This window comes from Pongo pygmaeus, chromosome 4 (genome assembly GCF_028885625.2).
Source record: "Pongo pygmaeus isolate AG05252 chromosome 4, NHGRI_mPonPyg2-v2.0_pri, whole genome shotgun sequence".
NCBI classification, from domain to species: domain Eukaryota; kingdom Metazoa; phylum Chordata; class Mammalia; order Primates; family Hominidae; genus Pongo; species Pongo pygmaeus.
The window spans coordinates 153236285-153524642 of NC_072377.2; the positions used below are offsets into that span (position 1 = coordinate 153236285).

Below are 288358 nucleotides of genomic sequence, written 5' to 3' on the forward strand. Positions count from 1 at the left end.
AGTATCTTAATGAACCTTACTGGTCTTACTACTTTTTGCCTGGCTTTCTGTTTTTTGTGACTAGATATTTCTCACCTATTAACATAATCACTATCGGTGTTTGTTCAGTGGCCACTGAACAAAACTGATTTATGTATCTCTCCTCTAACAACGCAAAAACACTTGTCAAGTGAATGAATAAAATTTGGTGAGGTAGTCTAGGGCATGTTTCATGAGAAAGCTGAGGCCCAGAAGGAAAGTGGCTTGCCAGAATTTACCCAGCTAGTGAGCGGCAAAATGCAAGGTGGAATCACAATCCATGTCTTTTTTTTCCCATTATTCAGGTTATCACAGTAAAATCATCAGCTGTAATAGGAAGGTCTGAATAGCAAAGAAATGCCAGGAAATTAGAGAATAAATAGAGAATGCTCTCCACCAAGACGGCTACTATTAGATGAGACAGAATTCAAGAATTTAGTCTTACAAGTTCAGTGTTTCCAGATGGCTCTGTGCTGAGAAGAGGAGATGCAATAATAAGAGTGACCTTGATAAGAGTACCCTTTCCTAGTTCCTTCCACTGACTCATATCCCTTGACCAACTGCCCACTCTCTAGCTGGCTGGGACAAGAGGTCCCACCAGAAATGGTGCCTCTGCTCAGGGAGCCAAGGCCTTTTCACTTGAAGTTACAGAACCCTGGCTTGGGTTCTCTTTCACAAAGCCTTAGTAGCTGATGACTCATGATCTTCCCAGCGGCAAGTTCCTGAGAATGATAAAAAGCGATCTCTATAAGGCTTTGGAGAAAAAATGTGGGGTGATGTGGGGGGGCTGATCTTTATCCTGGCCAAGAATTTCATCATTAAGCAGTGGCATATGGGTCCCTATTTGTACCCTATTGACAGGAAGGCCATATACTGATGATTGCCATGCTAATTCAGGGGACCAAGGCCGGAATGAAATGATGTAACCCCCTAATGACATTCAATACGGAGAAAGACTAAATTGAAATTAAATTATCTGATCTCGACCAAGTTTTGGAAAGTACAGATAATGTCTGCCCTTTCATTCAGGACTCCAGACCAATTTAAATGACTATTCATCCAGGCTACTAGACGACCCTCATGTATTATAAAATATCTTCTAATTTCAGAGGGAGTGTCTCTTTAAAGTTTGGTGGCATTACTTCTGTCTCTCACCTTCTGGGCAGCCAGAAAATTAGAGCATGGATTCTCAGCATAGTCCTATCTGGGTTTGTAGCCTGGCTCTGCTCTTTATAACTTGCATGACCTTCGGTTAGAAACGTAGTCTAGGCGAGTAGATTACCTAAGGTCAGGAGTTCAAGACCAGCCTTGGGCAACATGGTGAAATCCCATCTCTATCAAAATACAAAAAATTAGCCGGGCGTGCAGGCGTGTGCCTGTAATCCCAGCAACTCGGGAGGCTGAGGCAGGAGAATTGCTAGAACCCGGGAGGCGGAGGTTGCAGTGAGCCAAGATGGCACCACTGCACTCCAGCCTGGATGACAGAGTGAGACTCCTCCAAAAAAAAAAAAGTAGTCTCCTTAGGCCTCATTTTACTTACCCATAAAATGGGCATTATATACAATAATAATAAAAACAATAATAGAAACTGCCAATTATCTCCCTGGCAGTGTGTTAATTGCTATCATAATTTTATTTAAATTATACAACCTCATGAGTTAGGTAGTGTTAATACCTCTATTTTTACCAATACAGAAACTGAAGTTCAGAGAAATTAATTAAGGTGTCCAAAGAAACAAATTTGCAAATTGGGAAGCAGGGATTCAATCCAGTCAAAACTGTTTATGAGAATTAAATGTTACCAAATATGTGAAGTGTTTACGTAGTCCTGACTATCTTATATGCTCAATAAAGTTGCATCCTTTTACTGTCTTAGAAGATGAAGTGAGACTCTTGCTTGGGAGACACATTAATTGGAGAGGATTAAGAGGCATATTAGGAGTGTCATAACAAGACACTGAATGACAAGTAGATACCATTTTCCATGCATGCAGATTATGTTTCTTCTGTGACTCCACAGCCAAATCCTTTACCATCTCCATCTTCTCCTGAATAGTCCTCTTAGCCTTTCCCTTCTCAGATTAGACAACTGGCACAGAAACAATCACTGCCTGCCACTTCCACCACTTCCCCGCTTCTGGTTTCTCAACAACCCTTTCCATATGACTCCACATACTGCTTCTGAATTTCAAATGTCATGAAATTCAGAGTAATAATAGTAACAGCTACACTTCAGTGAGAGCTTACTGTATGCCAGAGACTGTGTGCCACTATTTATATGCTTTAACCCACTGACGCCTCATCACACTGGGTGGGGAATGTGCTATCATTATCCCCTTGCAAAGAAGAAACTGAAGCTCAAAGAGTTGAGGAACTTGCTTGTGTCACACATTCAGTAACTAGTAGACTCTAGATCTCAACTTACATCCATCTAATGTCAAAGCCCAATCTCCTAACCAAAGACAGTTTCTCAATTTACAAATGGCAAAACTTTAGGCAGAAAGGTGCAGAGACATTCCCAGTCACACAGCAAATTAGAAAGGATGCTGCTGAAAAATCTGACATTTTATGACATCTTTCAAAGATGCTTTGTTACACTCTAGCCTGAATAACTCTCACTGGGTCCGTTCTACATCTATGGCTCAGTTCATGCTTCATTTGCTCTATGTTGTCTCAATAAATGCCATTATTGGTGAAATGGAGGCCAATGTCCTCTAGCATTATGCAATGTCACGTAACTCACAAAACTTCAGTCCACTTCATCACAGCATTCTACAAATACAAAACTTTAAGCTTAAGCCCTTTTTCAATAGACAGGACCAAAAGAGAAAATAAACTTGCCGTGACTCAGGGATATAACAGTATTTTAAAACTCTAATCTTTCTGCCACTTGAAAAAGGTGTGATAAACATCTTGATTTTATTCAAAACTGTCACAGAAAGAGTTTTCTCTTATCAGAAGGCTGCAGCTTTTGAAGTAGGTGGAGTACTAATGGCAGAGCAGCACTGAGATTTGGGACTGAAGGGGCAAAGTGGGCTGGTACAGTGGAGATGCTGTAACAATGAAAAGCTTCACATTCTTCCAAACAAATACATCCAATGAATTTATTTGATAACTTCAGTGCACAAAAACCTGTGTTGGGCACTAGGAAAAAAAAATGAGCAATAAGTATTGGCCACAGTCCTCAAGGAGCTCAAAATCTGGTAGGAGAAATCAAAAAGAACATAATTAATGAACCACACTGTAAAGCATGTCAAAATGTCACAGGAGAAGAACAAATAAAGTGTTTGGGGATTGGAATAGGTCAAAAACCTCATGCAGTCCTGGAGGCTGGAAAAGACTTCAGGTAGGAGGTGGTATTTGAAATAAACTATGTAAGAGGTGCCAGGGGAAGCATGCCCAGTGGAAAGAACAGCAGGAGTAGTAGCTGAATGTGCACATCCAAAGAGTTGACCACACTGTTTGCTTTGCAGGGATGAGGGGAATAACTGGAAGAAAAACTCTAACAGTGGACTTACAGAAAGTATTGGTAGGCTATGAGGAGTCCTTGAGGGATTTTGATTGGGGAAATGGCATGCTGAAACTTATGTTTTAGAGCCTAATTCCCCAATCCAGATGAAAGATAATGTCTTGTAGAAAGGATGATGTCAGTAAGGATAGAGATAAGGAAATGCATGAGAAAGTCTACTGATTACATAGCCAGATTGATTTCCACTCATTTCTGATAAAATAATTTTTATCAAGAATCACTTTCTGGCTGGCCAATAATTGGCTTTTCCTTCCAATTAGATGCTATTTGGAACTAGCTAAATTGAAATCAATGAAGACCTACTGTATAAATGCGTCTTTGTTTGCAGACAGCCAAAACTCCACAGAGAAACAAAGGGGCAAAGGGGAAAAGTGCACAAGAAGAGAATCCATCCATTTCAAGGATTGTCCTTGCTGCTAACAGGAACAGGCCTCAGGTGGATCAAGTCCCCTTAGATTTGGTGGAACCTGGGCTCCATTTCCAGCTGCAGGTAATTTCTGCATCCTTGGAAAAATTCCAGATTAACTTCTCTGACGTACAGCCTGGTTTTCTGATCCCTATGGTAGGAAAATGATACTTACCTTAACAGGGTTAAATGAGGTGTCTCATGTAAAATGCTTTCATCAAGGCTGACATGTAGAAACTGGTAAATGGCACCAAAGCTACTGAATTATGATCAGCCTTTACTTATTTCTCTGATTCCATCTCCTACCACTTTTTTTTCACATTCATTAGGCTGTACTGGCTATGTCAAGCACATTTCTGCCCCAGTGCATTTGTATTTGCCTTTCCCTTTGCCTGACGTGATATTCCCTCAGATCAAATATATGCCTGACTCCTTAGAATGCTTGTCCCCTGTCACAGAGCACATCTCCTCCATCTAACTTTCCCTAACTACTTCATCTAAAACACCCCCTTGCCCATATCTATTTTTTATTCTCTTTATAGCACATATCAGTATCTAAACTTGCCTTATTCACGTATATGTGTCTCCTTGTTTATTTTCTAGTTTCTGACAAGAGAGAGTAGAGACCTTGTCAGGTTTCTTTATTAGTAGACTTCTGGCAAGAGACCCTGCCTCATAGTCGGTGTTCAGAAAATCTCTTTTTCTTTGAATGCCATAGTGCTGTTGAGAGAATTAAACTATAGCAAATAGAAATCACCTAGCGCACAGTAAGTGCTAAATCAATACTAGTCTCTTCCCCTTAAATGAATCTAGAGATGCTCCAACATGAAAATAGACAATTTGTAAAAAAATCAAGAAAGAGGGCATTCTGCCAAGGGTAGGTTAGTTTGGAGGTGGATTCTGCAGGAGGTTCTGGGGTCTGGTAGCAGGTACTTCACAGCCGGTGAAGGCTCAGGTCTTCATTCTAGGAAGGAAGTTTCAGGAGACAGTGTGCTTTCTGAATGGAGGAAGAGATTTTGTAAAAGGGAGGTGTGATTCTGAGGAAATGATTGTTACCTGGAAAAAATAGTTCATGGCAGTATTATGAACACCGCCTCAGAAAAGCTAAGGACAGGAGGTAAATAAGCACCGGCACAGAGGATATTCCCTGGTCCAGCGATTGGGCTTTAGGCTTCCAAGAACATTCCTTCCTGGGCATAGATTATAATAACCAGAGATGGGGGATCCAGACCTACCTATTCCCCATCCTGCGTGAATCTTTTATGTGATGGAATTCCAGGTAGATTTGTGTATGAAGAAAGGATTCTGATGTGAAAACCTAATTCTTGTCCATCCCTGGCATTTTATATGTGAGAAGATATGTCCCAAGAGGTAAACAAAAGAGCTAAGTCTGTTTTACTCTGGACATTACTGTCTCCTGACTGCTGACAGGGTTCTTTCCATTGTTCCACACCCAAAAGAGATGGGACCTAGATTTCATTGACACACAACCTGGGCCTAAGGGAGATGAACTCCAGGCTCTTGGATGGCTCGTGACACCCCCCTTCCAGTTTTTTTTTTTTCTAAAGGCTTCAGCAGTGATGCACATGCTTAACTTCAATCCAAGACCTCCAGATATACATTGTCACACTGCCTTAAATGGCTCCTCGTGGTTTGTGCTCTGAGAGTAGCTGGACAGGATCCCCATCCTCTGCTCATGAGGTGACCATGTCATAGAGGTCTGTCTTATTGCTGGAGGCCTTGATGAAGGTGACAGACAGGCCGACAAGTAGAATATGGTAAAATCACATTATCTAGGGGCCCGGGGCTTCTAGCTTTCCTTTGAGGGGAACCTGGTACTGGAGTCAGAAAATTCTCTAGCTTCAAATGACATAGCTACTGGAGAATGCCCTGGGATCTTGGAGGTTACCGAGAAGCTCCACAAGACTGAGGCACGGGAGTTGACTTTGGCATTTTATTGCATATTCAAAATTCAGTTATTAGTTTTCAGACTCACTTTTCTTTGAATATATAATTTATATAAACATGTACAGAATGCACTCATATAAACATATGTATAATTTATCAATAAATATAATTTATCAATTAAAAAATCTATGTAGGCTCCAATTTTTTCCATAACACATTTCTGGGAACTGCATCAAAAAGTAGATGATCATAAAGCCAAAGATGATTTCCATGTAAACAAAGTTAGAATCAAGGATTCTAGGACCTTCAAAGCCTTAGCTTCAAATAAATCATAGCTAGAACTAACAATCTCATAAACCAAAAACACAACCATCATTACAATTTGTAATCCTTTGAAATTATAGAATTAAGTTTCATGTTGTATGTGGTGGGCACACATGTACTTTATATGTTGATCACACAAGGGATCTCAGCGCATTATAAACTGTATAAGTGGTCCATTTGTAATTCTACTTTATTAAAAATGTAAATAAAGTTGTTAGCTAAAATAGCATTAAACCACAATTAACAATCATATACATAGACTATCAGATCAGGAAAATTTTCAAAAGTTATCAGGTTCAATATCTTTGTTGACTCTTTATGTAGTATTCATGCTAGCTGGTCATAGTCTGGTCCACATTTGATTTTTTTCATAGGATTTGTATATATATAATTTATAGTGTGGGGACGATTTTGATGGTCCAAGTATTTTCTTCTTCAAATACATTTTTTTCATAGTGAACAGACGTTTGAATCTTATTCCATGTGACGTTGAAGTTATATGAGAAGTTTCACTCATTATTATCAAAATTAGCCTGTAGTCCCCTACTTTGTGAATAACCAAATCCCTTTAAATGAGTTTCTGTGATTCATAAATTCGTGTGTTGGGCAACCTGAAATGACCAAATTAGGATGGGTGGATTTGGAAGAATTAATATCCAAAGGGTGCTTCTACAATTCCTAGAATTTTATTTATTTATTTGTTTATTTAGTGAGATGGAGTCTCACTCTATTGCCCAGGCTGAAGTGCAGTGGTGCAATCTCAGCTCAATGCAGCCTCTGCCTCATGGATTTAAGCAATTCTCCTGCCTCAGTCTCCCAAGTAGTTGGGACTACAGGCAGATGCCACCATACTCAGCTAATTTTTGTAGCTTTAGTAGAGATCAAATTTCACCATGTTGGCCAGGCTCGAACTCCTGACCTCAAGTGATTCTCCCACCTGGGCCTCCCAAAGTGCTGGGAATACAGGAAGAATTAATACCCAAGGGGTGCTCCTAGAATATTATTTTTTTAACAAGGCTCTGGTTTGGCATTTACCTTCCTGCGAACTTTGCCCTGGGCATTTCTTTCTCTGTTTCTTTATCAACATAGAAACTTACTTTCTTAAGTTGGTTTACCTCCCGGTAAACAAATTCTTAGTCCTTGAGTGCTCAGGCACATCCACAGTAATCCAAAACGCCCAAAGTAATGATAAATATGTGGAATGGCATTTTATGATTTACAGAATGTTTTCACAAAAAAATTATCTTATTTATCTCCACAACAACTTTGTGAAGTAGGCAAGAGAGATTCTCTCTGAGGTCTGAGACATTCAGGAATTAGTTCAATTTGCTTAATAAGTCAGCAATGGACCCAGTGCACCCGCTGCCTCTGTGCTGTACTCTTCCCACCAATGTGCTCATGCAGGCAGTGGGTGGGTGTGTGGGCAGCCACAGAAGATTGGTTGGGTCTCATCATCAGGTCCAGAGCCATGGGGCCCAGAAGCTGGCTGCTCCCTTCTTCATATTAGAAAAGCACCTCAAAATGGTGCTTGCCTCCTAATGGTGGTTGCTGAGCCTAGTGATGGCAGGGGAACAATGACTTGAAAAATCAAAGGGGGTTGGTCCAGCCACAGAGTCAGGGTGCAAGTTAGAACTTAAATAAACTTTCTTCATATATGACAAGAATGGTTCCCTGGTTCAATCTGCTTCATTGATCAGGGAGAATCCCAGTTTACACAAAGAGCATTTCAGCATGGAGAGATATTTCTCATGAATTCTGAATAGCATTTCTCTTTCAGAGGCTATTTCCCTTCCCTAAAACATGACTTTCTCCCCAACAGAATTAAGTCTTCATAGGACAGAGAGGCTTTTTTTTTTCTTTCTTTTTCTTTTTGGCATTTGGATGGTTTGGTCAATCTTCTCTTCCTTATTCCAAAGTTTCTTCCTGTCGGTTTCAGTTCCAGAATTAAAGTAAACAACTATGGAAACAATAACTGACACTTCATAAGCAATAAGAAAAAAAGAGAGTATGATAAATAATCCTGAGATGCTATTAAACCACAGCCAAGATCAAAGTCGGAATCTCACATGGCTCTGGGTTTGGCATTTACCTTCCTGGGACTTCTGCTATGGGGCATTCGCAAGAGCCACTGACTCAGCTTTGAATAAAAGACATCCAGATTAATCTGAAGGACAAAGCTGGAAAGGTCAGGGGTCTAAAAGGCCCAAATGAGGAGGGTCGTTTCTTTGAAACAAAGCCAAAAGGCAGGCAGGCCATGGCTTCTCGAGGTAGCAGACGGCTATAGCAGCATACTGTTGTCTTAGAAACAGAAAGAAAACTTAAAGATCCTCTAGTCCAAGCTTGAGTGCACAGATGTGGAAAGTGGGGTCCAGAGATGAAAGAACACTATTCAAGATCTCACAGCTTGTTTGCAGCACAGCCAGGGCGGCAACTTGGGTCCTCTGGCTTCAAGTACAGCATTGCCTCCGCATCCCCAGTACTGTTGGATCCTGCCCTCCTGCACCTTGGGGGAGCTGCAGGGGAAAATGAGTTTACCCAGTGTGAACTTCAACAGTTCTCTCCTTTGGGAGCAACAAAGCCAGATTGAAGGGTTTCAAAATGATATCACAAGTTCATGGGAAATATCCTGAAGCCTAATAAACACCTACGATGTTGCTAGCCCTGCCCAAGGCTCTTTAGAAGACGTCCTGTTCTAGCCCAGCAGGAGAGCGAGCATCTCAGGGCAGACACGACAGCAGCCAGGACACCAGGAGGAAGCTATCTGTCTTCAGCTTCCCTCCAGAGTTGCTGTGGAGACCATTTTCCTCTGACAGATCTCTGACCCTGTGTCTTCCATGGAAAATAAGTGGAGCATGTCCTGAGGAGGAGGACAGACATTGGACATAAGGAAGACCAAGTGGACAACTGGGACTGACAAGGGGGCTGGCCAAGAGGATGCACGTTTGGACCCAGACACAGGGAGAAAAGTGTGTTAGCGTCTGGCACAGAACAGGGTGAAGAAGAGGCAGGGGATAGCTTGAACATGGCTGTGACGGACGTGACCAAGCAAGTAAGCAAGACAGGAGCGACGCCTCTGGCTAAGACAGGAACAGAGAGGGAGTATTTTGTTGATATCTGGGAGCTCACACAGCAAAGAAGGCGTATTTGGAGACATCAGTGACCGAGATAGGACGCAGCAAGCTATCATGCTTAGAACGTTGAGTGAGACAGATCAGACACAGTGAGTGACAGGAACATGTCAGAGACACCAGAGACCACGCAGCAAGAGCAGAGAATCTGGGAAGAGGGAGTGTTGGGAAATAAAAAGTGAACAAGGAGGCCATTATGTCCCCTGACTCCCTCCAGCGCCACCTGCTGGAATCTCAGAGGAAAAGCCCAGCGAGCACCGGGTTCCTGCACCGGCGGACGGAAGGCCTCAGGTGAAGAGAATACCGGGTACAGTCGCACACAAGCAGCAGCTTAGGACCTGGCTCTCTTTCGGAGGCATGGCTGTCTTCTGGGTCATTGTCCCAGGGGCCTAAGTGTCACTGGGCTGAGCAGCCACCAAAGGAGAAGTTGCTGGCGGGTGACACTGACTCTCCCACTGGCCACCACACTCCACTGCATCCCTAGAGAGAGGAGAAGATTACAGAACCTCAGAATTGGAATGGATGTTGCAGATCATCTCCTGAAAGAGCCCACCTGCATGGCAGGAACACTCTGTGCCATGCAGATGAGTAGCTATTTAGCTTCTACTTAGGAATTTCCATTGACAGGCCAGTCCATATTAATTTTGGGCAACAATAGCTATTAGAAATAGCCCATAAATGTTCAGCCAAAATCGGTGTCCATATGGCTTCTACCTGATGGACCTATTACGCCTATCAGGCCCCCTCAACATTGTGCCCTCTATCGATTATATCCTCCAAGTTTTCTCTACTCCAGGCTACACATTCCGATTTTCTTTAATAGTTCATTATATATTATGCTTTCCAGATTATTCCCCATAATGGGCACTGTCCTTTGAACACCTCTCTTGAATTATGGTACTAGGAAAGTGCACAAATTTTCGCAGTGAGCCTGACTTACATCATGTGCTTTTCATCATCAATTGAGTTTATTCTATGAATGTAGTCAAATTCAGTTCATTTCTAACAATGGTAATAAGTTATTGGCGTATATTGAGCTTGCTACCAACTTCGATTGTTTTTGATACAACAGCTGTCATTTCCTGAGGTTCTTTATGACCTTGCTTCATAGTTGATTTTATTTATTTATTTATTTATTTATTTGAGCCAAAATATAAAGCATCACATTTTACTCAGTTAAACTTTGTTATATTGGTTTGGTATCACTTTAGTCAGCTGAGATCGTTCTAAATCATAGCAATTTTAACATTCAAGATATGATTATTTAGCACCCACTCAAACTAGACCTTAAGTTTTTTGCAAGCACATAGTAAGATCAAATAATCTACAATGGTAGATATTTCAGTTTAATGTCATCTGCCTTTTAGTTTTTCAGGCAAGGTAAAAAATGTTGAGCAAGATAAAACAGAGAATCATAGTTACCCCAAGACAGGCTTCCTTGCAGTCAAACATCTAATGCTCAATGTGCCTGAGAATGGACCCACTCTGACAGGCTTTGTCCAATGCCGTGCTAAAATGTCTCTGCCAAACAGAAAATCTGTCCTAGCAGATAAAGAAATTATTTGGCATGATTTATTATACAACAGTGAATCTTACTTACACAAGCTATGAGTCTATGGTTTCTGGAGTTTAGCTTTAGTGTTTCTTGAAAAATTGGGGCAATGTTTACTATCTCCAGGCTTCCACCTATTCCCCAGTCCTAGACGAAGATCATTCAGACTTGTTGGCAAGTTTTTTTAAGCCCCTGAGATATGACACATCTTGGCTCAGAGAGAGTTAAATGCTTTCCATCAATCCTGGACAGCAACTTTCTCCCTAAAATGTTCTCTTCTTTCCAGTTGGAAGTCTATTCTTATTACAGCAGAATATGCAAGATTTCTTCCCTAAATAATGAAATATAACTATTTCTGGGTTAGATCTGAACATAGCTCTGAACATAGCTTTTGTTCATCCTTGATTCATCCTTGGTTACATGTTCCTTCCTCCAGATTTTCCACATGCCATTTTAAAGTGTAAACTTTCTAGATAACTCAAGATGTGCCCTCAGGCCTTTACATGCTCCCTTACATTTTTATCTGTCTTATTCATTGAATGTATCTATTGAGAGAAAAAAGAATGAATGAAAAAGAAGGAATGAAGGTTGAAAAGGAAGGGAGGAGAAAAGGAAGAAAGGGAAGGAGGAAGGAAGGAAGAAGGAAAGGAAGGAAAGAAGGAAGGGAAGGAGGGAGAGAGGGAAGAAAGAAAATAAGAATTTCTTATCTCTCATTGGCCAAATCCTCTTTGTATCATATTTGTTATTATTGTCATTATTAGCAATGATAAAAACAACCACCCATTAGTGCAACACTGGTGTGCCAGGCATTGGGCTGAATGCAGTATGTGCCTTAATTCATGTATGACACCCATTTAACAGGCAAGGAAACTGAGCTTCAGGGAGCATGAGTAATTTACCCAAGTATACACAGTTAATAAATGACAGAGTCAGACCTTACATTTAAGTCATTTTTGACACCAGCATCTGTGCTAGTAATTGTTCTACTGTATTGTCATTAATCATTTTGACAACTACCACTATGGATACAGTATTTAGGTCTTGCTGTCTCTAGCATTTCTTTGTCCCACTATGGCAGACTCCTGGGTGAAATGAATATGTACAAGGGTGCATGTTATAAATGTTCCACCTGTGAGAAACCTGCAGTGTGATGTGGCCTCTCCATTTATTGCAACACAATATGACTGTGACACTAACATGAGACTCTTTCCTGCTAACTCCATCTGACCATTAAGGAAGAGTCATTGCCAAGTGGAACCCAATGTTTTCTGTGACATAGAACTAGGGAGACTAGGTGTAAAGGGGGAAAAAATTCCTGCGAAGGTAGGAGGAAAGTCCAGAAGACAAAGAGAGGGGCTACATGAATAAACATAATAAAGAATGAGGGCTGAGGATAAAAGACAAGACGAAAAGATCAGAGCTAAAGAAAGCCATGTGGTTGGGCATGTGGAAGGCTCCAGAGCAATTGGAAAGAGGAAGAGGTTCTTTGAGAAATGTTTCTGAAGGGCTGCATTGACTCTCTCTTTCTCTCCCTCTCTATCTATCTTTGACACTGGCAAACTCAGCTTCAATATATTGGCTCTCTTGTACGATTCTTTCAGAGATTTAAATAAAGATTGAAAATACTCCAGTATTGCTATTTGATGCCTAATGCCAGGTTACATCAATATAGCTTTGGCCATGGAGAAAGGACAATGGCCCAGCATCTAACTCCATGAAGGACTCACAACCTTCTCTCTCTCAGCAGGACGAATGGGAACTTGAGAATAATGACAGAGTGATCTTATGGACAGTTGGCTCATAGCTGCAGTTCCCATTGTTGTATTTACATAATTGTTCACAGTTAGCAGTTTAGTGTCATCTGCCTTTTAGGCCTTCATGCATGACAAAAAAAAAATGTGGTACATTATGCTGCACCACAAGAGACCTCCTTCCTGTGCAGTAAGATCATCCTCAGTGCACATGGCTTTAACACTCAGGAAGCCCCTTTCACTCCCAGCTACAAGGTCACCCTACTAATTCAGAGAAGAAAGCAGCAGAGTGTAGCAACCAGAAGACAGGCACCTGGGTTCTAATGCCTTTGGAGCCTCCAGTTGAGTGACTCTAGATGACTTTGTCCCTTTCCTGTGCCTCACTTTTCCCATTTGTTAAATGAAGGGGAGGATAATCTGTAAGATCCTTTGCAGCTCTGACATTCTGATTCTATGAGTAGCAGGGATGGTGGGTGACAGAGACAGGCCTTCTGATTGGGCACCAGCTGTGTGTGGGACTGTTCTCCAAAGCTGTGGGTAATTGCTTCAAATTTGGCTTTTAATATTCTATTGTTAGTATCTGATACTTTATATTCCATGTGGAGGGAAGAGGTTTCACTGGAAACACAGGGAGGGTAATTTTGGATTTGTATTAAAGAATCTGAAAGACCTCAATTTCGGAATCTGTGAAATTACATTGCAAAGCTGTTAAACGTATTTGGGTAGGATAGGATAGGGTGGGGCTGAGATGCCACAACTTAAAATGCAGCGAGATCACAACTGTCTCTCCTCAAACATATGTTTGATCAAAAACATTGGCAGAGCCACTCAAAATCCCTGATGCAAAACATCATTTAAAAAGAATCTTTCTCCAATATTTTAACGGATGAGTTTTTAAAATGCAGTTTCTTGTTGTAATCATTTTGGTAAAATCCCTGACAATTTACAAAGCATTGTCATATCTTTTTTCACATTTAATCTTCAATGCAAATCTGTAAGGCAAGAAGGTACAGAGTCTTGTTTCCATGTTAGAGGAAGAGGAAAGTGTAATGTAGGGGCATGGATTGATAGATGGGTAATGGTGGAACTAGTGCTATAACTTAGGTATTCTGCCCTCCAAATCAAGAATTCTGCTCATTTGGAAATATGGAAATCATTTATGTGGTGGGAAGTTTTGTAACGAAGTTATTAGCAGTTAATGAAACAGACTTACAATTACTTGTTCTCTGGAAGAAAGAATAGGAGGAGGAAGAAGGAGAAGAGGAGGAAGAAGAAAAGGAGGAGGAGAAGGAGAATCACTTGCTAAGTCATCTTTCTCAAAGGTCCAGAGGCTATGTGCATGAGAACTATATTGGGTACTTGTATAAAATACAGATTCCCAGAATCCAGACCAGACCTTTGACAGTGAGGGTAGGAGGGCAGGAGTGAGGCAGAGAGAGCGGCAATCTGCATTTTAAAAAACTGCTCTCAGCTGATCCTTACGCACACAGGTGTATGAGATTTCCCTCCAGCCATTCTACTCATACCAGAGAGCGAGCTTAGAGATAGAGACAGTAGAGAGAGCGAGCTTAGAGATAGGCAGTAGAGAGAAATCACAGGCAGGTCAGAGGGGCCAGAGTTAGAAGTCCCTGCTCCCAAAGGGAAAGGAATGGAAACAATAAAATAAAACATGCATTTCAGCAAAGTGGACAAGGAAGTATTTATTGGTTTTCATCACATTGAAGATAAACAGATGAGAAGAGACTTGGTGATTATGAAATGAGAAAGCAAAAAATGTAAAGAGATGCACAGAGCAATGTTTTTTTAGGTGCTTTTCATGTGATGAGAAATAGAATTCTTGGGTATTGTTAGCTGATAAAAACTGAGTTGTCTATAAACCGTGAGGCACATAGATTTGTAATAAGTTATCAGCAAGTTCGCTTATTAAAAGTCCATTTCTTAAATTGTCTTTAGATACACTGTCAACCAGAATTCTACTAAGGCTAGAAGATCAAGTGTTTCCCAAACATAGGATGTGTTCTGTGAGTGACATCTCAGACAATGGGCACAGCATTAAATAATCTGAATGACAGCAAGGGGATTCAAATTATTCATTCAGTCATTCTGACTCAGTGTGGTCCTGCTCTGGTTTAACAAGTCTCTAATACCTAACAAACACAGTGCAGGTGTCAGGCTCAAAGCCTTTGACAAAAAAACAAGATAAAGTTAAATTTTAATAACTTTGTTTTACTTTCATTGCATTTGTATTAAAAATAATCTTCTCTATATAGTTTTGCATTTAAGGTCATGATACAGCGTTTCCTTTACAAATATGTTTATTTAGATTTAAAACATATTTAAAGAAAAATAGTAAATAAATAATAGCATGGCATGGGTAGAGCGGTGATATGATTAAAAAAATCATGAAAGTAGCATGCAAGTGACAAAAGCCACTATCAGACAGATGAGAAAACTAAATTGCAGAAAGCATAGTGTCTTGGCAAGGACATAAAGCAATGCATCTGCAGGGCATGAGCTCTAGGATCTTTCTACTGTGTTTTGAAGCTTGCAGAAAGCTGAGCTTTCATAGTTTGGGATGTTAACATTGTGGCCTCTGGATAAAATGTATTCCCAAGGGCCCTTTAATCCCATCACCAGCCTCAGATATGTCTGTGTTTCAATACACCAAAGTGCGAGATCAAATCAGGTGTGGCTGATTCTAATCGCAATGTACTTATTTCTCTATTTCTCAATATGCGCATGGAACTAAGAGGTCAAATCAATATCCTTTCATGACTTTTTTCCATTGTTTACCACAGTTCCTAAATGGCAAAAAAAAGGATTGAAACTCCGAATCTTTGGGAGTCAGACTATCTACCTGCTTTTTCTATAGTATTCCAATATAAAAGAACCTAAAATATCTAGGAGAAAATACCTTAAAAGTACGTTTTAAACACAGCCAATATTTACTGAATGTTTATTATGTGTCAACTACTGTGCTAAGAAATTCACGGATTATTTCATATAAACTTTACAATAATCCTATCACATGGGTTTTATTATTTGCAGGCTCTGGCTGAGTGGAACGAATCCTAGTAACTTTCCCCAGGTAGAGTATCTAGAGAGTGGTGGGGTCAGGATCTGAACTCAGAGCCTGATTGAAACAACTTCACTAAATTTGCACCTTCATGGAACAGGCATTCTCAACCCCTAAACAGTGCTCTTGAGAAGCTGCCCGTATGAGTGACAGTGAGTCAGGTACATAAAGAATACTTAAGATACTGAGGGATAAGCTGAGCTTCCAAGAGAAGGGCAAGCAGGTGGTAAGAGAGCCCAGAGACTGAGGGGAAAGTGGGGCACGAAAGTTTAGAGAACTTCTATTGGAACTGTGCCTAGAAGAATGAGTAGTCTTGTGCCAGGCTGGAAAGTGAGACAGCATTCAAGGCAGCAGAGATGATCCAGAGACAAGATAATTCACTATTTGTTTGGGAAAAGCTGACCTATCTTGTATGTTTATTGCACAAAGAGTTGGGTCAGGGGAGTTGGGCTGCAGCGGGGAGAGTTGAGGGAAATGAGCTGGAAAACCAGATTGGATCAGGCCAAGAAGGGCTTCATATGCCCTTCCCTCTCTGCCCACTGCAAGTCCCACTGTACTGCTCAAGGTTATCCTGTTACAACCCAATCCAGCTGGCATTTGCAGTTTAAAATCCCACATGTCTGAATGGCCTTTCCATCTTCCTGAGTGATAAACATGAAGCAGCTTCTCCCTTTATGGCTATATTATATACATATTCCCAAAAGAAAACCAGAGGCAGAGAAAATAATTTATAATTTGCAACTCTGTCAAGGAAAGAGCATCCTAAAATCACCAAAATGTGTGAATAGCCTTTCAGTTCAATTCTAGAACTCACCCTTTTAGAAAGTCATTCAAAAAATGGACTGAATGTAGAAGTCTTCCAGGATGGTCTGGTTAACTTTTGAATGTATGTGTCTGTGTGTGCATTCCAAGGGCAGGAATTAGACCATCAGGAAAAAGTGAGAAGATAAAAGCTCAACTGTGAGCTCCTTAGTGGCAGGAATCTTGCCTGTCTAGGTCTTTGCTGGAGCCCCTCTGCCTAGTACAGTGTCTGTACCCTATTAGGCATGTAATAAAAAGATAATAAATGAGTGGAAGAATTAATGAGTAAGTGAGAAATTGATGTAGGAGTTCTGAGACCTGGGTTCTGATCTTTGTTCCTCTGATGATGTGGCTGCATTAGCTTAGCGAACTTCTTAAGTTCTCTGAGCCTCTATTTTCTCGTCTGTAATAGATTGAGGTCAGCAATCTACTTCAGGTTATTTTTAACAAAACTTCAACCAATAACCTCATCGAGTGGTCATAGGAGTGATGGGGCAATGGTCATGATGCTGTGTACACATGTCTCCACACCAACACCTGTTTTGTTCAAAGCAATTCTATTTTTGTTGTTTGCACTTCCAAGTGAGATACCGTTTGAAGAAAAGATAGCTACATCCTCCAAAAGTGTTTGATAACCACTGGACTGTTTGAGCTCTCATATCACTTCCAGCTAGAAGATTATAAGCTTTTATGATGAAGATACAGAGAAGTAAAATTTGACCAAACTTTGCAACAACTAGGACTGTCAAACAATATAATGCCTTACCTTGGATAATAATGAGCTATCCTTCATTAGGAGAATTGATAGAAAGCTGCTTACAGGCAAGTGAGAGAAAATATCACCGCATTGGGTGGGACATTTGACCAGATCACTTCTGAAGCCCTCTCCATGTCTAAGAATCAACAATTCTGAAATTTTATAGGCGTTTTGAGTTAACTATCAAGGAGTACGGTTTAGTGGTTAACAACAAAGGGATGTGGAAATTATTAGAATCCTGGCCCTAACATCACCAGTTGAGGGACCTTAGCCAAGTTATTTAATCTCTCTGAGTTACAGTTTTCCCATGAGTAAAATGAAGACAATAATACGTGCTCCATAGAGTAAATGAGATGACTCAATGAGATGTCATATACAACGCACTTAGCTCAATGCCTGCATATAAATGGTGCTCAATAAATGACAGCTCCTAAGATAAGATGATGATGATTATAAAGATGGTGAAGTGTGAACCAAAAAGCCAAAGTATTCCTAAAGCAACTAGTTATTATATATGACAATCATTCATATCTATATATGTGTATGTGTATATATTCATACATACATGTGTGTACATGTGTGTACACATATACAGACACTCCTTTCCTTAAAGTCAGAAACTCAAAGCAGGCAATCCCAATTTACACATGGAGGAAGCAATTAAATTTTACCAGCCAGCAAAGAAAACTAAAGTCAGAAAAGGGGGAAAAAAACTTGAGCAGACGCCAAATGTATTTGTTTGTCAGGTTTATCAAAATACGAATTTCTCATTTCTTTGAGAATAAAAAACTCTCCAAAAGCAATTCTAACTGTGAAATGTTTCTAAGAATCTTGTTAAAAATAACCTGAAACAGGCGTGGAAATAAGAAAAGACAATTCAGAAACCATTTTTTGAAAAGTAGATTCTTGGTTCTTTGGTTGAATATAAGCAGAACGTACTCAGCTGTTTGTTTATATAACCAGAGATATTCAGTGGGTCTCCTTGCTCAGGGCTTGTAGATGACCTCACAGCATTTCTAGCAGGACAGCAGCTAGAACTCTGCATCATTCCTTTTCTCACAGCTCACCTATCCTTGCAGTTGAAGTGCTTTTCCTCCTCCTCCTGAATCTACTGCTCAGGAACAATCCTGTTTCTTATCAGAGGGCTTTATGGTGATTTTGACACCACACCATTTCCCTTCAAACCCTGTTCCCATAATGAACCAGAGTTCCAAAAATAAGAATCTTGTCCTAACAACCACTCTTCCTGCCCTTTTGCCTAATAAGATGGTGGTGATTATAACAAGAATGTCATTTATCAATAACTTACTGTGTTCCAGGTATAGGTACAGTATCTATCTCACACAAGTCTTGCAACAGTCTGATCAGGCAAGAACCACTTGTGCTCCCATTTTGCACAGGAAGAAACCAAGGCACCAAGAGGTTAAGTAACTAATGCAAGATCACACAGCTTCAAAGCGGCAGGACCAAAAATCAAACTGTGGCCCATCAAATACCAATTCCTATACTTTTAACTGTAACACTAAACCACTGCATCAGAAACCTGGTTCCTCCTACATTGGGATTCTGTCTTTTTCTTTCCAGAGCCTGAAGTCCTGATCCTAATTGTCTCTGTATGAAAAAGGAAGTATCATAAAAACTGAATGAGAAGATGTATCCTTCATTCCAGCCCAGAGCCCCTTCTTGGAAATCTTTAAACAGCAATTTGTTTCATATTAAAGCTTCAAAGAATATATATATACACATATGCATATATATACACATATATACATATATATACATATACATATATATACTATATATACATATATACTATATATACATATAAAAAAAATATGCATATACATATATATACAAAGAATATATACATACATATACATATATAATATACATATATGTATATATCATATATAATATACATATATGTATATATAATATATAATATACATATACCTATATATAATATATAATATACATATACCTATATATCATATATAATATACATATACCTATATATAATATACATATACCTATATATAATATATAATATACATATACCTATATATCATATATAACATACATATACCTATATATCATATATAACATACATATACCTATATATCATATATAACATACATATACCTATATATCATATATAACATACATATACCTATATATCATATATAACATACATATACCTATATATCATATATAACATACATATACCTATATATCATATATAACATACATATACCTATATATCATATATAACATACATATACCTATATATCATATATAACATACATATACCTATATATCATATATAACATACATATACCTATATATCATATATAACATACATATACCTATATATCATATATAACATACATATACCTATATATCATATATAACATACATATACCTATATATCATATATAACATACATATACCTATATATCATATATAACATACATATACCTATATATCATATATAACATACATATACCTATATATCATATATAACATACATATACCTATATATCATATATAACATACATATACCTATATATCATATACATATATGTATGTGTGTGTGTGTGTGTGTGTGTGTGTGTATATATATATCCTGATCAGTAAATATATCCAATATTTTTTCCAAATGCAATCTCAGGCATCAAATTAGTTGTTTACCACTAATCATCTATGGAGATATTTCTCCTTTGGAAATGTCTACATTTTCTACCAACCCCAGATTGCCAAAGATTCAGTAAAGGAAAGCAGAATGGCCCCCTAAAATTGACAGTATCATCTCTGACATATCTCTTCTCACTAGTAATATTTCCAGAAATTCTCCAGCTTCAAACAAACAAAATGTTACACTGGCTGAAGTAGAGTTTGCTCTCCCCTACACTTAACTGCACTGTGGGATGATGCTTATGATTTTGTAACTCACAGAATCACAAAAAAGGGGCTGAGAACATGTTATTCAATCTACTCACCTCTTCCCCAGAAATGTTGACTAATGAACATTCAGTTCTTCCAGTTACTGATATTCAGTCAATCAACACTTTTAATTGACTGATGGTCATCCAATTTTCTCCTTCAACTTTACTAGGAACCCCCTAGTAAGGCAATCCGTTCCATTTTGTGCTGAAATACATGTTCTTATAACCTCAATTCTTTGTTTCTTACCTCTCTCCCTCACATTATGCAGAAGAAGTCGAATTCCTGTTTCCTCTAACAGCCCTTTAAATATATAAAAACAATAATTATGACCTAAAACCTCTTTGCTCTAAGCTCAGCATCCCCAGTTCCTTCTACTGTTATTTATATGTTGTAAATTCTGTAGAGAAAATCATGGCATTTACCCTCTTCTGAACATACTCCAGCTTGTCAATTCCCAGTATAAGATGAAGCTTTTATCATTTCCATGGACCAGGTACCTGCACCATTGCACCATGGACTAAACACACATTTACATGGGAATATGGTTTTCCAGTGGGTATCTCAGTGTGCTTTGGAGGAGATTTCTTCCTGAACAGCTGCTCTGACTAAATTGGGAGGTCTGTGTCCTCGCCAAGTACATGCTGTAAGAGAACAAGCTCCTAGAGCCTGCCTGGTGGAAAGGGCTTATCTGCAAGGTTACTGCCGGCACTCTAACCACAGAAGTTCAGGACCCTTCCTCCTAGAAACCATATCAGTCACCTTCTACAGGGCTGATTTTTTTTTTTTTTTTTTTTTTGGTCTTGCCTTAAGAATATATGAGGATTAAAAAGAGCCAAATGGTGCAGGGGCTGAACCTCCTGGCACTGTTGAAAGACCTCTCCTGCTGTCCTTGGCAGTGGCAAGGAGGTTCTCTGTTGTAAAGCTCAGAGGACTGGTTTAAAGCAGGGTTTCTTAACCTCGGCACTATCTGGAGATCTGGAGCCAGGAAATTCTTTGCTCTGGGGTGTTCCATGCATTGTCGGGTGATTAGCAGCATACCTGGCCTCCACCCACTATATACCAATAGCATTCCCATGTTGTGACAACCAAAAATGCCTCCAGATATTGCCAAATGTTCTCTGGTAAACAAGATCATTCCTGATAAAGAACTACTGGTTTAAACCCACACAATCTCAGTGATCTAAGACATGCAGCTAGATCTAAACTTAAAGGATTATGTAATTCAACTTCCTCATTTTATTGGTGTTGGGAGAGGTAATGACTTCCTGATGATCACTAAGGAATTAGAAGACAGGCCTCCTGCTCTTTCCAGGACACCAGCGGTTGTTAACCCTGCTGCGCACTCAAGCTCCTAAAATAAATGGATTTCTGGTTCCCAACCAGATCCAATTAAAATGGAATCTCTACAAACAGAGCTCAGGCTCAGGTATTGCTTAAGAGGCCCCAGGTGGCTGTAATGTGCAGCAAGGGTTGAGGGCCAGGGCACCACATCACACTGCCTCTATCTTTGACCTCAAATAAACCACGTTGGGCATTTCTGGAGCTGAGTGTTGTTTGGGGGCTTGCCCTGCAGGGTGGCATGCATAATTCCTTTTTACTGTGAGCGCTGATCTCTGAGGGCTGGTACACAGAACCTCAACACCCTGACAGTGGGTGCACCTACGGAGCAAAAGGGGGAAAACAAACACACACAGAATGTGCTCAACTTGTTTGACATGGCTAGTATATTTTATGTTGGGTCAAAGAAATGCCTACAGGTAATTTAAAATCCAGAAGGCATATTCAAAATAACAGCCCTAACTGTTCAGCACAGGGCATGATGTACCCAGGAAACAAGTCTTGTCTCATGTTGCTTAAACAATTATTTATAAACAGTGTGATTGATTTATTTCTGGCTTTTCTTCTAGTAGAGGAGCCCTGCATCCCTTGTTTCAGGAGAAGTGTTTAGAACATGGAGATTTCTGTTGACTCATTTCTTAAGAAATTCTTATCAGGAAGCTGAGAAAATAACTGGAGACCTGGAGGAAGATGTTTTACCAGGATATGAATGATGCTATGCAAATACTTATGATAACAATGTAGCAGTTTCCATTCATTGAGTGCTTTCTGTGTAACAGGAACTGGCATATCCCTGAACGGATGTAATCAATTTAACCTTAACAAAAGCTCCATGAAATGGGTTCTAATATTATGTCCATTTTACAGATGAAGAAAAAAACTTGGAGATGTTTGGTCAAACACTTAAGGTCATATTGACACTAAATGGTAGATCTCAGACAGGACTGAAACCCAGGTGGGCCAGATTCCAGCACCTGCAGCCATGGCACTGTGCTGGGTGGGATGGCCCTTTGATTACATACCAATGGTCACCTTCCACTAAGCCAGAAGCTGGAACTTTTCCTGAATAGTAAATCTCAATGGAGGGGATAATGTTTCAGCCTCAACACATTAGCCTAGAAGTGGGCATCCTGGAGAGAAGCTTAGGCCACCCGATTAACATATTTCTGAGAAGCAGGTACATTTTGCAAACAGCACTAACTTTTCTAATCCTGGGTATTTGATGAGACCATTGGTGTTCTTTTGAAGTTTTTATTTTGCTATTTTCCTGGTGTGATCTCAACAAGAACAGTGTTTTCTGAAAGATTACTTCATGTTGTGATGGGGACCAAGGCCGGCTTTATGGGTATGTGACCAATGCATATACAGGAATCCAGACCTAGGTTTAATGCTCTGCTGTTGCCATCTTGAAATTCTTAATAACTTTATTCTTGAATTTGTGAATATTAGTAGAATGTGTATGTATCAAAAAGTGAAATAAAAGCAGTTGAGTTAGTTTTCTGCACTACTCTGGTAAAAACAAAATACTTAAGTGTGTATGAACTACCTACCATGATTTGTATAATTTTGATAATTCCACATACAAGTTAAATGCTCTTTTATTTCCATTCGAAATTGGCATTGCACAATGTAAAAGTGAATGATAAATTGATTCATGTATCAATGATAAATGAATGATAAATTGATTTATGTATCAATGATAAATGAATGATAAATTGGTGCTAATAATTTTAAAAATTTCTTAACTAGAACAAAGGTAATTAGCAAGTAAAAAAACACCAAGACAAGTTGGGAGGGAGTGAATTAAAAAAAAAAAGAAAGGCTTTAAATTTTAATACCTTTAAGAACACTTTTTCCTGCCATTTGAACAAGTGGCGTGTATTTTTATTTTGCATTTGGCCAGCAAATTATGTAGTCTGCCCTGGTAGGGGTTAATGGAGACAAAGGAAGGTCATCCTCATCCATCTTTGATATACCCAGATTAAGTCTGTTTTAGCTCAAAACAATGAGGTAAACGTTGAATACAATTGTAACCTCTAAAGTTCAAGGTAAAGGCCATAAGATGGCTTTTAAATGTCAAACAACTTTCCGACATTAGCAGAAACCTCTGAGGATCCAAAGTAAATCAACTCTAAATCATTTCCTCATCCATGGGTAAAAATCTTCCAATTCACAGTGTGAAAACCTTTATTTAAAAGGGGAATTCTGATGTGTTGAAGTCAAAATTTAACAAGTGGTTTTGCAGTGAACAAACAAATATTTCAGTTACGGAATTAACACATATTTTTTAAAGTGGTGGAAACTTATTCTGGCATGCACAGTCCAGATGAACAATGAAGTATAAGAACATCTGTTTATTTAACAAATATATTAATTGAGCAATTTCTGCACCATGGGGAAATTTTAGGGAATAAAAGTGACATGGTACCTGCCCTCATAGATGGCAGTCTGGCTGGAGAGACAGATAATAAACAAGTTAACAACAACAAAAAATATATGGTAAGTTATCATAGTTGTTATTTATAAAGGAAATAACAAGGGGCTGTAACCCAGATTTTTTTTTCTTCTGCTGTGTTTTGGGGGGAAGCTCATTCTCTTTGCCTCTTACTCATTTTCACTTTTTTTCTATGTTTACATTTTCTCCTCTATTGATTTCATATAGAAATCTGAATACACTAATGTCGTACATGGAAATGTTAAAGATTTATATAGCACATCCAATAGAATTGGTTGATTAGTTTTTGAGCATTGGCTGATAACAAGAGTTAGTGAGTCTGAGAGAAAGTTGTATTGCCTCCTTCCAGAGAGAAGGCACATATAGCTCTGGAGATGCTTGGTCAAACAAACTTTTTACAATCATGAGAATTTTCTACATTTATATCTAAGCCAAGAGCCACTCACCACATGTGGCTAATGAACACTTGGAATATAACTAGTGTGACTAAAAAACTGAGTTTTTAGTTGTGTTTCATTTTGGTTAAATTAAAATGTAAATAGTCACGTGTGGCTAGTGGTTACCCTATTGGACAACACAGATCTAGAGATCTCAAGTCAATGGACAGCCTGTTTATCACAGGGATTGACAGTGTTTAACGGAGGATGATAGCCAAGAACCAAGTTAGATAGGCAATAAATTCTTTGGAAAGTGCTTGCAAAAGTTCTCAGACTTCTCAGGAATTGGGTAAGTGTCCTAGGTTTGAGTAAGATCTGAACCTGGAAACTGGGGAAGAATCTAAGCCTGGTGAAAGAGCAGAGAAACCCATCTCCAAAGCTAAACTTTGCATGCAATCTCTGCTGTGTTGCCTAATTTATAAATAGTCTGTTCTTAAAATTATCACTCTCATGTGGACAGAGCTTTGCAGTTAGCAAAGCAAATTCACATCAATTATTTTGTTTTATTTTGACAATGAAGGAGTGAAATAGGATGGGGATTATCTACCAAAGAAGCCCAAACTGGAATCTTTAGCAGATTTTGTACACGGAAATTTTCTGCTCTAAGGTTACAGTCAGCACCACTAGTCCCTTTTCTGCCCTCAGTTATCTGAACTAATAATCATGGAGACAGTTAAACAGAAGAGAGGGTAAGCCAGTAGAGACAGAGCATTTTTTCATCCCCTTGTCAAGTCCTACAATGTTCCAGGCACTTTACTAGGCTCTGAGGATACAACAGGCTGCAAGACTGGCAAGGTCCTTGGTATTTATCCAATGGACAAAGAACCCCATTAGCAAGTCCCCAAAGAACCTCAAATCAAACTAATATGACTTGTTCCTACCACCTGCCACCTTGTTGTGGTCACAAGACTATGTAGTCATACCATGTCTTCCAAGTGGGGAGAGAGGCTTAAAGCATGACTGAACTGAAGCAGGCTTCCAAAAGGAATTTTCTGATAATTATATTTTACCAGTTAAGTTAGATAAAGTTATTATCTTTTAAGAGATTCTGGCCCGGGCGCGGTGGCTCAAGCCTGTAATCCCAGCACTTTGGGAGGCTGAGGAGGGTGAATCACGAGGTCAGGAGTTCGAGACCAGGCTGGCCAACATGGTGAAACCCTGTATCTATTAAAAATACAAAAAATTAGCTAGGTGTGGTGGCCGGCACCTGTAATCCCAGCTACTTCAGAGACTGAGGCAGGAAAATTGCTTGAACTCAGGAGGCGGAGGTTGCAGTAAGCCGAGATCGCGCCACTGCACTCCAGCCTGGGTGACAGTGTGAGACTCTGCCTCAAAAAAAATTTTATAAGAACCTAAGAATTCTAATATGTGTCATAACTTGAAGCCCTGAATCACAATCAATGCTAGCACAACTTGGACCATTTTGATCCACAAAAGTCTAGGACCCCGGCTCTAAACTGTTAATATGCATAACAGTCATATTAGTAAAAATGTCATTTACAAGCCCTGCACTGATTCAATGAGTGGGACCCAGGAATCTGTGTTTTTACTAAGCTACCAGATGATTCTAATGTGAGTGATCCGCTGATCATGTTTTGATGGAAAAACGATCAAGAAAAATAAAAATAAAAGTTGCAAATAAGGGAATATATTTGCACTCCCCAAATTTCCAACAATAATATGTACACAGAGAGCACTAAAAGAAATTGGGATATTTATTAAGAAAAACAAAAGCCTCAGAAACAACCTATGGCCAAATATGCATAAAGTGCTGTCCTAACGTAAGAGATAGAACCTGTTTTTCTCTTTCTCAAGGCAGAATGAGGGTTAGTGAGTAGAAGCCACAGGGCTTCTACTCAATATTAGGAAAACTTTTCAAGCTCTAGAGCTGCCCAACCTTTGAGCAGGCTGCTCAGATGGGAAGCTTCTCTCATTGCAGGAGTTCAAGCAGAGACTGGATGCCCATCACCAGTAATGACAAGGAAACTGTTGATTTGTTAGCAATTCCCTCAGCTCCTGATAAACCTTGTGTACACCTGCAGTGATGTTCACCGTACTGTAATATCTTGCCGGTGTATCCCTTGCTTCAGTGGTTCATGTTTATATCTGCTGCATGCTGCCTTCTGCATTAAATGCTCAATACATAGTTCCTGTGAATCAAACTTCAGAACCTAATAAATTGAGTTCCAGAATCTGCAAACCTGGAGTTCTGATGGGCTTCCTATAACCTCAAAAGCAAAATCTGGGTTTTACAGCCACCTCTTCTACTATCCACAATGAAACTTTAGCAATTTATCTGCTCTTCTTCAGTAAAGTTTTAAAGTTTCCTTCAATAAAGGTCTTATACTTTTTTAAAAAAACATTTTTTTAAGGAACTTTAGTTATTGCTTCTGTGGATGGTAATTTTTTTTTTTTTTTTTTTTGAGACAGGGTCTGGCTCTGTCACCCGAGCTGGAGTGGAGTGCAGTGGCACAGTAGTATTTTGCTTAATTCACATACTAATTGGTTTTTTCTCGTGTGTAGGAAAGTCACTGAGGATTGAGTGTTATCTCATATCGTCCATCCTTATGAAATATCTTATTACTTTTCACAGTTTACAGTGGATTTTCCTGGAAGATGATTATAATAGATCATACAGATGGTTAATCAATAATGGCAGCTTTGCTCTCTTTTTCCAGTTTTTGTATATCATATTTCTTCTTTCTGTTCTTTGGATTTTGTGTGTACAATGTTGACCACAAGAGATGATAAGACATCATTGTCTTATTCCTCACTTTAGTAGGAATGCAGCTAATGTTTTATCATTAAGTTATTTCTTTTCTTCTCTGCCACTATGTTCACTATGGGTTTCCTAGAGTGGGAAAAGTGATTTCTATAAAACTAAGACAGATATTGGTGGGTGGGGAAAACACAGCTGCAGAACAAGATGAAGGATGAGACAAGGACAAAGAGGCTGGCTCCAAATTCACTGAGAATCCGAGTTTGCACACTTGATGAACCTCTTAGAATTTCACACACTGGCATTATGCCTCTTTCTAATACATGCATGCAGACAAATTAAAATTGCCCTCAAAACATTTATATGATAATAATTCATGTTTAGAAGCTATATTTAGAAGACTATGTAACCTATATGTCTAGACAAATGGTGTCATCATTCAACCAAATGCTGTCTTGACTTCTATTTTGATCGTGGGTTGCATATTTCCAAAGACACTTGTCCAACAGAAAATAGTCAAACACAATTGCAGACATCTCTGCTACTGTGTACACTAGTTAGTACAATTTTAGTAATCAAAACCCTGTAAGACTGTCTTTCAAAAGCATATTTTATTTCATTGGCTACCCATTTGCTTATTTAATAATAAAATTGCATGTAAATCAAAGGGCCATAAGGATAGGACCAAGCTTGGGAGACCTGTGATTCTAAACCATTGAGGCCAGGCTTGGCTGTTTCTAATTCAACTTGGAAAAGTAAAATTCCATTTTGTCAAAAAGACTTTAAAGGAAGGAGGCCCCACAATATCAGAGTGTTGTCATGAACTGGGTCTTCTCAATGTGAATCTTGTAGACTAAGTTCTCTATACCTTTTAGGATATCAGGGAAGATTTAACAAAGAAAACCTAATTTTCGATTTTGAGTATTTTAATCCTTCATAAATCTGAAGAGAATCAGGAAGACCTTTCATCAGCAAAAATGTATCAATCAATTGATCATCTACTGTTATGCAGATACTATGTTAGAGACTATACGGTTCCTAGAGAAGAGGAAGCCATAGTTTCTCACCTCAAGGATTACTTGATATGACAGGAATTAAGTAAGGAATTGTATACTCTGAAGCAGTATGAATGTCATGAGAAATAGTGCTGTAAACAGGTCACTGCTATCCAGCAGAAATAGAGAAGAACAAATGCCCAAGTTGAAGAAATGTGAAAAAGGTATGTTCTGAAAACCAAAGGAAGAAGAGTTTGATCCCAATCCTGAGATGAACTTCTTTTAAATTGATTCTTTATTTGACTAATCAATGGGTACCCAAAGATAGAAGTCAACAGGTGGTTAATAAGAATATGTCCATCTGATCTAAACTTATTTCCTTTAAAAAAGAGTATGAAAATGCCTTCATTTGAACAAGTAATGTTTTCCATGGTTTGAAGGCAAACTAGAGAAATATGAACAAAATGGTAGAGTTGATAGACTAAAAAATTACTCATCAACTTTATCCAAAAAGTCAAGGTGATCATGGAAAGTTGTAATCTTAACTCTGACTCTAAGTGGCTGGACAAGGCTGAGTTTTGAAGTCAGAAACAGTTGGGTCTGAATTCCAGCTTCCTTGTTTACTACTTGTGTGACTTTGGGCATGTCACTTACCCTAACACTCAATTTTCTCATCTCTAAAATGACAATGATAATAATACCTTACTTCTTTGAGTTATAAAAATTAGATGCAAATGATGGACTTAGGGTTCTCAAATATAGTAACAAACATTCTTTTCTGGAATAATGTTAGGTTTCATAATCATAATCATTATTATTAATAAAATGGAAAGAGGTCTCTAGTGACCTGTCCAGTACTTTTTAAATGTTTGCCTTGGGTGAGGAAAATGAAGACATGCCTATAAAATTCTAAATTTTATACATGCAGCTAGGAATTTATTTATCTTACATTTTTATGACTTATATTTTGCCCCCATGGTTGAATTTTACAGTTATTTTTATTTAGCTCCATCTCTTCAATACCAGCTGATTGGTTTCTTTTTAAATCCTTAAGCCTGCCCTCTAATATGTTAGCTCTCCCTCAGAGCCACAGAAAAAGTGTCTTGATTTAGTAACATGATACAAGAGTATTCCATTTATGGAGATAGGGATGACTCAGAAAACTTGTGGTTGGAGGGTGAGATAGTTTGGATGTTCATCCCCTTCAAATCTCATGTTGAAATGTAATCCCCAGAGTTGGAGGTTGGGCCTAGTGTGAGGTGTCTGGGTCATGGGGGTGGAAGCCACATGAATGGCTTGGTGTCCTCCTTGCAGGAACACCGAATTGTCACTCTATTAGTTATTGTGAGATCTGGTTGTTAAAAAGAGTCTAGCATCTCCCTCCTCTCTTTCTCTCTCTTGCTCCCCTTCTTGTCTTGAGACATGTATGAACCCCCCTTCATCTTCTGCCATGAGTAAAAGCTTCCTGAGGCCTCACCAGAAGCTGAGCCAATGCTGATGCCATGCTCGTACAGCCTGTAGAGCCATTAGACAAATAAACCTCTTTTCCTTGTAAATTACCCAGCCTCAAGTATTCATTTATAGCAACACAAAATGGGCCAATACAGGGGGTAAGAGTACAGAGCTAAGAATTCTGTTTTGGTTGCATCACATTTCATTTAAGATTTCTAAGGGATACCTATATGGGGTTGTCAAGGAAGCAAACTGGATCTTCTCTTTGGATCTCAGAGGAGTGTTATGTCCTGGAGATATTGATCAAAGAGAGAGCTGACAGCATGAAGATTGTATTTAAAGTTATAGATAGTGAATGTATAAAGTAAGAGCATAGTCTGAGAAGAGTATCAAGAGCCAAGTCCTGAAGAACTCCAACAGTTTGAGGCCAGAGAGAGGGGAAGAGCCTCTAAAAGAGACTGGGAAAAAGTTGCTGGTGAGTTAGCAGGAAAACCAGGAAAGTATGGTGTTAAGGAAAATTAAGGTAGGAAGTATTTTAAGAAGGAAGCTAGGCCAACTCTAAGAGGTCAAGTCAGAATACCTTTTCAAAATTGAAACTTCTATAAGTCAAAAGTTAACCAAAGTTAAAAAGCAAGCAGGAGATGGGGAGGTGTATTTGCCAATTCTATGACACAGGATGAATATACAGAATATAACAAAGAACACCCAGAAATTAATAAGAAAAATACAACAAAGTTGTCACAAAAAGTGCCAAACACATAAAGATGCACTTTATATAAGAATAAATATAAATAGTATATAACTAATTTAAAAGAGGTTCAATCTGACAAATCGCTGAGTAATGCAAATTAAATGATACAGCAATTACTTTTACACTAACCTAATATTTTTTAATGAAGAAAATATGAAAGATTGATAATATTCAATGTTGGTGAGGAGAACTCACACTCACAGATGAGAATGCAAATTGTTACAGTGTGTTAGGATGCCAATATTATAGTAAACATAAACATTTTAAATGAGCACACCTGTCAATACAGCAATTTCATTTTTAGTAGCTATCTGAAAGAAATACTAGCACATGCACCAAGAAATGTGTTCAAGGGCATTAAAAACAGTACAGTTTGCAATGACAAATAATTGGAAATACTTACATGCCCACTAATAGCAAATAATTAAATAAATTTTAATATGTATTTTTAGTACAGAAGATTATGGAACAGCTGAAACAAATGAGTTAAAGCTATATTTTCTCCAGTGAAAAGATCTTCAAAATGTATTGTTAAAGGATAAAAAACAAGATGTAGAAAAGTACATATAAAATGATCCCATTTACATAGAGTAAGAAAAAGTTATGATATTTCTATGGTTTTTATGAATGTCTGTAAATACATTGAAATGATCGGCAGACTAATGTTAACTATTGCCTCTGGGAACAGGGGTAAGATTAGCAGGATAAAGGCTGATACTGATTTTCATTGCTTTGGTTTTATATTTCTTCAATTCATCTGAATTCATCTGAATTTGCTGATGATCTACTTGTGGGATTTTTAAGAAAAATGCAAAAATTGTCTTAGTTGTGTTAAGTTAAAACAATTGATCCGAAGAATTAATTTTAGAATTTGTTAATTCATCAAGAGTTTAAGTTCCTATTACATATCAGACAATATGTAGAGTATTTGGTATATAGCAGTGAATAAAATAGGCAGAATTCCTGTCCTTTGTAAGATTTAACCTCTAGCAGATGCAGGTTTCAACTATTCTGTATAGGCTACCCTTACTCTTATAAGATTCTCCACTCCCACAGTAAAACATTACAGACCAATTTCCTGCACTTTTCATGAACTCATGAAGAAATTTATGGAAGACTGTAATCCCAGCACTTTGGGAGGCTGAGGTGGGTGGATCACAAAATCAGGAGATCGAGACCATCCTGGCTAACATGGTGAAACCCTGTCTCCACTAAAAATATAAAAAAAATTAGCCAGGCATGGTGGCGGGTGCCTGTAGTCCCAGCTACTGGGGAGGATGAGGCAAGAGAATGGCGTGAACCTGGGAGGTGGAGCTTCCAGTGAGCCCAGATCACGCCACTGCACTCCAGCCTGGGTGACAGAGCGAAACTCCTTCTCAAAAAGAAAAAAAAAAAAGACTGAACAAAAAGCAGCAGAAAACTCTGCAGACTTAAATGTCCCTGTCTGACAGCTTTGAAGAGAGTAGCGGTTCTCCTAGCACAGAGTTTGAGATCTGAGAATGGACTGACTGCCTCCTCAAGTGGGTTCCTGACCCCCAAGTAGCCTAACTGGGAGGCACCTCCAAGTGGGGGCAGACTGATACCTCACACAGCCAGGTACCCCTCTGAGATGAAGCTTCTAGAGGAACGATCAGGCAGCAACATTTGCTGTTCAGCAATACTCGCTATTCTGCAGCCTCCGCTGCTGATACCCAGGCTAACAGGGTCTGAAGTGTTAACTCCAGCAAACTCCAACAGACCTGCAGCTGAAGGTTGTGACTGTTAGAAGGAAAACTGAAAAACAGAAAGGATGTCCACACCAAAACCCCATCTGTACGTCACCATGATCAAAGACCAAAGGTAGATAAAACCACAAAGATGGGGAAAAAACAGAGCAGAAAAGCTGAAAGTTCTAAAAATCAGAGCACCTCTCCCCCTACAAAGGAGTGCAGCTCCTCACCAGAAATGGAACAAAGCTGGATGGAGAATGACTTTGACGAGTTGAGAGAAGAAGGCCTCAGACGATCAAACTTCTCTGAGCTAAAGGAGAAATTTAAACCCATGGCAAGGAAGCTAAAAACCTTGAAGAAAAATTAGACCAATGGCTAACTAGAATAAGCAGTGTGGAGAAGTCCTTAAAGGACCTATTGGAGCTGAAAACCAAGGCACGAGAACTACGTGACGAATGCACAAGCCTCAGTAGCCGATTCAATCAACTGGAAGAAAGGGTATCAGGGATTGAAGATCAAATGAATGAAATGAAGTGAGAAGAGAAGTTTAGAGACAAAGAGTAAAAAGAAACAAACAAAGCCTCCAAGAAATATGGGACTATGTGAAAAGACCAAATCCACGTCTGATTGGTGTACCTGAAAGTGATGGGGAGAATGGAACCAAGTTGGAAAACACTCTGCAGGATATTATCCAGGAGAACTTCCCCAACCTAGCAAGGCAGGCCAACATTCAAATTCAGGAAATACAGAGAATGCCACAAAGATACTCCTCGAGAAGAGCAACTCCAAGACACATAATTGTCAGATTCACCAAAGTTGAAATGAAGGAAAAAATGTTAACGGCAGCCAGAGAGAAAGGTCAGGTTACCCACAAAGGGAAGCCCATCAGACTAACAGCTGATCTCTCGGCAGAAACACTACAAGCCAGAAGAGAGTGGGGGCCAATATTCAACATTCTTCAAGAAAAGAATTTTCAACCCAGAATTTCATATCCAGCCAAACTAAGCTTCATAAGTGAAGGAGAAATAAAATCCTTTACAGACAAGCAAATGCTGAGAGATTTTGTCACTACCAGGCCTGCCCTAAAAGAGCTCCTGAAGGAAGCACTAAACATGGAAAGGAACAACCGGTACTAGCCATTGCAAAAACATGCCAAATTGTAAAGACTTTCAAGGCTAGGAAGAAACTCCATCAACTAACGAGCAAAATAACCAGCTAACATCATAATGACAGGATCAAATACACACATAACAATACTAACCTTAAATGTAAATGGGCTAAATGATCCAATTAAAAGACACAGACTGGAAAATTGGATAAACAGTCAAGACCCATCAGTGTGCTCTATTCAGGAGACCCATCTCACGTGCAGAGACAAACATAGGCTCAAAATAAAGGGATGGAGGAAGATCTACCAAACAAATGGAAAACAGAAAAAAGGCAGGGCTTGCAATCCTAGTCTCTGATAAAACAGACTTTAAACCAACAAAGATCAAAAGAGACAAAGAAGGCCATTACATAATGGTAAAAGGATCAATTCAACAAGAAGAGCTAACTATCCTAAATAGATATGCACCCAATACAGGAGCACCCAGATTCAAAAAGCAAGTCCTTAGAGACCTACAAAGAGACTTAGATTTCCACACAATAATAATGGGAGACTTCAACACCCCACTGTCAACATTAGACAGATCAATGAGACAGAAAGTTAACAAGGATATCCAGGAATTAAACTCAGCTCTGCACCAAGCAGACCTAATAGACATCTACAGAACTCTCCACCTCAAATCAACAGAATATACATTTGTCTCAGCACCACATCGCACTTATTCCAAAATCGTCCACATAGTTGGAAGTAAAACACTCTTCAGCAAATGTAGAAGAATGAAATTATAGCAAAGCGTCTCTCAGACCACAGTGCAATCAAACTAGAACTCAGGATTAAGAAATCCACTCAAAACCGCTCAACTGCATGGAAACAGAACAACCTGCTCCTGAATGACTACTGGGTACATAACAAAATGAAGGCAGAAATAAATATGTTCTTTGAAACCAGTGAGAACAAAGACATCACATACCAGAATCTCTGGGACACATTTAAAGCAGTGTGTAGAGGGAAATTTATAGCACTAAATGCCCACAAGAGAAAGCAGGAAAGATCCAAAATCGACACCCTAACATCACAATTAAAAGAACTAGAGAAGCAAGAGCAAACACATTCAAAAGCTAGCAGAAGGCAAGAAATAACTAAGATCAGAGCAGAACTGAAGGAGATAGAGACACAAAAAAACCCTTCAAAAAATCAATGAATTCAGGAGCTGTTTTTTTTGAAAAGATCAACAAAATTGATAGACCGCTAGCAAGACTAATAAAGAAGAAAATAGAGAAGAATCAAATAGACGCAATAAAAAATGACAAAGGGGATATCACCACTGATCCCACAGAAATACAAACTACCATCAGAGAATACTATAAACAACTCTATGCAAATAAACTAGGAAATCTAGAAGAAATGGATAAATTCCTGGACACATACACCCTCCCAAGACTAAATCAGGAAGAAGTTGAATCCCTGGATAGACCAATAACAGGGTCTGAAATTGAGGCAATAATTAATAGCCTACCAACCAAAAACAATCCAGGATCAGACAGATTCACAGTTGAATTCTACCAGAGGTACAAGGAGGAGCTGGTACCGTTCCTTCTGAAACTATTCCAATCAATAGAAAAAGAGGGAATCCTCCCTAACTCATTTTATGAGGCCAGCATCATCCTGATACCAAAGCCTGGCAGAGATACAACAAAAGAAAAAGAGAATTTTAGACCAATATCCTTGATGAACATCGATGTAAAAATCCTCAATAAAATACTGGCAAACCAAATCCGGCAGCACATCAAAAAGCTTATCCACCATAATCAAGTGGGCTTCATCCCTGGGATGCAAGGCTGGTTCAACATACACAAATCAATAAACATAGTCCAGCATATAAACAGAACCAAAGACAAAAACCACATGATTATCTCAATAGATGCAGAAAAGGCCTTTAACAAAATTCAACAGCGCTTCATGGTAAAAACTCTCAATAAATTAGGTATTGATGGGACATATATCAAAATAATAAGAGCTATTTATGACAAATCCACAGCCAATATCACACTGAATGGGCAAAAACTGGAAGCATTCCCTTTGAAAACTGGCACAAGACAGGGATGCCCTCTCTCACCACTCCTATTCAACATAGTGTTGGAAGTTCTGGCCAGGGCAATTAGGCAGGAGAAAGAAATAAAAGGTATTCAATTGGGAAAAGAGGAAGTCAAATTGTCCCTGTTTGCAGATGACATGATTGTATATTTAGAAAACCCCATCGTCTCAGCCCAAAATCTCCTTAAGCTGATAGGCAACTTCAGCAAAGTCTCAGGATACAAAATCAATATGCAAAAATCACAAGCATTCTTATACACCAATAACAGACAGAGGGCCAAATCATGAGTGAACTCCCATTCATAATTGCTTCAAAGAGAATAAAATACCTAGGAATCCAACTTACAAGGGATGTGAAGGACCTCTTCAAGGAGAACTACAAACCACTGCTCAATTAAATAAAAGAGGACACAAACAAATGGAAGGACATTCCATGCTCATGGATAGGAAGAATCAATATCGTGAAAATGGCCATACTGCCCAAGGTAATTTATAAATTCAATGCCATCCTCATCAAGCTACCAATGACTTTCTTCACAGAATTGGAAAAAACTACTTTAAAGTTCATATGAAACCAAAAAAGAGCCCGCATTGCCAAGTCAATCCTAAATCAAAAGAATAAAGCTGGAGGCATCACGCTACCTGACTTCAAACTATACTACAAGGCTACAGTAAGCAATACAGCATGGTACTGGGACTAAAATAGAGATATAGACTAATGGAACAGAACAGAGCCCTCCGAAATAATACCACACATCTACAACCATCTGATCTTTGACAAACCTGACAAAAACAAGCAATGGGGAAAGGATTCCCTATTTAATAAATGGTGCTGGGAAAACTGTCTAGCCATTTGTAGAAAGCTGAAACTGGATCCCTTTCTTATACCTTATAAAAAATTAATTCAAGATGGATTAAAGACTTAAATGTCAGACCTAAAACCATAAAAACCCTAGAAGAAAACCTAGGCAATACCATTCAGGACATAGGCATGGGCAAGGACTTCATGTCTGAAACACCAAAAGCAATGGCAACAGAAGCCAAAATTGACAAATGGGATCTAATTAAACTAAAGAGCTTCTGTACAGCAAAAGAAACTACCATCAGAGTGAACAGGCAACCTACAGAATGGGAGAAAATTTTTGCAGTCTACTCATCTGACAAATGGCTAATATCCAGAATCTACAAAGAACTCAAACAAATTTACAAGAAAAAAACAGAGAACCCCATCAGCAAGTGGGCAAAGGATATGAACAGACACTTCTCAAAAGAAGACATTTATGCAGCCAACAGACACATGAAAAAATACTCATCATCACTGGCCATCAGAGAAATGCAAATCAAAACCACAATGAGATACCATCTCACACCAGTTAGAATGGCGATCATTAAAAAGTCAGGAAACAACAGATGCTGGAGAGGATGTGGAGAAATGGGAACACTTTTACACTGTTGGTGGGACTGTAAACTAGTTCAACTATTGTGGAAGACAGTGTGGCGATTCCTCAAGGATCTAGAACTAGAAATACCACTTGACCCAGCCATCCCATTACTGGGTATATACCCAAAGTATTATAAATCATGCTGCTATAAAGACACATGCACACGTATGTTTATTGCAGCACTATTCACAATAGCAAAGACTTGGAACCAACCCAAATGTCCATCAATGATAGACTGGATTAAGAAAATGTGGCACATATATACCATGGAATACTATGCAGCCATAAAAAAGGATGAGTTCATGTCCTTTGTAGGGACATGGATGAAACTGGAAACCATCATTCTCAGCAAACTATCGCAAGGACAAAAAACCAAACACAACATATTCTCACTCATAGGTGGGAATTGAACAATGAGAACACATGGACACAGGAAGGGGAACATCACACTCTGGGGCCTGTCATGGGGTGGGGGGAGGGGGGAGGGATAACATTAGGAGACATACCTAATGTAAATGATGAGTTAATGGGTGCAGCACACCAACATGGCACATGTATACATATGTAACAAACCTGCACGTTGTGCACATGTACCCTAGAACTTAAAGTATAATAAAAATAAAAAATAAAATGGTAATTGTACTCATACCATATAAGGTTCTTCAAAAAAAAAGAAATTTATGGAAGAAAATATGGAGTGTACATCCACATGCCATCTCTAAATTGTCTCTTTGCTTTACAATGATCCTGCAGATTACCAATGCAGCAGGATTTTAACAATACATCTTATTTAGTAAAATAGGCTTTCTTGGGCTGCCCTAGAAACTCCCAAACTCTCTATTAAAAAAACCATCAACTGCTAAACAACTGACTTAGCAAGTGTATTACCAGAGCATACACTGTTTGTAAGTTGTCAACAGCCTGTACTTAGGCAACTGCTAGATTAAATAGCTAAAAACTATTTGGCACCCACACAGAAGTTCTTGTACACACACTTTATGGTTGAATTCTTTCTATGACACTCCTGAAGGCATAATAATTAAGAGAGAATGTCAGTTTCTAGGAGTATCCTTTGGGGCCTTTCCACCAGCTGAAACCACAACACCATGCTAGGCTTTAGCTACAAATCTGCCTACACTTGTAGCAAAAAATGGAATTCATGCTCTGAGCAGCCTCTGAGGCACAGGGTTTATATTTTATAGCAATTCTTATTTTTCTTTTCTTCTTTTCTTACACATGCAAATGAAAATATCTCCCAATTTTCAGCTGCCAGAACAGCTGAATACTAATCATCATTAGAAAAACTAAATGCTTGTCTCAAAGAAGGAACTACTCCTTAGAAATTCCTGCGCATCTCAGGGCAAAGAAAAAAATGTCATCGGCAATCCAGTTTTGCTACAGGATGAATACACTTATCACACACAGCTTTGCATAGCTGAGAACAATTCTAGCCCAAGGTGACCAGAAAAGTCTCAGGGTTTGGAAAGAGGTACCATAACTAGACACTGAACATTCAACTCCAAAGTCACTTCCACCTCCATCCACTTATGTGACCTTGAGGAAGAAAAATCACTGGACCTGTCGGTATTCTCTTATATTTCATTTCCTTCCTTGTACTGTTCTATCTGCCTGAAATGGCTTCCCTGCCTTCTCCTCCATGTCTCAAATTCGTAGGAAATACTATTCTATGTTCTGTGAAGCCTTCCCTGAGCTTCTTAAGCCACATCAGCTTCCTTTCCTTTCTACCCCAATTCTAGATTGCCCATACGTCCATTATATCACATGGTATTACTGTTGTATATTTATTATGGTATTTATTTTAGTTTATCATGTTATTTATGGCCATATTAGGTTTTCAGGCACTACATTATTACTATTGGTCGTAATATTAATAAAACTTTTAGTACCATTGTGAGTGCTTACTATACGTCATGCCCTATATGAATATATTATCTCTACTCATCACAAAACACACATGAGATGAGAATTAACATTCTTACAATTTTTTAAAGGTGAGGAAAGTAAAACCAAGAGAGAGTATGCAGATGGCTAGTAGGAGCACTGAGAATCAAGACAAAACCTATTTTACTTTAAAATCCATGCTTTTAACCACTACTCTAAAGTACCACCTTTAAATAATAATAGATAACATTTACTAAATACTTGTTAAGTGTCAGGCTCTGTACCGTGCTCTCCACATACACTAGCTAATTTGATTCTCATAAAAACTCTGTGATGTAGATACAGTGATTACTATCTTAAGTTTTTAAAAAATGAAATTGAGATTAATAATGTTTAAACAACCTGCCCAAGGTCACAGAACTATGGGGACTCGATTAGAATTCAAATCAGTCTCCCTCCAGAGCCTGAGCTCTTAACCACTGCTGTATTCCATGACCAGATAGTAGAATCTTTTATAATCTTTGCAAACTCTATGGAGGTTTCAGGGATAACCCCTCTGGAAACAGAAAACTGGAGCATTACCCCTTCTGAGTAATACAAATCAACCAAATCAATGAACTCCCTTAGTATACTCACCTTAGTACATGTGTGGATCCATTAATGGTTGTGGTTGAACAAGGGACAGTCTGGCCCAGAATGGAAGGTCTTCGGTAGCGCTCATCATCACAGCAGAGGATGATGAGGAAGGCACGTCTAAAAGACTTATTCAAGAAGGCGTAGAGAAAAGGGTTCAACCCGGAATTGATATAGCCGAGCCAGAGGAAAGCGGTCCACACCTGCCCAGGGACAGTGTAGTTTATGAAAGGATCCACAATATTGGTGACAAAGAATGGTGCCCAGCAGAGGCAGAAGCAACCCATGATGATGCACAGGGTCTTGGCTGCTTTGGTCTCTGTCCTCATGCGGTGAGTGCTATGCTGGTCTGCCGACTGAGGCCTGCTCTCAGAGGAGGCTCCTGCCCGTTGTAACATCTGGATCTGGTGGGCATGCTCCTTAGCTGTGACATAGATGCGGTAATAGGCCAGCACCATGAGGAGAAATGGGATGTAGAAGGCCACCACAGAGCAGGTGATGGCGTAGGGCTTGTTGACCATGAAGACACAGTACGTAGAGTTAGAGTTCTGGTTGAACTTCCTCTTTTCTATCTGAGAATTGGAGGGAGAGAGGAAATGAGGAAAGGAGGTAAAAAGGAAAGAAAAAGTGAAAAAGAAGTGGGAAAAATGGGGAAAAGTGTAAGAAAAGAAAAAGGGAAAAGGAAGAAAGTGGAGGATTGGAAGATAAAAAGAAGGGGAAGAGAACAGGGAAAGAAAATGGGAGAATAAAAGAGTAAAGGGGAAAGGAAAGAAAAGAAAGTTTATCAGCAAAGCTTTGGTTTTCTTATAAGCCTACAACACAAAGAACCTTGATGACAGAAAAGGAACATGATCATATCCCAGGGCTCAGAGAACTTATCTGTACAAGAGGAGCTGAAGGCTCCAGGACAGAAGAGAAATAAAATAGAGACAGAATCATTTATTACATTTACCCAACCAGAAGTGAAATTCTGCCTCTGTTCCCCCTTCCCTGTCTGCTTGCACATAACAGATCAGTCTCTTAACAGAATGTCTGCAGATCAGTAACATTAGAGTCACCTGCAGTACATATTATAAATGCAGATTCCTGCCCACTCCCTGCTGCCACCCCTCCACTCTCATCCCTGAAAGATCTACTAATTCTAAATCTCTGGGCAATGAAGCTCAGATATATGCATTTTAAGCAAGTTTTTTCCAATAATTCGAAAGCTCATTAATATTTGAGAACCATTGCTCTATACCATGCTAAACTTAGCTCTTTGGGGGATGCCATGGGGCACTTTTCTAGAGTCATTTCTCTACTTGTTGAGTTCCCTGATGAAGGTTTGTCTCATTTAGATAACACAGAGTAACAGCCTGTGTTATACTGTAACAGCTTGTGTTTTAGTGTAACCGCCAAGAGGGGCCTTAGGGCTTGGGGGAAAGAAAGGGTAGATATTTTAATGGAAGAAAAGAATATAAAGATTGGGTAGGGCAAGGTCATGAGGGACTTTGGAACCCAACCAGAGTTTGAACCTAGACAACACTCAATGCTTCAACTTACTCTCCTCTCAGTCTCTCCTGAACCCACTCCATTTAGGTGTTCACCCTAATCACTCCATTGAAAATGCTCTGGTCAAGGCTATCAATGACCTCTGTGTTGTCATTCCTCCTTTTAAATGAGCCATCTATACCTTTGACATAGCTGAACCCTCCATCCTTCTTCTTTTTTTGAATATTTTATTGAACCAAAATACATATAAAATACATAAAGTATATATACAGATGAATCACTTATTACATAGTAAATATGCCTGTGTAATTATTATTCAAATCAAACTATAGAATATTATCGACAACCCAGCAGCCTCCCAAATGCCTTCTCCTAGTCATTAATATGCCCAAACATAGCCACTCATCTACATCATCATAATGTAATTTTATTTGTTTTCCAACTAAGTATCAATATAATAATAAAATACACAATCTGTATCTTCTTTAACTTAATATTGTATCACTGACATTATTGCATGTACAGGTAATTTATTCTTTTTCATTGTAGTATAATATTGCATTATAGGAATAAACTACAATATTACATATTCCAATATTGACAGACATTTGAGTCATTTTTGGGTTTGTGCTATTTTGCATCAAATTGTTATGAATATTCTTGTAGAAGTTTGTATGTGTGTGTGTGTATTTTCATCTCTCTTAGGTATATACCCAGGACTGAAATTTCTGTATCATAGCTTGGGTATATACAGCCAAATGGTTCCCAAAGGGACTGTATCAATTTATATTTCCACCACGAGAGCAGGAGAGTTCCAGTTACTCCACGTGCTCGCCAACATTTGGAATTTATTGTCAGTATGTAGTGGTATCTCATTGTGGATTTGTTGATGATGTTGGTAAAGTTTATTTGATTACATAAGTAAAATACTCCATGTGTTTTTGACTCTTTCCATTGGTTTAGATTAGGATTGGTCTTATGTTTTGTTACTGAAAAGTGTCCTGGGCATCCATATCCACATAATTATAGTACATTGACATCACTCCTTTTGGAAAGCATGTGAGACTGAGTTTCTGCATCTGTTTCCTGATTAGCACTCTGGTTCCTTCAATGGGACGAGAGCATTGCCTTCAGAATGGTAAAATATTGTCTAGATCTTGTCAGTCCCAATTCTTGCAGCTGTATCTTCAGTTTCAATCCGAGTAAGTCACCTCAAACTCTCAGTGTGCCCTGCTTTCTGCATCTTTGTTCCCTGTTTACTATGTCCTGGCTATTTCATTGTAATTTTGAATTAAATCCAATAAACTTCAATCAAATCTAAGTTTATTACAACCCTTCAGTTTCTTAGTGCAGTTTACTGTGCATCTCCTGAGAACTAATAATGTTAATCACTGTTTTGCCCTTTTGATATCCTCTCTTTTGAATTGATTATTCAGGTATTTTCCCATTTTAAAAATTAAGTTGTGACTCTCTTTCTTATTGATTTTTAATATAATAGTTCTTTTATATTCTAGATGTCTTTTGTCAGATTTATGTGTTGCACATATATAACTGTGTGGCATGGCTTTTCACTCTACTATCTTGTGATAGAAGGAAGTTCTGAAAGAACCTATACTTTTGGTTAGTACTTGTATCTTGTTTACGAATCTTTGTTTACTCCTAAGTATAAAGATACTGGCCGGGCGCGGTGACTTACATCTGTAATCCCAGCACCTTGTGAGGCTGAGGTAGGCAAATCACTTGAGGCCAGGAGTTTAAGACCAGCCTGGCCAACATGGCAAAACACTGTCTCTATAAAAAAATACAAAAATTAGCCAGGTGTGGTGGCAGGCACCTGTAATTCTAGCTCCCAGGGTGGCTGAGGCACTAGAATCGCTTGAACTCAGGAGGCAGAGGTTGCAGTGAGCTGAGATCACGCTACTGCACTCCAGCCTGGGTGACAGAGTGAGACTTGGTCTCAAAGATATTGTCAAGAGATGTAAAGACATTCTTTTACATGATCACTTAGCATATCTGTATTGTAGTAATTTTATGTCTTTTTTTTTTTTTTTTTTTTTTTTACGGGGTCTTGCTCTGTCGCCCAGGCTGGAGTGCAGTTGTGCTCACTACAACCTCTGACTCCCAGGCTCTAGCAATTCTCCCACCTCAGCCTCCCTAGTAGCTGGGACTACAGGTGTGAGCCACCACCCCCTGTTAATTTTTAAATATTTTTTATTTTTTGTAAAGACAGGGTTTCATTGTGTCGCTCAGACTGGTCTCGAACTCTAGGCTCAAGCTATCAGCCCATCTCAGCTTCCCAAAGTGCTGGGATTACAGGCATGAGCCACTGTGCCTGACCAGTTTTTACATTTAATGCTTCTACCCACCTGAAATTAGTTTTTCTGTATGGTATGATGTACAAGATATGGATATTGAATTGACCCCTGCAGCATGTATTGAAAGGATTATCTTTTCCTAGTTGCACTGCAGTGTAAACTTGGTCATAAATCAGGGGACTGTATATACATATAGCTCCACGTTTGGATTTCCTATTTGTTCTCTTGAATTGTCTCTCTCTGCATGTACTGCTTTAACTTCTATAACTTCATACATCTTAGACATCTAGTTATAAAAGTCTTTGAACTGTGGTTTCTTTTCTTGAAGACTCTTGGATAATCTTTTATCTCAGTATTTCCATATAAAATTTAAATTAATATCTCAATTTCTATAAAAATCTTCTAGGATTTTGATTGGAATGAGAGTAAAATGATTAAGGGAAACTAATGTCTTTACAATATTAAGTCTTTGAATTAATTAACATGGTAATTCCTTCTCTTTGTCTTTTTAAGTATATTTCAATAATACTTTTTAATTTTATAATTTTCTTTGTGTCTTGCATATCTTTTGTTAGATTTGTTTCTATGTATTTTATGTTTTTATTCTGTTGTAAATGGTACCATGTTAAAATCCTCATTCGTAATTGTTGCTAATATGTAGAACTTGGTGAGGATTTTTATTGTAAGCTGGCTATGTATTCAGCAACTTTGCTAAGTTAGATATCAACTAATACTTCATCTTTACATTCTTTTGAATTTTCTCCAGGAAATACTCATATGATCTGCAAATAATGGCAGTTACATTTTTTTCTCTTTCCAATCCTAATATCACTTTCTCTTGCTTTATTGAGCTTGATAGGGCCTCCCGTCTAATTTTGAATAAAAATGAGAGTAGTTGACACCTTGTTTCACTCCCAGTTTTAGGGGATGAGCCTTCAATAATTTACTAAGTATGATATTTGCTATAAATTGTATGTCAATGCCCTCTACTTGATTAAGGAAATTACATTCTATTCTTGGTTTGATGAGATTTTTAAAAAATCATGAATGGGTATTGAATTTTGTCAAAGCATTTTTGGCAGTAACAAAATGAACATGTGGGTTTTCTCCCCTTTCTTTTATTGATGCAATGAATTACATTGATTGCATTACAATTCCTGGAATAAGTCCTATTTGTACTGGACCCTGCGACACACTAGTATTTTTCTTAAGGATTGAAGGACTTTTCCACCAACTATAAACACTGCCTGCTGACAGGTCTTAGTCATCAACCTTCTCTAGAAATAGCTCTTGACTGAAGAGAGCTGCTTAACCCAACATCACTTACCCTTCTTAGGATCAATCTGCATCCAGTGTGAATATACACATGCATGAAGATACGAAGAATAGACACATATATGATATACTCACAAACATGCTATTTTATTCCTGTACATATTCAGTATCTTGTTTTATAGACTATTATAAGGTTATCATGTATCATCCTCTTGAACTGATATTTTTATCATTATGAAATATTTCTACCTCAAGAAATATTACTTTCCTTAAATTTTATTCCATCACTTATAATAGTAGAGTAACACCAACTTTCCTTGAATTATCACTTGCATAGTGTATGTATTTCTATTTTTTTATTTTCAATTTTTCTGCCACTTTATATTTAATGGTCCTCTCTTACAAGCAGCATATATTTGTATTTTGTTTTGATGCAGTCTGACAACTTTGTCTTTTAGCATCTATTCTTTAAATAATTTAATATTTACTAAAATTACAAATTGATTTAGGTTTGTCTATAATCTTACTGTTATCTATTAATCTTTTCTGTTTCTTGGTTCCTTGTTTCCATATTTATTGCTTATTTTCAGAATAATACCTGTTTATATTAACACATTACCTCTCTCCCTATTAGCTTATTGGATATATATTCTTTTATTATCTTTATTTTAGGAGCTACAGCTCATTAGAGTCTATTTCATACATTTGCCATTTCCTTGGCAATGCAAATATCCCAAACAGCCCATGCCCCACGCCTGCCTTTTATGCTATTGTTTTCATGCATTTTAATCCTACATACATTTGAAAACCCACAAAACATTAATATTATTGTTATTTTAATAGTCAATGTTCTCTTACACTATCTACATATTTATCATTTCCAGTGCTCTGCACTCTGTCCTGCATTATGGTGCTTCTATCTGGGATTTTCTTTTTGACTGAAAAATTCTTATAAAAATCACAGTATAAAACCTGATGTGGAAAAATTCCCTTCTTTTTTGTTGGCCTGAAAATGTCTTAATATCATCTTAATTTTTTTTTATATTTCTTATAATTTCATTTATTCCAATATGTTTTTTATATCATTGTACATAGATACAATAGCTGCTTTCAAGTCCTTGCCTAAAACTCCCAACATCTGGATGATGATCTACGCTAACTTTTTCCAGGATCTGCTTGTGTCATTTTATTTTATTTTTTTGGTTTGTATCCTGAACATTGTTAACATCTTAATTTTTAAAGCATATTTTCATTGGGTATAGAATTCTAAGTTGTAGATTTTCAACATGTCATTCCATTGTCTTCTCACTTCTTTCCTTTTATTGCATGGTCAGCTGTAAGTCTTATTTTCCCTGTTAAGTTTAATTTGTCATTTTTCTCTAATTACTTTTGAGATTTATCAACTTGTCTTTGATTTTCAGCAATTTTTTAAAATGAATTTTCTAGATATAGTTTTCTTCTTTATTTAACCTGCTGGGGTTTTGTAGAGTTTCTTGAATCTGTGACTGATGGCTTTTATCTTTTTGGAAAATTCTTAGGCACTATTTCTACAAATATTACATCTGCCCCATTCTCTCTCTCTTCAAATAGAATACTAATTATATGGACGTTAGAACTTTTCTGTATTTTATATATATGTAACAAATATATATATACACATATACATATATGTATGGACACACACACATATATTCTGATATGATACATATATACATATATATCAGAATGGTCTGTAATAAAATTTTATCCATTTATCTCTATGGGCTTCAATCAATATTTTATTACAAGGTTATGGTATAACATCCTCTTGAATTGATATTGTTATCATTATGAAAAAATGATATTACCTAAATTCCAGTTTACTACAGCTGTTCTCAGATATGTCAAATTTACTATTAAATTTATCATTATACTTATTTATTTCAGTGTATTTATTAGTTGCAGTATTTCCATTCAATTCCCCCCTCTTTTTTTTTTTTTTTTTTTTTTTTGAGACTAGGTCTTGCTCTGTCACCCAGGCTGGAGTGCAATGGCACAATCTCAGCTCACTGCAACCTCCGCCTCATGGGTTCAAGCAATTCTTCTGCCTCAGTCTCCTGAGTAGCTGGGATTAAAGGCGCATTCCCCCATGCCTGGCCAATTTTTGTATTATTAGTAGAGATGGGGTTTCACCACATTGGCCAGGCTGGTCTTGAACTCCTGACCACGTGATCTGCCCGCCTTGGCCTCCCAAAGTGCTGGGATTACAGGCATGAGCCACCGCGCCCAGCCAAAAATTCCCTTTTTTTTTGTAGATGCTCCTTATCGAATTACTCCATTATCTAGATTGCCTATGAGACTGTTTCTGTTGTCTTTCTATGTTCATGGTTTTTGGCTATTTAGTCTTGCTTCCTACAAGGTCTGGTGACTTAATTAAAGGACAGACATTATGTATAAAAAAGTACAGGTGCTCTGGATGGTAGTAGCCTATTCCAGAAATAATTTAATTTTCTTCTGGCAAGCAGATAGAATATGAAAAGAACACTTCAATCATGTTTAGGTTATGTTTAATGCATTACTTTCAATGGCAAAAACCACAATTACTTTTACACAGACCTTATATGACTCAGTAAAGGCCCCAAAGGAAATAGTAGAGGTCTTCTTTTTCTCTTTGAGAGTGTAGCTACTAAGTCTTATTTGCCTCAGTTACTTTCCAATCTTTCAAAGAATATTTTATTTAATCTTCATATTTCATATTTAATTCAGTGTGTTTTATTTAGCTTTGATAGTCATGCTTATGACAGTTCCCACCTTATCTAGAAACCCAATTCTCTCTCCTTCTTTATAATATGTTTTAAGGCATATTTTCTTCCAAGACGATTTTCTCTTTCTTTGTTTTCTTCCTCACTGGCTGTTCTTTCCAACTGTCCTTTACTGCCCTTCATTCCTTAGACCTCTTCTATTCTGTATCTACCTGCATTCCTCAGGTGATCTCATCTAGTCATATGGATTTAAATGGCATCTAATCTTTGAGAATGGTCCACTTTTTTTTTTCTTTCTGATCGGGACCTCCTAGGAAATACAGAATTTGATATCAAGCTCCTTACTTGACATCTCCAGTTGCATATCTAATAGGCATCTCAAATAAGTAAAAAAGCCAAGTGTTTGACTCTCCACACCCTATAAACTCACACACAGTATTCTCATCTGGATTGATGGTCACTCACTCTAATCTTCTATTTGCTCTGTCCAAAATTTTGGGTCAGACTTAGGTTTTCCTTTCACATTCCTCTTCTAATTTTTCAAAAAAAAAAAAATCCTGTTGGTTAAATCCTCAAAATAGATCCAGATTCTAAATTACAATCTCGATTGTTATCACTGAGGTTGGAGCACCATTGTCTCTCACCTGTCAGATTACTTCAATAGACTCCCTTACAGTCTGCTTTTTAACAGAAAAACCAGAAAGATTCTTTAACAATATAATTCAGGTCATGTTACTCATTTGCTCAATACTCTGCAATGGCTTCCCATTTTCCTCATAGTAAAAGTCAATGTTCTTAAAATAACGTGAAAAGTCCTACACGATCTTTCTCCTATATATTTTTTTACTTCCTCTCCTACATTTCCCTCCCTCATTTACTCTGCAACAGCCACCCTAACCTTGATATGTTAGGAATATTCTGCCACAGCACTTTGCACTTGCTATTTTTCTGGCCTGGTGTATTCTCCAAGATATGCACAAGTACGACTCCCCAACCTCCTTAAAGTTGTAACTGAAACATCACCTTCTCAATAAAGCCTAGTTTAACACCCTATTTAATATTACAATCTGCTATCCCATTCACCTGCTTTTTCATAGTACTTACCATCTCCTAACATCCTAGATATCTGCTTATTTTTAATCTCCTCTACTTATTTTCATCTCATCACTTATCGTCTACCTCTCTTTGTTAGAATATAAACTTTACAAGGATGTGGGTCATCGTCTATACTGTTCAATAATGTACCCTAAGCACCTGAATTAGATTCTCAAATATGGTTGGGGCTCGATAAATAATTAATTATAGAGCAAAAGAGTATGTAAAATCTGACGATTTCTCACCACCTCAAATTGCTATCATCCTAATCCAAGTTAGCATCATCACTTGCCAGGATAATTGTAATTCCTTCCCAAAAGTTTTCACTATTTTCTGCCATTCCACAGTCATTCTCTATAGAGTAGCCAGAATGATTCTTTTAAAACATAGGGCAAATAATGTCATTCCTCTCACCCAAACCCTCGAAAGCTTCTTCTATTACTCTAAGTAGCCACAATTTGACTCCAGGCTACCTCTCTGACCTCTACTTTTCTTACCAATTTCCTCCTTGTTCACTGCTGTCTGTAATCTTCTAGACCATTCCTTGAACTACCCAAGCATGCTCCCAGGGCCTTTATGATTATTGCAATTTTGTTCCAAAACACTTTTTTTCTTAGTGCTTACATGACTTACTTTCCCTCTTCCTGCAGGACTCTGCTCCAGCAATATTTTATTAAGGAAGATGAATGTCATGTGTAAATCACTCACTTTTTACTTGTTTTTGTGTTTTTTTTTTAAATAAAATGTAACGCCTGAAATATATCGTACTTTCTCCTCACTAGATTTTAAATGCCATATGAACTGAAATTCTTTTTACCATTAATTTCTCAATTGCCTGTGGAACATAGTGGGCATTCAATTATTTCTTGAATGAATGAATAAATGAATAGTGCAGCCGTTATGAGCTTAGACTTTGAAGACGTATAATTTCCTTTATAAAATGAATATTAAACATAGTAATATTGTGTTGGTTAGATGATATTGAAACATGTGAAGAATTTAGTATATTGTCTATAAATATTTAATAAATGGTAGTGATGATGGAAAGAGAAAGCAGGGTCTAGGTTTAGGAACATAAATGAGAAAATTATTATGTGAACACTTTGAATTTTTAGGTGGTTTCTTTCCCGTTATGTTAACAACCCTGCATTGAGTTGGTGTGGTTACCAATTTGTAAAATTTGGGGATGGATTAGGACATTTCTAGCAAGCTTAGCTTTAAAAGCACAGCTGATTCCATTGAGCAAAGGAAGAAAGTCCCTGGAGTAGGTTTCTGCCTTGGGCATCTGTACTTGCACGTATGTGTAGGTTTATATGTTTGGGTATATAGCTGGTCATCATTATGCATGGATTCCATATTTGTGAATTAATCTACTCACTAAAATTTATTTGTAACCTCCTAAATCCCCCAAATCAATACTTGAGGTGCTTTCACAGTGTTTTTATGGTCATTTGTAGGCACGCATGTGCACAAAGCAGTGGAAGCATTGTTTCCTGATAGGTGTGTTTCCAGCTGAAGTCAAACAAGGCAATGCTCTATCATCTTGTTTCACTTCAACAAGTGTCCCTTTTGCTATTTGCTGGCACATATTTTGCCTTTTGTGCTTTTTGATGGTGATTTCATGGTTTAAAATGGACCCTAAGTGTACTGCTGAAGTGCTGTCTGGTGTTTGTAATTGCAAGAAGGCTGTGATGTGCTTTACAGAGAAAATACATGTTTTAGATAAGCTTCATTCAGGCATGAGTTATAGTGCCTTGTCTATGACTGCAATGCTAATGAGTCAATATATAAATTAAATAGGTGTTTTTAAGCACAAACACACATCAAACAAGGTTATGCATTGATTGGCTGATGAAAATGTTGTGACCAGAGACTCACAGGAACCTAATCCTGCATTTTCCCTGGAAGTAAAGATTCAGTATTTACCAGCTCAGTGTTTGCAATGACTTTATAAAATTTAATTGCCGCCAACAACATGACCATGTGGATTGTGCTAGCTTCTCTCTAGGCAGGTTCAGTGTGCAAATGAGTGGACAGATATGAATATTAGCCATGTTAACAGTAAACAGATGCTCCATTTCCCATTTAGCTGAATTAGGGTCCATTTTAAACCATGATTAAAATTAAACAGGCAATCCCTTTGGCTCATTCTAAGTGAACTAAAACTTTCTGGGTTGTTTTCTTTAGAAATTCTACTCAGGAGGTAGAAGTGCTGATCCCTCAACAGAAGTTCCCAATGCACAGAAGCATCTGCTTCCAAAGATCTTCTCCATTAGGGAATAAGTTTAGCATATAAATTAAGAGCACAGACTCTGGAATCCAAAGCCCGGGCTCAGATACAGTCCCCACTACTTCCTACCAATGACTTTAGTGAATAATCTCCCTGATCCTCTGTTCGCTGATCTATAAAATGAGGATAATGATAGGATCTACTTCATAATGTTGTTGTGAAGCCTAAGTGAGGTTCCCAGGAATAATGATTAACAGGTGGCTTCATACATACATAGTAAGTGTTCAACATTTACTGGCCATTATTATTCTTGGAGTAACAATAACTGTTGAAAATTTGGATTTCATTTCCTCCAGGAATGGTAAAATTGACAGTTTAAAATAAATTGGATAGGATTCAAAAAATGTCCATGCAGTTACCCTCCTAATTCCCTCTCCTGCCTCTGGCATTTCTTTCAGAATCCCAAGGAATACTTGTTCTGACATACCACATGAAAATCCTGGCCCAGGCCTTGGTTTAGACTCCTTTCCTTGAAAAAGAACAAGGCAGGACTAAGGGCTAAGAATGGGGTGAAAATAAGAAAGGGCAGCTCCTTCTCTTGAGGGTCCTGTTGCTCTTAATCTCTCCTCTCCAATCCCCTTCCCACATCTCAATGTATCCTGGGACCACTTTTAAAGTGAGTGCCTGACAACTTCCTTATGGAATATATATCCCTGCTAAAGAATCCAGATCATAGATTTTGATCTTCATTGTAAGTTTAGTATGTCAAAGCTGGAGGACTCTTAAAGGTTAGTATCTAGATATAATGAGATGGTTAATTTTATGTGTTAACTTGACCAGGCATGGGGTACCTACACATTTAGTCAAGCATTATTCTGGGTGTGTCTCTGAGGAAATTTTTGGATGAGATTAACATTTGAATCAATAGACTGCCTTTCCCAATGCAAATGAACCTCATGCAATCCTTTGAAGGCTTGAATAGCAGGGAACTCATGCTGCCTTACTGCCTTCAAGCAGTGATATCAGTTTTTTCCTGCCTTTGGACTCAAACTAAAACATTGACTCTCCTGGGCTCTAGTGTGCCTGCATTTGGACAGGAACTACACTATTGGCTCTCCTGGGAGTCTAGCTTGCTGGCTGTAGATCTTGCTACTGGTAAACTTCCATAATCACATGAACCAATTCCTTACAGTATCTCTTTCTCTCTCTCTCTCTCTACACACACACACACACACACACACACACACACACAAACACCCATTAGTTATGTTTATCTGGAGAACCAATACACAGGGATCGGCATAATGCCTGGCATATGTTGCATGCCCTCCTAGATCCCTGGTAGACCTTCTTCTCCATTAAGAACCAATGGATCTTCTCATCACAGTGCTTCAGGAAGTGAGACAGTTCAGAGCTGGGCTCAGGGCTTAGTTCTCTCAACTTCTAGCCTGGAGCTGTCTTCATTCCCTCATTCCCCAGCAGCCTCTACCCACATGACATATTTTCTTCAGCTCCGTGTCAGCTGATATGGTTTGGCTGTGTCCCCACCCAAATCTTATCTTGAACTGTAGATCCTCCCATAATTCTCGCTTGTTGTAGGAGGGACCTGGTGGGAGATAACTGAATTATGGGGGTGGTTTCCCTCATACTTTTCTCGTGGTAGTGAATACGTCTCATGAGATCTGATGGTTTTATAAAGGGGAACCTCCCTTCGCTTGGCTCCCATTCTCTCTTGCCTGCAGCCATGTAAGATGTGCCTTTTGCCTTCCGCCATGATTGTGAGGCCTCCCCAGGCATGTGGAACTGTGAGTCCATTAAGCCTCCTTTTATTTATAAATTACCCAATCTGGGGTTTTTCTTTATCAGCAGTGTAAAAATGGACTAGTACATCAGCCTTATAGACTCTCCACGTAAAATGGAATAAAGACCTTTTCGGGCAAATGACATGCCTCAGGCATGTCTAAGCAAATTCTAAGCTTTGAATACTTGTTCAGTTATCTACAAGCTGTGTGACATTGGGCATGTTACTTAACCTTAACCTACATAAGCTTGTGAGCCTGGGTTTTCTCATCTGAGAAATGGGGGAAATAACTATACTTTCCCCACAAGGAGGTTTTCAGGATTATATATGAAGTATTTAGCATACTCTCTGGCATACAGTCATGTTAAAGAAAAAAATTATTCATGACGTTTGTTAAAGCAGTAAAGCAGACTTTATTCAGGACTATCAACATAGGTTATAGGGACTACTGTGATGGGGTTTTGTAGTAGAAGAGAGAGATTGAAATGCAACAAGGGAAAGTGGAAATTTATAGGCAAACAGCATGGTGAGTGGGGGTTAGTGGATGGAAAATTACCAATAGAAAACATCAGGAGTAAGAGAGGATTCTGGCTAAACAAACCTAGCAGGGCTCTTGCTGAAGACAGGCCAAGGTGATCATACATCACCTGGGAGATGGTGGAGGATGAAGAACCCAATCGAATATCAAGGGTGGGGGATTCTGGCTAAACCAACTTAGCAAGATTCTTGCTAAAATTGGATGATGCAAAAACAGACATAGTAAGTCCAAAAGTCAAGACCTAGATGGGACAAGGATTCAGAAAAGTCTAACTAAAGTTGGGTTAAGGAGAGGATTTTTGTCAGTAAGCATTCAAAAGTGTTAGCTTTAAAAAAAAACGATCACCCAGACCACTATCAGATTCTTAGAATACTCAATCTAATATTATTTATTCATTTAGGAACCCCATGCAAAGTTGATCAGACAGTAAACCAGTGGGGTCTGTGTAGATACTCACCAAATCAATTATGCCAATGTTATTCCAGCCTTGCATTATAGGGAGAAAAGAAATAAACGTGGGGATGACCCAGCAGCCTCCCAGCATTAATGCGATGCGCAGAGGGGTCATCTTGTTCCTATAGACCAAAGGCTGGCAGCAGATGGCGTAATACCTGGAGAGAGAATAGAGGGCAGAGCATAGGCATGGGCAAGGAGGAATGGGAGGAGAGAAAAGAGAATATATGAGAGAGAAAAGGGGAGGAAGAGGGGATGGAGCAAGGGATAGAGAAGAGCAAACATTGAGGAGAAGAGTTGGAGGGGAAGCAGAGAATAAAAATACGGAAATAAAAGAAAGAATAAAGGGTAAAAAGAGGAGAGCAAGAGGTAGAGGAAGGGAAAAAGAAGGAAGACAGAGAAAATAACAGAGGAAAGGAAAAGTGATTATATAATACAACATGATATACTGGCCTGTGAGTTTCTGTTAATATAAATATTAATATATGCTTTGGATCACATCTGAGAATCATTGCCTGCAGTTGGCCCCACAGTCCTCTTTATCTCCCAATATCTGGAGGAGCTCCGCACACACCAGAAGGTCTTTTCTATTTCTGGCACTATTCCAAGAGTATCCCGATGCCTGTGCATTGAGGAGCCTCTGCCCAGCCCTGTGGGCCTCAGTATCCAGGCAACTGTAATCTATTTGATTACAACTTGAGGTGACCCAGGCACAGCTCTACATCGGGCTGTAACCACTGTGTCTCAGATTTGTCCCTTTACCCTTGATCACTTGCCTACGTGGAAGTGGAGCTCTAAGCCCGTGTTTTTTTTCTTTTTATTGTGGTTCAAGGATTCCCCTCCATCCCCCTATCCCTGCCATGCTGAATCAAACTCACCTGAGGAAGCCTTTTTAAAATGCAGATCCCAAGGATCTCCTGAATCAGAGCCTGTTGGTGAACAACCTGGAGCTTGCATGTTGACAAGTGTGAGTTATTACTAAGTGTGAGTTATCGTTAAGGATACTCAGTTTCCTCCTTCCAAACACGTACACTTCTTGGCATCCTTATGGCTGGATAGGACCAAGGGACTAGTCCTGACCAATGAATCATGAACAGAATTGACATGCATCACTTCTGGGACAAATCATTTAACTGTTTCTGGGATACTAAGAATGTAAAACTTTAAATATTTCCTGCTCCATCATTTCCTGTCTACTGGATGAGACCACCCCACTTCCATTTATTAGGGTCTGACCTCTCTCATGGGACACAGTGCGCACTCTCTTTTGATTCCATGTTCTGCCTATGATACTAGCTTTCTTCCTGCCTCCAGACAGAGGTACAATCTGCCCATTCAACAGTCTGGCCTCTAACTTCTAGACCGTTCCTGCATGTTATTCTGGCCTTGGAGATCACCTCTTCCATGCCCAGGCATGGCATGGAATTTCACAACAGGCAGAATGCTACAGTAGATCTATCATTTATTTCTCTTTGGGAGAGTACAAAATATAAATGCAAAAAGAGCCTGGAGGCTAAGTCTATTCTTTAAGGTTTTATACCATTTAATGATGAACCACCCTCACACACCCCTCATTTTATGCAGTTCACTTTGTTAATTTTTCCCACGTCTTCTTTTCTTTCCTTAATTCAAAGCATAACTAACATAACAATGGCTATATTCTTTGAAGAGGTGGTAGTAGGATGGGTTGAGAGAGAGGGTGGGATGAGGAGAACCCCGTGTTGGAGCATGAGGAGCAGGTGCCTCAGGAGCAGGGAGAGGAGAAATACCCCCTTTCCTACAAGGCACTGAGGAGCAGCTGACGACATTGTGCCAAAAGCTCCTTGTAGCTGGCAGGCTCGGTGGGGCATCCTGATCTGGGCCAGAGTGCAAGAAACAACAAATCAAAGAACGGGAGAGTGTCTTGCTCAGAAAAACCATTGTCTCCATTATAATTCTGACATGGCTGCAAAATCAAACTAAAGATAACTCACTCATTGAAAGAATCATGATTAGCTGAATTCCCTCCATACTGTTGGCTTACAAGAAAGACAAATTATATCTGAGTAGCAAATTTTTCTGAATGGTGATATTCATAATCATCAGAGGTTTATTATTAACATAGAATTAATGATGAATTTGAAGTGGATGAAATATACTCTTTTATTTTTTTTCAAATTTTGTTTCCTTCTTGATTTCCTGTTAGGGGGCAAGTTTCTTTCCATTTAACATCCTTCCTCCTTTCTCTTGTTAATAGCACTTCAAATCCTTCGGGAGTTATCTCTTTGCTGTTGCTATAGTGTTGTTGGGAAAACAAATGATGGGGCTTTGACTTTTCTAGCCTAGGGGTGACCTGATCAGACTTTCTCCTAGGACTCAACGTCCTGCAGAGGGATGCAAGGTGGACAAGTCAGCAGAGGGCTTTTTATCTCAGCAGCAGCCCCCTGGCAAGGCTGGGGATTCATTCCTGCTCCTTGGATCTTTTGCAGCATGCTCTTACCCATCAAGTCCTCACTCCTTAGCTCTCTCTTTGAATAAACCACCTCATATATTTCCAATAAATTCTCTTTTTGCTTAAGCTGGTGTCATGGGTTGAATTGTGCCCCTCCTCTTCCAAAATATATGTTGAAGTCCCAACTCTCAGTAACCTTGGAATGTGACCTTATTTAGACATAGGGTTTTAAAAGAGGCAACCAAATTAAAATGAGGTCTTCAGGGTGATCCTGAATCCAATGTGACTGATGTCCTTATGAAAAGAAAAGTTTTGACACAGAAACTGATATGCACAGTAGGAAGGTGGCCATGAGAAGATGGAAGATTGGAGTGATGCGTCCATAAGCCAAGCAACACTTAAAGTTGCCAGCAACCAGCAGAAGCCAGGAAGAGGCAAGAAAGAATCCTTCCCCTACAAGTTCCAGAGGGATAATCACCCTATTGATACCTTTATTTCAGACTTCTAGCCTTTAAAGCAGTGAGACAATAAGCGTGTATTGTTCTAAGCCATCCAGTTTGTGGTACCTGTTATGACAGCTTTAGCAAACTAATACAGTTGGCTAATAACAATCTCTTGCTTGCAAGAAAAGTATCCTGCCTCACACAGAGCAGTAAAACTGGCTTGAATGCCAGATATATCTTTCATAGTATACTTAAGTAAGAATATCTTTTGTTTCATTCAATATACTTTCAGATTATAGCTCAAGTTTTGGCATCCTTTCTTTTATTATCCCAAAAAGGCAATAGAGGGATAAATGAAGAATGAATCTGCCCTATCTTTGTTGTGTAATCAATATAATTTTCGAGGTTTAGAACGAGGTGCCGAGATGTTGCCAAGTAAAGAGCAGATTTCAGAAATTTTGGTTGGATCTCCAACATCACAAAAATCCAAAAGTTCAAAAACACAAGGCCAAATTAAGTATCCTATAGGGCACTATTCACCACAACCAAGGTATGGAACCAACCTAAGCATTTATTAGTGGATAAATGAATATAGAAAATGTGGTATATATATACATGATGGGATATTATTCTACCATAAAAAAAAATAAAATCCTGTCATTTCCAGCAGCATGGATGGAACTGGAGGACATTATGTTAAGTGAATGAGCCAGGCACAGAAGGACAAATATTGCATGTTGTCACTCATGTGAGGGCGCTAAGAAAATTGATCTCATAGAAGTAAAGCATAAAATGATGGTTACCACAGGCTGGGAGGGGTAGTATGTAGGGGGAGTATGAAGAGGGGTCAGTGAATGCATACAAAAATACAATTCGATAGTGGGAATAAGATCCAGTGTTTGGGCAGCACAATTGGGTAACTGTTGTTAACAATCATTTATTGTATCTTTCAAAATAGCTAGAGGAGTAGATTTGGAATGCTCTCAACACAAAGAAATGATAAATGTTTGAGGTGATGGATATCCCAACTACCCTGATTTGATCACTGCACATTGTATGCTTGTATCAAAATATCACATGTACCCCATAAGTATGTACAACTATTATGTACCCAACAAATTTAAAATATTTTACATAAATAAATAATATCTTGCAGGACAAAAAGTACGTTTCAGAAAGCAGGATGTCTTACCTGAGAAGATTCTTTGATTTCCATAAATGGATGTGGATGTTTAGAGGGTTATGTTGGGAAAATAATAGAATTTACAAAAGAGGGCTTCAGAATATATGGTTATATTGGTGCTCATAACATTTTTATGAAAGCCTTTCTTTCTAAATCTAGCTTGCCCAGGGCTATTGCCAGTTTCCCTTGACATAATGATCATCCCATGAACAATAATATTGCCCTACATTCTGTTGTCCAAATATTCTATGCTTTAATTTGCTTTACCCTAGATTTCTAGGAGCTGCTGCTATATAGAATTAAATAGCGGTAACAGGTTTCCTTTTAAAATTCAACTTAAAGGAGGATACTGTGAATGTAGTACACATTTTACCAATCCCTTACACATTTTTTTATTTGAAACAGAATCTTGTTCTGTTGCCCGGGCTGAGGTGCTTATGTGATCTTGGCTCACTGCAACCTCCGCCTCCCAGGCTCAATTGATTCTCCTGCCTAGCTTCCTGAGTAGCTGGGAATACAGGTGTGCACCACCACACCAAGCTAATTTTTGTATTTTTAGCAGGGACAGGGTTTCACTACGTTGGCTAGGCTTCTCTCAAATTCCTGGCCTCAAGTGATCCACCTGCCTCAGCCTCCCAAAGTGCTGTGATTACAAACATAAGCCACCACACCCGGCCCCCTTACACATTTTACATATACAATCAGTTCCCTGGAAAATGCTTGCCAGAAGTAAAGTGCTTGGACAATGAGCCCATCTCGAAGGGGGCTCAGGTGGAATACATCAAAACATGCCCAAACACAGGTGTAGAAAGTTGCTCTTGCAGGATCTGGGGTGGTTAGGCAAGGGTGGGAAGAATCCTTTACCTCCTTTTTTTAAATTATCAATAAGTAAAGGGGGAAAAAGGATTTTATTTTACTTAAATTTAAATTAGGTTAGGTAAATTGTTAGTGACAGGTAAGGATATGAATAAGAAAAATACTGAATTATGCCTAGGTATATGTTTTACTTGCATTTTGACCTCTACAGCTTCTTCAATCTGGTCCTCTGTCTTACAGTAAACATAATTTGATTTTTGAGTGGGATTGAGTATAGAACATAAGGTTCTTATCTGGAGCTCAAATTCTAGCATCTATTTAACTTTATGTGCTCAAGATTCACACCAAGACCTGGCACCCTTGAGGCAGCAGCCCTAAATAAGTCACCTCATATCCTTCCAATGTCTTTCTGATCTTTGCTTTCAAGCAAAAAATCTAGAAAACTAAACATCCTCTGAAGTCTGGACTCAAGAATGCGAATTAAGTAGGTGAAAACAAACATCACTGAATAAAGAGATTAATAAAAATTGAGTTCTAGTGTTAACTAATGGTGCTTCCTTAAAATTTTAATATTTGTAGATAAGACTAGACAGAAATCTGATAACTTGACTTTTATATATTGCAGTTGATTTTCAATTCCTATATTTGGATTATAATGTCCCTGTTAATAACAAAAAGGAAACTGACCTATCATGAACTATTCCTGCAACACATAAACACCACCACTAGACAGAATTAGCTAATTAAATTTGCAAGTTCTTTGGAGGGAGGTAAGGCAAAATGCACTGGCTGATTTGATAATAATAGCTAGTATTTATTTACTGACCAAGGGCTCTGCCCATTTGATCTCATTTAATCCACACAACTATTAGATTGGTGCAAAATAATCGTGGTTTTTGCCATCAAGAATAATGGCAAAAACTATGATTATTTTGCACCAACCTAACACTTTTGAGACAGGAACTATAAATATATCCATTTCACAGATGAGGAAAGGGAAGCACAGGAGTGTTCGAAATTTGCCCGGTCTCACAGGTGGTAAGAACTGAGCTGGCATCTAGCCCAGGCAGCCTGACTCAAGAGCCAGGACATAAACCTCCTATCATTTCACTCAGCTGCCTCTCCCATTGAAAAGCCACTTTGGAAACAATCAAAACATGAACATACTGAATCTCAGAACTTGAAGGATGCTGAGAATCATGAAACCCTCAAGTCCTCTGATATGGTTTGGCTGTTTACCCACCCAAATCTCATCTTGGATTGTGGCTCCCACAATTCCCATGTGTTGTGGGAGGGACCCAGTGGGAGGTGGTTGAATCATGGGGGTGAGTCTTTCCCGTGTTGTTCTCATGATGGTGACTGGGTCTCACAAGATCTGATGGTTTTATAAAGGGGAATTTCCCTGCACAATCTCTCTTCTCTAGTCTGCTGCCATGTGAGACATGGCTTTCACCTTCTGCCATGATTGTGAGGCTTCCCCATCTACATTGAACTGTTAGTCCGTTGAACCTCTTTCTTTTGTAAATTTCCCAGTCTTGGGTATGTCTTTATCAGCAGCATGAAAATGGACTAATACAGTAAATTGGCACCAGGAGTGGGGTGCTGATGAAAAGATAACCGAAAATGTGGAAGTGACTTTGGAACTGAGTAACAGGCAGAGGTTGGAACAGTATGGAGGACTCAGAGAAGACAGGAAGATGTGAGAAAATTTGGAACTTTCTTAAGACTTGTTCAATGGTTTTGGCCAAAATGCTGATAATGATATAGATAGTAAAATCCAGGCTGAGGTGGTCTCAGATAGAGATGAGAAACTTGCTGACAACTGGAGCAAAGGTGGCTCTTGTTATGATTTAGCAAAGAGATTGGTGGCATTTTACCCTGCCTTAGAGATTTGTGGAACTTTCAACTGGAGAGAGATGATTTTGGGTATCTGATGGAAGAAATTTCCACCATCAGGAAGAAATGCTAAGCAGCAAAGCATTCAAGAGATGACTTGGGTGCTGTTAAAAGCATTTAGTTTTATAAGGAAAGCAGAGCATAAAAGTTTGGAAAATTTGCAGCCTGACAATAAAATAGAAAAGAAAATCCCATTTTCTGAGGAGAAATTCAAGCTGGCTGCAGAAATTTGCATAAGTAACAAGAAGCTGAATGTTAATCCCCAAGACAATGGGGAAAATGTCTCCAGGCCATGTTAGAGGTCTATATGGCAGCTCCTCCTACCACAGGCCTGGAAGCCTAGGAGAAAAAATGGTTTTGTGAGCCAGGCCCAGGGTCCCTGTACTGTGTGCAGCCTAGGGAATTGGTGCCATGTGTCCCAGCTACTCCAGGCATGGCTGAAAGTGGCCAACATAGAGCTCAGGCCATGGCTTCAGAGGGTGCTTCCATGTGCTGTTAAGCCTGCGAGCACACAGAAGTCAAGAATTAAGGTTTGGGAACCTCCACCTAGATTACAGAGGTTGTATGGAAATGCCTGGATGCCCAGGCAGAAGTTTGCTGCAAAGGCAGAGCCCTCATGGAGAACCTCTGCTAGAGCACTGCAGATGGGAAAAGTGGGGTTAGAGCGCCTGTGCAGAGTCCCTACTGGGGCACCAACTAGTAGAGCTGTGAGAAGAGGGCCAGCATCCCCAGACCCCAGAACTGGAGATCCACCAACAGCTTGCACTGTGCACCTTGAAAAGCTGCAGACACTCAATGCCAGCCTGTGAAAGCAGATGGGAGGGAATCTGTACTTAGCAAAGCCACAGCAGTGGATCTGCCCAAGACCATGGGAACCTACCTCTTGCACCAGCATGACCTGGATGTGAGACATGGATTCAAAGGAGATCATTTTGGAGCTTTAAGAGTTTACTGCCCCACTGTATTTCAGACTTGCATGGGACCTGTAGCCCCTTTGTTTTGCTCAATTTCTTCCATTTGGAATGGCCATATTTACCCAATGCCTGTACCCTCATTTTATCTAGAAAGCAATTAACTTGCTTTTGATTTTACAGGCTCATAGGCAGAAAGGACTTGCCTTGTCTCAGATGAGATGTTGGACTGTGGACTTTTGATTTAATATGAAATGAGTTAAGACTTTTGAGGAACTGTTGGGAAGGCATTATTGGTTTTAAAATGTGAGGACATGAGATTTGGGAGAAGCCAGAGGTGGAAGGATGTGGTTTGGCTGTGTCCCCACCCAAACCTCGTCTTGTATTGTGGCTCCCACAATTCCCATGTGTTGTGGGAGGAACCCAGTTGGAGGTGGTTTAATCATGGGGTGGGTGTTCCCCATGCTGTTCCCATGATGGTGAATAGGTCTCAAAAGATATGATGGTTTTATAAAGGGGAGTTTCCCTGTACAAGCTCTCTTCTCTTGTCTGCCACCATGTGAGATGTGCCTTTCCCCTTCTGCCATGATTGTGAGTCCTCCCTAGTCACGCAGAATTGTGAGTCCATTAAACCTCTTTCCTTTGCAAATTGCCCAGTCTTCAGTATGTGTTTACCAGCAGTGTGAAAATGGGCTAATGCATCCCCTCTAAAATGAAGTGTGTATCCAAACCCGCTTAATTTTTCTAGGGATTTGGAAAATCACCAGGTCCTACTGCAGTACATTCTAAACTTAAGGGCATCCTAAAGTTAAGAAAGTTTCCTCTAAAAATCAATTTTCGGTAACTTGCAGTTTTTCCCTCCGGCTTAATTTAAATTTCTATCTAATTCTTTTTCTGCATAGTGGTTCTAGAGACATCTGAAGAGAGCTTTTACATCCCTCTGAAGTCTTATTTTCTGCAGGTAAAAAATTCCCTGTTGCTCTCAACCAGGGGTGAGTTTGCTCACCAGGGGACATTTGACAATGTCTGGAGACTTTGTTGTTGTTGCTGTCACAATTGGGAAGGAAATGCTGCTGGCATCCAGTAGGTAGAGGTCAAGAATGCTGCTCAACATCCTACAGTGCCCCAATAAAAATACTGGTCTATGTCAGTAGTGTTGAGATTGAGGACCCCTGGTTTAGATGAGGGGATTTTCACCAATAGCAGGAGTGGAGTTCCTTGTCCTCTATATGTGCTGTAACATGTCTTTATCTCTTAAGAGTGGGGTGCCACAAGGACAGCACTATGTTCTGGTGCATCCTATATGGACCAAAAACCACTACATTGCCTTCCGCTTTGCTCACCATAACTTAATATAGCCTAGGGGATACCCAGAAGCACAGGACACCTGTGCCCCTAAAAAAGAAAATGATCTAGGACAGGAGGTGGGAAAACTGTCCCCCAACTGATGTATAAGTTCCATGAGGGCAGCAATGTTTGCCTTGTTCTGCTTTGTGTTCATGATGGCTAGTACAATGCCAGATATATTGTGGATACTGACAAACTGGATTTTTAAAATGTAATAAACTCTCAATCACTACCAAGCACAATAAATTCCATTAAAATATGTTACCAGGTTTTGGAGATGTGAACAGGCATATCTAGTAGAGGGATGGGGAAAGGCTTTCTTCAATAGTGGTTTTTTAAGTCAAATGTTAGAGACTGGATCAGGATGGTGGAGGAGGAAGTGTAATCTAGGTGCTGTAGACAGCATGGCCAAGGCCTGAAGAGAGAAATTATATATATGAAATACATACCCATAAATGTATATTCCTATATCTATATAGCCCTATAAACATAAGAGTAAAGTTAATGAAATTGTAGGGTGTTCACAAGGAAGTAGACAAAAATAAGCCTAAAAAGGCTGACTGGGGCACGTCTCAGAGCAGTGGTTCTCAAATTTTATCATCTGTCAGAATCACTTAGAGGATTTGTTGAAACACAGATTGCTGGTAGGTCTGGAGTGAGGCCAAATAATTTGCGTTTTTGATATGTTCCCAGGTGATGCTGTTGCTAGTAGATTGGAGACCACACTTTGAGAACCATTGTCTTAGAGGTTTTGAATGTTAGGCTAGGAGGAGTTACCAAAAGATTTTTAAGCTGGAAAATGTCCATCATAATCAATATTGCTGTGTGCTTTTCTAAAGAAGCTGAATTAAAACGAAGTCAAGAGAAGGAGTTGTTGATTCATATGCTAGGTGGACAGTGTTTAACAGGAAAAGTAATTGTCTCATCTCAGGAATACATGAATCAGCAAGATTTGTTCTCCAGCCTTCCATTGGGTATCTCCCATTCTTCCTTAACCAGAAAACTTTTACAAAGTAGTTAAATGAATGTTCAAATGATGAGTGAGGTTCCAGATGGCCAGGATTAACTAAAATGAAGCAAGGATATTTACAAAGTAATTTCTTATGCAAAACATTTCAAAAGTATTGCTCATAAAACTCCATTAAAATCCGCTTTTGTAGACCCAGCCACCAGCTTCTCCCACTGCAGCCATGTGCAAATGTGTGATCAAATTGCTTTTAAATGTCTCTGGGGACACAATTTACTTTGACAACTCTTAGTAGGCAGCCATGTATTTTAAGCTCTGTGCTAATCCCTTCCGTGCTCCTTCTGCAATTAAGGAAAATTCTACTTCCTCACTTCCTGCCCTCCCAACCACAGAAAAGGCACAAGAAGCAATGATAATAAGCTGGAATTCTAGACTCTCAGAATTGGAGGAGATAGTAGCAGTCAACTTTATGTCTTCACAATTGGGTACCAGCTTTCCCTGCCTTAACTACTTAGTAGCTCTGTGGTCTTAGAATCAGTTACTAACCTCAAGAAGATCCAGTTTCCTCATCTTTAAAGTTAGAATAATTATGTCTACCTCCAATTATGCCTCTCCTTCACTGTGAGAATTGATGAAATAATATGTTTAAAACATGGGGAGTTCTTGGCACATAAATATCTGTTTAATACATATTATTATAAACAGACTCAAACATATTTTGGAATTATGGGCTCTACATTATTTAACAAATAATAAAAAGCCACTTGGTTCAACATCTTTCCCTAACAGTTGATTCTAAGAAATATAAAGGTGAATGAATTGGTCTCTAAAGGCAAATGAAAGCATTAAGACCATATTTGCTATGTGCAATGGAGTTGGTTACGTGTAAGATCTAGTAATCATACATTGTCGCTTAAGCTGCTGAGTTTTGATGTAGATGTTACATGCCAATAGATAACAACAGGGTAAACAGGTCATGTATAGCTTGGGGTAGCTGTGGGGTTCACTGGTTGAATAGCAGTCCTCCTAGCAAAATGTAGTTCAATACATTTTTGTAGCAGAGCTCTGGATGAAGAAACTTGTGTTTCTGTTCTTAGTAATTCTTTTTGTTATATTTTAGTTCCCCTTGTTCTCCCTTTGAGGAGGTGGAGAAGAGAGAAGAGCAGTAGTAGTTTTAAGAAAAAACTAAAGGCCTCTTCCCTGTGGTCTCCAGGCTTGGCAAGCTTTGTCACTGATCCTCACTGATCCTGGAGGATCAATGAGGAAGACCCAGCAGAGATATTCACCAGGAGCTGGAGACAGGAAGAGGGGCTGAGGAAGTAGCCAAGAGCAGAGGCAGAACTGTGGGTTCCAGGAAGGAAAAACTAGGGGTAAGGGGACAGAGAGAGACTCCTTTTTGTCAGCGATCTGGAGGACATCAAGTTGGGCCCTTGCAGGAATTATAATCCCATGAGCAATCTTCAGATTTAATGTTTATTATGTTCCTCTCTTAAATATTCTTCTGTGGGTGAGCACAGTGGCTCATGCCTATAATCCCAGCACTTTGGGAGGCCAAGATGGGTGGATCACTTGATGCCAGGAGTTTCAGACCAGCCTGGCCAACATGGTGAAACTCCATCTCTATTAAGAATGCAAAAATTAGCCAGGTGTGGTGGCGATCACCTGTAATCCCAGCTACTCGGGAGGCTGAGGCAGGAGAATTGCTTAAACCCAGTAGATGGAGGTTGCAGTGAGATGAGATCCTGCCACTGCACTCCAGCTTGGGCGACAGAGTGAGATTCCATCTAAAAAAAAATTATTCTGTACCTTCATGATAAAATTTGTAAGAAAGGGAGTGTCAGCCATCTAGAAAGGCATTTTATAACAGACTACAGGAAAAAGAATAGTCTGCCAAAAATGTCATCTAAAAACATCTTGGCAGAGGCTTACTGGACACACATAGAGGTTACCAAAGTATTATTTCATAGCATATATTAATTAATAAATCTGCCAGCAGATACTGACTGATTGTTCAACTGACTCATTGAGACTCAGCTCAGGGGTCAATTTCCCTGTAAAGTCCTCTCTGGCCCTCAAAATCAGTGAATGGTTTTCCACCTCTACTCTTGTTTTTTACAGTACTTTGTGTGTATCTGTAACACAGTATTTTCCTAGCTATATTGTAATTGTCCACATTCTTTTCTCCTGCTACAACTACTACTATTCCTGCTACATACACCATTCATTTATTGAAGGCACACTATATAGCAGGAAGTGTATTTTATGTTATATCTAATTTCTAAAGGAACTCTGCAAGGCAGCACTCATCCTCATTTCAAATATGAGAAAACTGGGGCTTGGAGAGTTGAATCCACTTACCCAAGATCATACAACTAGGTTATGGTAGAACTGGGTCTTAAACCCACATCTGCTGAAGTCTATGCCTTGGTGACACTGGTAAGTGAGACAAGGCTAGACAAAAGTGACTCTATCTAGTAAGAGGAGAAGACCATGCAGGGGCCTAGAAGCTTTATGAGCTGAGAACACACAAGAAGAAGACATATTTAATGATGAACCTGACAGATAAGGTAATATACAGGAAGAATAACTCGGGAGCTATTGCAGGAATCCAGAAATGGGATCGGAAGAAGGAATAAAGAAGAAGAAGATACATTTCAAAGATATTTATAGGAAGTGGCCAAGATGGCAGACTAGAAGCAGCTAGTGTGCACAGCTCTCATGGAGAGGAATGAAAGAAGCGAGTAAATACAACACCTTCAACTGGCACATCCACATACACGTATTGGGACTACTCAAGGAAGCAACTCAACCCACAGAGAATGAAGATAAGCAAGGCAGGAGGTGACATGGATCCAGGGGAACCTCCCTTGCCCAGGAAAGTAGTGAATGAACGTGCGACCACTGGAACCCATGATTCTGCCATAGATCTTTTCAACCCTTGGGTCAGGAGATTCCCCTGTGAACCCACTTGACAAGAGCTTTCAGTTTGACACATAGAGCTACATGGAGTCTTGTCAGAGCAGCTGCACAGGCATGTGCAGAGACCTGGGAGCCCTAGATACCTGGGCTTCCTGTGCTTCCTGGCAAAAGTAGCTGCAACTCTGGCAAAGCAGAAAGTTAGATCCCTGTACATACCCCTAGAAAGGGGCATGAATCCAGGGGGCTGAGCAGCGACAGTCTGCAGGCCCCACTTCCACAGTACCTCACAGGATAAGCCCCACTGGCTTGGAATTCCAGCCAGCCACTGGTAGCAGCATTGCACCTCCCTGAGACAGAGTCCCCAGTGGGAGGGGTGGGCTGCCATCTTTTCTGTTGGGTGACTTACCCATTCTAGCCTTTGGGCTTTGGAGAGTCCAAGTTGACCGGGGGCAGAAGTTGTTTCTTAGCACAGCATAGCTGCTCTGTGAAAACATGACCAGACTGCTTTTGTAAGTGGGCCTTGATCCTGTTCCTCTTCACTGGGCATGACCTTCTAACTGGGGCCTCCAGCCACCCCTGCTGGGGCTCTCTGGCCAACAGAAGCTCCCTGGGATGGAGCTCCCAGAGGGAGGGGTGCGATGCCATCTTTGCTATTTGGGTGGCTTAGCTGTTCTACCCTTTGGGCTTTAGAGAGTCTGAGTTGACTGGGGCCTATAGCAAATCCCCAGCATAGCACAGCTACTCTACAAAAATGTGGCCAGACTGCTTTTTAAAGTGAATTTCCAACCCCATTCCTCCTCACTAGGCAAAACCTTCCAACTGGGTTCCCTGGCGACCTCTTAACAGGTGCATTTGGGCTGGTAACAGGTATGTACCTTCCTGGGATGGAGCTCCCGGAGTGAGGGGCAGGCTGCCATCTTTGCTGTTTTGCACTCTTCACTCTTGATACCTCCAGGTAGTGGGAAATCCAAGGTGACTAGCGACTGGAGCAGGCCCCCAGCATACTGCAGTAGCCCTATGTTAAAGTAGCCAGACTTAAGTGGGTGCCTGTTCCCATATCTCCTCATCAGGCAGGTCCTCCAGGCCTGGGCTTCCAGCCATCCCCTGCCAGAGGTATTGAGCCAGTAGCAACTCAGGACCTCCCGGGACAGAGACTCCAGGGGCAACTGAAAGCCTCTCTGCCACTGCCTTTGCTACCCTTGGATTAATGAAGGAGCAAAGACCCTAAGTGCCTTCTCTACACCTCCAACAAGCTGCGCTTGACCCAAGGAGAGGAGGCCAGACCATCTCTCATGGGTCCCACCTACTCCTTCTGCTTGCACCAGACAGGTAACCCCTAACTTGGGCCCCAGCACATACCCTTCAGTCTGGGCTGACTGCACTGAGCAATTCCTGACCTCAATCTCTCTGGGGTGGAGCCTCCAAGAGACAAGCAAAAGACCCTTGTCCACAACCACTACTAAGGTCCCTTCCTCTGCTGCCTCCAAGTGGAGGAAGGAACATGAATACTGAGATTGCCCTAGAGCTACAGTGGGCAGCCCAGGAGTTCCAAGCCATGATCTACAGCCAGCATGCAAGGGGGAGAGGAACCCACTCCTTCAGAGCATTTAGAGGGAACACAGCTGCAACTGTGAGGAAACAGGGGAGCCACACAACTGAGCAAGAGTCTACCAATTGACCATATGTCTAAGTGCCACCCACAAGACCATACCTTGAAGCTTAAACATCAAAAATACCTCATTTACATACCCACCTCTGAAACCAAAGACAAGAAGTCAGCTTCAAATAAAGACTGTGCACAATGCCTTGGCCCTGTGAAAATAGGCAGGAAAGGAGTCTGTTGACTGTACTCAATCTACACTGCAGTTAAAGGAATACCCACATACAGAGATGAGAAACAACCAATGCAAAAACTCTGGTAACTCAAATGACCAGAGCATTGTTATGTTTCCAAATGACTGCACCAGTTCTCCAACGAGAGTTCTTAACCAGGCTGAGCTAGCTGAAATGACAGAAATATAATTCAGAATATGAATAGGAATGAAGATTATCAAGATTCAGCAAAATGGCAAAACCCAATCCAAGGAAACCAAGACACACAATAAAATAATACAGAAGCTGAAGGATGAAATAGCCAGTATAAAAAAAGAACGTAATGGATCTGACAGAGCTGACTAACACAATACAAGAATTTCTCAATGCAGTCACAAATATTAACAGCAGAATAAATCAAGCTGAGGAAACTTTCTCAGAACTTGAAGATTGTCTCTCTAAAATAAGACAGTTAGACAAAAATAAAGACAAAATAATTAAAAGGAATAAGGAAAACCTCTGAGAAGTATAGGATTATGAAAAGAGGCCAAATCTACAAATCACTGGCATCCCTGAAAGGGATGGGGAGAAAGCAAACAACTTGGAAAACATATTTCAGAAAATGATTTATGGAAACTCCCCCAACCTTGCTAGAGGCCAACAGTCAAATTCAGGAAATACAGAGAACTCCTGCAAGATTCTGCACAAGAAGACCATCCCCAAGACACATAATCATCAGATATTTTAAGATAAAAATGAAAGAAAGAATGTTAAACACAGCTAGAGAGAGAGAGAGAGAGGAGGTCACCTACAAAGGGAGCACCATTAGTCTGAAAGCAGAACTCTCAACTGAAACCCTACAGACCAGAAAGAATTGTAGTCCTATAATCAACATTCTTAAAGAAATATCTTCAACCAAGAATTTCATATCCTGTCAAACTAAGCTTCCTAAGTGAAGGAGAAATAAGATTCTTTTCAGATAAGCAAATATTGAGGGAGTTTGTTACCACCAGACCTGCTTTACAAGAGATCTTGAAAGGAGCACTAAATATAGAAAGGAAAGACTGCTACCAGATTATACAAAAACACACTTAAATACACAGACCAATGATATATAAAGCAACCACACAAACAAGCCAGCATAATAACCAGCTAACAACACAATGACAGAATCAAATCCACACATATCAACATTAACCATGAATGTAAATGGATTAAATGCCTCACATAAAAGTCTCAGAGTGGCAAGCTGGATTAAAAAAAAAAGCATGACCCAATGGTATGCTGTCTTAAAGAGACCCATCTCACACATAATGACACGCATAGACTTAAAATAAAGGAATGGAGGAAAACCTACCAAGCAAATGGAAAACAGAAAAAAACAGGGATTGCAATCCTAATTTCAGGCAAAACAGACTTCAAACTAACAAAGATCAAAAAGCACAAAGAAGGGCATTACATAATTGCAAAGAGTTCAATTCAACAAGACCTAGCTATCCTAAATATATATGCACTCAACACGGGAGCACCCAGATTCATAAAGCAAGTTCTTAGAGACCTACAAAGAGACAAAAATGCCCACACAATAATAGTGGAAGGCTTCAGCACTTCATTGACAGCACTAGACAGATCATTGAGGCAGAAAATTAACAAAGATATTCAGGACCTGAACTCAACATTGACCAAATGGACCTGATAGACTTCTACAGAACTCTCCATCCCAAAACAACAGAAGATACATTCTTCTCATCACCACATGGCACATACTCTTAAATCAATCACATAATTGGACATAAAACAATCCTCAACAAATGCAAAAGAACTAAAATCATATCAAACACACTTTCAGACCACGATGCAATAAAAATAGAAGTCAAGGCTAAGAAAATCACTCAAAGCCATGCAATTACATGGAAATTAAACAATATGCTCCTGAATGATGTGTGGGTAAGTAATAAGATTAAGGCAGAAATCAATAAGTTCTTTGAAACTAATGAGAAGAAAGATATAACATACCAGGATCTATGGGACACAGCAAAGGCAGTATTGAGAGGAAATTCATAGTGCTAAATGCTCACATCAAAAAGTTATAAAGATCTCAAATGAACAACCTGACATCACAACTGAAAGAATTAGAGATGCAAGAACAAATCAACCCCCAAAATAGCAGAGGACAAGAAATAACCAAAATCAGAACTGAATTGAAGGAAATCAAGACACAAAAAAAAACATTCAAAAGATCAATGAATTCAGAAGTTAGGTTTTTGAAAACATGAATAAGATAGATAGGATACTAGCTAAAGTAATAAAGAAGAAAAGAGAGAAGATCTGAATAAACACAATTAGAAATGACAAAGAGGATGCTACCACTGATCCCACAGAAATAAAAGTAATCAGAAACTACTACAAACACCTCTATGCACACAAACTAGAAAACCTAGAAGAGATGGATAAATTCCTGGACACATACACCCTCCCAACACTGAACCAGGAAGAAACTGATTCCCTGAACAGACCAATAATTAGCTCTGAAATTAAATCAGTAATAGACAGCCTACCAACCAAGAAAAGCCCACACCTGATGGATTCACAGCCTGATTCCACCAGATGTACAAAGAATACCTGGTACCATTCCTACTGAAACTATTCCAAAAAATTGAGGAGGAGAGACTCCTCCCCAACCCATTTTATGAGACCAGCATATTCTTGATAGCAAAACCTGGCAGAGAAACAACAAGAACTCAGGCCTGTATCCTTACATGAATATCAATGCAAAAATCCCTAACAAATTACTTGCAAACTGAATCCAGCAGCACATCATACAGCTAATCCACCACAATCAAGTAGGCTTCAGCCTCAGGATTCAAGGTTGGTTCAACATACACAAACCAATAAATGTGATTCATCACATAAACAGAACTAAAGACAAAAACCACATGATAATCTCAATAGAAGCAGAAAAAGGCTTTCAATAAAATTCAGTAGCTCTTTATGTTAAAAACTCTCAAAAAAAAAAACTAGGTATTGAGGGAACATACCTCAAAATAATAAGAGCCATCTATGACAAACTCGTAGCCAACGTCATAATGAAACGGCAAAAGCTGGAAGCATTCGCCTTTAAAAATAGCACAAGACAAGAATGCCCTGTCTCTTCCAATAGTATTGGAAGTCCTAGCCAGAGCAATCAGGCAAGAGAAAGAAGTAAGGAGCATCCAAATAGGAATAAAGGAAGTGCAACTACCCTTTTTTTTCACAGATAACATGATTCTATATCTAGAAAACCCCACAGTATTGCCCCAAAAGCTCCTTCAGCTGATAAACAACTTCAGCAAAGTTTCAGGATACAAAATCAACGTACAAAAATCACTAGCATTCCTATATACCTACCACAGCCAAGCTAAGAGCCAAATCAGGAAGGCAATCCCATTCACAACTGCCACAAAAAGAATAAAATACCAGGAATCCACCTAACCAGGGAGGTGAAAGATCTCTACAATGAGAATTACAAAACACTGATCAAAGAAATCAGAGATGACACAAAGAAATGGAAAAACATTGCATGCTCATAGCTGGGAAGAATGAATATTGTTAAAATGGATGTACTGTCCAAAGCAATTTACAGATTCAATGCTATTTCTATCAAACTACCAAAAACATTCTTTACAGAAGTAGAAGAAAAACTATTTTAAAATTAATATGGAAACAAAAAAAAGCCCAAATAGTGAAGTCAATCCTAAGCAAAAAGAACAAAGCTGTAGGCGTCACCTCACCTGACTTCAAGCTATACTACAGGGCTACAGTAACCAAAACAGCATGGTACTGGTATGAAAACAGAAATATAGACCAGTGGAGCAAAATAGAGGGTCAGAAATAAGACCACACACCTACAACTATCTAATCTTTGACAAAGGTGACAAAAACAGGCTATTGGGAAAAGATTCCCTATTCAATAAATGGTGCTGGGTAACTGGCTAGCCATATGCAGAAGATTGAAGCTGGACCCCTTTCTTACACCATATACAAAAGCCAGCTGAAGATAGATTAAAGACTTAAATGTAAAACCCAAAACTATAAAAACTCTGGAAGAGAAACTAGGTAATACCATCCTGGACATAGGAACAGGCAAAGATTTCATGATGAAGACACCAAAAGCAATCACAACAAAAGCAAAAATTGATAAGTGGGATCTAAACTTAAGAATCTCTACACAGCAAAAGAAACTATCCACAGAGCAAACAGACCCTACAGAATGGGAGAAAATATCTTCAAACTATGCATCTGACAAAGGTCTAATATCCAGCATTTATAAGAAACTTAAACAAATTTACAATAAAAAAGTCAAACAACCCCATTAAAAAATGGTCAAAGGACATGAACAGACACTTTTCAAAAGAGGACATATATGCAGCCAACAAGCATATAAAAAAGAGCTCAATGTCACTGATCGTTAAAGAAATGCAAATCAAAACCACAATGGGATACCATCTCATACCAGTCAAAATGGCTATTATTAAAAAGTCAAAAAATGACCACATGCTGGTGAAGTTGAGGAAAAAAGGGAACATTTATACACTGTTGGAGGAAGTGTAAATTAGTTCAACCATTGTGGAAGCTCTATGGCGATTCCTCAAAGAGCTAAAAGCAGAACTATCATTTGACCCAGCAATCCCATTACTCGGTATATACTCAGAGGAATATAAATCATTCTACCATAAAGACACATGCACACAAATGTTTATTGCAGCACCCTTCACAATGGTAAAGACATAGAATCAACCTAAATGCCCATCAATGACAGATTAGATAACAAAAATGTGGTACATATACACCATGGAATACTATGCAGCCATGAAAAATAACAAAATCATGTCTTTTGCAGGAACATGGATGGAGCTATAGGCCATTATCCTTAGGAAACTAATGCAGAAGGAGGAAACCAAATACTGCATGTTCTCACTTATAAATGGGAGCTAAATGACGAGAATTCATGAACACAAAAAAGGGAACAAAAGACATTGCGTCTACTTGAGAGTGGAGGCTGGGAGGAGGGAGAGGAGTAGAAAATCATATTATGTACTGGGCTTATTAATACCTGGGTGATGAAATAATGTATACAACGAACCCCTGTGACACAGTTCAACTATGTAACAAATCTTCAAATATACACCCAAACCTAAAATAAAATTTTAGGTTTTATTATATATATATAATATTATATATAATTTTTATAAAATAAAAATTTTAAAAAAGATATTTATACAAAATAGGTGTGATTTGGCATCCAGCTGATCATGGGAGATAAGTAAAAGATGACTTCAAAAAATTGTGTTTCAATGTCTGAAAGATAACTAATAGATTCACCTTCAATATACAACGTGGAAGAGGATATAGTATTAGTTTACAATAAAAATGTCTACTTGGAGCACACTGAGGTTTGAGAAAACAGAAAGATGTTTAAGGCAAGATGCTGAGCAGACAGAGATAGAACCCCAGAGCCCAGTGCGTGAAAGGGGTGAGGGAGAGACAAGAGCAGAGGTGCAAGTGAAGCCACGGGATAAATGAGGCTTCCAAAGGAAAGAGGGGACATACTCAGGGCTGGAAGGCTAAGGATCTAACCTTCAAGGGCACTCAGCTATGAGTCAGAAAGAATAAGATGACTATCAGTGTCTGGGAAGGCCCTCGCTACAGCCACTAGGAATTTGCATTTAGAGAGGCAAACAATAATGGAATAGTCCCTGTGGCTAACATTAATTGAACACTTACCGAGTACCATGCACTGGTCTATGCATTATTCAGTTTATTAATTGAATAATAAACACTCAGTTATCTATTCCTCACAAGTCCTAAAAGAGAAGGGAAGGGATTTTCTATTAATAACACAATTTTTACAGATAAGACCAAGTCCAGAAAACCTTTGTCACTTCTCCAAGATCACACACTTGACAACCAGTCAAGCTGTGACTGAATCTAAGCAGCCTAGCACCTCAGGTCTCATTCTTAACCACTTTCTATATTAAGAGTTCTATGAGGACAGAGAAACCAACCCCAGAGTCATACAAACAACCACAAGTCACATCTCAGCATTCTATGCTCAGCCAAACATGCACGGAACAGCTATTATGTTCCAGAAAGAAAAACACATGAATAGATAAGATAAGGCCTACTCTCAAGAATTTTATATTCTAGAGCAAGGCAGACAAATCAAACAATTATTGAGACGCACATACTAAGAACCTTCTATTAACCACGATGCTTTGATTCAATACTCCATAGGAGCTCAGAGGAAGAAATGACAAATTTTTATGAATGAAGCCCATCAGTCATTGGAGAAGGTGACACGTGTTATCTGAGTATTGAAGAAAGGTGGATGTTTGCCAGAAAAATAAAAGAAACCCAAGGCACAGGTAGCAAAATGCAGTTATGAGGAAACATCATATTCAGGGAATGATAACAAATCATTCATGGGTAGGAGTTGAGTTAGGAAAATCAGACTGAGAACACATTGGAAAAGCAGTGAAAGCTGAGCTAAGAATTTAGCTTTTAGTTAACAAGGGCTTTCCTGGGGGTTTTCACCTGTGTTTTCAGGAGCAGCCACTCCCCAGGCCTCACCAACTTCCCTATACCCTACTGATACCCACAGCACCTGCAGATACCGGCATTAGCATCACTTACTCAGGAGCCTACCCTGCTTTGGAGATTGCAACTTAGCAGACTCCAATAGCTTTTTTTTTCTTCTCCTTATAGTATTCAATGGTCACCAATTTTACTGTAATTATCTGTTTACTCTCTGTATTCCCAACTAGAAAAAAAGTTCCATGATTCAGAGATTTTATGATCATTTACCACTGAATTTACAATGTCCGGAACAACTCATAGTAATTAGTAAGCACTCCATAAATGTTTGATGAAATGAATATAAAAATAACAGTTCAAACCCCCTGGCATGAAATTCGACTCAACAGATATTATGTACAAAGCCTGAACCTGCCCTAAAAGAGTATGTGAGAGGAGAAACTTTTAATATACTTTCCTTGTGAAATGCATTTCAATCCTATTGGGAAAACAAATGTAATTGTGTGACACAGTTCACAATGACAGACACTTTTCATTTATACATTACAAAATTGAATTGTACTCCAGGGAGATCATTAAGAAATGCAGATACATTTATCTCCAGCACAAGATTAAACATGCAACCTTGAAGTAAGAATTGTATGTTTTACAAGTAAACCTGTTTGAAAGAGGGTCGGAGACTAAGAAACTGTTGGAGAATTTTGTCGATAAAACACATCAAATTTTCGAGCCATGCAGAGGAAGGGTGACAATTCAGCTGGATGTATCCAAAAAAGAATCTTGCAATACTATAGAGAATGCTATCTTCAATGAAGTGAAATTGACTTTTTTTAAAAAAGGGAATTACATTTGATGCCAAGTAAAGGACAAAGTACAGCATGTTGAGAGAAAGAGGATAAAAATGGTTAAAAGTCTGAAATGTACGGCTTATGAGGCCAGCAGAAGGATCTAGAAATATTTGGCCTAATATAGGGAGGACTTGGGGATGATATACCTCTGTTTAGTTGTGGAGGCTCCATAAAGATACCTGTAGGGTCTGGCCAGCCTAAGGGGAATTGGTATCTCCTCTTCTTGTCTGCCTAACACCCATCTTTCCAGTGAGAACTGCCATTTCTTCACACCATATGTTTTTGGTAAAGCTGGGAGTCATGGTGCCTGACCTCTGCCCAGCAACCAGGATGTGTCATCTCCACACCACAGTGACTGGTTAAGTGAAGAGTGTTTGACTCAAGCAAAGCCAACGGAAATTCTTCCATGAGAAACAGCACTTAGGTTTCTCTTCCTATGGACTCATGTGTTAAGGATGGTTTAAGATTTGTTGGCTGTGACTATTTTGCTTTCCTGGTGGAAGAACCCAGCCTAAGAAAAAAATCTAACAAGAAACAAGAGCTGATGGACAGCATAGGGACAAAGAAGGACAGATAGAAAGAGAGGAATAGAGATAGGGAAACAGAGAGGGAAGTAAACAGGGAGAACAAGAAGGCAAGATGGAGACAAAGAGGAGAGGGAAACAGAGTTAGAGAGGGGCAAAGTTAGACTAAATGACATTTTTCAAATCCTTGTAGAGAGCCATGTCTGAAGCCAGACTTTTCAGTTATTTGAACGATCAATTTATTATCTGCTGCACGCTGCTGAAAGAAACCTTGCTAATAGATCATCCAATAAGCAAGTTGGTAAAAACATTAGATTCAGGCAACTCACTGGCATATATCATAAACTCAAAATACATTCAAATAGGTCTGCTTATTACATATGAAATCACTGGCATTTATAGGCAGTTGCTATTTACAGTGGTTACCTCAGGTTATGCAGCTGTGGAAGTGGATATTGAAAGAATTGGGGACATTATGTTCTACTTGTGAGCTGATGGCATTTTTTACAATGCTCAGGTATTATTAATATTGTGACTTAAAAAATCTGTGAGGATTAGAAAAGGGACTGTTAGAAAAAAATCAAATACAAGCTTGTGAACAGGGAGGAGGTTAACCAAGACCAATGTGGGAGTGATGCACCCCGTAAGAGATGGTGAGGGCTCCCTTAGAGGGAGAAGCGAGGGTGTTTGATAAGAAAGCAGAGAGAACACACTGGTCAGGAAGATTTCCATGCTCCCTGGCTTGTTCTGACCTCAGAGGGAACTCCCAGCACTGAAGCAGAATGTTCTCAGAGAACTGAGGAATGTGCCATTCTAGCAACATTTTCAGCTAAAAGGCTATTGTGGATGGACTTGCATTTGAGAAGGTTACCTTCTAGCAAGGGGAAAATTGAAGTTTAAAATGTGTATTACAGAAATTAGTAAAAGTGAAGGCCCCCAACCCCAATTTAACTGACCATCCACTCTGGCCAGCACTACACCATATGCCCTATCCCTCAAATAACCACCTATTAATGGTTTGGTGAAAATTCATTCATGTTCTTTCTTTTTCATTCTCAATCTCTCTCTTTCTTTCTCTCTCTCTCTCTTTCTCTCTCTCTCCACACACACTCATGTAAACCCAGATACATGCATCTCTATATTTATTTTACAAAAGTGGAATTATGCTAAACATTACAGTCTGCCAGTTGCTTTTCTTCCCCCAACATAATACACCAGTGATATCTTTCTAGGATAACACACGTCATTATTTCTCATGGTTTTCAATGGCTGCCTTATATTTCACTTTTAAAACTAGTACTCTATCATGACTACTTGGTTAGTTTTTATTCACCACAGAACTTTAGATCTCAAAAAAATCAACTGTACTCTAAAGCTTTTAAAGCAGTTTTTGATCTCCTATGACCCATACTATATGGTGCATTTATTTTAATTATGCTTTGGAAATTATTTTTAAGGAAGCAATAAATTCTTATTAACAGAATTCAATTCTGAAAGCACCAGGAAGCACAGTGAGCTGAGAATGGGAGTTGGGAAAATGCATTTGGTAGTACTAAAGGAGTCCTACATTTTGCTTTGATCCAGGAGTCTGCCATCTGAGAGAAGTTACAAATCAAAGTGAGCCCTCTTGCTCAAAGGAACTACCCCTTATGATTGATCCCAGAAGACTTGTAGCAGCTCTAGAGAGAAGGACATAGCATACTGCCAGGAATAACATGGCTAACAAGGACATCACACCTCATTGAGACATTCACTCTGTGCTTTGGCCCAGCCCAGCTGCACCAAACTGTTAGGACGGGAAGGACACAGCAAAAACAGAGCTAGATGATAAATAAAACCATACTCTTCCAGGCTAAAACATTGCCCTGTAATGTTCAGGATGGACCCTTCAGCACTATGAGAGAACACTCTTGGGACAGGGAAAGCTGGAGACAAGCTGGAGGCAAGATCCCCAAGCTCCCCAAGGAAAATAAAACAAAAGAAACCCCATCTGATATCTTACTTACGGTATTGGAGTTTTTGACATACACTGTCAGAGAATGAAATGGAATTATTGGCATGACTCTCACAAAGAGAACATGCTGACCACTCCATTTGTTCAATCATGTTTGCCAAATACCTAAATAAGTATTTATGCAATGACTGTTCAATTGTCAACCTCCCCATAACAATGCAAGTTCTTTGAGGGCAGGGACCTTGCCCTTGTTCGTAGCCTTGAGCTTCCTCCCATTGGCATAGAAAGACATTTAAGAAGAAAGTATAGACTTGATTTTAACTATAATTACACTGAGTTCTACAAAGGAGAAAAATAGTTTTGATGGAGTCAGCGAAGACTTCTGCAAAGAAGAGAAGATTTAGCTAAAATCTGAACGACATGCAGGAGAGGAGGGGCAGAGGAGGTTTTCAGGCAGAGGGAAAAGCCAAGGCCTCAGGTGGCTGAGCAGAGAGCCCTGGAGAAGTAGAAAGAAGGCCAAAGTGACTTGGGCCTGGAGGTGAGGTTAGGAAGGGGGTGAAGGGAAGCTGGGGACATGGACAGGAAACAGAGGGTGGAAAACCCTGTACAGTCTGGTCTTGATCTTCAACACAATGAATAGCCACTGAAGGGTTTTAAGCAAAGGAGCAACAGTATCAGAGCAGCATTTTAAAAAATGGCTATTTGATCTTGTGAGTGACAAGTGGATGGGGAGGGAATAAAACATATTTGGAGGGAATAATTAGGAAAGTGTTGAGTGATTTCTTCAAGAAATGATATTACTTTGGATGAATGATAGAGAGAAATAGACTAGGATCTCTTTAGGAAAGAAAATGAGCAGGACTTGTCATTATTTAAATGTAGGAGACAAGGAAAGACTGCTATTAGAATAACTACCTGGTTTCTAGATGATGCAGCTGTTGGAGCAGCTATTCACTGAAGAGGTGCAAGTTTGATGAGAAAGACCATGAGTTGTATGGCTAGTTACAAGAAACTGACATGAACAACAACATCCACTAACATGGAATACTGTGACAAGCTGGGCCAAAGTGATACCTTAAATGGATTATCCAATTTATACCTAACTGTAGTCATATAAAATAGGTGCTATCTCCCCAAGTTTTAGAGACAAGAAAGGCTTAGACTCAGAAAGGCTTAATCTCTTATTGCCATTCCCAGAACTAAACATTTTAAAAGCTGGGATTTGAACCCAAATCTCTTCAATTCTAAAGCAGATGGTTCTTAATGACCAATTCATCCTGTTTCGTGACAACTCATACCTACTCAGGAAAGTTTCCTGACTTGAAAAGTACGTAGGCATAAATCTGAAGCCAAACCTTTCAAGGAAACCTCTAGACCTTCTCTCAGGGCTGCCCATAGCAAACTCTCCACAACGGACAGTTGATTCTACACTTTCTCCCATTTTTTTCTGGCTGATTGGCTCTTTTTCTTACTCTTGTTTTTACCCAGGCCTTGAGGTTACCTCAGCTACCCCCATCTCCCCTGCCTGGCCTTCTCCGAATTCCTGTAGTTCTTTCAGTCTCACTACTCATTTTAACAATGATCATATGCAGGTTACCCAGCAGGATTTCCATAGATTTTCTACTTCCTTACATTGTATTTTCTATAATACGAACTTTCATGCAGTGTATCCTGACTGTCTTTAAAAGTCTTTCACATACTAAAGTCAGATTGTTGTAAACAAGCTAATAAACACAAATTTCCAACTATGCCATGCCATGGGTCTGGTTGCTTGCCACGAGTTCAATTTTACCAGAGTCATTATCTCTAGCTATAGAGTGGAGTCTTATTATACATGCATTTAACTTAAGCATATTCAACTATACGTTCTTGGCAGAGCAAAAGAGAAAGCAATTTAAATACAGCAGGCCATTGTGACTACCATTCCAATCAATGCACATATGTCCCATGAAATAGGAGATGAACCTGCTGTCCCCTCAGCTGGTTTCAGTTTCTAAGTACCTCCCCCAGTGTGATTAATTCTCTGGGAAGACTATGATGTTAGTGTTTAAAAGTGTGTATGTTAGATATACCACAATCTCTAGTTTCAGTCAACTACTTTTCCTAGTCCTCAATTTAAAAAAAACAGTGATTGTCGGTGAAACCCCGTCTCTACTAAAAATACAAAAAATTAGCTGGGCCTGGTGGCGGGCGCTTGTAGTCCCAGCTACTCAGGAGGCTGAGGCAGGAGAATGGCGAGAACCCGGGAGGTGGAGCTTGCAGTGAGCTGAGATTGCGCCACTGCACTCCAGCCTGGGCGACAGAGCAAGACTTGGTCTCAAAAATTAAAAATAAAATAAAATAAAAATAAAAATAAATAAATAAATGAAAATAAAAATAAAAAACAGTGATTGTCTGAGCACGATGGCTCACATCTGTAGTCCCAGCACTTTGGGAGGCTGAAGGCTGAGGATAACTTGAGCACAGTAGTTCGAGACCAGCCTGGGTAACACAGTGAGACTTGTCCCTATAAAAAATAAATAAGAATAAATAAAACTAAATTTTAAAAAAGTGATCTATCCCAAGACTGGAGGAAAACTTGGGTTTGTTGGGCTGCTCAAGACACAGTAAGAAATCATTGTCCCTGGTAATTCTGATTACATGTGATTTGCACCCCACATTTTTCTGAGAGCTAACCCCTAAGATACTACTGCATTGATAGCAGCATATGTTTGTGTAATCATCTGACTTTAGATTGCATTCTACCTTTATGATGAAATGCAAATTAGCAGGAATTGGAAAATGAATAGTGATGATACAAGTGATAAATACATAAATCTGCAACAAATGAGGCAAAGATGAAAATCATTAGGTCTCTTGAAGTCAAATATGAAGAAAGAAAATAAAATTATGCATCAAGAATGAAATGCTAGACCTGGGTCCAAAAATCATAAAATTATTGGGAAGTTTACTGTAACTTTCTGGAAAAGAGTCTCCACAATTACATGCACATACATAAATATGTATATCAAATTATTACAGAAACATATTTTCAAGGAAAGGTTATGTTCAAACATAGGGCATTTTCATTCTGAACCACCCCTGCTGCCCTCTGGGAAGATGTACTCATTCTTGATGCTCAGCTTCTTCAGAATTTTGTTCATGCCATCAGTATAAAATTTAGAGCTCTGCAGTACACTTGATTGCTGACATCTATTGCTATTTAGATTGCAAACTCCTTGCAGATAGGTTATAGGTCTTACTAATCTGTGCATCTACAGTGCCTCAGGAAGGGCCTGACTAAAAAGGGGGCCTCTGCAAAGGCTGGAGAGTGACTGTATAACTGAATTATCAAATTTACCTCGCTGAGATTCATTTCTTCTAATGAATAAGAAAAGGCAGACACTGCCCAGTATCCATCAAGTCATTGTCTCCAGCACGGAGCCCCGCTATGCACATTGTTCTGTCCTTACCTATCCAGAGAAATGCAGCACAGGTGAAAAATCGATGCTGTTGTGAGCAGGACGTCCAGAGATGTCCGAACAAGACAAAACATCTCCCCATAAATCCAGATGTCTTGAACCAGCTCAATGGCACCAAAGGGCATCACCAGCACCGAAACCAGCAGATCCGCAAAAGCAAGAGATACAATGAAATAATTTGTTTTTATTTTCCTGTGAGTGAAAAAGTGTAAGAGAGGAGGCAGCATGAGGGATGAAGGGAAAAAGGGGAGGGAGAAGAGATCAAGAGAAAAAACAGGGAAAAGGGAAACAAAGAAAGAAGAAAAGAAGGGAGGGGGAAAGAGGAAAGAAAAAGTCACATGCTTAGTGTATTCCGTGAGATTCAATTTCCCCTTCTGTAACATGGCTGAGAAGACCCAGCGTGGTCCAGCCTCTCCTGACTTCTCCAGACCTACCTTATACCAAAACCTCTTTTTTCCTCCCCCTTCTGGCCACCCTGCCCTAATCTGAGTTCCCCTGCACATACAGGTCCCTTTAGAGGGCCAATGCAGATGTTCTTTCTTCCAACGGTTGCCTGGTTAATCCCACCCACCCATCAGTCCTTGGTCGGAGTTTCTCAGGAAACTCTCCCAAGGTATGCCCTGTGACTGTAGTCACAGTCCACTATTTTACACTAGTAGACTGGCTACTGTGTACTCACATTTATAACACTGGTCAGAATTGCGCTTTTACACTTTATTTGCATCATCATTAGATGTGTGCATGTCTTACTTAGAGAGGAACTGCTTCGTTATACCCTCTTATGGCCCAGAGGCTTTCATCCCAGGCTGTACACTAGAATCACCTGATGCATTTTGATAAGTATTGATGCTGAGGTCTCACCCCAGATCAGTTAGTTGAGGCACCCTGGGGAGTTAACACCTCTCCCCTCAAAGATTACCAGATAAAATATAGGATGCCTGATTAGATTTGAACTTTAGCAATAAATAACTTTTTAAATATAACTATGTCCAAAATACTACATGAGACATACTAATACCACATGATGATAGTTTTTAAAAGTGCTTCAGGTGGTTCTAATTGCAGCCGGGGTTGAGACTCATGAAGTTGAAGTGCAAAAAACACAGGTTTAATTTCTAGATCCGTCCCTTGTCAGCCACATCTTCCCTAAACTATTAATAAAATGGGGAGGTTAGATTATACGTGCTCTCAACAATTGTATATATAGTGATCACAACTATAAACACATTTGACAAAGAAAAAATGACAGGATGGAAATACACTGAAATGTTTACACTGGCTGTATTAGAGTTGTAGGATTAATTGCAATCCCTTTTTCTCCCCTTTTATTTTTAAAATGTTGTTCCCATGAATGTTTTCTTTCTTAATTACAAATTATAATGAAAATGTTCACACCCAACTCTCTAGGGACAGCTCAGAACTCCCATGTTTCCTCAAAAGGTTCCCTCCTGCTGCTCACCTGAGCTGCCTGTCCCAGCACACAGCCACCATCACCAGCAGGTTCCCCAAGATGGCCATCAGGATAACCGTCGAGAGAAACGTGAGCAGCACGACCTTCTCCACTGACCCGAAACCCTCCTCGGAACTGAAAGACACACACGAGCACAAAGAATTGAATGAAACTCTGGGACACAAGAAAGAAAATTCATCTTTTCATCATTGACCTTCAGAAAGGTAACTTCACCATCAGCTGATGACACATATATTTATCATGCATTTAATGTACACCAAAATCTGAACCTGTCGCTAGATATTTTATCCCGGTTAGCTCCTACATAAGAGGAGTATGAGGCTTAGAGAGCTGAATTAACAGGTTATTTTCCATCCAAGCACTTGTGGCTTTCCTTCAGGGCATTTAGTTCAACTAGCATTCAGACATACGTAGTTGATTCCTGTTTTGTGCACCTACTCAACTAGATTGCAAAAGCTGAGTGAATGAATGATAGTAACTTTGCAACTGCAGGAGCAGCCCAATCTGGTCCAACTTTGTGTATAAAATGGTGAGTTGTGTTTTAGTTGCCATGGACCCCCAGGTTGCAAGTTAAACTGACCAGGCCCAGATGAACCAAGCATGCAACCACAGGGTGGAACCTAAGTGCTTGGACCAAGGCATGGGGACCAAATAAAGAAGTGGACATCTCATGGCATGATCCACGATCCAATCATATAGAGCCCTAGCATCACCTTGTGGCATAATCCAGTCAGATCATACCTCCTGGCATTAACTTATCACAAGATCCAATCAGATCATATCTTATTACCCTCTGCCTATGAAACCTGCCACAGCCCCCAGCTCAGGGAGACAGATTTGGGCTTTGCCTCCCGCTTCCTTGCCGATCAACTTACAATGAAGCCTTTTTTTTTCCTCAAAAGCCAGGGCCATAGTATTGGCTTCTATAAACATCAGCAAGGAGCCCACTGCTTGCTCAGTAGCAACTTGAACCAGTTGTTACTGAGCAAGTTAGTTTGCATTCATACAGTTACTTGGCTTGAATGCAAAGCCATCTTGTTACAGTGTCCCATTCCAGCCCATGCAGAAGCTTCTGCTTACAGATAGGTTCTCTCAGAGAAAAACGATTGTGGTTTGATGGTTGTTCTTACATCAGTTCACCTGCACAAATTGAATTCAGATTCTGTGAAGTCCGTGGGAAAGATAGTAGCCAATAAATAAGCTCAGTGGCTCCTTTCACCACCCTGATCATTTCTTTTAGTGCCCACAATATGTCATTGTTTTCCCAGTTCAAATTTGTGTTCTTGTCAAGTTCAGCATCTGATTTAGTCTACAAATGTTGCCTTCCCCATGTAAACTCAGCATTTTGTTTTATTAACTTGAAAATGAAGATCCCTTTTCAATGAAAGCATGATACCTGCAGATTAATATTCAGAAGCTATAGGGATTTTAAAAACTTTTATAGTATAATAAAATGTTCTTTTTAATGAAGTTTCAAAGAATCTTAAAACTCTTAGACCAGCGGTGTCCAATCTTTTGGCTTCCCTGGTCCACATTGGAAGAAGAATTGTCCTGGGTCACACATAACATACACTAACACTAACAATGGCTGATGAGCTAAAAAACAAATTGCAAAAAAATCTCATAATGTGTTAAGAAAGTTTATAAATTGGGTTGGGCTGCGTTAAAAGCTGTCCTGGGCTGCCTGTGCCCCGACAGGCCACGGGTTGGACAAGTTTGTCCTAGACCCAAACCCCACATTTGAATATGGGAAAACCAGGGCCCAGAAAGAAGAGCTGACTTGTCAGAGCATGTTAGTGGCTGGTCTGGGAGAGGCTGCTTGTCCTGTGAGCCCACCACGGAGAACACACAGTGCCAAAAATCAAGAATTCTCTGTCTTTCCTGAGCTCTTTTGACTGAAAATTAAGATGCATGCCCTCTCCAAATGGAAGCAGCCTGCAAAGTCCTGGCTTTGGCCTTGTCCAGAACTTCTGTTAAGCTGGCCCAGAAGACAAGGTGCCAAAGGGAATGAGGAACCAGTCTGGCAGTGGTTGGAGAATGAGAAAGTCCCTCCATTCAGCTGAGAAGTGTTTTTATAGGCAGATTGATAGATTGTTTATGACTGAGGTTCAGATGAAAAGAAATTCCGGATATGCTTATTTAAATCACCCTTCTACACTTAAGTTCTAACTATCAACAGTACAAATATCAGATAGGGAAGATTTAATTCAATGAGGAAAACTGTACACTTAGGAAAAAGACCTTAATAGGCTGATGTGGCCACCAAAAACTCGTTTGATCTTAGGTCATGTTAGTTGAGTTAAAGCACTAACAAAGGAGGTGATGGTGGTTCTCTTCCCTGTCCTTCTTAGAGACTAACGGCCCCTTTGAAACTCATCTCTTCCACCCCCAGGGCCTCTGTATTTGAGGTGCCTTCTTCCTGGAATGATTCTTCAGTGACAGACTTCTTGTCATTCAGGCCTGAGATTAAATTTAGCCCCCACTTAATGTACCACAGCCAACAAACATTTTTAATTTTCTTTACAGCATTTACTGTTATCTGAAATGACTTCTGTTATTGATTGTTGTCTGTGCCCCAATTCCACAGATTGACTTTGGTTATCTTTTTCACTACAATCTCCAGTGTCTGGCACAATGTCTAGTCTAGAGTATGTATTAATGTACATGTAATGCTATGTATTAATGTTACATATGCAGATGATGCATTACATAGTAAGTGCTCAATTACTTGCTGATTCAGTGAAAGAGAGATATATTGTGCTCATAATGGTTACATTTATTATTCAATGTCTTTGAAGCCTGGTTGAAAGTATAGAGATTTCACCTAGAGAAAAGAAGGCCCAGAGATGAAATGCAAAAGCTACTTTCAGCTATCTGAGCGCTGTCATTGGAAATAAGAGTAGATTTACATATTCATTCATTTAACAATTTCTGAGCACCTACTCTGTGTTAGGCATTGTAGTATGTCCTAGGGAAACAGCAATAAGCAAAACAGAGAGCAAAACAGACCATAAACAGATGTATGAGAAAGTATGTAAGGTGTCAGCTGGTAGTACATACAGTCCATGGCAAAAAACATATCTAGGACAGTAAGGAGGACTGGATGGCCTGTGGGGGATTGCAGACTGGCTATTTAATAAAGGATGTCAGAGAAGTTTCAAAGATAAGGTTATCACAGGTTGTGAGGCTAACTAAGACCAGTGGGTGAACTTTAAGCAGTGGTTCCCAGACTTACCTGCATATTTAAGTTACCTGAGGAGCCTTAAAAAATGTTGATTCTGGGAATCCACCCTCAGAGGTGCTAATTTAATTGGTCTGAGTTGCAGCTTAGATAGAGAAATTTTTAAAAGCTCCCAAGTGACTCTGATGTGTGACGAATTAGAGTCACTGACAGGGAGGCAAGATTTAGTACTAGATAATAAGAGCCTTCTAACAATTAAAGATGATCTGCAATAGCTTCCTGGTGTTGTTTTGTGTTCCCTGGCACGGAAAGTGTTTAAGAATACCTGAATGGCAATGAGATACTAATTTGCACTCATTAGGATGGCAATTATAAAAAATAAAACAACGAATAAAAAATAACAAGTGTTGGTGTGAATGTGGGGAAATGGAAACACTTGTGCATTGCTGGCAGGAATGTAAAATGCTACAGCCACTGTGAAAAACAAATTGATGGTTTCTCTAAAGGTTAAATATAGAATGCCTATGTGATCCCTCAATTCAATCCCAGGGGTACACCCAAAAGAATTGAAAGCAGGGATACAAACAGACACTTGTATACCAACAGTCTATAGCAGCATTATTCACAAGAGCCCAAAGGTGAACACAGCCCAAGTTTCCATTAACAGGTAAGTGAATAAATAGAATGTGGTATACACATACTACAAAATTTTATTTCTCTGTAAAAAGGAATAAAGTTTGTTGTTGTTTTTGTTGTTGTCGTTGTTGTTGTTTTTGAGACGGAGTTTTGCTCTTGTTGCCCAGGCTGGAGTGCAATGGCATGATCTTGGCTCACCGCAACTTCTGCCTCCCGGGTTCAAGTGATTCTTCTGCCTCGGGCTTCCAAGTAGCTGGGATTACAGGAATATGCCATCATGCCTGGCTAATTTTGTATTTTTAGTAGAGACGGGGTTTCTCCATGTTGGTCAGGCTGGTCTCGAACTTCTGACCTCAGGTGATCCGCCCGCCTCGGCCTCCCAAAGTGCTGGGATTACAGGCATGAGCCACTGCGCCCGGCCAGGAATGAAGTTTTGATACATGCTACCACATGGATGAACCTTAAAAATAAATGAAACAAATAAATAAGTGAAATAAACCACACACAAAAGGAGAAGTATTGTGATTCCACTACATGAGGATTCTAGACTCAGCAAATTCATAGGGAAATAAAATAGAAAAGTAGTTATCAGGGACTGGGAGCACAGGTGAATGCGGAGTTATTATTTAAGAATTATAGAGTGTTTGGAATGATGAAAAAATTCTGGAAGTGGATAGTTGTAATGGTTGCACACCACTGTGAATGTTCTTTTTTTAGCTTTTTATTTTAGGTCCAGAGGTACATGTGCAGGTTTGTTATATGGGGGGCTTGGTGTACAGATTATTTCATCACCCATGTAATAAGCATTGTTTGATAGGTAGTTTCTTGATCCTCACCCTCCTCCCATCTTCCATCCTCATGCTTCCTTCTTTGTGTCTGTAATGTACTCAGTGTTCAGCTCCCACTTGTAAGTAAGAACATGCTGAATTTGATTTTCTGTTCCTCTGTTAGTTTTCTTAGGATAATGGCTTTCAGTTCCATCGATGTTGCTGCAAAGGACATGATCTCATTCTCTTTTGGGGATTAATATCACTAAATTACATGCTTAAAATGCTTATTTTATATATTAATGATAAATTTTATTATTGATATTTTAGCATTATATAAAAAAAGAATTCCTGGATGACCACATATCAAGATACTGTACAGGGCTCCTATATTGGGGGCAGGCTGGCCTGGCTGTTTTAGGTCGCTTTTTTGTCTATGGACTATGATTTAAACATATGCTTATAACATGAATTCTCCATCAACAACACCACCACCATTAGAATAATCTCTCTTGTGCTGTCTTTCCTCTTGTAAAAGAAGAAAACAGATTCAGAACTTCTGTGATGAACATCTCCGGCTCCAGAGAAGGTACATTTTGAACAAAGCGGGAATGTCAGGGTTAGAGAGCACCAAGTTCAATGTAATGGTTCATTTGTGGCATGCTAATTAGGAGTTAGAAATAGCTTAACTTTAAACTAGGAGTGACGAGCAAAATTTAAGCATAGAAGAAGTTTTTTTAATTAGGCAGAACTGTCCATTGAACTAAAAGTAAGTCCAGTAATGACAATTAAAATAAATTCCAAACCACTTCTGCAAAATTCATGTTAGGTCCTCGGGTTGCCTCTGACACCCTCAAGCAATCCTGTCAACCACAACTGGATAGCTTTCATCTGGCTGAAGAGCTGTCCACTCCACTAAATTGGTTCATTGACAGCTATTCTTATGAGAAATTTTACTTTCTCTTCTTTTTTGCTTTCTCTGTGATCTTTTGATCCATTAATAAACTCCACAAACTTGTGGGCTGGGTTTGCCATTTTCTCTGCTCTTCATGAAAGAAAATATAAAGACACAAATTCTGGGTAAATTTCCACATAGGTTAGTATATGTGAAAACGGACTGTGAATGATAAAGTATGATAAATAAGTGATTATTGTTATTAATAATGATAGAGACAATAGCAAAGGAAATCTTAGGTTATACTTTGTCACACACACACACACACACTCTCTCTCTCTCATACTTTCTGGAGAGTCAAGAACATTTTTTGTTGTTATTTATTTATTTTTGAGACAGAGTCTTGCCCTGTCCCCCAAGCTGGAGTGCAGTGGCACAATCTCAGCTCACTGCAACCTCTGCCTCCTGGGTTCAAGTGATTCTCCTGCCTCAGCCTCCCGAGTAGCTGGGATTACAGGCAACTGCCACCACACTCAGCTAATTTTTGTAATTTTATTTGAGACAGGGTTTCGCCATGTGGGTCAGGCTGGTCCTGAACTCCTGACCTCAGGTGATCTGCTCGCCTCGGCCTCCCAAAGAGCTGGGATTACAGGCATAAGCCACCACACCCAGCCTTTGTTGTTATTTTTTGTGGGCTTTTTGCACTGGTTTTGTTCATAAACAGCTGTATGACTTCAAAAAATTCACTTGACTTTTCTGAGCCTCAGTTTCTTCATGGATCAATTGAGAAAGTTAGATTAAATTTCTCATTCATCAAATATGTATTGAGTGCCAACTATATACCAAGCACTGTGCTGAGTACTAGATTCAATAGTAAAGAAAATGGACAAATTTCCTGACCTAATGGGATTCACAGTATGGATGGAAACAGACATAAGCAAATGCAAAATTGAAGAAATAAATACAGTTTGTGATCATTTCTTCCGAGTTCCATTTCCCAAATGTTAATGTTTATATTAATCCACCGAGGATCTTGATAAAACGCAGATGCTAATTTTTTTTTAGGCCGAGGCAGGGTCTGGGATTCTGCAATTCTCACAGACCCCTAGGCATTGCTGATGCTGCTGGTTCCTGAGTCACAGGTGGAGTAGCAAAGTATAAAAGGCGTAAACATGACATTATGATAGAAAACACACTGGCTTAGAAAGAAATGTTAGGTGGTTGGGAAACACTGGAGGTGACATTCAACTGAGTTCTGATGTATGCAGAGAATTTGGAAGTCAGAGGAACCAGGATAAGTGCATTGCATTCAAAGGGAAGAGCAACTGCAAAAGCCCTGAGACAGAAAAGATTTTTCATGTTCACTATCACAGGGGAAATGAGCAAGGGACTAAGCATCTGAGATGAGCTCAGAAAAGTAGTCCAAAGCCAGACCCTGAGGGCTTTTTTGTGCTCTAGGGAGAAGTTTATGTTCTATTGGGAGATCAATGAGAAGACACAGAAGTGATGTAAGCAGAGTAATGACATGGGGGCGGGGGTGATAATACGCCAGGGGTTCCTGCAGGAGTCCAGGTAAAAGAAGATGGTAGTTAAAAGTAGCATGGCGGCTGGGGAGATGGAGAGAAGTGGGTGGAATAAAGGTTTGTTTGGGGAGTAAAGAGATAGATAAGAAAAATAGATTCCATGAGTGAGCGGGAAGTAGCACAAATAAACGCCATATTTTAGAATTGCACATCCGAATAAATGTTGGTACAATTTAATGAGATGGGTGAAACACATTAAGTGTGAGATACCTATAAGACATTCAAGTAAAGACGTCAAGTAGGCAATTGGATGTGTGTGTGTCTGGAGCTCAGAGGGATGACTGGGCAGGAGATACACTCTTGGAATTGCCAGCACTTCTATGGGATTTAGAGAACTGAGGAAGGATGTGATCACCCAAGAAGAGGGTCAGGGTCTTGATGAACGGCAGTACTGAGATGTGCAGTAGAGAAGGCAGAACCAGCAGAGGAGACTGCGGAAGACTATCCAGGATGTTCTGGGGACATCAGATGAAAGTGGTATTTTGGAAGCCAAGAGGAACATTTCAAGTGAATATATGTATGTATATAATATGTATATATAATACATTATATAATATACATATTAGGAATATATAAATATATATATTCTTGATACTTCCCTGGAACTACTTCAACATTACTCCTAAGAATGACAGGAAGCAAGGAGGCAGGGAAACTAGAGTACTTTTTCTCTTTATCTTTTTATGTATCGAACTTTGCAATAAAATTATGTTAGACCAGAGGGCTCCACCATTGCACCAATGATCTTCGCACTAAGTGCCTCCTCTCCCACCTGTTAGGAGTGTCATGTACACAAGAAACATTCTTGAAAATATACACAGCACATCCACAAAAGATCCCATTACTCCCTATCCAAGTATTTTTTTCACCCTTCCTGCCCAGCCCTGCACAGTCTTTTGCAAAGGAATTACATTTAAATTAAAGAAAATAATGTTTCATTTTCTTACCAATCAACAGTTAGGAGAAGAGTACAAGGGCATTCTGACTTACAAGAGAGCCTGTCTAAAATTGAATTATTTTTTTCTAGTGAGAATTTTATTAACCTTAAATGTAAGGTCCCTGTTGGTTTCTACACTGATAAAAGATTGAATATTAACAAGAGGGCCTTAACGTTCCACTCAGCTTGACTAAACTTTAGACAGCCTTCTTCCTGACTCTAGGCTCTGAACTCCCTTTTCTTAGAGCATTTACTTTAGAAAATTTGTAATTGCAAATTCTTTCTCTAACACTTTGACATGTAAATGAAAGATACTCACCAGTTTTACAAGCTAGGACTGTCATTCTCAAGAACCTTTCCTTTCCTTTTGAAAGGAAATCATCAAGAAATGTAGTGCTCCTATCTCTCAGTCTGTGTGGGAGCGAACAGCCTAACTTAGGTGGACACCTGTTCCAAGTTGTAAAACCATCTCTTGTTATGAAGATATGAGAAAGTTCACTTATCTTTTGGGTAAGGCTAATTAGGTAGCACATTAGGTAATCCCTTCCCCCCACTCCATTTCTTAAAAACTCTCCTGTCCTTTGTTGTAGTGAAGTTGAAGTCAGATTGCATTCTGGTCTCTCTCCCTATTGCCATAGCCTTGGAAAAGAAAAAAGTCATCTTTACCTGTTTAATTTCATCCAGTGCAATTTTTGTTTTGACTGTATACATCATTTATTACAAGTACAGATGTTCCTAGACTTATGATGGGGTTACCTCCCAGTAAACCCATTGTAAGTTGAACACATTGTAAATGGAAAATGCATTTAATGCACCTAACCTACAGAACATTGTAACAGCCTAGCCTACCTTAAATGTGCTCAGAAAGCTTACATGGGCCTAGAGTTGGGCAAAGTCATCTAGCAGCAGACTACTCTGTAGAGTATAGGTTGTTTACCTTAGTGATCACCTGACTGATTGAGAGTTGTAGCTCACTGCTGCTGCCAGGCAAGGTAAGATGGTATCATACAGCATATTGCTATCCTCGGAAAAGATCAAAATTCAATATTGGAAATACAGTTTCCGCTGAATGCATATTGCTTTTATACCATGGTAAAGTAAAAAATTCTTAAGTTAATCATGTTGGGGACCATCTGTAATTATATGTATGTGGCTTCTTCATTACCTTTATTACTGGCCATGAACAAAATCTGAGTTTAACATATGGGAGAGATAAACTCAGATAATAATCGCATTGCTAATATGACTTATGTAAATTAATTTTTCAAATACTTATTTATTTAAAATAGAAATAACAGAATCCATGAATATGTTGTTTTTCCTTATAACAAATAACCTGAGCAATACTATGTAACTGTTTTAAAGTATATATCATTTCCTTTAAATATATGCACTCTTTCCCCCTAGGTTTCTTGAGAGACTAAACATACAAATGGACAATGGCCAGACCATGTGTAACAATAAAACTCTGATGGACAATCTCTGGCAGCCAGCCCAGAACGATCAGGACTTGTTCAATGACTGCGAGCTAGCTTCCCCCTTTTTTAACCCTCTTACCTGCTTCCAACTCAAGACTAACAACAGAACGCCAAAGACGCTGCTCCCCAAAGCAATTACGTAAGATGCCTCACTGCTTGTTAGTGCACCTCCTGCTTCAATGTGCGAACAACCTCCAATCAGAAGATAGCAGAAGCCTTCTTTTCCCCGCTTATAAAGCTTTTTTACTCCCCTGCCTGTCTTTGAGACTTTGCTAAATTCCAAGGATGGTGGCTGATCCTCTTGCTTTATCATGCTCTGAATAAATTGCTTGTTTGTTCTCATCTGTGTGGTCTTCATTTGTTTCCACATTCTAGATGTGTTCTAGATGTTACACTTATTTGAAATCCTATATTTTGAATTAAGTAGAAATCCTTTCTGAGGGAGAAAATATTTCTTATGATTTGGCTTATATTACTTTGGGTTCTCGTACTAAGTTCTCAGGTCTCCCAGTTAACGTTTTTTCTTTTCTTTTTTCTTTTTTACAGAAAGCTTTAAAAAAAAAAAAAGAGGAAGATTAAATAAGATAGTTTGCATAGCCTTATTCCATAATATGAAGCATCGGAGCAGTGGTGCTTCAAAATCACCAGCAAACACTAGGATCATCTGGAGGGCTTGGTTAAAACACAGACTGCTGAACCCACCTACACTTTCTAATTTAGTGCATCTTGGGTGAAGACCAAAAGTTTGCATTTTTAGCAAGTTCCCAGGTAATGCTGATGTCGATGCTGGTCTTGGGACCACACTTTGAGGACCACTGACCTAGAACCTTACAAGGGATGCCCTTAATCTTAACCTCCATTCTGCCTTTGCAAATTATTTTCTTCTGCTTCTCACTTTGAAATGTCTTCCTTGGAAGTGGGTTGATTTTGACATTGATGTACTGAGCACCTACCATATGGCAAACAACTCACCTGGAAGATTTTTCATGTTGGCTAATTCAATCTTCATAATTATTATTATCATGTGATGTAATATCATAATGCCCCCTTTTCAGAAGAGGCTGGAGCTCAGCATGGTTAAGAGACGTAATATTTTGTAACTATTAAGTGGTGAAGCTGGGATTTAAACCCACATATTTTTATTGCAAGTCCAGTATTTCTCCTAGTAAATTTTAAACATGCTTACTTAGAAGTGAATATATTTCCTTTAAAAAAACACACGCTAAAGTTTTGCTTTTTGTCTAGAAACTTAAGACTCAAAATACTGATGATGACAGCTTAATATGTGTTGTAAAATGTGCTGGCTATAGAAAATGGTAGGAGAAAAAAGGAATAAACCTTATAGGATGGAAATTATGTATAATGGAGTTTTTATGTAATTCTAAAATAGTTCTGTTTGTTTTTTTCGAAAACCCTGTAGACAAGGACAGGAGGGCAGGGAAGTGGTTGGTGCACAGCTGGTGAAGCTTAGGTAGTTTTGAACTGCAAACATGCAGAGTAAAATTCTTGAGGCAAAATCTTAACAGACTTTTCAAGAACCTCAAATATCACACATACTGGGCATGAAACAAACTTCAAAGCCCAAAGAGGATCTGTCTGTATAGAGTATAATGGAGTTAAAAGCTGTAAGGAATACAAAGGATTTCAGGATGAAAGACTGTTTTCTGAGGCCGTGCCTGAATGTAAAGCCAAGGCAGGATAGATAGGCAAGGTGAGATCTACATCTGGGGAGATACCCACTGCTGCACAGCATGTTAACCACTAAGGATTCAATTCTTCTTGGAAATGAAATGCCAAATAACAGTGCTAGTAAATTAGACCTCAGAGGTGGTCTCTCTTTAAGAAAACCCATTTTCCAAAAATGGAACTGAGCCGACAGCTACAGAGATAGATTTCTTTTCTTTGCAAGATCATTTTTTCTTTATATGTGCACAGTCCAGGGTCTCTGGTTTGTGTTGAAAACATTTTTTTTTTTACACACACTTGTTAAGGAATACACTCACCAGGCACAGAAATGTCTTCCTTTGGGGTAAAACACATGACATATTTTCAATATTCGGCTGATCATTTCCTGGAAATTATTCCTGTGATTATGAGAAATTCAGCACAGGGAAAAAATGTGGACCACATATGCCCTCTCCACTTTGGTGAATCATTTACCCTAAGCATAAGCACTCAAGGAAAAGTGGACTTTCCCATACTCTGATAGTAACCTGCTCTCCATTCCTTTGCAACAGCTGGACTCTGTCACTAGGCCCAATTGCCAGTGGATACAGCTCTCCATATTTTGCCAGGATCTTGGTTTGCTGTTGCCAAGTACTATGGTTTCTCTTCTTACTTCTGCCTCTGATAATGCAAAAAATCTTTTGCCCAAAGTAGAGATGAAACAGCTCAATTTTATGCTGTTGCAGGAGTAGTCAAACAACGGCCAGTGGGCCAAATCCAGCCTGCTGTCTGTTTTTATAAATAAAGCCCTAGTGGAACACAGCCACACTCAATCATTTATGTAGTTCTTCTAGCTGAGTTTACACTACAAAAGTAGAGCTGAGTAATTACGAGAGAGATTTCGTGGCCCAAAGAGAAACTTTACTCCCTTTATGACCCTTTATGAAAAAGTCTCATGACCCCTGCTCTTTTGTAACCAGGGATGTTTGGTCTAAAGAAGAACATGGCATAAAGACACAAAGATCTATAAGAGCCTAAAAGGAGCCGATTTACTGGGAGTCATTCATTCCTCTGGATTCTCTCACTAAGTGGAAAGCAATACCCTTCCAGTAGACCATGCCAGAAACTGAGCATCTTGCTCATTTTTTTCTTCTCCTTGACCTAGGTCATTATCTACTTTGAGGATCTCTTAAATCCCTTCACTTCTCTCCAATCTGCTGTCAATACCCTAGGAGAGGGCTTCCTTTCATCTTCGCCTAGCCTATCACAACCACTTTTATCCCACTAACTACTTTGTCTTTGTCTTCAAATTTTTAGTATATGAGACAGCTTAAATTTAACATGTCCAAAATTGAACTCTTGATTTTCCTAACCTCAAACCTGCTTCCCATCTGAATACATAGCAAATCTATTTCTCCAGTTGCTCAGGTTAAAAATTTGGAAGCCATTCTTACCAGGTCTCTGCCTCTTCTACCTCCAATACATCAGCAAATCCTGTTAGCTCTAACTTAATAATGTTTCCTGATCCCAACTCTTTACCAGCCATTCAATGTTATACCATTCTAGTTCCTACTACATCATGCTTCACTTGGTGACTGCAAAGGCCTCTCAACTGGCATCCCTGCTTCCATCATTTCTTACATACAATCCACTCTTCACCCACTAGACAGAACGAGCTTTGAAAAATATTGAGATTGGAACATATCACTTCCATACTCACTGCCCTTAAGATGGCTTGTCATCTCACTAGGAGTAAACCCAGAGCCCTCACCATGACCTATGTAAATTTACAAAGCTGGCCGCTGGCTGCTTCCATCATCTCAACTCTCACTACTCTCTCTTTCCCAGGCTGCTCCCGCTAAGGAGACTTCCTGACTTCCACACTGTTCCCAGATGGTGCCAATCGTGCATCCACCTCCACCATCCACCTCTTACCTGATGCTACCACCATCTGGATCTCTCCATCCAAGTGACCAGAGAAGCTCACCCTTCACTTCATTCAGGTGTCTGCTCAGATTCATCTCTGCAGAGAGGACTTATTTAAAAAAGAACCTCCCCTCACTCTCTATTCTCTTGACTTGCATTATTGATTTTCACAGCTGTTACCTTTTATGCTCCCACACACACTAGAATAACTTGAATGTAAAATCACAGAAAGCAAGAACTTGTGCTGTTATATTCACTGAAGTATTTTCCAGCACCTTTTTGATACTGTTTTACAGTACCTAGCACATAGTAGTGCTGTGAAAGTACAGTTGGTTCTCTGTATCTGTGGGTTCCACATCTGTAGATTCAACCAACTGTGAATCATAAATATTCTTTAAAAAATAGTGCCTGTATTGAGCATGTACAGACTTTTTCTTGTCATTATTACATAAACAATACATATAACAACTATTTACATAGTATTTACCATTGCATTAGGTATTGCTAAGTAACCTTGTTGAAGTATATGAGAGGATATGCTTAAGTTAAATGCAAATACTACACCATTCTATATCAGGTACTTGAACATCCTTGGACTTTGGTACCCCAGAGAGGTCCTGGGACCAATCCCCTATGGATACCAAGGGACAAATGTATCTGTGGAATGAATGACTGACTGAATGAATGAATGAATGAGCTACTTCTTAATTAGTTGTTCTGCCTTGGCAATTACTCTTTCCCAACACTCTCAACACTGAAGTCAAGATATGTTTTTTCCCCCAAAAGAAATTAGCTAATTTCTCCCTCTTGTTCAAAATCTTGTAATGTCTTCCCACTGCAATTTTGATACAATAGCACATCTTGACCTGATTTAAACTGGTCCCTACTTACCTCTAGCTTTATTTCTGACACTGTTCCATAACCAACACTAAATGCCCAAATTCCCACTCAGTGAGATGAGACACGCTTGTTAAACTCCTTCCTCTCCTTCCCATTCTTTACCTGGCAAGCTCTCGCATGTCCTTCAGCACTCAGCTTAAACATCTTATTGTCTGGGAAGCCATCCTGACCTCAATATTGTCCCTGTCATATGCTTCCATTGTGCCCTACAATTATATATCTTAGCTTTTATCACCCTATATTTAATTGTTATTTAAAGATCTGTGCCTCCCAACCACACTAACTTACTGATTTTGGTATCAACAGTGCCTAGTACAACAAATATATGTTAGACAAGTAAAAAGATATACAAGGTAGCCCTTGCTTGAAAGAAGTTTAAAGTAGTGATCAACACAAAGGGATTTCCCCCTTTATTCAGCTCAATAGTTCTGTTAATCCTGTCTCTAAACCACTCCCCCAGACAAGTGCATTTGGGCCACCAATCCTCGCTTTGCATTACAAGTTATAGCTGTTAACATCACATACAAACCACTAAAGAGTTAACAAGTTTCTCCAGAGAATATCAGGAGCCTTTCCCACATTGTACTCTGTAGGCTAATAATACTTTTAAGTCTATTTTCTAGTCATGTCCTGGGCACCGAAGTTGTTACAAAGATTAATAAATTTGGCCCGACGCAGTGGCTCACACCTGTAATCCCAGCACTTTGGCAGGCCGAGGTGGGTGGATCATAAGGTCAGGAGTTCGAGACCAGCCTGGCCAATATGGTGAAACCGTGTCTCTGCTAAAAATACAAAAATTAGCCAGGCATGGTGGCGAGCACCTATAATACCAGCTACTCGGGAGGTTGAGGCAAGAGAATCACTTGAACCCAGGAGGCAGAGGTTGCAATAAGCCAATATCACGCCACTGCACTCCAGCCTGGGCAACAGAGTGAAACTCCATCTAAAAAAAAAAAAAAAAAAAGATTAACAAATCTAAATCTAAAACACTTACAATGTTGTTTGGCATGTAGTGTCTGTTCTCTTAATCCTAGCTATTAATGTTCATCTTCTCTGTTCATTTCAAATAGACACAAATGACATTAACATTGGTCCTGGTCTTCTAGCTCACAATGTAGCAAGAAACTCAGCCTGATCAATGACTGATCATTATGAGAGCATGTTGTAATTTCAACAGCTGGGGGCTGTTGAAACAACAGGTATAAATAGCGGCCAGAGAAAAGAGGTAATGAGTAAGAATACACTGGAGTTTTTCCAGACATAACTGGTAGAAAACAAAATTTAATATAGCAGAGAAGAAATAAAGGTGCTGAAAGCTCATAGGAGTGGAGATGGGGTTTAGAAGGTGGTAAACGAATGTGAGGGGTAAGAATTTGGGAGGATTTGAGGCCGGCATAATCATAAGAGAAGCAGGGAGTATCCAGTATCTTGATGGGGCATAAGGATTTTGAAGAGAAAGGCTCTGCACTCTATTCCACAACCAACATGTATACACTCACACCTACATGCCCTGCCATGCACCCAACATATAAGAGAAGATGGGGGAGTGAAGGTGATGGGAGAGGCAGGTGGAGAATAATGGTGGGGTTGCCCAAAGTTAGACAGATTGAAGTTCAGATTCTCTACCTGGATTAGGCCCTCTACCCACTACTTCTCCTCCTGCACCTGGTTACTAGTCATCCCTAGAGCCAAAGACAGAATCATGTAAAGTAGGCTCATTTAGAAATGCTGGCTGTGGCATTCCAACCTGGCAAATCTAAGAACTGTATTGCAGTACCATGTCAATGCATATCCACATGATGCTTGTGACAAATGTTTAAAAAGCCTTAAAAGCATTCATGCTCCAAAAATTCCATAAGAAATAAATCATTATAGCCGTTTATAAAGATTTCTGTATATTATTACTCACAACCATGTTGTTCATAACTGGAAAACATGAAACATCTAAATGTCTATATTTGGGTATTGGTTACATAAACAATTTATTAATACACAGGCATTGAAATTCAGGTTTAAAATATTTAATGACAGGGTACATTTCTCCTAAATACCATCCAAAGTTAAAAGCAGGTATAAAACAGTAAAGCACAAGTTCAACCTTTATAAAAAATATATATTTATATATGGGCCCAGATACTATAGTGAAAGATTAATTTGTGACATTTTTTAAAAAATTACAAAAATACTAGAAGAAATGAGTGGTTACCTTCTTCCTCCATCTCAAGAAAATAACTAAGATTTCTACAACGACAAGCTTTGAAGACTCCAGTGTCAAGCTTGACAGGGAAGCAACAGAGCCTCCTGCCTTCAAGGGATCTGTGGACGTTGTGGTGACCAGGACAAAGTGAAAAGCAAAAGGTCCAGCTTACCCCAGAAAGAGGAAGAGGTCCACAAAATGTCGGAGATTGAATTTACCATTGAGACCCAGCTTGAGGAGCTCACAAAAAAGTTAACTAATTTAGAGATTAAAAGAAATTTGGCATTTCGTACATCTGAATGTTGTAGAGTAACACTGAAATGCAAATCTGGTATATGTATGTGATATACATACACATACATCCTTACATATACAAACATATATATGTACAGGTAAATGATACATACATGGTACCTAATATTTATACAAATGACATACCTGTATTTATTACATATGACTCCATATATTAATATTATCTACATCCAAAATGGTTACCTCTAGGTGATATTAATCTAAAAAATTTTGAATTATTTCTTCATACTTTTTTTTTACCTTTTCCCAGTATTTCCCATCAAATGTGTATTACATTGCTAATCCACAAAAAATTGTGTTTTTTTCAAAATGCATTGCCTATGTCTGGTTTTGCTCATAAAATTGCCTTGATAATTATATGAAATCTGCACGTGTTGTTCCTCTCACTAGTTATTAAACTTACTAATTGGCGTACTTCATTTTAAGAAGTTTTTAATTGCAAATGTAGCTATAAACTGTGGTGTGGTGCTTAATAGAAGAAATTTTCTTAGTTTTTGCCCATCCACCTAAACCTGCTACAAAGAAAGAATAACTTTAATAATTTTTTTAAACAAAGTTTTCTCCCCTTCTGTGGATGTTTTGGAGCTTACAACTTTGTCCTGAATCTAACCACTTCTCATCAGTGGTGCCACTAATATTAGTGCAAGCCACTATTATCTCTAACTTACTTCTTACAAGTTTATTTCTTGCAATAAAATCTTGTCTTCAATTTCCCGCCCTTACGGCCTACGCGCCACACAAAATCTAGAGTTATATCTCTGAAATCAAAGGCAGACAATGTATGTTTCTCACTCAAAATTATTCAATGGCTTCCCAGCTCATGCAGAATATCCCAAGTTTCTACCAAGACTTGGTAGAATATACCAGGATATAAGGAACCTGGTATCAGCTGCCCCTTTGATCTCAATTTCCACCAGTTCTTCTCCTCCCTCTGCTCCAGGCACAAACATCTCCTCTGTATTTCTCCAATATGTCAAGTGCACTCTGACCTGTGCACCTGTTGTGTTTTCTTCCTAGAATATTCACTTCCAAATATCCACTAGGTTCCCTTTTTGTCTTCACTTAGGTCTCTGCTTAAAGGTGTCCCCATCAAAGAGCATTTTCCTGACTATTCTAATGAATGTAGCATACTTTGTCATTCTGAGATTCACTATGCTGTTGTATTTTTCCTGATGGCATGTGTCTAACATATTGTATATTTCTTTGTTTTCTAGTGTCTATTAACTGTCTCCCACCAATAGATAAGTGCCATGAAAGCAGAGGCTTTGTCAGTTTTCTTGGCCCATAATAGGTACTTAACAGATACAAGTTAAGCACTGAATGGTGCTATTGTAGACTATCTTGGAAATACGGTTGTATCACCTACTACTATAACATGTGGTATTTATCCACTTTATCCAAAGTCCTGCCTTCAGATACTTCAATCTTCTACTTGCAAATGAAATACTCTATCTTTTCGTCAAGACGTTATATATGTTACATCCAATAGAGACCATAAGTCTGTCCTCTCCAGTTCCATTATTTGTTTCTTTTGTTTTCAGAACTCAGTTGAATTGTTTCTATCTTAAAGTTTAGGGTTTTTGGCCACACTAATCCTCATTTTTTGTTCTTACATAAGAATTACAATTTTCATGTTTTACACTGATTATTTCTTGTTTAGATTATCTTATCCCTTTAGAGAATTTTTTAAAAGTATACATAGGGTCTGATAATTAATTAACCTATAAATCAATCAACTAACCAACCAATCAATATTTATTACTTATTTACCATGCTTGGCCATGGAGCTATAGTTGACAGTGAGACAGATAAGGCCCCTGTCCTCATAGAGCAAGTGGTAATGAATTATATATTGTAGAATCACTCTTCTTTTTACAAATTGTCCATGAGCTTAACTAAAGAGGCACACATTTATAAGTAGCCAGCAAATTGTAACTTCAAACAATGAGATACAATTTCCACCAGTCAGACTCAAAAAACACCAAACTGCTAATCTTTTGAATTGACGAGGGTGTGCTGAAAGCATACTCTCAGGACTGGTTGCGGGAGGACACATTAGTAAAGCTTTTTGGATGCTAATTTGGCAGTATGTTCGAAATTTTTGAATGCACATTTTTGACATATCTATTCTAGGGAAATGCCCCAACACTTGCTTAGGTGTCCAAAGATGCATGTAGAAGGTTGTGCGTTGCTATTGTTGCTTGTAAAACTGAACACTTGGAAACAGTACAAATCTTCACAAATCTATTAGTGATTAGTTACATCATGGCACATTGATACCCTTAAAAAATACTATGCAGGTGTTAAAAAGAATGAGAAGGGAGCCATATACATATAATAAAAAGTATACAGCTATGCATAAACAATGAAACCAAGGAAGTAGTTGTAGGGTCAAGACAGACAGAAGAGTTTTTGTTTTTGTTTTTGTTTTTGTTTTTATCAGAAGGAGATTTGATTTTCATCAGGAATATATCTGATCAGCAGAAAGTTCAGTCATATTTGTAATATTTTAGATCTTAAGCTGGGTCATGGACACACAGGTGTTCTTTTATGTTTTTTCTCAGTACCTTTTGTTATATCTAAAATAGAGCTGTTATATCTAAAATAGAGCCATTAACACAGGAACAGAAAACCAAATACTGCATCTTCTCACTTATGAGTGGGAACTGAACAATGAGAACACATGGACACAGGGAGAGGAGCAACACAGACTGGGGCGTGTTTGGGGGATGGGGAGAAGGGGAGTATCAGGATAAATAGCTAATGCATGCGAGGCTTAATGCCTATGTGATGAGTTGATAGGTGCAGCAAACCACCATGGCACACATTTATCTATGTAACAAACCTGCATGTCCTGTGCATGTATCCTGGAACTTAAAATAATTTTTTAAATGACTTTTTAAATTTAAAAAATCTTATTTTAAATACATTTTATTATTTTATTGTATGTATGTGTATTATATTTATTTTATTTATTATTTTATTGTACAGAAGTGCTATACTTACAATAAAATAATATAATGTATCCAAGACACATGAGTAGATTAAAAAATCATACATCAATATACATTACATGATATCATAGGAGTTTGAATAAAATAGAAACTGAGAAGAAGAGGGAGACAGATATGCATATGTAGGCATACATATACACACATTTAATATAAGTAGATCCAGAGGTCATGGCCATAAGAATGCACACCCGATTGTTAATCATAAATATTTTGGTCAGGGGATCGAAGATGATGGGAGACTTCTTCATTCGGAATATTACTAGAACTTTAAACTACATGAATTTGTATGCTTATGGGTTACTTGTTTAACTGAAGAATAAGGAAAGACTTCTCCCTCACCTGTGAATCCCATCTTTTGCACTCTGGCCAACACCTAAGTCTTCTCACTTTGCACTAGAAGGATAATGTACTGCTCTTGCCAAATAGGTCATACACAAGAGTATTAATTTCTCCAAGCAGCTGGGTGTGACCCCTGCTCCAAGCAGAAAACAAACAAACTCACTGACTCAAAAAGAGGCTTGGCCAAGGAATGTCAGGTTAGATATAGGCATATGTTTGTCCATTTGTTCATTCAACCATTCCTTCACCAACTTAATCATATCTAGATGCACTCAACAGAGTATTTGATAGTCCACTCTATTTCAGGCACTGAGAAGAGGAAGCAGGCATAGTTCCTTCCCTCAGGGAGCTCAGAGGCTACTGAAGGAGACAGACATGAATTCAATAACTGCATATACACAAAATTACAGCTATGGTGGATATTATAAGGGGAGGTACACAAGGTAGCATTGACCCTGATGGGAGAACAGAAAACACTTTCTTGAGGAGATGATAATTGAGCTGCAACTTAAAGAGGTATAGAAGCTGACAGAAAAAAGGCAGAAGACATTGGAGACTGAGGCTGGAAGTGCAGCTGTGAGAGCTACATAACTTAGTCCAGCAACTGAAAGGAGACAAAGATCACTGGAGCGCAGAGAATGAGGGGATGCCTCATGTCAGATGCGGCCAGCAAGGGTCACATCAGGAGGGGGTTGGAAGTTGTACTAAGTATTTAGGTATTATCATTAATTCAGTGATTGTTTTAAGAAGGTTGGCACTGGGGGTGACGTGATTAGGTTTGCATCTTGACCTGTCTGGTGTATAAAAGAGAAGGGACAAGAGTATTTTTTGTGTTGTTTATGTGTGTGGGGGGGGTTTTTGTTTTTGTTTTAGTTTGTTTAGGGTGGTCTTAGTAATTTAAAAATATTTTCCTTGTATCGATACCAGTCAACCTACCTAGAACCTGGTTATTGGTGGAAGTGGCGCCATCTCCTAGGGGATGTTTGAGATATCTTTGGGATACTGGGTTGTAGTTATGATTGGGGAGAACAACACAAATCTAGAGGAAGGACAGGTTTCACATTACAACATGAGGGACAATCCCTATAAGAAAATTATCATTCCACAGGCCACATTCTCCATGATTCTAGAACATCCTACCAGCCACTTGTGTAAGTGAAAAATTTGTTTGTAATTATCTAATCTAGAACATAACTCCTTTTACTTATAAATAAAAAGAATTCTGCACGGTAATTTCCATACACTGAATAAAGGGAAGGGTATGCTTTCATTTGGTTCAGAACAAATATTCACCCTGTCACCTACATACAAAATGTCTGTGTTAGACTTTGTTGGTAGTTGTCACATCCATGGTGGTGACTTAATGTACAAATGCGCGTATCTGACTGCTTTATTATGTTTCTGTTGTAGATGAGCCTGAGCATTTATACAACAAAATGTATGTTATTTTACCAAAATTACTCTCCTTTTATTGCTTCTTTGTATTTCAGTTAAGGCATTATATTGATAATTGTTCATTGTGTATAGATACGTTAGATTACTCGTGGATTACATTTCAGTATTGTAAAGGGGTATTACAAGATATTTGTTTTTAAAAAGAGAGTAGAAGTTGATCTGGGGTGATTGAGAATTACTGGCCTAGAAAAATATGACCTTCAAGAGCTAAGCTGTTTTGATAGACAAGACACACTTCAGGTGTCTTGTCTAAATGAATGCACTGGAGTGTTCCTGATTTATCAGTACTGGATGCGTGCAGTTAAAGAAGCTCAGTGAATGTCAAAGGTTGGAGACAGCAGCAAAGGGGCAGAGGTGGCACACTACTTCCCTATCAAGAAAATTAGAAAGATCTGCTCCAGCTTCAAGCTTTTCTCAAAGTCCTGAAGGATTTTTAACACATCTTCCATAAAAAGCTGTAATTTATTATCTCATGAATACCTAATTTGACAATATTTGCAAATCAAGTTTGTGGAATTTTGGTGTGTTCATGTGAGTGTGTGTTTTGTTCTTTCTCAGAATAATTCTTAAGGTAGAAATGTTTCTATGTGCTAGAAACTGCTGAGATAAAAAAATTAATTTTGTGGTTAGCTTGAAAATAAATGGTGGGCTCTAATATGCAATGTAATGTAATATAATATAATAAGTGTATCCCCTTAGGGTTGACTGTGCCAGCTTTCCAAGACTTCAGGCTTTGTCAGTTTCTCTGTTTTAATAATAATGGAATAAAGAACAGTTATTCTCATTATCTGAGTGCTACTATATGCCAGAAAGAGTGATATCTGTTTTTTATGCATTGACTGATTTTTATAGTCACAACAGCCTATGGCTATAGATATTATGACTATATCCAATTTACAGATGAAGGAACTGAGGCTCAGAGACTTGAACTGATGTGCCCAAGGTCGCATGGTTGGTAGATAGTCCAGAACAGGATATCTTAATCCCTATGATAGACAAGTGTAATAATATTTTAATTTAATCACCAGTGGCATAATTATGAAGATAATCTAACAGTAAAATACATAATCTGGAATACAGATGAGTAGAAATGTTTGCCTCTTATAAAAACATCTGATAACTCCTTTGAGAACCAAGCCTGCTCTCCTTCAATGAGCTTGTGCTCCATACTTCCTCAGTTACTCACTCCAATGTTCAGTCGGTGAGTTCGTCATTACCGATAGTTGTAACTTCCAACAATTTCAATTTAAAATATCTCATTCTTAAACCATCATTTCCTGTCTCTAGAACCCTTTTCTTTAGTACTCTTGACTCCAGTAATTCTTTGACCGTCTCAGGATATTCAACCTATTGATTCTAACATGTTTTCACTGTCCCTCACCCTCCTCATCTCAGAACATGACATGCCACAGGCAGGCTATGGATTCTAAAAGATATCGTGAATGCTGAAAGTGCTGGAAGATTAAGGATACCCTGAGAATTGTCATGGATAATGATAATCCAGTGATACTAAAACATACCTAGACAATTAACCAGAACAATGAAGGGTTTAGAATTATTCCCTGTAGCACAGGTAGAGCAGCTGAGGAAATGGAGATCTCATTCGAGAAACCAAACAACTCAGAGGTGCTGGAGTAGCTAACTCCAATCTCTGAACACTGTCATGCAGTTCTAAAGAGTGTGGCTGGATCCTAGTCAGGGAAGATACTGGAAGGTAGGGTTCAGCTCAAACTAACAGAAAATGAAAAGTACTTTTCTTCTCATACTACAACTGCAATCCAATTGTATAGCTGAAATGCTGTATTGAGAAGGTTTCTGAGAATGGGTTCTCAGTCACCATTGTCTCAGTCAGATTGGGCTAGATTATACTCTGGGAACAAAGAACTCTTAATCCTCAGTAGTGTAAAACAGCAAAGGTTTATTTTTCACTCACTGTACATGTCTGTGTGTGTTGTCAGGGAGGCTCTGCTTATCTCATTCCCTCTGTGATCCAGAAAGATGGAGTGGTCACCATCTCAAATGTTCCCATTTTACATGCTAGAGGGAAATAGAACTTGGAGGGTTAAAGTGTGTGTGTCACAAACTGGTAATAAAATGTTCCAGCCTGGAAGTGACTTATATTACATCTACTCAAAAACTCATTGGCCAGAGCTAGTCAGAAAGACTCACCCAACCCTGGGGAGGATGGGGAGTGCAAATCTACAATGTATCCAGAAGGCGAGAACAATGAACAACATAATGAGCACCAGAAGCAGTGGCATGAGCAGTGGTTGACCTCCTGGGTCTAGACAAGGCATTCTAGCTTTTGTCCTGCTACTCCTCATCCCTGCCCTAATCACCAGAGCTGCCCTGCAAAGCCTTACAATGTAGTGAGCTCCCTGACACGAGTGTTGCAAGCAAAAGTCAAAGGAGTGCAGGTTAATGACACCATAGAAGCTATTCCTTTATCTAGTAGACGAATGGTCTACCTGGATCTACATGGGTCTCTTACCACTCTGAAATAAACAGAACTAGGAATTATGGAATACTTTGCTAAGTGTACCGGATATTTAGAGAAAAATTACCAGTTCTCAGGCCAGCTAAACAACCAAGCAATGGGGTGAATTTTGCTCACATAAAATGGAGAGAAACATAGGCTGACCATTATAGTTCCATCATTGCTCCTCTTCCCGCAGGAGGGCAAAGCACATTAACTCTCTCCCCAGCATGAGACAATGATCAGAAGAATCAACATAAAGTGAGGGAAAGGATTTTTATTAAAAAAGCTGCTATAGCAAAGTTTGTGGTGCTAAATATTTCTTTATAAAAATCAGCACTTGACTATCAGCCTCCCTATTCAGCTACAGACAGGACAGCAAATGGTTGGGTGAGAAAATGCACTGCTATTCACCCAAGACTGTTAGGCTAATCAGGCAATGGAAAAAACATCTGAAAACACCTGATAAAAGGGCAAATATGCTGTAAAGGCTCTCGCTCTCTCCCTCTCTCTCTCTCACTCACACACACACACACACACACACACACACGTGACAGATTTTAAAAATCAACATCTGAATGCAGCTTTCAGTTATCAAAATCTTTCTTTATGATTCCTATTTAATCCACAAAATTCAGGGAGGTTAGAATTACTATTATAAGTGATGTTTTCAGATAAAGAAATTCAGATTCAAAAAGATTAATTTGATTCACTTTGTGTCCAAGTGGGTCTACATCTATAGTACACAGGAAAGCACCTTGAATGGATATGTGACAAAAACTGACTTCTTAATCTTTCAAAGCTGACCTCATCACACCACCACTACTTGCTGGGGCTGGTGATGGAATGTCGGGCTTGAGGGACCACAGTTCCTGTAATATACGGTACTTCTTACATGCTCAGGGAAATCATTTATCATTGACATTCTACAGTAAGTGAAATTTCCATCTACCACAGAATTCATTTTATTTTTCATATTGTCAAATGACATAAAATAATTTTCTCTGGTTTCTGCTGCTAAAATGTCCTTATAGTGGAGCTTATAATATCCCAAGAGGAAGCAAGCATGATAGGATAACTAATGAGTATGTCCACATGAGAGTCAACCTCTAAACACACTAGAAAATCAGCCAAACCAGCTGGAGATAAAATGGCTGACTGGCTGATTGAATCACATATTCTTCACTGGTCCAGTTGAGAAGGGCTTCTGGGTACATATCCTCTTTACTTTCTGCCTGCCTTTACCTCTTTTCTCCCCAAGTTAAAATCATTAGAGGCTCTTCTCAACCTCCAGTTTTGAGGCTAGTGTAATCCTTAATAGAAGGAGAGGTAAGCATCCCTGATCAATTACAAGAGGTCTGTACCTCAACATGGCCTTCCTGTGACTCCAGTTACTCTGTCCAAACACTGAAGTTGCACATTGGCTCAGAAACTGGATTCCTTTCTTTTCCTGTTCCTTATTTCTTTCTCCTCACCTCCTCCCTTCTACCTTTCTTTCTTTTTAATTAAATGAGTAAAACATGAACACATTCTTATTGTTAACAAAATTGGATTAGGAATAATTACTGTCTGGCATAGTCATGTGTTGACAGAGATCTGGAACCATTATGAACTGCTGTGGGAGCATCGCCACATTGACAGAATTTTGGTACTACCTAGTAAAGTAGAGATGTACACACCTGCTACCCACTCCTAGGCACAGAACCTAAAGAAACTCACACATGTACCCAAGGTGACATTATTATTTATGGACTCATTTTCTATAATTGCAAAACACTGGAAATTATCTAAATATTCATTAATAGAATAATCAAAAAATAAACTATAGTCATAAAGTTGACTACTACATAGGAGTAAAAAAGTTTAAATAAACTAAACATATCAATATTGATACATTTCACACATAGAATGAGTTTCTGAAAAGCAAGCATTCCCCTTGAAAACTGGCCCAAGACAAGGATGCCCTGTCTCACCACTCCCATGCAACATAGTATTGGAAGTCCTAGCCAGAGCAATCAGGCAAGACAAAGAAATAAAGAACATCCAAATAGGAAGAGAGAAGGTCAAACTATCTCTATTTGCAGACAACATGATTCTATATCTAGAAAACCCCACAGTCTCAGCCCAACAGCTCCTTCAGCTGATCAACAACTTCAGCAAAGTTTCAGGATACAAAATCAATGTAAAAAATCATTAGCATTCCTATACACCAACAACAGCCAAGCCAAGAGCCAAATCAGAAAGGCAATTTCATTCACAATTGCCACAAAAAGAATAAAATACCAGGAATATTACTTACCATGGTAGTGAAACATCTCTACAATGAGAATTACAAAACACTTCTCAAAGAAATCAGAGAAGGCATAACAAATGGAAAAACATCCCATGTGCATGGATAGAAAAAAATCAATATAAAAATGGCTATACTGCCCAAAGCAATTTACAGATTCAATGCTCTTTCTATCAAACTCCCAATGATATTCTTCACAGAACTAGAAAAAAACTATTTTAAAATTTATGCGGAACCAAAAAAGAGCCCTAATAGCCAAGGCAATCCTAAGCAAAAACAACAAAGCTGAAGGCATCATGTTACCTGACTTCAAACTCCACTACAGGGCTACAGTAACCAAAACAGCATGGTACTGGTACAAAAACAGGCACCTAGACCAATAGAACAGAATAGAGAGCCCTGAAATAAGGCTGCACATCTATGATCATCTGATCTTTGACAAAGCTGACAAAAACAAACAATGGGGAAAATACTCCCTATTCAATAAAGGGTGCTGGGATCACTAGCTAGCCATATGCAGAAGATTGAAGTTGGACTGCTATCTTGTACCACATACAAAAATCAGCTCAAGATGGATTAGAGGCTTAAATGTAAAACCCAAAACTATAACAAACATAGAAGACAAGCTAGGCAATACCATCCTGGACATAGGAACGGGCAAAGATTTCATGACAAAGACCAAAAGCAAACACAACAAAAGCAAAAATTGACAAGTGGGATCTAATTAAACTTAAGAGCTTCTGCGCAACAACGACAAAAAACTATCAACAGAGTAAACAGACAACCTACAGAATGGGAGAAAATAATTTGCAAACTATGTATCTGACAGAGATCCAATACGCAGCATTTAAAAGGAACTTAAATTTACAAGAGAAAAACAACCCTATTAAAAAGTGGGCAAAGGACAGGAACATCCATTTTCCAAAAAAAGACATACATGCGGCCAACATGCATATGAAAAAGAAGCTCAATATCACTGACCATTAGGGAAATGCAAATTAAAACCACAGTGATATACTATCTCACATCAGTCACAATGGCTATTAGTAAAAAATCAAAAAATAACAGAGGCTGGTGAGGTTGCAGAGAAAAGGGAACAATTGTACACTGTTGGTGGGAGTGTAAATTAGTTCAACCATTGTGGAAAGCAGTATAGTGATTCCACAAAGAGCTAAAAGCAGAACTACCATTCGACCCAGCAATCCCATTACTGAGTATATGCCCAGGAAAATATAAATCATTCTACCATAAAGACACATGCACACGAATGTTCATTGCAGCACCATTCATAATAGCAAAGACATGGAATCAACCTAAATGCCCATCAATGACAGACTGGATAAAGAAAAGGTGGTACATATACACCATGGAATACTATGCAGCCTATATAAATAATGAGATGACATCTTTTGCAGAAACATGGATGGAGCTGGAGGCTATTATACTCAGCAAACTAACACAGCAACAGAAAACCAAATACTGCCTGTTCTCACTTATAAGTGGGAGCTAAATGATGAGAACTTATGAACACAAAGAAGGAAACAAAAGACACTGGGGTCTACTTGAGGGCGGAGGGTGAGAGGAGGGAGGAGAGCAGAAAAGATAACTATTGGGCACTGGGTTTAATTTCTGGGTGATGAAATAATCTGTACAACAAACTCCCATGACATGAGTTTAGCTATGTAGCAAACCTTTACATGTACCCCTGAACCTAAAATAAATGTTAGAAAAAAGTAAATACGTAAAATAAAAAGGCAAGTTGTCAAATGATATATGAAGTATGTTATTTATATAAAATATGAAATATAAAATATATTAAATATCATTTTGTAATACATGCTTAATGTACTAAAAAGTATTAAGCAAATGCAACAGAATGATAAGACTACAAATTCTGGGAGACAATTACCTCTGTGAGGCAAAGTGAGGGGATGCACACAAGGAGGGGTAAACTGTAGTGGTCATGCTTTGTTTCCTAAATTGGATGATGCAGATTTGTTCTGTTGTGCGGTGTTATTTTGTTAGTCTGAACTATTTTTCAATAAATTATAAACACTCTAGGAAAAAAAATTCAAACATTTCAATAAACTTAAACCTCATTTTGACCACCACCCAGCACCTAGTCCTAGGCACCCTAAAGAGTTATCTACTGTTAGTTATTAGTTCTTTTCCACTCAATATAAATAGCATTGTTTGAACAAAGGTATCTCTTTCCTTTTTATATAAACGATAATCTAACATGCATACTTTCAATGAACATCGTGTCTTAACCATATAAATGCACTTCCCTCTTCAATAATAATGAACTTTCCTGGAACTTAAGCATTTTCTTTTTGAGGCAGAGGGTATAGTCGCTAAAAGCACAGTCTTTAGAGACAAACTGCCTGAATTCTTCCAATCCTGGAGTCAATACAATATTTACCCAGGGCAAGTTATTTTCTGTGCTTCAGGTGTCTTATCTATAAAACTGATAATCACAATACCTACCTCTTAGGATTGTTTGAGGATTCCATGAGTAAAGTCATGTAAAACACTCAGAGAAGTGGCTGGAACATAGTAAGGCCTTGATAAATATTATTTGTAGCTACAGTCTTTGCTATAATATATTGGAAAGGGCCCTTACAATGGCATCCTTACACCAAGCCCAACTTATGGCTACTCTAGAAAAATCAGGATGTTCTTTTGCCCACTTCTCCTAATTATGCTAAGCTTTGGAAATCAGTCTTCCTTCAGAAACTCTATAGAACCTGTAGCAAAGTCCAGTCTTTTGATTTCTGCACAATAAGTTCTATTTGTCCAAATTCCAGGCATTGTTTTCTTACAGGAGAATTTCTTCAAGTCACTCATAGCTGTCAGTTTCTGCCAATTTAATTTGGCAATTAAAGAACTGTATGTAAGTGTTTATATGTCACCGTTCTTTCTTTAAGTTGAGGCTGGGGGCACAGCCAATGTTTCTTTTTTCACATTCGTGCTAATAATACTTTGGTTGAGTTGCACATAGCATATGTAACTTTTTGGCAATTTATTTTTCTTGAGTTTGCTTCAAATTTATCACATCATCTATGTTATACTTGCAGTTAGTCTATTTCTCACCTAATATCAAATTTTGGATTTGTATAATTCCCTACGTTAAGAGAGATTAAAAACAAAAACTTTAGAGTCAACCAGACCTGAGTTCAAATCCTAGCTCTACCATGGGTTAGGCATGTGGCCCAAGTAAATATATTAGTTTTCTATAGATAGATAACAATTTACTGCAAAGTTAGCAGTTTAACATAACACCCATTCATTATCTCACAGTCTGGGCATGGTGACTGGGTTCTCTGCCCAAGTCTAAAATTAAGATGTAGGTAGGGATCACTGCTGATCCCATCTGGAGCTCAGGGTTCCCTTTTCAGCTCACATGATTGTGGGCATAATTCACTGTCTTGCAGTTGTAGGACTAAAGACCTCATTCTCTTGCTGCTGTCAGCTGAGGTAACTTGCAGCTCCAGAGGCAGCCCACATTCCTTGACACATGGTCTCCTCCATCTTCAAAGCCAGCAAGAGATTTTTCCCGCATATCAAATCACTATCAAATTCACATTGCTGTATACATATGTAACTTACCTGCACATTGCGCACATGTACCATAAAACCTAAAGTATAATAATAATAATAATAATAATAATAATAAAGAAAAAATAAATAAATAAATAAATAAAAATAAAAAATAATGCTACACTCTTCAAAAAAAAAAAAAAATTCACATTGCTGGTTTCTGCATCTCTTTCCTCTGGACTCAGATTTAAAGGGCTCATCTGATTGGGTCTGGCCTACCTGGATAATTTTCCTATTTTAAGGTCAGCTGATTTTGGAACCTTAATATTACATGCCAAATTCCTTTACATCAGTACCTAGATGAGTGTTTTATTGAATACCAAGGAGAAGGAGTATGTATGTACTCCAGGGAGCAGGATATCTTGGGGGACAGCTTACATTTTTGCCACTCACAACAAGACATATTGGCTTTGCAAGCCTCAGCTATAAAATGGGAGCAATGGTGCTCGCTGCAGAGAAAAAGTCAATTAGATACAGTGAAACAAAAAAAGCTTCCAAGTACTGATTATGCTCAGGATTAGGCTGTTTTCATTATTTCATCTTCCCAGTAATCTTTTTGCCCCAGTTTTACTGAGATACAACTGATACGCAAAATCTCTACATAATTAATGTATACAACTTGGTGAGTTTGAACATGTTTACACTCATGTTGCCATCACTATAATCCAGGCAATAAATGTACCCATCATGCCAAAAGTCCCCCTTTTTACTCTAAAGAGAGCTATCCTATTAACCAATGAGTAAGTGCACTGTGTCTTATTGTTAACTGCAGGCACTATTTTGTACAGACCTCTAGAACTTACTCATCTTGTATAACTAACATTATATCCATTGAATAACAACTCCCTTGGTAACCATCATTTTATTGTCTACTTCTATACCTCTGAGTGTTTTAGATGCCTCAATTAAAAGAAATCATACAATATTTGTCTTTCCATGACTGATTTATGTTGCTTGACATAATGTCTTCCAGGTTTATACATGTTGTCATAAATGTTAGGATTTTCTTCTTTTTCAAGGCTAAATAATACTCAACTTTATGTGTTTAACACATTTTCTTTGCCTATTCATTCGTCTGTTGATAGACATTTGGGTTATTTTGGCTACTGTGAATATTGTTGCCATGAACATGGGAGTGCAGATATCTCTTTGGGATACTGATTTCAATTCTTTGGGATATATAGCCAGAATTGAGATTGCTAGATCATGTGGTAATTCTATTTTTGATTTTTTGAGGAACCTCCATACTGTTTTTTCCATGGCAGCAGTACTGTTTTACATTTTAAAGGGTTCCTATTTCTCCACAACTTCACCAACATTTGCTATCTTTTTTTTTTTAATAATAGCCATCCTATCAGGTGTGAGGTGATATCTCAATGTTTTTGATTTGCATTGCCCTGATGATTAGTGACAGTAAGCATTTCTTTTGTTTGTCATGTGTATGTTTTCTTTGGAGAAGTGTCTATTCAGATCTTTTCTCCATTTTTAAATCAGGTTATTTGATTTTTTGCTATTGAGTTGTAGGAGTTCTTTATATGTTTTAAAAATTAATGCATTATCAGATATATGGCTACCAACTATTTTCCCTCATTTCATAGGTTGCCTTTTCACTCTGATGTTTCCTTTGCTGTTCAGAAGTGTTTTCATTTAATGTAGCTCTACTTATAATTTTTGCTTCTGTTGCCAGTTTTTGGGTGCCATATCCAAGAAATCATTACTGAGATCAATGACAAGAAGCTTTTCCCCTCTGTTTTCTTCCAGGCATTTTATGGATTTAGATCTTATGTTCAAATCTGTAATTCATTTTCAGTTAATTTTTGTGTATGATGAATGATACAATTTTATTATTTTGGATGTGGAGATACAGTTTTCCCTAAAAAAAAATTATTGAAGAAACTGTCCTTCCCTTATTATGTATTATCAGCATCCTTATTGAAGATTAATTGACCGTATATGTGTGGGTTTACTTATGAGCTTACTATTCTGTTCCATTGATCTATATGTCTATTTTTATGCCAGTCTCAAACTGTGTAAATTACTACAGCTTTGTACTATATTCTCAAATCAGAAATTTTGGTACCTCCAGCTTTGTTCTTACTATTCAAAATTGTCTTGACTATTTAAGGTCTTTTGTAGTTGCATGAAAATTTAAGAATTATTATATTTATAATTATAAAAATGTTTTTAAGATTTAGATAGGGATTACATTGAATCTGTAAATTACTGTGGGTAGTGTAGACATTTTGACATAGAATGTATTTTTGGGAAAAGCACACAAAATCCACATTTTTATCTAATTTCTTTCATCAGTATTTTATAATTTTCAGCATTCAAATGAGTCTTTCACCTCCTTAGTTAGGTTTATTCCTAGGTATTTTATTCTTTTTAATCCTATTGTAAATGAGATTCTTTTCTTGATTTTTTTTTGGATAGTACATTGTTAATGAATAGATATGCCACTCACTTTTGTGTGTTGATTTTGTATTCTTCAGCTATACTTTGTAGCCTCAATTAGTTTATTAATTCTAACCTTTTTTTATTATTTTTAGAGTCTTTAGAGTTTTATACATATAAGATCGTGTCATTCCAGTGTCTTTTTTTATAATTTCAAATTTGATTTTAGATTCAAGTGGTACATGTGTGGGTTTGTTACCTGGGTATATTGTGTGACACTGAGGTTTGGGGTAGGATTGATCTCATTACCCTGATATTGAGCATATTACCCAATAATTAGTTTTTCAACCCTTGTCCTCCTTCATCCCTCCCTCCTCTAGTGGTCCCCAGTATCTATTGCCATCTTCATGTCCACAAGTACCCAATGTTTAACTGCCACTTAGATGTGAGAACATGCAGTTTTCTGTTCCTGTGTTAATTTGCTTTGGATTATGGCCTCTAGCCCAGCAGCCCTTTTAAAATGAGCCCAGTACAGAGTCTCCTTTGGCGACTGATGCTGATTAGGTCCCCAATAATTATTCTTTATATAAAAGAATGATGCAAAGGCTAATAATACTCGTATTTTACAGATGAAGAAACCGGGACTTAAAGATAATATCTAAAAGCAGTTATCATAGTTATAGCCTCTGGCAAATAGAAAACACTCATTAATACCAATTGCCATCATCATCATCATCATCATCATCATCATTATCATCATCATTTTATATTAAAAAGAAGAAACGCAAAAGTCTCCAGCAGCACCTACCACACACCCACTCCTAATCTGGGCCATGTAAAAACTGTGGAGATGATGAGTCCTTTGCAAGGCATTTCTGGGGAGCTCCTGTTCCCTGGGAAGCTGCCTGGTCATTTTTTGGCTGCTTTTTTAATACCTCAAGAAGGGCTGTTGTTGAAGCTCTAGTCCTGGAACTGACAACACCAGAATCCAGAATCTCCCAGTTTCTTAACAGCAACTTGATGGTGGAATTTGCATTGTCTAGTGCAAAATGCAGCCCTTTTAACATTTACATTTGATCTTTATCTTCTGGTTATACAGATTACTTCATCTAATTTTACCTGTTATTTGTTTTCACCCCATCTTACCCAACTTTTAGTGGAGAAAGGTAATACTCAAAAACTCTCTCAATTCTTATAACAGCATATAAAACATTTCATGCTCATTAAACTAACACCCTTCATTCTCTCATTCTTTTCAAATGTCAATCCTTAAGTGACATAAACAAGGTTAGCAAAATCTTCTAAGAGATTTTAGACTTTATCTAGTACAAACACCTATTTTACCATGGAAAAACTGGAGTTTTCCCCCAAAAAGGGATTTTCTTAAGGTCATCAGCTGGTGGCAGAGCCAGGACTAGACAGATGGACATCAGGAGTCCAGTCACCCAGTGCCACACACTTTCCAATTACATGACTCCACTTGGTGCCTAGTTTATGACCTCCAAAGCTCTGCTTAGTGACTACTTTCATTCTCTCTGTGTATTTCTATATAAAAAACTCAAAGGAGAAATTACAAAGTAAAAATAGCTCATTATAACTTAACAGTACCCCTAAGCAATCAGACATTCTGTAACAATTCAATGGCCAGGCTGTCCTATTAGGTACTGCAGACACTGATAACTACCTTCCCAATAGCCATTCTCTCCCACTTCCTAGGTGACAGACCCCAGTTTTGTTTGGGGGCACCAATATGCCCAACTCCATCAAGCTACTCTCTTTTTCAACCTCCCCTGCTGCCAGGAGCAACAATATATAGTTTTGGCCAAGGAGTTACAGGCAGAAGCTGAGTAAGCATTTGGGGAAGACTTGTTTTTCTGAGTAAATGAATAAAGATTGCTGGCATCACATCTTCCCTTTTCTTCTCTTTGAACCTAAATTGATATCTAGAGCAACAGCAGCCACCTGGAAGCCATACACAGAGACAACAAAATGGAAAGCTAGAGGTACGGGTCATTGATATCACTGGCTGGCTGCACCAGCCCTGAACTATTAATAACTGAGTATCTTTTCAGTAAAAGAAACAATAACTCAGAAAGCAACATGGTATAGAACCTAAAAGCACTGCCTGGGAGTGACAGACTTGGGTGTGAGTCCTGGCTAGCTGCCTGACATTGAAAAAGTTACCTAACTTCACTGAATGCCGGTTTTCCCAATTCACAGGATTGATTTAAACATTAAATAAAAGAATGCATATAAAGTGCTTAAAATGGCACGTTGCAAGCCCTCAGTATATGGTAGCCTGGTTAAATGTAGGAATCTCTCTCTGAAATTATCTTATTATTATCCATTGTTTATCCAGGGAATGTATGCAGAATTGATCCCATTGGTCAGCAAACAACATGTATTACACTCACAACTTGATACGTAGATTGGTCATGGAAGGCACAAATTACCAAAATAAAACTAATGAATATTCATCAAAGATTGCCTTAGAATCCTAGAATGCTAAAGCTAGAAAGATAGCTTAACCTTCATCCAACAAATATTTGCTGAGTGCCAAATATATGTTCAGAACCATGCTAGTCACTGTTGATATATGAATATATCACTGAAGTAAGATTCCTGTTCTCACGGGATTTATCTTGTAGTGGGGGCATTTCCTAATGTATATATAATATGACCATCTCAATCACAGCTGAGGAAACTGAAGCCCAGAGATGTTAAATGACTTGCAGGCATACCTAGATCACACAGCAGTTAATGGCAGATGTTGGAGTAAAATTCAAGCCTCTTGACTCCTGTTGGGTTGGTCTTTTGTCTGTATCCTGAAATTCCTGATTTACATTTTTGTATACCATCAGAAAGTATTCCTTACTGTCCACCAGGATGACTGAGATAGAAAATCTGACCCCTGAGTTTCCTTCATTTCCTACCACTCTCTCATTTCCCTATGCTCTAGGAAGTATAGTCTTGGTTTGATTTCCTCAAACATGTCAAACTTGCTCCTTTTACAAACTCTTACACTATTTTCCCCTCCTTCTGGTTGGCCTTCATCCCTAGTTTTATTTGTATGGCATTCATTCACCATTTCAGCCTCAGCTTGAAGGCCATTTGTTTTGACTACCCCTTAAAATGTATCATTATAATTCTCCACCTCACTCACCATTTCTTTCAGCTCATATATATAACCAGCTGAAATTAACTTACTCATTTTTCTTCACATGTTTGTTGTTGGGCTGCATGAGGGCAGACACCTTGTCTGCCTTGCTCACTGCTGCATTCCAGAGGCCAGAACAATGCCTGCAACCAGAGCTGGTACCCAATAACTATTTGTCAAAAGAACATTGGGTGATGCTGTTAGCTCTAGAATTCTAGGCTCCTGAGATAATCTTTGTCTGATAAATATTTGTGAGCTATACTTGGCAATCTATGTTGAACAAATGAATGAATAAATCCTGGAGCCATTTTGTATTTAGCTTTATAAGATACTAGATCCTGAAAAGATCCTGAAGCAAAGTTACTCGAACCCTTTAATGTGAAACAGGAGTATATTAGTCCCTTTTCACACAAGGCACTTCTTACATGGCGGCAGGAGAGAGAGGGAGAGCGAAGGGGAAACTGCCGCTTTTAAACCATCAGACCTTGTGAGAATTCCCTCACTATCACAAGAACAGCATGGGGGAAACCACTTCCAGGATCGCATCACCTCCTATCAGGTCCCTCCCTCGACATGTGGGGGTTACAATTAGAGATGAGATTTGGGTGGGGACACAGAGCCAAACCATATCAAGGAGGAAAGTGAAGTTGAGTACTTGCCTCGAGATCTAATTGACTGAATTAACTGATGTGTAGACAGGGCGAAGTTGGGGGTAAAATCTATCCATGGCTACCTCTCTAAAAATCTAGAATAATAGTGAATGAGATAGCAACTGATGATTTGACTATGAGATGGTCCAACTTCTCTCACCCACTCCTTTACTCTCTGCTGCCCTAATCCTCTTAAACCTCATAGGATGCATGCCTGAAATTCCATCACAGATGTTCTTTTTCTTTTATCTGGGGCTGCACTCTGATGGCCCTGGGCAGCACAGTGTTTCTGAAACATTTGTGGATACCTTTAGGTGAGGCAGACACTCTCCAGCTCCCCTGAACCCCCACTGCTCCCTATCGTCTCACCTCTGGCTGCTTTAGAAACTTATCTTACCTGCTGGGCCCCTGGAACCACGTTTGTTTTAGGGCTAAAGTGCAATTTCTTCAGCTGCTATCAATAGATTACATTTGACCATGAGTAAATGACCCAGAGCTAATTTTGTTGCATGGAGGACAATATCTTAAAGATATTTATAGTCGCATAGGATATCAGAGGTAAAAGAAATTTAGACATAGTCTTTTCTCACCTTTTTCATTTGAGAATGAAGAAACAGGCTTAGGAAAGGTAGATGACTTGCTTAAGGTCACAGAGCAAGTTAGTGGCAGATCTGGTACTGAAATTTAGACTTGGTGACCAAAGTGGTCTGGCACAGAGCAAGGATGCTTTGAAGTACTGGGGCGGGGGGGGGGGGGTGGTGACAGAAAGCTGGGATGGCTGGTGGTGGAATTTAGAACATCTTCAAGATTCTGCCTGGGCTGAGCCCACCTTTCTCAGGCTTTTCCTCCCAGCAGAACTCTGGAAGTTAGGATACTTGCTCCTCCCATGTAATGATACACTTGTGCCTTCATCTTCCTTCACTAATTGGTATCTGTATTTCTGTCACTTTATATAACTAATTACTGTTTACTCTTTCCAAGCAGGGTGTGTGGGGATCCAAACTGTGGGAGAGAATGGTGTTACTTTGGGGAAGCCTTTGCAGAAACAAGACAGTCTGGAAGAAAGGGAAACTCCGGCTGCAGAATTTTCTTCTCTTTTCTTGCTGTGGCCCCATCCTCCCACCTTACTCTAGGTGACTAGGTCACCTAGACTCTAGGTCCTATTTAAAAGTGAGAGTTAGTAACTTAGCATCTTTCAGCAGATATCACAGTTGCCTCTGGCACAGCCTCTTGCACCCTCATACTTCCTCTCCTGGCTGTGCCTGCCTCAGCATGGGGATAACTGACTGCCCTCAGTTTTCCTCACCGTGCTACTAGATTTGTAGCTGGATTTGGGGACCTCTGAAGGAATTTTAACCACATAGGGAAGCGGTATGATCAAGTGGAAGAAATGAAAACACCAAGACTCGTAAGATTGAGATCTAGTCCTGCTCTGCCACCAGCTAGCTGAGTCTCCCCTGCTGAACCGTCTGTCAGCTCTGTGACTGCAGGACCAATAGACTTTTCTCAGCATTGGTCTCATTTAATCTCTGCAACACTTGCATTGTTGACCAACCTCTTTAACAATTTTTAAAACAATTTCTAATTCTGAAATGTTCCAAAAAGTACAGAAAATATTACATAATGTTGAGCAAACAAACCGTACAATCAGACCTGAGCAATGATTATGAGAAAAAGCTCAGGTGGCCAAAGGTTAAATTCTGGGAGGGTCTTAGACTTGGGGAATGGAGAAGAACCAGGGGGAAGAAAAAGCCTTTACTGCTTTGCTCCCTCTCCCCAGAAGTTGTCACTACACTAAAAGTCAGTGTATATCATTCACAGTAGGTTTTAGTTCTTTTATTATAAATGTATAATAAATACACAAATATATTTAATATATATAAATAATACATAAATATTATGGTCAAAATATACTATTTTAAATTTTTTTATGTTTTCTGTATGTTTACGTTTATGTGAATAATGGTATCCTGCTGATGGTATCCTTTTGAAAGCTGCTTTTTTATTCAATGCCATTCTTTTGAGATTGTCTATAGTATATGTATAGACTGAGTCCATCTTAATTGATACTCCACTATATGAATAACCCACAATCTATTTTTTTCTCCTATAAGAGATAGATAATTTGCTATTTTGCTACCACAAGAATCTGCAATAAACATACCTGTGCACAAGTTCAAGTTTTTCTAGGTCAAAAATCTAGAAGGGGGCTTGCTAAGTTATTGGGTATGTATTCATTTTAAGGTTCTTCAAAATAGTTATACCAAAATTTTGCTAAATACTTAGGTGAAAATTTTGCCGAATTGCTCTTCAAAATAATTATACCATTGAACTCTCCCTTGAATAAGAGTTTCTGTTTCCTGACATTCTGCCAGCCCTTGTTGTCTTTGATTTATTAAGTTTTGCCAATATGATGAGTATCAAATGGTATCTCATTGTGCTAGCATTTCCCTATTTTCTTGTGAGATCACATAGCTTTTCATTTATTGTATTGACCACTCAGTTTTCTTCCTCTAGGAATTGCCTTGTTTCTCATTTTCTGGTTGGGTTGTTTGGTATTTTCTCTTAGTGTTTTGTAAGAAATTTTATATCTTGGCTTGTAATACTTTATTTGTTACATGGTTTACAAATAATTTCTGTAGTTGGCTTTTTTCACTTTGTTTTGGGCATATTTTGCCATACAGAAGCTTTAATTTTATTTTCCCCCAGCTTTATGAAGATATACTTAACAAAAATATATAATATATCTATGTATTTATGGTATACAATATGTGATATTTTAATATACATATACATTTTTAAAAAATTAAATCAATCTAATTAATATGTCTGCCACCTCACAAACATCATCTTTTTGGTGTTGGGAACATATGAGATCTACTCTTTTAGCAATTTTTAAGTATACAATCCAGTATTATTAATTGTAGTCACCATGCTGTCTAGTAGAACTCTAGAAGTATTTATTTATCCTGTCTAACAAATTTGTACCCTTTGACCAACATCTCTCCTTTCCCCAGCACTCCCTAATCCTTGGCAACCACCATTTCACTCTCTGCTTTTATGAATTTAACTTTCAGAAGCTTTAATTTTAATATAGTCAAAGATAACAATATTTTATTGTTGGATTACAATTTTTGTGTTTTGTTGAAGATGTTTTGCCTACCATAATACCATACTAGAAACTTCTAACACCCCTGTAATTGAAAATGGTATTCTTCCTCCCCCAACTCAGGATTTTAGTTCTACCTTGTTTTTATTATTCTAAATGATTGGTATTATTATTATTTTCTTTTTTCTTTTCTTTTCTTTTTTTTTTTTTTTTTTTTTTGAGACAGAGTTTTGCTCTTGTTGCCCAGGCTGGAGTGCAATGGCGTGATCTTGGCTCACCGCAACCTCCACCTCCCGGGTTCAAGTGATTCCCTGCCTCAGCCTCCCAAGTAGCTGGGATTACAGGCATGCGCCACCATGCTCAGCTAATTTTGGATTTTTAATAGAGATGGGGTTGGTATTATCTTTATTATATTTTTACAGAACAGCAGAGCAAATACTTTCTCAGCGCTACCCACATGTTCATTAAATTTTGGGGGTATATCACTTCTTCAATTATATTTCTACTTTCTGGTTTAATTTCCTTTTTCCTAAACTCCACCCTTCATACTTAAGTGAGATACTCTATGTAAATGCTCTCAGTCTTGTTTGAAACTGTATTTGTTTCAACATTGATGTTGAAATATTTTTCTTTATAGATGATACATAGTGTGCAAATATTTTCTCCCATTCTCCCAAAAGGTTATCTGTTTATTCTGTGTATAGTTTTTTTTGTTTTGTTTTGTTTGCTGTGAAGAAACTCAAGTTTAATTACGTACCACTTGTCAATTTTTGCTTTTGTTGCGTTTGCTTTCGGGGTCTTTGTCATGAAATCTTTGCCTGTTCCTACGTCCAGGATGGTATTGCCTGGCTTGGCTTCCAGGGTTTTTACAGTTTTGGGTTTTACATTTAAGTCTTTCATCCATATTGAGTTGATTTTTTTATATGGTGTAAGGAAGGGGTCCAGCTTCAATCTTCTGCATATGGCTAGCCAGTTATTCCAGCACCATTTATTGAATGGGGAATCTTTTACCCATTGCTTGTTTTTGTCAGCTTTGTCAAATATCAGATGGTCATAGATGTGCAGCCTTATTTCTGGGCTCTCTATTCTGTTCCATTGGTCCATGTGCATGTTTTTGTATCAGTACTATCTTGTTTTGGTTACTGTAGCCTTGTAGCATAGTTTGAAGTGGGTAACATGATGCCTCCATCTTTGTTCTTTTTGATAAGAATTTCCTTGGCTATTAGGGGTCTTTTTTGGTTCCATATGAATTTCAAAATAGGTTTTTTTTCTACTTCTATAAAGAATTGCCATTAGTAATTTGACAGAAATAACATTGAATCTGTAAATTGCTTTGGGCAGTATAGCCATTTTAATGATACTGATTCTTCCTATCCATGAGCATGAGATGTTTTTCCATTTGTTTGTGTCATCTCTGATTTCTTTGAGAATCAAAGAAATGTTTTGTAATTCTTATTGTAGAGATCTTTCACCTCCATGGTTATGTGTATTTCTAGGTATTTTATTCTTTTTGCGGCAATTGTAAATGGGATTGCCTTCATAGCCTCATTAAAAAGTAGGCAAAGAATGTGAACAGACACTTTTCAAAAGGAGACAAACATGCTGCCAACAAGCATATGAACAATACTCAGTATCACTGATCATTGGAGAAATGCAAATCAAAACCACAATAAGATGCCATCTCACACCAGTCACAATAGCTATTACTAAAAAGTAAAAAATAACAGATGTTGCAAGGTTGCAGAGAAAAGGGAACACTTACACACTGCTGGAGGGAGTGTGAATTAGTTTTACCATTGTGGAGAGCACTACGGTGATTCTTCAAAGAGCTAAAAGCAGAACTACCATTTGATCCAGCAATCCCATTACTGGGTATATACTCAGATGAATATAAATCATTGTACCATAAAGATATATGCAGGTGAATGTTCATTGCAGCACTATTCACAATAGCAGAAGACATGGAAACAACCGAAATGTCATCAATGGCAGATTAGATAAAGAAAATGTGATACAGATACTCCATGGAATATTGTGCAGCCACATAAAAGAATGAGATCATGTCTTTTGTGGGAACATGGATAAAGCTGGAGGTCATTATCCTTAGTAAACTAACATAGGAACAAAAAATCAAATAACATGTTCTCACTGACAAGTGGGAGCTAAATGATAACTACTTATGAACACAAAGAAGAAAACAACAGACACTGGAGTCTACTTGAGGGTGGAGGGTGAGAGGAGGGAGGAGAGCAGAAAAGATTACTATTGGGTACTGGGCTTAATTACCGGGTGATGAAATAATCTGTACAACAAACTCCCATGTCATATGTTTACCTATGTAACAAACCTTCACATGTACCCCTGAACCTAAAATAAGAGTTAAAAAAAGAATTTTTTTTTTTTACTGAGAATAGATGCCTAAACTAATAATTATATACTCTCAGCTCTCTAAGGATAATAGCCCCATGTCTTCTAGTCTGTACCGTTGCTGAAAATTTGCTGTTGCTCTGCAAATAAGCAGACTCTACTCTCTAATAACATTTTGTCTTCTATGTCTTTGATATCATGCAGCTTCACCAATATTTTTATATATGAATTTACTTTCATTTTTTCTACTTAGGACTCATTGTTACTATTATATATTAATATTCATATACTTCATTTATTCTGAAAAAATTCCAGCCATCGTTTTTTGAATATTGCCTTTCCCCCATTCATCCTATTTGATTTTTGTGTCTCATACGAAATGTAAACTAATTTATTTTCCTCTGTCCCCTATGTCCTTTAAAATTTCAGATATTATTTATCTCTGTACTACCACTTTGCTAATTTCCTCACTTCAGTCTTTTAGTTCATTAATTCTGCCTTCAACTATTGTTTATGTAATGTTTTATTTTCCTTTGACAATTTTAAATTTTGATTACTGTTTTTCTCTTTAGAAGTTATATTTGGCTACATTGGTTTATTCTTCATCATAATGTCTCATGGCTGTCTGATGGTTTCAATTTCTTCTATTGTTTATTAATTTTAAACAATTATGTTGTAATCTCTCAAACTGGTATGCAATCTGAAGTACTTATAGTTAAAATTTTTCTACTTTTGGGTCCTCTGATTCTGACTCAAAGCAGCTTTTACTCTCATATATTTTTCCATTTTTGGTTGTGAGTTCCTCTTTCATGGGACTTTTCCTGTGAGAATTCTGGACAACTTTGGTTCAGTGTGTGTCCCTTCAGAGGAGTATCAAGTTTTCTTCCAGCAGGAGACCTGCCAGGGCAAATTTCATGATATTTTCTTGGCTTGTGAGTTCTCAGATCAATGACAGTAGTATAAATTTGAACCACACATATTCATTACAAAACGGAACTTTTCATCATTTGTTCTCAAAGCTACTCTTTCTCTGATTTTGTTCCAGTCATCTAACCAAGAAAGAAACACAGCATCATCATTAATGTCTCATATTTTCTTACTCCCTCATTCAAATATGTGACTCCTGTGGCTTCTATCTCATTACTTTTTCTGAAATGCCTCAATTTGTCTCCACCTTTAATGTAATTAACTTAATTCTTTGATCTCATACCTGAAATAAACCTTCTAATTACTGCTTCTGCCACAAGACTTAACCTTCCCTGATTCATTACACCGCAGCTGAATTGATATTTTTAAAATTCAAATCTAATCCTGTCATTCTATGGCTTAAAAATTATTACTGCACCTCCATCACTTTCAAAATCAAAATAAAGCCTTGAATTCTAAGATGAAATTCAAGTTTATTGGCAATCTGAGCTCTGTTTTTGGCTTTTATCTCTTGTGAGTTTCTCCTGAATGCCTTTATACAAATGACCAATGCTTCAACCATACTAAATTTTCAATGTGTTCAAATTCCCAGAATATTTTTATATGCTAGAGAAATCAGTGTGTTGATCCATAAAATCCAGATGAAGCTTCTCAGCATGAATTATTGTCACATCTTTTCTGATGATAAAAATTGTTATTCTTTATTACACATCATTATACTAAGCCTATTTACTATGCTTCGTAGTGAAAGTATATTAAATTGTAGTCAGCAACAATATTCTTCTTTTTAGGAATTGCATTCATTTGTTTACATTTCAGTAGCAGTATAACATATATTCCTAATAATATGAGAGTGTATGTGTTTAAACATATTGTCAATGACAAATATAATAATAGAATTCTCATAGACAGGTAAATGCTTGTCTTAAGTGAGTTCGTAAAGGGGAACTGAGTTGTTAGATAATATGGTTAGAAATTATAAGAATAAAAAGTTGAGATCAATAAGTTCTTTTCTGGCTCATAATTTTACAATTCTGGGTTTCATGTGTGTGTGTGTGTGTGTGTGTGTTTGTGTTGTGTGTCTGTAAAGCTACCTACTTGACATTACGGTAAGTGTAATTCATTGGGAAAAGCAATAAAATAATAAAATATTATAGCTGAAAGTGACCTTAAAGATAATTTAGTTCAATAGTTTCTGAAATGTGTTACTAGCCAGAACATTGTTTCCAAAGAAAAATGTTGAAATCCAACATGTGAGACAGGTGCATGTGGGCCTCCCCTGACTTCATTTAGAGACTATAATACTGCAGCCCTATGCACAGGTAATCCTTCCTTCTCCTATCTACCCACAACACAGAGGTTACACAGAACTAAGTTTAAAAATCACTGATCTACTCCAACTCAGTCACTGTTCAAATGAAAAACTGGAAGCCCAGAGACCCAATGATGCATTCAAGGTCAATTAGCCATGGACATGGCTGGCTTTAACCCTAATCTTGTAAGTCTCCATGAAGTTCTATGGCTATGACTCTTACTATTTACAATAAGTTCAACCCAATCTCAGAAAGCCAATAGAATTTCTCATTTCTCATATCCCATAAATAGATTAATGTTATAATGTAACAAGTTTTCCCATGTATTTACTCCCTAGAAGCTTTGACACAAGAAATAGTTGCTCATTGCAGAAAATTTCAAAAATAAAGAAAAGAAAACACATAAAAGATAGAAATCTTCAGAAATCTCTGCTGGAAGAAATAACCATTGTTATACTTTTTTCTCTGAAAACAGTTTTTTTTTTTTAACCAAATTGGATTATACAAGGTGTATCAGTGAGCATTTCTAACTGCAAATAGCAAAATCCTCTTTAGCTAATACATACAGAAAAGACATGTATTAAAGGATATTAGGCAGTTCTAGAATCTCTAGCAAGATCAGAGAGTCGGTGTTGAAGTCAATCCAACCAGAAAATAATACTCAAACATTACAGGACTTCTCCAGAAAAAATTCTAGCACCACCACGACCAATGGGCACAGATGCCACAGCTCACACTCTAGACTGTGGTGTAGGCCCAAGATCCGACACCAGCCCAAAGTGAGATTCTCCACTGCCTCCCAAAAATTACAAAAGAAATTTTCCCATGGCATCTGCTTCATCCCATTTTCCTCTCTTCTTGACAAGACTGACAGCACCCAGGACACAGGACACATCTACCCACCAGGAGCAAATCATGCCCCAAACATGAGAAGGATATGCAAAGATCCCACAATGCAATGACATAACATTTGTAACAGGAAAAGTCTTCATATATTTGTGTTCTTTTAATTTATATATTATATTAATTATTGGCCTGACAAGACTGATACATTGACAATTATATGCAAATCATCTTGCCACAAGCAATTTGTATTGATTCCAAATATAACAAATAATTCAATTTATCCTTTCCTTTTTCTTGTCCTCCAAAAAAGTATTTTAAAAATCTTTTCCAATTTAAATGATATAAATTATAAAAATGATGCAACCCATTTATAAGGACAAAAATCCATAAAATTTTGGGTTGCATGAGGAGTTAGTGTAGTGACACACTTATTTACTCCAATGACTAATAATTATTGCAACATCATGTTTTTATCTCTCCAACTTAGTTAAAAGTATCGTACAGATGATCAGTTGCTTCAGACACCAATCAGCATCCCACGGACTTCCGATCAAAGACTGGCTGCAAATCAATTGCAGCATATGGCATTTGTGCTTCTATTACCCAGAGCAGTAGCTGAGGACATAGTAACTAAGCAAACGCTAATGAGAAGTCTAAAATATTCATAAATGTATGAATGTATGGATTATAGTTATTTGGCACCAATTTTAAGTGACAAGCACAACCTGTGTGAAAATGCACTTGTGAAAGTCTTAGTATGTGCTGATAATGTCTTACTACTAGTCTCTGAATGTGTCCAGGAAATCTATTTTTATAAATTTAAATGGTGCAATTATCACTACCTCACTAATAAGTAATCCTGATTCATCTTCCAGAAGCAAACCTCAAATTTGGTTACTCTCCAACTTCAACTCTGGATAGGCTCTCATTGTTTATTCTTTGAAGTTCACAGTTCTTACCCAGGCATTCAAAGCTCTCTATTAACTCACCTCAAGCAACTTTTTCATTTATTATCCCCCCATTCCCCTTGCCTCTAGCTCAGCGTTTCCCAATGCTGGCATTTTGGGGGCTGGGTCTGGGTTTTTTTGGAGAGCTGATCTGTGCATTGTAGAATGTTTCACAGCATCCTGACCTCTAACCATTAAATGTCAGAAGCATCACCACCCCCTTCTGTTGCGACAACCAAAAACATCTCTAGACATTGTCAAATATCTCCTGGTGGTGGAGGCAGGTGGGGGGAGGTGCCCCAGTTGAGAAGTACTGATCTAGCAAAACTGAATTACTCGTTCTTCCTACACAAACTCTGATTTTTCCTGCCTCCATGTCCATCTTTCATTCATTCTGCATATATTTTATTGAACATTGACTCTACGAAAAGCACTCTACCAGGTGCTAAAAGTTCAGTAGTGAACAAGATGGCTGTGGCCCTGACTTTGTGTAGCTAATAGCCTTATGAAATAAGCCAGATCAAGTGTAACAAGCCAAGAAGGCGGAGAGTTGAGTAAGCAGCCCCTGAAGAGGTAGAGTGAAAAGTGCTGAGAGCAGAAGCCTCCACTCACCTGAGTAGGACATCCTTTCCAGAACTCAGTGTATACAAATTCTACCCACCCCCAGAAGCCCAGCTCAGATGCTGGCTTTATTTAGCCTTCTCTGATAGTTTCATACAGAAGTCATCTCCTATCCTCTGCATAGCCAGAGCAGACATTCTCTGTGGTACTTGGCACCCTGCTTTGTATTGGTTATTATTCATGGCCCCATTATTGCATACATCTCTGACTACATGAATCTCTTATGTATAGGATGCATGTCATATTCATTTCTGATTTATCCACAAGAAGTTCAGTTCTTTACACAAAAAGAAAAGCTAAATTAACATCTACTGCAGGCTCCAACCACAGTCTTTTCCAAAGGGCAGTGAGGGTAATGTGTTTAAAATGCCGTACATCACCTTAAAACCTAAGTTGAAACAGTTTCTCATCACTCTTAGGATTAAGAACAAAGCCTTGAATGTAGCTACTAAAGTCCCTAATGCCTGTCTCATTCTTCTTCTTACTCCTACCTCTTACCACTGTGCCCTTTACTGTCTGTGTTCCAGCCATATTCACTCCTTTTCAATTTCTTCAAGGTGCCACGTTCTCTCCTAAAGCAGGGCCTTTGCACTGCTCTTTTCACTGCATAGAATGCTCCCCAACCACTGTCTAGCCTCTGCATCACACCTTTCAACTGTCACTTTCCTACATAGCCTTATCTGACCCTCCAGCCAACATGTAGTTTTTTGGAAACATGTTAAAGAATCAATTTCTTTTCCTGCATAAGTTATTTAGCCTATATTATATCCTTGCCTTTATGATTGATAAAGGCTCATCGCCTTCACTATATCACAAGATCAGTGAGAACAAGTACCTCCTACACTCATAACAGTGACTGACACATAGAAAGCATTCCATAAAAGATTTTGTTAAGTTGATGAGCAAATGGATTTTTAAAAGTAGTTAAAGTTTTGATGAAGATGTCCATAATTGAACAATCAACATTCTGAGCACGTTTATGAAAAGGGAGGCAAAATACCTTCATTCCAGAATGTTGGAGAAAGAAAAGGTTTATCTGGGATTACTGAAGTAGCCATCAGTGAACTCTGAGGGAAGATTCTGGGATTAAGAGGAAAGAGTAGAACCATAAAAAGGGTATGTGCATAGGACAGTCAGAAGAAATGAGGAGGAGCTGAAGGAAGGACAGACTGATTTGGGGGAGGTTGGTGGTAAAGAAATGAGACAGAAAAGTGATGCTCAGAAAGCCAGTAGTTGAGGCCAGGCTCGGTGGCTCATGCCTGTAATCACAGCACTTCGGGAGGCTGAGGCAGGCAGATCACCTGAGGTCAGGAGTTTGAGACCAGCCTTGCCAACGTGGTCAAGCTCCATCTCTACTAAAAATACAAAAATTAGCCAGGTGTGGTGGCACACGCCTGAGTCCCAGGTACTAAGGAGTCTAAGGTAATAAGGCAGGAGAATCACTTGAACTCAGGAGGTGGAGGTTGCAGTGAGCCAAGATCTTACCACTGCACTCCAGCCTGGGTGACAGAGCAAGACTCTGTCTTAAAAAAAAAAAAAAAAAAAAAAAAAAAAAAAAAAAAGAAGGCCAGTAGTTGAGATCAGAAAAAGTAAAATCAGTGAAGGTTAGTGGTCAGTAAGAAAGACCTTCCAGCCATGAAGTTTAGCACTTTAAAAAGTGTCTTGGAACACAGTAGGTACTAAATAAATATTTATTGAGTAAATTCTGACCAAATAATCATCTACTTAAAGTAAATCTACTTTTTAGTATTGTGTCAGATTTATTTGTAACTGCCTGACTACTAGCCTTCCTTCTGCTAACAAAATTCATGTTGAAAGAACGGCTGGTGAGCTAACTGGAGTTGTAAGACACAGACTTTAAAATAACTAGTTAACATGTTCAAGAAAATAGATGATAAGATGGACAGAATTTCACAAGTAGATTTTAAAATATTTTAAAATCAATGTAAATTCTAGAATTTTAAAATACAATTATTGAAATTAAGTTAATTGATGAATGTAAGAGCAGGATATGAATTACAGGACATAGATAAAGAGAACATTAAAAAACAGGAATTAAAAAACAGGAAGATAGGCAAGTGGAAAAAAACACTGACTAGATATTAGAGATAAAAAAGGATGGAATACAACAAAAGGAAAGTATAGCTGATAGATGAGATACATTGAAATGGTGTAAGGTATATGCAATTGGTAGTCCACAAGATGGAGAGAAGGAAAGGGCAAAAGCTGAGTTTGAAGAAATTTCTGAGATTGCTGAAACACATCAAATCACAAATCAGGAAATATTATGACCCCAACCAAGATCAATACAAAGCAAAAGAAAGCCTAGGCACAAAATAAAAAGAAAAATCTGCTTAAAACTCCAATGTAAATACGAAATTTTAAAAGCAGCTTGGGAGTTGGGGAGGAAATAGACACATTGCTTCAAAGAAAAGATAAGACATCTGACTTCTCAGCAGTAAGTATGGAAGTCAAACACAATGGAATGAAAACTTTACAATACTGAAAGAAAACAATACTGTCAACCTGGACATTTTATATCCATTGAAATTATCCTTCAAAAGTGAAAAAGAAATGAAAACACTTTAAGGCAAATAAAAAAACAGAATTTGTCATCATATCTAGTACTGGTAAATTTTAAGAGTTCTGTTTATGAACAAAAATGATCCCAGAGAAAAACATGGGAATGCAAACAGAAATGAAAAACAATGGAAAGGGAAAATATATAAGTAAATTTAAATTATTTCTTACTATACAAACAATATATTATGTTTTTTGCAGTTTACAACATATCTAGATTTAATATGCAAAACATCTAAGAAAGGAAGGAGATAAATGGAGTCAGAGTGTTTCCTTAGCATTGTCTGAGAAATGGTAAAAGTAAAAATTTATATTAAGCTAATAACACACACATGTTTTAATCTCTATAATAACCATTAAGGAATACACTTCTAACAAATCAATAAAGGAGAAAAAGCAATAATAAAAGACAAATTTTTAGTCCAAAATATGGTGGGAAAGCTTATAAAATAATTATAAAAAAAGGACAACTAGAAAATAAAAATTACTATACTAGACATACATTCAAATATATTTGAATGTAAATATTTTAAATAAACTCATAAAAAAGAAAGCATTGTTAACTGGGTTCCAAAAGTATGTGCTGCTTTAATAAAGTTAGTTTAAATATAAGGACAAATAAAATATTAATGTATCTTCATATACACATAAACATATGTATATAATTATATACATATGTAACATATATACACATATAAACACATATATATTATATTATATATTTTTAAATATATGTATATTATTTTTATATATATATATATTTTTTCACACATGACTGGGGGCCTTATTAGCACCAGTCACTAAAGGAAGCTCTTAAATAGGCTTATTTCAACAGGACAGATAGGGATGACTTATTCCTATATGTAGAAAACCCTAAAGACTCTGGAAAAAAAATGTTGGAGCTAAGAAAGGAATTCAGGATACAAAGTAAAGTTTCAGAATACAAGATCAACACACAAAAAGCAGTTGCAGTTTTATACACTAGTAAGAAACTATCCAAAAAGCGTGGCACATGTATACATATGTAACTTACCTGCACATTGCGCACATGTACCATAAAACCTAAAGTATCATAATAATAATAATAATAATAATAATAATAATAATAATAATAAAATCCCATTTACAATAATTTCAAAAGAATAAAATATTTAGAAATAAATTTAACCAGTGAGGCAAAAGATCTGTATGCTGACAACAAAAACCAGTAATGGAAGAAATTCGAGAAGGAGAAATGGAAAAGACCTTTGACTTTAGTTCTGGCAATAATTTTTTTTAGGTATGACACCAAAAGCAGAGGCGACAAAAGCAAAAATGAACAAGTGGCATTGCATGAAACTAAAAAGCTTCTTCATAGCAAAATAAATAGCCAAATAAATGAAAATGCAACCCACAGAATAAGAGAAAATACATGCAAACCACATATTTGATAAAGGGTTAATATTAAAAATATATGAGGAACTCCCACAACTCAATAGCAAAAAAAAAAAAAAAACAAAATAAAAACACAAAAGCAAATAATGCAATTAAACATTGGCTAAAGGATTTAAATAGACATTTTTCCAAAGAAGACATATGAATGGCCAAGAAGCATATGAAAAGGTGTTCAGCATCAGTAATCATCAGGAACATGTAAATCAAAACCACAATGAGATAACACCTCACATCACAGAATGGCTATTATTTAAAAAAAAAAAAAGATAAGTATTAGCAAGAATATGGAGAAAAGGAACCCCTACTACACTGGTGATGGAACTGTAAATTGGCACAAACATTATGGAAGACAGTGTAGAGGTTCCTCGAAATAGTAAAAATATCACTACCATATGAGCCAGCAATCCTACTTCTGTGTATTTATCCAAGGAATTGAAATCAGAGTCTGGAAGAAATACCTGCACTGTCATTTTCACCGCAGCATTTTTCACAATAGCCAAGATGGAAAAAAACTGCCTAAATGTCTATTAATGGATGGATAAATAAAGAAAATGTGATAAATACATGCAATGGAATAATATTTAGCCTTTAAAAAGAGGGCCAGGTGTGGTGGCTCACTCCTGTAATCCCAGCACTTTGGGAGGCTGAGGGGGTGGATATCTTGAGCTAAGGAGTTAGAGACCAGCCTGGGCAACATAGTGAAACCCTCTCTTTGCTAAAAACACAAAAATTAGCTGGGCACAATGGCATGCACCTGTAGTCCCAGCTACCTGGGAGGCTGAGGTGGGAGGATCACTGGAGCTTGGAAGGCGGGGGTTGCAGTGAACTAAGATGGTGCGACCGCACTCTGGCCTGGGAGACAGAGCAAGACCCTATCTCAATAAATAAATAAATAAGAATTCTACCATTTGTGAAAAGATAGGTGGACTCACAGGACGTTATGCCAAGTGAAATAAGCCAGACACAGAAATACAAACACTGTGTGATCTCACTTCTATATGGGATCTAAATTAATCAAACTCAGATGTAGAATGTTAATTTTTCAGAAGCTGGGGGGTTGGAAAGATGAGGAGATAATAGTCAAATGGTACAAAGTTTCAATTATACAAGGTAAGTAAGTTCAATTATACAACGTAAGTAAGTTCAATCTACACACAGCATAGTGCCTACAGCTAGAAATACTCCATTATATACTTAAAATTTGCTAAGAGAGTAGCTCTTATGTTAAGTGTTCTTACCACAAAATAATAATAATAATAAATCGGGTTGGGGGAAAGTTTGGGAGGTAACGGTCGTGTCTACGGCCTTGAGTGTGGTGATGGTTTCACGGATGTATACTTATTCCCACACTCATCAAGTTATGGACCATAAACATATACAGCTTTTTACATGTCAATGATACCTCAATAAAGTAGTTTAAAAAATAGCTAGGGAATTTTTTAATGTTTGGAAATTATGCAATATCCTTCTAAATAAACCATGGGTCACAGAAGACATCAAAATGGGAATTTTAAAATGTTTCAAACTAGGTGATAATTAAATTATGATGTGTTAATATTTATGGGATGCAGATAAGGCAAGGCTTAGTGGGAAATTTATAACCTTAAATGTATATATTATAAGAAAAATTGTTAAGAATACAATTTTTTCAAAACGGCTTAAATTACATAAATAATCAACTAAGAAGCTAGAAAATGAAAAGCAAATTAATCCCAAAAAATAGAATGAAGGAAATAGAAAAGGCTAAGCAGATGTTAATTCAATTAAAACCAACAACACAGAAAATAAGCAATACCAGTACTTGATTCCTTGAAAAGACTAATACAATTGACCCTAGACAGGCTTATTAAAAAATTTTTAAAGAGAGAAATAAGGCACAAGTTATCAGTATCTGGAATGACAAATGGCACATACCAGAGATTCTACAAACATCACAAAAGTAATAAACATGTAAACAACTGAATGTCAATAAATTTAAAATTTAGATGAAATGGAGAAATTCCCAGAAAATCATAATTTACCAAATGTACTCAATAAGAAAAACAAAATCTGTAAATAAAAGCCTTTCTACAAAATCTTCAGGCCCAGATAACTTACTGGTGAATTCTTCCAAACACTTAAGAAATAAACAACACCAACTTACACAAAAACTTTTAAAGAAAAAAGGCCAGAATGACCTTGATACCAAAATCCAAAAGGGCATTACAAGAACGATAAATATATGCATATTTATCCCATAAATATTGATCTAAAAATTGTAAGCAAAACATGAACAAATTGAATAAAACCACATCTAAAGCAACAAATAATAGTTATTTCATCATTGTGAGGTTAGTTTAACAAATATAAATCAATGCAATTCTCCATGTTAATAAAATAAAGGAGAATATTCATATTACCACCTCAAAAAAAGCATTTGAAAAAATGTTATAATTACAATTTACAAAGAAAAAACTCAGCAAACTAAGGATAGAGAGAAATTTTAGTAATCCAAAAGAACATCTTACAAAGATATTTTACACAAAATACTATACTTAATAGGGAAATGCTAAAAGCTTTTTCATAATGTCAAAAACTGGCAAAGATGTTCACTTTCATTACTTCTATTCAACAGTGTGCTGGAGGTCCTAGCCAGTATGATAAGGTAAGAAAAAGTACAAAGTTTGAAATGAAAGAAGCAAAACTGCCATTATTTACAAAAAGCATGGCTCTATACATGAAAAATTTCAAATAATCTGAAAACAAAGTGTTAGCATTAATAAACTAATTTAGAAAATATACTGGATACAAGGTTAATTTCCAAATTAATTTTATTTTGACATAACATCAACAAATAATTAGTAAGTTAAATTGAAAGTGATGTCATTTATAGACATACAGTAACACATGAAATGTCCTAAACTACAGGAAATAAGATAGGGTGGTATTGGTATAAGAGTTGACTAACAAACCAAAGGGACAAATAGGATTTGGAAATAGCCCCACCCATAATCATCATGGACTTAAGATACAGAGTGCAGTGGAGAAAAAAGACTTTTTCAATGAATGGCCCTAGGTCAATCTGATATCTATATATATATTTAAAAACTCATCATAACCCTTACCATATACCATATAAAAACTCAAATTCAAATGAATCATAAATCTAAATGTGAAAGATAAAGTAATATAGTTTCTAGAGAAAAACTTAGGTGTTTTCTCTTCACGACCTTGAGGTAACCAAAGATTTCTTAAATAAGATGTAAAAAGGCACTAACCATAATAGAAGCCATTGATAAATTAGAATACATTTTGAAGAGCTTCTATTAATCAAAAGTCACCTTCAAAAGAGTGGGAGAATATATTTGCAACATGCATATCTGGAAAAAAATGGCTTTATTCAGAATACAGAAAGAGGTCATAACAAGATGAAGAAAAGCAATCAATTCAACAGTAAAATGAACAAAAGAACAAAATCTTCATAAAAAAAAAGGTATCAATACCAGCATTTGCCAGGATGGGGAGCATTTAGATCTCTTATACTGTTGCTGGAAAACTGAGAGTATCTTGCAAAGCTGAATATACACATAGCCTGTGATCTAAGCAAACCTGCTACTAACTCAATGTACTATAGAAATGGGTACACATATGCAAGAAAAAAGCTTGTATAGCACTCATTGTAAGAGTGTAAAAATCAAAACAACTCAAAGGTCCACTATTAAAATGAACTTTAAAACTGTGTTGCATTCATCCAATGGAATAGTTAGCCATGAAAATGGATTAACCACTTTTGCAAGCAATGAAATGGTTAAATCTCAAAGATATAATGATGAACGAAAGAGGCCAGACACTAAACAATATAGAATGTATGATTCTGTTTATATGAAATTCAGAATTGATATATGGTAATTACCTTTGCAGGGTAGAGGTAGGGTCTAGGCACTTCAGGCATTGGAAATGTTATTATTTCTTGACACAGTTGTTCCAATAAAAACATTTTTTTCACCACCTACCTGGACCAGTGGGGTAGGAACACAGTGGAGAAGATGGCTGGCTACCTACTATACTAAAAATGAGAAGATAAAGGGAAAACATTTTGTAAACTGTAAGCCACTATGTAAAATAAGGTATCTCTGTATACCTATTGCATTTGATGGCTCAGACAGTACAGGAACTGACCGCTATATGTCACATAAGCACAATACAGCTCAGGTTGGCTCAGCTGGTACCAGGGTCAACTGGAACCAGGGATGCTACTGTGGCCGGGACATTCTCCTGCTTGGTCTCTTGGTCTCTGCTTTTTTCAGTATGTTCAATTCTTTCTATGTTACCACAGATTGCACAGATTGCATTTTCTTTTCTTTTCTTTTCTTTTTTTTTGAGATGGAGTCTCACTCTTGTCGCCCAGGCTAGAGTGGAATGGCGTGATCTTGGCTCACTGCAACATCCGCCTACCAGGTTCAAGCGATTCTCCTGCCTCAGCCTCCCGAGTAGCTGGGATTACAGGTGTCTGCCACCACGCCCGGCTAATTTTTGTATTTTTGTAGAGATGGGGTTTCACCATTTTGGCCAGGCTGGTCTCGAACTCCTGACCTCAGGTGATCTGCCAGCCTCCGCCTCTGAAACTGCTGGGAATACAGGCCTGAGCCACCACGCCCAGCCTCACAGCTTGCATTTTCATGAGGAAAGCATGCTCTGGATCTTCACATTACACAGTTACTACCTATATTGAAGGACAGAGTGGGCCAGGGATCCCCTTCAGGACAAATTATCTATGGCCCTGAAGTCAGGATCATGTAACAGATTTTTATCACCATTGTATAGATGAAGAAACTAAATGTTTCTGTGATTTAAAAAAAAAAAAAAAATCGGAGAACAAATCAACCCAGACTGTTACAGCTGAGATCTTTAACCCTACAGAGTGTAGCAGTCTCTTCTTTCTGAATGGCCTGTACAACTCTTGGTGTATTGACTGCTACCAAGAAGCATGCAAAATCTTTGATGCGGATGAATTAACACAACTCAATTCTACAGATCCTACTATATGTCAGGATCTGTGCTATGCTTAGTGGGGGATAATTTGATAAATAAGGCATGGCGATCGCCCTCTGGGTCTCACAATCTGGTAGAAGAGAAGTTCAACAGATAAATGATTTTAATATATATGGAATTTTTAAAAATATTGAAAATACAAACTGAAAGACACTAACAGATTAATTTGGAATTGCAGAGACTGGGGGGAAAAAGGAGTGTAGAGCAGGTGTCCTTTCAAATGAATTTGAAATATGAGAAGTACTTTGAAAGGCAGTGATGGGGAATGAGGACATTATTGGGAAAGGGTAGAAAATGAGCAAAATTAGAGCTGAGAGAATGCAGGAAGGATTTGAGGAACTTCAGTTTACATGATACAGCTAGGACACCTGGCATACAGGCAGGTATAAATATGAGGTATAACAAGACTGCAGATAGGCTGACACACTTGGAATGCCAATGTGAGAAATCTGAATTTTCATGTGAACACAGTTGAAGGTGTTAATGCAACATCACATTGGTTTTAAAAAAAAATGGAGCCATGTACATATTTAAATTGTATTTACTAGCTCTCTGACCTTAGGCAAGTGGCTTAACTCCACCAAAACTGACTCCTTAGATGAGGTAATAGTGCATGTAGAACATTTAGCACTATTATATATTCAGTATATAATATGTGCTTTGTAAATGTTAGCTGCCATTATTATTGTTTCTATGAAGGAAAGAGACATATTCAAGTCTGCATGATGGTTAAAAACCAGCTTCTGAGTTATTTTAAATTTTATTTAGATTTACGTTTGTGATGCTGTGGCTTAAATCCATACAAAATATTTGGTGATAGGTCCCATCGTTCTTTGATATATAAAATAGGTCTATAACTGATTTGTCACTTCTATGAATTAGCCTCCTGTCAAAAATAACACTTTATTGGCAGTTGTCTGCAACATTTAAAAGATTTGGATTCTTTACGTTGAAACAGCAATGTTTCAAATCACTATAGGTACAAGGTTTAATTGGTAATTGTTTTATGTCCCTCTAACTTAAGCAATATTACCGTAGATTATTTCTGGAGATAAAGGCAATCCTTTTTTCAGTTAAACCTTAATCATAATGGTGGAAGTAAAAAGGTATTGTGGGGAAGCACTGGCTTTGGCATTGGCTTGATCTAGATAAGAGTCTCAATTCTATCCCTTCCTCTTTGTCTTCAGAGAAATTGTTTAACTTCCCAGGAATCCAATTCCTCACTTGTAAAATGAGATAAACATATTTATGTTCTTAACACAGTGCTTAGACACATGATAATTCCTTCTTTTCCATGCTCTCAGATCACAGCACAAATACTGCTTGGGGGGAAAAATGTAGTGGGCACAGACTGGACCAGAGTTCAGATACTTTGGTCAAAAAAGTTGAGATACTTTTCAAGCTTCAATGTTGGCCTAGCCTGCCCATGCCGTGATTCAGGCAGCAGAGATGCATGCTGTACAGGGCTCATGAATTGACTGAAGATAGTTGAAGGAAATAAAATTAGTCATTTCTTATGGGTCTTTGTTGTTTTTATACCCATCCTCCCAACATCATTTCCCCATTCTTTTCCTAAGAAGGCCCTAACTCACCTTTGATGAGCCTCTCCATTCCCACTTGCAGTTCAAGTGCCCTGGGTGGGCACCACGTGCCTCCAGACATGGAGCATGTGACCCAGTCCCAGCCAATTGGAGCACTAAGTTTCTCTGACCACAGTAATTAGTTCATCACAGGAAACATGATCCAAGTTTGTCCAATCATAAGAATAAAGAGATATGTGTAGGAGCTATCAGAATATTCTATTTTTCTGTCTGTCCCACTGGATTTCAATAGTTGGAGCCTAAAACATAAATGTCCCATGGACTAAGCCCCACAATACTCACTGGCTAGAGTTTTTAGGAAAGTCAGTGTGAAAAATGGAGAAACCATGAAAGTTATTTATTTATACTTTCAAATTTAATTTGGCAATGTCGTATACTGCCAAATCATTGATCCCTAGAGAATCCCAATCAGAATACTGGAGGGCGACAGCTAAGATAAGGAACGGTGCAGGAGTTTAGAACCTCGCTCTGGACTGTCTAACTGCAACTGTAAACTTAGGTGGAATGAACTATACCCCAAATCTATCCAAAAATACATTCTTGTCTGGATGAAGAGCTGGTTTATCAAGCGATAACTAAGGCTATTTTGGAGCCAACAGTGTAAACCAAGCTTACTTTCACATTCACTCAACAAATATCTATTGAGTGTATACTGTTCTAAGAAACTGGGTAAAATAAGCAGTGCCTGCCATCATGTATCTTAAAGTCTTGCAGGGGAAACAAACAGGCAATTGTCATATAATATCATAAATACTATAATGAGAGGAGTATATAAAATATTATGGGGACATTTTAGAGAAGCAGCTAATCTAGGCTTTGGTGGTCCACAAAAGCTTCCGAGAGATTGTGCCATAACTAGCCAAGTGAAGTGGTGAAGAATGCTCTCAGTAGCAAGAGAATGCCATTTATGGAAAAATGGAAGTAATGCATTAGAACTGGAATATGGGCCGTAAAGTAGAAAGTGGTATGATACAATATAGACAGAACAGGGGCCAAATCACAAAAGCCTTTAACAGCCATGTTAAAAAGTCTGGATTTTAATCAATTGAAAGCAATGGGGAACTACTGGAGGCTTTTAAGCAGAAAAGCAGCACAACAAGATTGACATTTTAGAAGCATCACTCCAAATGCAGCATGCAGAATGGATTGGAGGGAGACAAGAGAAGAACATTTCTATCAGCCCCTTAGTGTGACCAACAAGGGGGATATTGCAGTAACACAGGAGAGAGATGATACTGTTCTAAATCAAGCCATTGTCAGAGAGATGTAAAAGAATTTCAGAGGGATTAAGGAGGTAGAAGCAGTAGGGTTTACTATTTTATCGGTTCTGAAGCTTGCCTGATCTTCAGCCATCAACTCCCAGATGGCCAGTCAGGATGCTACATATTCTATCAGGAGTGTTAATAGAAGAGATTCTTACATCAGACAAGGGACTGGTTCATGTCACTTAGGATCCTTTTCAAGTTTGCAGTACTTTGATTCTGTGCTGAAGATAGGGAATAAGAATGAATAATTATTTAATTAATGACTTATTGAATGATAGGAGTAGGGACCCCCTCGTTGCCTAAAAATTGGTAAGATATTAGAAATAAAAAGAAAGCACTACTTATAATGGTATTGCATTGCACACACAGCTAACCTATTCTGAGAGAGAAAGAGAGGACCCAACTGAATATTACAGGCAATTTTGTTCAGTGTTCCACTGATTGATCACATGCCCCCAAATAAACACGAGACAAGAGCTGGGTATCTTCTCTTCCTTCAGTCAACTCAGTTCCCACTGTCCTTCACTGGGGACAAACTCTGGCATTCTGCTTATAATTCTGGTGATCAAGGATATGAATTTTTGAATTTTCAAACATCATGGCTCCCCAAAATATAAGGCAAATACTTATTACAGTTGTCGAGATAATGTGTTCCAACACTAGAAAAATGATGATGTGGATTTATTGAGAAAGGGCATATTAGGCTCCACTTTTGTATAATGTACTTGTGTATAAGGAATTTTTAAGGGTTTTTTTTTTTTTTTTTTTTTTTTTTGAGACTCCACCCAGGCTGGAGTGCAGTGGCGCGATCTCCGCTCACTGCAAGCTCTGCCTCCCGGGTTCATGCCATTCTCCTGCCTCAGCCTCCTGAGTAGCTGGGACTACAGGCGCCCATCACCACACCTGGCTAATTTTTTTGTATTTTTAGTAGAGACGGGGTTTCACCGTGTTAGCCAGGATGGTCTCGATCTCCTGACCTTGTGATCCGCCCTCCTAGGCCTCCCAAAGTGCTGGGATTACAGGCGTGAGCCACCACGCCCGGCCCATGAGCCACTGCGCCCGGCTGGTATTTTTTTTTACTGTGAAAATTCACCTTAAATATTAATCTTAGAAACTTTTGAGTGAGATTTGACTCCAGAGAAGAATAAATTAATGGAAATTACACTATCCCAGAAGTTGTAGAACTTGAAAATACAAATTTTATAAGTTCCAGAAGGATCATTGGAAGGCAGGGCATTTCAGAACAATTCTAATATGATGTTGTCCTTCCAATAAAACATTGCTCATCACAACTATCTGAGAAAAAGAGTGAGTGGAGGCCTTCTTCAGCCCTCATAGTCTTGTGGATAGAAAGCTCCTAAAGGTATGTTAAGTGGTTAAGTTTCTGGATCCTCTTCTTGCAGACTGCTCAGGTAAAATGCTGATTCAGGACTTTCACTTGTCAATCAATTTCTCCAGTGGGACCCAAAATAGTTTTTTGAAAAATGTTGTCCTGTCTAAATTGACCCAGTTGCTGTGATTTAATTTGCAACTGGAAGATACAGTTCGGGCAGTCTCTTTTTCCTTTTGTTTTCCATAAGCTTTCTCTCCTTTTCTATTTTTCAATATAAAATAAAGGACAAGACTTTACAGTGATTAAGAAGCACACATAGCAATTCCACAAATGTTGCTAGGCAACAAGAGCCACGTATTAGCTCAATGAATGGATTCTGGGCATCTGCACGAAGGAGAAATATGAGGAGCTTGTGAGTGAACTGTCTTGATAACCACAGGGGTTAGTGCTTTTTGACACACATGCTGTTGGATATGCCTGAGAAAGGGAAAAGGCACACTTATTTTAAACCTTTCTGATGGTTTATTTTTCCAAAATGTGTTTAGAATTCTCCTTGATGGAAATTTGACACAGTGTGTTATAATGATCATTATCTCAAGGGGGAAAGTAGGTAAAAATGGCCTGTTTCTATTTCTCTAGTTCAGGGCTGCACCTATAGCCTGAGTTATTTTAACACCTTCCCTCCTTATCCTAATAGGCATGCTTTCTCCCCCTCCCATACCAGTCCATTCACTCAGTTGATAAATTACAAGGACATGTTCTATCTGCTAGTGAGCAACTCCTCTCCCTTGTGATCAGCATTTACCCTCTTCAGTTGCTGTGATAATATAATATTGTTGACTCTAAGAAGTCTGCTTTATTTTGTTCCTATTACAAAGCAATACATGGTCATTAACAAAAAAGCAGAAAAATATAGACACATGAATGAACATTAGTATCTGTGTTCACCTTCACCAGAAAGAATAATGTAATGTAAATTATGGCAATGTAAATACCTTGGTGCATATCATTCTAGATTTTTTTCTGTACATACACAGACAGATTTTTTTCTTCTATCACCCATATAAAAAAGTTATAACTTACCTTATAAACTCCACAATAGCCAACATAGTTTTTAATGACTTCTGTACTACACCAGGATCATTTAAGTATTTTAATGAAACTTGGAAGAGTAATTAACAGGATAAATGATCAGCTATAAGATAACTCTACTAATCTTATTGCATTTTCCTGTTAATCACCTAAACCCAACCACAGTTAGCTTTATTAATTATAGAATCTTATATCATTATTTCTTTTCCATTTTGATATGGTTTGGATATTTGTCCCCTCTAAATCTTACATTGAATTGTAATCCTCATTGTTGGAGGTGGGACCTGGTAGGAGGTGGCTGGATCATGGGGATAGATTTCTCATAAATGGCTTAATGCCATATTTGTGCTGTTCTCACAATAGTGAGTGATTTCTCATGAGATCTGGTTGTTTACAAGTGTGTGGTCCCTCCCACTTCCCTCTCTCTTTCTCCTGCTTTGGTGCCTGCTTCTGCTTCACCTTCTGCCATGAGTAAAGGCACCCTGGGGTGCCAGGCAGATGCTAGTGCCTTGCTTGTACAGACTACCCAACCATGAGCCAATTAAACCTCTTTTGTTTATAAATTACCCAATCTCATGTATTTACAGCAATGCAAGCACAGACTAACACACACTTCTTGTAATATTACCCTAGTCAAGTCTCTGTCTTTTTTTTTTTTTTTTTTTTTTTTGAGACAGAGTCTTGCCTTGTGACCCAGGCTAGAATGCAGTGGAGCGATCTTGGCTCACTGCAACCTCCACCTCCCAGGTTCAAGTGATTCTCCTGCCTCAACCTCCTGAGTAGCTGGGATTACAGGCACACGCCACCACACCCAGCTAATTTTTGTATTTTTAGTAAAGAGAGGGTTTCACCATGTTGGTCAGGCTGGTCTCGAACTCCTGACTTTGTAATCTGCCTGTCTCGGCCTCTCAAAGTGCTGGGATTACAGGCATGAGCCATGGCTCCTGGCCTACCCTAGTCAAGTCTCTTACCTGGTTCTTACAGTAATGAATTAATCAGGGCTCTGGTTTCAAATTTCAGAAACTTCAACTCAAAGGGACTCAAGCAAAAGGCAAAGTGTGGCTGCGATGCTAAAAGTTGCAGTAGGAGAGGCTAGCTGAATGCATAGTGGAAGTCACAGACTCAAGTAAGTCAGCAAGGCTTAGCTTCACTCCCACTGTCTCTCAGCAATTCCCTCTTCGGCAACAGCTTCATTCCTGGGCCAGCTCTCTCCAAAATGTGAGGAGATGGCCATCAGCATCTCTAGGCTTCTATGTTCTCAAGAACTCTAGGGGAAAAAGCAGTCCCAGGAGTCACTCTGATTGTACCCTTCTGAACCAATCACTGCAGCCAGGGGTCAGGTGCTCTGAGTGGGGCCAGACCTGGAGAACATGCCCACTCTGAAGCCTGATGACACAGTTCACCCCACCCAAAACTCAAGAACCCAAAAGTCAAGGAGCAGTCATTCCCCAAAAGCAAAATCAGGGTGTTATCAGCAAGGATACTGTGCAGTCAAAAGCAGCAACCTTTCCTGTGTGTTCCATCTACTCTTTCTGATCCGTTCTATACTCTTCTCCAGCCAGGCTCAGCATGTGGACCATATTAACCAGCTTCTTTCCCTCTGGCTTCCAATTGGGCTTACTGAACAGGATGCATTAGCAGGAGAGTGAAGTCACCGTATTTCTTCATCTCCTGCCTTGGTGGGTTACAGGTTGGCAGCAGCTGTGTTCCTGATCTCTTTGTGGGGTCTGATAATAACTCTCTCCCCTCGGCCCTTCAGGCACAAGGATGATAACAGCTCACTGCTGTGCTAAGCTCCAGGGTATTCCACCATCTTTTGTTGATTTTAACCTTGCACACACCTTTAACTCATTTGTGCCTGCTTTCCCTTTCCTATGGGACCTCCTATCAGGCTGCTCAACCTATCACTGTTCCTTCCTGTCAACCACAAATTTGGTTAGCCATTAAAGTCTTCATTCAAGAAATGGATATGAATATTAAAAGGTCAAAGCTAAGGGCCACTGTCAATTTAATCCAAATTGCCTGTTATTATGACCTAGGCTTTGGTGACGATAGAAGTATACTGAGGATTGTGACACATACAGCCGATTCCAATCGCTTTCATTTTGGGTTGATTTAGTAGGGTATGTCTGGAATATACTCTGTGAATGTTATATTTTAGTGGAAATGATCTTGATTCTCTAGTAGGATTGAAAAGAAAGTGAATGAAGAAAGGAAAGAAGAAAGTAAGAAAAGAATTGAGGGAGGAAAGAAGGAAGATAGAGAAAAAAGAAAAAGGACCTAGGAATAAGGAGTTTTGATCTTGGAGTAAGGAAACCTTAGAATTCAGTCCAGCTCTGTTTTTGACCATTGTAGGTGGCCTTGGGACATCTTCCCTTTTCACCGGACCTCATTGTCCTGGCTTGTAAACACTAGAATTGGGCCAGACCATTTTTAAGGTCCCTTCCAATTTTAATAATCTATGAAGTTCTAATGAACTACAATTAATGATGCTTGCAAGAAAACAATGCCCTTACAAACACTGCCTGTTCAAAGAAAATTAAGATACTTTACTAAATTAGATAAATATATTTTTTTCTGACCAAGAAAGCAAAATCTTTTTGAAAACTAGGCAATCACTTAAGTTAATTATGGAATGAAAACCCAAGGTACCGCCTGCCCTCAATTCAAAACAAACTTGTTTTTGTTCAGATTCTTGCTACAGACCAAATTTTATGTACAGACAACGTGGGGCTATCAATAGGGATCTGCAGTGAAGCCCAAGGAAAACACTAATGAAGCCAGCAGGAGCCCACACAGCCTAGCCATCGACACAATGCAAAATTGAAAACACGACTGAAAATCCACAGAGGAGGATGTCCCCACACTTCTTTGTGTGTGATTTGCCTGGTCCAGCCAAGATTGTAGAAGCTGTAGGAGGAAGATAAAAAAAATTTTTAAAAAGAAAGGGCCAAAGCAGGAAATGAGCTGTAACTTGACAGAGTCACAAAAGAAAACAGAAAAGCATGAACCATATCAGGTCCAAAGAAGGAATTTGGAAAATATAGCCTGTTTATTCTGAAATGAGGCAATTGATAATATAAAAAAGGATACCAAAATAAATTAAAAGCTCTGAGGTATTTTATGCTAAAAATACTCATTATAAATAGCCAGGGTACAAGAACAGGCAATAGACAAGCCGAGTTTGAGAAACTAAATGTGTTGATATATTAGGGGAAAAGAGGTAATGTAAGCAAAAGAGAGACTCCATCCTTGAGGGCTGGATGTTCACCTGGGGCAAAGTCAGACAAGGGGAGAGCACCTGCACCAGACCCAGTGACAGCTTCACAGCCTCAACAAAGGAGGTAGAAGAAAAGGGAAGAAAAGTCAGAGGTTGAACCATCTGTGCTGACAAAATGGTCTTAAGTTGCTTGCCAAGAAACTGATCAGTTTGTAATGGCAGCCTTAAACATTGTGTTGAAAAGGAAGGTGAAGTCATAGCAGAACCAGGCACAGGAATAAAGAATGATAGATTGGCAGTGTTGCCAGTGGGGATGGCAGTAGGAAGGGAAGGTGGTGACCCACTTGAGTAATTTGCTGACCTTGGAATGTATGTTCTAGAACTATACTGTCCGATATGGTAGCCACTAGCCATGTTTAGTTATTTAACACCTGTAATGTGGCTGGACAGAATTCAGCTGGGCTGTAAGTGGAAAATGCGCAATGCATTTTGAAAACTACGTACAAAAATACATACTATTTTAATAATTTGCATATTGATTATAGGCAGAAATAATACTTTAAATATGTTAAGTTAAATTGAATAAATTATTAAAATTGGCTTCACCCATCTCTTTTTGCTTATTTTTAACATAGTTGTTACAAAATTTAAAATCACATATGTGGCTAGCATCTGTGGCCTGCATTATATTTCTATTGGACAACTTGCTCTGTAAAGTCCCTTTTCTCTCTCTCCAGGCTTCTGTGATATGATGATATTCAGGAAGCCTTGACTTAGCCCTCACTATCTTCTCCATCTCAAGCAGAGCCTTTCTCAGACTAACCAAAAGGAAACCACATTGAGACTCAACAGATGCTGTAACCACACAACTCACACCCACATGAGAATATACACTTACTTAGAAGAACAGTCACTGCCACCTCCTCACATGTACACCCCATTCATCACATATGTACACAAGCATATTTGTATGTGTCAGAAAAATATCCATAAATAGGAAAGGAATATTAACAGAATCATTGTCACAGTGAAAATTACATTTCAACTGTAATTATTTGTTTGAGTTAGGGAGACTCATTAGTGCTTGTTAATAAGAAAAGGTTCTTTGAAATTCAAGAGTATTTAACTTCATGTCTTTCAATTCCTAACCAGAAACGAATTTACTGAGAGGGTATTCCAGAATAATGCTTCTATCTATAATCAAGACGTCAGGGCTGCCCACGCATGACAGAGAGTCAAAAGTAAGCTTTGGCCTTGACATAAAAACCTCCAGTGTGATCGCCAACCAGCACAATTGGATTCTACTCTCTTAGCTGTCTTCTCTGGACTTCCGCTCTTTTCCAACCCTATGAGCCACCTGGTCTTCCAGTCCTGTCTTCCACTAAAATCTAACACCTAGCACACCTAGCAGTACCTGCCAGTTGCATCAAACTCCTGGTCCAGACTCTGCTAGTCAGTCCATGGTAGCATAGAGAGACCAATTCTAATGACTGGTTTGAGACTCTGGTCCAGCAAGTTGTGTTGTTGAATTTTTCAATTAGGTGAGCTAGTAAATTCTCACTGTTGCTGAAGCCACTTTGAATTTAGTTTATCTTGCTTAAAACTGTAAAAATCCTAACAGCACTCTTCAAATATTTGAAGAGCAATTCCATGGATAATCTGTTTTGTCTATACTTCAAGGGGTAGCTTCTAGTGAAGTCTCTCCTGATGATGTACGTTCACCCTGAAATTTCCTTTTCATTTGTCCTTTTCAAAAAATGGTCTACAGGTCATGATTATCATTTTTAGAACTTGCCTTGGAGATCTGGTCCATCCATAATAAAGGGAATTCAAAGGTCATTTCAATACTTCATTCTGAGTTACTGACAATACTCAACATCAAGTCATTCTTGCTGCTTATTTGGATCGCAGCTCTGGGCTCTTGGCTTCTGTATGGATCCTGAGACCCAGATGCCACTTTGCATTCCAGCTTTGACCGGTATCCAAATGCATCCTGATGTTTCTGACTGCCTCTTGTAATAATTACTCCAAACCCCAGTGGCTTCAGGATCAGGAGTCTGTCTACCTGATCATTCCTCCCAATCTAGGAACTGCAAATGGGTCCCTAGTACATTTTGAGAAACTTCTCTAAGTAAACTAAGCATCTTCTTTGTGGTTTAAAATTGTCAACTTCCAGATTACTCATTGCTGTGGTCTGAATATTACCATTTACTGGATTTGCCTGATGCTAACTGCGTATTATAAAACTGCTTTGTGGACTAATCTTTCCTCATGTACCTATTACGTTTCTCTGTAACCAGCCCTATCCTGATGGGTAACTTTGTCTTCAAATCCCAGCCACATCTCACCAAACTTTACTTAACCTTTCCACATGTCCCAACCTACAAGAAACACCATAAAACCACCATGCCTCTCTACCAATAGTTTATCATATTATGATGCCATTCTTGTCAGGCTGATATCCTTCTGATACTCCTGTGTTTACTTACTGACACATGTATAGTAAGAAAACATTGAACTCAAGCAAAACTTTCAGATTCAAAACTTGGTTCTGTTATTTACTAGCAGTGTGTCTTTAAGTGCAAAAGAAAATATCTTTTATACCTCTTAAATTTTCATTTTCCTTATCTATACGTTGGGTTAATGATACTTGCCCTTATTTTGCTAGATATTGTGAGACTTAGATAACAATGTATGTGAAAGCACATTGTAAATTTTGAAGGACTATATAAATAAATCATTAATATAAGGTTTTATCACTAGCCAGAATTGTTATCTCATACTCCCTTTTAACCACAAACAGCCATACATATTATTAATACTTGGTGAATATTTGTCATTTCATAAATATGTATGCAAGTACTCCTAAAAATCTATTTGTAAAGCAAAATGGAAATGTATGTCCAATGAACTAAGTGAGGGAGGGACTAGGGGGATAAAGCTGTTGAGGAAAAAGAAGAGGTAGAAAAATATGAGTTGTGAATGTAAATGAGAGAAAGAGTGTTGGGCAGAGTGGAAATGCAAGACAGAAAGAGAAACAGGGAAGACAAGGCAAGTAGAATGCAATACAGGAGAGGAAGAGGAGGAAAAGACAGCAGGGAATGAGAAAAGACAACAGAACAGAAAAGGCACCAGACATTGCTAAACCAGAATTACCTTCTTGGAAAATGTTCAGAGACTGCAACGGAAGCAAGCTCCTTGCCCCCAGGTCCTTCAGGAAAAATGGGCCTTTTAACTTATCTTAAGGAAATCTTAGGCAGCCCAGTGAGTAAAATCAGTAGCCAAGGCCTCTCCACAGAGACAGACAATGCCTGCTCTGTGGGAAGAGACAAGAGATGGGGACAAAAATTGGACAAATGAAATACTCGGATGTTTAACAACAGCACAGAAAATGACAGGAATAAAGGGGCAGAGGATGAGCTTAGCATCCTGTAAAACAAAACCTGTTGTCAGACCTATTAAAATATTGCATAATTTGACACAATCTCACTGTTGTTGCTTTTCTTCACTGATATACGTAATAATCTGGGTTTAGTTGACTGCTAAGTCAAATTTAACCAATTATCTGGACATACTTAAAAACAGGACTGGAATTTTCAAGCCCAAGCAGAGTTGTTGCTTTCTAGGATCCTGAAGTGGGAATGGAATTCTGATACATAGGAGGGACTTCAGCCCTCTTTTGGAGTGTTCCTGTGCTAACGTTCTAGGTCCTCAGCTGATGTCAGTCACCTCTAAAGATGGCAAAAATAAATAAATAAATAAATAAAGAGGTAACAGCAACTGAAGATTTCTGATTAGAGATGAGAAAGAATTCCTAGAAAATGAGTCAGTCAAAGAGAAACAGAAAGGTTATTAAAAGGGCATTTCCCCTCCCGGATTTTCCTGGAGGGGGTCCTGAATCACAGAGCACATGACCTCACCTATCTGGGATGATATAGACGTTCCTTCTTAAGAGTGGGCTATTTGTATTGCTGACTCAGTGACCTAAGGTACGGTCAGCTTTAGCACAGCACCTGGAACAAAGAAAGTCTTAGGGGTTTATGGTTATCATAGTAGGGACAGTAGAAATAAAATGAACAGTAACAGCTGTAGTAGTAGCAGCACTTGTAGAATAGGAGTAATGCTGATCTAAGGAATTGGTGTAATAATACCAGTATCTGTAAATTCTACAAATAGCTGTAATGTGGTAGTCAGGGATCTGAGCTCTGCAATAAGACCTCCTAGGTTTGGCTGGTTGGTTCCATCCCTTATTATTAGTTTTATAAATTTGGGCAAGCTAATTAACTTTTCTGCACCTCAATACGAAATGCAGATAATAAGAGCACCCCTTCATAGAGTGGTCATATGGAGTGCATGAGAAAATACTTGTGAAGAGTTGAGCTCAGCACTTACACTCATTGAGCATTCAGTGCCTGTTAGCTAGTAGTAGCAGGGATGGTGGTGAGGGTGGCAGCCTGAGCAAAGGGATAGATCCCACTTAAGGGATACAAAATAAAAGGCATATTGACCCTGTCATTAGCAATCCCATGCCATGAAATCTGCAAACAGCATCACAGGAGAAGCCTTTTCAACCTCAAATAGAGAACTTGTGTTCTTTTCACTCTTCCATCTCCTCTTCAAATCCCACAGCCTCAGATTCCAGGCTGCAAGTGAAATTCAGTGTGTTGTGGGGAAGTTTCAGGGGCATAGAGTGGAGATGGGTAATGGTTATTAATATCCACCGGGCACAAAACTTTCTATGATGGGCCTTCAATGATGTGGAGATATTGCCTAGAGTTAAAAAATAAAATAAAGGCTTTATCAATGTTAGTTAAATTTTTCCAACATTATAAGATGTCAGACTAAATACCAGGCATATGAAGTCCAGCAGAGGACGTAGGCATGTTAAACCAATAATTACAAACAACAATGACAATTATAAATAATTGATAACAGCAATTTGTATAGAGAGGTCTGGGAGCATAGAGGGGAGGTCAGGAGGCTTGGGGGTCAGGAGATGATAAATGACTTCATACTTTGAGGTGCGAGTAGGAAACTGGTGAAAGAAAGAGGGGACGTGAAGGCTGGGATTAGGCAGTAGAAAGATGGCCAGTCGTCTGGCTGAAAAATGAATTGGAGTTAGGGACTTCATACTTTGAGGTGCGAGTAGGAAACTGGTGAAAGAAAGAGGGGACGTGAAGGCTGGGATTAGGCAGTAGAAAGATGGCCAGTCGTCTGGCTGAAAAATGAATTGGAGTTAGGGAGTCAAAAAGGTGTTTGGAGATGATGCCAATCATGCAGAAAAGAGGTGAAGCCTTAAGACAGCAATGACAGGAAGGGTAGAGAGAGGGTGGCAGAGTCAAGGTTACATAATTCTAAATAAAACTCTGCTAAAATTAAGCTGGTATAAAAAGGGTACTAGTTATTATTTTCAGAGTAAAACCTCATCAGTTCAACATAATTGGATAGAAGCATGTCAAAATTAATCAAATATGATTTGTAGCTTTAAAAAATACATGACTAACAGCTTAGGAATTTTTGACTAGATGAGATATTTTAAATACTTTTCAACTTCCCCACTCTTAATTAGAAGCATCAATGTTCCTGCAAACAAAATGAGGTTCTTAGAAGTAAAGTTTTTTTTTATTTGTTTGTTTGGGTTTTTTTGTTTGTTTGTTTTTTGAGACAGAGTCTTGCTCTGTTGCCAGGCTGGAGTGCAGTGGCACGATCTCTGCCCACTGCAACCTCTGCCTCCCGGGTTCAAGCAATTTTCCTACCCCAGCCTCCCGAGTAGCTGGGACCACAGGTGCACGCCACCACACCCAGCTAATTTTTGTATTTTTAGTAGAGATGGGGTTTCACCATGTTGGCCAGGATGGTCTTGATCTCTTGACCTTGTGATCCACCCACCTTGGTCTCCCAAAGTGCTGGGATTACAGGCGTGAGACACCGTGCCCAGCTGTAAAGGTTTTTTTTTGTTTTGTTTTTTTTGTTTTTTTGAAGTGGATTGAACCCTTTTGTTTTTTTATTTTGTTCACACAAATGCGCTTCATGAATTCCAAGGCTGGTCTCTACTCATAGCCTATTCCCCTCTCACTAGTATAGAAAGTCACAACCCTCAGGCTTGACTGTCCAGAGAACTGGTCTGAGTCTCTCAGTCATAGAAGACTGGTTGGCTGATACGCCTCACCCTCAGTTAGGGGTGTCATCTGGGTGATTCTAGGCCATCAGCAATGCAACCACAGAAAATAACATTTGAAGTTACAAATAGAAATCGGACACAATTTTTCTGATTCTCAGGACTCTGTGGCGTGACTCAATTTGTTTTGCAAAACTTCTGTCAGTGGTGCGATGATAAAATTCAGTTCAATTCAAGGACAAGCAATCAAAACATTCCCTTTCAGGGAGGGGATTTTATCTTATCCTCTACTAAAGTACTAAATTAGTTGAAACTCTTAATTATCATAGCTTGTCTAAAAGTCACACTAACTCAATGCACTATTTATTTTCCAAATACTTGCACATTTCTTACATCGTAACCCTCATGAGTCATAAAGAATGTATTTACTATGAAAAATATTAGACTCGATTCTCACAATCATATTGACTAGAAATGAAAATACAAAGAAAATAAGTCAGTATGTCCCACTTTACCAATGAATACACAACAGGTGATTTGCTCTCATAGCTTCCTGAGTTCAGATCAGAAAAGTGACAGTTTTAACCTTTGGATACTTCCTAATTATGCAAAATGCTTGTAGTCCTTGCAAATGAGAGAATAAAATGATCCCTTTGGTCAGAAGAAGGCAGAGCTTCCACATAAAGGTAGTTTTCTGGATGTTAATATTTGGAGAGAGGTTTACCTTTTGCTGGTCTAGATCATTAGCCCTTTTTGGAGTCAATTTCTTTTATATTTAATTGACCATACAGCAGATGTGATTAGAATCCTCCCCGAAATATTTCCCAACTGAGAGCCACACTAAGTTAGCCAGCTTTCTATAGACATTTTTTACCTGAATGTCCCACAGTTTTCTCCATCTCAATCAACATCAAACTAAGTCCTTGTTCCCTATGCACTACACTTCTTCTCCAAGGTCACTTTAAAAACATCTTCCTCTTCCTCCTCATGCAATTCATCATGATCTACTGAAAATGCTACTTCATAAATTTCTCTAGGATCTGTGTTTTTTCCTTTACTCTCACTCCCGTCTTCTTCCTCCTGGTCGTTATCCTGCCTCCCCTGGACTTCTGTCACCATTTCCTCGGGCCCCTCCTCCTGTCAACCCTGTAACACTATTTGCATTCAGTGTCAGTCATGCTTCCTACATGCCTGACAGAACTTTTCTGTCTTCCGTGCAGACTGATAGATCATATTTCTGAACTTCCATATTTAGTTTTCTACAATGCCTCTGTATTTTCTATTACCAACATTTTTTGAATGCTAAGAAGTTTGTCAATTTTTTTAACATTTAAAAAATGACTCTAATTATCTATTTACACATACACTTTTTCTGGAATTCCATCTTTTGAGGATTTGAACTGCAGTAATTACATACAATGAACAATGGTGGCATTTGAGATAAGGTGAGGCTAGAAACATCAGTTACACTGTTGATAGAGAAAGCTGAGAATAAATACGCATCTATATTTGATATGCACAAAGGTATGATTAGTATTGAACGTTCAAAGATGAGTATGTTGTATAAAACCTTTTGAAATTAAAAGAAGTCATTACAAGCTAAGGAGTAAGTGAGTGGGCAGAGAAGGGGGAAAAAAGATTCTTCTTACATTCTTTAAAAATGCCAATAAGAACATTGCCTGAACATTATTACCTGGCTGATAAAATGGTAATCACTTAGCAGATATTTATTTAGAAATCTGTTCCAATTGAAAAAAGGTCTGAAATTCAACACAACCCTATTTGCTAAAATGGTAATAAAACAGAATTCCAGGGAGCAAATAGCGGGTACTAAATGTCATAATATGGTTCTACAAAGTTGAGGATAATTCTTACCACTGTTTTCAAAATGTAAGTAATAAGGTGAAAAGCCCTCCAGGGCTAGGCAGGCAGATTGCACACTGAACAACTGTACGCTGTGGCTATGAAAGGTAATGTGATAGTTCAAGATGGCTTCCTTTCAGACAATAGGGACTCACAGTTATGACTCTGGTAAATTGGAGAGTGCCCAGCTTCCCTAAAAGGATTTTAATCCATTTTTAAAACCCTGGACAGGCTAAATGAACATATCTGCTAGGCCTTCAGTTTGAGAATCCAAGTCTAAAATGTCAAATGATAGACCCTCTGCCACATAGAAATCTTTAGAAAAGCAAACCATTGAAGTTCAAAGGATAGGCTCTGATATCACAAAAATTTGGGTGAAAATACTAGCTTCGCCTCTTTCTAGAAATATGACCTTGGGCAAAATAATGATTCTTCTCTGCCTCGGTTACTTCATATGTAATGCTGTGGCCACTATCAGTGAGATCAGATGGGTCACATGTTTGGAGAAATGTCTGAACCATACCAAGTCCTTCTTATCAAATGTTCAAGGCATCAAACAACAGTGATTTGATATTTTCCTTTTATTGTCCAAATCCATTTTCATAGATTTAGTCATGGTTGAGTGACATTTTAATCTAAATTATATATACCTTAGGAGATAGTTTGTCTTTGGAGAGTTGGGAGATAATTTGAAAAAATCAGTGATTTCAGAAGCAAAGACTTGGATTTTAGTCTCAGGTTAATCACTTATTAGCTGTGTAGGGTGAGGAAAAATCACTTAACCCTCTGAAACTCTTTTTATTTCTTTTGTAAATAAAGGTATTTATTTCTTTATTTACAAAAATTGTGCTTTGTAGGACTGCAAGAAGGTACAAGTCATAGGCAAGGCTCCAAATTATAGAAAGGAGCTTCTAAGAAATTGTAAATATTTCACAGCTTCAATTACGTTTCTTGAATCTCGTCACAGCCTGTGCTTGTAAAGTGAGACAAAAAGACATAATCTTACAGGAATCCAAGTGACCCTTCCATCTAGACCATGCTGTAATCCTATTAGGTACAGAGGTAATTCTGACTGGGCTTGAGCTGAGAGTCATAAAGATCTTGTAATTTTTTTTTAATTAGGCAATATCTCTACCCTTGTCAAGCTATTTGCATCCACTGATTTGCACAGGTCCTAATAAACTATCTAAAAAATCTCATTAAAATATGACATTTAAATAAAGATTGGTAATAAAAGAAGCAAACTGCAGGGAGGAATAACAAGGTGTCATAAGAAAAGAAGCCAGATACACCAGGGTTGACTGAGCAACAGACCCAGAACGATGCAGGTCAATAATAATTCTGAGAACATGTAACTGTTGATACTTAAATTCATCATAACACTACCCTCTGTGTGTTCCAGGGAAGAAGATTAGGTCTGAAAATTTGAAATGCTACAATGCTTGCTTCTGAAATACTTCTATCTCAAGCAATTTTAGTATGGGACCCACTTTGATCAAGTATGACATGGAAGGCATACTCTTCTCACTTCACAGGTGAAATGATGTGGATTTTCATTATCAAGGAACTTCTGCTTTACTAAAGTCCAGGGGGAAGCTTTGAGGCCTACAGACTGCTCATTTAGCAGGCTGTAATTCAAAGTATGCCTCAGTGGAACTGATAGAGCTGGAGGCTGCAGAGGTTCAGTTTGGCAACAAAACAAAGTCAGGACACTTCAGAGCACCCCTTTCAGTAATAACCAAATTCTCCAAAACAGGTGGACAAGGTAAACTGCACAAAAGACTGAGCTTCCTGCAGTCAAGCAGATTGAGATTCAGATGCTTATGTTAATGGAGTCACATCTGCACCCTCAGGTTTCTGAAGCCGGGTGAAGCAGCCTCCACAGCAGTAAGTTCCAGAAGAAACCAAGCTTATATAGTGGGGAAGCTGTATCTGTTATTTGCCACAGTTTTTATGCACTTATGTCAATCAATGAGAGCCAGAAGCCTGAAAACTATATTTTTCAGACTTTCTTGCCCACAGGCTTCTGGTTATGTTTTCCAAATGAGAGACTCAACATGGAAATTTGGGCGATGAGGTGAGAAAGAGGAGTATTTTTCTTCTCTATTTGGAGGTGCTTTAAGCAGTAAGAGCAACAGCAAATGGTTCCAGAAATGTGGCAATGGCTGTGCCTCCAGCAGACCCATAACAGCAAAGAGGATCATGAGGCTTCTTGACCTCTGGTTAACATCTCCTTCTCCCTGCTCTGCCACGGAGCTCTGTGACCTGCACTAAATCTCCGTTTGCTTAAAATATATACAACAGTTTCCATTTTCCTGCCTGGACACTGACAAATACAAGAGCAGAAAGAAATAAGTCAGGGGTATTTTCTTGTAAACAGGGGTCACCAATCAAGGGATTGATTGCATATGAAGGAGAGCTGGCTGTATGGAATCCAGCACAATACCAGGAGTCAAAGAGACACAGGATCTTAACCCGGATGCTCCAATTCCCAAACAGAACTGTGCCCAAGTCCATGGAAGCTGCAGAGTAAAGACAAAATGGTGCTAAATAGGTATAGAAGACCAGTGGTTTCATTCCACTAAGCCACTTATTAGCTCCAATATTGAAGGTTTTCTATCATCTTTGGGAGCCTTCGTTTCCTCACCAGAGAATGGGTACAGTCAGGGATAAATATTCAAACAATTTAATAACTGATCATTAAGGTCAACCAGGTAAATAAATGGATACTAAATTGAAACAATCGAGAAACTTAGAGCGTATAGTAATTAAGTATCAGTTTTTGGGTAATAAATACCTACCTCTCGTGATACTTGTCATGACTAAAGACACATTTATCATTTACTCTATACATACTATCTGCAAAATACTATGTTAAGAATTTTACCTATGTTTTTCTGAAGATTACCTGTAATCTTAAGAAAAATCCCATTTTCAGACGCCAAAACTGAAGGCTCAGAGAGATTACATAAATTCTTCAAGGTCATACAGCCAGTAAATGGGAAAGTCAAGACTTGAACTTATATTATTCTGTTTCCATAAACCCTACTTTTCCAGCATCCCATGGTGCTGGTAGTTGAAGTTCTGTTAGGAGCACTTCAGAAGATGTATAAGATCACATATATGTAGAAGATTACTAGCTTAATTCCACAACCAGAAAATTTCACACATTGAGAGAGACCATTGCTTTCAAATATAAATGTGTCTTCTTCCTTCTGGTAGTTTGTGATGTCTCTAGCTTGAGGTGCCCCATAACCCCAGGTGGCACATGGGTTTTCAACACAGGATGAGTCCCAGCTCATATTCACTGTGCTCCTGATCTAATCAAAGTACTAACTGAATAATCACCATTTTGTCAGTCAAGCAGTGAAGTTGAGTATTATTCTCATTTACATTTCTAAAGCAACATAAAAATAACCCCTTTTAAATGGTACCCACTCACTTTCTCCTTATATGCTAATGAATGTCACAATTTCAGAGCCTGAAGAGAGATTTCCTGCAAAACACCTAAATGCCTTAAAGTTGCACATGTTCACAATTGTGACTGCCAGGTTACAAACATGAATTAACTCCAGTTCCAAATCAATTCCACATCGATAAGTCTTTAGGGCAAACGACTAACACACATTGATTTTTAAAATTCTATAAATTATTTCAAGGCTTTAGAATATTCGGCATTAAAAAATTACCATTTCATTTCAGGCTTTAGTGAAGTATAATGTGTATTTTTACCAGTATTAATCAACCCCAAAATCAACTTTCCCATTTAAAAAATTTCTATCTTTTTCTGTTTGCTAAGATTGGAAAATTTCAATTCATTCTTGTAGTTACATTGATATCCAATACATTTAATTTCTTGATCTAAAGTAATGAATTGTGACTTGGTGTCATGGCAGAATTAAGGCAACTAGGTAATTAATTTGAAGCCAACTACTCACTTTTGTTATGGTTTTTAATTAATGTTGTTGCATGTGTATAGCAGGAGACTGCTTTTATATAAAGATTATGTATTTTATATTTAAATTATTCAACTTTTGGTATTTACTTAGATTTTCTGTGTTGTGTATAAAAGCTTGCCAGTTTGATCTTCAGTTAAAAAATATTTAGTGGCTCCCTAGTACCGACACCAAGCCTACCAAAGGAATCAAAAAGAAAGATTCTTTCCCTGGAAAATTCTTCTTTCTTGGATTTCTTTCTCACTTTCCTCCTTTTTCCTTTACATCCTTAAAGTGGCTTACAAAAATGATCAATACATTATTTAAAAAGCAAAGGAAACAAGATGAAGAGATCAAAAGGGTTGAAAATATAGTAAAGGCTTGTTAGAGCCATTGTACATACCTAGAGATCTTCTACACTTATTAGTGGTGATTATAAATTTGTCTCTCAGTTTCCCAGAAACCCTAGCAAAGGGCGGAAAATGCTACCATTTATATGATTCATAATCCTATAAGATGCTTTTCTGGTTGCTAATGAGAAACATTAATAAAAAACACAACAGTTATTTTGTAGAGAAGAAGACGATCCTTAAATGAGGTTGTTCTTATTAAAGAAGGAAGAAGCCCCAGGGACTGCAGGGGCAGTGAAGCAAGGGGGGTAGAGAGCTCATGGCGCAAGGAGGTGAGTCAAGGGTAGGCGGAAGCTACCGTTAAAAAGAACCAAGATATAAATTAAACTTTTTCTCTGCTCAAAGCCTGGAGGCATTATCTCGAGAAACCTCAAAGTGCAAGTTTATATACATATGGACTTTCCTTCACCTGTTTATCTCCTGTCTGAACATTGTACTCTCTGGAACTTAAAAAGAAATTGATTGAAAAAATTTCTTAGAAAGAAGAAACTTTCAAATTGTAATAAACAGCAAGAAAAAAGAGACAGAAACCTGAACTGCATTTAGGGATCACACTTGAACTGAGGAAAACCACATGTCAGCCAGGAGAATCTGGTAGTTAAACAACATCAAAAGCATGGCTGTCTCTGAAGTCAGGCATTAAGTGTTTTAGGGCTGAATTAAGTAGGGTGAGGCACCAGCAAGGCTCATTCCCCAAATACAAGCCAAAGATGTTCTACAGGGTATCTGCTGCAAAATCATCAAAGCCAGTGTTTCCATTTTTCTTTCTTCAACCCTTCAAAAAAAAATGCAGCTGCCTCCTCCGGAGCCTTGAGGAGGAAAAAACAGACCAATAAAACAGATCAGGTGGGTGTCAGATTGTCTGGAAAGAGCCGCCTGTTGACTGCTAAGTTGGCTGACACTATTTACCAAGGGACAGGACTCATCAGGAACTTGCCTCCCCAACCAGGGCCTGATTCACTGCCAGCTTTTCATCATGATTCAATCCATCCTGCATCAACTGCTTTCTCTGCCGTGGAGACTTTTAAGAGGAAAATGCTTATAATGCTCCTCATATTGCTAAAATCAAGACCTAGTATGACTTTTCTTTAGTCTTACCTTATAGTTCACAGAGAACATAGCTCATTGTATGTGTCTTACTATTAGAATTCTTTTATCATCGTATTAAATACTTTAGTTCACTGATTGTCATCTAGCTACACAGTGAGATCCTTAAGCCTAGGAAATTGTCTCCCTCTTTCTGACACAAAGTGTAGATGCTTAATTATTTTATAGCAAAGAAATAAAGGCAATCTACTGAAAATTTCTTCCTGTGGTTGGCCATGATTCCATTTTCTAACTTTCCTGGAACTCCCAAAGTTCTTTTTTATGTCTAATCCTGGTCCTTCAGCATTTTTCATAGTAATTCTTTGAGCTTGTGCACTGTAACTACTCCCAAATTACCTTTGATTATGTTAGCCAGAGTTAGTTTCTGATGTTTTTAGTCAAGGATGCTGACAGACACATTGTAGAAAGGACCAAGCTGAATTAGAAAACTCAATTAAATGACGCCAAACAAACAAAAATGAAGTGAGCAGTATGGCGGGACAAAATACTTAACTGTAAGACATTTTATTTAATAGAAAATGTCAACTAGGACCACTCTGTCTCTTGACATCTGGGGAAACATTTGGCTAGAAACCCAGGCTTTTCAGTTCTCACCTTACGTAGGCACTTTTCCAAGTGGGGACATCCCTTATCAAAGAAGAATTTCTGGTTCATGCTTTTAAAATAATAAAATTTCTTCTTGCTAATTACACCTAGAAAAGGGGTGTCTAGACTTTAGTCATTTGCATAATACCCTTGTGATTTTTTTAACATTCCTTTATTAATTAATATAAAAATGCATAATTTTTTAAAAATAAACCTACATTTACATTTTAAATAAATTAATCATATAAGGAAATATTTTTCACTATTATAAGTGGCAAAATATTATTACTCATCCTAAGGAGGTAACCTCAAAATAAACATGTAATTTTAAAATAAAAATATTGTTGGCATACCACTTAAATTCATTATGTATTCCTAACAATTCATGCATCACAATTTGGTAAATGTGAGCCTAAAAACATCTCTTATTATGGACATTCAAAGGCTGTACTGAGAGGACATGAGGGAAAGTCTGTGGCATTTGCCTATTATTAATATTGTGGATAGAGAGGGGGAGTGGGTGAGGAGAAACATGTGTTGATGGGATCTGGTTAGAAAACTGACAGAAAGAATGGTCCAGAGACAAGATTCTGGGGCATGATATCATCTTGTATCCTGCACTATTGTTCCACAGCACCCAGGAGAATGGCTAATGTCCGTTTAATCAAATTGTATTCTGCTGTTAGAATCTAATGCTGCTATAAATAAATGTTTAAAAGCTAGAAATGTTACAGCTCATAATATCTGAATTATTCCCCCAAAAGTACATTTTAACCAACTGATCCAGTTTGATACAGTGTCTGAAATTTAAAACAATTTTATAACATGTCACCATTGATATTGCTCACTCTGGCCTTTTAATTAACAAAAATAAAATTGAGATTCTCTGCATTTCACTCTGCTTTCTCTGGGCAAATAATTTCACAAACTTTAAAGGAAAATTAAAGACTTGGCACCAGGTCTGGCACCAGCCTAAATAATCTATGTTAAAGTCCTAAGACTCTGAACCAAGTCAGTACATCTGGGAAATAACAAAGTCCACACAATTTTATTGAGAGTGTAAAATGTTTTATTGCTAAAAATACAGTCTTTTTGTATATCTATATGTATTAGAACACAACCTTATTTGAAATATATATATTACAACAATGACAAACTGATCAACATCTCTTTATTAAATACCCGCCATGTACCAGGGATTTTGCCAGGGATCATGAAACACATTCTACCCTCAAGAAATTCCCTGGTTGGGGTGACAGTACATCTTGGCAACTCAAGTCATATTACACTAGAGTTTCTGTCAAGATATTTGACAGCTCCTTTTGTGATAGTTTTCTACTATGTCAAACACAGAGGCACAAGGCCCCAGATCTATACCTGAAATATACTTTTCTAGAGGTCTCAAGTGAATGAAAAACAGTTCTTGTGATTACAGCAAGAATGTATTTTTTAGGATGTATTCCAGCTACTGATATCTATGGATAATTCTCAGCCTCAAATGCCAATTCATAACATTTAGGCCTTATTGAATACACTTTTCTTTGTACTATTTGATTGTGCCAAATAAAGCAATCTTTTCGAAAAGAAAATCTTCCCTAGGAGTCAGACTATTATTTCATCTCCAAAGCTTGCAGAAAATTACAGGAAAACAAATCGAAACCAAACAAAAACCATTTAGCTTTATGTAACTATACCATGCAACCATTACGTCACATAATATAATAACCTAGTTGAGAAAAGAAGTGGACAAACTAGAACCTGCTATAAAAAGCAACGTGAATTTGTCTCAAGTTTAGATGTACAGATAGATATTCTTAAGCTATTTTTACCCCTACTTGAATACATCTTTCTTCCTATTACAGAGATGAATATCTATTTTCAAACATCATCTCCATAATGCAGACTTTTAGTATAGGAAGCTGGAAATGTTTACAGCCATATTATGTTTTTCATTTAAACAGAAATGACAAAACACTAATAATCAAAAAGTACCATGAACATGATTATATATGAAACATCAAAGAAAATCCACATCCATTAACTTTATAACTCTACAACAACAGATTTTTAGAGTCTTCATAGCAGAAATGTTCACAGTTTACAACACAATACGTACAGAAAGGTAACATACCTCACATTAGCATCAAGTTTGTCCATTACAGGAAATAAGCATGAGTGAGTTGGATTTCAATGCCCACAGGGTCCTAAAATGGGGGAAGTAAAAAGATGTTATAAAAGAAAGTAGCACTGAAAAATACAAGTCCTTGTTTTAAAAAACTCAAATAATTATTGCTTCCTATTATGACTTGTTTTGTAGAAACATTTAATAAAAAATACTAAAGCAAAAAGCTTTTGGCATATTGAGGTATGGTACAGCCGAGTGTCACAAAAGGTTTATTTACATCCTACTGATCGCTTTGTGATTAAAACATGGGTGCTTCTTTTTGCTCCATTTATTGTTATTTTTGTTCTTCCCAAAAACATGGCTTATTTTTATGATCTGCATTAGGACACTAACTAGTGAAGATAGGTGGCTACATTCTTATGCTTAAAATAGTATATTGCCCAAAATGGCCATTTTGTTCCTATGAGGATTTTTTTTAAAAAGTTTAAATCATTTTAAGGGTAGGAAATCACGGATTCTTTTGAGAATCTAGTAAACTCTTGAGAACTGACTACCCAGAAAAAAATAGATACGGATGCACACACATGCACAATTTCTAGAGAGTCCATGATTCCTTGAACTCAGGAATCCAGGAATCCCAGGCCCATCCAGGAACCCCAGGCTAAGAATTCCCAATCGAAGGAGAGTTAACTTCAAATTACCAAAGTTCCTCTATCACAGACCCTCAGAAGACCTCACACTCTAATTGATGGGAATTCACTGATCTCCACAAAATCAACCCTCTTCACTAATTGTTCAGTTCCATTTTTGCAAAGAATTTTTATGTCTTTATCACATCTGTTCCATAGCATGATGAATCAGTGAGTGTAGGGGCAGGGTCTGGCTGTCTCTTCCAGGGTCACCATGAGCAAGTCCCTTTTCCTTCTGAGCATCATCATTCACTTCTCAGTAAAGAGAAGAGATTGGAAAAAAATAATCTCTGAGTTCGCTCCTAGCTCTGATATTCTATAGTTCTCTTTGCTAGTTTTCTAGTTGAATCTTACCAAGAAGAACCTGGAAATCTGTTTATCTGCATAACAGAACCATGAAACTCAGCCTGGGCCCTTGGACACCTTGGCCAGGGTGAGCTAAACAGATGTGGCTGGCAGCCAGGAAGAGAATGGCAGATAACTAGATATGGAAAGGACCTCGACTCTTTATGTTTTTCGCTGTTTGTTTCTTAGATCCTCTAAACTTAACAGGAGCTCCCATGGGCATTTCTGGGCCTGGGGCAGGCATGGGGAAGGCTCCACCTGCAGGACTCTGAGCCCCCTCCCCTAATCTGAAGCAAAGTAGCTCTGTCCACATCTATCTGTTTTATATTTTGAATGTAGAATAACATTTTGCTGGAAATATACAAGTACAAAGCCCTAACTATTGAAGTGACAGGGCTCAATCCTCTTTCCTTGTCTATCTAAAATTTTTCCTGAGAGGATCACATCCATCTGGTGGCTGAAAATACAGTACAATTACAATACTATTCACTGTAGACTCCCAAAATTGTATCCCTATGTTGAGACCTTCCCAGGTGTAGAGAGTGCCCATCCAGCATCTCAAGATGGATGATTAAAAAGCATTTCAAACTAAACTCTTCCTTTCTCATCTCCAACACAAAAACCCGCTCTTCCCCAGTGTTCTCCATCTCAGTAAATGGCCCACCATTTATCCAGTGATTCAGACCAAAAAACCTCTTCTCATACCCTAAGACCAAACCATCAGCAAACTCATTCTCTCTACTTTGAAAATGGTTCCTGGCTGGGGGCGGTGGCTCATGCCTATAATCCCAACACATTGGGAGGCCTAGGTGAGCGGATCGCTTGAGCCCAGGAGTTTGAGACCAGCCTAGGCAACATGGCAAAACCCTGTCTCTACAAAAAATTAGATGGGCGTGGTGACATATGCCTGTAGTTCCAGCTACCTGGGGGGCTGAGGTGGGAGGAATGCCTGAGCCCAGGAGGTTGAGGCTGCTGTGAGCCAAGATCACGCTATTATACTCCAGCCTGGGTGACAAAGTGAGACCCTGTCTCAAGAAAAAGAAAGAAAGAAAAAAAGTAAAAGAAAGAAAGAAAATTATTCTTACTCCTGACCCTTCTCATCACCTCTGGACCCAGCACGTGGGTCCAAGCCATCAATTTCTTTCTCTGAATTACTCACCCACACCCCCAATCTGTCTACTGCCAGAATGATATTTTTAAAATGTAAGTCAGGTCATTTCTTGCTTGCATAAAATTCTAGGGGCTTCCTATCACACTTAGAATACAATCCAAATTTCTTATCATAGCTAACCAGACCTTACATGATCTGGCCCCCGCTCTTCTCCAAACTCAGCTGTAGCCATGCCCCTCCCCTTCCCCACCCACCAGCTCACTGGTTTTGCTGCTTTCCTGGGCCATAACTGTAGGTTCCCATCTCAGGGCCTTTTCACTTTGTCTCTTTTCCCTGGAATGTGACCATATAGATTACTCTCTCACTTCCTTAGGGGTGCCACTCAAATATCACTTCCTCAGACAGGTCTTCTCTCAACACCTAACTACAATTTCACACCCCATTTTCTAAAAATGTCTATCCTCTTTCTCTATTCTATTTTTTTTCTTCCCAGTATATATATATATAGTCAATTGCTTCTTTATTTGTGATCTGTCTTGCTCACTAGAATATAAATTTCAAGAGGGCATAGGACACTGTCTTGATCACTGTGACATCCTCAGTGCCCTAGAGAAATGCCTGGTATATTGTGTCCTCATCATAGATATTTATTGGGTCAACTAAGTAGTTCATTAGTTTTGCAAATGAGAAAACTGAGGCTTAGGAGTTTTTGACTTTCACACCGGGAGGAAGGGGACCATCCCAGAATAGAATATTGTAATTTAAAGAACAGCAAAAGTATTATATCTTAATTAGTTACCCTTTACTATGTGTTAATAAGTACCAGACATTGCCTTTTTTCTCCTCCTCCAACCTTTGAGTCCAACCTCCAAGTCCAACCTCCATCCTATAGATGAAGAGACTGAGGGTCAGAGAGGTTAATTGAATTGCCAAAGTCATACACAGCAGCACTTGACCACTCTGGGAATAGAATTCAGGGCTATGAATTCCAAAACTCGAGCTTTAGCTTACATCATTCTTGTCATCTTATTATACGTCCTCCCACTGGAGCAGCAGAGTATCTTGATGAAAGTGAACATTTACTATAATTTTCTGCTGTCCCTCCATCTATTTCATCTTTCTATGAGAATAATGTCTTGATTTTCCTTACTGGAACCACCCCTTCCCTTCTCCAATCCCTAGCTCCAGTGTTGAACACATAAGCAGGGCTGGTCAATCAGAATAGTCCATTCCTGGCAACAAGAATCCCTTAGCTTACTGGCTGGACCAGGGAAAGCAAGGCCTAGAATTTTTGCTAGAAAGACTCTATCTTTCCTCTGGTGTTGTCAGACAGTTTGAAGCTGCTGGTGGCCATCATTGCCACCCCGTGGGAGGAGCCTGTCTGAGAAGAAAACTAACTCAAAGGAAGGCAGAGCCACAACACGGGGAATGCCAGTGTCCTGACTGCATAATTTGAGGCTTAAGATCCAGCAATGTCTTAAGATGATTTTACACTTGAATGTCCTAATTACTAGAGCCAACAAATTCTTTTTTCCTCCTTAAGCCAGTTTGAGTTGTGTTCCAGTCAGCAAGCCAAATGAATTCTGAGTAATATACAATGAAATCAATATTGTATTGTTTTACAGATTAAAAGGAAGAAAAGCTGGGTAGTTTCAGCTTTAAAAGCCATTAAAACTTAAAGTTTGTATCATTAAAACTGCATATGAAAATGTTACAACACAAGGAAAATCTCATATATTCATAGCATATACATTGTTACATTTTTTTGCACTGAAACCCAATGAGCAAATTTAAAATGATTGCCTTTCAACAAACCAGTGCGATAGCATGCATTTTATCAGAGAGAAAGGAACAGAGGAAGGAGGAGTTGATGATTAGTACCTATCCTAATTTGATTAATTGATTATGCCCGACTATTTTCTGCAGGACTCACCAGGGAGAACTAATCAGAGCCATGATTATAGGACCCTTTCTTGCTGGGAAGATTGCATAGGGTGAGGGGGATGTGGAAGGAACCAGTGCTTTTATCTTGAATACTTATATTTCTGGCTTCTTCACAAAACACTGCCTAGCTAATTAAAAACACAATCAACTCAAAGCATCTCCTATGCTCAGGTACAAGTTGTGTCACTTCTAAAAATTCTGCCAATTCAAATCCATTAAGACCCGGTGTGTATGCATGTGGGGGTGTGAGTGTGTTTTAATGACAGTCACGCTGTACCCTACCATCTGGACTAAGGTACAAGAAATGATACCCTCCATACTAATCCCCTTCAGAGAAACAGTCCCAGATCATCGGAAAAAGATCATGGCAAGTTCTAGAAAAGGGATGGGCAAGGAGTCAAGCAAACTCTTCTGCCAATGTGAGGTACAAATGCATGTCTCAATAGTCTCTCATGACCATGCGTGACAAGCTCAAACCACTGGAATTACTCAAAACATTTTATCCATCATAAAAGTAAAATTGCAGCAACATATAACTCTATCAGATTCCCTTGAGCTTCTTTTTCTTGATGGATATATTCAGAATCTGATTTTTCCTTATAAGACTAGGAGGAGGAGGAAGAGCTTATCTTATTTATGCCACTCAATACCATTCCAACCCTTAGTTTTCTGGCTTTATAAGTTTTAAGGGCAAACCCCAAAGGTAAGTGCATCCCACCTTTACCCTTGTTTTTGATTCAGAATTCTCTGAAATATTGCTGTGGAACAGTCATTAATGGTTAACAGAAGGTGTGTAGTTGCATCTCTATTATAAGAAGTGTGAGCACAGGGTTCACATGTGAATAGTCCCCACCTATTGGAATGAAATATCGATGTAGTTTGGTACAGTGCCAACATCTGCAAACCTGGAGCTATGTCATAACCTCAGCTTGCTTTGCTCCGCTTGTTTTGTTTTCTCTGGTTTTGGTTGCATGGATGGATATTCATGCATAACTATGCTTGGATTGACCACGTTTCTTTATAGAGTATGCCTACATGGGTTAAATTTCTACATCAAAAGACATATCCCAATACCCTTCTTTTGGGACAAGTGTCAGGAGTAAGTAAAACATTATTATGTTAATAGCCAAATCAAGGGTGGGAGCCGGATATAATGGAATAATTGATTATGGCCCAGTGGAGGGGGAGTCACTGGACCTAGGCCCTCCACCTGATCCTGCTACTGTCTTATTCTTAAGCAAGTCTATTCACTATTCATGATCTCAATTTTCCCAATTGCAGAATGGAATGGGGCAGAGGATGAACCCAAGGGAGAAATGTCAAGTAATTAGAACTTCACTAAAGTTACAGGAAACTTGTAGAATATCTCAAATAGGTTCCATAGGTAGAATAAAAGTAAGAGAAATCTGTAAGGCCAGATATTGGATGAGAATTACCTATCCAAAGGCTTGTTGTTGACTTGTCACCTCACTGCTATAACCTACTCCTGCCATATGCACTAAAACACACAATCCCATCAGGATCACACAAGCAAGCAACCCGCAAGCAGTCTTACAAATTCCATAATGATCATGATTTCCTAGTACTCCAAACTCTCTTGACCTTCAGTTTGAAAGAAATTATCGAATCATCTGAAAACTTGCAACAAAGAAAATACTCTCTCTAAATGGAAGAAAAGAATCCTCTCCTTGGCTATTTACTTGGATTTTGTTTTCTGGGAAACATTCAGAATTTATAGGATGCTGTCCTGGCAATTTTTTTTTAACCTTAATCAGCTGATACATTCTCTTTAAAAGAATTTCTGCCTGTAAGTTAGTCCCTCACCAAAAAAACCATATTGTTTACCTAGAGCTCTAAATTGCAGTGTACAGGTGAAAAAGTTTACAAAAGATTAAAAAAAAAAGAAGCCTGTGTTTCACATGCTGGATCTTATTAGCGCTGGTAGTAAAAATGTCATTTGAACTAAGTCATTTAGAAAGATTTAGTCCTAAATAAAAAGTTTCTAGCCATTTCATTTGCATAACTGAACATCCAATACGGATGCCAATTCCGTTATAATTGAAATACACCTATACTGATATGTACAATTAGCATGCAAAATGTTCTTAACTTTTTTAAAAGTAAATACACGTTTCTCAGCTGGGTAAATAAACATATCACAGCTGGTAAGTTTAGCATATTTGTCAAAAAAACTATTATATAAAACAGCCCTTAACCAACAAAAGGGTATTTAAAAGGCATACCCAACCTACCTTTTGTTAAAAGGAATGGATTACAGGAAAAATAAAGGGGTAACATACACTTCCATTTCATGTTGTGCTGAATGGGATATATCTGGTGTTTCTAGAAATCAGGTTTTTTTTCCCCAAAGGCAGAGATTTTTTTTCCCCAAAGAGTACAATGAGATCCCAAGAAAACAGGACCAAGTAAGTGTGAATCTGGGAATTTTGTGGGAAAAAAAAGAGAAGATTCAGTCATTAATTTATGTGCTTTTGGAATCACTTGATTAACATTTCACTTGCTATTTGACTACAAATTCTATGAGAAAAGAGATCTAGTACGTGATCAGCAAGCACCTGAGAATAAATGGCATGGCATAATCTGAAAGTTCTACTTGATAATTAGAGAAGGAATAATTAGCCTTGTCTTTGTGGCTCCAGAGGAGAAATGGGTACAAAGCTCATGAGGAGTTTGAGACTCACTCTGAGGTAGATCATTTCAATCATCAGTGCTGTCCAATTATTGATCTGTGTGCCTTGGCAAGCGAAAGGATCCACCTCAGTAGGAGGCTTAGAGGCCAGAAAGCCATCAGAGAGTCACGTTTGAGGGAAAGAAACAAATCTTGGATGATTCTGAATTCTGAGGAAATCCAGGAATGCAATGAGAACAGAACAAACTAAGGGGCTGTTTATTGTAGAGCAATGGTTCTCAAGTTTAGGCATGCATAAGAATCACCTGGAGGCTTGTAAAAACGAAAAGCCTGGACCCGACCCCAAGTTTCTGATGTAGTAGATTTAGAATGGAGAATCTACATTTTAACAAATTCACAGATATTACTGTTGCTGGTGGTTCAGGGACCACTCTTTGAGAACCACCATGGCAAAACAGTAATTCTCCAAGTGTGGTTCGCATCCCCCTGGGGAAAGAATATGTTCTTATGCAGTAGGTTTCTAGAGCATTATGTACTCATCAGATCATATGGTAAAAAATGTGCTCCCTTTTCATTTTCTGTTTTAGTTATTGTTGTTTATGTTGACTAAAAGGATTCAAATAGGTGCTAGTTTTTCTATGAAAACCCTCCTGTTATTTCCTAATCTCTCTTTTTAAAGGAAGAATAGGTCTCAAGCTCACAATTTTTTTTTTTTTTTTTTTTTTTTTTTTTTTTGCTGGAAACACTATTGTCTTAGTTGGGACACCAAGAAGCAGATCTCATGATAAGGACTAAATGCACATTGTTAATTTGGCAGGTGCCAGTACACTGATAGGGGAATAATAATACAAAAAATGGAATAAGACACAGTCAATAAGATGTGTGTTATTAAGCCACTGAAGTTTAATCTCACAGGGAAGCTTTGGGAAATGGTGTAAAACATATGCCTCAGAATTATTCCAGTCAAGGGGGTAGGACGGTGGGATGTGGATACTCCCGCACCCACAATTTGTTGGTTAGAGCTATCCACAGTGGAACTTGGATTTTCAGGCACCTCCAATTTATTGTGCTTGTGTGCAAAGGGGATTCCAGTAGACTGAGAGCAGCCCTCCAAAAATGTTTCAGGTCCATCATTAGAAGTCTGATGGCTTACAGAGAAATGCTCAGGGGATCTGCAGGGAAATGAGGCAACACCAACATTGTCTATTCCAGCTATTTAGCTGAAATCTAATATGAATACATTGTTCTTGGTATATTGTATTTGTTTTTACAGTTATCTTCTATTTCTTGCAATTGGTACTGGTTTTCACTGTCATTTTTGTCTCTTTATAAAATAAATTTATTTAAGGAAAATTAATTGATCTAAAGAAAAATGTCACACAGTTAATGTTCCAGATGGTATGAAAAGGTGGCAAGAATCACAAAGGAGTAGAATTCAAATGGCTGAAGTTTGAGAAATGCAGGCATAATGGTTTAAAGTGGGAGGTGGCACTTTTTTCTGTAAATCGCTATGTTTACCAAATATTTTAGGCTTTCAAGAGCATAAGGTCACTGTCAAAACTACTCAACTCTGCTGTGTAGTATGAAACAGCCATTAACAATACATAAATGATGGACATGGCTGTGTTCCAATAAAACTAAATATGTGGACATAGAAATTTGAATTTTATATAATTTACACTTGTCACAAAATATTATTCTCCTTTTGATTTTCTTGAACAATGGAAAGATGTAAACATCTTTTTTTTTTTGCTTGCAAGCCACACAAAAACAGGCAGTGGGCCAGATAGTTTGCCAACCCCTGATTCAAACCACAACCCTGGAATCTGTCCTAGTTCTATTAATTACCAACATAACCTTGGGCAAATTACTTGACTTTTCTTAGCCTCAGCAGCCTCATCTGTATAATGGAGACAAACATACCAACAACCTCACAAGGTTGATGCAAAATTTAAAAACAGAAAATGAATACTCACAAAGCAGGTGCTCAATGAGTTAATAGTATGATATTAACCAGCGTTGTAATAAGGTGGATTCCAGCTTTCCTGTGTCCCAATCATTGGAGGGTAGATATTTCCTACTCTGCTTCTTCACAAAGGTAGCTGTGCACCTCGTGGCCCATCTCCCCTACTTTGGGATGTGGCTACTGAAATTATTCCTCTTCTCTATAGGATAAGCCTCTGAAGGCTGAGCCTGAAAATGCCCAAAGGTTCTTGTCATTACTGATTTCAGAGGTCTGGAATTGGGAGCAGTTCAAATCAAAATTTGCATTTCATCTAAATTAACTCTTTACAACTAGTATTTTGAGTCTTACAGAATTATGCTGTTGACAGCAGTGGTTCTCAAACATTAGTATATCTAAAAATCACGTGGAAAACTGCAGATTCAGGCACTGCCACATTCAAAGCATTTTTGAATCATAAATGCCCCAGTGATTCTGATGAAGATGATTCCTGGAGAGCAGTTCAGGAGACACTGCAAGGATGGAGTGCAATCTGTCCAGGTGAGCACACCCTTCTGAAATCCTCTTTAAGGATTTTTCTGTATCTGTTGATATGCCTCATTGGCTAAGAAATCTGGATTATAGTATTTGCTCTGCATGCCAAGAGAAAGGTTTCTGCAGGCATGTTTACCTCTGCTGTCCTCACTCTGTGCTATTTCTTCCGAACCTCCTGGATTAGGAAACCATTTATACAGAATTCTCCATTTCAGATATCATGTACTAATGATCATATCTAATTAAACATGCCAGTGCAATCTCAAAAGACATAGGCTATTTACAGCCTCTTAGATGAAAATTCTTAAGCAAAATCTACATTTTTCCTAGACTAATAAAATGTCACCTCCCCAAAGGCTGCTGTCTACAATCTCCTACCAAGAGTTTCTAAACCAACCCCTGGAGCAAAAAATAAAGTTATACCTGTAGATTTTAGAGGGGCCCATTTAACACAGAAGAAAGGTCTCCTGGGGAAGAAGCAGAAGGAGAGCAATGGCACATTTTTATAACAGACCAAGAACCTAACCCTTCACGTGCATTACTTCATTCACCTTCACATCACGCTATCAGGAGGTTCTGCAATTATTCTCATTTCACAGATGGAGAAACTGAGGCATAGGAAAGGGGAGCTTCCCAAAGCAATTCCAGACAGTGACTCCAGAGCCCAGAGTTTTAACTACTAAGTTATCCCACAAACAACAACAACAAAAAACCCAGATCTCAGTGATCCCCTATCTCAGCTCTCCCAGCTTAATTTGCCATTACTTATTTAGCTTCTCAAAGCTTCCAGAATGTCTACCAGCACTTGAAAGACAATACGTTTTTAACTAAGGCTCAATTTTGCTCTTGGCAGCATGTGACTTTGAGCTGCTCACTTTGCCCCAGGTTTATCGCTGTTCAGTGTGGTTAAGACATCCAGCCCACCTGTCTTATAGACCTGCTACTACTCATGAAGTTCAAATAAGATAACTTATGTGAAAGTCCTCTGAACATTGCAAAAAGTTATCCAAAATGGTAATTTCTCAGTCTGTCATTTTCATAAATTATTTTGAAATGTTGAGAAGGAAGAAAGAGTGCACTCATTTTATGAAATCATCTGTGTCAAAAATCAGATTTTCCAGAGATCAAAGGTAGATTGTGAAATACCAAAACTGCTGATCTTTGGGGGAGCAAAGAAACACTACTACTTGGAATGTGGACTATTTTTTGTGGCTCAATGTAATGGAAATTACCGGAGCTTGAGAATCAGATGACCTGGGCACTGGACATTGCCCTGCCACTACCTGAACTTTAATGAGTCTTTCCCTCTCCCCTTACAGGGGAGACAAAGCTGCTTGGTGGTTAATAAGGTGGTTAGGGCCGGGCGTGGTGGCTCACACCTGTAATCCCAGCACTTTGGGAGGCCGAGGCTGGCAGATCACCTGAGGTCGGGAGTTCGAGACCAGCCTGGCCAACATGGTGAAACCCTGTCTCTACTAAAAGTACAAAAATTAGCCAGGCGTGGTGTTGCACACCTGTAGTCCCAGCTACTCGGGAGGCTGAAGCAGAAGAATCGCTTGAACCCCGGAGGCAAAGGTTTCAGTGAGCTGAGATTGCACCACTGCACTCCAGCCTCGTTGACAGAGCGAGACTCTATCTCAAAAACAAAACAAAACAAAGGAAGAAGGTGGTTTGGGGATTCAGACTGCCAGTGTTAAGTCCCAGCCCAATTAGCCACCTCATGAGTGACCTTGGACAGGTCAGGTCACCTGTCTTGGTTTGTTTCCTCAGAATAAAAATAAGAATAAGAAACAACAACTTTGCAATTGTCCAAAGAATGGATTGGTGAATAGATAGAAATATGACAAAACAACTATGGTAAAATGATAATTATAGAATCTTTTTGGGACTATATGAGTGTTCACTATACAGTTATTTCAACTTTTCCCTTAAGTATCTATTTTCATAATAAAATACTGGAAAATAAGCCTCAAAAAGGGCAACAACAGAGTTTTTAGAAAAGTTAGATGAGACACAGAGCTCTCAGCAATGCTCATGGAAGGTGCTTGGCATTAGCAGTGATGATCTACTGTGCAGGTAGAAGATGGGATACAATCTGTGAGTTAGAGTCGTGCTAGGTGAACAGATGTGACAAACATGACCAGAATGAGAAGCCGGGCCACATGACACAGAAACCAGGTGGACAGAGAGGAGCCAGGATGTGCCCTCTGAAGCATCAGAGTCCAAGAGGGGTGCACGAATGGAAGGTTCAGGATGTTGTGTCTGGGTTGCCTAATGTGGGGGAACCTCAAAAAGAAAGGCAGATTGTCTCTATTACAAGCCACAGTATGTGATTCTCCATCCAACATCCCTTTCAGAGAAGAAAAATACTGGTCTTGAAGTCAAATCTGAGTTTAAATCCTGTCTTTGCCATACTAGTTGTGTGATAGGAGGGGACATTTATTCAGGCATCCACTACATCACTTGTCATTGGAAAAGTTTACCACCACCACAAGGATGAGCCTGTGGCAACCATGCTTCTGCTACAACTTCTTGGTCATAAACAATTGAGCCAATCAGATTCTATTTCTTGAGAATCTGAACTAAGAGAACAGACTCCTGGGAATGTGTCAAACTAATGGCAGAGCAATGTGGAAAGGGTCATGAACTCCAGGAGCTGAGTTTTCTAGAATTGACTGTTTTCCCATCCTTCCTGGAGCCAAGTTCCTTAACTCCACTATAAAAGCACTATTCTTTTTTCAATAAATCCTAATTTTTTGTTTAAGTAGCCAGTGTTGGCTTTTATTATGTATAACCAATAAATATATTTACTAATACACCTAGCCTTCTAACTAATACAGGAGTTTTCTTAAAGTGTCTAGGCCTTAGTTTTCTCGTCTGTAGATGAGAAAGACAATACTTCTCTCAGGAGTTGATAGAAAAATCAAAGCCTAGGTGTGCAAAACATACATATGATAAATATTCAGTAAACATTATTTAAATTAACTCTGAGTTTCAGACCAGATCTTTCTGAGTAAGTGCTTAGAGACACCTTGTTTGGATGAGGAATGTGTGATCATGAAAAAAATGAAGCTAATATTCAAGAAGAAGGAAGGAGTTCATTGAATTTGAAATTTGGTTTTAAAAGAAACTTTCTGATTGAGATATCAAAAATTAAATTAATTCTACATAAATATGCAGACTTAAATTTCTGTTGGGTTTCTCCATAGTGCTAATGTGGATTTGAAAGGGGAAGAAATACAAACTCGATAGACAGATAATATATTTTTCTTAACTTAGACTCTTCAGAATTTATCTCGCAGTAGACAAGATATTAAAGGACTTTTGATTTGGATTACTCTGTAAGTAATGAGGAACTTTATCATCCAAATTAAGGCAGCAGTGGGGGTAGGTGGAGACAAGGAACATGACAAGATCTAAGACCAGAATTAATTCAACCTAGAAGTACAATTGCTGAGAAAAAGCAAACGTTTTTCTGAAACTCAAAATAAGAGGCAAAGCTTAGATGCTTAGTAAGAAATGTCAATTCATCCCTAGTAATTATTGACCTTTCAGTCTTGTTCCACTCATTGATTCTCATTAATCCAAATGTTTAATCAGATATATTAAAATCAGATATATTTTCATTCTAAAAATCCAGGTGGCTGGATTGTGAGTTTCATTTTTGTTCTTTAGGTCTTAACCCAATAGTTCTCAAATAATGGTCTGAAGACCAGGAGCAACATCATCACCTGCGAACCTATTAGAAATGTAAATTCTCAGATCTCAGCCTAGGTGAATCAGAAACTTTGGGAGTGAGGACCAGCAATCTGTGGTTTTGTTTTTTTTTTAATTTTAATTTGTAATTTTTGTGGGTACATAGTAGGGTACATTAGATGTTTTGATACAGGTATGTAATGTGTAATAATCACATCATGATCATGTAAAATGGGGTATTCATCCCCTCAGCCATTTTTCCTTTGTGTTACAAACAATCCAATTATTCTGTCGCTCATGAAAGTTTGAGAAGCACTCTCTTAACCAACCATGAGGCTGGTAAAGCCAGTGCTCTATCATTTATTCACTGGCAGTTACCAAACCTGTGAACTTGTTGATATAGGGTCTTAAAAAAATAGTCAACCTTCTCAGACGTGCCTTAGATTTGCAAGCATATTAGTAATCGGTAAATGGTAAGGCAGTCATTCTTACTCAGACTATACTTGAGGCTAGCCCTGTGAATAAGTCTATTTGGTCGCCATTTACATTGTATTTCCCTCTGTTCAAATCTGTACTACTTTCTACTGTCTCAATAGTATAAAAAAGTCAACAGCATGCAGAATGGAGGAATCAAAGTGCAAACCAAGAAGAACAAAGACAGAGCTTTTTTTTAAAAAAAAATGGCAACTTTAATTTTGACAAGAGAAGAAATTTTAGATTGACGGTAAGGAGAAGTTAATGGAAAAATAAAGGTATAATTCATTGTTCCTTCCTCCATCCTTCCTCTCCCCTGCACCTCCCCACTTTTCCATTACCCAACCCTGCCACCACCCCTTTCACTCTGCATATGCCTTTGAGCTATTTCTGAATAACAGAGAGGGGGCAAAGTTATAAAAATGAGAGAAATCACATTTCAGCTGAACACAACTCACAACCTCATAGTCTCTAGCCTGTTTTCTAGAGGCAGACTTGGATATACAACTGGGCTTGAGGATATCTAAGTTCTTTTCTACCCTGTAACACCAAGATCCCATTCATGCAAGGCACTATAATATGGAGGTTCAGAGCATGGACTCTGGAATCAGAAAATACACAATTTCATCCCAGCTTCACTACTCCACAGCTGAGAGAACTTGGGCACATTATTTTACCTCTCTGAGTTTGAGTTACCGCATTGCTAAAATGAGAGTAACAGAAGTATCTCTTTCATAGGATTCTTAATGAAGATTAAATAAGATCATTCTCATTAAGCATTTAGAACAGTGTCTGGCACATATCAAGGTCTAGATTAATGTGAGCTATTAAGATTATTATTATATTGCCTTCCAAATGCTTCTCAGCCTTCAGCAACATGTTGAGCATTTCCAGGCATAGCAACAAGGCAGTGAAAAGCAAGAGGGATAAAGGTAAATGTGTGAGGATGGCAAAGTTGGAAGGGGGTGGGAAGGCAGCTAGCAACACAGCAATTCATCTATTTATTTAAAAACTTTGTTGTAAGATGTTGCTGTACAAGGTTACAAGACTCGTGCTTGAATTACAGCAGTGGTTTTCAACTGGAGTGGTGGGAGGAGGGGTACTTTGCCCACCCACCCCCCGGGACACTTAGCAATGCCTAGAGAAATTTCTGGTTGTCCCAAGTAAGGGCTGCTGCTGGCATCTAATGAATGCCAGAGATGCTGCTGAACATTCTGTGATGCAGAGCACAGTCTTCACAACAACAAACTATCTAGTTCAAAATTCCAATAGTGCCAAGAAATCCTGAATTACTACATGCTGTGAAGTTACCTTAATAATATTATTGAATAATATTATTGAATAAAAATATTCAATAATAATAGTGAATATTTTTCAATATTCAAAAAGGCAATGATATGGAAGATTGAATTCTCATATCAACAAATTGATCAGTTAAATATCAGAAGGTAATCATAAGAAATTAGGTGAAATGTTTCTTGCTACAACCAAGAACATCAGTGGCAATCAGAGAATTCTAGCATTGAAAGAATCCTTGGAAATGATCTAGTGACTAGATTCTAGTTGAAATCATTCATCACATTTCACAGGTGAAGCAACCAAGACTTAGAAAGGCAAAGAAACTTGATCTATGTCACACAATGATGCTACAGCCATTATCCAGATTCTTCCAAAAAACTAATTTAACTTGTCAGACAGTGATAATATCAAAGGCGTTCAATTCATGTATTTGCTCATTTTTTCAGTGATCATAGTCTATATCTATTCCTATCTCCAGAAATTCCCAGATAAGGGTCTTACCTGATAAGGTGGTAGCAGTGGGAATAAAAAGAAAAACAAAATAGATTTAAGAGGTATTGAGGGAAAAACAGATAAAATCTGCCTATTGACGAAAACTATGGCAGATACTGATGAAGGAAGAGGAGGAATAAAAAGGTGACTTGAGTTCCCAGCCTGGGTGATGTAGAGGATGGTGGTGTTCAATAACAGGTGGAAAAATCAGGAGGCATCTTGGGGTAGCAGGATGCTTATGTTGGGTTTCAGGTGCTGTCCTTTAGTCTGTGAAGTTGGGGAAGAAGATGAGGAGATGAACAGAATCAGGGAGGTCCAGAAGAGCAGGGTGAAAGAATATACATTTGATTTGTCGGCTTCAAGGATGCTTTTGCCCCTAGAAGGAACAGCATCAGAACTGAAATCCAGATAACTCAGAGGAACCAGAGACACTACTGTCCTCTGGGCCCTGGGGCCTCCTTCTGCTCTATATGAACTGAACTAAATGCTCCCTGAAGCTCCTGCTAGCTTCAGTGAGCTACAGTTCTCCTGGCATTTAAATGATGACTGTGGCTCTACTCTATAATAATAATTATAATAAGGATATTTCCCACAGGAGGGAATGATGCAAACATAACACAGATTTTAAGATGAGAATGCATGAGGAAAATAAACATGATTAAGAAATGACTTGCTAACACTGCAAAACCTCTTTACTTTTTACTAATTTTTTTCCTGACACTTATATATTTCCTAGGTGAGAGCTGCTCTTCAGAACTCTGCAGGTCTCTCATCCCTTCTCTGACTTTTTCCTTGTTTTCAGGGCACCGCATCCACCACCCACGTCCTTTTCCTTCAAAACCTGTGCTCACCAGGAGCACGCAGCAACATCTCCCTTGGTCACTGATGCTCAAGTTCCATTCCGGGGAGAGGGTAAATATCCACTACTGCTCACCACAGTCACCCACAGCTTTAAGGGCCAGAGAATCCATCCCAGCGACAGAAGACAGGGAGGGCAAACTTGAACCAGTGTGTCCTTCCATCAAAAGCCTCCTTTGGTTCATGCCAAACCTATACCCTAAGAAACATTCTGTTTCTTCATTTGATTGGACCGAATGGAAATCAAGTCAAGATTTTCTCTTAACATTGAACTCTAGGAAGACAAGCTCATGCCTACCACTTTTTGACCTCTGCCAGCTGCCACTTCCTTGTATCAACAGCCACTTCTTTCAAAGACAACTAACAGCACAGTGCCGCACAGGGTAGCAAGCTGTGAGGAAATGCATCTGAAATTGGGATTGGGATTCTGTGAAAGGCAACTGCAGGATGGTTGCGAGTACCGGCAGTGGCCGCCAAGGCTTTATGCAGCACATCGTACCCACACACTCATGGCCACGTATACACACACATCAAAGTGGACGCTCAAGACACACTATCTTGTCTCTCTCTCTCTCTCTCTCTCACACACACACACACACACACACAGAGCACACCCTTTGGGCTGCACATCAAGGACCAGCCATACAGTCCACACACACATCCAGTTACACACCTGGCTATGGATGCACAGCCTGTGCGCGCTCTCTCTTACACACACGCACACACACCAATCTTTACATACACAACCTCTCTTGTATAGTCAGTGAGCACACATGCAGTTTCACAAGTACTTACATACACAAGTGCAAAGCACCAGCCCCAAGCCTACAGTGATCCCACGCTGGAAACACGTCGTATACAACCAGCCAGCCCACCTACACCCTGAGCCGCCCCGCAGCCCACCCTGCCGCAAAGCCGCGTCTCCTGAGTCCAGAACCCCCAAGCCCCCGATCCCGTCGTGCTGCCCCGCCCCCGCCGCGTCCCCACCGGCACCCGTGGGCTCCTGGGGTCCCGACCCCTGGCGCACTTGCCGCACATACCGGCTGCCGGAGGCGAGGGAGTGAGGTGCCCTGGCAGATTCGAGCGGCCACCCCCAGCCGTGGAGCCGAGCTTCTGCCGCCGCCGCTGCCGCTGCGCTCCCAGCCGCTGCCTGCGCCCTCCCCGCCGCCCCCTCGGGTGCGGGCTCCAGCCCCCGCGCTGGGGAGCCGGCGGGCGCGAGGCGCGGGCCAGGGGCTGCGGGCGCAGGACCCCAGCCCCCGATCACCTGGGCTCGCCGCGCATCGTCCTTCTCCCCAACCGAGCCGGACTCCACGGGCTCAACAGCCCCCAGCCCCGGTGGTCCCCGCTGCCGCCCCCACTGGGCGCCAGGGACAGCGGGGGTGCCGCTCTGCCGGCAGGGCGCACAGGGGAGTGGGCGCAGAGGCGGGCTGGAGCGATCTCACCCGCTCCGGGCTGGCCAGCACACGCCCTCCCTGGCCGGAGCGCTGCTCATCTGATGGAGGGCAGGAGGGAGCCCTGGGCTGACTGCAGGCTCCTGGGTGACCTTGGACAAGTTGGTTAGCCTCTCTGAATGCCCACTTCCTCTATTCAAAGATAATAAATACGAAAGCGTTTGTGGTGTCTGTGCCAGGGAAATCCTATCCCTGTATAGTTTACTTCCTTCTTATGCCTCTGCCTCTGACAGAGCAGGGAGAGTTTGGGAGCAGGGTTCAGAGTGAGCTTCGTAGCACCTTGGATATAAGACTCAAGTTTTCCAGAGACAATGATTCCATTTGCCTGAAGTCTTCCTAAATGATCCTGTCCATATTGATAGTCCACTATTTGCTGTCTTAGCCTGTCCTCCCAGCTTTGACCACCTGTGACCTTGAGCATGTAATTAAACAAGAGTCAAGCCTCAATGCTCCCATCTGTAACACGGGCATAAACTCACAGTTGTGTGGTGCTGGTGTGCCACTTAGTGACTTGCAGTATCTGTGAGGGATGGTGACAGAGTGCAAAATATTTTTCCTCAACACATGTGACAAAAGCCTCAAATTCCAGGGATAAAATAATTCAAGAGTTAGACTAAGCATGTTGGGAAGGGCAGGAGCGAGCAGAGCCTTCCTTCACGGAGGCAGGCAGGGAGCAAAGGGGTAATGGGTGAGTAATACACCCCCTCAAGGGCCACTGAGGCCTCCTGGAATCTAAACAAAACAGAGAAGCTGTGGACAGTGATTAACTTCTGAAAGTAAATAAATCTGCCAAGACAATCTTAAAAATTATTAACTTACGATTGTGAGCACATCTCAAGTGAACTGGAGATTTAAATTGACCAACTTATCCATGTAGAAACCTTTGAGTTGGTCCCTTTTTTAGTTTCTCTCTGTTGATATGTCTTGTCTCTCATTTTCCCTCTATTTTGTTAGGTCCTTTCTTCTTCCTCATGGTCTATATTTCTTCCCCATCTTACTCTTACACTTTTTTCTCTCTTCTTTCCTTCTCCTCCCATCTGAGTCCCCATTCTGTGTATCTCTTCTTCACTATCTTTGTGCCAAGATGTCTCAGCATCCCTCAGCCATTTCCACCTATTAGTTCTTTCCCTGGTGTGTATGTCTTGAATATGTATTTATCTCATATCCCCTATGAAAAATTTAAAAGCAGAGGAGCTGTAGATTATTTCTCTAATGACAATAAGATCTAAACTTGAATTTACCACTACTCCCCTTCCCTAAACCAAACACCTCACTTAAATGACGCCATTCTCCTCACTCATGGATGCTCAAAGCCTGAATCATCTTTGACACCTCCACCTCTGTTCCCCTTCTCCCCACTTTCTACTCAAACATTTGCCAGTTCCTGGGGAGTCTATTCCCACTCTGTCATTTGCGTCTGTCCCTTCCTTCTTATTTCCACTGGGCCTAATTTTATATATATATATAGAGAGAGAGAGGTAATCATCAAAGATGTTCTAACTGGTCTTCTCTCCCTCCAGTCCATCCTCTTCATTGAGGTCAGCATGGTCTTTCTCAGGCAGATAGATCCCCAACAGCATCGCTCTTTGCTCTAAAACCCTAATACCCGTGAAAGGTAGAAAGCAGCTCCCCAAAGATATCCGTGTCCTAATCTCAAGGACTTGTGGTTATGTTGCCTTGCATGGCAAAAGGGACTTTGCAGATGTGATTAAGGGTTCTGAGATGGGAAGATTATTGTGGATTATACAAATGGGTCCTTAAAATATTATTAAAAGTAAAAGAGAGAGGTAAAAGAGGAGGTCAGAGTGAGAGGACATAAGGACTCAACCAGCTGTCACTGGCTTTGAAGACAGAAGAAGGGGCCATAAGTCAAAGAATGCTGATGGTCTCTGGGAGCTGAGGAAGACAAAGAAAGAGATTCTCCCCTAAAGCCTCCAGAAAGGAGGGCAGCTCCACAGACACCATGATATTAGCACAGTGAGGTCTATGTCAGATTTCCGATCTAGAGAACTGTAAGATAATGAATTTGTGTTGTTTTAAGCCACCAAGTGGTAATTCGTTGCAGCAGTGACAGGTAACTAATGCAATGCTTCTCTTTTACGTATGGAGTTACACACAAATGCTTTATCTTGTTATTAACATCAATTTAGGTAGCCCAGACTTTCAGCCATCTTACTATACCCAAACATTCTATTTCAAGCAGTCTGTTCTTCAAACACTTTCTTTCCTTTCCTGCTCTGTACCAGTGCTCACGATGCCCTCTCTTCCGGAATGCCCCTCTACATGATGCCAGTCCTACCACTTGCCAATGCCCATGGGGTCCCTGGAGTTGTTCCTGATCTCTGCCTTCTTTACTTCTGCAGAACCCTCTGTTTGTATTTATTAAGGTGTATCTCATATTCTCATTTTAAATAGTGCTTTCTAGTGAGAGAGAAGGGAACAAGAAGACTTTACACACAGGTTGAAACTGCTTCTGGCTTGCTGCTCTCAGAATGCTGTGTTTATGCCTCTCCTGTGGCAGTGGCCACCACACTCTGTTGTTTGTGAGTTATTTATGGGTCTGCATGGCTCATTGGATTGTGAATGCCTCAAAGCTGGAAACTAGATCTTGCCTCCTTTCATATGCCCCCAGCCCCTAGAACCATGCCAGGCACACAGTAGGGACTCTATATATGAGCTTTAAATATGTGAATGAAGAGAGCAGGTGCAAAGTCTTGTTGTATTGAACAGACAAGGATATTAATACATTTTTCTTGCACCATCTGTTTCTATTTAGTTGGGCTGACCAATTGAAGCACCTCGGTTAATGCAATGTCGTTTTAAATGGGGCCGCCTTGATGCTTACCTTGAAATGTAGACCATTTTTTTGTTTTTGTTTGTTTGTCTTGTTTTTGCTGAAGAAGAACTACAATAAAAGGGCTCTTCATTTCTTAATCAACTTTTTAAAGGGCTACTATTGTGAGTAAAATCATTATAAACGTGCAAAGTCTTTGGCCCAGCAATTCTATTTCTTGAAGTGTATCCTAAGGGTAATAAGCTTATGCATACAAGGATTTGCCTAAAAGAATGTTCACTGCAGGGCCTTTTATAAGAGTGAGTACTTGGAGAGAACTCAAATGTTTAATAATGAGAAATTCACCACTTAAACTATATTATCCCTCCCATGAGATATGCTCAGGTATTGAGCATGATTTTGTCAATTGATATTCATTGTATAAAAAGATGTTTGTGGATATCCTTATATTCTTTTTATGCTTGTCTGAACTTTCTAACTACCATACAATAGCCATATATTTAAAAGTTTCAATTTTTTTTACAAAATTGTTTTGCCTCCAAAATATAAAACTTTCATATTTATCCAACTTTCAAGAAAACTCATCTACAGATGGGGTTCAATTCTCTGATTATGATGAAAGAAGGGAAAAGTCACAAAAGACTTGAAATTTAATCTGGGCCTACTTAATTATGTTAATTTATTCACTCTAGGAACATTTATTATACCATCTTAATTAAGGCGTTTGAGAGCAAACAACAGAAACAGATTCTAGCTACCTTAAACAAAAGAAAATGATTGAAATAATATGAGAAACTCACAGAACCACTGAGATACCAAGAAGCAAGCTTGGAGAAGCAGGCACCAGGAGAGCTCTGGAGAACCATAAAGCAGAAAGCACAGCAACCGGTTCACAGACAAACTCAACCAAGACGCCACAGCATCACTCCTGACATGGTCAATGGCTTCCACAAGTTTTCTATCCTTGGGTGGGTCACTCTCCCAAATTCAGAGTCCCTGGAGAATACACTGGATGGCCAAGGTTAGCTATGTGTCTTTTTTCTCCTTATTCTGAGTCAGAGGATTGGAGGGAGAGGCCCTGGTCCCACCACTATGACTACACACAATGGGCAATATATTTTCCCAGTAAATTGATGATGCTGTTTGGAAGGTAACATGGAAGCTGGCAGCCTAAATGCGCCCTACATGTCCCTGTCCCTGCGATGTGCCAGAAACCTGTGCTGTTCAGGCCATAGGCTCAGCTTCCCTGCCAGGGACCCTGTACAACCAGCTCAGTGGAGCTACCAGGCCAGAAACACCACTCAAAGAGATGGTGTTCTTTGATTCTATTATTTCACTTATAAACTTGAATGGTTGTCCACACCATACTTTGCTCAACTGATACAAATATCCTGCTATGTACTTATTACGTTGCAGTCTGTCAAATGGCCTGGAGTGTGTCATCGGCACCACACCATGGAGATTATCTTAAAAGTCTCAAAGCTTGTTTTAAAACTATTGTATTTAGGGTGCCTTAGCTACAGAAAAGCGCTGTGTGTGGGGTGTGTGTGTGTGTGTGAGAGAGAGAGAGAGAGAGAGAGTGAGAGAGAGAGAGAGAGAGAGAAAACAGAGAACAAAGAGAAAGGAACAAGGAAGATGGAAATTAAATTCCAAATTTAAATTGCTAAAATAAATCAATGCTTCTCTTGAATTCACAAACTTGAAGCCTGCATACCTTCCATCCACTTAAGAGCTGCTAAAAATTTAAACAGTTATACAAAGAGTTTTAATGCAGCTGCAAAGGCATGGAAACCAAACTGTGAATACCTTTCCCATAATAAAGCCAGGGTGACTGGCTTTATTTTAATAAACACCACAGAGTAAATAAGATCCTAGAGCAAGACACTGTGTCATATATGGGCACATGGGTCATTCACAGGCATCTCAGTTTACCTTATAGACAATCATTCTATGTCAAGAAGGAACTTCTAATAAAACCTCCTCCAAATAAAGTTAGAAATGGAGAAACATTTGCAATGTGTTGTTTGTAAGAGTCAAATCTACAGCAGAGGGCCATGTTTATCCTTATTTTGATATATGTTCTGAAGTGTATGATTATCTCCCAGTCTCCTAAACCCATATCAGTTTAATGAGTGGGTCTTGCGCCTCAGACCTTTCTACTCGGCCTCCGGGGTGCTCAGGTTCTGGAACTTGCTTCCTCTCCCATCCCATCTCACAGCACTCTCCTCACTTGCTGTGCTGAAGCTATGCTGGGCTTTAGGTTTCTAGTCTTACACACAGCTCTTTCTTGTCTCAGGACCTTTGCATTTACAGTTTCCCAGACCTGAAATGCTTTCTCTTCTGTTTTAGCACAAATATCTCTTTTTTACAGGTCCAGGTTTCCCTGCACCATTTATCCCTCACTCTGTTATTTTCTGTCTCAAGCCTCTGTTGATGTCACTCATAGCCCTTATCTCATTCTGTAAATAACTTATTGATGTGTTTTTCATTCACCCTGCCTCCCTCACTAAAATGTAAGCTGCTAGAAGTAAGAGATAATGCACTTCATAAGAACTTGGCTTAGGGTGGACTCTCACTTGGTAAGAGGTGAATGGGTGGAAACATGAACACAGGGACAGTTGGATTTTCCCTTGAGCATCTGTCCTCTCCAGAGGGGTCACAGTTGCCCAGGAACCAAGGGTCCTTGGAGGTCAAAGGAAACCGCTTCCATGTGGACTAAACGATGATCACTCATTTTTATGAGAGGAGATGGCTTGGGAAGAAGTAGATTCACATGCAGGAGGGGTTGTAAAGCAGAACAGGTGTTCAGACACAGTGACATCATATGTCTGTAACTAAAAAATGAATGTGGAGCCAGAGAAGGAGGAGAGAGGCTTCAGACTGTATCTAACTGGAAAACAGCTGCCCAGAAGTCAGCCTAGTTCAAAAGGAATTAACAGAATTGATCAAGAGAACATAAGACCACATCAATTCAAGATAGGGCGTTCTTAATCACTTACTATCTGGCAAAGTCCGTATTAACCTGCTGTTTGAACACTGAAAAGCCGACCGCATGAAGCAGCAGAGAATAGAGGCAGATAAAGGGTGGCAAAGCAGAGTTATCACAGTCCAGATAAGAGCCTCCTGGCCCCTTTCTGTGTTAGCTGGTCTTTGTCCTCCAGTCTTCCCGGTATTGTTTGGTTTAATCTATTTATGTTTGAGACTGCAGTTAACTAATTCATGTTTTATTATCAATAAAAATCAAATAGATGAACATTCAGGGTACTGGAAAGGAAATCTAGAAAACAGTGTCCCGAGTCAGCTCTTTCGGGCACGGGCAGCCAAAACAATGAAACAGACATCAAGAGTATGAAGTACTGGGAAAATCCTGCCAACACTAAAATTTTATAATTTGTTTTTAGATTTATATGTAGTAAAATTTGCTGGTTTGGGTGTACAGTTCTGTGAGTTTTGACCAAGCTATAGAGTTGTGAAACCACTGCCATGTTCAGGATACAGCAACAGTGAAATTTAACATGGAGAACTATACTTAGAGACACATTTTAAATAATATATTAATGGGGCATCCTTGAATGAGTTCCTACTCCATACTGTCCATCGCCCCTTCCCCATACAGGCTGGTCCCATTCATACACCTAGAGGCTCTTGTCATGTAAGTAGGAAAGGAAGCCCTGAGGAGGAAGGGGCTACAGTGGGAAGAAAAGTAGGAGACAAGGAATGGCCTCTGGCCCCTGAAGATCCCTTAAACTGGTTTGTGCTCTAAAGAGAAGGAGTTAGAAGCAAAAATCAATAGGAGTGTTCAAGAGGGGTTTAAGCACAAGACAAGATGCTATGTTCTGGGCCCAATTAATAAAGCAGGGCTAGACTCAGGGAGGAGGACCTTTCCTTGGCCCTGGAGAGGCAGGTCTTCATATCATTCCCAGCTAGCCTCCTTGTCACAGACACTGGTGCTTTCATGATTGGCAGGGGCAACAGGATTCATCTCCAGGCAGCACTGCAGGCAGTGGAGATGGTCAGAGAAAAGAGGGACAAGGTGAGTGTGGCTGACATATTTGCATTTGTGGTGCATGTGGATCCCTTTGGGGTCTCCAACAGATAATAAGATGGTTAGTGGATGATTAGAGCTATCACTTAATGTTTAAAAAAGGGAACCAGGCTGTCTAGGAGGTTGGCAAGTATTTGTTCCACAAACATTTTATTCATTTTCTATGTGGTGACCCCTGTACTTAACCCTGCAGGATATGATGAATAAAAAGATAGGACTCCACTTTTCAAAGCACTCCAAGCCAAGTAAAGGAGATGGAGTTGGACCCAGATAATTTCAACTCACTGAGATCATTAATAAGGTAAGCATAGGCAGCAAGTGGAGTTCATTATTATTATTATTACTGTCATTATTTTATTATTACATAAACATTTATGGAGCACATACTATTTGCTAGTCACTGTGATAAGCATTTTATATGCATTATCTCAGTTGAGTCTCACAGCAAGTCTATGAAGGAGATTCTATTACTATTGCAATTTTACAAAGGAAAAAGAAACAAAGCACAGAAAGACTAAGAAACTTGATATTGAGAAAATATGGCTAGAAAGGAGCAGAGCCAAGATTGGAATTCAAACTGTCCGACATTAAAGCTTTTGCCATGAGCAACTATGAAATAAAATGTCGTTAATAATAACAACAATGTAAAAACAACATTAATGGTTGATTGCATTACACATATTGAGCACTTAACTATCTCAGATTATTTGGACCACTATTATGCAGACAGAAACAATACAATCAGGCTGGATTTCTGATGCATAAGAAGGTGGAATAGGGGCCAGGATATTACAGAGAAATAATTCAGTTTAGTATAAGACTGTTTCAACATTTGGGGCTGTCTAGCACTGCAGGTACCAAAGCACAGGCTAGATGCCATCTGCCAGGAATGCTGAAGCAAAAACCCCTGTTCCAGGTGTGAGATTCAACATCACTTTCTGCTGCTCCCCCAGCTTGTTGATTATCTGATGCTAAGATTTGAAAAGCTCAGTCTCTTTTGCCAACTCCTTCTCTGGCTAGCACTTAAATGTCAAAGCCCTCCCTCTTCTCCTCTCACTCCTTTCACTACAGTCCCCCTACCCACATACTATTTCATCCACAAGCCTTGCTTAATTACCAACTGTATCCTAATAAGTCTCAAATTTTGCACTCCAGCCCAGAATTCTTTTCTAAGCCCCAGATCTACCTTTTGGATATACAATATCCACGCTGCTGGTCTCAGGAGGACCTGGTCTAATTCACCCTGGATGATCATGGAAGAGAGGTCTCTAGAGGAAAGAAATAAATAAAAGGGGTAAATCAGTTTAACTGAGATCCTGAAAAACTTACAGAAATGGTAAAGGTATTTTGTGCTGGTTAGAAACAGAGAAACCATTTAAACTTCAGTGGCACAAGCTTCTGTCTTTGATGACCTAGAAGAAAAGTGTAACCACGTGGACCACCAAGGAACAGTATTTATAATGTCATAAAAATTTAAATGTTGTTTTCTAATTTTAAACTTTTAGAATGAACCTGGATATTAGAAAAGACTAAACGAATGTAGCAGGACAGAATATATATTTCTCAATCTCAACATTATAAAAACAATGATACAACTGACATAATAATTGGGAAGTAGAGGTGAGAAAGTGTGATGAGTGGATAAAGAAACTTTGATGTCCTCATCACACAAAATAGGAGTCAAGAGATGTCCATCTCCTGTGGTTAATGGAATGAACATTAAAATCAAAGTATAATTGTGCTATTTAAAGTTGCAGAGGTGACTAGAAGAGGAAATAATATGGGGAGTTCACTAAATAACAAATGAAGAAATATCTATGTAAGCATACTACATAGAAAGAGGGAGGTAATTTCCAGAAAAGTTGTAGTGAACACTGGTTTGTTTAGGTACCTATGCTCATGTTCATGTGCAGTAATCACATGTCCCCATCCAGACAATCTGTGTTGTAGGGAAGCTATACTCATTGCCAGTGCTAGGGTTAATCTTAATTGGCCTAAACCAATCAGTATATCCCATCCACCTGGTCATAATGACTGAATCAGGCACAAGCAAGTGATCCAGCTGGGCTAATGATGCACAAAGAGCCTTTGCTTAGGATTCTGGGAAGAAAACATTTTTGCCTTCCTGTGATAGGTCTCAGAAATAATGTTTCTCTCTTTCTTTGGACAGTGAGGTAGAAGGATTATGTATCATGAAATGTTACAGCCATCTCTGCCATCCAAGAGACAGCCAGTAAAAACAACATGAGGAGAATGAGCCAGAGACTGTCTGAGAAAATGAAATCAAAGTCCTGATTATGTTGTCATAAATCAGATCAAACTGTACCTGAAGCTATAAACAACCCTTGAACTATTCAGTTATGTGAGGCAATATATTGTCTAATTGCCTACCCAATATTCTTCATGTCTTTCAATGAATAGTAAAACCTCGATTTTATTCAGTGGTAAATGACTACATTCGTAACTTCTCAGCCCTTGGCTAAGATCTGGCCAGTGAAATTTAAGCAGATGTGCGGTATGGAACTTCCAGGAAGACTCCTTCAAAGTTCCTGATAATGGCCAGAGCATGCCATATTTATTTTGATTCCTTACTCATTCCTTTTCTGTAGAATGATGAGCTCCAACAGCAGGCATATTGAAAATTTGAAAATGGAAGTCATAAGGAAGAAGAAAACTATCAGCGCCTTTGTCCCTGATAGAGCTTAAATAGTAAAGATCGACTACATATCTTCAGGCTTCTGCTACCTGAGAAAACTAATGATGAAGTGTTTAAGCTACTATTAATTTGTATTTTCCATTATACACAATAAACCTACTTCTAACCAATACAGCTTTTTTCTTTTCTTTTTTTTTTTTTGAGATGGAGTCTCACTCCCTCACCCAGGCTGGAGTGCAGTGGCGCGATCTTGGCTCACTGCAAGCTATGCCTCCCAAGTTCACACCATTCTCCTGCCTCAGCCTCCCCAGCAGCTGGGACTACAGGTGCCCACCACCACGCCCGGCTAATTTTTGTATTTTTAGTAGAGACGGGGTTTAACCGTGTTAGCCAGGATGGTCTGGATTTCCTGACCTTGTGATCCGCCCGCCTCAGCCTCTCAAAGTGCTGGAATTACAGGTATGAGCCACAGCACACGGCCAGCTAATTTTTTATACTTTTCAAAATTAAACAGTCCTGATAGAAAAACTCAAACAAAAAGATCTCTCTTCTAGAGATGGCTGATTCTTAGGTGGTAAACAGACAGATGGCTTTTTGTCTTTTCTTATAAGCACTGTATTACTAGATTTTTTTAAAAAATTAATGAAAGAATAAAAAATGAAGAAAATGCAATTAGGCGTGGAGTAAGGAGTAAAGCATCAAAATACATGGTTTGTGGTAGCTGTACCACAAATGGGAGAGTAATGCTATGTAGGAATACTGGATGGGTCCTTGCCTAATGGCAATGCTAAATTATGAAAGACATCACTGGAAAGCATTCTGTATAGTATACACACACACAAGCATATCTAAATGTGGTTGCATAGACTACGTAAATAAAATGAGGATACTTTCACAAAATGTTACTAAGAGAAAAAGTGGAATGCCTAACAGCACATTTAATAGCATCCTATAGTAGAAATTTCTGTGGTTCTAGATTAAAAATGTATGAGAAATTTCACAAAACGTTAACAGTGGTTGTCTCTGAGGGGCAGAATTAGAGTTCATGCTTGCTTTTTAAAATTTATATTTTTCAGTATTTGCCAGATTCTCTACATTGAATATGTCTTACTTTATAATAAGAAAAAGTACAATATGGGTTCTTTAAAATGTTTGCAAAAATATTTTCTAATTGAAAAAAGAATCCTAGGCCTTGACAACACAGCTACTTGGGAATAGCAGTTGGCATCAGCTGTGTTGAGGAGAGACCAAAGTAGAGGATGTGACCACATCAGGGCTCAAAGCAAAGGAAAATGGAGCAGGCTGTTTCCAAGAGCAAATTGGGCTGGCCTCACAGTCCTTCCACGGCCACACTCTCAGAGCTCAGAGGAGTAGGTGTGGCCCAAGACCAAATCTTTTAAAGCAGAGAGTGTGTCCCACATACTCTAAACTTACGTGTCCATAGGTTCAGAACAACTCACCTCCAGGCATGACAGCTGGACTGCAGGCACACAAGTTTAGCTCTGGTTTCTTCCATTCTCTGTCTTGGAATGAACGCAGGAAAATGAAGTAGGGAAAACGGAGAAGCATGTGAGAGGCGTACGAGGTGGCACATACTCAGGGCTAGTGCCCTTCTGCACACTCAGGTGATAACAAAGCCTGGCTTTGTGTGAACTTTACAGCTTTGAGTATCTTTCTGATCCAGAAGGCAGCCTGGGTCATAAAGTACCTTGAAGAGAGAAAATGGAAGAAGGTACAAGTTGATGTAGATAGTGTCATTTTGGTAACAGTAAATATAATAAATTCCAGATTAAGAATATAAGGTCCAGGAGATGCCTTTGAAAGGAGTTAGCCAATCAGCTTTTAAAAACAGAGGAAAACAAGGTCGTGAATTTAGGGGGAAAGACAAAGCAAAAATCAATCAGAAAGGTAAATATTTACATTGCAAATTAATGGGAAATTTGATGCTCCTGAGCTTTTAGTCTTAAAAAAATGAGGTTTAAGATTAATGATTTTAAACCTTTGGAGAGATATACACTGAAATTTCCAAAAGGGCAGAATTGCAGTAACAGATTCACGCTAGTTCATTAACAGACTAGATCTTTTTGTCTGCATTTGTTCCATGCAGTTTAAAATAGAGATGCTCTCTGAGACAAAAAGTAATAATTGCCATTCTAGCCTCCAACTCTTTTTCCACTTAAGTACCTAAAGTATCTATTTCACACCGTCTCCAAAGCTCAGACTTATTTCCACTCTGCCATATTGTCTACTGCAGTAGGACCCACCAGATCAAAAGGTTCTGAAATCTTTTTTCAACATTCTGTTTCCTGCAAGCCTATTTCTCCTTCTTTTTCTAATAATAGTAGGAATAATTATAACAATAAGATAAAATGTAAAATATTTATCTGACTCATTGGGACAATACTCACATGCTCCTGGGCATTTATTTATTTATTTTTTAATAAGTAAACCATATAGCATTTCTGAGTAGCTTAAAGACAGCGTTGATCTCTTAATTTCTCTCAAATTTCTCAGCACCTGGGACAGCGTCTGACACATAGATGATACCCCTGTTACTATTCTAAGAGTAAGTGAATGAATTCATAAATTCTTCAAGCTCATTAAAGACAAATACACCCTGCTATCACTAATACGCCTTTCTCAAGAACCCTCATAAATGATAGATCTATATGAACCTAATATTGTTTATCAGAGGGACTGGAAGGTTGAGTATATAGAGGAGTAACATGCATTTTCACTTAACTTGCACAAGTTCAATTTCACATGTTTGTCAAAATATAGAGAAAATAATTCAAATACTAGGAGAAATTCTATCATCCATTTCATTCAGTAACCATATACCCTAGAGTTAGCATATGGGAGGCATAAATTTTATTTCCCAGTTTTCATGTACTCCTCCCAAAGAAAGCCTCTCACTGTGCTAAGTGTGATTTTAGTGTCTCAGGTAATACACTTTTTATATGGCATTCTTCATAAATACAAACAAGAAATATCATGTGACAATCCACTAAAGAAGCAACAATCCATTCTAATCTGAAAAAGAAATTGGCTGGGTTGGATTTATTCTGAAATGGCATAACGGTTTCCAATGTTGTCCTTATAAGGAAATGTGTTAATGCTATCATTTTTGCCATATGTTATTTTAACCTTTCAACTAATTTTTAAAATCAAGTCTAAGATGTAGCTACACTGTAAATATCTGAAGAGTTTGGGAGGAGGGATTTGTTCTGTATGGGGTGTGTCTGTGTGTGTCTGTGTGTGTGTGTGTGTGTGTGTGTGTGTGTGTGTATGTACTGCATGTATTGCCATGACAGGAATACAGCTCTAGGCAGAGTGAAAACTTACCTTCAATCATAAAGCTTCACATTTGGCCACTTTCCTCTGCCTCTGTAGCTGAAAAAAAATATAGATTTTGCTACAATTTTAGAGGCCCCTGCTCCAGGGAAATCACTTTTCCGTTAAACTGTACGCACATTTATTTCAAAGAGAAAATGAAATCTGAATTGAGGGCAAGGATAATTGAGGAGTAGGTCCATGATACTGTGGCTACCAGAGACAGGTGGATTCAGTGAGAGACAACCAGGGAGCCGTACACAGGCATCTAAGTCTCAGGAAGTACTTGTGTATTCCATTATTCACAGGAATTGATGCTGTGCCATGCATCTGAGTTACAAGTTATGTAACACTGGACAAACTACTTCCCCTCTACAGACTTCATCTCTAAAGTGGGCAGAACCATGATACCTACCTCATAGAATTGTAGTAAAGATTAAATGAGATAGTAGAGATAAGGTGCTAGGGCACATGATTAGACATGAACCCTCACTTAATAAACACTACTTATTAACACTTATTCACTCATAAAATAAGGTGTGGAATTAGACAGTTCCTCCCAGTTTTGATATTCTAGCTCTGCACTATTCAATAGAAATATGCATGCCATATATGCAATTGTAATTTTCTAATAAACACATCTTATAAAGTAAAAAGAAAAAAAGTGAGATTCATTTGAATAATGTACGTTATTTAATTCTATACAGAGGAAATATCACTTTAGCACATAATCAATAAAAATCATCAATGAGGTATTTTGTGCTCTTTTTCTTGCACTAAGTCTTTGCAGTTGAGTGTGGCCGCACATACAGTACATTTCAAATTCAGACTAGCTGCTTTTCTTTTTTTTATTTTTATTATACTTTAAGTTTTAGGGTACATGTGCACAATGTGCAGGTTTGTTACATATATATACATGTGCCATGTTGGTGTGCTGCACCCATTAACTCTTCATTTAGCATTAGGTATATCTCCTAATGCTATCCCTCCCCACTCCCCACACCCCACAACTGCCCCCAGTGTGTGAGGTTCCCCTTCCTGTGTCCATGTGTTCTCATTGTTCAATTCCCACCTATGAGTGAGAACACGCAGTGTTTGGTTTTCTGTCCTTGCAATAGTTTGCTGAGAATGATGGTTTCCAGTTTCATCCATGTCCCTACAAAGGACATTAACTCATCATTTTTTATGGCTGCATAGTATTCCATGGTGTATATGTGCCACATTTTCTTAATCCAGTCTATCATTGTTGGACATTTGGGTTGGTTCCAAGTCTTTGCTATTGTGAATAGTGCCACAATACACATACGTGTGCATGTGTCTTTATAGCAGCATGATTTATAATCCTTTGGGTATATACCCAGTAATGGGATGGCTGGGTCAAATGGTATTTCTATTTCTAGATCCCTGAGGAATCAAAACACCGACTTCCATAATGGTTGAACTAGTTTACACTCCTACCAACAGTGTAAAAGTGTTCCTAATCCTCCACATCCTCTCCAGCACCTCTTGTTTCCTGACTTTTTAATGATTGCTATTCTAACTGGTGTGAGATGGCATCTCATTGTGGTTTTGATTTGCATTTCTCTGATGGCCAGTGATGATGAGCATTTTTTCATGTGTATTTGCTATAATTATGCATATTTGCTATAATTATGTTGGCTGCATAAATGCCTTCTTTTGAGAAGTGTCCGTTCATATCCTTTGCCCATTTGTTGATGGGGTTGTTTTTTTCTTGTAAATTTGTTTGAGTTCATTGTAGATTCTGGATATTAGCCCTTTGTCAGATGAGTAGGTTGCAAAAATTTTCACCCATTCTGTAGGTTGCCTGTTCACTCTGATGGTAGTTTCTTTTTCTGTGCAGAAGCTCTTTAGTTTAATTAGATCCTATTTGTCAATTTTGGCTTTTGTTGCCATTGCTTTTGGTGTTTTAGACATGAAGTCCTTGCCCATGCCTATGTCTTGAATGGTATTGCCTAGGTTTTCTTCCAGGGTTTTTATGGTTTTAGGTCTAACATGTAAGTCTTTAATCCATCTTGAATTAATTTTTGTATAAGGTATAAGGAAGGGATCCAGTTTCAGCTTTCTACATATGGCTAGCCAGTTTTCCCAGCACCATTTATTAAATAGGGAATCCTTTCCCCATTGCTTGTTTTTCTCAGGTTTGTCAAAGATCAGATAGTTGTAGATATGCAGCATTATTTCTGAGGGCTCTGTTCTGTTCCATTGGTCTATATCTCTGTTTTGGTACCAGTACCATGCTGTTTTGGTTTACTGTAGCCTTGTAGTATAGTTTGAAGTCAGGTAGTGTGATGCCTCCCGCTTTGTTCTTTTGGCTTAGGATTGACTTGGAAATGTGGGCTCTTTTTTGATTCCAGATGAACTTTAAAGTAGTTTTTAACAATTCTGTGAAGAAAGTCATTTGTAGCTTGATGGGGATGGCATTGAATTTATAAATTACCTTGGGCAGTATGGCCATTTTCACGATATCGATTCTCCCTACCCATGAGCATGGAATGTTCTTCCATTTGTTTGTATCCTCTTTTATTTCATTGAGCAGTGGTTTGTAGTTCTCCTTGAAGAGGTCCTTCACATCCCTTGTAAGTTGGATTCCTAGGTATTTTATTCTCTTTGAAGCAATAGTGAATGGGAGTTCACTCATGATTTGGCTCTCTGTTATTGGTGTATAAGAATGCTTGTGATTTTTGCACATTGATTTTGTATCCTGAGACTTTGCTGAAGTTGCTTATCAGCTTAAGGAGATTTTGGGCTGAGATGATGGGGTTTTCTGGATATACAATCATGTCATCTGCAAACAGGGACAATTTGACTTCCTCTTTTCCCAATTGAATGCCCTTTATTTCCTTCTCCTGCCTGGTTGCCCTGGCCAGAACTTCCAACACTATGTTGAATAGGAGTGGTGAGAGAGGGCATCCCTGTCTTGTGCCAGTTTCCAAAGGGAATGCTTCCAGTTTTTGTCCATTCAGTATGATATTGGCTGTGGGTTTGTCATAGATAGCTCTTATTGTTTTGAGATACGTCCCATCAATACCTAATTTATTGAGAGTTTTTAGCATGAATGGTTGTTGAATTTTGTCAAAGGCCTTTTCTGCATCTATTGAGATAATCATGTGCTTTTTGTCTTTGGTTCTGTTTATATGCTGGATTACATTTATTGATTTTTGTATGTTGAACCAGCCTTGCATCCCAGGGATGAAGCCCACTTGATCATGGTGGATAAGCTTTTTGATGTGTTGCTGGATTCGGTTTGCCAGTATTTTATTGAGGATTTTTGCATCAATGTTCATCAAGGATATTGGTCTAAAATTCTCTTTTTTTGTTGTATCTCTGCCAGGCTTTGGTATCAGGATGATGCAGACCTCATAAAATGAGTTAGAGAGGATTCCCTCTTTTTCTATTGATTGGAATAGTTTCAGAACGAATGGTACCAGCTCCTCCTTGGACCTCTGGTAGAATTCAACTGTGAATCTGTCTGATCCTGGATTGTTTTTGGTTGGTAAGCTATTAATTATTGCCTCAATTTCAGAGCCTGTTATTGGTCTATTCAAAGATTCAATTTCTTCCTGCTTTAGTCTTGGGAGGGTGTATGTGTCGAGGAATTTATCCATTTCTTCTAGATTTTCTAGTTTATTTGCATAGAGGTGTTTATAGTATTCTCTGATGGTGGTTTGTATTTCTGTGGGATTGGTGGTGATATCCCCTTTGTCATTTTTTATTGTGTCTATTTGATTCTTCTCTATTTTCTTCTTTATTAGTCTTGCTAGTGGTCTATCAATTTTGTTGATCTTTTCAAAAAACAAGCTCCTGGATTCATTGATTTTTTTGAAGGGTTTTTTTGTGTCTGTATTTCCTTCAGTTCTGCTCTGATCTTAGTTATTTCTTGCCTTCTGCTAACTTTTGAATGTGTTTGCTCTTGCTTCTCTAGTTCTTTTAATTGTGATGTTAGGGTGTCAATTTTAGATCTTTCCTGCTTTCTCTTGTGGGCATTTAGTGCTATAAATTTCCCTCTACACACTGCTTTGAATGTGTCCCAGAGATTCTGGTATGTTGTGTCTTTGTTCTCGTTGGTTTCAAAGAACATCTTTATTTCTGCCTTCATGTCATTATGTACCTAGTAGTCATTCAGGAGCAGGTTGTTCAGTTTCCATGTAGTTGAGCGGTTTTGAGTGAGTTTCTTAATCCTGAGTTCTAGTTTGATTGCACTGTGGTCTGAGAGACAGTTTGTTATAATTTCTGTTCTTTTACATTTGCTGAGGAGTGCTTTACTTCCAAGTATGTGGTCAATTTTGGAATAGGTGTGGTGTGGTGCTGAAAAGAATGTATATTCTGTTGATTTAGGGTGGAGAGTTCCATAGATGTCTATTAGGTCTGCTTGGTGCAGAGCTGAGTTCAATTCCTGGATATCCTTGTTAACTTTCTGTCTCGTTGATCTGTCTAATGTTGACAGTGGGGTGTTAAAGACTCCCATTATTATTATGTGGGAGTCTAAGTCTCTTTGCAGGTCACTAAGGACTTGCTTTATGAATCTTGGTGCTCCTGTATTGGGTGCATATATGTTTAGGATAGTTAGTTCTTCTTGTTGAATTGATCCCTTTACCATTATTTAATGGTCTTCTTTGTCTCTTTTGATCTTTGTTGGTTTAAAGTCTGTTTTATCTGAGACTAGGATTGCAACCCCTGCCTTTTTTTGTTTTCCATTTGCTTGGTAGATCTTCCTCCATCCCTTTATTTTGAGCCTATGTGTGTCTCTGCATGTGAGATGGGTTTCCTGAATACAGCACACTGATGGGTCTTGACTCTTTATCCAATTTGCCAGTCTGTGCCTTTTAATTGGAGCATTTAGCCCATTTACATTTAAGGTTAGTATTGTTATGTGTGAATTTGATCGTGTCATTATGGTGTTAGCTGGTTATTTTGCTCGTTAGTTGAAGGAGTTTCTTCCTAGCCTTGATAGTCTTTACAATTTGGCATGTTTTTGCAGTGGCTGGTACTGGTTTTTCCTTTCCATGTTTAGTGTTTCCTTCAGGAGCTCTTTTAGGGCAGGCCTGGTAGTGACAAAATCTCTCAGCATTTGCTTGTCTGTAAAGGATTTTATTTCTCCTTCACTTATGAAGCTTAGTTTGGCTGGATATGAAATTCTGGGTTGAAAACTCTTTTCTTTAAGAATGTTGAATATTGGCCCCCACTCTCTTCTGGCTTGTAGAGTTTCTGCTGAGAGATCAGCTGTTAGTCTGATGGGCTTCCCTTTGATGGTAACCCGACCTTTCTCTCTGGCTGCCCTTAACATTTTTTCCTTCATTTCAACTTTGGTGAATCTGACAATTATGTGTCTTGGAGTTGCTCTTCTCAAGGAGTATCTTTGTGGCGTTCTCTGTATTTCCTGAATTTGAATGTTGACCTGCCTTGCTAGATTGGGGATGTTCTCCTGGATAATATCTTGCAGAGTGTTTTCCAACTTGTTTCCATGCTCCCTGTCACTTTTAGGTACACCAATCAGGCATAGATTTGGTCTTTTCACATAGTCCCATATTTCTTGGAGGATTTGTTCATTTCTTTTTGTTCTTTTTTAGCTAAACTTCTCTTCATGCTTCATTTCATTCATTTCATCTTCCATCGCTGATACCCTTTCTTCCAGTTGATCACATTGATTATTGAGGCCTGTGCATTCATCACGTAGTTCTCATGCCGTGGTTTTCAGCTCCATCAGGACCTTTAAGGACTTCTCTGCATTGGTTATTCTAGTTAGCCATTTGTCTAATTTTTTTTCAAAGTTTTAACTTCTTTGCCATTGGTTCAAACTTCTTCCTTTAGCTTGGAGTAGTTTGATCTTCTGAAGCCTTCTTCTCTCAATTTGTCAAAGTCATTCTCTGTCCAGCTTTGTTCCGTTGCTGTTGAGGAGCTGTGCTCCTTTGGAGGAGGAGAGGCACTCTGATTTTTAGAGTTTCCGGTTTTTCTGCTCTGTTTTTTCCCCATCTTTGTGGTTTTATCTACCTTTGGTCTTTGATGATGGTGACGTACAGATGGGTTTTTGGTGTGGATGTCCTTTATGTTTCTTAGTTTTCCTTCTAACAGTCAGGACCCTCAGCTGCAGGTCTGTTGGAGTTTGCTGGAGGTCCACTCCAGACCCTGTTTGCCTGGGTATCAGCAGTGGTGGCTGCAGAACAGCGGATATTGGTGAACTGCAGATGCTGCTGCCTGATCGTTCCTCTGGAAATTTTGTCTCAGAGGAGTACCCGGCCATGTGTGGTGTCAGTCTGCTCCTACTGGGGGTGCCTCCTAGTTAGGCTACTCGGGGGTCAGGGACCCACTTGAGGAGGCTGTTGGCTCTCAGATCTCAAGCTGCATGCTGGGAGAACCACTATTCTCTTCAAAGCTGTCAGACAGGGACGTTTAAGTCTGCAGAGGTTATTGCTGTCTTTTGTTTGTCTGTGCCCTGCCCCCAGAGGTGGAGCCTACAGAGGCAGGCAGGCCTCCTTGATCTGTGGTGGGCTCTACCCAGTTTGAGCTTCCTAGCTGCTTTGTTTACCTACTCAAGCCTGGGCAATGGCGGACACCCCTCCCCCAGCCTCGCTGCTGCCTTGCAGCTTGATCTCAGACTGCTGTGCTAGCAATGAGCGAGCCTCCGTGGGCGTAGGACCCTCTGAGCCAAGTGCAGGATATAATCTCCTGGTGTGCTCTTTGTTAAGCCTATTGGAAAAGTGCAGTATTAGGGTAGGAGTGACCCGATTTTCCAGGTGCCGTCTGTCACCCCTTTCTTTGACTAGGAAAGGGAATTCCCTGACCCCTTGCACTTCCCAGGTGAGGCGATGCCTCGCCCTGCTTCGGCTCATGCACGGTGCGCTGCACCCACTGTCCTGCACCCACTGTCCAGCACTCCCCAGTGAGATGAACCCAGTACCTCAGCTGAAAATGCAGAAATCACCCATCTTCTGCGTCACTCACGCTGGGAGCTGTAGACTGGAGCTGTTCCTATTCGGCCATCTTGGCTCCACCCCCAGACTAGCTGCTTTTCTTGTGTTCAATAGCAGCCACACATGGTTGTTGGATACCACATTGAACAGCACAGTTCTAGAATAATCAGTTTAGTTTTAAAGATTCAATTTGCTTTAGCTGAAGAACATTTAAAAAATAATGCCAAAAGGCACTTGAAAGTTCAGCACTGAGACCTTGGGTGAGAGATCTGGGCTAGAAAATGGAGATAATAGAGCTATTTTTATTGTTAAGAACATGAGAATGGGTGGCCACCACCAAGCCTGATATCTTCCCTAGGGAGCCATCTTTGGGTTAAGCCATTATTGTCCACCAAGGAGTTATAGAAATATATTACCTTGAATGGCTGGTTGCTATCACCACTTCGGTCTCTCTATGGACCTATGAGACAGCAAGAGAAATTACATTATGCTTGTGTTCCTGACTACATCCCAGTTAATTAATAGTGACTCTAGTCTTATTTATAACAGTAACTTAAAGTTAATAGGCAATCAGAGTTGTAACAATCATTAAAATAATAAGGAATGTAAAGACAGTTTTATGCTAGTAGTTAAACCTGAAAGACACTAGAAATTAAATGTGAAGCAAAGGAGGTGAATTGCGTGTGTGTGTCTGTGTGTGTCTGTGTGTAACCAGTGAAGCCTATAACCTGATAAGGAAGGAGTAGTTTAACTGTTGTTCCAAGAACCCAAAAAGATTCTGAGCATACACACCCTGTAGGAAAGGGAAATAAGAAGATAGAATTGCAGGGCAAGAACCTATAAGATATTAAAACTGTCACAGGTGGTACTTTAGGTTGATCTACCCCAGACATGCTTTCCAAAAAACTTCCTCACAGCCTTGCAATAGTTCACCAAAATTAAATCCTTTTCGAGGCTGAACACAACAGTGAAAACTGTTCCTTCTCATTGTGTTCATCTATGACACCTAGTCTGTGGAAATGAGGATGACTGCACCTTTGAATCAATGTATTTCGTGAGTGTAATGCAGAGATTAAGAGCTCAGACTTTAATTCTGCCATACCTGGGCTTGGACACCGTCTCCCCAATTTACCGTGTGACCTGGAGCCCAACCTCTCCCAATCTCCACTTTCCTGTGAAGTGGAAACAGTTACCTCATTCATCGGAATGTTGCAAGGCTTAAGTGAGATGATGCATACAAACCGCCAGGCTCAGTGGCAGGCACCTCATTATTATGAGCATTTGTTGTAAACTCTCCCCCTGCAGATTTAGTTTTTAATGCGGTAGATCATAATCAAGAGCAAGCATTTGGATGATTCCATACATTTTTGCTCCTTATTATGCATTTAATTATTTTGGGTAGTTGGTGGAAAGAATCAATAAAAACGCCAACAAGAAAGGCAATTTTTAAAAATGTTAATATGTTTCAAACATAAAAATAGAAGGTGAAAATTCTATTCCAGTTTCACGAGGAAAATCTTTAAGGTAGCATTGTGATCCCACTGTGACACACTAGAATCTTCTGAGATGGGAACTACATCGTTGGAAATGAAGTTCTCAGCCTCATTTAAGGGACTGTAGCTATTAAAATAAGAACATACTGCCTTAATTATCAGATGGTCCTGGCACTGAGAAGCTTCTCCTGGGCTCCTTTCTCTAGACCATAGACCTCTAATTTGTAAAGGGAGAACATTGTACTAAGATATCTGATTTCCTTCTGCTTCTCACACTGTCAGATTCTATGTCTGTAGCAGAATTGGGTCCCAGTGATTCTATTAATGAGAATGTGACTAAATTAAAATAATTAGCTGTTGAGGCTCCTCCCCCATCCAAATGGGGAGGTCCTCCTTATAATTCTTGAGATAGCAGGATTCGAGGTCAAGAGGAAATGATGGGGTAATAAAAAGGACATGAGGATTTGAGGAGAGAGTTAAAGAGCAGAGAAACTGAAGGCAGCACCTGAAGATGGAGAGGCAGGTGGGAAAAAAGCAGGAAAAGAGGGAATTTGAATGTTCCTGGAAATTATGTTGCACCTTCCTGTTGCTGAGACATACTTACAAAAGATTTGGGTTATTTTGAAATGGCTGTAGATTGCCAGACTGTGTTCTTTTGATGAAAACACCATTTCTGGACCAACCAGGTGGACTACAGCATTATCATTATCCCTATTGGTTTCAGAGATGCCACTCAGCCACGTGGTCAAGCTTACTCCCTTTCAGATTGGTACATCTCTTCCCCCATAATCCTCACCCTGCACCATAAGAAAATCTCTTACATGGGACTATTGGATGCATCCCAAAGGTGGCTATTTGACCCCTTTTAATTGGGAAAACCCAGGATGACAAATGTGTGGGAATTTTTTCTTCCACAGTTCACAGTTTTCTTCAGCTGGGCCCATATCCATCCTTCCCACATGGACATAAACAGTGGACAACTGTGTATTTTACTTTTCTGAAGTTTAATTCCTCTCGTTTTTTTTCTTTTGTGTTTTAAATCTCCTTTATGCTTTTGAATTGAAATAGGAAGATAATTGACCTAGATTGCTTTCCACTCTTCCCTCCCCTCTCTCATCTGCTGACTCGGGACAAACTTCAAACACAATTTAGGCACTGTCTCTACAGTTCCTAAAAGCTTTCCTGACCTCTTTCCTTAATTCCATAAAATCTGCACAAAGCTCATCACCTCACTTATTGCACTATATTAAAATGATGCATTCATGCAGCCACCTCTCCTTCATGGTAAGCACCGTATCTCCTTCACCTCCTTCTCCATAACACTCAGCACAGCCTCTGACGTGAAGCCAGTCTTCAGCAAATGCTTTGATGAACAGTAAATTTTGAAGCAGCTCTTGAAGACTCACTTGAGGTCCATTTTCTTTTGCTGAAGCCCAAAGAGGTGGGGAATATAGGGAAAGTCCTTCTCTAGGTTCCCATGGGAACTGAAATAAATGCAGCAACAATTAGAGGAGAAATGAATGCACTAAAAATATCATTTTACAAAGTAAAGGAATGTCACTATTTCAAGTATTCAATTATACCTGCTGCCCTTTCTTTCCCGTAGGAGACTGTTTATAACAGCTTACAAAATTATGGTTCTTTGTTAATTAAAAAGCTTATTCATCAATCCTAATAATACTATATATATATAGATGTATGTGTATGTATATATACAGATATGAAATATCTAAGATGTCTAGATCTATGATTTTCTTTCTTCCTTTTATTTATTCATTCAGCCAATCTTTACTGCATGCCAACAATAATGTGCTAGACACCATGCTAAGCTTCAGGGACACAACAGTGACTAAAAGAGCCAAGATAGTCTTTCTTCATGGAGTACACAGTCTAACAGGAGAAATAGACAACTTGAAAAGCAAGCAAACAAATAAATATAGTCTTACAAATTGTGCAGGTGACATGCAGGAACTAGCAAGGTGCTATTATGGAGACTAACGGAGCGGTCGCTGGGTTGGGCATCACTCAGGAAGAGGTACCTAATGTTAGACCCAGAGGAAGAGAAGGGACTGGTCTACAAAGAGCTGGAGGCAAACTGTTCCAGCCCAAAGGAAGTGCAGGTGCAAAGACTTCAAGAAAAAGGGAATCAGGAGCTTGAAGAATGGAAAGAAGGCTGGTGTGGCTGCAGCAGAGCTGAACAGGAGGAGATTGACTATGTATGACAGAGAAAATTTAGATTTTGCTCAAAGGGCAATGGGAAGTCACCGAAGCATTTTAATAAGGAGGGATGTGCTATAATCCCATTTCAAAAGATCACTGCAGTTACTCCAAGATAACAGTTTTGGAAGGTGAATAAAAAACGTGAAAGCTAACTATGAGATTTTCAAGCAGTTAAGCAAGAGATGATAATGGTTTAAATAAGGATGGTGGTAGGAGAGACTGGACAACATGAATGTGGCTGAGAAATATTTTGAAAGTAGACACACCAAAATTTATTTGACAATTTGAATTCTAGAATTCTATGACAGAATAAACACAAGCTCAACTCTATTTTATTCTGTGATAAAGTCAGTGTTTCAAATAAAATGAAGTTGAACTTGCTTTTTCAAGAAGGTAAAAAATATTGATTTTGAGGAAACTGTGAGAGACCTAAGTAGAACAACTAAAGAGATAGCTGGATGTTCGCTTGCTCTCTCCCCTCTCCTTTCCTTTCTCCTTCTTTCTTCCCTCCATCACTTGCTTTCTCTTCTGCACACATCCTTGGGCCTTCCTCATTCTCAGGCAACCTCCACCTTGCTCTGTGGTGAGCTCTGTCTTCATCCTGTCTCTTTCCCATGTTGCCTACCCTTTGCTTATAGCTGTCACTATATATCTGGCTTCTGCCTCTCCTGCAAACAAAAACAATGACTTTATCATTAAATAATGTCCTTCTATGGATTTCCTTCAACCCACCCTTCCAAACTACTCATGTGTTTATAACTACATGAACCATCCCCTGGGCTAATAAGTTGGGGTCAAACACATACCCCTCTCCACATACTTGCTAAGTCCTTACCCACCTTAGTTGGCCTTTTCCATCTCATTTTTCTCCACTATCTTTTATAATTAAACATAGGATTTAAGCTGCAGTGACATGGAACAATGAGTGGCTTATTTTTGGACTAGGAAGGCTGCTGCAAAGTCTTTGGTGAATAAAATAAACAACAGCATTTCATTGCATAGTCATGAACTAATAAGAATGCATTTTTTTCTTCTTTTGAGACCTAGTCTCACTCTGTCACCCAGGCTGGAGTTCAGTGTTGTGATCTTGGCTCACTGCAACCTCCACATCCAAAGTTGAAGCGATTCTTCTACCTCAGCCTCCAAAGTAGCTGAAACTACAGGCACGAGCCACCAGGCCCAGCTAATTTTTGTATTTTTAGTAGAGATGGGGTTTTGCTATATTGGCCAGCGTGGTCTCAAACTCCTGACTTCAAGTGATCTGCCTGCCTCGGCCTCCCAAAGTGCTGAGATTACAGGCATGAGCCACCATGCCAGGCCAAGAATGCATTCTTAATTACTCCTTTCACACTTTCATCCTGATGCTAAGCATCATCCTGCTCTGTGTTGGCCTATTAGAAGCAAACTCTTAGTTTTTTGTTTGAATAAGATACTGTTGTAGAGAGGATTAAATGGGGTGATACATATGAAGCAATTAGGACAGTGCCTAGCATCTAACAGATGCTCAATAAACAGTAGCTGTCCTGAATTAAAAAGTCCTCTCCCTCTATCTGTTATCTGATTGGAGCTAACTCAAAGAAAAATATCCCCAAAAAGGATTCTTCCCCTTTAAAAGAATATCATTGACATTTCACACCTTAGAACCTCTTAATCTTCAGCTGTTTTCAGTCAGAGACTCTTTAAAGGAGGCCGATCTTGTTTAAATATTGAAAAGCTAAGTTTCACAAAACAGAATGATCATTAAACTAAGAATTATGAATTGTAGTGTTCATTACGGTTTCCCAACTACAGGCATACAGTGATAAGTTGAATGTGAGAATGTGAGCCCTCAGAAAAATCTTAGAGATAATTTTTCTAGTTTTTTTTTTATTTTTTTAAATAGGAAATTAAGATCCAGAGAGAGAAAAGCAACTTGCCTAGGGCTACGTAGAGAGTTTGTGGCTGAGCTGGGAAGGAACCAGGGTTTCCAACTCCCAGCACAGTGCTCTTCGGATTTCTTTCCCTTACTAGCAGGAGATTCCTTGTACAGACTTGGAGCCAAATCTTCTTGCTTAGGTCTCTTTCCACATAAGACAGAGAACGGAGATCCTCAGGCTGTAGAAAAACGCAAGGCACAGACAATACCTCCGTGATGGTTAATGTTGAGTGCCAACTTGACTGGATTGAAGTATGCGAAGTATTGTTCCTGCGTGTATCTGTGAGGGTGTTGCCAAAGGAGATTAACATTTGAGTCAGTGGACTGGGAGAGGCAAACCCACCCTGAATCTGGGTGGGAACCCTCTAATCTTAATTTTAGTCAGCTTTAATCAGCTGCCACTGTGGCTAGAACAAAGCAGGCAGAAGTTGCAAAGAGCAGACTTGCTGAGTCTTCCAGCCTTCATCTTTCTCCTTTGCAGGATGCTTCCTGCCCTCAAATATCAGACTCCAAGTTCTTTAGCTTTTGTACTCTTGGACTTACACCAGTGGTTGGCCAGGAGCTCTCAGGCCTTTGACCACAGACTGAAGGCTGCACAGTTGGCTTCCGTACTTTTGAGGCTTTGGGACTCGGACCGGCTTTCTTGCTCCTCAGCTTGTAGACAGCCTATTGTGAGACTTCATCTTGTGTTTGTGTGAGTAAATACTCCTTAATAAACTCCCCTTTATATACACATCTATCCTATTAGTTCTGTCCTTCTAGAGAACCCTGACGAATACAACCCCTCACTTATGCTAACTTCTCAGGTCTCAGAGAGAGGGCTAGAAACCAGTGCAAATGTGCTCATTGGTTACTGGCTTCCTGAATTAGTCCAGATCCGACATAAACCGAATGCCAATTTGCAGAATCAAGAGCAAGCAAAGGATGAGATAGGAATGGAGAAGGGAAGTTATATGAGTTTCCCATATTTGGCTTCTTTCAGGCAAGGATTGTATTTTTGTAATCTTGCATTTCCTAATACATATTTGTTGAATAAATGAATACATTCTCAGCCTTTCTCTGGCATTGCCCTTAAACAATATGTTAAATATATAGAGAGATTCTAAAGCCTGTCAAAGCATCAGATACAGTTAGATTAATCTGAATAATGCAAGACTAAAATTAAGAACTGAAAAATTAACCTGACCAAAAACTGTGCTTCAAATAAGTGAACCTAATGGACTTATTTTCCAGTTTAGATTACCTTATCTAATGTAGTTTTCAAGTTCTGTATCTGTCTTAAAAGTCTTCTTATTTTGACAATTTTTAAACAAAATATACATAACCACTCCAGTCATGAAGAGAAGACAGAGAGTAATCAAATGATTACAAAAACAAATCTATACTTATAACTGTGGTGAGTAGAATGAAATACGTGAGTTGTGAGCAAAAATGACATAATTAATAGAGGTCTAGCTTTCAGAACATGGGAGGTGATGGTCTGTCACAACTCACACTCTTCTCCAGTTTTGAGTTTGGAGTTCAGTTCTAGCGCTTCCATTTTAAGACCCTAGCAAGAAATTCTCCTACTGCCTCCAGAGTTAGTCTGATTTTTTAAATGCCATTTTCTCACATGCTCTGCTTCTCTTCAGCACAAGAACAAAAACAAACAAGAGAAAACTAGATTTCTTTCATTCATTAAAGATTTTTGAGGTCCCTGCTATGTGTCAGGGATTTCGCTACAGCTAGGGATACAGTCGACGAGAAATCAACCCATTTTCTGCTCTCCTGGGGTTAACAGTCTTGCAGGAGAGACAGACAGTAATCCCATGATTGAACAAATTAAAGGCATAAACACAAATAATAAGTACCAAAACGTACAGAAAACTATGAAGAAATATAATGTAATTCCAATTAAAGCTCTTAAAGGGCTTTTCTAAGGATTGAAATTCACAATGATATTTAAAGAACATGTAATAATTAACAAAGCAGAGATGGGTGATGTCCCAGTACAAATACTAGAAAACCACTACCACTGGCCAGGTTGTTCCTGGCAAATTGTGTGACCTTTAAACTGTGAATTGGAGGGAATTGAGTATTCCAGAGTAATGAATTAAATTGCTAGGGCCAACGAGCCAAATCCAACCCTGCTGCCTGTTTTTGTACAGCTCATGAGATAAGATTGGTTTTTACTTTTTAAATGGCTGAAAAAAAAGATCAAAAGCAGAATAATATTTCGTGACATATGAAAATTATGTGAAATATGAGAAAATTTCAGTGCCCATAAATAAAGTTTCATTGCAACACAGACGCAGCCACTTTCTTTATGTACTATAGCTCCCTTTGTGCTACAGCTGCAGAATTGAATTGCTGCAACACAGCTCTGCAAAGCCTAAAATATTTGCTATCTGCCCCTTTGCAGAAAAAGTTTACCAACCTCTGGATTACAAGAAAGTGTTTCTTTTCAGAAGATAAAATTGTCAGTGTTGAGGTTGCTGCTTGAGGGAAGGGTTTAAATGTTTACAGTAGTGGAATTATATCGGTTCCAGGAAACATGCTTTCAGTGTCTGTAAAAATGATTGGCCTGCTCTTTGGCCCCAGGTGTCCCTAAGAGATAAATGAGACTTGAGTGCATGGCTTCTTTTCCATAGAATACAGCCATTTCCACCCCCCACCCCCAAGATGAGGCAGTCCCTTTCAAGGGTGGGAGGATTTGAGTTTCAGTTGCAGTGGCCCATTTATTTAAAAAAAGAGAGAGAAAACAAAAAAACAAAAACAGCCTATGGGACCTGTCGTCTCCTGAGTTAGCAGCAGACACCTAGCATCTGATGACACCAAGGCTGCCAAGGCTCGTGATCCTCATTTCTCTTCTCCAGCTGCACAGACATAGGAAGGTTAAAAAAAGAGGTTGTATGGTTTGGTCTGCTAAAATTCTCTATACACCTCTTAGGGTCAGTGACTCAGAGAGACAGGGTGTAAGCAAATAAAAGTGTTTGTGCTTGGTTGCCTGCTTTCTCCATGCTAACATGACAGCTTGTGGAAACAAGGTCAAGGAATTTAAAACAAAAGATACACCTACTGTATTCGTCTGTTTTACACTGCTATAAGGAGCTACCTGAGACTGGGTAATTTATAAAGGAAAGAGGTTGAATTGACTCACTGTTCCACATGGCTGGGGAGGCCTTAGAAAACTTACAATCATGGCGGAAGGCAAAGGGGAAGCAAGGCACTTCTTACAGGGCAGCAGGAGAGAGGGGGAGAATGAGGGCGGATCTGCCAAACACTTTTAAACTATCAGATCTCATGAGAACTCACTTACTATCATGAGAACAGCAAGGAGGAAATCTGCCCCCATGATCCAATTACCTTCCACCAGGTCCCTCCCTTGACATGTGGGGATTACAATCTGTGATGAGATTTGGTGGGGACACAGAGCCAAACCATACAGCCTGCTCTGATCTTCCTTTTGGGAGGAACAATACAAAGAGGGGAACAGTATTCCAGGCAGAGAAAGCAATATGCTTGAACGTTCCAAAGAGAGAAAAATGTTGATGTGTTCAAGAGCAGAATGAAGACTGGTGTGGCTGAAGCTCAGAGAGCAAAGGAGAGTGGTGGGGTCAGAGAGAGGCTGGAGTCAGATCATGCTGGGCCATGGTAGGGTATTGAACGTGTTAGGATGTTACCATCAGAAATTGCAGAAAAGTTTTAAGCTCTGGATTGATGCTGTGGGGAGGTGTGGCCCGTCATGTTTTCCAAAACTAGCCACACCAAATATCCCATGCCATGTGCTCTTCTTTCAGTGTCAACTAGATACTCCTTTGGGATATGGGGTCTTTTTCCCTCCCCTTGAATCTGGAAGGAGCGTGATGACAAGTGACACTCATGACTTCCTAAGCTAGGTCATAAGAAGAGATGCAGCTTCTACCCTGTCCTTTTAAGATGCTTATTCTTGGAACTCAATCATCATACTGGGAAGAAGCAGAGAGATTATGCGGAAAGGCCACATGAAAGGTTCCAGCCAACAGCCCTCACTGAGGCCCCACCTGACAGAAGGCATTAACCCCCAGATGTATAAATGAGCAACTGTTGAGATAATTCTAGCCTCCAGCTGTTGAGTCGCCCCAAGATTTCCAGTGTTCCCAGCTAAAGCACAAAGCACTGAAGCAGAGGCAAGCTTCCACTGGTTTCCCAACCCACAGAGTCCATGAGTATAATAAAATTATTGGTAGTGTTTTATGCCACTAGTTTGCAAAGGCCAGAGAATTAGGGTGCACAGAAACAGATAACCAGAACAAGAGGCTCACAGCTCCAAAATTTAGGTTTACTGAAACCCATTCTTGTCTATTCACTTCCTTTAAAAATTTTTTTTTTTAGAATACCTACTGGTAATAGTTCCCTTTGTTATTTAACCTAACTCCACATAGGACTCTTTCAAGACCTTACCAATGCCCCACTCTGGCGCCCAACTCCTCAACCAATTCTGCTGCAATGGCTTCAGCTCACATGTTCAATTCTTTTACAGAACCTGTAAACTCAGAATGTTATCTGAGAAGGCATTTGAATAAGGCATTTTAACAGAATTTATAATTTTATCTTCCTTCTCTTCAGAGGTATAGGTCCTTTAAGGGAAGGGGCAAAACCCTGGCAAGCCAAACTCACTGTTAGCATCTACAGAAGATTAAAAAAGAAAGGAATATCACATGCAAATCTAGTTTTACTTGGTTGCAGAAAAACTTGGGAGAAATGAAAACCTGTTCACAAATTGTCACCTTTCTCACAAACTCCAGCATGATTCACAATTCAATCTGCATGCAAATTTGATCAGAACACTGCTTTCTTACTCATCATAACCTGTTTTCTTGGAAACAGATCCCTCCTGGGAGAGCAGGAAGTTTGACGTCAATTTTAAGGTTTCCCCAAGTACTGGCAGGGAATTGCTCTGTGGGTGCCTCCTACGAGTCACAGATTTCCTTGCCCACCACCTTATCAATACTTCTTGCCCTCAGACCATAAGGAGGAGGTTAAGAGAAGGCAAGAGGAAGGCAACAAATTGTCTCCATGCTCTGATTCTTGGCCTCCAGCTTTGAAGATTCTTCATTTGCAAAGAGGAACAAGTAGAGAGTGTGAGCCCTGGTGACTATCTTTTCCCACTGGAAGGGAATGATTACCCTCAAAGGGGAAAGCACATTACTCTGCTTTCAACAGGGTCCTCTGCTGCTCTTTGAAGCACTGTTTGATTTAAATATAACAGCAAGCCTTCCAGATTGAATACTTTTCATTTCTAAGAGCACATCAATTCCAGTTTACTTCTGAAATTCTGCTTTCATGAAATAACTTATTTTGTGTCTTATGGGATTGTAGCAGGCCTTATTGAGCTGTTGTCGATTGGTGAGGGATACATGTGAAAGGGTTTTGGAAAGCCTAAAAACCACGTTAAGGGAAGAAGAACCTAGCTGACTCTGTACCACTACTAACATTTTCAAGTACTCATCAGGGCCAGGCTACTATGCTACACTGTTCACAAAGGACAGTTGCTTGTTTAATTCTCCCAATTTTATAAGTTTGAAAATAAACTTGTTCCACTTTTAAAGATGAAGAAACTGAGGCTTGGAGACCTTCAGCAATCTTCAGACAGTCATACAGCTGGGCAGTGGCAAAGCTGGGATCCAATCCATGTTAAACAGCTCCAGAGCCAGCACTTAATAGAACCCACACTTGACTCTGATGTGAAGCCAAGCTTGACAACTGATGGGTAAAGCCTTCCAGGCTTCATTCAGTTCTAAACAGGCAGCAGATCAGCCACACACAATACAGTTTTAAAGGATATCTTATCTTTGTTGATGAATGATAAGCACTGCCCACAATGTTTGCAATTTCTCTTTTTGACTGTCTGGATATTGTTGTTTTAAAAAACCCTTGAAAAGTGCTTAGCAGCTAAAAATACCCCAGGGAGCTATGTGATGTAGTTTCTAATTTGAATTTGCTTAGAATGGAATGCACAGTGATCATGCTATCAAAAGTATGGGCTGCCCAGGACTAAAGCTGGAAGGACGAGGTCATGATTGTTACTCTGCCCGGATCTGTTGGGCAGCTTTGGGCAAAGCTCCTTTCCACTCTGGACGCTGCTTTCCCCATTTGTGAAATGAGTGAATGGTAGCAGGATAACAGCTTTTAAGCTTTATACCTCATAGATGGTTTTAGGGCCACCTCTAGGAGGTAGACAGAGAAGGAATAAGCCAAATTCAGGTTTACCTGTTCCCACAGAAAACAGAACACATCCACAGTTATTTTATATACTTGGGCTCTAATTACATTGCCAATTAAAAAAAAATAGCCAAATGTTGCTTTTGCCTAGCCACCATCCATTCACTCCTCTGCATAGTCTTCTTTCTTCTTATAATGTTCCTCAATTTTTCTTTAAGAAACTACCTTCATTCCCACTTTCCATGGACCAGTGGGGATGTCAGTGAAGGGGCCCTAAATACTCTGGACCTAATGGTGGTTCCATGACTCAAGTCAGAGCAAACAGATCCTCTGAGAACACAAGTTCAAAGTGTGGAAACCAAAAACAGAACAAAATTGGAGCAGATTCATCCCCCCAGAGGCACTTGAGAAGATTGGTGTGAAAGACTGAATTGTATCCCTGCCCAACCCTAATTCATATGTTGAAGTCCTAACTCCTAATGTAACTATATTTGGTGATAGGGCCTTTAAGTGGGTAATTAATGCCCAACAAGGCCATAAATGGGAGCCCTAATCCAATAGGACTAGTGTCCTTATAGGAAGAGAAAGGGACACTAGAAGTGAGCACACAGAGAAAAGGCCATGTGAGGATACAATGAGAAAGTGGCTGTCTACAATGCAAGAAAAGAGGCCTCACCACAAATCAACCCTGCCAGCTCCATGATCTTAGACTTCCATTCTCCAGACTCTGAGAAAATACATTTCTGTTGTTTCAGACTCCCAGTGTGTGATATTCTGCTATGTCAGCCCAAGATGACTCAAAAATTGCCTAGTTTTGCTCCCCAGATGTCCAGGCCAGCCTTCTCTAAGGCCTGGTATGTCAATTTTCTTTGGGATCTGTGAGTTACCCCAGATCTTCTCAAAAAATTCCTCATTGGCATACATTATGAAGAGTGGGTTTTTGTTGCTTAAAACCAAATAGCCCAGCACAGTGCTTTTCAGGAGAAAAAAAACAAAAACAAAAAACTGCAAAGTAGACAGATGCTAAAATCTCCTCCAATCCTAGAACTTCATGGTTTTTGTATTATAGTTATCCAAGGATTTAAAGATGTTTGTCTACCATAGCAAACCTTCATATTTAGGCTGAAAGGAAAGAAAAAAATTCAAGCAATTTGGCATTTATTCTCAAGTTTTCAAATACTAAGTAGCTGAAAATCTGGGGAAGTTTGACTGAATTTTTCAGTCTTTATAGTTACTATAACAATGTGATTGTAAGGGGCCCTCCTGCCACTCTAGGTTGAATTCTGTGTCCCTGAAGCTCTAATATGTAGGGTGTACAGAGCAGGAGAATCTCGGGCTGAGTCATGCCAGTATTCTCGAGACTCCACTCCATTCACCTTCTCTCTCAGCTGTGCTTCCAGGGTCCTCTATATGTTTCCAAATGCAACAAAATAAATGAATAAATCACACCGCCTACTGGCTGGGAGGTCAACCTGCATGGCCCATTATAACTTCTGCTGACACCAATGCATAGTGCTTAAACAGCTCTTACCCACAAGCACCACATACTGGACTGTAGGGTGAACTGCACAACCCAACATAATTTCTGCTGACAGAAGTACACAGTACTAGAGCTAGGGAATAAGGTAAGCTTTCCAAGACCACCTCCAATCTCTGCAGGAGACAGTAAGCCTGCTCATACAAACAGTACACCACTATAATCCAGAAACAATTAGCATTTGAGAAAACCACTACACTAAGGCTGTCTATACCAAGGAGTTCATACAGAGCCTTGGCTCCTAAAAGCATATAGAAGTAAATCCAAAGGACCCTAACCAATACACACAACAGTCACACCCTCAAGGAGGAAAAAAATGCCATTCCAATGAAATCAAATTCAAAAATAAGAAGTGGCAGCTTCTCCAGATGAGAAATAATCAGCACAAGGACCCTGACACTATAAAAAACAGTGTTGCAATACCCCTCAAACGATCACACTAGCCCTCTAGCAATGGATCCTAACCAAATTGAAAACTCTGAAATTACAGATAAAGAATTCAAAATATAGATTGTAAATAAGCTCAGTGAGATCCAAGAAAAAGTTGAAAACCAACACAAAGAAATCAGAAAAACATTTCAGTATAGGAAAGAGATAGACATCTAAAACAAACAAACAAACAGAACTTCTGGAAATGAAAATTTCACTGAAGGAGTTACAACATACAGTTGAAAGCTTTAAAGATAGAGTAGAACAGACAGAAAAAAATAATTTCAGAGGCTGAAGATAGGTCTTTTAAATTAACCCAGTCAGACAAAAGTAAAGAAAAAAAACAATAAAAAAAAGAACCAAGCCTCTGAGGAAAAAATGGAATTGCGTAAAGTGACCAAATCTATGAGATGTAGACATTCCTGAAGGAGAAGAAGACAAAATAAAGAGCTTGGAAAACCTATCTGAGAAAATAATTCAGGAAAATTTCACTGATCTTGCTAGAAATGTGGACATCCAGCTACAAGATCAGAGACCACCTGAGGAACAGTTTGCTAGATAAACACCACCAAGGCATACAGTCTTCAGACTATCCAAAGTCAATACCAAGGAAAAAATCCTAAAAGCAGCAAAACATAGGCATCTAATTACCTATAAAGGAAATTCCATCAGACTAACAGTGGCCTTCTCAGCAGAAACCTTATAAGCCAGGAGAGATTTGGGGTCTATTTTTAGCATTCTTAAAAAAAAGTGCCAGCCAAGACTCTTATATCCTGCCAAACTAAGCTTTATATATGAAGAAGAAATAAAACCCTTCTCATACAAGCATGTACTACAGGAATTTCTCACCACTAGACCAGTTCTACAAGAAATGCTCAAAAGAGTTCTAAAACGAAAGCAAAAGAAAAATGTTCATGATCCTAAAAGCACATGAAAGTACAAAGCTCATAAATCCTACAAAGCAATTACACAACTGAAGAAACTAGGTAACAACATTATGACAGGAACAAAAACATCACATATCAATATAACTTTGAATGTAAATGGCCTAAATGCCCCATTTAAAGTATATAGACTGGCAAATTAAATTTAAAAACAAGACCCAACCATTTTCTGAGTACAAGAAATCCACCTAACCAGTAAAGATATTCACAGACTCAAAGTAAAAGGGTAGAAATAGATATGCCACACAAACAGAAAACACAAACAAGCAGGAGTAACTATACGTATATCAAATAAAATAGACTTTAAATCCATAGCAATATAAAAAAACACAAAAAGGTCATTGTATAATAATAAAGGTTTCAACTGAACAAGAAGACGTAACTATTCTAAATATGTATGCACCCATCTCTGGAGCACACAGATTCATTTTAAAAAATATTACTAAACCTAAGAAAAGAGATCAGCAGCAACACAATAATAGTGAGGGTCTTCAACACCCCACTGACAGAACTAGACAGAACACTGAGAAAGAAAATCGACAAAGAAACTCTGAACTTAAACTGGACTCCAGACCAAATGGACCTAGTAGACGTTTACAGAATATTCTACCCACCAACTGCAGAATATACATTTGTCTCATCTGAGTATGGAACCTTCTCCAAAATACACCATTTGCTTGGCCACAAAGCAAATCTCAATAAATTTTAAAAAATCAAAATTATATCAAGTATCTTCTCGAACCACAGTGAAATAAAATTAGAAATCCATACCAGACGGAATTCTCAAAACCATACAAATACATGGAAATTAAACAACTTGCTCCTGAATGATCTTTTGGTAAACAATGAAATTAAGGTAGAAATAAAAATATTTTCTGAAGTAAATTAATATAGAGATAAAATATACCAAAACCTCTCTAATGCAACAAAAGCAGTGCTAAGAAGGAAGTTTATAGTGTTAAATGCCTACATCAAAAAGATAGGTCTCAAATTAACATCCTATTGTCACACTTCAAAAAACTAGAAAATCAAGAATAAACCAAACCCAAAGCTAGCGGAAGAAAAGAAATAACAAAGACCAGAAAAGCAACAAATGATATTGAGACCCAAACAATAATACAAAGGATTAACAAAACAAAAAAATACTTACTTCAAAAGATAAAATAAAATTTATACACACTACATAGATTAATCAAGGAATAAAGAGGAGACTCGAATAAGTACAATCAGAAATGATAAAGGTAAAATTACAACTGATACCACAGAAATGCAAAATATCATCAGAGTCTACTTTGGGTATCTCTACACACACAAACTAGAAAACCTAGAGGAAATGGATGAAAACACACAATTTCCCAAGGTTAAATCACGAAGAAGTAGAAATCTTGAACAAATCAATAATGAGTAGTGAAATTGAATAAGTAATATAAACCTCCTTTAAAAAAGCCCAGGACCAGATGGATTCACAGTGAAATTTTACTAGCATACAAAAAGAGCTGGTACCAATCTTATGGAAATTATTCTCAAAAAATTGAGGAGGAGAGATTCCTCCTTAACTCATTCTGTGAAACCAGTATCACCCTGATACCAGAATCAGGTGAGGATACAGGCCAATATCCCTGATGAATATAGATGCAAAAATCTTCAACAAAATACAGCAAATTGAATCCAACAGCACCTAAAAATGCGACCCATGATCAAATGGGTTTTATTCCAGGGATGCAAGGATGATTCAACACACATAAATCAATAAATGTGATTCACCACAAAACAAAATTAAAAACAAAAGCTGTACAATTGTCACAATAGAAATGCAGAAAAAGCATTCAATAAAATCCAATGTCCCTTCATGATAAAACTCCTCAGCAAACTAGACACTGAAGGAACATACCTCAAAATAATAAAAGCCATATACAACAAACCCATAGCCAACATTATACTCAATGAAGAAACACTGAATGCATTTCCTTTAAGAACCAGAACAAGATAAAGATTCCCACTCTCATCACTCCTATTCAACATAATATTGGAAGTCCCAGCCAGAGCAATCAGGCAAGAAAAAGAAATAAAAGGCTATCAAATTGGAAAAACAGGAAGTCAAATTACCTCTGTTCACTAATGACATAAACTTATACTTAGAAAACCCTAAAGACTCCTCCAAGACTCTGAGATTTGATAAATGACTTCAGTAAGGTTTTAGAATAAAAAGTCAACAGACAAAAATCAGTAGCATTTCTATGCACCAATAATGTTTAATCTGAACACCAAATCAAGAACCACTTACAAAAGCCACACAAAAAATAAATTACCTAGGAAGACATTTAACCAAAGAAGTACAAGATCTCTACAAGAAGAACTACAAAACACTGATTAAATAAATCAGAGATGACACAAACAAATGGAAAAACATCACGCTTATGGAATTAAAAGAATCAAACTCATTAAAATGACCATATTGCCTAAAGTCATATACAGATTCAATGCAATTCCTATCAAATTACTAATGCTATTTTTCACAGAATTAAAAAAAATCCTAAAATGTATATAGAACCAAGGAAACATGCTGAATAGCCAAAGCATTTCTGAACAAAACAAACAAAGCTAGAGGAATTATATTGCCTGACTTCAAATTATACTTCAAGGCTATAGCAAGAAAAGAACATGGTACTTGCACAAAAAATAGACACATAGAGCAATAGAACAGGATAGAGATCCCAGAAATAAAGCCATACACCTACCAGCAACTATCTTCAACAAAGTTGACAGAAACACGAAATTGGGAAAGGACCCTCTATTCAATAAATGGCTCTGGAAAAATTGGATAGCCATATGCTAAAGAATGAAACTGGACCCCTATCTCTCATCACATACAAAAATTAACTCAACATAGATTAAAGCCTTAAATATAAGACCCGAAACAATAAATATCCTAGAAGACAACCTAGGAAAACTCTTCTGGATGTTAGCCTAGGCAAGGAATTTATGACAAAGGCCTCAAAAGCTAATGCAACGAAAAAATAGACAAATGGTACTTAATTAAACTAAAAAGCTTTTGCACAGCAAAATAAATAATCAACAAAGTAAAAAGACAACCTACAGAATGAGAGAAAACATTTGCAAACTATGCATCCAACAAAGGACTAATATCCTGAATCTGCAAGAACTCAACTCAAGAAGAAAATAAACAATAACCCCATTAAAAAGTGGGCAAGGACATGAACAGAAATTTTTCAAAAGAAGACATAGAAATGACCAAGAAACATAAATTTCTCAACATCATTAATCAGAGAAATGCAAGGTAAAAATCACAGTGAGATACCATCTTACACCAGTCAGAATGGGTATTATTAAAAAGTAAAAAAAAAAAAAAACCAACAGATGTTGGTAAGGATGTGAAGAAAAGAGAATGCTTATAAACTCTTGGTAGGAAAGTAAATTAGTACAACCTTTATGCAAAATAGAATGGAGATTTCTCAATGAACTAAAAATAAAACTACCATTTTGCTGGGTACAGTGGCTCATGCCTGTAATCACAACACTTTGGGAGGCCAAGGCGGTAGAATTGTTTAAGCTCAAGAGTTCAAGACCAGCCTGGGCAACATAGTGAGACCTCATCTCTATTAAAATTGTTTTAAAAATAACCAAGCGTGGTGGCACATGCTTGTAGTCCTAGTTTCTCGGGGGGATGAAGGGGAAGGATCACTTGAGCTCAAGAGGTTGAGGCTGCAGTGAGCCCTGACCATACTACTGCACTCCAGCCTGGGTGACAGAGCAAGACACTGTCTCAATAAATAAATAAATAAATAAATAAATAAATAAATAAATAAAACTACCATTCAACCCAGCAGTCCCACTACTGGGTATCTACCCAACGGAAAAGAAATAATCATATCAAAAAGATACTAGAACTTGTATGTTCATCACAGCACTATTCACAATAGCAGTCATGGCCTAAAGCTAAGTGTCCATCAACAGATGATTGGATAAAGAAAACGTGCTACAGGCCTGGCGTGGTGGCTCATGCCTGTAATCCCATTGCTTTGGGAGGGCAAGGTAGGGGGATCACTTGAGGTCAGGAGTTTGAGACCAGCCTGGCCAACATGGTCTTTTCTAAAAATGCAAAAATTAGCCAGGCGTGGTGGTGCACACCTGTAGTCCCAGCTACTCAGGAGGCTGAGGCAGGAGAATTGTTTGAACCTGGGAGGCAGAGGTTGCGGTGAGCCAAGATCACACCACTGCACTTTAGCCTGAGTAACAGAGGGAGACTCTATCTCAAAAAAAAAAAAAAAAAAAAAAGAAAATGTGGTACATACACATAAAGGAATACTATGCAGACATAAAAATAATAAAATCATGTCTTTTGCAGCAATATGGATAAAGCTGGAGGCCATTATCCTATGTGAAATAACTCAGAAACAGAAAATAAAATACCACATGTTATTTATCAGATCTAGGAGCCTTGGAGCAGAGACTATGGTGTTTACTAGGTATAGAATCATGTCATCTGCAAACGGAAATAGTTGGACTTCCCTCTTCCTATTTGGATCCCTTTTATGTCTTTCTTTTGCCTGACTGTTTTGGTTAGGACTTCCAGTACTATGTGGAACAGGAGTGGTGACAGTGGGCATCTTTGTCTTGTTGCCCATTCAGTATAATGTTGACTATGGGTTTGTCATAGATGGTTCTTATTATTTTCAGGTATGTTCCTTCAATTCCTAGTTTGTTGAGGGTTTTTAACACAAAGGGATGTTGAATTTTATTGAAAGCCTTTTCTGCATCTATTGAGATGATTCTGTGGTTTTTCTTTTCAGTTCTGTTTATGCACACACAGATTTTGAAAACATAGCCAGGCCTTTTTGCCTCTTTAACTTAGGGCCAAAAGGAGATGCCCTGAAGATGAAACCTTGTTTTCTCACACTCTGAGCTCCTGGAGTCATTTGTGCTGGGGAAGGTGATACTAAAAGGAGAGTTCTCAATATGGGAAAGAGAGAATGGGTCTGTGGGTTCCACAAATAGTATAATAGGAACATGGGCTCTAATTCCCAGAGCCACCCCTAAGGAAGAGCCAGGACCTTGGAGGGATGTCTTGGAGGGAAAGTTTAGTCTCGATAAAGATTCTCCCTTTAGGCTTAACATGTTAGGTACCTTGCTGCCCAACTAAGGAACCAGGCAAGTGTGGACAGAATGAGTATCAGTGGCCACTATGGAAGACTGAGGTAAGAGAATTTGTTATGTAGAGAAGGGAAAAGCTCCCCCAAAATGATGATTTGTTCTAGAGAAGGAAAAAGCTCCCCCAAAATGATGAGAATTAAATTTGCTGTCCTCCTGTCAAGATGACGACTTGGAGCCAGATTTCATTTCATTCACAGAAATAAACTGACATTTCTTTTACACTCAGGTGTGTGGAATGAGATTCACAAGGACTAGCTACATGAGACAGATAATTCATATTTCTCGTATTTTGCAAGTTTCAAGTGAAATTATTTCAGGCTAAAAACATACTACTTCCATATAAGTGGAAAATGTTAGTGAGCTGGGAAAGTGTAGATTGATATCATATTTGCTGGTTATTTCCCAAGGTGGAGCCTTGGCCATTTTTTCCTGTGGAAAATGTTGGGAAAAGAACAAGCTTTGCCTTCAGGATGCATTTTGGATCCTCCCTGCAGTACTGCCCTATGCAAAGATCCTTTAGGGCCATTTTACTATCCTCATTACCATCATTGTTGTCATTGTCTCTGTTATCAACATGGTCATTATCATCATTGTTGTTATCATCATAACAGCTAGTGATTTATTGCAGACACTATTCTAAGCACTTAAATGTATTATCTTATTTATTCCACACAATAACCCTCTGAACAAGCCCCTTTTATTATCCCCATTCTACAGATGGAAAAACCAAATGCACTGAGATTAAGTAATTTGCAAAGTTAAGTGGCAAAGCGGCTTTCACTGATGTGGTAGGATCACTGGACCTCATAAAAATGCCATCATCATATATTTAAATATATTCTTATGAAAAATATGTTTAACTCCTAACAAAATGTAACACACCAATTTACATGTAATAAGACCTTAAAACTAATGTGAAAAACAAACAATTAAGTTCTAAATGGTAGAATTATAGCACATATGTCACTAACCAGTGATTACCTAATCCATAGGGTCAACATAGGCTATGGCCAAGTTTTTGATAAGTCCCTATTTTTGTATGTCATCTTATGGAATTAAACCTTTCCATGGTACTTTTCTGCCTTCTTTTTAACAGTATTTTTTAAAAAATTTATTATAATAGACCGTATCAAATGTGGGGTGTTACTTGAAAGTTGATAAGAAATATACTTTATTATTTTTTCTGATTATATAAGTAAGATTAGCTCATTATTTAAAATTAAAACATAATAGGCCTACATTTCCCAAAAAGTTAATGTGTCTGACATCTCTCACACTGGAAAGACTAGTATAACTAACAATTTAGTGCACCTACTCCTCAGTATACTTTTTTCTCCATACATATACTCCTGCTAACAAATTTATAATAGCAATACATGTACCTGAATATATGTAAACATTTACTTACAAGGTGAAATTATGCAATAACATTTATCACTTTTCTTCAATTAACAATATAGTTAGGATTCTTTCCATGGCAGTACTTATAAACCTATCTGATTACTTTTTAATAAAAATAGTATATCCTTATGGTTAAACAAATTTCATATATAAAGATATATGATTAAAAGTAAAAATGTCTCATACTGTTGCAGAAGTACATTTCCAGAACTAACTACTGTATCCCTTTGAATGTTTGAAGCATATGAGAGCCTAACTTATTTCTACTTTTTATTAGTCTTAACCAAGATTAGTTATTGTGGTCTCAATTTCTTCTCTTTCCTCTCCCCACGTGGTTATCTCAACTATCAACCACAGATCATCTAGTTTGATTTCTAAGGCATTCCCTGTGTAAAAGAGTGGCTAGAAATAGAGAGTCTGGCAAAAGATTTCTATTTCTTAAAGAGCCAAACTTTTTGTCTTTTAAATATTTTTTAAAGCTACAAATAACAGACAGTGCTTAAAACAAGAATATACAGGCTACTAAGCAAAACACAAATATTTTTTAGTGTGATATAGTTTTAAAAATAGGCTATAAACAGCTTTCTTCAACAAACCCCACCTACTTATTCTCAATGATGATCCCAAGTCCAATTTTCATGCTTACAAACCAGCAAGGGAACAGACTTTCTAAGCCTGTTTATTTAACACATCCCTCATTTATCACATGGCATCGCTGCTAGTCCCAGTCATCCCAGCCAAAAGTAATTCAGAAACCTAAATAGCTGCTAATGACCAATGGAATTATGAGACAAATATTTTAAACACAACTTTGATTACGTATCTAGTCTTCTCTGTATTCTCTACAACCATTCCTTGTCTGTTGAGGAATCTTGATCATGTCAAGAGCTTAGCTCAAAACCACACTGCAATAAGCCCCATTTAACACTACAGTTATTTTTTTGGTCATGCAGTATTTCCCCTGAAAGGAACTCACTCAAATGCCACAGAGGAGTATGCAATTCTGTAGGTAACGGGGAGTTAGAAACTTTCAAGCAAGGAAATGGCACACATTGGTCTGCCCTTAGGAAAGATGTTTTTAGCTGGTTTAGGAAGAGGTAATAAAGTGACTGAAAGCTAGAGGTGATGCCCAAACCCATGGTCCAAGCAATACATATTAAAAGTTCAAACCAGGGAAGTCCCAGTGGGAAGAAGAGGGCTGGGTAGATCCAGGGAGATAAAATCAGTAGGATTTATTGACATTATGCTAGGTAAGAGAAAGAGAAGGGTCAAAAACAACCTCCATGTTTGTGGCTTTTTGTAATAGCATAGAGATAATATAAATACAGACACCTGGGAATGAAGTTCTAATGCAAGGGGAGGAGTACTCTTGAGGGTGAGAATGGTCAATAAGGAGTTCCATTCAGAAAAGTTGAGGCCGGCATGTTTACTTGGTATCCACCATTTCAAGTATAAAGGGAACAAAAAGAATAACCCCTCACAGCAGTCAGGACTATGGTAGGAAAAGCATTAATGGCAAAGCATGAGCTTATATGAGAGATGTTGCTGAGTTATAAAGAAACATAGAGAGCTCTCCACAATTTTAGTCCCCAGGGTCACAAAACTCATCTTTACCCCAACTTGTTTCTTATACTCAGCAAAGAAGCTGACAGTGAAATCCATTAGCTTAGCCCAGAGGGACTCCCAGGGCTACTAAACTTCATCTCCTTACAGATATTCCAATGATGCCAGGGACAAAGGCTTCCCCTTCTGAAAGGAAACCTAAGAGCCAGCTTTCTCCCTCTGCCTTCCAGATGGCATTACACATGTCGATTAGAAATGTTCAGGAAGTGCTTTCTCTTTGCAACCAAGAGAAACATTTTCCTTCTTTGGAGCTTGCTCCCACTTTCTTTCCTTCCTTAAATGGAATCTGATGTGTTTTTTCCCAAATTATCCGTGACTGATCCCTTGCACTGTTTGTGCTCTTGGTAGATACTCTGCAGTAGGAAGATAAGGATGGGGCTGAGTGACGTATATTTCTCTACTGGTTTCCTTAGCAATGCCTCAGCAAGCCTCCAGTTCCCCTACAAACCTCCTTCTGAGTCAGCCTGTTTCGGCTATAGTCCAGGCTCTGCCAGCACATCACTGTTAAAACAGTAATAACTTTTTTTCCTCCACGGCACTTTACAATGTATGACGATCTTTCGCAGTCTTTATTTCATTTTATTTTTATAGCATGATCTCACAGAGAAGATATTATCAATATCAGCATTTTATAGGTAAATAAATTGAAACTCACAAAAGTTTAATAACTTGCCTAAATTTCATAGCAATAAGTCAATGGTCAGAAAAAGGAGCTCATGGAGTTTGTTCCTCTGGCAACAGTGGCCACTAAGTCACAACGAGACTTTCCCATACAGTCTGAAGACTTCAGTTAGGGGTTATTCCATCCAATGATGAAATAGGGGGAAGATCTTCCTGGTAAATTAAGATATGCTTAAGATTTATTGACATAAAGTTCAGTTCATGAACAGTGACAATAAAAATATTCTTAATTCAGCCACTAGCTTCTCCCAGGGAGCATTAGTGGTTAAAATACAATAGTTTTCATAGTGTCTATCATATAACAGTTGTACTATGGATTCATCACAGGTGTGCCCTACAACTGACCAATGTATAAAATTCATTTTGTCTTAACTGTTGATACATACAACTGTTCCATGGTGTTCACTATAAAACACTGTTATGGCAAAGTTTGTTAGCTATAGCATTGAGTTGAGTGGATCATCAAAATGCTGTAGAGTTGGTATAACTTATTTTGAATAATTGGTATAGATTAATATCAAGCTGGCATCTAAGAAAGAGTACACATCTCCTTCACATGGCCATATGTATGTATGTATAGCAGGGGTTGCACAGGGCAGTCAGGGCTTTCCTCAAGGAGCCCCACAGTGCTGATGCGTGATACCTTTTTATAGCATACAACTATAGATGTGTCTATAGAATCTTCAAGACACCTGTGTATGAGATTAGTATTTGCATTGTAATTATCTTTTCCTGTTCTTGAATCTCTTACTGTCTTGAGGGGAACTCTAAATTTCTAGTGTATGAATGTGAACTACGCACGGAAAAAACCAGAGATCTCTTGTTCTAATTTCTATTTCTGACAAAATAAAAATTAATATTTAAGATATTTGATTTCAAAAATTTTTTTAAAGGCTACTGAAAAAGAATTAAAAGGGCATAGAGTTAGACTGTCCATCGAAATTTAAGAATCTATCTGTAAGAAGATATTTCATCAACCCCAATTGACCCATTGACACAAGGCAGTCTGACTTTTCTATCGCACACTACTCTATTTCTAAAAATATTATTCTAGAGTCTTATTCAGGATTAGTATGAGTGGACTTCAGTTCACAGAGTCCCTCTTTCTTCTGTGGGCAGAAGATCACAAGCTTCTACGTGGATCAGTCCATCCAATACCTCCTGAAGCTCCACATTCTTAGTATTTTCCTTTATATTGATTAATATTCTGCCTTATTATAGCTTTTAGAAGACACAATTAAGCAAAAATGATTGACAGAATCTTGGGTTTTGAAGCCAGATAGCTTAATTTAAATACCAGCTGTGCCACTTTCTGTTTCGGCAACTTTAGATGAATTACTTAACACTTTGGGGTGTCAGCATCCCAATCGATAAACAAGGGAGAAAAATAATAATAATATCCACCTCGTCTGACTGTGATAAGGATTCCTAGAAATAACATGTATAATGTTCTTATGGAACAGTGTTTGTCACATAGCAGTTATATCATTAATTGTAACTACTATTGATATTCTATACACTGGTCTTATCAGACATGGTCTTATGGAGAAATGTGAAATAGATGAGTGAGCTCTTTCACATGTGAGCCTTTTCCTGTATTGGAAAACTGCTCTCAATGACATCCATGTGTTCTCTTAAGTTAACTAAGCACAAGTAATATTTTAAAGACAAGTGTATTAGTCTGTTTTCATGCTGCTGATAAAGACATACCTGAGACTGCGAAGAAAGAGGTTTAACTGGACTTACAGTTCCACATGGCTGGAGAGGCCTCAGAAAGGCATTTCTTACATCGTGGCAGCAAGAGAAAAATCAGGAGGAAGCAAAAGCGGAAACCCCTGATAAACCCAACAGATCTCATGAGACTTATTCACTATCATGAAAATATCATGGGAAAGATCAGCCCCCATGACTCAATTACCTCCCCCTGGGTCCCTCCCACAATACATGGGAATTCTGGGAGATACAATTCAAGTTGAGATTGGGTGGGGACACAACCAAACCATATCAACAAGACAATCCACTCCTGTCCCCACAAAGTTAATTAAAAGGTAACAATGCCCACCGCTGATACTTCAGGTGATAAGATTTGGGCTCTAAATAAGTCTGTAAGAGACTTACAAAAGGTGGCATAGCATAGCAGTGGAGCAAATAGCCAGCTAGGATTCCTAAGAAATAGATTTTACTTGTTCTGTGCTCTTGGGTAAGTCATTTGACTACTTCAATATCTTCAATTGCAGAAAGGAGGAAATGGGACAAATGTCACAACACTATCGTGACAATTAAGGAGATGCGCAAAAAATACTATGAGGAGGACAGTGTTCAGCACATATAGGCATTCAATTAGTATTGGTTGATTTTATTTCTAGGTCCCAGACATTCTGACACCCAGTTAGTATTTTCAGTTAAGATAGTTAGCTATAGCCTTTCAGATGATGCTTATGATGGCTTCTTCAACTAGTCCCTCTGCTTCCAGTCCATCCCTGAAGATCACATGATCAGAAGTTAAGAGAAGAATATTAAAAGAATAATAATTATATGTCAAAATCTATAGGAAATGGTCAAAACAATATTTGGAAAAAAATTTAGAGCTTTACTTGTCTTTATTCTTAATAAAATAAAAGAACATTCACTATGTTCCCACATCATATAAGAAAATTAGTTTTTGAAAAACTACAGAAGAATTGGAAACTATAAACATGATAAAATAAACAAGGTGATTACATAACAAAGAAAACTAAAACAAGTAATTAATATAACCAAAGATTACTACTTGAAAAAGACTAAGAAATGTCCAAAAAACAGCAAAATCTAATTTAAAAAACTAATAAAAATGTAAATAAGACAGAAAATAGAGCAACAGGATAACAGAAAAAATTGTATGAAGAAACATTTGGCACAGTTAAATGCTAATATATTTTAAATTCTGTGTGAAATAAATTATTTTCTCAAAGCAAGGGAATTAACACTTACTAGGTACTGACTTTGTCGCAGTGCTGAGTGTTTTATACACATCCTTTTTTTGTTGGTATAATAAGCCATTTTATAAATATTTTTCCTCCTTTTATAGCAGAAAGTGAAGCTTACAGAGATGAAGGTGTATGTCCAAGGTCACCCAGCTACTAAGAGATGCAGCTGGAATTTAAATTCAGATCTACAAGGCCTACGCTATTTTTATTTTTCCAAGTTTTCACCCTAAAAATATAAAACATCAAAATGGTCATAAAAGGAAGAGGAAATTTGAATATACAGCATTAAAAACTGTTTATACACCATTATTAAAATAAGACTTGAACATGCTTGTTTAGATCAAAATTTCTCTAAACTTTCAAATAGCAAAAAGTAACCTAACTACCCATTTCATTTCTTGAAAGAGAAAATAATAGCAAATTTCCTACTATAAAAGAAAAAAGTGGTCTTAATCCTAATTGTTATTAAAGTATGAACACACACACAACTATAGTGAGCTTTCCTCTTATAGGTACAAGCTTTTAATAAAAATAAAAAATTGAATAAAGCAATCAAATAAAAGTTATTCCATGCTACAAGAATACGGCATGCTATAAGAATACAACATATTCTATTTCTTTCTAAAAGGAAAACATATTCTGCTTAATCTTTCTATTTCGAAAACTTACTCATGACAAAATCACATCAACAAAAGCAATAAGTCACTTGAAAGAATCTGGGACCCATTTCTAATGTTTAGAAGGTTTAAAAATAGGAAGGCAACATGACAGCATGAAGAGCTTCACAGATCTGCAACATCAGAAGCTAAGCACTGTGGGGAAGAGAAATAGACTTCACTAAAATAATCCAGCTAGTCACTAAGCAAATAGTAATAAAAAAGCTGCAAGGGAGGAAGATTAGATTCTATAGTTTCTACAATATATTATCTAAAATATTTAGTTTCCAACCCAACTGCAAAAACATTCAAAGAAACAGGAAAATAAAACATACTGGAGGAAGAAAGAGAGCAGAAGAAACTGCCTGTGATAGCAACCAGATATCAGATTTAACAAAGTATTCAAAGTAGCCATTAGAAATATGTTCAAAAAAACTAAAGAAAATCATAATTATAGAAATAAAGAAGGATATAATGACAACTGTTCATCAAATAGAAAAATATCAGTATTGATAAGGTCATAGAAATTTTCAAAAAAGAAACTAGTGGAAATTCTGAAGCTGAAGGTACAACAACGGAAATAAAAAATTCACTAGAGGAGCTCAACAGTAGATTTGAACTGGCAGAATAAAGACTTAGCCTACATGAAGATAAACCTATAGAGATGATACAATCCAAAGACAGAAAGCAAAAAGAATAAAGAAAGAACAGAGCCTCAGAGAAATTTAGGCATTATTAAGTACACAAACCTACATGTAGGATGAGTAGGATAAATGTGAGATCTACAGATACAGCACTGTCAAAATAGTGAAAGTCATAGACAAGGAGAAAATCTTGAGAGCATTAAGAAAAGAATGACTCATCACTTAAAAGGAACCCAAATACAATTTGCAGATGACTTCTCACCAGAAACAAAGGAGACTAGAAGACAGTAGAATAACATATTCAAAGTGCTCAAAAAAAGGCTGCTGACCAACCAAGAATCCTATTTCATAAAAGCTATATTTCAAAATTTTAAGTACAATGAAGAATTTTCCAAATAATCAAAAACAGAAAAATTGCTGCTTGCAGTCATTTTACAAGCAATAATAAAAGAAGTTCTCAGGCTGAAAACAAGCAACCCTGGACAGTAATTCAAATCCACACAAAAAGAGATCATCAATAAAGGTAATTACATAAGAGATAGTATAAATTCATATTTCTTCTTCTTCTCTTAACTGATTTAAAAGCAATTGATTGTGTTGTCTATGATTTCTTTCAGCAGTGTTTTATAGATTTCCTTGTAGAGATCTTTCACATCCTTGGTTAGGTGTATTCCTAAGTATTTTATTTTATTTTTATTTTTTGGCAGCTATAGTGAAAGAGGTTGTTTTTTATTTGATTCTCAGCTTGGTTGCTGTTGGTGTATAGCAGAGCTACTGATTTGTGTGCATTAATTTTGTATCCTGAAATTTTGCTGAATTCATTTATCAGTTCTAGTAGCTTTTTGGGTGAGCTTTTAGGATTTTCTAGGTATACAATCATATCATCAGCAAACAGTGACAGTTTGACTTCTCTTTACCAATTTGGATGCCCTTTATTTCTTTCTCTTTTCTGATTGTCCTGACTAGGACTTCCAGTACTATGTTGAATAGCAGTGGTAATAGCGGGCATCTTTGTCTCGTTCCAGTTCTCAGGGGGAATGGTTTCCGCTTTTCCCCATTCAGTATAGTGTTGGCTGTGGGTTTGTTGTAGACAGCTTTTATTACCTTGAAGTTTGTCCCTTCTATGCCAATTTTGCTGAGGGTTTTAATCATAAAGGGATGCTGGATTTCATCAAATGCTTTTTCTGCATCTGTTGAGATGATCATGTGATTTTTTGTTTTTAATTCTGCTTATGTGGTGTATTACATTTACTGAGCTACATATGTTAAACCATCCCTGCATTCCTGGTATGCAACACACTTGATCATGGTGTATTATTTTTTGACATGCTGTTGGATTCAGTTTACTAGTATTTTGTTGAGGATTTTTGCATCTATGTTCGTCAGGGACATTGGTCTGTAGTTCTCTTTTTTTGTTATGTCCTTCCCTGATTTTGGTATTAAGGTGATACTGGTTTCATTGACTGATTTAGGGAGGATTCCCTCTATATCTTTTGGAATAGTGTCAATAAGATTAGTACCAATTATTTGAATGTCTGATAGAATTCAGCAGTGAATCCAAGTAATCCTGGAGTTTTTTGTTGTTGTTGTTGGCAATTTTTTTTATTACCATTTCAATCTTGCTGCTTGTTATTGGTCTGTTTGAAGATTCTATATCTTCCTGGTTTAAGCCAGGAAGGTTGCATATTGTCAGGAAATGTATCTATCTCCTCTAGGTTTTCTAGTTTATGCACATAAAGGTGTTCATAGTAGCCTTGAATAATCTTCTGTATTTCTGTGGTATCAGTTGTAATATCTCCCATTTCATTTCTAATTGAGCCAATTTGGATCTTCTCTCTTATTTTATTGATTAATCTATCAATTTTATTTATCTTTTCAAAGAACCAGCTTTTTGTTTCATTTATCCTTGTATTTTTTTGTTTCCATTTAATTTAGTTCTGCTCTGATATTTGTTATTTCTTTCCTTCTGCTGGGTTTGGTTTGGATTGTTCTTGTTTCTCCAGTTCTGTGAGGTGTGACTTTAGTTTGTCTATTTGTGCCCTTTCAGACTTTTTGATGTAGGCATTTAATGCTATGAATTTTCCTCTTGAATGGGTAGAATCAATATTGTGAAAATGGCCATACAGCCAAAAGCAATCTGCAAATTCAACGCAATTTTCATCAAAATACCACCATCATTCTTCACAGATCTAGAAAAAGCAATCCTAAAATTCATATGGAACCAAAAAAAAAAAAAAAAAGGCCCACGTAGCCAAAGGGAGACTAAGTAAAAAGAATAAATCTGGAGGCATCACATTACTCGACTTCAAACAATACTATAAGGCCATTGTCACCAAAATAGCATGGTACTGGCATGAAAATAGGCACATAGACCAATGGAACAGAATGTAGAAACCAGAAATAAACCCAAATACTTAAAGTCAACTGATCTCCAACAAAGCAAGCAAAAACATAAGATGTGGAAAGGACACCCTATTTAACACATGGTGCTGGGATAATTGGCAAGCCACATGTAGAAGAATAAAACTGGATTCTCATCTGTCACCTTATACAAAAATCAACTCAAGATGAATAAAAGACTTAAATCTGAGACCTGAAACCATAAAGATTGTAGAAGATAACATCAAAAAAAAAAACCCTTCTAGACATTGGATTAGGCTAAGACTTCATGACCAACACCCCAAAAGCAAATACAACAAAAACAAAGGTAAATAGATAGGACTTAATTAAACTAAAAAGCTATTACATAGCAAAAGAAACAGCAGAGTTAACAGAAAATCCACAGAGTGGGAGAAAATCTTCACAATCTACACATCTGACAAATGACTAATATCCAGAAAGGACTCAAACAAATCAGCAAGAAAAAAAACAAACAATCCCATAAAAAAGTGGGCTAAGGACATGAATAGGCAATCCTCAAAAGAAGATATACAAATGACCAACAAGCATGTGGAAAAATTCTCAGCATCACTAATTATCAGGGAATTGCAAATCAAAACCACAATGCAATACTCCTCACTCCTGCAAGAATGGCAATAATAATAATAATAATAATAATAATAATAAAAGATGTTAGCATGGATGTGGTGAAAAGGGAACACTTTTACACTGTTGGTGGGACTGTAAACTAGTACAACCACTGTGGAATACAGTGTGGAGATACCTTAAAAAACTAAAAATAGATCTACCACTTGATCCAGCAATCCCACTAAGTTATCTACCCAGAAAAGAAAGAAGTCATTATAAAAAAAGATACTTGCACATGCACGTTCACAGCCGTGCAATTTGCAAATCCAAAAATATGGAATGCCCATCAATCAATGAATGGATAAATAAAATTGGTTATATATACATAACAATTTATATATATACACACACACACCATGGACTACTACGCAGCCATAAAAAGGAATGAAATAATGGTGGTTGCAGCAACCTGGATGGAATTGGAAACTATTATTCTAAATGAAGTAACTCAGGAATGGAAAACCAAACATTATATGTTCTCGCTCATAAGTGGGAGCTAAGCTATGAGGATGCAAAGGCATAAGAATGACACATTGGACTTTGGGGACCCAGGGGAAAGGGTGGGGTGCAGCAAGGGATAAAAGACTGCACATTGGCTACAGTGTACACTGCTTGGGTGATGGGTGCACCAAAATCTCAGAAATCACCACTAACAAACTTATTCATGTAACCAAACACCACCTGTTCCCCAAAAACTTATTGAAATAAAAAAATTAAAAATTTGAAAAAAAGCAATTGTATAAAACAATGTGGGTAGCATGTATTGTTTGGCCTATAACTTATAGAAATATGATACATTTGCCTATAAAGACCACAAAGGAAGTAGATGGAATCAAAGTTGTATTGAGTTAAGGGAATGACTGCACATGTTAACTTGAATCCATAAGAACAATTGAAGAGAAGCAGAAATGATAAATAAGAAGGTTAATATAAGAAAAGATATAAATCAGGGGTGTCCAATCTTTTTACTTCCCTGGGCCACACTGGAATAAGAAGAATTGTCTTGGGCCACACATACAATACACTAACACTAATGATAACTGATGAGCTTAAAAAAATTGCAAAAAAAAATCTCATAATGTTTAAAGAAAGTTTACTAATTTGTATTGGGCGTAATTCAAAGCCATCCTGGGCCAGATGTGTCTTGCGAGCTGCAGGTTGGACAAACTTGCTATAAATATACACCTGTCTCTTTTTGGCTTCTTTAAAACACACAAAGTTATATAAATTAATAATTATAAAAATATACTGTTGGGCTTGTTACATTTATATATGTAATATCTATAACAATAATACTGCAAGAAGAAGGAAAGGTAAATAGAACTATATAGAAGTAATGTTTCTATATCTCACTGGAATTAAACTGCTTATAAATCTGAAGTTGTTTCTGATAAGATGTATATTATAAGCTCTAAAGCAACCACCAACGAAATAATAAAATGCGTGAAGAGTCATTAAAGCTATTTAAATGGTACATTAGAAAATATTCACTCAATGTAAAATAAACCTGTGAAGAAAATATAGAAGAACAAAAACAACATGGGTCATACAGAGGACAAAATTTAAAATGGCAGACATAATCCAAGTATATTAATGATAGCATTAAATGTGGATGCATTAAACAATCCAAGCAAATCAAAAGGAAGATGTTGTCAGACTGGGTTTTAAAAACAAGACCTATAATACACTGTCTACAGAAGACACACTTTAGATTTAATGATATAAATAGATTGAAAGTAAAAGGATGAAAAAAAGATATATCATGCAAACAGAAATCACGAGAAAGCTGAAGTGGCTATATTGATATCAGACTAAATAAACTCGAAAACAAAAAAATGTGGTTTTTTTTTGTAATTGGAAGTAATGGGAGATGTTTTATAAAGATAAAAGAATCAACCCATCAGGAAGAATTGTAAATCTATACATTTACAAGTATAAATGAATGCAACTAATAATAGCACCAAAATACATGAAGAAAAACTGACAAGAATGAAGAGAGAAATACACAATTCAACTATAATAGTTGTAGACTTTAATATCCCATTTTAAAAATGGACTATAACAATTAGGCTGAAGATCAACAAAGAAACAGACTTGAAATACACTATTAACTAGCTAGACCTAATAGCTATTTATAGGACACCCAACAAATTAGGAGTATATATTCTTCTTGAGTGCACATGCAACATTCTCCAGGATAGATTATATGCCAGGACATAAAATAGACCTCAATAAATTTAAAGAATATAAATAATACAGAATATGTTCTCTGACTATAATTGGGAAAAATGTAGAAATTAATAGCACGATCCTAAATCAGTAATGGACCAATGAATAACCAAAAGGGAAATCATAAAATACTTTAAGATGAATGACAATTAAGATACAATATACCAAAGCTTACAAGATGTAGCTAAAGTAGTTTTAAAAGGGAAGTATAACTGTTAATCCTTACATTAAAGCAAAAGAATAATCTCAATTCAGTAACCCAACCTTCCATCTTATGGCACTGGAAAAAGAAGAGCAAACTAAACCTATAGCCAGCAGAAGTAAGGAAATAATAAACATTAGAGTAGAAATTAATGAAATTGAGAATATATAAACAATAGAGAAAATCGATGAAACCAAAAGCTGGTTCTGTGAAGTAACTGACAAAATTGATAAACTGTTAGCATTTATTGGCCAAGAAAAAGAAGAGAGAAGGCTCAAAGTACTAGAATCAGAAATGAAAGAAGGGACATTACTACCTTCCTTACAGAAATAAAAAGGGTTATAGAGAAATACTATGATTACTTACATGCCAACAAAATAATTTAGATGAAATAGACAAATTTCTGGAAAGACACAAACTACCAAAACTGGCTCACAAATAAATAGGCAATAAACCTCGCCAAAATCTCACCTAATTTCTTTGTAGAAATTAAGCTGATTCCAAAATTCATATAAAATTTTCATGAATCCACGATATTAAAACAATATTGAAACATAACAAAGTAAGAAGATCTATACTACCTTATTTAAACACTTAGTAGAAAACAGTAATAATCAAGGCAGTATGATACTGGCATAAGGATAGACATGTAGATCAGTAGAATAGAATTGAACACAGGAAATGAGCTCTTGTCTGTGATTTTAGACATGGGTGCCAAAGCCATTCAGTGCAGGAAAGAATAGTCTTTCAACAAATAGTGTTGGGACTACTGGATAGCCAAATGCAAAGAAATAAAGCTGGACTCCTATCTCCTACCATATACAAAAATTAACTCAAAATGGATTAAAGGCCTACATTTAAGAACTTCAATTATCATAAAACTCTTAGAAGAAAAAATAAGGGTAAATCTTTATGACCTCATATTTGCTAATAGATTTTTAAAGATGACACTAAAATTACAAGCAGCAGAAGAAAACATAGATAAGTTGGACTTCATCAAAATTCAAACTTTTGTGGTGCAGTGTACACTATCAAGAAAGCGAAAAGGCAACCCACAAAATTGGAGACAATATTTGCAAGTCAGTATCTGATTAGAAACTTGTATTCAAAATATATAAAGAAGTCTTACAACTCAATAAAGAAGACAAATAGAGCAATTTAAAAATGAACAAAGGACCTGAACAGACACTTCTTAAAGGAAGATTTACAAATGTTTCATAAGCACACAAAAAGATAGCTGACATTAGTCATCAAGGAAATGTGAATCAAAACCACAGTGAAATCACACTTCACACTCACTAAGATGGCTACAATTAAAATGTCAGATCATAACAAGTGTGGGAGAAGATGTGGAGAAATGGAACCCTCATACACTGTCAGTGGTGCAGCCACTGTGAAAAATAGTGTGGGAGTTGCTAAGACAATTTATCGTAGAGTTACCTTGTGACCCAGTAATTCCACTCTTAGGTGTACAGTCATATGCCACATAATAATGCTTTGGTCAGTGATGGACCACTTATACAGGGGTTCCCCCATAAGATTATAATGCCATATTTTTACTACACCATTTCTATGTTTGGATACATTTATTATTAAGATACAAACATGCTTACCATGGTGTTAAATTGCCTACAGTACTCAGTATTATAACATGCTGCACAGCTTTGTAGCCTAGGAGCAATAGGCTATACCACAGAGCCTAGGGGTGTAGTCGGCTATACCATCTAGGTTTCTATAAGTGTCCTCTATGATGTTTCCACAATAACAAAATTGCCCAAAGATGCATTTCTCAGAACATATCCCCATCATTAAGAGATGCATGACTGAATAGGAAAATGCAAACATATGTCCACACAAAAGTTGGTACAGTTGGTAGCTGAATGATTCATAATAGCAAAAAGGTGGAAACAGTTCAAATATCCATCAACTGATGAATGGATAAACAAAATGTGTTATCTTCATACACAGGATATTATTACGCCATGAAAAAAGAATGAAGTACTACACATGCTACAACATGAATGAATCTTGAAAACATGCAAAGGAAAAAGAAGTCAGTCAAAAAATACCACATTCTATATGTACATGAAATGTCCAGAATAGGCAAATTCATGGAGACAGAAAGTAGAGTAGTGGAGGTTCAGGGTTGAAGTAGACAGGGAGGATGGGAGGTGGTGATAGCTTAAGGGTTGGGGCTTCTTTTTGAGGTAATAAAATTGTTCTAAAATCAACTTTAATGATGGTAACATGTATCTATAAACACACTAAAAAACATCTGTATTACTGTGTTAAGCCTGCTGTAACAAAATACCACAGACTGGGTGGCTTAATCAACAGAAATTTATCTTTCACAGTTCTGAAGGCTGGAAGTCCAAAATCAAGGTGCTGGCAAGGTTGGACTCCTCTGAGGCCTCTCTTCTGGACTTGCAGCTGGCCACCTTCTTGACACTTTGTTTTCATATAGTCATCCCTTTGTGCACATGGATAACTGGTGTCACTTTCTCTTATTAGAAGGACAACAGTCATATTGGATCAGGGCCCCACCCTACTGACCTTACTTTAACCTAATCACCTCTTGATAGACTTTATCTCCAAATATGGTTACATTCTGAGGTACTAGGGGTTGGAACTTCAACACAAGAATTTGGGAGGGGGTGGTCATGATTCAACTCATAACACCATTGAATTGTATACTTTAAATGGGAGAATTGTATGATCTATGAGTTATATCTCAATAAAGCTGTTTAAGAATAGTTTAAGAATATTCTCTTAACACAATAACAAACTTTTACTAAAAACCAAAATTAAACTTAGAGATGCATCAGTCATTCTCCTTAAAAACAAAACCCTGATATTATAAAACATTTGTAATGAAGAATATATGGATAGCAGACAGATACAGGAGAAGAAAGAGATAATTACAAACTCTTGGGCAAAAAGTAAACTGCAAGAAAGGAGATGAAATTGACATAATATTACAGTTGACCCTACAGACTGTCACATTAAATCATCACATAGATCCATTCATGTATCCAGTTTTTTGAGCAGCTACTATATGCTAGGCTGATGTGTGGCATACTTAGGTAAACAAAATGAAGATCCTGCTTTCATACAGTTTGTATTCCACTAAGAGTAGGGATACAGACAATAAACTGAAGATGTATTTAAGTATATTCAGTATGTTAGAAGGTGGTATAGTTTCGCTCTGTGTCCCCACCCAAATCTCATCTCAAATTGTAATCGTCAAGTGTCAAGGGAGGAAGATGATTGGATCATGGTGGTGGTTTCCCCCATGCTGTTTTCATGATAGTGAATGAGTTCTCCTGAGATTTGATGGTTTTATAAGTGTTTGGAAGTTCTTCCTTCCTTTTTTTGAAGGTGCCTGCTTCACCTTCCTCCATGATTGTAGGCCTTCCCAGCCATGAGGAACTCTGAGTCAAATAAACCTCCTTTGCTCATAAATTACCCAGTCTTAGATAGTATAGTATCTTTGTAGCAGTGAGAAAATAAACTAATACAAAAGGCGGCAAGTGCTATTGGAAAAAAAAAAAAAGGCTTAACAGACTGAGAGACAGGAGGACTGTCTGAGAGTCCACCTGAGAGAGACTAAGGGTGTTGGCCTTATAGATATCTGGGAGAAGAGTATTTCGTTCTGATGCTACAGCTTCTGTAGAGGACCTAAGGGAACAGTATGACTGAACTGCTTAACAAATAGCAAGAAAACAAACAGGACTGAAAGGATGTGGGCAAAGGAGAGAGTAGGAGGAGAGACTATATTAGATTGCAATGAGAGCCAGAGCATGCAGGCCCTGAAAGACGTTGTAAGGACTTGGCCTTTTCCTCTGAGTGAGATGAAGAGCCATTGCAAGGTTATGATTAGAGAAGTACAAGGTCTTCCTTGCATTTTAGAAGAAGCCCTGTGGCTACTGTGTTGAGACTAGAATGTTGAGAGACAAGGGTAGAAGCAGGGAGACTTTTAGGGGCTATTGTATGCAAAAGTGAAAAAGACTGGACTCAAATTTTATTTTAAAAATAGTGAAAAGTACTGTAAATATTGAGAAGGTGAGGGAAGGAAGGGAAGTAAGGATGGTATAAGAGAGTTGAACCAACATTTACCATAATAATGAGTCAAGTAGGTAATATTTAAAATTAATAAGTAAAGAAAAAGCAGTAAAAACATAGCATTTAGAAATATTTTTAATTAAAAGAACAGATAGCTAAAATGGTTTGAAACAATTGCAATAAGAGGGAGAAACTGGGGAAGAGGGACAAGAGACAGCTGTTTTCTATTACAAGCCTTTCACTTCATTTTATTAATGATATGAATTAATTGCTTTCATAATTATTTTATAAAGGACATGACAAAAAAGGGCAGCATTTAACTTGATAATCAATTTTGAGTTGGTGAATTGTGCAATTGTAAGAAGTTAAAAAGGAAGAAAAATGTCTAACTGTTGTGAAAGTGTATGTAACATATTATTTGCAGATGGCAGAATGCCTAGTTAAAACAAGAGTCACTGAAAATATTTTAGATAAAGAGACATTTTTTAACTTACTGGTTAGTGTAATGTCTTGTTTAATAAATGTTTCTCTTCAGTGCAATAAAATTGTCGTCACTACTAGAAGTTCAGTGCTAAATTTGGCACTCAACTGCACTTAGTGATTAATATCCTAGAGCTTGCTCTTTTTAATTCTGAAAAACTAAATGACCATTCAGCTGTATCTGTTTTTTAATATCATTTTAATATTAAATTATCATAATATTATTGCTTGAGATCCTTTGGTAAGGAAAAAAAATGTTGTATCCTTTCATCCTGGATATTTTTGGTTTAGAAACATTTGCTGAGTAGACCAACAACAGTTCAGGCATATGCTATGCTCTGGTCAAAAGTCAAGGGCAGGTCACTAGAAATAGCTTTTAATATTCACTTCCTTCTATTCTGGAAAGAGAGAGTAGAAAGTGGTTTCCACCTGAGTTCAAGTCAACAAATCATACATTTGCCCATCGTCCATCCATACATTTATTCATCCATTCATTCGAATTCTTACTGAGCTACAGTAAGCTGAGCAATGGAGATGCTATCAGTAGGCTGTGTAAATAATAAATTTAGGGGACAGTTAGAGTACACTGCAGGAAGGACTAAGAGAGAGGTTTGCCTAGAGGTTTGCTAGTAGAGGTAGACCCAGAGTTAGCAGGGGTGGAAAGTGTTGGAGAGAGGGAATGATAGTGATACAGAGGCAGGAAACGAGATGGATTGTATTGGTTGAATATAAATAATAGAATGGACAGTTGAGCGACTGAGAAGGGGGCAAATGGCAAAGTATAGTGCTTTGGAGGAACTACAGAGAGAGAGAGAGAGAGAGAAACAGACAGAGAGTTATGCAGCCGTCTTAACTTCAAATGGCCACAGGAGCCAGGCAGGTTATATGAATGAGTGAAGTAGGCTGAATCCTGGGAAAGACAAGAGAGAGTAACTTAGACTATGGTTAACCGAGTAGAACATGCCCCACTGGAAAGGGCAACCTCTCCATAGCTTCTGTGATCGATGGTAGGCAAGACCTTGTGTCCCGTATTTTCTGATTTTTCAAAGGAAATCCAGATTTGTATTGAGGTTTATACGTATGAAATTATTGGTTAATTCAAATATTTTAAAATTATAAAAATTAAATCTACTGCATTCTTCCCCCAAACAACAATAACAATAAATCCATGACTAGTTTCAAAGCCAAAGCTGTCAGTTTTGTATTCCTGATATAGCGGTTGAGTTCCTCGACCATATATTACCTTAAATAAATCACTTAAGTAATCTTAAGCCTCACTTTCCTTATGTACAATAGTAACATTATTTAATTTCATTTATTTAAATCACAAGATTTTTGTGAGAACTAAATGAGAAAATATATGTACAGCTATACCCTATTTAAAGTTGCTGCTTTGCTATAAGGTTTGTGAGATATTTTTATTAAAATATACTGCATATACATATAAATTATTATGGTATGCTACATATAATGAATTCATTGCAGCATTCTTTATACACATATGTATTTGTTCTTAGCCAATGAAAGCTCAAAAACAGACTGCATAGAGGTTATCCATCCAGATGTGTAATTTAGTGAGCTATTAGTTTCCCTTCTGTCATTTATTTTTGCATTCTAGCAAGCAGCATTGACCCACAAGATTGGGTAGGTGACAGTGATGGACCTCCCTAATGATGACTAGGGAAAAGTGTCAATCTGCAAGTGTCAATCTGAAATGCAAGTGTCACTGCAGCTCCAGAGACTCCAAGGAAATGACTGCAGCTCAGAGGGTACAAATGGGAGCTACAACCACAGGTTGATTGCAGACCTGGGACAGGATGAAGGACATTGCTGCAACACAGGAGGATCAACCAGAAATTGAATTAAGAAAAATTGGTAGAAACTGTGATTAAAGACACATGATAGGCTCAAGGAATTTGAAAAGAATGGAACCACACTCAAAAATGAACAATGTTTAGAAGTATCTATGCCCCACAGATCTTTCTTTATAAATTACTCAGTCAGCAATTCCATTTCCAGGAATTCTCACTTTGAGCTAAATGGGGTTTATGGTGAAGTGTTTGTATAGCAGCTGGCTGAAAATGTGACTTTTATTATGATTGGCTTGGTCTGACTAGATTATAAGGTACATGGTGGTAAAACATGAGGCTGAAAAGGTGAGTGACCAGAGGCCAGGTCACAAAAGGTCTTGGAGGGTATGCTAGAGAATTTGGAATTTCTCCAAAGAGTTGGAGATGCACTGAAGGATTTTAAGCAAATATTAATCCCTCATGTTAAATACAGTATAGAACAAATAGTTTACTACTTACCCTCACATATGCAATGATTGACAAAAAGCTGGAATATTTTTAGTGGATTTTTCCATTTTCTCCAGTGTGACAATGCATACACTGAGTACAATCTTTAGACTCTGCCTTTAATTAACAGCATATGTCTCTGGGAAGAAATAAAGTTTCAGTTCTATATGCTCTCCCCAGACAATGACACTATTTCTGAACTTTGTACACTGACGACTGCTCTAAGATAGCATAAGCAGAAGACAGGAATGGTAATATGGTTTGGATTTGTGTCCCTGCCCAAATTTCATGTTGAATTGGAGGAGGAGCCTGGCGGGAGGTGATTGGATCATGGGGGCATTTTCGCCCTTGGTGTTCTTATGGGAGTGAGTGAGTTCTCTTGATATCTGATGGTTTAAAAGTGTGTGTGGCACTTGCCCCTTCACCCCCTCTCTCCTGCTCTGCCATGTGAAGAAGGTGCTTGCTCCCCCTTTGCCTTCTGCCATGACAGTAAGTTTCCTGAGGCCCCCCCCACCAGTCACGTTTCCTGTTAAGCCTGTGAAACTGTGAGTCAATTAAACGTCTTTTATTCATAAATTACCCAGTCTCAGGTAGTTCCTTATAGCAGTGTGAGAACAGAATAATACAGAAAATTGGTATCAGGAGTGGGATATTGCTATAAAGATACCTACAAGTGTGGAAGTGACTTTAGAACTGGATAATGGGCAGAGGTTGGAACAATTTGGAAGGCTCAGAAGAAAATAGGAAGGTGTGGGAAAGTTTGGAACTTCCTAGGGACTAGTTAAATGATTTAGACCAAAATGCTAATAGTGAGTGATATGGACAATGAAGTCCAGGTTGAGGTGGTCTCAGATGGAGATGAGGAACTTGTAGGGAACTGAAGTAAAAGTAATAGTTGCTATCCTTTAAGAAATAGACTGGCAGCAATGTGCCCCTGCCCTAGAGATTTGTGGAACTTTGAACTTGAGACAGATGATTTAGGGTATCTGGCGGGAGAAATTTCTAAGCAGCAAAGCCTTCAAGGTGTGACCTGGCTGTTTGTAAAAGTGTACACTCAAATGCATGAGCAAAGAGATTATCTGAAACTGGAACTTACATTTAAAAGGGAAGCAGAGGGCCAGGCATGGTAGCTCATGCCTGCAGTCCCAGCACTTTAGGAGGCCAAAGTGGGCAGATCACTTGAGGCCAGGAGTTTGAGACCAGCCTGGGCAAAATGGTGAAACTCTGTCTCTACTAAAAATTCAAAAATTAGCCAGGTATGGTGGTGTGTGCCTGTAGTCCCAGCTACTACGGAGTGTGAGGCGTGAGAATCACTTGAACCTGGGAGGCGGAGGTTGCAGTGAGCCAAGATTGTGCCACTGCCCTCCAACCTGTGTGACAGAGCAAGACTCCATCTCAAAAAGAAAAAAAGTGTGTGTGGTGGGGGCATGGTGGGAGCACATCATAAAAGTTTGAAAAATTGGCAGCCCAGGCCGGTTGCAGTGGCTTAAACCTATAATCCCAGCACTTCAGGAGGCCGAGGCGGTCGGATCATGAGGTCGGGAGTTTGAGACCAGCCTGGCCAACATGGTGAAACCCTGTCTCTACTAAAGATACAAAAAATTAGCTGAGCATGGTGGCACACACCTGTAATCCCAGTTCCTCAGGAGGCTGGGGCAGGAGAATCCCTTGAATCCGGGAGGTGGAGGTTGCAGTGAGCCAAGATTGTGCTACTGCACTCCGGCCTGGGTGACAAGGCAAGTCTCAAAAAAAAAAAAAAAAAAAAAAAAATAGAAGAAGAAAAGAAAAAGAAAAAAGAATTTGCAGCCTGGCCATGCTGTAGAAAGGAAAAACCCATTAGAGCCCATTTTGGGGGGAGAAATTCAAGCCTGTTGCAGAAATTTGTATAAGTAAAGAGGAGCCAAATATTAATAGCCAAGACAATGGGAAAAATGTCTCCAGGGCCTTTCAAAGACCTTCAAGGCAACCCCTCCCATCACAGGCCCAGAGGCATAGAAAGATGTGAGAAAGTTGGGAACTTCCTAGAGACTTGTTAAATGGTTTTGACTGAAACACTGATAGTTATATGGACAATGAAATCCAGGCTGAGGTGGTATCAGATAGAGATAAAGAACTTATTGGGAACTGGAGTAAAGGTCACTCTTGCAAAGAGACTGGCAGGTGGGAGTCCCCACTGGGTCACTGCCTAGTGGAGCTGTGAGAAGAGGGCCATCACCTTCCAGACCCCAGAATGGTAGATCCACTGACAACTTGCACCATGTACCTGGAAAAGCCACAAGCACTCAATACTAACCTGCGAAAACAGCCACCCTGGGCTGTACCCTGCAGAGCCACAGGGGTGGAGCTGTCCAAGGCCTTGGGAGCCCATCCCTTGCATCTGCGTGCCCTGGGTATGAGACATGGAGTCAAAGGGGATTTTTATGGAGCTTTAAAATTTATTGACTTGCCTGCTGGATTTCAGACTTGCATGGGGCCTGTAGCTCCTTTGTTTTGGCCCATTTCTTTCATTTGAAATGGGAGCATTTACCTAATGCCTGTACCCCTATTGTATTTTGGAAGTAACTAACTTACTTTTGATTTTACAGGCTCATAGGTAGGAGGGACTTACTTTGTCTCAGATGAGACTTTGGACTGTGGACTTCTGAGTTAATGCTGAAATGAGTTAAGACTGGCAACCGTTGAAAAGGGATAATTGTATTTTGCAACGTGAGAAGGACATGAGATTTGGGAGAAGCAAGGGGTAGAATTATATGGTTTGGATTTGTGTCGCTGCACAAATCTCATGTCAAACTGAAGGAAGGACCTGGTAAGAGGTAACTGGATCATAAGGGCGATTTCCCCCTTGCTGTTCTTGTGATAGTGAGTTATCAGGAGATCTGATGGTTTAAAAGTATGTGACACTTCCTCCTTCACTCTCTGCCTCTCCTGCTCTGCCATGTGAAGCAGGTGCTTGCTTCCCCTTCACCTTCTGCCATGATTGTAAATTTCCCAAGGCCTCCCAGTCATGCTTCCTGTTAAGCCTGCAGAACTGAGTCAATTAAACCTCTTTTTTTCATAAATTACCCAATCTCAGGTAGTTCTTTATAGCAGTGTGAGAACAGACTAAAACAAATGAAGAGACCTTACTGGAAAAATGGCATCTCCGCAAACTTGAACCGCAATTCTTAAGTGAATCAAAGGATACACTGGTTCTGTTTCTGGCTCCCTGAAAACAACATCTGTTAGAGCCAAGAGAAGGCAAAAAGTAGGTGACAGGATCGCAGGATGCTGTATTTTGCTGATGGAAGTAGTTTCTGGGTAATATCTAAGCCACAAATGCTACATAGTAAGCCACTAAAGGATGGCAGAGAAAAGGTTTTCTAATCCTTGGTGTGAAAAGGATCTCGGCAATTTTGCTTCATTATTTCTGGATGATGGTACAAAATTTAGTGGAGATGAAATGCTTTCATGAACTTAACTCCCTGGTAGTTTCTAAACTTCTTAGCTCCAGAATCACAAAGGGTACAGGAAACAAGCATTGACTGAATACCTGCTAAGCTTCTATCTACTGGGCATTTTTCTTACACTAAACTCAGAAAATTGCCTAGTCTTTTCCTACCCGTCTCTTCTCTACACTGCCTCCAACCCCAAATAATCTGTCATTATCTCCCTAAGGCAGAAAGATTTTGAAAATGGCCAATGGCCAGATAGTTGCACAACAAGTATCATTTGTTTTGTTATTGTTGTAGTTGTTGACACAAATTTAGAATCCCACTGTGGTCTTCTGCTTCCCCTGTTGGGATGCTGTCCTATTTATATTTAACTCATGAAGCAACCCACCTTTAAAAATATGGTACAGAACATATTGTAGATAACAAAAATCCAACTAGAAGAAAAATAGATTAGACAGGGCTCTTGGACAAGGAACACCAGTCCCTTTTGCTTCAGAGTAATTGCAGGTGAACCTGTACAAGAAGCCTAGGAAAGTTAGTATTTCCGCTATGCTAATAAAGATTTTAAAAAGTTTTCTCCCTTTGCATCTACTTTTTGTCATTGCTGGGTACCATGTGGCAAATAAAGATCTATTAATATTCTTCCAGACAAAATGATCTCTGTACTCTATTAAGTCATCCAGCACCCCAAAAGGCCCATGATCACTGGGGTAGATGGGTATTTCATTTATTTTTGTAACTTATTATTGACTTAAGGATTATTAAGACATACTGTCAAAAAGTGCTGTGTGGCAAAAGCTGATAATTACCTATTTCATGCCCATTGTCCCTTCCTCCTTCAGAATAGAAACCTAGTTTTGTCAGGGATATCGGTGTGCACTGATACAAAATTACTTTTTTCAGCCTCACTTTAAGATAGCAGTGGCCAGGTAACTAAGTTCTGGATAAGGCTCTCAGGAAGGGTAAGAGGCTCTTTTTTGTTTTTCCATATTTCCTGCCTCTTCCTGCCCGGAATAAAGACTTGATATCTTGAGCTATTTTGGCTCTCTTGCTCCTTGAAGTTGGAAGTCACATGTTAATGATGACAGAATAAAAAGATAGCAGTCTAGGACATAGGCAGTATCCTAGAACCACTTCTACGACTATAGAAAGTTAACCTACAGACTACCTGTATATGAGAAAAAACAAACCTTTATCTTGTTAAACGGTGTTGGTTCAAGCTTTCCTTATTAGCCCCCAAATGTATTTCCTAATTGCATCATTCTCTGTGTGGCTAAATAAGAACAGAACAAAAAATATTCAATCAAGGTATGAAAAAAAGAACAAAACATTTAAATTCTATGACTGTCAAGGAAGCGTTCATTAAGTGTGAGGAAGGGATTACTAGGTGGCGGTCATGGGAGAGCTATGATGTCCAAGTTGGCTACAGGAGAAGCGTTTTTATAAAAGAAAACTTTAAGAATCCAAGATATTTTATCTGTGGTTTCAAACACTTCGCCCTTTGTGCAATTATAAAACTGCATTATTCACTAACATTGAATTTGTTTAGTCTGTAGGAGAAATGACTGATCCTTGTAAAGTGTTTCTGGGATACTTTGGAATCTATTTAATGAAAAATCAAATGAGACAGGATAACAAGTTTAAGTTCATTTGAGTCAACATCAATGCCAGTTACTCCAGAAGCAGGGAAAGAGACCAGCAGAGAGGAAGGTAATAGAAAGCTCTTGGCGCTGCTTTCCTAATTACCTCTAATCCACTAACAAGCTGGAGACATCTTACAAATGCTAATTAATTAAGCCTCCTACCAGTCAAATGATGACTGTAGGAAGAGGCCTCTGTGATACAGGTCTGGACTTTAAGAGAACACAGGGGGCTAGTAATGGACATGTAGTTAAGCAGGCAGTTGTTGAAGTCCTGTAAGGTCAGTTAAGGCAGTGAGAAGCACTAACCAAAGAAGAGTACAGAATTGAGAACTTGGAGCAACGTGTGTAATCAGCAATGACCTCTTTGCCCTCTTCTCCACGCAGTTTTCAACTTCTACTTCAAGCTAAAATAAGCACATTGCACCCTAATCTGAGAATTCTTTGTCTTCAGAAACTCTTCCAAGTTTCACCTTTGTGTTCTTTCAATTGCTTATTAACAACACACACATTTGCTAGAAATTATCATCTCATGGTATTGTCCTGTTTTCATGCTTCCTAAATTGTGTTCTGCTGAATCATGTTACAGAGGACATTTGAATCAGCCACAATACTTTTGGCTGCAAATAAAAGAAAGTTCAACTCAAAGTGGCTTAAACTATAAAGGGAATTTATTTTTTCTGGTTCACTTAACTGATGAGTTCAAAGGTATGTCAGCTTCAGGCACTGATTTAAGATTAGGGTACTCTGTTTCCCTGCATTTCTCTTGATGCTATTCTCATCTGTTTGCTCTTTCCTCTGGCTGATTTCTATCCGTAACAAAATGCTACTTCATTTGGTGAGGTGTCTGGTGACACTGCTATATATCAGAGCATTCAAAGAAAGAGTTTCTTTGCTCAGATACCAAACAAATGCTTTGAGCTTCATCACTAATAGACAAAATTAGGTTATGCACCCACTCTGGAAAAAACATTTACCGCCCCAAAGAATGGTGAATGAGTCAGTTTAGGCTAAGCGGTACTGGGATAGCAAATGACCCCAAACTGTCAGTGGCTTGCAAAGCAACAAAGGTTTATTCTCATTCAACTTGCATGTTGGCAGCTGCAGATCAGCTGAGACTTGAGCCATGTCCTCTTCATTTTGAAACGAAATTGAAGATGAAGTCACTGTCTAGGACATATTAATCTTGTAGCAGAAGTAAACGAGTAATAGCAGAATTATATGGTGACTCTTAAAACTTCTGCTTGAAACTGGCACAGATAACTTCCACTCACATTTTGTAGGGCAAAGAAAATCATTGCCTAAGCTTTTGTCAATGGGATGAAAAGTAAAATCTTTCTGGAAGAAAATCCAGATAGGATGAGTTTGAAATATTTTGAATATAATGCAATCTACTGCAAATGCTATATGTTGATGGCTTAAACTGGGTTTCTCATCCCTAAATCAACCAGGTGAGGGAGATGGGATTATTCCTTTGGGTTTATATCAATCAAGGTCTATTCCTCTAAGTGAGAATGAGATGAATCATACCTAAACCACCTGGTCTAATTTACCTACCAATAGATAGGGCATATTGGATACACCTTTTAAACATAAGAAACCTGGAACTTATAGGATTGAGACTTCAATCCTTGAGACATCAATGCTTGAGACTTCAGAGCCAGAATTTAAAGCCAGGTCACTTAAATTTATAGCTAATTATTTCCATTGTACTAAAGACTTTGAAATTGGTACTACTATATCTAAAAACAATCTCCTTACCTGACTCATTTGATCAACAAATTTAACTTAGGTAAAGATCATATTGGAAATTTACTATTATTTTTGGACAATCACCATCTTTAAAATAATTAATAGGTCTCAAATTTGAAAAGCCACATCAATTGGAGAATAAAAATCAGAAAATGGCATATTTCATCTAGGAAAACAGGCATTCTCATACAATGCAGTATGGAATATATATTGTACAAACTTCCTTAAGGTCAGTTTGGCAGTACTGTATCACTCAAAGCAAAAGCCTTTAAATGTGCTCATAGATTCACCCAGTAATTCCACATCTAGGAATTTATCTCATGCAAATAACCATGGATGAGTGGGAAAAAATAATAAAAATAAAAATAAACCACAAGGGTGTTCAATGAAACAAAAATTTAAACAATCTAAATATTCAAAACCATGGGATTTGTCAAGTAAACCAAGAAATATGCATTCAACAAAGGACTATATGCTATTAAAAAAGAACTTCATGCCTGGATAGTTAATTACATAGAAAGATTTTTAAAAATTGTTCTGGCAAATGTGAGTTATTAAATGGTATATGCAATATGTTTCCTTTTATATATATGCAATAATAGAAGATTTGGGTTTTTAAAATTTTGTTTGTGCTTATACTCAAATTTTCTACATCAAATGTATATGACTTTAGATGTGTATGAATTTTATACTAAGAAAATAAACAATAAAATTTTCTTTTTTAATGAGTCACCCTCCTAAAGCCAAGTGAAACAGATGAGATTACCAACTGCAGAAGTAATTAGCTCTAAGAATATGTTGCTGATTAGACTAGGATGCCTCTCACACATGATAGAAGGGATTAAAATACAACCTAAGGGGGAGGAGCCAAGATGGCCGAATATGAACAGCTCCGGTCTACAGCTCCCAGCGCGAGCGACGCAGAAGACGGGTGATTTCTGCATTTCCATCTGAGGTACTGTGTTCATCTCACTAGGGAGTGCCAGACAGTGGGCGCAGGTCAGTGGGTGAGCGCACCGTGCGCCAGCCGAAGCAGGGGCGAGGCATTGCCTCACTCGGGAAGCGCAAGGGGTCAGGGAGTCCCCCTTCCAGGGGTGACAGATGGCACCTGGAAAATCGGGCCACTCCCACCCGAATACTCTGCTTTTCCGACCGGCTTAGGAAACGGTGCCCCAGGAGAGTATAGCCCGCACCTGGCTCAGAGGGTCCTACACCCACGGAGTCTCGCTGATTGCTAGCACAGCAGTCTGAGATCAAACAGCAAGTCGGCAGCGAGGCTGGGGGAGGGGCGCCCACCATTGCCCAGGCTCGCTTAGGTAAACAAAGCAGCCTGGAAGCTTGAACTGGGTGGAGCCCACCACAGCTCAAGGAGGCCTGCCTGCCTCTGTAGGCTCCACCTCTGGGGGCAGGGCACAGACAAACAAAAAGACAGCAGTAACCTCTGCAGACTTAAATGTCCCTGTCTGACAGCTGTGAGGAGAGCAGTGGTTCTCCCAGCACGCAGCTGGAGATCTGAGAACGGGCTGACTGCCTCCTCAAGTGGGTCCCTGACCCCTGACCCCCGAGCAGCCTAACTGGGAGGCACCCCCCAGCAGGGGCAGACTGACACCTCACACAGCCGGCCAGGTACTCCAACAGACCTGCAGCTGAGGGTTCTGTCTGTTAGAAGGAAAACTAACAGAAAGGACATCCACACCAAAAACCCATCTGTACATCACCATCATCAAAGACCAAAAGTAGATAAAACCACAAAGATGGGGAAAAAACAGAGCAGAAAAACTGGAAACTCTAAAAACCAGAGTACCTCTCCTCCTCCAAAGGAACGCAGTTCCTCACCAGCAACGGAACAAAGCTGGACAGAGAATGACTTTGACGAGCTGAGAGAAGAAGGCTTCAGACGATCAAATTACTCTGAGCTACGGGAGGATATTCAAACCAAAGGCAAAGAAGTTGAAAACTTTGAAAAAAATTTAGAAGAATGTATAACTAGAATAACCAATACAGAGAAGTGCTTAAAGGAGCTGATGCAGATGAAAACCAAGGCTCGAGAACTACGTGAAGAATGCAGAAGCCTCAGGAGCCGATGCGATCAAATGGAAGAAAGGGTATCAGCCCTGGAAGATGAAATGAATGAAATGAAGCGAGAAGGGAAGTTTAGAGAAAAAAGAATAAAAAGAAACGAGCAAAGCCTCCAAGAAATGTGGGACTATGTGAAAAGACCAAATCTACGTCTGATTGGTGTACCTGAAAGTGACGGGGAGAATGGAAACAAGTTGGAAAACACTCTGCAGGATATTATCCAGGAGAACTTCCCCAATCTAGCAAGGCAGGCCAACATTCAGATTCAGGAAATACAGAGAACGCCACAAAGATACTCCTCGAGAAGAGCAACTCCAAGACACATAATTGTCAGATTCACCAAAGTTGAAATGAAGGAAAAAATGTTAAGGGCAGCCAGAGAGAAAGGTCGGGTTACCATCAAAGGGAAGCCCATCAGACTAACAGCGGATCTCTCGGCAGAAACCCTACAAGCCAGAAGAGAGTGGGGGCCAATATTCAACATTCTTAAAAGAATTTTCAACCCAGAATTTCATATCCTGCCAAACTAAGCTTCATAAGTGAAGGAGAAATAAAATACTTTACAGACAAGCAAATGCTGAGAGATTTTGTCACCACCAGGCCTGCCCTAAAAGAGCTCCTGAAGGAAGCGCTAAACATGGAAAGGCACAACCGGTACCAGCCACTGCAAAATCATACCGAAATGTAAAGACCATCAAGACTAGGAAGAGACTGCATCAACTAACGAGCAAAATATCCAGCTAACATCATAATGACAGGATCAAATTCACACATAACAATATTAACTTTAAATGTAAATGGACTAAATGCTCCAATTAAAAGACACAGACTGGCAAATTGGATAAAGACTCAAGACCCATCAGTGTGCTATATTCAGGAAACCCATCTCACGTGCAGAGACACACATAGGCTCAAAATAAAAGGATGGAGGAAGATCTACCAAGCAAATGGAAAACAAAAAAAGGCAGGGGTTGCAATCCTAGTCTCTGATAAAACAGACTTTAAACCAACAAAGATCAAAAGAGACAAAGAAGGCCATTACATAATGGTAAAGGGATTAATTCAACAAGAAGAGCTAACTATCCTAAATATATATGCACCCAATACAGGAGCACCCAGATTCATAAAGCAAGTCCTGAGTGACCTACAAAGAGACTTAGACTCCCACACATTAATAATGGGAGACTTTAACACCCCACTGTCAACATTAGACAGACCAACGAGACAGAAAGTCAACAAGGATACCCAGGAATTGAATTCAGCTCTGCACCAAGCGGACCTAATAGACATCTACAGAACTCTCCACCCCAAATCAACAGAATATACATTTTTTTCAGCACCACACCACACCTATTCCAAAATTGACCATATCCTTGGAAGTAAAGCTCTCCTCAATAAATGTAAAAGAACAGAAATTGTAACAAACTGTCTCTCAGATCACAGTGCAATCAAGCTAGAACTCAGGATTAAGAATCTCACTCAAAACCGCTCAACTACGTGGAAACTGAACAACCTGCTCCTGAATGACTACTGGGTACATAACGAAATGAAGGCAGAAATAAAGATGTTCTTTGAAACCAACGAGAACCAAGACACAACATACCAGAATCTCTGGGATGCATTCAAAGCAGTGTGTAGAGGGAAATTTATAGCACTAAATGCCCACAAGAGAAAGCAGGAAAGATCCAAAATTGACACCCTAACATCACAATTAAAAGAACTAGAAAAGCAAGAGCAAACACATTCAAAAGCTAGCAGAAGGCAAGAAATAACTAAAATCAGAGCAGAACTGAAGGAAATAGAGACACAAAAAACCCTTCAAAAAATCAATGAATCCAGGAGCTGGTTTTTTGAAAGGATCAACAAAATTGATAGACCGCTAGCAAGATTAATAAAGAAAAAAAGAGAGAAGAATCAAATAGATGCAATAAAAAATGATAAAGGGGATATCACCACCGATCCCACAGAAATACAAACTACCATCAGAGAATATTACAAACACCTCTATGCAAATAAACTAGAAAATCTAGAAGAAATGGATAAATTCCTCAACACATACACCCTCCCAAGACTAAACCAAGAAGAAGTTCAATCTCTGAATAGACCAATAACAGGAGCTGAAACTATGGCAATAATCAATAGCTTACCAACCAAAAAAAGTCCAGGACCAGATGGGTTCACAGCCGAATTCTACCAGAGGTACAAGGAGGAGCTGGTACCATTCCTTCTGAAACTATTCCAATCAATAGAAAAAGAGGGAATCCTCCCTAACTCATTTTATGAGGCCAGCATCATCCTGATACCAAAGCCTGGCAGAGACACAACAAAAAAAGAGAATTTTAGACCAATATCCTTGATGAACATTGATGCAAAAATCCTCAGTAAAATACTGGCAAACAGAATCCAGCAGCACATCAAAAAGCTTATCCACCATGATCAAGTGGGCTTCATCCCTGGGATGCAAGGCTGGTTCAATATACGCAAATCAATAAATGTAATCTAGCATATAAACAGAACCAAAGACAAAAACCACATGATTATCTCAATAGATGCAGAAAAGGCCTTTGACAAAATTCAACAACCCTTCATGCTAAAAACTCTCAATAAATTAGGAATTGATGGGACGTATCTCAAAATAATAAGAGCTATTTATGACAAACCCACAGCCAATATCATACTGAATGGGCAAAAACTGGAAGCATTCCCTTTGAAAACTGGCACAAGACAGGGATGCCCTCTCTCACCACTCCTATTCAACATAGTGTTGGAAGTTCTGGCCAGGGCAATTAGGCAGGAGAAGGAAATCAAGGGTATTCAATTAGGAAAAGAGGAAGTCAAATTGTCCCTGTTTGCAGATGACATGATAGTATATCTAGAAAACCCCATTGTCTCAGCCCAAAATCTCCTTAAGCTGATAAGCAACTTCAGCAAAGTCTCAGGATACAAAATCAATGTGCAAAAATCACAAGCATTCTTATACACCAATAACAGACAAACAGAGAGCCAAATCATGAGTGAACTCCCATTCACAATTGCTTCAAAGAGAATAAAATACCTAGGAATCCAACTTACAAGAGATGTGAAAGACCTCTTCAAGGAGAACTACAAACCACTGCTCAAGGAAATAAAAGAGGATACAAACAAATGGAAGAACATTCCATGCTCATGGGTAGGAAGAATCAATATCATGAAAATGGCCATCCTTCCCAAGGTAATTTACAGATTCAATGCCATCCCCATCAAGCTACCGATGACTTTCTTCACAGAATTGGAAAGAACTACTTTAAAGTTCATATGGAACCAAAAAAGAGCCCACATCGCCAAGTCAATCCTAAGCCAAAAGAACAAAGCTGGAGGCATCACACTACCTGACTTCAAACTATACTACAAGGCTACAGTAACCAAAACAGCATGGTACTGGTACCAAAACAGAGATATAGATCAATGGAACAGAACAGAGCCATCAGAAATAATGCCACATATCTACAAGTATCTGATCTTTGACAAACCTGACAAAAACAAGAAATGGGGAAAGGATTCCCTATTTAATAAATGGTGCTGGGAAAACTGGCTAGCCATATGTAGAAAGCTGAAACTGGATCCCTTCCTTACACCTTATACAAAAATCAATTCAAGATGGATTAAAGACTTAAATGTTAGACGTAAGACCATAAAAACTCTGGAAGAAAACCTAGGCATTACCATTCAGGACATAGGCATGGGCAAGGACTTCATGTCTAAAACACCAAAAGCAATGGCAACAAAAGCCAAAATTGACAAATGGGATCTAATTAAACTCAAGAGCTTCTGCACAGCAAAAGAAACTACCATCAGAGTGAACAGGCAACCTACAAAATGGGAGAAAATTTTCGCAACCTACTCATCTGACAAAGGGCTAATATCCAGAATCTACAATGAACTCCAACAAATTTACAAGAAAAAAACAAACAACCCCATCAAAAAGTGGGCGAAGGACATGAACAGACACTTCTCAAAAGAAGACATTTATGCAGCCAAAAAACACATGAAAAAATGCTCACCATCACTGGCCATCAGAGAAATGCAAATCAAAACCACAATGAGATACCATCTCACACCAGTTAGAATGGCAATCATTAAAAAGTCAGGAAACAACAGGTGCTGGAGAGGATGTGGAGAAACAGGAACACTTTTACACTGTTGGTGGGACTGTAAACTAGTTCAACCCTTGTGGAAGTCAGTGTGGCGATTCCTCAGGGATCTAGAACTAGAAATTCCATTCGACCCAGCCATCCCATTACTGGGTATATACCCAAAGGACTATAAATCATGCTGCTATAAAGACACATGCACACGTATGTTTATTGCGGCATTATTCACAATAGCAAAGACTTGGAACCAACCCAAATGTCCAACAATGATAGACTGGATTAAGAAAATGTGGCACATATACACCATGGAATACTATGCAGCTATAAAAAATGATGAGTTCACGTCCTTTGTAGGGACATGGATGAAATTGGAAATCATCATTCTCAGTAAACTATCGCAAGAACAAAAAACCAAACACCGCATATTCTCACTCATAGGTGGGAATTGAACAATGAGAACACATGGACACAGGAAGGGGAACATCACACTTCAGGGACTGTTGTGGGGTGGGGGGAGGGGGGAGGGATAGCATTGGGAGATATACCTAATGCTAGATGACGAGTTGGTGGGTGCAGCGCACCAGCATGGCACATGTATACATATGTGACTTACCTGCACATTGCGCACATGTACCATAAAACCTAAAGTATAATAATAATAATAATAATAATAATAATAATAATAATAATAAAAGAAAAAAATAAAATAAAATAAAAATAAAATACAACCTAAGCAATCTATGATATGTAGTTTTGTGATAGCCCAACAAAACTGGTCTAGAAAAGTGGAAAATTCTGATTTAAAATGATCAATACGACTTTCACCCTTGTCAGAGAGTGAGGCAGAATTTTACTCAGGCAAAAGACGGCCAAACATCCAAATGTTCCAGTTGGGTGCTTAACAATACCAGGTTCCTTTTATTTTAATCCTGTACTGACCAAGCTATCTTCTGTCTGCATTCTTCTCTTTCATCAATAAGCAAAACCTCACGTCATGACACATGTTATTTGTTCTGACTGGTAGAATTCCTACTGAACCTGTCAAGGAAAGAATTCTGGTCTACAAGCCAGTTTTTGGGGAAATGCAATCAGTGTCATTGTGTTTGCCAAGCTCATTTTCAATTAAGAATGAGGTAATCTCATCAAGTAGGGGACAGCCAACTGGCTTCTTTCTCTTTATTAACATTTCCACTTTCTTCTATACTTATAAAATTTCCAGGGAAACTAGATATGTTGGCCAATGGTTGTAAAATTTAATTCTTGAGATCTTTAAAACCCATGGGTAGGAATTGCCTCTACTCAGTAATTTCATTAAAATATTTGATTTAGTACTACAGAAAGGAAAATTAGACATGTGCCTTTTCCATATTCTAACCATACTTCTACCTAGTATTTCAGTGATAAATCTCCTTTACTAATGCCACAGTGCCTGGGCGCATATTGCACAGCCGCCTTATTGTGCCTTTATTCAGACTCTTCCTTAAGTCTTGAACCCTTCTCCTACCACACGTTAAAATCCTTCTCAACTACCAACTCCCAGATGGAAAAATAAGTTCTCTGGCCCATACCACTAAACCCTAGAACTCTGGATCATATTAAGTAAGACTGTAAATTCAATACAAGCCTGTAGTTTATTTTGTTCCTTTCTGTACTTATATTACTTATTTAAAAGTGTTTTTGTGTTAGTAGGAAATGCAAATTGCAAGAATTAGCGTAATTGTCTTATTTCTAGCTTCTCTCCTCACTAGACTGAATGCCTATTGGAAACAGACAAGAAGAGTGTTCATCAGAATCTCTGATGGTATTACACAACATGCATGTTTAGCTTTTTATGCTGATAGTTTTCAAACATATAACTAGTAGAGATAATGGCTGCAGCTCAAATAACCCAGTTTCTATTTTAACTGGCTTTTTCATATTCAACAACAAAAATTTTGAGCAATGCAAAAATGCATTTATGCATGAACCAAAGATAGAGTGATCTCATGATATAAAATCAAATTTCTATCCTGAGTGTTACATCCCTCACTTAAAAGCTAAAAACTTTCAATGTTTTCAAGTTCAGGTCCTAATTTAATAGATAGAGTCAATTAAACCTCTCAAAATGTCACTTGGAGAATGGAATTAGCAAGATAACACTTCTTGCTGAAGCATAATACTTCAGTATCAGAAATATAACTTGCACTACTATTCAACATTTGTTTCAAAAATGCTATATTCTAAGGCTTTTCATTATGATAGCTGAGCTCGCTGCATTTTTCCCCCAAGAAAAGTAAAAAACGTGACAGAGAGAAGCACCCAGACCATGCCAGGACATACTTAAGAATGTCTTCTAAAAGAAAAGTGAAATGAATAGAAAAGTAAGTCCATGCCTCCAGATACCCCTACATCATGGAGCCACAAAGCAATTCTGGCTCAAGATCACTCCTGAAGTATTTTGACATTTGCTCCTCTGGAAAACAGGAAAGTATTTTTGAAGTTATAATACACTTCTGCAGTTCAACAAGGAATAACAGAATCTCATAGTTGAAAATATCATGAACAATTTGACTTGGGGCCAGGCAGATAGGAAATGTAAGGCAAGAATGGCCAATAAAGAGGAGCATCCTAGGCCAGGTGAGGAGCTGGTCCCCCAGAATTGGGCAGAAGGCTTGCAGCTAATTCAATCCAGCCTCGGCAGGCTCAGATATCCAAGGACAGCAGGAGTGTGTGCACAGCAGCTATTCTGTGTCACGAGAATGGTAGCGTCACAGTCTCAAGTTGATCTATTAAGTTTGAAGCACGACTCCAGTAGGATCAAATGAGCCAAATGTATGAGGAATCAGGGTCACAAACAGATTGGAACTCACTTCCAGGCTCCGTATCTGGTAGAGTTGCAGTAAAAAGCTCAGAAAAGCAAGGCACAAATGCAGTTCTGGTGACTTGAAATTCATGACCCACGTGAACAGGAAATGCCCATTGACATTATTCACTTTGGCACAAGGTAGCAAAGCCATTTACAGCCCACACAGCTGGTGAGGATGGAGTTCCTGTTACACTGAGAGGCTAGAACTGAGGCAAGTATTGGGGATAGATGTAGTTGTGAGCAAGTCCTAAAATCAGGGAAACCCAGAGTAATAATAGCTAATATCTACTGAGGGTCTACTATGTGCCAGACTTTGCACTGGATCCTTATATGAATTATCTTTTACTATTAACATTACCACCACTAACTATGAAACATTTACTGAACATATGTTATATGCCAAGTATTTTTCTATGTATTTTATGTGCATTATCTAATTTAGTCCTTACAACAACTGTATGTGCTAAATATTTCGTATTTCAATTCTTATATAAAGAAATTCCGATAAATAACTGACTAACTTGTGCCTGATTCAATATCTTGCTCCCAGGTCACACAGATGAACAAGTGACAGAGCTGGGATTTTAATCCAGGCATCCTGAATCTAGAGTCCCAATCACTGTCTCATGATCTCATTGAACCCCTAGGAGTAGCTCTTGCTATATGCAATTTACAGTTGATGAAATAGACTCATTGAGGCTGCATGATTTGCCAAGGACATCCAGGACCTTCTGGTGTCCTCATTTAATCAACCCAGAAAGATCTTGCCTTGGGTCACCCATTAAGAAACTGCCAAGGGCACAGTGAATTTGTGTGTTCCCATCTCAAAGGTAAGGATGGGCTACTTACACTAAACGGTTTTCTCATCTGCTGCACGAGTCTCTCAGTTTTTGCCTCTGGTTACCTCTTTCATTTTCTGGCCATCTCATAAAATCTAGAATACAACTTTTTTCTGTCATTCTTCCTTTCTTCTCTCTCTTCATTACTAGCAAGTGAATCTCATCACATATAAATCTTAATCCAGAGAGATACTCCCTGAAACTCAGTGAAGTCAGCCTGGGAGGTTTCAGGAAGACAGTAAAGGCAAATGAATCTCTAAATTACTTGTATTAATCAAATTCCTCCTAAATTTCCTCACTTCATTGTTTTCCCACATGACCACATCGGCTTAGAGCCAGCTCCTTTCCTTAGCACAATTCGTGACACCTGATAGTCTTAAGAGTTGCTTGATCTAAGACAATAAGTTACTGCTCTGCTGTAGAAAAAGAGGTAGCATTTAACTGGTGGAAAGAAAAAGGGGCGGGCAGTAGTGAGCCAGCACTATTTATGAAGCTCCAAATTGGACTTGACATGGCTGGAGGAAGGCAGGAAGAAAAGAGGGCAGAAAGCACAGGAAGAAGAGTCACCATAGTTTTCATGTGAATAAATATTAGAGCGGCTCGCTAAGGACACAGGTGATTACTTCTGTCATTTCTCAGCATATAGACCAGCAGGTGCAGATAAGGAGCAGGTTCCTGTGGGAGGCTCAAGGAGCTGCAGTGGAAGTACCAGCATTTTGCAAGTAGCCCTGAGTATGCAGGATGCTGAGCATGCATCACCTCATGTCGTTCTCACAAGAACACTGCCAAAGTGGCTCCTAAATAAAAATGATACAAACGGCTATACACTGAGAAGTATCTTTCCTGTCTTTGTCCCTGTCTAACCCCATTCCCATGCTTAACCTTTAATGGGAGCCATTTTGATTTGACCCTCATTTATCCCTCTGATTTTTTTTTTTTTTTTGAGACAGAGTTTCACTCTTGTTGCCCAGGCTGGAGTGCAATGGCCTGATCTTGGCTCACCACAACCTCCGCCTCCTGGGTTCAAGTGATTCTCCTGCCTCAGCCTCCCGAGTATCTGGGACTACAGGCATGCGCCACCACGCCCAGCTAATTTTTGTATTTTTAGTAGAGACGGGGTTTCTTCATGTTGGTCAGGCTGGTCTCAAACTCCTGACCTCAGGGGATCCACCCGCCTCAGCCTCCCAGTGTGCTGGGATTGCAGGCATGAGCCACTGCACCCAGCTGATTTTTTTTTAATTTTGTTTGTTTTGTTTTTGTAGATACAATCAAATGAAATTATATAGTCTTATTTTTACCCAGGAGCAGTAGTATTACCCATGCTCTGTACTCACAGGGAAACCAAAGTTCAGATAAATTAACTGTTTCTTCCTCTGGGCTGGTCTGTCACTGATGCAGAATCCTCCTACTCCTGGAGTTGCTGCTGGCAACAGGATCCAGCCTGAAGATCAAGGATCAAGGGACACAGCTGAGAGTCACTGTAGATTCTGAATTCAGAGTTGCTGCTTGAGTTAGCAAATTGGAAGGCCTGAAAAATACCATTCCCCTTTCCTGTGGTGCTAAGAAATCAAAGATCTAAGCTTTTGCACCACTAATGCCTGAAGCTGGAGGTTTTCATGAACCATTCAATGGGTGTCTTTATGAAAGCTTCCTAGAAAGAAAGGCTGAGGTATGTGTGCTTGGGGTAAGGTTGTTAGATAAAATACAGGGTGCCCAGTTAAATTTGAATGTCAGATAAACAGTGAGTAATTTTTTATTATAAGTGTGCCTTGCAACACATTTAAATGTGTTTGAGGATGATGATGATGATAATGATGATGAGCTAAATCTGACGGCCCCAGCATAGGGAGGTGTTGAACATGGGCCTTTAGTCCTCTAAGGAACAGCTGGCCTTAGATCTGAGGGGCTGATGAGTTCCTAAAGTTTTGGGTAAATTGGGATCTAACCCTTTATATTAATAAGTCCGAAAATAGAAGTCTTGACTTCTAGGTTTCATAAACCTTAAGAATAGAGAAGACGACCTACATTATTTCTGGAAATACGACTTTTTGAGAGTTTTCTCAACCCCAATTAAACTGCTACAAAAGGGCCTGAGTATAGAAACTGTAGCCTAACCTAGCTAGTGCTGTGTTGGCATTTCTTGGAATTGTTTGTTGTTATTAATTTAGCAGGTGTAAAATGATTCATTTTACTTTGGTTTCACTTTCTTGATTATTTTATGAGCTAATATAAAATGATTTTAATTGCATGATTGATTTCTGTGTTTCTTTACTATTTGTGTTTCTTTACCATTTGTGCTCTTCTGTGTTTCTATTTGCGCTCCCCTTCTTATAGAAAATAAACCCTTTTATCCATTTATGTTTAATTTTAAATGAGCTCATCACAGATTATTACAGATATTAGACTATTTGTCATATTTGATGAAAAACATTTTCTGTCTTGCTTATCGCTTAATTTTAATTTTTAATTTACAGATGTTTAATGTTTATTCACGAGTCTATCAATATTATTTCCTTTGTAGTTATTTCTATTTACTTCAAAGCAATAGAAATTTGTCATCCCTGTATTCATCTCATAAAAGTTTTATTTTCTACTTGTCTTTCTATGCTTAAGAAAAATCAATTAACTCTTTAATCTAGTGATTCTCAAAGAGTGGTTTGAGCATCACCCGCACCAGATTACCTGTTTTGTTTGTTTGTTTGTTTGTCTTAATGCCCATCCCCATTACCCTTGGCAGACCTTATTAATCAAAGTCATTCCAAAGGACCATGAAAACATGTATTTTTAACCACCTTCTAGGTGATTCTTCTGCATCTGAAGCTTGAAAATCCCTTCTTTAAGCCATATGAAATTACTAGACATCTTTGTTTTCAAGCAATAAGTTGACTTGAGATAACTTAAGCAAAAATAATATTTGTTGGAAAAATTGGGAGAGTGGATATAATTGAAGTAAAACCTGAGGAGCTTGGCTCGGAGATGAAAAGATCACACAGCTCCGGCAGACCTGAAAAGAATATAGGAGTAAAATGAAGGAACACTCACTGTCCTCGACCCACCTCCACCCCCACTCCTCAGGATGTAAGCTCCATGGGAACAGGGATCTCTGCCGGAGCGGGTGCTCAATGAGTGTTTTTTCTTGTTGTTGCTCCATTCACAGTCCCTTGAAACTGTCTCCAATTGTCCTGACTTGGGCGACAGCCACCTTGTGACCAGAAAAAGGCAGAGAATTTATAGTCCCACCCACACTGCATATACAGAAGAGGTTATCTCCCAAAGGAAATTAAATTTATCACCACAGGAAGGAAGAAACATCTGCAGTGGGTTAAAAACAATTACCTAGTGTATTATGGTATAAAATATGGCTCTAAGATAATTTTTTCCCAAATGGTTTGCCAATTATTCCCCAAATCGTTTATTCATTCATCAATTTTTCAATATTTCTTACACTGAGTACTTTACTTAACATGGGTTACGTGGCAACACCCAGTTACATCTATATTGAGATTTGTATTTTATTCCATACACCTGGAACTGGAGGTTAATAACATTAAGTTCACTTCATTTAAGACAACAGGTTTTCCCATTACCTTTTAGAAACCATTAAAAGATTAAATAGGCTGTTCCTTGTGCTACTTACTTGGTTTCATTTTCTCCAAATATGCTTCTAGTTTTAATAACCTTATTCTTTGAATTCCAGGCATCTTGCATTTCCCTCTAGGACTAAAAGTATGTTTGTGACTCACTCTGCTTTTTTTCTCTCTCTTTAGGTATAATCCATGCAGAACTCAATCATGCAACTAAAAATTTTCTTCTTTGAACTTCTCAATAACAGCGATCCCAATCTTCTTCACGTGAGTTTATTTTAGGAGATATAAAGCCAGAGAAAACCAGAGGAAAGCTCTAGCAATATGTACCCATAATTTCTCAAGGTTCTTTAGCATTCAAGGAAGGCTTTCTGCTTAATAGCCAAATAATTCTATCTAAGCCCCCATTCAATATTTTATCAATTTATTGTACAATAGCCATATTTTATCCTCCTTCTTACTCCTGAGAACTCTCAGGAAATAGTTCACATAATAACAAATCCACCTTGATTATCATTGGCCATCTCTTACTCTGAACCACCGCTGTAGTCCCCTCTGCTGGTCACCTCTCACAACTGTTTCTCAGGATCTTTTTGCAAGATCTTCTCAAAGAACACAGCCCAAGGGACACAGCCCCTGTCTTGGTATAGCCCATGCCAGAAGGACACAGACCTTTTCCTAATTCTCATGCTAAGCTGTGAGGTCTGATGTCTACTGAAATATTGATAATAATGCAAGGAAAATGAAAATTTTTAACTGATATGAGATAGAACCACTCCTATGATCCATAGGTCTGAGAGTGTTTTTCCTCCTTCCTTCCTTTCAAGAGCTGGCTCATCTCCCTCATGAGAATTTTATTGTCTTTTTTGCCCATTGAGTCCAAACTCTTACCCGCTTCAGCCCCAGAGGAACGAACAAGCAAACCTACCCCCTTCCCTAATTTAAGGCCCAATTTATTTCTTTGATAGAATAAATCACAGTCAAAACATATCCTTTCCACTTGTCTGGGCTCCAGACAAGGCCACTAGAAAGTATAGTTCTCTACATATGTTCGTCTGACTGGGGGACACTGAACACTTTAATCCACAGTGAACTAAACCACACTAGCTGCAGATCATGTTTACAGCTCAGCTGAAACAAAATATCAGATCTGCCTGCTGCCTGTTGGGAGGAATCAGGTCTTAGGAAGATCTATCAATATTTAAGCCAACATATTTCCCAAGAGAAAACAGAGATTTTTTTTTTTTTTCTGGGATAGCCCAAACTAAATCTACATGAAGAAAATAAAACATCTCTTCTTGAAAGGACACAGTCATATTAAGGATACTCCCAATTTGTATTACTAACAGAGCACATAACTTACATCCTGATCTGAAAACTTTAGCAGGGTTTTACTGACATCATGGGTTCAGAGCTTCCCTGAGTAGAGGGAAAAGCAGGCATCTGTCTTACATGTATGTGATGTAATGTCTCGCCAAAGACTTAAGGCTAGGAAAGCAGTCTAGGAGGGAAAAATAAGCCTTGAATTCCCTGATGAAGCATGATGAGTGATGTAAAGAGGAATTTGGTAAGCAGCAGGCTGAAAGTTTATGCTGGCAAATGTTACCTTCAGCAGCAAGACCCAGTATGAGAGACAAATGGAACATCCTTGGCAGCAAAGGCAGGTTTCTATTATCTTTGTTGTAAGGAGGCTTATCCTTGGGTCACAAAAGTCTGTCCAGGGTAATGATTCAGAATGCCATAGGGAGGTGCCAACAGCAAGGGCTGAAGGGAGGATTTGATTCATCTCTTGCTGGTATTGCTTCTCTTGCGGTTTCAATGTTAGAAGTGAAGTATCAGTGACTAGAGCTTGCTCTCCTGGAGAGGTGTTCAGAAGGCACAGGAGCCAGCAAGGTGAGCTCCATTTCAGGTCTTCACCATTTATGAGCTGGGTGGCTGTAACTCTGAGCAAAGTGTTTCAAATTTCTACCTGCCAGCTGGAAAATAGCACAGCGAATGGAGGATCTGGGCATGCTTTACTAGTTTTCAAGCTTAGATGACGGGGGGATTGGCAAAAGTGAACACCTAAGGGGAGATGGATACAGATGGCAAGACAGAGAATCACGGGACCCCTCTTACAAATGAGTAGCCCCCAACTGTCAGATAATTTGAGCTCCGTTTCCCTACAGTTTGTCCTTTTCAGACTTTTTTGTAAAAGTTTAAAGGAGCTCCAGCACAATTCATTTGACAATAGTAACTGTTTACAGTGACTACTTCCAATTGTGGCCAAGATCTGCCCTCTAGTGGTCGAAAATTGCAATGCCTCTTACTATTACGTTGTTGAACTTGGTAATTTTCAATGGTCGGGCGACCCCTGTTGTCATAATAGTCGTATCTCAGTATGTTGAGCTAAAAGAAACTTCAAAAATCATCTGGTCTGTTTCTTTTCATAACTAATTCCTTCCAAAAATGCGCCTGGCTCTTGCTTTAACACCCAACTCCACGTAAAGATAGCAGAGCAAAACAGGATCACAGAAACTTCTTTCCCCACCTGATGAAATGGTTATTTTTTAAGCCAAATAATACATTAGCAGCTACAGAGGAAAGGGTACTGCTTGAATCATAAGGTTTGGCATCCATGAAAAGAAAGATTCTGATATGACTGGTACAACTTCTAAGGCCAGCCCTTCTCCCAAAAGCAAAGGTAGTTAACGAAATACTGAGAATTCAAAAGAATATGCTTTAATGAAAAAATAAATAGAAAGCCACACCCACCTCTGAAACTGATTCTTTGGTGAGGAGAAGACACGATAGTTCCAGATAAAGTGAGAAAGACATCAAGGAGAATCCATCCGCGTCATTTTACAGAAACTACAAACAAAACTGCTCCCTGTGAGCAAAATGAAAAGAAACAGTACAAAATTACGCAAATCTGCTACTACAAAATAGTAAGCAAGAAAAAGGCAAAACAAAACCAAAACCAAAAACCCTCAGGAAGAAAATAAAACTCAAAGTTGAAGTGCAAGTTCTTTTTGAACGCTTAATTACAGGGAAGAGTTCATTAAGAATATCAATTCGGTAAAACAGTACCTCTAAGATAAATTATAAAATAAAGAAGATGGAAGAAGACATTGTGGAGCTAAGAAAAATTGAAAAACAAAACAATGAGTTATAAATGTAATAAGTTATAAATTGTAAAGGAGAGAAAAATGTAGCTGCAAATGGCATGGAGAGATGGCTGGGGATGGTCATAGAAAATGCAGGATGAAAAGACAAAGCAATTAAAATAAAGATAGATACAGAGAGAAAAGATTATCCAAATGAAGACAACTGACATCCTTAGAGTATAAGGAAAAAAAAGAGAGAATTCAAAGATATAACCTAAAAAGTTTTCTGAAAAGAAGAACGGTATTAATGGATAAAAAAGAGGACAATTATGTCAAGAAAAATTGATACAGAATGATCTAAATTGGGAAATTTCCTGGTTAAACTGTTCAATGTTAAGAATCAAGAAAAAAATTCGACATTTAGGCAGAAAAAGGCAAGTCAGCCCCTATAGGGGGAAAAAGTCAAGTGGTTTCAAGGCTTTGCCATGGCAACTCCAGTACCAAGAGACATGGAGTAATGACCACAGAGTTCTGAAACAACATGATTCAAAAATATTATACCAAGCTAGGGTGTCATCAAGCATGGAGATAAAGGGCAGATATTTTTTGACATGCAAGGGCTCGGGAAATGTAATATTCATGAACTCTTTTTGAAACAAAACCAAACTACACACAACTGGCAAGTAATCCCATCAAACAAGAGATGAAAAATAATAAAGAACTCGAGTGAAAAAGCTGTGATGAAAAGAACTCATGTGGAACACCATGTTTATTTAATTTCACAGCTAAGGCTAATCCTGTGTGGCCTTGAAGGTAGTATAAGGGAATGTATCATTAAGTCCTAACAAAGTGAAAATAATATAAGCGAAACCTGGAAAAGAATGAGATGAAGAGTAAACAGTAATTATCTTACCTTTTGTAACAGGGGTCAGCAAATGACAGCCTGTGGGCCAAATGTGGCCCACTTCTTGTTTTTGTAAATAAACATTTATTGAAACAAAACTACATTCATTCATTTACTTCTTGTCTCTGGCTGCTTTCACGCTGTAATAGCAGAGCTGAACAGTTGTGACCAAGTTCTTTTAGCCCACAAAGCCTAAAATATTTACTACCTGACCCTTTGCAGAAAACATTTGCCGAGAGAGAAGAGTTCATTAAGAATATGAATTCAGTAAAACAATACCTCTAAGATAAATTATAAAATAAAGAAGATGGAAGAAGACATTGCAGAACTAAGAAAAATGGAAAAATGAAACAATGAGTTATGTTTTGTAACACTATTTTACAACACTGAGACAATCTATAATAACTAAAATTGAAATGTGTGGCTAAAAAAATGAGTCTGTTTTAAAATTGCTTCAGTAATGTCTTTAACTTTAGAGGGATCTCTACTGAGGACGTTTTTATCCAACAGTATTTGTACATATACAGGCACAGAGAGATGTCTAAAGTAATATTCATCAAAAGTACTTGTTACTTCCACATGGTAAAATATGGAGTGATGTGTTGCTTTTGTGTTGGTGTAGTGTCTGATTTTTTTGTAATGAGTATGTATAATTCTTTAGAAAACAGTAAGAGTAATTCAAGTGATTAATTACTCTTAAAAATAAAAAGGACAGTCTATTTCATCTTCAACCCAGCTTTCCTAAGAACAGTCAACCTGTTATTTGGGAGCTTCTTCATGCCCTCTTCTCTTCACCTCAAGATTTTGGTGTGTATTTTGGAAATGTAATTGGAGAATTCCTGTATATTCCATAATTAAGCGTCGGGAAGTTTTCTTTCCTCATTTCCTAGATTTGCCATCAACGTAGATTAAGAATTACTTGGAACAGCAGAGGGCGCCCTGCTCCATGTTTATAGGAATGTAATGTAAGTACTTGCCCAGTACTGCCGTTTGGAACTTGTGTGAATGAAAGCCAGTAAGTGATCGCCTGTAGGACTCAGTTTCCCCATCTCCCACACCTTCCTTCTGCCAACCCATCCCCACACTGCAGAACAGATCATGCCGCCCTTCTGACAGCAACCCTTCTGTGATTTCCCTTTGCACTCAGAATAAATTCTCAACTCCTTAACTAAGGCACAAGAGGCCCCCACACAATCCTGCTCCTGCCATCTCACTCCATGCTCCACATTACACTTGATACCTCAACTACGCTGGCATTTAGTCAGTGTCTAGACCATATTGAGCTCTTTTCCATCTCTGGGCCTTTGCATTTGCTGTTTCCTCTGCTGAGCAATTTCCTCTCCCGAGCTCTTTGCATTAAGGAATCTTTCTCAATGTTTGTCACCTCCTCTGAGAGGCCCTCCGTGATGACCCTACCAAAAATCTCACCCACTTTATTTTCTATCACAGCACTATTTATATTATCTTACTTGTACTTCTCACAGTCTGTGATTGTTTTATTTGTTATTATGTTTTGTCTGTCTCTCCCACTAGAACCTAACTTCCACAAGAGCAGGAAGCTGCCTGTTTTCTTCATTGTTACATCTTCAGCATCTAGCACTTAGTAAAGTACTCGTAAATATTTGTTGAATGAATGAATAGACTTGCAAAATGTGTGTCCTGGCTGCTCTCTCAAGGCTATTATAAAAAGAAAAAGTGAGAAAGTTCTTGTGGGGGGTCAAATTGTATTTCTCTCCAAATTTATATGCTGCAGGCCTAACCCCCAGTACTTCAGAACGTGACTGTATTTGGAGATGGGGCCTTTAATGTGGCAATTAAGGTAAAATGAGGTCATACTGATGCACCCTAATCCAATTTAACTGGTGTTTTTATAAGAAGAGCAAATGCGGACACACAAAGAGACACCAGAGGTGCACAAGCACAGAGAAAAGACCACATGAGGCTGCTGTCTTCAAGCCAAGGAAATAATTCTCAAAAAAGCCAAACTTGCCCACACCTTGCTCTTAGACTTCCAGCCCCCACAGCTGTGTGAAAATAAATTTCTGTTCTTTAAGCCACCCACTCCGTGGTACTTTGTTATGGCAGCCCAAGCAAACTAATACAGACCTCTATAAATCAAATGGTAGTAAGCAAAAGTGACAACTTAATATTTGAAAGAGCAATGATTAGACATTAACGGTGGATTGAAATGGCAAGTTATGTTACAGCTATTCCATTGAAGGAACAGAACTTGAGAAGGTAAATACTGAAGCTGGAGAGGCAGGGATGACTACATATTTTGCAGAGTACAGGGCAAAATCAAAACGTAGAGTTCCTTGTTCAAAAGGCGGGAAAAAAAGTGCTGTTAAAGAAACAAAATATAGAACTTTCTCTTTATTCCATGGCTTGTTTCTCCGCTCATCATGGTGTTTTTACTTTGCTATTTGATGTAGCTCTAAGAACAATTTAAAATTATCAGCATCAATTTTACCACTCATCTTTATATTGTAGAATATTAGTTTTAAAATATAACATTTAAATATTAGTTTAAATGTCAGAGCATTTAGCTTGATGTAGAAGCACTGAAATTACATCTTCTGTATCTGGTAGCTCACACATGCATAGGTATTGCCCCTTCATCAGAACTGTGGAAATGCTGCCAAGAAAAACGAACTTAACTGTGTTTATTTTACTTCTTGACAAGCGCATATTCTACCAACACTATCTTCAGCTTACTGGCGAGGAAGGAAGGACCAAAATGAGAAGACACTATAGGCTGTCCACATTTCCCTTTCCTTCTGTGTCACCATTTTCAGCCTCAGTGGGTGGCTAACACAGGGAAGTAACATGAGTAAGAAAGGATATGAAAGGGATCCTTGGTCATTTGTGTTTCTCAGAATGCCACTGAACAGAAAGCATGGCCTCTGGGGGCTGTCAGTGTCCCCATTTACCCAGTAGATGTAACACACTTCCTCTGTATTCACTGTGATTCTCACTGCACTCCATGTGTCCTGGGTACAGTTGACTTCTCTGTCCAGGGCATCCTAAATGTTATATGTGAGTGGGGAGGCAAGGAATGGCAGTGGACCCATAGATTACACGTGTTTCCTCTGGTCCCATGCATGCTCCATTGTCTCATTGGACTTTACCTATAGAACACAAGTTCAAAGAAAAAATTATTCAGGATCTCAGGACAGCTACAGCAGAGCATTAAACCACATGCATGGCCTTCTGAGTGTGGGTCCCTGTGCAACGCGCACAAATCATGAGCTCTTGGAGCCGGCCCCGGAGAAAAGTGAAGCCATCTTTCAAACAGCAAAGAAAGTAAATGGGTCCCAGACTGCTTGCAAGCTAATTCCCAAAGAATAAATACCCTGTGGAGGTCCCGAAAGCCTTTCTATAGAGAAGTGCCAAAGTGTGGTTCAGTACCCAACCCGTAGCAGGAGACACAGGAATTAACAGTCATGTGCTATTGATTTTCACATTGGCACATATTATCTCAGGTTCTATGGGATTTGCAAGTGAGACTGAGAACCTATAAACACATAAAACCATCTTCCTAGGGAAATTGTGTTGCTGAGTTTCCAAAGACCAACTTGCAAATCTTCTTTGGGAACCCACTCTATTTCTAGATAAAAACTATTCGCACCTGGGGGTCCTGGGAGGCCATTTAGCTCTTAACAAGGCAGAGGCCAGTCAGGCACTTTACTGAGATCATTAAGAGATAGGTGGAGGCAACCAGGTACAGTGGGATCCCTGGGCTGGAAGTCGGGAGACATGGGTGGGAGGATGACTCTGACAGTAAGTGAGTGAACTTAATCAACTCGCTTTCAAACACAGAGTCTCATTTCTCTCTTTTGTGAAACAAGAAAGTTGAATTTGATGGTCCCCAAGGGCCCACACTGGGCTAAAAATAACCAAAACCAGGAAAACTTTCTGACAGAGAAGGCAGAGAGAAAAAAAATGACAAAGTAACATGGAACAACTTGGCAGTGAATAATGAAATGAAGACACTTTTAGAAACCTCTGTGGGCTGGTTCCCTTTGCAGGTCTTCTAAGTCCCCTGAATGTTGAGGTCTGACTTCTGCCAGACCAGAAGAGTATGGCCTGGGCAGAGTCTCCAGCAGCTTCTCCAGCTCACCTGTCCTCCTGCCCACTAGCCTGGGCAGTGCCTTTCCCCTGTCACTCTCTAGTCCAACTTTGGCCAACTGGTGACCCTGGGCCAGAGAAAGATCCTGAATGACTTGGGACCTCTTGAATGTTTTTATCACTACTCTTATTGCTGTTAACACATTCCTGGCCTCTGACCACCTTAAGTCTCTGGGAACTTTGGTGGAAACAAATCAAACAAGTAGCAATAGAGTGTGGAAGAAAGTAAGTGGGGTGAACTCCTGAGATCTAGCTTTGGCCTGATATTAACAAATTGAGTGACCTCAAACAGATCCTTTTCTTCCTGGATCACTGGATTTTGTCTTTTTCCTTCACTTGAGTGAAGTGAATTCTCAAGTGATAGCACCCTGTTTTTCACTTGTGGATATACCTCTCCTCTATTGTGAAATCATAATGTTTAGGTGGGACTGACCCTTCCCCCAGTTGGCAGATCTCATCCCTCTGGCCACAGTGATGGGCCATGGCTGAGAACAGGACCCAGTTAGAGCCAGTGAAAAGACTTGAGAACTGTAACTGGACTTCTGAGGGAGAAAGGTTATCTGTTCAATAGATTTGAGGTCATGAGCATGTGAGGCTTGGAGCTGCTCTAACCATCTTGCTGTCATGAAACAGCCAGCTTTGAAGTAAAGCCAATACATGAATGGAGAAAAGTAGAACAAATATAAAAGTAGACACAGTGTCTCAATGACATTCTCTGAACTCCTAGATCAAACTGTGCCCCAAACCAAAAACCACCCCTGGATTTAAGCCAATGAATTCCTTTGCTCACTTAAACTGGTTTAAACAGGGCTTTTGGTCCCTTGCAAGGATAATAATCCTAGCTCCTATACTCACATCTCTGAACCTTAATTCCGTCTACTGCAAAACAGCTATTTTGTGGGTAGTAATTAGCATAAGAGAGCATAGCGGTATTATCTCTTTCAGGAGTGGCCATAATTCCAAGGTAGCAAAGACAATTTTTCAAAATGCCAAGAGCTGGTTTCTCCACTCACTAAGCATCATATTTTCAGCATCTTGGACATCTTACATGACAGCCTTTAATAAATGTAATTATTATTGTTCACATGTAATTCTGCATCCCCAGCTGATGTCTCTCTTCTGAGCCTCAGATGCCATATCCGTCTGAATGCTAGACACCTCCACCTAGATGTTTTCATCTCAACCTGGCAGGTCCAAAATTGAGTGTGGATCTTCCCACCCAACCCCAAACCCCTGTCATGTTCCCAAGCAAAACCCAGCTTCCCAAGCCTGAAACCTACAAGTTGCCCTTTTCTCCTCTCTCTCTTTCTTTTTAGTTCATTCCATCCACAAGCCATGGTAAGACTGTTTTCAAAATAGTTCTCATACTTTCATCTTTTTCTCCAGCTCTCCTGACACTTCTATATTAGGGCCACCATTGTCTCTTGCCTGACCACTGGAAAATATTTCTAAAAGATTTGAAGATGGCTCTCTCCTTCTGGTTTTTAATGCAGTTCCCTTCTTTCATCCCTTTGGGCTTAGAAGTAGAAACACCTCTGCTGCCACTACCCCTGGGTGACTGCATCAGCCTTTGTGCCTCCTCCTTACAAGCAAACTGTCTCTGAATTGTTCTAATTTGAGCATCCCATCTCTTTCCCATTGGGATTTTAAACCCTGTAGATCCTTCCATGAACACTTTCCTCCCTACAGTCTGACTCCTGTAATGACTCCTTCTCCCTCCCTTTCCTCCTTTCCTAGACGTCTGCTTACATATAGAAAGGAGGGAGGAGAAAGCGGAAAGGCTCGTGGTAGCAGGGCCAGTTTTGACTTTGAAGAAACCCTGGGGATTTGTGGGGGAAACAGTGTTCTGGCTCCAGCTATTGCTGGCAATCTTTAGAATGTGGCACTAGCTCCTCTTCGTCCATTGTTTGGGGTTCTACTTGTCAATACTGGAATGATAGGAAAAGTGTGATGGACCATCCTATCACATATGGCCATCTGCAGCGGGACTTAATGAAGTTTTCAAATACACAGAGGCCTTGTCACCATAGCTCTTTCTAACGCTAGTCAATACTTTCTATGTATTAGGTTTCTTGCTAAAGCTTTGCCTTGAATGTTTACGTGCGGGCAATACCCAAGAACCTAACTGGAGGCAAGACAGGTGAGGGAAGCAGGACAAACACACCCAGTCTGACCCAGTTGATAATGAGTTTTCTACATCTGAGAATGTGATATTTGTGTAACACGTTACAGTTTAACAGGAGCTTTCATCCCCCTTTAGCTGGCACATGGCTGAGTAATCAATATGTGTTTTGGTAAATGATTGAATGCAACTATAGAGTCATTTTCTCCTCCTCAAAATAACCCTGTGAAGTAGGCAGTGCAGGGATTATTATTCTCACTTTACAGAAAAGGAAATCAGGGCCCAAAGAAGTGAAATAGTTTCCTGAGACCACGTAGTCAGCGACTGTATGTGATCAAACCAGAACCAGGAGTGTCAGGCACCCATACTAGCTCATTTCCAAAGTCAGGAAGTCAGGAAGCAGGACGGTATTCTTGATAAGATAGGGAATTGGATTGGATCAAGTCCTTAAGTGTATTCTCAGTATTAAGTCTCTATTCCTAACCTCCCTCAATAATCTTACAGCACAGTTGGGAGCTGCCATGGAAGAGGATGGTAGGCAGAAGTTCAGGCTGCTAACCAGCTGGGAATTGAGTAAAACGAACAAGAGAAAGGCCTTCTGGTGCCAAGACTCTGGAGAAATGTTTGTTGACTTTTGGCTTTGCGTTGACTACTTCCAACTAGGCTTTGAAGCTGACTTTTTGATCCCAGGGCTCCCTGGGATGGGTGGGAGAGCTCATGACATTGTTGCTGTGGTTCTCTAGGCAACCACAAACCCTCAGTAGCTCCAGGAAGATGCCTGAATTATGTGGAAAGTGATGAGGGAACTACAGAGAAAACAAGAGATATCTACAAGGAAAGTGGGGCAAAAACAACAAGAATCTAAAGGGCAAAACAAGAGAGGCCCCAGGGGCAGAGCAACAGCCAGCACAGCAGCACCGTGAGGATGTTGAAGTTGCCTCTCCTGGAGTCCTTCAAAATAAACTTGTCCCTTATAAAACTGAACTAGAAAGTGTCTAAAGGAATGAGAGCCCTAGCTCTCAGCCAAGTCTCCTAAAATAAGTTTTAAGAGATGGAGTGATGTTCTAAAAACGCAGACCTAAATATTCACTCCCTTGCTCAGAAGCTCTCTTTGCTCCTTGTTACCCTCCAGATAAAATCTGTGCTCCTCAGCAGAGCTCAAGGACACTATTCAGTTCCTCTCCATGCCCCACGACTCTCTCGAATCTGGTCTGGGCATTTGTGCAAGGTTCTCCCTCCTTGGCAAATCACTACTTATCTCAAGGTCTAAGCTTCAACATTAATTTCTCCAGGAACATCCCCTCGATCCTATTCCCATCCCCATATTAGGCACAGTGTTCCTTCTGTATGTTTCCACAACATCACGATCTTTCATAATGGCCACATCGCTGGTACCATTAGGGGCATGTCCGTCCCATTCTCAGATACATCTCTCACATGAAGCAGAGGACCAGGCACTTAGGAAGTGCTCATTAAATATCTGTTGGATAAATAATAAGGAGAGACAGTCAAAATCTCTAAAAGAGCCTTCTGTTTCACCAAGCAAGGAGGAAGGGAAAATAACCAAGTGTGGGACATTGAGCAAAGAGATTATTTTTAACAGGAACAGAAACCCAGACAAATAAATGGCCCTTAGTTTATCTCAGGGTTATCAAGAAGTATATTATGCCCTTGATAATTGTGCAGTTATAATTACTTCTTCTGGAAACTGGGCTTTGTTGGAAGAAAGATTAGAGAGATTTGGAGATAAGTTTCCTTAGGAATAAACATGGAGAATAAAAATCCACCAAATGCCTGGATATCTCGGAAAAGAGATCAAACTGAAATAAGTGAGTGGACGGAACAGCCAATGTGGGTCTGACAGAGTAGCCGCGTCTAAAGGGGCAGCTGCTCCTCAGCTCCAGCCAATTGCTGAAATGCAAGAATACCAGCAGCAGCAGCCAAATCTCGTGACTGTCCCAGAGAGGCCTCAAGTCCTTGTGGGGTGTGTACGTCTGCATGTGTGAAATACTCTGGGTTCTAAATCTCCCCAGCTTGTTTACATTTTTAATAGTTACTAATCAGGCCAAAACAGCAAGTTGTATGAGGCCCAGAGATGCCAGCGTTTGACCTTTGCACCAAAAAACCTGACCTCCCATGGCTCTGTTTACCGAAAACTGTCAACACCAAACTGCAAGCGCCAAAGCTCCAAACAACAAGATCCACCTGTATAAAGTGATCAATACATGAGGGACTAAAGAAGAACAGAGGTTTGTCTGGGTCAGTTATTGGCACATACTAAGTGGGTGCTCAGTCAATAAATAGCTGTTAAATGGGATAAAGAATAAGGGAATGGTGGATGTATATCTGCAGTTCAAGGTTTGTACCACTAGATGGTGAAGTTTGTTTTTTTCTGCAGATGTAAGCACAGAGAAATAAAATACTAAGATAGTTTTATGGGTACATCTACAAGCCATGAATACATAGCTCGGACATCCCACAAATGCTAACAGCCGTTTTCACATCATCTTCACTATTCCGCCTCACTTCCAACTCCAGTCAGCTCTGGATACAAATAAAGTCATTAGAAGTAGCTGGCTTTCCTTGATATGAAAAGGACCATGTTAGAAATAGAGGATTACTAGAATTATACAACCTCCCAAGACTGAGCCAGGAAAAAATTCAAACTCTGGACAAATTACGAGTTCCTAAATTGAATCAGTAATAAGAATCCTACCAACAAGTAAAAACCCAGGACCAGACAGATTCACAGCCGAATTCTGCCAGACATATAAAGAAGAGCCAGTACTATTCCTATTGAAACTTTGCAAAAAATGGAGGAGAAGGACTCCTCTCTAACTCATTCTATGATGCCAGCATCATCCTGATTCCAAAACGTGACAAAGACTCAACAACAACAACAAAAAAGGAAACTTCAAGCCAATGTTCTTGATGGATATCTATGCAAAAATCCTCAACAAAATACTAGCAAACCAAATTCAGCGGCACATCAAAAAGCTAATCCACCATGATCAAGTAGGCTTTATCCCTGGGATGCAAGGTTGGTTCAACATATACAAATTAATAAATGTGATTCATCACATAAACAGAACTAAAAACAAAAACCATAGATAATCTCAATAGATGCAGAAAGGGCTTTTGATAAAATTCAGCATCCTTTCATGTTAAAAACCCTCAACAAACTAAACATTGGAGGAACATACCTCAAAATAATAAGAGCCATCTATTACAAACCCACAGCCAACATCACACTGAATGGGCAAAAACTGGGAGCATTTCCCTTGAGAACCAGAACAAGACAAGGATGCCCTCTCTCACCACTCCTATTCAATATAACACTAGAAGTCTCAGCCAGCATAATCAGGCAAGAGAAGGAAATAAAAGGGTTCCAAATAGGAAGACAGAAAGTCAAATGATCTCTGCAGACAATATTATTTTATCTTTAGAAAACCCCATAGTCTCGCCCCAAAAGCTCCTAGCTCTGATAACCAACTTCAGCAAATTTTCAAGATAAAAAATCTATGTACAAAAATTAGTCACATTTTTATACACCAATAATTCCCAAGCTGAGTGCCAAATCAAGAATGCAATTGAGGCTGGGCGCGGTGGCTCAGGCCTGTAATCCCAGCACTTTGGAAGGCTGAGGCGGGTGGATCACGAGGTCAGGAGATTGAGACCATCCTGGCTAACATGGTGAAACCCTGTCTCTACTAAAACATACAAAAAATTAGCTGGGCATGGTGGCGGGTGCCTGTAGTCCCAGCTACTCGGGAGGCTGAGGCAGGAGAATGGTGTGAAACCAGGAGGCAGAGTTTGCAGTGAGCCGAGATCGCACCACTGCACTCCAGCCTGGGTGAGAGAGCAAGACTCCGTCTCAAAAAAAAAAAAAAAAGAAAAAAAAAAGAATGCAATTGAATTCATAATAGCTACAAAAAGATAAAATACCTAGGAATACAGCTAACCAGGGAGGTAGGAAGACTTCTGCAACAAGAATTACAAAACGCTGCTGAAAGAAATGAGAGATGACATAAACAAATGGAAAAGCACTACATGTTCATGGATAGGAAGACTCAATATTGCTAATACGGCCATACTACCCAAAGCAATGTACAGATTCAATGCTATTCCTATCAAACTACCAATGACATTCTTAGCACAACTAGAAAAAATTATTCTAAAATTTATATGGAAACAAAGAATAGCCCAAATAGCCAAACACTCCTAAGGCAAAAGAAAAAAGTTGGAGGTATCACATTACCTGACTTCATAGTATACTACAAGGCTCCAGTAAACAAAACAGCATGACACTGATACAAATACAGACACATAGACTAATGGAACAGAATAGACAGCCCAGAAGTAAATCCACAAACCTACAGTTATCTGATCTTTGACAAAGTTGACAAAAACAAGCAATGGAGAAAGGACTCCCTATTCAATAAATGGTGCTGGGATAATTGGCTAGCCATGTGCAGAAGATTAAAACTGGACCCCTTCCTTACACCATATAAAAATTAATGCAAGACAGATTAAATACTTACATATAAAACCTAAAACTATAAAAACTCTTGAAGAAAACATAGAAAATACCATTCTAGACATAGGCCCTGGCAAAGATTTTATGATGAAGATGCCAAAAGCAATTGCAAGAAAAACAAAAATTGACAAATGGAACCTAATTAAACTAAGAGCTTCTGCACAGCAAAAGAAACTGTCAAAGAGTTAACAGCCCACAGAATGTCAGAAAATATTTGCAAACTATGCATCTGCAAAGGTCTAATATCCAGTATCTACAAGAAACTCAAATTAACAAGCAAAAAATTACCCCATTAATAAGGGTGAAGGACATTAGCAGACATTTTTCAAAAGAAGACATATACATGACCAACAAGCATATGAAAAAATGCTCTACATCACTAATCATTAGAGAAATGCAAATCAAAACTGCAATGAGCTATACTGTCTAACACCCACCAGAATGGCTATCGTTAAAAAATAGAAAAAAAATATGCTGGTGAGACTGCAAAGAGAAGGGAATGCTTACGCACTGCTGGTGGGAGTGTAAATTGGTTCAGCCACTGTGGAAAGCAGTGTGGCCATTCCTCAAAGAACTATTAAAAAATCAGAATTACCGTTAGACCCAGCATTCCTATTATTGTATACATACCCAAAGAAATATAAATTATTCCACCATAAAGACATGCATGCATTATGTTCATTGCAGCACTATTCACAATAGCAAAGACACGGAACAACATAAGTGCCCATCAACGGTAGACTAGATAAAGAAAATGTGGTATATATACACCATGGACTACTATGCAGCCATAAAAAAGAATGAACTCATGTCCTTTGTAGCAACATGGATAGAACTAGAGACCATTATCCTTAGCAAACTAATGCAGGAACAGAAAACCAAACACCACATGTTCTCGCTTATAAGTGAGAGCTAAATAACAAGAGCACATGGACACAAAAAGAGGAACAACAGACACTGAGACCTACTTGAGGGTAGAGGGTGAGAGGAAGGAGAGGATCAGAAAAAATGCCTAACAGGTACTATGCTTACTACATGGGTGATAAAATAACCTGTACACCAGAGCCCCATGACATGAGCTTACCTATAAAACAAACCTGCACATGTACACCTAAACCTAAAATAAAAGTTAAAAGAAAATTTGGAAAATGTGGTGCATATACACCATGGAATAATATGCAGCCATACAAAGGAGATCATGTTCTTTGCAGCAACATGGATGAAGCTGGAGGCCTTTATCCTCAACAAAATAACACAGGAACAGAAAACCAAACACCACACGTTCTCACTTATAAGTGGGAGCTAAACATTGAGTACACACAGACACAAAGAAGGGAACAATAGGCATCAGGGACTACTTGAGGGTGCAGAGTGGGAGGAGGGTGAGGATTGAAAAACAGCCTATTGGATACTGTGCTTATTACCTGGGTGATGAAATAATATCCTGCAACCAAACTCCTGCAACATGCAATTTATCCATAGAACCAACCTCCACATGTACCCCTAAAAGTTAAAAAAATAGAGGATGAATACTAGATGATGTCCGTGTGGGGCAGAGTGGGAAGGGCTGGGTATTCAAGGAGCTCATGGTCTTGTGGGGCAAAGAGACCTTTAACCCGGTTACAATTTATTGTATTTGATACTATAATGGTGGTGTGTAGATGATGCTTTGTAAACCCAAAAGAGAGTGACTGTCTATGTTGGTTGAGGAAGGGGCAGGAAGTCTTCTCAGAGGAGCACCTCATGCACTGGATGGGCCTTGAATGGTGAGAGAAAACCCACCAAGGTACAAGGGCAGGAAGAACATTCACTCGTCCATCAGATATCTACTGAGCACCCATGTTGCCCAGCACTCTGCTGGCCATTGGAAATGGCAGTGAACAGGACACAAGGGATCTGTTCTCAAGGAATTCACAATGCAGTGAGAGATACATAAAATAATCAAGAGAATAAATACATTTTTTTTTTTTTTGAGACGAAGTCTCGCTCTGTTGCCCAGGCTGGAGTGCAGTGGCGCGATCTCCGCTCACTGCAAGCTCTGCCTTCCGGGTTCACACCATTCTCCTGCCTCAGCCTCCCAAGTAGCTGGGACCACAGGCACCCGCCACCATGCCCGGCTAATTTTTGTATTTTTAGTAGAGACAGGTTTCACCGTGTTAGCCAGGATGGTCTCAATCTCCTGACCTTCTGATCCGCCCACCTCGGCCTCCTAAAGTGCTGGGATTACAGGTGTGAGCCACCGTGCCTGGGTGAGAATAAATACATTTTTAAAAAATTTTATTTTAAGTTCCAAGGTACATGTGCAGGATGTGCAGGTTTGTTACATAGGTAAGCATGTGCCATGGTGGTTTGTTGCACCTATCAACCCACCACCTAGGCATAATATTAAGCCCATCATTCATTAGCTATTTTTCCTGATGCTTTCCCTCCCCCCGCACCCCATCCGACTGGCCCCAGTGTGTAGTTCCCCTCCTTGTGTCTATGTGTTCACACTGTTCAGCTCCCACTTGTACGTGAGAACAAGGGGTGTTTGGTTTTCTGTTCCTGTGTTAGTTTGCTGAGGATAATGGCTCCAGCTCCATTCATGTCCCTGCAAAGGACATGATCATGTTCCTTTTTATGGCTGCATAGTGAGAATAAGTACATTTTAAAAGATCAACAAATTGTGGTAACAACACAATCTTGTGGAAGGCAGGAGGCAGGATGCTGTAATAGGAAAACAGGAGACAAGACCCATCTCCTATAGGATGGTCCAGGTGATCCTCTCTGAAGAGGCAGCATTACTGAAGGATGAGAAGGAGCCAGTCACATAAGCCAGATGGGGAAGAAAGGGCTGAGGGGGCAGTGGGAGTGGGGATACTTAGAGGAAGGCATAGCAAATACTCTTCAGGAAGAAGACCTAGAATTTGTGAAACCATTTGTGAAAAGTTGGGGAATCTCCCGGTATATCTGAGGAACTGTAAAAAGTCCCTGTTACATTAGGATGTACAATGGAAAGGGAGACAAAAAATGGTGAGAGCTGAGGTCAAAGAGAGGGTGGTGCCCTGTGAAGGGAGGGCCTCTGACTTTACCTTAAAGTTCACTGTTTTCCTAACAAGTGTCACACTCGGAGCAACCTCACCACTTCTGCCCTATCTGCATTCTATCACGGCTATTATTTCCTTATTTTTCTTACAATGAATTTAATGTTATACTTAAAATATTTTTAAGGGAAATATTATCACTCTACTATATAGACAAAAAATTGTAATATTTACCATTAATAGCAGGTAACCACAAAATATAAATACAAGACTAATAAAATTTTAAAATGCCTCACATGTCTCCTAAAATTTTCGTGACTAGTTCCATCCTAGACTTGAGGGTATGGGAATGGAGAGCATTGAGGGACTTTAATTAGATGATCGAGGACATGAGTTTAAATTTCAAAAATCAGTGTTGAAAGCACTCTCCTATTTATATCTCCTACTAAAAAGTGATGATTATCCTGGCAGTCAAAAAAAAAAAAAGTATTTCCAGACAAAAACTTTTTCCCTAAGGGACTTTCCAGTGGAGAGTTACATGAAGCCAACTTTGAAAGCCCTGATGAATAGCAAGCTATAACACAAAAATTCAGAGAGACTGGTTAAGGAAAACCTGCTCACTGAAATTCCCAAGTTTAGTATCATTTCCTCCAGCTTGAGAAGGATGGCTTAGCTACTTGGCAGCTGGGGAGTAAAGAGATTTAGATAAAGCTCTTGAAAATGAGGAACTAGCTCATAATTCTTAACTGGGGAAAGCCACAATACAAAATCTAATAGACTTTTTTTGGTTCTTCTTATGAACTCTATCTGGCAGCTTAGAGAAAGACACGAACTTAAGTACCCATCCCCTGGTGCATTTAGACTTTGGTTTTGCCATTTGAAAAATATTTATGAAGCTCCTATAAAAAGTCAGATACTGTGTAGAAATCAAAATTACTTAATGGGGTTACAAATTCAAATGTCCAACAAGTGCCAGGAGGGAAATGTGAATGACACAGCAGCCCAGTAAGACAATAGAGAGTGGTGGAGGCTACCGAGAACTGAAGACTACCACCCCCAGTTGAAAGGGGAAACTGCTGCTCAGCTCCACTCAACAGTAGCAATCCCAGGAATGTGTGGCCTGTGTTGACAGGTCTTCAAATATTTTAACCGAAAAATCATTGCACAATGTTCATTATGTTTAGGGGAAAATTGGAGAGTAGGGGGAATATCTCTTAAAAGCTGGCAAGTGTCAGAAAAGTTTTAAACATGCTGCAAAGCCAAGTAAAATATGCCTGCAGTCGCAGGCAGAAAGCAATCCAAGGGCCCCAGTGGGTGACCTCTGGATGTCGCAGAGTCTCAGCCTTTTTGGGGCTTATGTGTTGGAAGATAAGACATGTTCATAAATAACTACAATACAGAACATGGTGATAAGTGTTGTGTGAGCAAGATAAAGTGCTAAAAGAATTCAGAGGAGGGAGGGATTACTAAACAGTGGGTTCCTAAGGAGGGAGAAGGGGTGTCTCAGAAAGCTATTTCTGACCGCATGTTGAGGAACCCAATAAACTCAAGGAGGGAGGAAAAAAGAGATATCCAATGATCTCAGTAAGCTGCCCAGGAAATAATTGATGCAGCCGGGACTGGGCATCAGCATATCACAGGGAGCATTTTCAAGATGCACATCTAGCTCTTACCCCTGACATCCTACATAGAAATTCCTTGGGTTGAAGATCATGCACCCACGTTTTAAAATGTCTTTTTAGTTAATTCTCTTACAGGCCCTTCCTTAACTTCTACTCTAAGGAGCTGTCCCCTAAAACACTGCCTAAAACAACAGGTATGTCTCTTTTGTCCTTTCTGTATCCCCAAATTCAAATAAACTAGGATGCACATATTGTCAAGTTTTTATTTTGTGAGTGTATCATCTGTGCCTGTACCTGGGATTCCATCCTGAGCCAGGCAAGAGCCTTGGTAAGGCACTGCCTTAGCCTGGAGGAGAACACACCTTCTTGTACTTATCCATTTGGAGCAGATGCCATTTTGTTATTCCCAAAAAGGCACTCTAAGCTACAGTGGCCTGCAGATTACCAAGGAATTGATAGGTTTCCAAGTCATCTTTCTCCAAAGATTACCTTAAAAAAATATAACCCTTATGTTGACACGAGTTGTATATAAAAAGTTGACACAAGTATATATTGAATTTGCTTAGAACTAAGGATGGGATTGATATCCAATACAGTTATAAAAATCCAGAAGTTCATGTATGCTTTTCCAATTTATAACTCAAAATTCTCATCAGAACCTTTCCATACGTGCCTTAGTTTTCAGCTACTTTCAGGAATACCCAGGCTCAGTTTTACATCAAAGACACCCAGCAAGCAGGCCCCATTGTTTCACTATTATTGTTGCCAAATCTGCCGCCTCTCTCATCACTGGCCATCCCTCCTGAAGGGTTGCTTATCTAAACACCAATCTAATCTAACAAATCTTACTTCAAACTGTGCACTGTCCCAAAGAAGACATGCGAGGAATGCAATGTTCTCTGGTTGTTGAAACATATGCATTTCAAAATCAAGGAAGCCTTCAGTATGCAGAAGTTGTTAGCTTTCTTGGCCCCTTCCTCTTTTGAGCTACAACCATTCTCTTCCATTCTACATTCCGGTAAAAATGCAAGTTGTCCATGCCTTCTAAGCTTGTGAAGTAAAAGAAGATATGAATAATGGGAAAGCCTTAGTATCACGAAAATGCATGACTCCATAAAGCTCCAGTGGAGGTAATTAAAATGAGAAATGTTTGCATTTTGTGAACTACACGTGCTGCCCAAAATAAAATTAGAGGTACACTCTTGAATCCTGCAAGAGGAACTGATCCCAGGAAACTTGTTACAGTCAGTAGGGTGGAAACTGCCCATTCAGCTTGATTATGAGCTTGTGCACTCGAAAAGGGGAGATAGTGAGCCCTTTAAGCAATAATACCTTATGTTGTGTGCATTTTGTAGTTCAGAAACATTTTTATATCCACTTCATCATTTGATTCTCACAGCAGTCTTAAGAAAGAGGCAGAGAAGGATTATTATTATAACCAATCTACAAAGAAACTGGGTCCTACAGGGATGTGTAGTGGATATGTGATGCTGTTGCTGCCAAATGCCCCTTTACCCTTTTCCAAGTTCACTTCTGGGGAACACCTGCTCTTGTTTTGAGTCCATGTGCTTATAGAAGATGTAATAACATAATTTATTACTCTAAGGATGGGGCATGTGAATCAGAGCCTTAAACTCTTTAGGTCTCACAAATTTCTTCAGGGATGGGCCCATAGACTTGGTTAGAGCTAACGAGATGCAAGACTTTTATTTGTTGATAGAGTGATGTGACCACTTTCCTTCTTACCCTCATGTGATGTTTTGGAATAAAGTAAACATATAGGATAATAGAACTAGTAGAAAGAGAAAGGCTTGGTTCAGATGAAATAATTGATTTTCCCATCTTGGAGCAATTACATTTCCTTTTTTATTTTTATTTATTTATATATTTTTCGAGACGGAGTTTCGCTCTTGTTGCCCAGGCTGGAGTACAATGGCGTGATCTCGGCTCACTGCAACCTCTGCCTCCCCAGTTCAAGCAATTCGCCTGCTTCAGCCTCCTGAGTAGCTGGTATTACAGGCGTGCACCACCATGTCTGGCTAATTTTTGTATTATTAGTAGAGATGGAGTTTCACCATGTTGGCCAGGCTGGTCTTGAACTCCCGACCTCAGGTGATCCACTCACCTCAGCTTCCCAAAGTGCTGAGATTACAGGCCTGAGCCACCGCACTGGGCCTACATTTCCTTTTTTTTTTTTTTTTTTTTTGAGATAGAGTCTTCCTCTGTCGCCCAGGCTGGAGTGCAGTGGTGCAATCTTGGCTCACTGCAAGCTCCACCTCCCGGGTTCACGCTATTCTGCTGCCTCAGCCTCCCGAGTAGCTGGGACTACAGACGCCCACCACCATGCCCGGCTAATTTTTTGTATTTTTAGTAGAGACGGGGTTTCACCATGTTAGCCAGGATGGTCTCGATCTCCTGACTTCATGATCCGTCCGCCTCGGCCTACCAAAGTGCTGTGATTACAGGCATGAGCCACCACACCCAGCCTTTTTTTTTTTTTTTTTTTTTCTGACATTAACTTGAGCTGGGTTTATAGGCATCTAAAACCGAAGAGCGATTCAAAATGGTTATGGTGTCCACGGTCCCATAACTTCACTTTACTCATGAGTGACATAGCTCTCTAGCTCTTATTTGGCATCACCTTTCTGCATTTGTGTGTGTTGTCAATTGGTAACTTTCCTCCATATTTTGGAGAGAAAAGTGAGACGGTGGAAATGTTTCCAACTTCTTTTTTTGCATCTAAAAATTTCTGGCCACTAGCCAGCCAGTGGATTGCATGCTCATGGTTCAAGTGCACACCCCCTTCCTGCCCCAACCCACAGTGGCCAGAATGGGAGGCCGGAGTGCAGAGATGGGGAAAGGCCAATGGGTGATAAGGCACAGGATATAGCCACTTGAGCAGCAGAAGCTTAGAAAGGTCAGCTCCCTTAGAAAGAGGCTGTAGGCACAGTAAATCTTTCTATAGCACTAACGCTTCTCAGTGCAGCCTCAAATATCCACAAATTCTTAGGCATCCTATGATAATGCTACAATTTTGCATTTGAATTTATCATTCAAATGTTTCTCATGCTTGGGTTACCTGCATGACTACCTTATGAGATTTCAGTGTTTGTATTTGTTGTTTTTGCAAACAAATTGTATCCAAGTAGTAGTACTCAGTTGTCATGAGTTAATGAAAAAGAAGGAGGCAATCTTAATGAAAAAGTGATACACTTGCATCAGGTGAAAGTCAGATGACATCATGGATCTTCGTGGGTCTAAAGCTTTGCAACAATGCCCATAGAGAAAGTGTGATGAAAGAACTGAGGCTCAAGAGTGAATAGACAAGTCAAACTCCAAAGAACCTCGCTAGACTAGATGTGAGCACAGAATTCCTTTTAGCCATGTGGGATTATCCATCACAATTAATTTGGCCACTTAAATTTTAGTTGTTTTATAATTTTATTTACAGTACATTTAACTAAAAGTTTGTTTTTGCTACTTTGGTTATATACAACTATAAAATGAATGATTTATTCCTACTTTTATGTTTGTGTATGTGTAAATAACATTATAATATATATCAATGATGGGGACTATGAGAAATTTCTTTTTTCTTAAAGGGGCCGGTCAGTGTCTCAGACTTGAAAACCACAGTGGTATAGTGTCTCTCCCAGGACTACCTGCTTTCTTCTGGCTTTCTTCTTGTGGTTTGAACCTTATAATACTCTTCTTCTTTTAAGCCACTTTATTAAGGTAGGATTGACATGCAAAAAGCTACACATATTTAACATGTACAACTTGATGAGTTTGGAGATAAATATAAAGCAAAATTTTTCTCCTCTCCTCTTATATATTATTTGTATGTATGTGTGTGTGTATGTGATAAGCTCACTTCACATAACATCTACCCATTCAGCAAATTTTTAAGTATACTATACAGTATTGTTAACTATAAGCACTATGTTGTGCAGTAAACCTTTAGAGCTTATTCATTATGTATCACCAAACCTTTAAAACTTTCAACTAACACCTTCTAATATGTCCTCTCCTCAGTCCCTGGCAACCACCATTCATTCTCTGCTTCTAAGAGTTTGACTATTTTATATTTATTATATAAATAGTGTCATGTTGTGTTTGTTATTCTGTGTCTGGCTTATAATACTTAGCATAATATCCTCCAAATACATCCATACTTTTGCAAATGGCAGGATTTCCTTTCCATTTTAAGGCTGAATAATATCCCATTGTATACATACATCACATTTTCTTTTTTTTTACATACATTTTTTATTATACTTTAAGTTCTGGGGTACATGTGCAGAATGTGCAGGTTTGTTATGTAAGTATACATGTGCCATGGTGGTTTGCTGCACCCATCAACCCGTCATCTACATTAGGTATTTCTCCTAATGCTATCACTCTCCTGGCCCCCCACCCCCTAACAGGCCCCAGTGTGTGATGTTCCCCTCCCTGTGTCCATGTATTCTCATTGATCAGCTCCCGCTTTTGAGTGAGAACATGTGGTATTTGGTTTTCTGCTCCTGTGTTAGTTTGATGAGAATGATGGCTTCCAGCATCATCCATGTCCCTGCAAAGGACATGAACTCCTCCTTTTTTATGGCTGCATAGTATTCCCTGGTGTATATGTGCCACATTTTTTTTATACAGTCTATCATTAAGAGGCATTTGGGTTGGTTCCAAGTCTTTGCTATTGTGAACAGTGCCACAATAAACATACATGAGCATGTTTCTTTATAGTAGAATGATTTATAATCCTATGGGTATACACCCAGTAATGGGATTGCTGGGTAAAATGGTATTTCTGGTTCTAGATCCTTGAGGAATCACCACACTGTCTTCCACAATGGTTGAACTAATTTACACTCCCACCAACAGTGTAAAAGCATTCCTATTTCTCCACATCCTCTCCAGCATCTGTTGTTTCCTGACTTTTTAATGATCACCATTCTAACTGGCATGAGATGGTATCTCATTGTGGTTTTGATTTTCATTTCTCTAATGACCAAGTGATGATGAGCTTTCTTCATATGTTTGTTGGCTGCATAAATGTCTTCTTTTGAGAAGTGTCTGTTCATATCCTTCACCCACTTTTTGATGGGGTTGTTTGTGTTTGTGTGTGTGTGTGTGTGTTTGTGTAAATTTGTTTAAGTTCTTTGTAGATTCTGAATATTAGCCCTTTGCCAGATGGGTAGATTGCAAAAATGTTCTCCCATTCTGTAGGTTGCCTGTTCACTCTGATAATAGTTTATTTTGCTGTGCAGAAGCTCTTTAGTTTAATCGGATCCGATTTGTCAATTTTGGCTTTTGTTGCCATTGCTTTTGGTGTTTTAGTCATGAAGTCTTTGCCCATTCCTATGTCCTGAATGGTATTGCCTAGATTTTCTTCTAGGGTTTTTATGGTTTTAGGTCTTATGTTTAAGTATTTAATCCATCTTGAGTTAATTTTTGTATAAAGTGTAAGGAAGGGATGCAGTTTCAGCTTTCTGCATATGGCTAGCCTATTTTCCCAACACCATTTATTAAATAAGGAATCCTTTCCCCATTTCTTGTTTCTGTCAGGTTTGTCAAAGATCAGATGGTTGCAGATGTGTGGTGTTATTTCTGAGGCCTCTGTTCTGTTCTATTGATCTGTATATCTGTTTTGGTACCAGTACCATGCTGTTTTGGTTACTGTAGCCTTGTAGTATAGTTTGAAGTCATGTAGCGTGATGCCTCCAGCTTTGTTCTTTTTGCTTAGGATTGTCTTGACTATGTGGGCTCTTTTTTGGTTCCATATGAAATTTAAAGTAGTTTTTTCCACTTCTTTGAAGAAAGTCAGTGGTAGCTTGATAGGCATAGCATTTAATCTATAAATTACTTTGGGCAGTGTTGCCATTTTCACGATATTGATTCTTCCCATCCATGAGCATGGAATGTCACATTTTCTTTATTCATTCATTTGTTGATGGACTCTTAGGTTGCTTTCATGTCTTGGCTGTTGTGAATAATAATGGAATGAACATGGGAGTGCAGATATCTCTTCAAGATCTTGATTTCAAATCCTTTGGATGCATACCCTAAAGTGGGATTGCTAGATAATAATGGTATTTTCATTTTTAATTTTTAAAGAAAAGTTTATACTGTTTTACATAGTGGCTTTAAGAACATTGTACAAGGTTCTTTATTGTTTATTACACATCCTCACCAACATTTATTATCTGTTGGTTTTCTGAAAATACTTGTCCTAACTAGTTTCAGGTGATATCTTATTGTGACTTTGATTTACATGTCCCTGATTGGCAATGTTGGAAATATTTTCATATACCTGTTGGCAATTTGTATGCCTTCTCTGGAGAAATGTCTATTCAGGCCCTTTGTCCAATTTTTAATTGAGTTATTTTTATTATTTTTTTGTTTGTTGCTGTTGAGTTGTAGGAGTTCCTTATATATTTTTGACGTAACTCTTTATCAGATATATGGCTTGCAAATATTTTCTCCCATCTGTAGGCTACATTTAACAATTTTTTAACAATTTGTTAATTGTTTCCTTTTCTGTACATAAGCTTTTCAGGGTGATGTAATCCCAATTGTCTAATATTGTTTTTGTTCCCTGTGTATTTGGTGTCATATTCAAGAAATTATTGCCAAGATTGATATCTAGAAGTTTTTCCTCTGTGTTTTCTTCTAGAAGTTTTATGTTTTCAGGTGTTACATTTAAGTAGTTAACCCATTTTGAATTGATTTTTGTGTATGGTATAAGATAAAGGTCCAATTTTATTCTTTTTCTGTGGATATTCAAATTTCCCAGCACAATTTGTTGAAGAGACTATCCTTTCCCATTGTGTATTCTTGACATCCTTGTCAAAGATCAATTGATCAAATATACATGGGTTTATTCTGGGGTCTCCATTCTATCCCACTGGTCTATATGTTTTTGTTTTTTATGCCACAGTACCGTACTATTTTGATTGCTGTAGCTTTGTAACATATTTTGAAATCAGGAACTTCCAGCTTTGTTCTTAGTCAAAATTGCTTTGACTCTTCAGGTCTTTCCTGGTTTCATATGAATGTTAGGATTACTTTTTCTGTTTCTCTAAAAAGTGTCACTGGAATGTTAATAGAGATTGCACTGAATCTATAGATTGCTTTGAGTAGTGTAGACATTTTAACAATATTGATTCTTCTAATACATAAACATAGGATGCCTTTACATTTATTTGTATCTCCTTTAATTTCTTTCATTGGTGTTTAATGGCTTTCAGTATACAAGCCTTTCACCTCCTTGGTTAAGTTTATTTCAGAGTATTACATTATTTTTGATGTTATTGTAAATGAGATTGTTTTCTTAATTTTCTTTTTGAATAATTCATTGTTAATCTATAGAAATGCAGTTGATTTTTGTTAGTGTATAGAAATATGTGTTGATTTTGTATTCTACAACTGTGCCAAATGGTTTATTGATTCTAATAGGTTGTGTGTGTGCGTGTGTTTGTCTGTGTAATCTTTAGGTTTTTCTACATATAAGATTATGTCATCTGCAAACAGTTAATTTTATGCTGTCTTTTTCAATTTGGGTATGTTTTATTTCTGTTTCTTGCTTAATTTCTCCGGCTAGAACTTCCAATACTATGGTAAATAGAAGTGGTGAGAGTGAGCATCCTTGTCTTTTTCCTGATTTTAGAGGAAAATCTTTCAGTTTTTCACCATTGACTACAATGTTAGCTGTATATATAGACTTTGTATATACGGACTTTATTGTGTTAAGGTAAGTTCCTTTTATACCTAAATTTTTGAGAGTTTTCATCATGAAAGGATGTTGAATTTTGCAAAATGCTTTTTCTGCAACTAATGAAATGATCATGTGATTTTTATCCTTTATTCTGTTAATGTGATGTATCATATTGTTTGATTTGCATATGTGAACCATCTTTGCATTCCAGGGATAATTTCTTCTTGGTCACAATGTATGGTCCTTTTAATATGCTGAAAAATTTGGTTTGTTATTATTTATTTGAGGATTTTTACACTCATGTTCTTTGAGGATATTGCCTTGTAGTTTCCTTTTTATCTGATATTTTTTGTCAGCTTTGGTATTAGGGTGATGCTGACATCACAAAGAATTTGGAAGTGTTCCCTCTACTTCTGTTTTTTAAAGAGTGTAATAAAAATTTGTGTTAATTTTTTAATGTTTGGTAGAATTTATTTGTGAAGCCATCTGGTCCTGAGCTTTTCTTTGCTGGAAGATTTTGATTACTGATTCAATCTCCTTATATTGAATGAACAGTTAAATAGAAACAGTTATTGGTCTGTTTAAGCTTATTTCTTCTTGATTTAGTCTTGGTAGGTTGTATGTTTCTAGAAATTTATCCATTTCTCCTATGTTGTCCAATTTGTTGGCATATAATTCTCACTAATAGTTCTCTATGAGCTTTCTTATTTCTTTATCTTTTTCATTTCATTACTGGTTGTAGTTGTCTCCTCTTCCATTTCTGGAACACGTTATTTAGGTAAGTCTTATCTCTTTTTCTGTTAGCCTAATTAAGCTTTTGTTGATTTTGCTTATCTTTTTAAATAACAACTCTTACTTTTATTAATGTTTTCCAATGTTTTTTATGCTATATTTCACTTATTTTTTCTCTAATCTCTATTCTCTTCCTCCTGTTAACTTTGGGCGTAATTTGTTATTTTTCTAATTTATTGAGGTATAATGTTAGTTATTTGTTTCAGGTCTTTATTTTTAATGTAGGTGTTTGTTATTATAAATCTTCCCTCTTAGTACTGCTTTTGTTGCACTCCGTAAGTTTGGATATGTTGTATTATCAT

At 38.6% G+C, this 288358-nt stretch overlaps 1 protein-coding gene across 1 annotated transcript; it reads right to left on the reverse strand.

Annotated features, from left to right (window-relative positions):
- Positions 1 to 9530: 9530 nt before the first annotated feature.
- On the reverse strand, positions 9531 to 162486 carry HTR4 (5-hydroxytryptamine receptor 4). Its single transcript, XM_054488416.1, has 7 exons — positions 162414 to 162486; positions 82715 to 82840; positions 81247 to 81447; positions 53175 to 53328; positions 39235 to 39803; positions 10736 to 10855; positions 9531 to 9793 (listed from the first exon to the last, which is right to left on the reverse strand). The coding sequence occupies exons 1-7, from the start codon at positions 162437 to 162439 to the stop codon at positions 9703 to 9705; spliced, it is 1287 nt and encodes a 428-aa protein (XP_054344391.1). The 5' UTR covers positions 162440 to 162486; the 3' UTR covers positions 9531 to 9702.
- Positions 162487 to 288358: the final 125872 nt, after the last annotated feature.

Excerpts from the sequence above, each read along its gene's own strand:
- HTR4 (XM_054488416.1), bottom strand. The coding sequence starts at position 162,439 with ATGGACAAACTTGATGCTAATGTGAG. Across the intron at positions 81,448-82,714 it reads TGCTGGGACAGGCAGCTCAG|GAAAATAAAAACAAATTATT; the intron begins GTGAGCAGCAGG and ends TTTCACTCACAG. Across the intron at positions 9,794-10,735 it reads GCAAGGAAGCCTGTCTTGGG|GGATGCAGTGGAGTGTGGTG; the intron begins GTAACTATGATT and ends TCCTCTCTCTAG.